This window comes from Melopsittacus undulatus, chromosome 6 (genome assembly GCF_012275295.1).
Source record: "Melopsittacus undulatus isolate bMelUnd1 chromosome 6, bMelUnd1.mat.Z, whole genome shotgun sequence".
Lineage (NCBI taxonomy): Eukaryota > Metazoa > Chordata > Aves > Psittaciformes > Psittaculidae > Melopsittacus > Melopsittacus undulatus.
This window is the reverse complement of record NC_047532.1, coordinates 46717989-46961869: the sequence shown is the minus strand read 5'-3', so window position 1 is coordinate 46961869 and position 243881 is coordinate 46717989. Positions and strand designations below refer to the sequence as shown.

Sequence of the window (243881 nt, the reverse complement as noted above, 5' to 3'; positions counted from 1 at the left end):
GCTTGGTTCCACACCATCAGTCTGAAAGTGTATGAACAGGTCATTCTGAATCTGGGCAGAGTGCCAGGGATACGCTATGCTAATATATGTCTACCTTTTATTAAGAGCCTTTCCTGGGTTTTGGATAGGCTGTGTAATTGCATGCTATCCAAGGAAGAGGGACTAAAGAAGACTGATGGGAGAAAAGGCAAGCAAGAAAAAAAGCCGATCTGAAAAAGGCAGAAACAAATGGCTGTGTGTGGGAGAAGAGCCTGCCAGGTGGAAGTGTGACATGCTGGTTTACAATAGACATGAGAAATTCAATTCTGCTTCTGTTCAGGCTTCGCAGAGAGGAAAGAGCCAGAGATCAAATGGATCTTGTAGTGGGGAACTCCTGCAGCATTGAAGGGCTTCTCTAGCACAGGGATAGGAGTGTTTCCTGAATTTGGAGCTGGGGCCTTTGTATTTTTCTGGCCAAATCTCAGAATTCCCAAATTCACCCTAGTGTGCAGGGAAGCACAGGTCTCTCAATTTTTAACTTATGAAAAATCACAAAAGAGCTTATAGCTGAAGCATGAAGTTCTTGTGGCTGCTCCGGGCACAAGTAGCAGTGGAAAGTGTGACACCATAACTTGGAGAGTGACCAAAACCCTGAGATCTCCTCTCAAAACTCCTTTGGCTGCATTAGCGCAAATGACACCCTGGAGCACATTGTCTTTCCAAAGTACTTGCTAGAAAAGTGGCTGCAAGCCTCACTATCCCTTGCAGTCACTTTGTACTGAAAACTTCACTGTTGCATTCACATCTCTGGCAGGTGTGACAGAGAAGTGAAAGTGAGGAGATGCCTCCAGCCTGCATTCTGCCTCCCTAGAAGCTATTGCCTTCAGGTTTAAATAAGAGAGCTAGTGTTTCTGCATATCAGCATAACTGGGAGATGGTTTCATAAGGGACGGGATGGGATGCTTCATCCCATCCCATGCTTGATGGGAGGTGTTGTACAACTGTCTGCCTGCAACCACCAAGACGCACACATCTCTCCTTGTCTGGCCATGGTGCAAGATGAGAGTCCAAAGAGCAGCTTAGTCTCTGGAGCCTGGGAAGTGTGGACAGCTTGGCAGATTCTTCAGCAGGGCCTCAGTGCTCCCATCACTCCACGCTCCGGAGATACATGCTGGCAGCTGCAGGGGTCACAAGCCTGGAAGGTGAGAGGATAAATGGATGAAGCATGGTGAAAGTACACACAGATGAAGAATGAAACTGCATCCAGGACCATATTAGCATTTACACTGCCTAGCATACCCCTAGAGCCACTGGCCATTCAGTCATATTTAGATGCTTCTGCTCTAACGTAGCCATGGTGCCAATAGTTGATTTTATTTTGCTTCAAGTTACTGAGAAGTAAATTACAGACACTTTAGGGACCAAATCCTAACCATGGTGGCTAAATCTAGCCTAGTGTATGATTTCTGAATGTAATGCATATTATGTGGGTTATTGGTAAGGTCCTGTGTTGTCTGAATGTACCTCTTTTCCCAAGAGTTTTTTAAACTGGCTTACCTATGAAAGATAAGGAAAAAGATAAAAACAAGAAGTACCCACTTTCACTGTCTGCTCTCTCCTTAGTCAGGCCAGGTTCTAATTTTCTCTCTAGTGACAGAATTGGGACTTTAGGAGAGGAAGAACCCACTCCAGAATTGTGTCCCGGAGCACCAGGAGGTGCACACCTATAGGGGTGAAGCTGGTGCTGCTGGTCCAGCATGTAAGAGGCAGGCATGGGCAGGATGAGGTGCTGGAGGCACAGGGTGCTAAGGAGCCTGAAGAACCTGAAGATGCTGAACTCGGAGAGAGGGAAGCTGCAGGACAGAGGGGTATCACTCTGCTGTTAATCACACCTTTCTAGACTCTGTCTCTTGCAGGTGACTTTGCAGCCTCATGTCTTGGCTTCTGACTGAGAAACCACGTTCTCAAAGTCTCTCTCTGGGGCTCCACAACCCCAGTGTTTGCAGAGATTACTTTGGGTTTTTGTTCCTTTTCTCAGGCAATGCAGGAAAATAAGATGGCTGCTGACTAAAGGTGACCTGGCCTGCAGAGTTACGAGGGGAAGAGATGGGGCAAGTCAAAGGTTAATGCCAACATTAAAAGATAAAACAGATTAACACCTTTCTGCACATGGAAAGCTGTGTGGGTGAAGCAAGAGTTTGAAATAGCTGTTTAAAAGGGGATGAACCAGCTGGGCATCCACATATTTAATAAAAGGGGGGGAAAAAAAGATAAATTTATCCCAAAAGCTGAGCTTAGCTGATGCTATCCTCCAAAGTCCATGTCAGCCAGCCAGCCTGGCTGTCAACAGCTGGGAGGTGTTGGGACAGCCTGACTACAATACCCTGCTGTTAGGCCTGCACAGGGCTAACAACTGATTTGTACCTGCAGACTCCAACAGGAGGCTGCAAAAATTACTCACAAAATCCAGTGACAACTCTTGAGACAAGACCATGCATTGCTTTCCCAAGGCAACAGTTCCATCATGTCTGTGGGGTGACACAATCCATGGTGAAGGGCCTGTTGAGAATGTGATTAAAGAGAGAATTCTCCCTTCCTGTGCAGATGAGATCTAAGCGTGGCTTAAGTAAATTACTGAATGGCTTGTTGCAGTCCTGGCTGAGTTCCCTTCTGCAACAGGGCCTGTTTGTTACATCCACTTTGCTTTGAAGCCTAGAACAGCAACCCAATGCCTGCCTCTCTGTGCTTGTCTGACACCCCTTGTCTGGAAGACAGGACCCCTGGGACTGGCTGTGGATGGCTCTGAGGCACAAGCTAAGCCCTGTCAATTTTCCTGATAGTTTCTGATGTTCATGCCCTGAAAGCTCCCCACTCCAGACTGTGCCGGTCCATAGTTTGATCTTAAGGGAGCAGCTGATTGAAAGCCAGAAGCACTTGTCCTCAGCTGAAGCATTTTTAGCAGAAGCACACTTTATTCACAGCATGGCACAGATGCATAGGCAGGCATTGAGGAGGGTAGCAACCCCAAAAGCCTTCCGGTTTCCACCCGTGCTGTTCTACCCCCTCTTGAGTGTTTTGTGGCTCTTGATCTGTGTTCTGGAGAGGGTCTCAAACCCTCCAGCTCTATCCCTGCATCTCCCTAATACAGACTGAGCTCTGCCCTTTGGCTTGGCATTTGTACAGGCCATTTTCCAATGGAGTTTAAAATAATTTCTAGCACCCTGTGGTCTTGGTATTTTTCCATTCACACCCCAGGAGGGCTGGCCCAAGCAGCTTCCATCGTCCTGCCTGCACAACCATTCACTCTAATAGCAGCTTCAGCCTCTCGGGCACTGCCCAGTTCTTGCCATGAATCATAGAATCATAGAATAGTTAGGGTTGGAAAGAACCTTAAGATCATCTAGTTCCAACCCCCTTGCCATGGGCAGGGACACGTCACACTAAACCATGAAGAGGAAGATTAAATCCTCTCTTGAAAGCTGTCCATACTCAAGGTCTCAGAAGAGGAATGGGACCTGTAGATGTGAGAGACTCGCGATGCTAAGCTGCCAGAACAAAGAAGATGCTATAGCGTGGACTTAACAGTGGTGGCCCTTCACACAGGTTATTTCGAGGTGTAAAAGCCCCGCGATGCTGCCACAGCACCTCAAGTCCAAAAGAGAGGCAGAAACTTCGCTTCCATATCTTTAAAAGGCTGCTGGGGACTCGGTGGAGCCGGCGTTTTCTGGGGAGCTTGCCGCCACGCCTGTCCCCCCCGCCCAGCCCGCCGGCTCCGGGGTCCCGCCGCCATCACCGGTGGTCGTGAGTCCCCGGGCCGGGCCGCAATGATGGGGTCCCGGCGGCCTCCCGGGGCCGGAACGTTCCTCGCGCGGCCGAGCGTTCCGGGGGAAGAAGCCGCGCGCGGAACACCGGCGCCGCCATCATGGCGACCTGAGGCGCGGCGCGGCGGGCACGGAGCTGGGAGCCGCAGGGCGGGAGGCCGTGAGCAGAGAGGTAACGCTGGCGGAGGGAGGAGCTTCTCGCTCGCTCCTCAGCGCATCGACCCTTTCTCTTCCCAACTTCCCAACCGCATCTCGGCATTGCCGGGCAAACGGCTCCCCAAGCCCTGAGAAACGAGCGGGACCCAGGGTAAATCACCCCCTGCAGCAGGGCTCGGCCCGCTCGGTGGGGTACTGCCGGCCCCGCGGTGGATGGATCTGTGGGGAGGCCTCTGTGCCCTGTTGCTTGCCTGCCTGCCGCGGGGTCTGCTTTCCGCCTCATAAGGTGAAACCCCTTGGAAAGGCTGCAGCAAGGCGTGGCTGGGGGAGGAAGCCCGGTTGATCACCGTGCATGGGTTGTAGCCTTTGGGCAAGCTCCATTGAAGTGCGTTCCATTGGTATTTCAGTCACTTCTCCGCAGGGTAGGTCCCCTGTGGAAAGAGTAGCGAGGTGCTCCCGGCGTCACGCTGGTGCAGACAGGTTGCAATAACAACGTGAGTGTCTGAACGTTAATTTGGAAAGGGGCAGGGAATTGGTATGCCTTTTCTAGCAGGGCATGGATAAAGCTAGCCAGGCTTTTTGTAACCTCATACATCAGCATGTGCTTCGATTATTTGTGAGGAAGGACAACAGCTTAGGAACTGTGAAATCTGGATCTCGTTCCCAGCTCAGTCAGTTCATGCACTCTCCTGAGAAAATTGTCTGTCCACCGTGTCTGTTCCTTCTCCCTGAGCAGGGAGAATAGTATTGATGTACCCTCAGATGCGTTAGGAAGCCACATTGGGTGTTACTGTTGCAGGGATTTCTCAGTCAAAACTGAGGTACTCCTCAGTCAGGCTACACGTATGCCTCTGATGAAAAGAATCCTAAAGAGACTTTACACTGAGTACTGAGAAATCTTTGTGTGGGGAGTACAGAAGATTGCCTGCCTAGGTTGAGGCTATTTGTACCTGCAGGTGTAATGGAATGTAACAAAGGGTATTTTTAGAAGTTGACTAATAAAGGAAGCTGGCTGTGTTGTCTTAATTTGGTTAGGCATGGTGAAACAGTGCAAATAGCTGTGTGACTGTACAACCCCCACAAGGGCCGATGTGGTCCCAGTGGGCACACAGAACAAGATGGGTTCTCTGGTGCTTGTTTTATGTCCACAGAGTAAAGGTTACATGCTATACTTGATAATTATCTGAAGCACACATAACACAAAAAAGGCCTTATCTGTTCATTGTCTGGTGCCTGAATAACATGCCTAGGAAGTTTTTTCTTAGTTGTTTGTAAGCAAACAACTTCTTTTGTTGAACTTGTTAATTAGGAGTGTTTCATGTTTCAAAAGCAACATGTTGGTGCTGGGAAGCAACGATGCACAGCAGAAAAGTCTGGTAGTGGCTGAAGACAAAGACCTCTCTTTATGGGGACTTAAATAGAGCCTTTGTAGAAAGGGTATTTTTATCACTTAAGCTTTCCTGGTACCACAAAACACTTCAGCTGTACAGTGTAGACTGGTAAGCTACTTACAGGCCACAGATCTTTTTGCCTTTTAGACTCAGAAAGCCATAGGAATTGTGTATGCACATTTTATTCATAGCCAGTGTCAAAGAAGAAGGTATGTGGTCATACAAGGTGGATTAATTCTGCAGAGAGAATTAAATTAGTTGCTGTTTTGAAGCGTGAATTAAGGAAGGAGGATGTCATATCTGGTTTCTAATAGGCATTATAATAAACATCTTTGCAGTTGGCATTATTTGGCAGCATCAGTAGAAGGAAAAGACTGGAAACAGCATGGAATTTAAATTCTTTTCCAACTAGCAGGAGTAAATCCTTTTAGGGAACTGACCAGACAGTCTGCAGAAATTTTGCTCAGATATTATGTGAATCATTTTTGCTCCCCAGATAAATAATCTGTTGAACCTGCTGGGTTCCTGACCTGGCCTCTGAATGCTGAAGAAAAACTTGGCTATGCTGACACAGAAACGTGACACATCTTCTGATCCACGACCAGACAGGATTCAGCAGAGGAGTAAGGATGTGTTAATACTATGTTCTTTTGTTGACAGATTGAAAACCTAGAATGGCAGGAGAACAAAAGCCATCCTGCAATCTTCTAGAGCAGTTTATTTTACTAGCAAAAGGTACAAGTGGCTCAGCTCTGACTGCTCTTATAAATCAAGTGCTGGAAGCTCCTGGGGTTTATGTCTTTGGAGAACTATTGGAGTTAACGAATGTACAAGAGGTAAGAGAAAAGCATTTATCCTAATTCCCCTGCACTCCTAGTATAAAGGATCCCCAGAAGTTTGCACAGACAGCCTTTGTGTTAAATTTCTGTGCCAGTAAGGCCCTGGTGTGACTTACCTTGGTTCTGAGGTGTTTGCATCTGAGAGGTAGTGATTTTTTCCTGGATATATTAGATGTTAAAAAAATACCTATATAAAGCTTTGCTACTTTAATGCCATTGCTAATACAGCAAACACCAGGCAGTAGCACAGTAACAGTTTTAAGAAGGCACCTAACCAGCCAAAACAAAAAAAAAATCCCCTTTCTGTTCCTTCATTGTCCTGGAAATTACTTCAGTGCTCTCTAAAAGTCCTTGTGAACAGATGTCTAGTGTATTAGGCCTGGGTGGTAACCAAATCCAAGCCGTTTCAAACCAAGGTGGAAAGAAAGCTACAGAATTTTTACTGAGAATTCCTTGCCAGCACCCCCCTCTACTATAATGAGGGAATCTAGCTTGAGTATCTCTGCAGCTGGGGTAATGTGGTATACAGCAAGTTTGGCTTTCCAAACAGGCCCTTGGATATGCTGAAAAATGCCTCTATGGTTATTCAGCATCAAATTGCAAGTACTTTTTTTTTTTTTCTGGATCCATTTACAGCAAATGGTATTAGAAAAACCCAACTCAATAGTAGTCACTGCTTGGTGCTGCAGTTATTCCAGTGATGTGTTTGCATGCAAGAGGAGTGCTATTACTTTCAAATGCAGTCAACTTAAAATGTTTAAGCTTGCTTTGCTTTGAAGTTTTTGTGGCTCTGCAGGCAAGCTGTCTTAGTTTTCCTGGTAATAAATGCTTAACCAGCTGACACCATTGCTTGCTTGCTTGTTACATGATGATAAGACCTGGCCCTGTAGGTTGTCAGCTGAAATTAAGAGTCAGTTTTCATTTTACCTCCTAAGGTGCTACACAAAGCAGTTGGCAGTCCAAACTGTAGTTAAGTTCTGGTGCGTAGAAATGGCTGGATCATCTTGACTCTAAAACTGCTGACCTTTGCTGCTGCTCATGAGGCCTTAGAAAAGGCCAGCTCTTTAAGATCATGACATAATTGCTTTTCCGTTTACTGACTGTCCTTTGTAGACTTAAAACATTCCCTGGTGAAAATAACTGCTAAAGGTTGTGTTGACTGTTAACATGTTACGTGGAATTTATTTTGTTTTCTTACTATCCAGCTTGCCGAAGGGTCTAATGCTGCTTATTTCCAGTTGCTGAACCTGTTCGCGTACGGAACATACCCAGACTATGTAGGTAAGAGACTGCTGCCTGTTTGCAGAGTGTGAGACTGGGTTGTCCTTTGCTTTCTGTGGTACCTGGTGTAGTGTGGCTGGGTGAGTGTCTAAGAACAGAATTTGCTTGCGAGGGGAATTGTTCATAGAGGGTCTTTGGATCATGTGTGCTTTTTAATTGCTAAAATGGAAAGGCTAGAGACTACGGTGTTTTACTGGTTTGGATAGGACTGCAGCACTAAATTGAATTGGCCTGTAGCAGTATTCATTGTTGTTCACAGGCCACTTACCTCTGTGGAGTGCAATTTTAAACATCTGTTTTGAAATTTAGGTGACACCAGTAATGGAAGCTGCAGAAAACTTAAGCAAAATTGTTCTGCATTATTCATAAAAACCTATATGGTTTGTGGGATAACCTTTTATTCTGTGACAGCATTGCTAAACAAAATGAAGAATTTCTTAGCTAGACTACAAATAGAAATAATGACTTTTATATGGCTTCAGAAGGACTAAGTGTGAATCATCTTAGTATCTGTTGAGATGTGCTTTTATCTCTGGTGTCTATGCTTCTGTTCTGCTGCAATTTAATCCTTCATTTGTGGGTAGCAGCCTTATTCGGGCCATTACAGAGTGTGACAAATAATTCTGTCATGGTGCTGCCTGTCACTGTAGTGGATGAGATCCCTAGTTCCTGTAAGGAGAGGTGGCATCTCTAAGTACAAGGATTGGAAATTCCAGTGGCTGTGGAGCAACACGAGCCTTATGAGTTCTGTGACTGATTAGAGGATTGTTTACTGTGTGTGGACCTTGCATCCCAACATGTGACAGCACAATTTGTTCCTTTTCTAATGAAGAAAAGGGGAAAAGTGATCAAAATGAAGAGCATTGAATAAGGTGGGATGGAAAGGAGAAATTGAGTAGTCCTGAAACACTAATTTCCATTAAAGTGGATATTTTAAAGAGTTTCTTTGCTTTGGAAAGCTGCCAGTTTCCCTGTCTGTTTTTAAATATTCATGAAGCACATGGCTATAATACAATGACAGTAAGGCCATCTAGATTAACAATTTCTCCTCTTTTCCTCAGCCTGGTACTTTACACTTTTAACCCTAAATTCTTCAGCTTTTCAGAGAAATAAAACCAGCTGTATTTACAATGAGATCAGCAAAGGGAGAAGATTTTATTCTGTCAGCTCATTAATGAAACAAAAATTACTTGATGGTAGAAACAAAGCGCTGACCAACTGCTTTGACAGGACAGCGCTTGTGTAGATGTGAATTACACTCTGATTCCAAAACCAGAGTTACTAACGAAGCAGAGAAGAATGAAATTGCCAAATTGTTTTTTAACTTTCCCTTTTCCCTGAGTGTGCTAATCTGTCAACATCAGCTCTCTCTGCCCACCAGCACCCACAGCAGATGGAAGAGTTTAGCTTTTCAGGGTTTAGTGTAACCATCCTGGTTCTGCAGCCTGGACTGTATAATCCTTGAAGCCAAGTCCTGAATCTCTTCTTTTTAACATTAACAGCAAACAAAGATAACCTGCCTGAATTAACAGTGACTCAGAAAAACAAGCTGAAACACTTGACAATTGTAAGCCTGGCATCCAGAATGAAGGTAAAGTCCACTGTTTATGATAGAGACGTGGTTTTGGTTTTGAAAATTACATAAATTCTTTAATATTGAGGTTGTATTGGACTTCATGAGTGCTCACAAAAAATCCTGCAACTAGGAAAGTATCTGTAATGTGTAGTATTCTCTTGTGGTGCATTTGGGATATTGATTTAGTAGATTTCCATGGATGAGATGTGGGGGTATCAGAACTGCCATGCAAACTGGTCAGATAGGGCTGGGAAACTTTGTATGGCTTCTTTAATAGCTGCAGTTGAAAAAACAGCAAACAGTGTTGCAAGGAATACTAGGTCTTGAGATTCTTAAAAGCACTGACTTTTGATTCTAGAGAAAACAAAGCAGCACTCTTAAAACGTCTACAATCTCATTTTTTCCTCCAGAATATGTTATGCCAAAGCTTCAGAAGTTACCAAAGTTGAGTCAGAATATCATGTAGCCTAGTAGCAGGTGTTTGCTCTGCCACAATCAGTCAATGATGTACTTGCAGGTTAAAGTGTAGGATACAATAAACATTTGGGTCTTGACTTTCTGACACTTAACTGTTCATTTTGGCTCTAGGACTGTTAACTTATTCTTGGACTTGCTGTTTTTAGTGCATTCCCTATTCTGTATTGCTGAAGGATCTTGATATGAAAAATCTGAGGGAGTTGGAAGATCTGATAATTGAAGCGGTTTATACAGATATTATCCAGGGGAAGCTGGATCAGCGAAACCAAGTGCTAGAGGTGGACTTTTGTATCGGCAGAGACATTCAGAAGAAGGACATCAGTAACATTGTCAAAACACTCCAGGAATGGTGAGGCAGCCTCTCCACCTTCCTTGTTCTTGTACATAGCTTGTCTTGTTTTTTAATTGCCTCAAAGTTTCAAGTGCTGCCACAATTTCACCATGTTCCATTAATCAGGACTTTTATGCTGTAAACAGGCAACATTGGAGGAGGAGTTTATAGGGCAAGTTTTCCAGAATCCCGTCTAGGATTCATTTTGTCTTATGTATCAAGCCAGAGTATACTAGGTCCTGAGATTCTGGTCTTACCAGAGCTCTTACATGGCACAACCGTAGCTAGGAGTCGAGGCCTTTTCAAACAGACGTGCCAAACTGGACTCATGGTCTTATAGGTGGGAGCTACTCCCCTTTCTGCTGTTACACTCAGTAACAAAAACAGAACAGTCCATTACTTTTCAGCCTTTTTCACTGCGATGAAAACTGTATGGGCAAGTTCTAGAGAATCACAGTTCTTTCGAGGCCATGCCTCTTCAAGTTTGAAGTTTCAGATGCTTTGGTTTGCCTTTTTTTTGTTCCTGCAAATGCAGGTTACATGCAACCATATTGAGACTGTGGTACTATCTTTTTGTACCTTTGCCAGGAAGCCACTTCTCTTCTTTTTTAGGATTCCTTTCCCACCCAGAAAAATTTCCCTGTAGACTGTGGAGCCTGTGGCAGGTTCTGAGCTGGCTGGGAATTCCTTCCTAGTTGCTATGGTAATGAGTGCATGAAAAGTAATTAAACTTCGGGGCAAATACGCTGTCCTGAGGTTGGGCAGGTTTTTTGCTTCCCTACTTCAACTCCCTCACTCCCTACATGGCAGGAGGGCTCTGGCAGCTTCCAGGCCCTTACAGCATTGTTTGGAAGGTAACAATGAACCCACTGCCAATTCGCTTTCTGTCCTCTCCAGTTACAAGTCGTGTTCAGTGCTTGCTTTTGGAACACTTAATACGCAGGGGGGTTATCTTAACATGACTTTTTTATTTAATTCTAAAATATTACTTCTGAACAATGTTTTGCATCCCCATTTAAGCCATAATTCTGACTGAAAAGGAAGTTGAAAGTGCATTGAACCTGCACTTTTTGATGGTAAGAGTAACATGGACTCTGAAGAATACTGTGAAATACATTGAGTAAGCAGTAAAGCTTTCTCTTGCCAGCTTTTATACCCTGTCTTTAAGCAAGGGGTATTAATTCGATAATCTCCTAAACTTCTAGGTGAGCATGATATTTTCTCAGGCTGCCCGACTGAGCTGTTCCAAAGGTAACTCATAAACACTGATATTATTTGTATCTTGCAGGTGTGATGGTTGTGAAGCGGTTCTTTTAGGAATTGAGCAGCAAGTACTTAGAGCCAACCAATACAAAGAGAACCATCACCGAACTCAACAGCAGGTAGAGATTGAGGTGGGTACAGAGTCACTTTCAGGCTGCTCTATGCTTTTGATGAATGTTTGTTTACTGAAGACAATAATCTGATAACACCTGGTTAATGGTCGTGGCTTCTCTGAAATAGGCTAGCAATCATGCAAATCAGATGTGCTGGTTTAGGGTAGGGAGAAAACATCTGCTTCCATGTCCTGGTAACAACACAAATACCAAGTTTGCCCACTTTTAGCAGGTTGGAACTTTTCTTTTAAAATTGTTAGGAGTTTAGGCTAGGTGACTGCACTAGCTATGGTTTCCTGAATTGCTTTATTAGGAAAAGTGTGCTTTTAACAGAGCTTTGATGCAATTCTGTTCCTTTCGTACAAGGCAGGAAGGAAAATCAGTTGTTTTAAACCTGAAAGCGTAATAAAAATCTCTCGAGTCTCATTGCTATTGCAAAAATATCCTCAGCACCTTGCTTTGGGGGATCAGCTTGAGCACCCGGACAGGGCTCTCTGACACACTCTTACAGCAGTGTAACCCAGGAGCTCTTTGCCTCTGTTTCACGTGCAACTAGGCGGTAGATGGCAGCACGGGCACGCGATTTTAGTCACTGCTGATGCGTATTTACTTGTGAGAACAAATCTTGGCTAATACAGCTGTAAAGGTGAAAATGGTCCTCCCGAGACACTTTCTCAGGCTTTATTTCTTGGAGAGTTGCATCCCTGTGGGTTTACATTTGCCTTCTGAAGCAGCATATGTTTGGCAGCTTGATTGGCATCCATAGTGCATTTGGGTTGGCAGATGCCTTTGACCTGGAGTTGGCCACCTGACTCCCAAAGTTGTTTTGGCCCATGGGTTTTTTTTTCAGCATTGCTCATTGTACTTCTGGTGAGCCCTACAGGGCTCCAGGGGACAGAATGTGGTGCCTGGTGCTGGATCTCTTCAGCCGGAGTAATGGAAGCACTACTGATGCCTCCCACCAGACCGATTCCTGTTCCTGCTTCTAGCAAATATCTGTAGCTCACACAACCAGCTAGGCCACATGGCATTTTCCCTTGTCAAGTGCTGTCCTATGTGTAAGTTTGGGTTTTTTTTCCACAGTTTCCTTTGTCCTTCCTGTTCCTGGCAGCCTCCTACACCAAGGCAGTAGCAGGTTGCTCTGCCAGCCAGAATGGTGGTACAATATTGTTCTGTTGTCTCTTAGGAAAATAAAAAAAAGTAACCTCTAGTTATTCGGTATTGGACCCAGACTGGAAATATTAACAACTCTGGCTGTGAGGATGAAACATTACCTTCAATAAACTCAAGTGCAGAGCATATTTCTGGTGGGAAAGTTTATTTTATAATCTTCATTCTGTACTCCAAGGATATTTCAGTATGCTTATGAACAGAGTTTCTGCTGCCAGGGGAGGAAGAAGCAGGTGTTGATTCATTGTCTCTTCTTGGCCAGGTCACAAACATAAAGAAAACATTAAAAGCTACAGCCTCGTCGTCGGCACAGGAGATGGAACAGCAGCTGGTAGAGCGAGAGTGCCCTCCACACACAGAACAAAGGCAGCCCACAAAGAAGATATCCAAAGTCAAAGGGCTGGTTTCCAGCCGTCACTAGAACATACCATCTAAGTGTCATTCAGCTAGGAATGACAACAGGAGGAGCAAACAAGGGCCTGCGTCTCCTTTTTCAGTGGGTTCTGGGCCAGTCCTTTCCAGGCTGGCAAATAAAAGCTCTGCTTGAAACAGCTTCCAGTTAGCAGCACCTGGCTAAGTTACCCTGTGCCGCCCCTATTAATTTTCAGGGTGTCCCTCTTCTGGTCCTGTAAAGAGGGACTTCTAAAGAAAGGGACTAACCAAAGGGGGCAGGGCAGAAGAAAAAAAGTCTGTGGACAGTTTTGCTCCCTCCCAGCCAGTCTCATTGCTGCTTAACCTTGAGGAAGCTGCTGTACTAAATCAGGTCTTGGGAGAACTTCTATAGGAAGTGTCTGAATCCCAGAGTTGAAGTGTGGCTACCAAAGCCAGGCTGGGAGCGAGGAAGCCGTCAACACAGATCTTTTCATTCCCAAAGGGAGCACAGAAAGGTTTCTAGGCCAGGAATTTTTTTACATGGAAGTCTTCAGCCTTTTCACTACCCCTGTCTACTTTAAACTAGGGTGAAATTCACACTACCTCACTCTGTGAAGATGAGATCTGGTGCTGGGCTGTTTACTTAACTGTTTACTGCCCTTACTAAGCCCCTTAATCTCTCACAGATTTAAAGCACTGTTCTGCATCTCTGAGGCATCAATACAATAAGCAGGAAACAGGATGCTCTTTCAAGACTTCCTTATTGCAGGTGATTAGGTGCATACTAGAAACTGTTTCTTCTGAATGTGATATGACCTCCCAGAACTGCTTGTGAGCTGTTTCCCCCACTGATACCTTCAGAGGGTAATGCATTCGCTCTTCCTGGATACTAGCGACACTGGCCTACATGGAAGAAGAGCCTGTTTAGCATTGTGCCAGGCTGGTGGCCTAGGACCCACTGGCAGGGGTCGCAGCAGCATCCCTTGCTGAAGCAATGGACTTGACTAGTTTTTCTGAATTTTGAACACTTTCAGGGTGTATTTTCTTTCCTTTTTTTGTACATTGTTGTGATTTTAAAGCATTTCAGCCTTTGTTTTGGGGTTTTTATTTGTTACAGGCTAACTTCAGGTGATTTGCACCTAGTTTGGCAAGGTGTGGGGTTTTTTTAAGGGTGAGGGTGGGGTTGGCATTGAAACAGCAATTCACAGAAAAGCACATTTTAGAAAAAAAATTAAAAATGCTGATTTAATGTCAGAGTCTGGAGTCTTGGCTTTGAGGCTGCTTTAGGCTTGTAATCCAACAGCACTTGTTCACTGAGCATTTACTTGATGTTACATTATCAGAAGGTCTGACTAATGTCCCTGATGAATCTGGGAGGCAGGGAAGTGCTCTTCCCATTTTGTCAGTAGTTCATCTTTGTCCTAATTTGTGCAGAAGGATTCTGTAGCAAAGCCAGTAGCTGAGCCCAGTGTCCTGAGCCTAAACACCTTTAATGCCCGATTGTGGATGGTTTATATCTGTGCTCCGTCCTAGGCCAGTTGATACCTTCCTCTGGGTCTGGCAGAGGACTGCTTTGCAGTTTGGCCCCGGCATTTCACTGCACTCCATGCTGTAAAGAGAAGGGCTTCCTGTGACTGGGCAGGGGAGCTGTTTAAGAAGAGGACTGTAACAGTGCTCCAATCCTGCAGTCAGCTTTCACCTGCACTTGCTTATGCCTTCTTGTTGCTACCAGACTTTGCTGTCTGCATGTTTTCAGTCCTCAGTCACAGGATCTGATGTACACTTGGAAAAGTAAATTCCTCTCCTTTTCCTGTCCTGTAGTGCAGGCACACCAGCTTTTTATCTTGAGAGTTGGATCTAAATACCTCCCATCCAGCATCCTCTGGGTCAAGTCGCTTTGTTTCAGATTCTTTACCAGCTCTCTCTTCCCTAGAAATACTAGTCAGAAATTTGCCAGGGGAGAATGTTAGGTGAGTAAGGCCAGAACAAGAAGCTTTCCCCTATATTTTCAGGGAACTGTTTCCCAAGCAGTGGCAGTACTAATTTCTGTACTAGGTTCTTGCAGTGTTTAGCTGACAGCTTCTCAGGAGGTGTAGGTGGACCCTGGGACCTTGTGTACCCAAGTCTAATAGATCTGTGTGATGAAGATGGACTGAGTCTCTTTCTGGCTTCCTGTGTGGACAGCTGTAGTGTACTGGTCATCCAGTTCCTCTCTGGGTTTGAATAGTGAGGAGAGGTTCTGTAGTCTTCTCTAGCTGTTCTCTTGCCTTCCCATTTTTAGTCCTGCAGAGAGGCAGAAGGAATACAAATGCCTTTGGAAATCACATCAGCTCCTCAGCAAGCCACAGTCTGCTGAGGAAATAGATGTGAATTTGGCATTCTTAGTGTTTATTCCCTGCCAGTTACAGAAGCCGCGTTAGTTTGCTGAAGCTTCTTTAGTGTGTTGGAAGTTTTCAAGTTCGTACAGTTTTGCTGTTCTCAAAGCCTGGCTGGAGGCGAAGAACTTATTTATGCTTCAGTACACACTGCCTTTGATCAGCAAAGAAGCAAGAGAGAAAATAGCACTTCGAATAAAGAGCTGTCCCATGTTTGATGGCAATAGAGGACAGAGAATGGAATGAGGTTTTGGAGGGAACTGAGCTGTTTGCATGTTTGGCTTTCCTGGTGTGCCAACAACGTGCTTGGTGCCGCAAAAGGAGTGGGGGTGTCTTTGCAATGAGCCCAGTCTGAGATGAGTCATTAGCAAATGACATGCAGAGAGTACCTGGGGGAGGCAAACAGCTCTGCAGCAGCTGGTTAATGAATCTGGCTTGAATGAAACAGTTAGAAGCTATTCCAGGAATCAAGCAGAAGGCATAGCTGTTAACAGGGAAGGATGCAGGAGGTGCTATGCTGTTTGAGAAGGACAGCAAATAAAGACTGCATTGCCCCTGTGACTTACAGGGAGTACAGCAACTCAGAGCAGAGTTGTGTGAACTGGGGGCTGGTGAGGGCTGAATTGCAGATAGTTTTGAGTGGGGAGTGCCTAGGGAGCTTTATTGTGCTGTGGGACAAGAGGGAGGTGGAAGAAGAGGTAGATTTAATGCAAACTCCCCTGTATTGCATGTTCCTGCTGGAGGCAACTAACACAGCTTGTCTGTGCGCTGCTGGACACTGCTCCCTGATGTGGGGAGAGCATCTTGCCCTACTTTGTTTTATGGCAGCAGTGGGCTGCTCCAGCTGCAGCTCGCTTCAATATTGCAACAGGACAAAGCTTGAGCTATTGAACTTCTGTTTGCCTGCTCCACCCGGAGGGAGACAAAGTACAGGGAGCTGCCTTCCCTCTGCTCTTCAGGGCTTTATTGTCTGGCTTCATGTTCTGCAGCTCCACTTGTACTAGTGCTTGTTTAATATGGAATTGAGCACTGAGCTGGAAAATGGAAGAGAGGATCTCGGCTGATTGCAGTGCTGGTAGACTGCCCTAGCCCTAAAAGCTGTGCCTCATGCTAACAAATGTCCCTGGCATTCCTGCTGTGACTCAGTTGATACCAGCTAACATCAGGCAATTTTGGAACACAATAAAGTAATGCTGATGTCAGTCTTTTTACAGAAAATAATAATAATAAAAAAAGAAGTTTTGGCTCCAAATCTATCCTCCTTTTACTTCCCTCCTCACCTTGTTTAATAAGAGGAATGTTAGCTTAGTCTTCCATTGAGAGCAGGAGGGAAAATCAGTGATGCTGATGTTCAGATTGAGATCCATCCTGCAATCAGCCTTGTGCAGACTTCTGAAAATTCCATGGACTTGCAGCCCCTCTCCATGGTGCTCATACAGGAGTAGGACCTGCAGAGCTGCTCTCCAAAGTGAGGCTGCGGAAAGGGAAACTTTTGTTCCCATAGAAGAGAGTGGTGGTAAGAGATGGCCGTTTTCCCACCATCCCTGCAAAGTGAATTTTGCTGAACAGCTTTCTGTTGCTGGAGGAATGGAAAATTACACAAAACCCAGTGAGTGGTTTTGGGTTTAGTGTTCTGCTTATCCTGTGGAGGGGGAAACACATTGTTCCATGTGCATAGAAAGGGAGTTGGGCTTACTCATTGCAGTGAAGGCAGAAGGGAGAGTGCCATGAATTTTGATAGCTGTATTGAAATGTAACAAATTGCATGGGTAAAACACACTTTTCCTAAACTTTCGCTTTGTACAGGTTTATACAAGTGCATCTAAGCTGTTTAGAAAGGCCTTTCATTTTGTGAACCATGTAAAGCCCATCTTCTGTCAGGGTGCAACAGTCAAAGCTGATGCATTTGTAGGCCTGTTGGTGCTGCTGTTTGTTAACTTCAGTGCCTGAGTCTGGTGCAGACTTCGCAATGGAGAGAAACAAGGTTGCTGTTCATTCTGAGTAATGGGAAAGGGAGAAATGAAAGAATCTGCCCCATAGGTACCAGCTAGCCAGACCTCTGGCACCTAGTCCCATACAAAGTTTTCTCCTGTGGTACCTACTGCCCCAAAGTCCTGTATAGCATTGATCTAATGCAAAAGAACAGAAACCCAAATCTGTCTACCTTATTTTTGTGTAATCTGAGAGAAACCCAGATGCTTTGAGATAGGTAAATTAAAGTTTAGAGTGATCTCAGTTAGTACTTGTAACCTTAACCTTGTATTTTTGTTATGGAATTTTAATCTGACAATCTGACTGAATTTCTCAGCAGAGTTTTTAGAAATATGTCATTGTTTCACTTTGCTCCATGGTGAAGGTCGGTGTCTCTCAGGGACTGCTGACATTTTGCTGACATTTCATCATGTTTGGCCCTACTACAGTGGTACCAGAGGTAAGTGATTGAAGCTAGAGAGGTGTATTGTAGGGAGAATGCTTATTTACCCTCTAGACTGAGCTGCACTCTGCTTCCTAGTGGCTCTGTGGTGGTACTTCCATCTTGTAAAATGCCCTGATGTGTTTGCTACAGGTTACGAATTGCATGAGTGTGGTAGCTGTGACCATGGTTTTTTCTTGTCAAGAAGAAGGAAAGATGTCCCTGCTCTAGTGAATGAATATATAGACACTGGAGATTTCAGATGGTAATGGGATGCCACAAGGTCATTTAACAGTCCTGAAATGTGTATTTTTCCCACAGAGTGCAAAAGGCTGTGTGCAAGCAGTCTTTGCTTGCTGTAATTTTAGTAGAAGATAGGACACCTTTCCAAAGGTCTGGGTCTCTACAGAGGCTCTATATTGTTAGGCATTTTTTTTAACGTTCATGCACACATGATACCTCTGTTTCCAGAAGAGCTGATGGTGGTGGTAAGTGAAGCTGTGCTCCATCAGGGATAAGCCTTTTTATGAGTATTTTGAGCTTGGCTGGCTGTAGGGCTGCAGCTTCATGGGTATGAAGGTCGGAAGTGGTGCTGTCTTGCCTCCAGACTCTTTCAGAAGATGCTATTTATCTCAGCCCTAATGTTTCAGTCACTGTCTTATGATTAGCAGTCCTAAGGCTGATTTGCGCTGATGCAATAAGTAACATCTTGGTGTTTCATTGTCACCTTCACAGCTGTTAGAGAGCACCAGTTCCTACAGGATCAGCTGCCAGCTGTGATGCTATACCTTTTACATCATGACTGAGATGACACCTCTCCTTGCTGGCAGACAAGCCAGGTGGGTAGGCATTACTCCTTAGAGCTGTCCTTCACTTAAGGAGGCACAGACTATTGCCTGGTTTAGCATAACGGAAATCAAGGACAAGGGTAGTGTTGTAAATAAGGGGCAAAGCAGAGGGCTGTGTCCTATCCTAGCTCTGCTACAGCTGCGGAAAGCAACCTTGAGTACATCAGCTCCTCTGCAGATGCATTTCCAAGGACAGCCTCTCTCTTGTGTGCTGACTTTGTGGCAGAGGTTTATACAGTGCTTTGCTCTCCCGGTGGGGCAGAGGTTCATTGCTGATGGAATTGAAGGTGTGTGTGTGTGAGGGGGGATCCTCAAAGCTTCTAAGCTTTAAGAAGTCATCTTCCTCCTATGTACCATACCATTATTTTCCCCTGATGCAGCTAAGGTAGTCCACCATGGGACTACCAGCTTTCAGTATTATGGGTAATATGCCAGGTTAATTATGCAGGGGGCAGGAAAAATAGCCTGTGCCTTTCAACAATATCAAAGGGATGCTACCTAATGATTTTCCTATTAGCTCTTTTCCCAGCCTGCCAGAGTCACTGCAGAAGTGTCATTTACAAAAGCAGTTTGCAACTCATTACCCTGGATTTTCACTGTAGTTCTGCTCCAGAGAGCATGGGCCTTTTGCTATGTGCCCCAACCTAATGAATTGCCTGGTTTGGTTAGTGCTGCCATCCCTTCTGACAAGAGTGGTTGCTGACTGACAGGAGTGAGCCTGAGTTCAATTCCCTTCTTGTTTTTGACTTGTGCTTGTGTCAAGCACAGGCTCCCTCTGGAAGCTGCCTTGTGATTCCTTCTCTTTGTTTTTCTACATTCTGCAGGAAGCAGCCTGTGCTTGGAGAAGTCCTAGAGCAAGTGGCAGGGGCATGTGTGCCCTTTCCAGCTGGAAAATTCCATTGCTGTCCTGCTCTGAGCTTTTCTTTTTCTTCATTGGTTTGGGATTTGCTGTCACCTGAACTGGGCTTTGCAGCCCTTCAGCAATAAATACCTTGGAAAAGTTGCACTAATGGTACCAAGGAAACACATGCGGTGTGGGCTGGGGTAAGAGAACTGATTTCCCACACCTTTGAGGGCATCTGTGTGGGAGCTCTAAGGTCTGCTCCTGCTTGTTTGGGCTATGCATGGCACTTGTTAGAACAGTGCTAGAGAAAGCTCTTATCCTGTTTAACTAGAGAGCAGTGTGCTTTTTCAGGCTGGAGGTCTATGGCTCATCTAAAAGCTAAGAATAGCTCCTGGAAAGGGGAAATTGGGGCTGTCCCTGTGTCATGTCACAAGTACTCCCACTTTGAAGATGAATGTGGCTATTGCTTATTCAGGTGGTAGTGCAGGAAATGTATAGGTCCCATGGGTGTTAGTTTTACCTGAGTGTGAACAGAGGAGCCTAGGACTCTTGCCACTGTCACTTCCAGGTGTGTTTAAACAACTCTGCTAAATGCCATTCCTTGAGCTTGCTGTGGAGATGTCACATGCCAGCCTCCTGAGGTTGCAGCTTGCATCAAGGACTGCTCTTCCTGTTCAGTTATGTTGTCTTTGGGCTGGGATGTGGCAAGGGAGTTTTCCAGTGCTGGCCCTGGATCCTGTTACTGGATGTCATGAGGGTTTGACCTAGCTGGCCCACAAGGGAGGCAGTGATGTGAGATCAGTTTGTTTCTGCTGGCTGTGATGCCTCCTCCCCTCTTAATTAGATTCTTGTAGCCCCTGTTTCCTGCTGGCCTTGCTTGCTACTGAGCCCCTGTCTGGGAGATCCAGCTGTGGCCTTATCAGATGCTTGCTGTGCTCTAAGGAGCTGTTTCTGTTTCCTGTTCTGGCCTATGTTCTGAACTGAGAAAAGTTCTTGTCAGTGCTATGAAAACTGAACAGTGTTCTCAATGTCACTCTGCCTGTCAAACACACCAATCTGGCTATGCCATATGGGTGCTACAATTGAATGGATCCAAAAGTCTTCCCAAGTGCTCTTTCACCAGAGTGCTGCCTTCTCTTTTGCACATCAGCCCACTCCCTTGCGTGGGCACGATGTTCATGTCCTGCAGGTGGGAAACCAGCATGCTCAGGGTGACTTACCCTGCTCAGAGTGGAAGCACCAAAGTGAGAAGCCAAACTATTACCCCCTCCCTCTGCACAGAGAACTCTCGCTCTGGTCACTCTCCTTCTGCCAAACTAGTGTCCTTTTGCAGTGCAGCTTTGTCCTTTTCCTTGGGCTTGCTCTTTTCCAGGAAGCCCAGTTGATGGAAGGATTCCGCTGTGGGATTATGCTACAGAGGAGTAACAGCGATCCAGACTATACATGACCCCAGGCTGCGATCTCTGGGATATCCCCTGGCCTGATCTCAGATTGTGCCTCACTTAGGTGGTCAGATTTTGTGGATTGAATTCCTGAGTCTTGTTCTGTTGAGGAGAGGCCTTCTGTCACCAGCCAGATGGTTTAATTCCAGTTCTGGCTTTGCAGCAGACACAGAACCAGAAGGGGGATTGGCCCCACCTTGTTCCCAGCCTGGTACCTGTTGTGGTCACTCCTCTGGCTCCATGTTCAAGAACCAGGACCCTGAGGGGGACCTGCAATAAGTGAATACTTATTGTCCTTTAGGTTTGCAGGGTGACAGTGGACAGTCCCTTCTGATAGGCATCTCTTTAGGAGCTCCTGTTACAGTCCCTTCCCTTAGAAGGTAGGTGGAGCAAGTAGGGTGACCTTAACAAGTGTTGTATTTGCCTTGCAGAGCCTCGGCAGAGGGTTGTCATTACCTACCAGCATCTCTGGAGGGCTCTAGCTGACTCTCAGGCAGGGCACTGAGCTGCCAGCTGCCTTTCCTGCCTCCCTCCCTCCCGGGGTCTTGATCTTGTTCCCCATAGGCAACATCATAGGCTGCTGCTCCCCATCCAGTTAGACTCTGGGCACCAGAGGTGGGTACCTTCCTCTGATAGATGCTTTTCTTGCATGAGGCTAGAAACGTCATGTGTGTGCGTCTAACCTGATGATTGAGCTGTTGGGTGTCTGGATGAATCCTCTTGTTCTCTAAACCTAATGTTCTCTAATAGTTGGGGGGAGTCTGGCTGGAGGTTTCTATGGTTTCCTGGTGGTTGCTAAGGAAAAGGATCTCTCTGCCTCTAGGTCTTGGTGACTTTCTTTTTGCCCTGTCCTAGGCGCTGGAGCCCAGCAGAACATAATTCTCGTTGTTTCACAGCCCACTACAATGGTCAGGGTGCAATTTGGGACTCCTGTCACGGCTGAGCTGGGCACCTGCCACTCCTTTTAATTTCTAAGGCCTCTTTGAAGAATGAGACCAAAGAGCCTTCATGCAGGAGTTTGTGCTTTTGCTGCGCTCCCCACCCCCTCACATGCTGTTTCCTTTAGAGCTCTGAGTCATTTTGACAATTTATTTCATGCACTTTACATAGCAAGAAGCTGTAGCAACAGCTGGGTCTGTGAATCCTTACCAGGCAGCCCTCAGTATATTTTGGTCTGTCTATGTATTGTCCCAAGCACAGTTAAATAAATCTGTGCAGCCAGAAGGGACTTTACGAAGGTTTGGTGAGTGAGAATATCAACAAGATACTTAGTGAGCTGCTGGATCTTAGAATAACAGTGCCTTGGGCATAAAGCTCTATTCCCACTAGCACAGCTGGGGGCCAGATCCAATGTGGTCTCTGTTGCTGTGAGCAGGGGCTGCATCTTGATGTGGTGCCCAGTGATAAAACAATGGTTACAAGATGAAATTTGGACCCAAACCTGCAGAGTGGAAGTGGTTAAAACATGTCTAGACCAAATGCTGCTCTTGTCACACTGCTGAAAATCTGGGTTCAGGCTGTTGAACATGGTGGGCTTATTTCCAGGGGTGCCATTCAGGATATCAGCACAGATGAGCTGCCTGAGGCCATGTGCTCTTGCTGGGAGCTTGGCTGGGTTTTCAGAGACTCATAGCTATGCAGTGCCGGGCAGGATTCGGTCCATCAGAGCATCATAGGATTGGGCACAAGTTTACTTTTGCATATGGGATCAAAGCTTAAAATATCAGCTGGCCTTTCTCTCACTCCTGACTTTCCTAAAACATGTGAACAATTTCTTCTTTAACTCAGTTGAAATCAATCAATCTGACATTTAAATTGTACATGAATTTGATAAATAAAGACAGGTTACAAAATGCCACATGGAATGATTTTTTTAAAGTTTTTCAACTACTTTTAGGACAAAAAAATGTTACAATGCTTGACTTTTCATTTAGTTACATAAATAATTTCTTATAAATATCTCTTTATAAACAATATATAAATAGCTTTACAACATAAATACATTTATGCATGACATGAATTTACAAACAGCAACGTTATACAGCTGGCTTCATCAGTCTCTTGGAAAAGCGCTGTCCCTTGTCTTGGTGAGTGTTTGTATATATAATATATATAAGATAGAGAGCACTTTTTAAAAAAATAACAAAACCAAAACAGCTGGTGCCATGACTCCTTGTACCAAAAAAGAAAAACACAGACACATCTTTTGTCCATTCCAGGGAGGTCTCTGCTTTTCTAGATGTTGTCTGCGGGATGGTTGTGCCTGGTCACGATAGGAGAAAATAGACTTACAAATTCAAATCCCTGTGAAGAATGAGAATAAATTGCCTGTTAGTTACATGCCATACAACACCCATTACCTGACCCAAGCTGAAACCCCTGTGACAATAATCCTGGCATGGGATGGAGGGTACTGAAGTCAGCAGAAGCCCCCTCTGAGTTTTTTTGCTCATGCTAAAGCAAGGAACCAGCTCACCCTTTGCTTTCTAGCTGTTTGGCATTTAGGAGAGAGGCCAAGGGGAGCATCCTGCTCTTCCTAGCCCCCCCCTGGGTCTACCAGAAATCTATTTTAATCCTTATGAGAACTTAACACGAAAGGATGGCTGTGAGCTGGCCACACAGTATGTGTGCTTCTGGGTGATTCCTTGGGAGTACTGAAAAGCCACTACTCAAGGGAGCAGAGGAGAAGCACCCATCACTCCAGGCAGGACTATGGACCAGTGCAGGTATCCTGTGGGCACTGTTTGGCCTGGCTCTTCCCATTGTCCTGAGAGCAGCAGGATGCCTGAGTCTGGTCCCCTCCATGCCTTATTAGTGTGGGGCCAAGGCAGGTCCCTATGAGCAGGGCAGAGCAGTGTGATGGGAAGAAGAGTGAGTGGCGGGGGCTGCAATGAGCAAGTGCTTCCCCAGGTGTGAGTCCATCTGCATGTGACCTGTTGGCAGGGACCCGGATAGATTGGTGCCTCACTCCCCTACAGCACCCCTGGGGAGAGTTGGCAGGGGAGGAGCTGCCATGTTTCTCCGAGAATCATCACTACAGGGACATGCTTCTCTTGCCCATTGGTTCTCTGAGCGCAGCAGCTGTGGACTGCTGTGAGAAGAACTTCTTCCAGCTTCCTGTAACTTGCTCAGCTACAAGGCCTGACTTAAGAAAACTCTATCTTTGGTTTTCACTGCAACTAGGAGGCACTTGGGGAACTTGTGTATTGCTTTTCCTTCAATTTAATGGACTGCAGTATGTCTGAGACAGGTGCCTCACTAATTCTCCCATTACAGGCACTTTAGGACGTACCCAGTCCTCCTAACATGTCCATAGGTCACCTCTGTGTGTGTCAAACATAGGGGAACACTCTGCGTCCTTTCCGGAGCCTACGGGTCTGGCTCACACATGTGGGCATCTACCCTGAGCTGTTGCGGCAGAGGTGAGCTAAGGCTGGGGTCTCTGCTTCTCCCACAGAGGCAGCCGGGCAGCAGGAGGGTTATTAAGAGAAGGGGAATGCAACTAAGGCCAACTTTGGGCTCCTCCTCTTTACCCACCAGCAACGCCGGGGTGTGCAGGTGGCTCACCGCTCTTAACTCCTTGCAGTCCCGCCCGCCGGAATCTCGAGTACGCGGACGGGAGCCCAGCGCATCCCCCCGAGCTCCCCGCGGCCGCCCGGTGCCGGAGCGAGCCCGCCGCGCACTCACCGCCAGGGGTCCCTCAGCAGCCGAGGCCGCTCATGGCGCCGATGCGGTCCAGCTTGAGGCCGAAGCAGCCCTTGCCCAGGCCCTTCTTGTGCAGGCCCTTGTGCCGGCGGCCCGGCTGGTCCTGCAGCAGCCGCGCCCAGCCCGCCCGCGGCCGAGCCTCGCCCCGCGCCTCCCGTGCCTCCCGCGGGCCAGAGCCGCCGCCGCCGCCGCTGCGCTCCTTGTCCCGCTCCTTGTCCCGCTCCTTGTCCCGCTCCGCCGCCGCCTCGGGCGGACCCGCTGCCGCCGCCGAGCCGCGGGAGGCCTGCTGGGGGGTAGAGGGTCAGCGAGCCCCCGCCTCTCAGCGAGGCCCCCCCCGCGCACCAGAGCTGGGGACCCCGCCGTTGGGCACCCCAGGACCGTGCCCGGGGCATTCTCCTCCCTCCCCAGATCCATGCTCCCTGCCTTGGGGTCAGAGCATCCCCCGATCCCACACCATAGTGGTGTCTTCCCGACCTCCCGACGCTGCCCGGATCACTGCATGCACCCCTGGCTGAGGTCACCACACCCCCCCCAAAAGGGCTGGTGGTGCTGCACCCCGCAGCTGTGCTGCTGTCACTGCATCCCCCAGCTCCCCAGTAACCTGAAGGGACCTGGAGCTAGCAGAAGGAAGCAAGGAGCCCGTAGTGGGGGGTATATGTGCCCCAGTGTGGTCACTGCGACCCCTGCCAGCTTTCAGGTCCCTTCAGGTTACTGGGGGGTGTGTTCCTGCCCCCAGCCCAGCTCCGGCGGAGTGACACTACTCTGCACAGCCCTCCCCACACCCCTGCCTTGCAGATTACCCCCTGCATTGATGTGAAGACCGGTGCTTTCCTTCCTTGCTGCCCCCTCCCCTACTTAACACTCTCTGGGTACCCCTACTCCTACAGTTCTGACCCACAATCACAGGGGGAGCACCCCCTTCCTTACTGCCCCCTCCCAGTTCCCAAGCCCTCCTTCTTCTCTCTTTCTGCATGGGGCTACTGCACATCAAGCACTGGGGTTCCTCACTGACTCCACTGTACCACCCCTCTTCCTGCAGCCTGCACCCAGTTCCTTACAGGGACACAGCCAGTCCTGTTCTGCCACTGTCCTAAGGCACCCCTCCCTTCGTGTCACTGTCTTTGTGCCCAGCCCACCCAGTGTTGTCAGCCTCCGGTGCATCCCCCCTCCTCAGCATTGCAGGACCCCAGCTCCCCGGAACACCCCCATCTGGGACTCCCCTTCCCCTGCAGGCTGCACCTGCCTGTCCCACTTGGGGATGGCTCTGGCCTCGCACTCTGCCCATCATGCACCTGCTGTCCATCCTGCTCTCCTGTGGGTCTGATCCCCTTCCCCGGTGCCTGGCACCAAGGGGGTCCCAGGGTGAGTGACAGTGGGGACAGGACTGCCACCCCCCTGCCCTGATCCCGCAAGATTCGGGGCACAGACCGAGCATCCCCCTCCAGCCCCTGGTTTGGAGCTGACGTCTCCGGAACACACGAACTCGGGACAGGCTGGAGAAGCTGGAGCTTCCCTACCAGTCAAAAAGCTCAAATGGGGAAGGAGGACCCCGCTTTGCACTGACAGCAGCCCCAAAGTCACCCCACATATCCCCCCTGTGCCATTAGCACCCTCAGCGGGACGGGGAGAAGAGAGAGCGCCGGGGTGCTCCTCCGGCCGTACCTTCTGTGGGAGCTGAGACGCCGGCTTCGCCTCCAGCCTGACGGAGAGCAGAGCGAGTAAAAGTCCACCAGCCAGCAAGGGTGAGATCTGCATCCTGCGAGGCCGAGCGAGAGGGGGCCGGGGGAGGGGGGGAGGGCGGCGAGGAGCCAAGGGGAGCCCCAGGGAGAGGCCCGGACTGACGGGAGTCAAAGTTCAGAGCGGAGCCCCGAGGTCCCTCCTGCCGCCTGCGAAGTGCCGAGCTAGTGAACTTGGGCTTTCTGCTTCATTCATTTTATAACCCAACCTGCTTGGTGATGTCATCTAAACAACCAGGTCCAACCCGGCCTCCCACTCCACAATAGCAGGAATTTAAAGGGGGGGGGGGGGGGGGGGGGGGGGGGAGGGTGTCCCCTCTCCCCTGGCAGGAATAAATGACACATCAGCTGAAGGCAACTGGCTCAGGGAGTTGGAGAGCAGAAAGGGGAAGTGGGGGACATTTGGTGTCACACCCCAACAACCACTCCTGGACTCCCCTGCAAGCTGTTTGTTCACCCCTTGCCTGGCTGTCCCCAGACCTTCCGCTACCCCCCACTTCCCTGGTGAACCCCTGCAGAAGAACACGGGCCAGCCTGGGGCAGCTGTCATAGGTTGGGGGAAGGGTCCCGGGGGGGGGGGGGGTGTGGGGTGTGAGAGTAATGGGTGCAAAAAGCACTTTTTTTCCCACATCCAGGGTTAGATCAGAACCTGCCTGTCCCCCAGCTTCCCTCACAAGTCCCTGCTCAGCAGGAGGGGACACACTGCCCTCCCTGGCAGGGATGCTGGGGGCAGCTGGGGACACAGGGGTATGCAGGCAGCAGTGCCACTGCTTGAGAGCATCATGGTGGGTCCATGGGCTTGATGGGGATGACCTGCTCCCTCTACTCTCCCTGGGGAGGCTGGTGGTCTCCCTGGTTGTAGGGATGGAGATTATAACACACCCTGGAGACGTCCTGTGCAGGGCACAGGGTACCTCCTGGGGACAGGACCCCAAGGGCTGACTCAACACAAGGGCTGTGCAGCCTGGCCTCCTCCAGCCTCCTCCCGGAGCTGGAGGGTGTGGGAGAAGGATGTAATCCTGGGATTAACCCCAAGGGCTTTCAGGAGCTCTGGGGACAAAATGGGGGGGGGGTCCCCTGCACTCACCCTTCCCCGTCAGGTGTTGGAAGAGCAAAATTTGCATTGCTGCTGCTGCTGTTGTGCCTGGCACTAGCCAGCTCTGGGGCTCCCGTTGTTTTTTGCTGATGGAGCTGGGCACAACCCCTGGTATCTTGGCTGGGGGGCGGATGCTCGTAGTGGGATCAGGCCAGAGGAAAGACACCCTCCTACTGCAGAAGCATGCAATGCTGAATTGCACCAGGCTGGATTTGCACCCCAAATGCCTTCCCTGGGACCAGGGAAACACTCTCTGCTCTTTCCCCTCTCCCTGGGGTCAGCTTCACGCTGTTCTCTTCCTTTTGCTCCTTTTCTTGGTCTTTCTGGGCTCTGCTGCTCCCCAAACCTAACCTTTGGAGCTACTGCTGTTGGGGAGCCATGGGTTTTGGAGGGTCCATATTGTCCCCATTCTGGAACAGGGAGATGTTTCCTTCTCCACAGCCGGGGCTACCGGGCACGGGACACTTCAAAGGAGATTGCCTTTTCAGCTCCATGTGAACAGGAGCTGGAAGGAGAAGGTCTCGGTGGTTTTTCCATTGTGCCTGCCAGGTGGATACAACTTGGACTTTCTGGAGTGTAAAGTTGTGCTTGGGCATTTGTCTGCGTGCAGGCAGAGAGAGGCGATGGAGTCAGGATTAGAGCCAGCCCCGGGTGCCAGGGAGCTGTGGGTGCAGGCGAGGAGCAGAGAGAGGCCCCTGCTCCTGGGGTTCAGCTCGCATCCCACCCAACACATAGCATGACATCCAGCCTCTCTGGCGTGCGAGGAGGAGGGCTCTGCAGCACTATCGCCTTCAGCAGGGCTTGTGCAGGGGAAAGAGGAGAAGCAGGAAGCTGAACTCCGAAGCCTGGGGTTGTTGGGGTGCCTGAGGTCACCAGCAGCGCGGCAGCCAACACAAGAGTCCTGCCATCAGTGTCCTGGCTGTGCTAGAACCTGCCCTGATGCTGTGTCTTCTCCTGGGGGGGACCCATATGGAGAAGGAAATCGGGTGGATGGCTGGGACAGTGTCACGGCATGGGGAGGAAGAGCTGCCTTGCTTGCCACCAGCCCCCTGCACACTGGGGAAGTGGGGTTGGAAGTTGCATTGGAGCTTCTCCAACAGTCCCTTACCTCGGAATATTCCAGCATTGCCACAAACACCACAACGTGGTCAGGTCTCAGCCAGCTCCTGCCCGCAGGAGGCTCGTCAGTGCCCTCAGCTTTCACCAGTGTGGTTTTCATTAGCGTGTTTTCTTTGTCACACTGTGCAGAGCCTCGGGTTTGGGGGAAGGGCTGTACTTTATAAATCCAATTAGTCTTGTTATTTAAATTACACTGCCTTTTCTGCTGAAAGTCGCTGGAGTAGGAGCCCGGTGCACACAAAGCCTTCCCCTTAACTCAAAAAAGATCGGATCCACCGGGGGTGGCAAAAGCTCCTAGGGGAAAGAAGAGGTGGGCAGGAAGGGGTTAAGAGCATGAAACCCTTTTGCTTCTTGGCATGGGGGCCTGAAAGTTTTTAACCCATAAAGGGATGTGCCTGTGTTAGCCCACGGCCCTTCAGGATGCTCACCCAGGCTAAGACCTGGCAGACTCAGAGCATGAGTGGAAACTGAGAGAGTGGGGTGGAGAGAGAGGTGCTCACTGGTGGCCTCCCCCGGCCACTGGAGTGCAAAGGGATCCTGCTCAGCGGGAGGAGGAGGGATGGATACCCATGGGATGGGCTGGAGGGGGTGACATCCCTCATCATTGCACCCAGAGAGGGGCTTCAGGGCTAGTCTGCCCCTGCGGAACACCAGTGTTGGACCAGGGGATACAGGGAGATGGGCTGTTGTGTGTCTGGTGAGAGGTGGTTTGGAGTCACCTAAGAAAGGTGTGAAAATCCATATTTGACTGTTGTTCACATAACACAATGTCCCCAGCGCGCTTTCCTGTGTGACAGCTGACTGAGGGTTGCTCAGAGGTGTCTGTCCAGTGGCAGCAGTGCTGGCTCTGTCCAGCCCAGATTTGAGCCTCCCACCCCTTTGGCTTCTGCTGGGCACCATCCAAAGCCAAGGATTTATCCTGCCCTCCAGAAAGCCCCACTCCTGGAGTCAGGTGGGAAGGTCCATGTGCTGGAAACTGCCCAAAACCAGAGAATATCACTGCTCTAGGGTTAAATATGGGGAGATACAGCTGAGCCTTAGCAAAGTGGGGATAACCCCTGAAGAAGGAGGACCTGGGGGGACTGCTGGTGTAGGGAGCAGGGTGGGTGTATGTGTGAGAGGGTACATGGGTTTCTATGCACGAGGATGGAAAGGGATTCATCAAAGTGTGACTGGTGCCAGCATCACTGGGAGGGTGGGAAGAGATGGGTCATGGGGGTATGTGTGACACAGCACCAGTTGTTTTGGCCCCATCACAAGGAAGGGGTGAAAAATGCCTGGGGGTGAGGCTGTATGCTTATTGCCAGGCAGTGCGGGGCCCTGACTCCTTTGCTGAAGTCAATAGCCACATTCTGGGCACCTTCCAGAGGGTAACCCCAAGAAGGTTTACAGGACAGAAACATGGGCTCTAGCCTGAAGTAAGCTGTGCCACCACAGCAATGAACAGCCACCTATCAATCCCCTTTTTCTTCCACTTGCTCTTCATTAGGGAGTTTCTGTATTGACTTGGGAAATCATTGCCCAAATTCATGTCTCTGCTGCTGCCATGGGCTGGGGAGCGTTTTCTGACAGAGCGATAGATAACTCTGGTGTGAGGCTTTCCAGCTGATGCTGTGCAAGGACTGGTTGTCCCTTTGCAAAAAGAAACATCAGAAGGCTGCATGCATATGATGGAGATGATGGAGTGGCCAATATTTTCTTGTAACCAGTGGCCAAACCAAGGAGCTGTTGGTTAAGCACCATCCTGAAGTCCATCAGTAGCTCTGGAATGAGCCCCAGCACATTGCTGCTCTCTGCTTGTCCTGCTCATGTTGTGCCCAGTTGCTCTCTACCTGCCTGGGGCACAGTGGAGGAGGTACAATGATGGAGGAGCTACTTCCCCTCCAGCACAATCAACAGCTACTAGTCCCCAGGAATAAGATGTGTGCTGATGTTCACCAAGAGAACACTACTGAGGGTTTGATGTACCACAGCAGGAGTTTTTTAGTTTATGAGGGTTTTTTGCAGGTTTAGAGTACCTCTCTAGGGGTCTAGATAGCAGGCTCAGAGAGAAGCAATTTGGGGGGGAATTCAATTTTGGCTGCAAGGATATATAAGCAGCCACCAGTGCATGTAGTGGCAGCAGACCATGTGGTCTCACAGCTGTGGCAGGACACAGCAGGCACTATGCCTCCTCAGGATGCTCTGAAGCAAGCTTTTCTGGGGAATAATCATATAGCCCCTGAGACAGGAGCACTGTCTGAGGGCTCAGACTTGGCCACCAACAGTCCCTGGGCCTGGGCAGCCACTAGGTCATCATGGGGATGGGGTGGCTTTGCACTTTGGGATGCAATGCTCCTGAGGTGCTGTGGCAGCACCAGCACCTGCTTCACCTCCAGGTCTCTGTGTCTGAAATGCTGTTTGAACATGCCTGGTGTTTATTTTGGATGCTGCTGCTGAATGAGGCACTATAGGAAACACTACATGATTTTACATTTTCCCTTGTCTCCTTTGGGTCTGGAAGAGAGCCCTGGTCCAGCACACATGCATAGCCAACATCCCCTCTTCCTAAGCCAGGACTGTGATGGGGAGAGGCCCTGCAGAGCTACCCTAATGGGACAGATGAGAAAAGAGATGCAGATGCAGCAAGGGCATGGAGATGGAGAGGCCATCTCTGTCCCTTAGCAAACCTCACAGAATGGAGAGGACAAGAAGACAAGGGAAAGCTCCATGCAGAGACTCCTGTGTCTCTGCTGGTATCCTGGGAGGCACAGTGTGCCTTCCCCCAGGGGCTTGCTTTGGGGTTTGCCTTTTGGGGTTTGCCATTTCCCCTGTGCTCCCCAGGATACCCCGTTCTCCTCTGGAGTTTCTGGGTGTTTTCTCCAGGGCTGTGCTGGAATGGCCATGCTCCAGGGCTGGGCTGGTGGGAGCAGGGACACCATGTCTCAAGACTTTTGCTGAACTTTGAAAAAATGAAGCAATTCTAACACACGGATGAGTCCACGCCATGAGCCTCCCTCTGTGTCAGTCCTCTGAGGATATGAATTGCATTGCCTCCAGCTGCTGGCAGCCTTGGCTCCACAGCTAATGCAGGGACAGGTTGCTGGGATTTTCCAAGCCAAACAGTACAATTGCTTTTGTTCTCCCTTTCTCAGATACCTTTCCCCCAGAAATGGGGGTCTGCCAGCATTTCACCTGCAGTCTGGAGGTCTCATCATCAGTCTTGACAGTTTTGGCACAGAGCATCCCTTTGGAAAGATGTACTGCCCAAAGAAGTGATGGCCTGGAAAGGCCAAAGGGTGAGCTATCATCACTGCATTTGTCCCAATAAGGAGTTGTGCCTTGTGTGGACTCTAGGCAGATCTGGCAGGCCAGTGGGGATGGACCCCCAGCCTGTGTCCATGGTGGACCCCATCACAGTGCTGGAGCTGAATGTCACCATGTCACCCTGCCACAGCCCTAAGCAGGCTATTTGTGCCCTAATGTGCTACCTGTGCATCCAGGCCAGCTGAGCTTGACCTCAGTGGCCCGATAGCTCTGGTAGCAGTGCATGTCCAAGCTTGACAGGAGCCTCTTCTGCCTGTTTTGGCTGGGGCCACCCTCAGAGATGCTGTCAGCAGCTTCCTTGCAGCCCCCCTGCCACACTGAATGCCCTCAAGCCCCTCTAAGCTGGCTTCCTGGGAACCCAGCACCAGGCAGTGGGAAGCTCTGTTTGGCACTGGTCCTTCAGGGCAAAACTGTTGAGCTTCCTGGGCCTTTCTCTGGAGCATCCTGTATGCGAAAAATCCCAGGGGAGCACTGGGATACCAGGAGCTGAATCTCTGCTGGTCTCAGGAATGCTTGTGGGCAAGCCCTTGACTTCCTGCCAGGGCTGTGAGCCTGCTGAAGCCACCCTGTTTTTGTCTTTTTGTGAGAGAGTCTGTCTGTCCTCATGGAAAGATTTCTACTGGGGTCAGGCTGAGCAGCATTGGTTGGCCCTGGCCAGGGCAGGGGGCTGGCGAGGGAAGGGGCAGATTTCAGCGCCATGGGTAGTGAGGCATCTTTGCAGAGCAAATAACACTCTGGCCAGGCCTTGGCTGTGCCTGGGACCAGCCGGGGACACTGCTCTTATGGCCAGGGAGCACTGCTGGCTGTGGAGCATTCTGGTGGCCTCGCTGCCACCCCACGGGCAGCCGGTGTGGACGTGCAGGGCTCCACAGCCCTAACCTTTTGCAACCAGACAGAATAACAATGCCAGCCCGCTGGGGTATAATGGCCGGTGTTTGCTTGAGATACAAAGGCACAGGGCTTTCACATGAGGTAATACTGATAAGTTAGGCTCTCATTCACCACTCCGCCTGCCAGTTTCAGCGGGGCCGGCAGTGACCCCTGCTTGCCTTCACTGAGCTGTGGGGACGTGCCCACCAGCCCCTCAGCGCTGCAGTCTCCACTTGGAGCATTGCCCTCGCTTGCTCTTGGTGTGCTGTCCCCACTGAGCTTGCAGCTCCGAAACGGGCCTGGTGGGGGCTGTTCACGTCTCACCCTGCATGCGTAGAGTGGGGACAGAGTGGCAGGAACAAGGGGTTCTGGGCTGAGTCCATAACCCTGGGGCTGCAGAGCAGCATGGTTTGTTAGTCCCTGACTGCCTCGAAGGCGCATTTTCCACTTCCCTGGGAGCATCAGATGGGGCTTGAGCTCACTGCACATCCCCTGCCCTGTGCACTCTGTCCCTCTCACCCCAACTTCCCAATGCCCTGTCCCAGCTGCCCACAGGCTCAGTAGGTGCAGGGCAGCTCCCTCCTGATGGGATGCATGGAGATCTGGTGTCATCCACTTTGAACACTTTTGAGAGGCTTAGTCCTACCACTGGCTGGGCAGGAGAGTGCAGAGAAAATGCAGGCTGGGCTTTAGAAGAGATTTGGCCATTATAACCAGGTAAAATTACTATTACTATGTGAGAGACTTAAATGTATCCGGGAGAGAAACTGTGAGACCCCAGCTAAATCAGGAGAAGGTACTAACCCCGCTGCTTCAACATCATGCCCTGGCACCCCACCTCTTTCCTCTGCTGCCTCCTTCACCTCTTTCTTAGCTACCTGTCCCTCTTTGCTAGGGTCTGGTTCTCCCTTTCCTTTGGTGGACAAACACAGCCAAACCAGACCTTTGCCCCTGCCTGGGGCAAGCTGCAGGTGCTTCTCCAGGTGCTGCTGTGCCTTAGGGATATGGGAACCCACCAGTCCTGATCTTCGGTGGCGTGTTTCCCAACCAGAGGTAGGGAGGGCATAGGAGAAGACTGGAGAAGCTGAAGGACGAGTGGGGCAAGACCACATGTGTTGGGACACAGTTATCAGATGAGTATCTACTGTGGAGAAAGATGGTTTTTAGCTTATTTATGGTAATAAACCTGTCTCCCCCACCCCCGAGCATGGATTATGTCCTCAGGTCAAGTGCCCAGATGGCTCCCAGTGCCTGCGTGATGTCAAAGCAAGTGAGACTCTGGCCTAACTCTGGATGCTGTTGCCGCAACTGAGACATTTCCAAGGGTGCTCAGAGGCTCCAGAGCGAACCTGTGGCCCTTCTCTGCCTTTAAGCATATCCTTGTGTCATGTGGATCTATTCTCTGGACAACAGCTGGGAGGCAGAGCACGCCACTGCCCTCCATCCCCCTGCTATGGCCTGCAATCTGAAATAATCCATATCAGTAAGAGGTGATATTTGGGTTGGCAGGGGTGACATTTCCATGAGCAGCGTTGTTTCACCCCGGGTGGGCTGTGGGAAGCAGACAGAGGCGTTGGAAGAACTGCTCAGCTCCCATCCAGGGATCCCCTCATTGAGTCATCTTGGGGTGGCTCCAGGCCTTGGGCCAGTCACTCCTGATTAACACTGATGTAAACGAGAGCTGGGCGGGCCCTTACTCCTCACTGAAACCACAAGCAGAGGTGCCAAAGCCTTCCTAAGCGGGCACTCCCAGCCAGGGAGCCATGCAGTGCTCTCACCTCAGCTGAGGTGCCACAACATGTTCCAGCCTCCAGCAGTAGGGAGCAGCTACCAGTTAGTGCCCGGGGGAAGATGGTGAGATAATCCTGCGCTGTGGGAAAGCAAGCCAGGACACCGGGCTGGGCTTGCTGCTACAGGACCCCAGGAAATGAGAGCGCTGGGGAAAAATCTGCCCATGGACCTGCTCCCTTTCAGAAGGCCCATGAGGTGCCATAGAGAGGCATGGAAGCAGCAGGAAGGCAACTGCTCCCTTCTGCTTGGCAGCCATGAGGATGGTGTGGATGGAAGATGGAGCCAAAGGCAAGACTGAAGCAGTCCCGTCCTTCGCTAGGAGGGATTGCATTTGATGAGATCCTGCATAAGGCATCAACTTGCTGCCACATTTGCATATGGCCTCTTTGAAAGGGTGTGAAGGATGGGCACACAGCTAGTCCTAGACACACAGGGATATGCCATGTGCCTGTGGGGCAACATGATGTTGACATGTCTTTGTTGTGTTTCATTTGTCTTAGCCAGTGATGGGGCAGAGAAAAAGGGGGAACAAATGCAGGCTTTGCCCCATGAACCGAACCATGTTTCCAGATTCCCATATGCCATCAGGAAAGGACTGAGGAATGCTTTGCCAGTCTGCTGGTGCTCACAGTCGCTTGTGAAGTCAGGGCCTAGCTGGAGGCAGGAGTTGAGAATGATGGAGGTGTCCAGCTGTGGAGCCATATCCCTCTTGCCATGCATGATATCACTGTGAAACCACAGGTTCAAGTGCTAGCAGTGGTGCTAAGGAAACACTGAATCCTCCCCATTTCCTCCTCCCCGCACCTATAGTCTCCTGTGGAAGGAACAGGGAATGCTGAAGCTGCTGCAGCTGGTGGCACCACCTGGTGCAGGAGGGAGCCTGGCCAAGCTCTGGGCTCAGCTTCATCACTAAAGGGATGAAGAAGAGCAGGGATATGGCATGACTCAGTGGCACAGAGGGGACCTGCTGCTCCTACCTGCCTGGCACGGGGAGGGGGGGGCAGTGGGGCTAGGGACTCTGGAGTTCTGCCTGCCCCATCTCTGGCTCTTCCAGGTGCATGAGCTCCTTGCTGCCCCCACAACAAGAGCAGGGGGAAGGATGGTGCAGGCCAGCCCTGCACAGCTGGGTATGTGTCACCACTGTGCCTTAGCAGAGCAGATGCCAACCACTTCACTTTAACAGCAGCTGGGAGAGCAGGGGGGAGAGGGGAGCACACACCCTTCCACTGAAAGAGTGGTTCCACACCGCCACGCTCCCGGCAGCAAGTGTCAGTGGGAACTGGGTCTACCCTCCATCTCTGGGGGACCAGCTGCTGAGTGACTGGTGGCTCTGCTTGCACAGGGATGGGCTGCTTCCTTCCTTCCCACCCAGGGTGTGCAGCAGCTCTGTGGCTGGCATGGGGCAGCTTGAGAAGAGATTCAGAGCAACCCTGTGGAGAAGGACTTGGGGGTGTTGGTTGGTGAGAAAGTGAACATGAGTTGGCTTCAGTGTGCGCTTGCAGCCCAGAAAGCCAACTGTATCCTGGGCTGCATCAAACGGAGCGTGACCAGCAGGTCAAAGGAGGTGATCCTGCCCCTCTACTCTGCTCTCGGGAGACCTCATTGTGTGCAGTTCTGGTGCCCTCAACATAAAAAGGATATGGAACTGTTAGAACAAGTCCAGAGGAGGGCCACGAGGATGATCAGGGGACTGAAGCACCTCCTGTATGAAGACAGGCTGAGAAAGTTGGGGCTCTTCAGCCTGGAGAAGAGAAGGCTGCGTGGAGACCTCATAGCAGCCTTCCAGTATTTGAAGGGGGCCTACAGGGATGCTGGTGAGGGACTCTTCATTAGGGACTGTAGTGATAGGACAAGAGGTTAATGGGTACAAACTTAAAAAGGGGAAGCTTTGATTGGATATAAGGAAGAAATTCTTTCCTGTGAGGGTGGTGAAGCACTGGAACGGGTTGCCCAGAGAAGCTGTGAATGCTCCATCCCTGGAGGTGTTTAAGGCCAGGCTGGACAGAGCCTTGGGTGATATGGTTTAGTGTGAGGTGTCCCTGCCCATGGCAGAGGGGTTGGAACTGGATTATCTTAAGGTGCTTTCTAACCCTAACTGTTCTATGATTCTATGATTCTGTCATGCTTCCCAGCCATACCATGGCAGAGCTGAGTCCTCTCTCTCCTCCCTGAGCTGGCCAGAGCTGCCACGGTAGGGGCAGCAGTGCCAGCAGATCACAGGCAGAGCCTGTCGGTTCAGTGTGGTTCATGTCAATGAAACACTGCCTTTGCTGGTGGCATCCCAACACCCAGACAGGTCTGACTGTCCTTGTGCAGGAAGGTCTGTGCTTGACACCCTTGGTCCCACAGCAAAGCCCTGGGCTTTCTCAGGGCAGCTCGCTGAACTGACCTGTGGGCCAGAGTTGGAGCAGCCTGTGCCTGCCACTGCTGCCATGGGTTCCTTCACCTTCAGCAGCTCCATCTCAGAAGGCTCAGCATGGAGATGAGCAAACTTCATGGAGGCCCAGCAGCACTGGCGGTGAGCATGTCTGTGGGGCTGGTTTGAGCCTGGGAGGGGCTGGCAGCCATACGTGTTGCTACAAACTGAGCAGACATGGTCTAATGGTCTTTAGAGGTGACTGATGCCAGGCATTGTGGATACCAGTCTGCAGGATGAAGAACAAGCACCATGGGGCAGGTGTCTTCCCCATCCTAAGGGTTGCCTAAGGGCAGCAGAATGGCCTGCTCAGACTCATGTTCTGGCAGAACTTAAGACTGAACACAGCCTTTTCCCACCAAAGCCCCCCCTGTGGACACCAGCTCAGGTCCCTTTGGACCCACTCTCCAATCCCTGAGGGGCTATTCCACACAGACAGCTCAAACAGGGATGACTGAGGGTGCCATGAGGCTAGTTTATTCCTCTTCAGTTTTAATTTGGGCTGAAGTTCTTTGGCAAGCCCAGCCTTAATTTGAAGGTAGTTACACCAGGGTGACTAAAACTAACTCCCAGTTAGCCAGACACTGCATCTGACTTTTCTATAAAGCCCTGTGGGAGGTCTGCAGCCACAGAGGAGCAGGGAGCAAAAATCCCAGCTCCTGACCCTGGTCTCATGCTTTAATGTCATCGTCTGATGCAAAGGCTGACCTATCCCGCTGGAGATCAGGCCACTGCCACTCGGCACCACGCATTGGTCACTATTTGCGTGCTGGGGCATGGTTGGGCTGACGATCTGCAAGTTGCCTAGTGCCCAACCTCCAGAAGCACAAAGACCTCAGGGGGCAGGAGCCCAGGAGCCTGCTCCCCTCTGCAGTGAGAGAGAGACCACACACATCTTGAAGGGGGCTTCCCTGCACCGCTTTTGGAGGTACGTGTGCCTGCAAAACTCTGAGTTTCCATTGAGACAATACCAGTCTCAGCAATTTACAGTATTAAATCAGCCAAACTATGCTTTTTTCACCTATCTGGCTAGAAACTTTGGCTGGAGCAGCATGCTGGCACTGAGCTCAACCACACCATCACAGAGGGCCCAGCTGGCCCTGGCTGAAGAGGTGGTCTGCAAACCTCAGACAGCAAGGTGTCTGCCTGGGTTGGGTCCCTGCTGTGGTGACAGCAGCCCCTGTCCCCCACCTCCCGGGGGGACCCCGTTAGACGCCCCCGCTCATCCTCCCGCAGGAGAAGCCCCAGCCTGGGGCACTGGGGCGCTGACAGTCGGGAGACCCCTCCTATGCAGAGGGCGGGCTAGGGCAACCCCCCACCATGCCTCCCTCACACGGTCTTTTCCGATGTGGGTCCGCAGGCCTCGGCTGCGCCAGGCACTGCACGCCCGGCCCCCCGGCTGTCGGCCCGCCCCAGGTCATTGCAGGCCGCCAGGGGCTCCTGCCCCAGCACCAGGGGCGCCCCTCCAGGGTGGAATAGCGAGAGAGCGCTTCGCGCGCGAGGCCTTCTGGGCCCTGCCGCGGCCCGTAGGCCGCCTCCGACCCGGAAGTGGCCTTTGGGGGGCCCTGGGACATTTAAACGGCAAGGAGTGGCGCAGGGAGCGGTTCGGCCGGTGAGTGCTGGGGCCGGGCGCGGTGTTCCTTCCGCGGGTCGGCACCGGAGTGAGGGGCAGAGGGAGGAGAGCGGCTCCTTAGTCGGGCCCTGCGATGCTCAGTCCTTGTTAGACCCCTGGTAGCCCCCGCGCCGTGACGGGGGCCGGGTCCGGTCGTTCGGTGGCTCGTCCGGTGGGCGCGGGCGTCAGCTCCTGCGTCGGGCCCCGCAGGAGGGCGGCAGTAACCTTGGCTACGTCCCTGAGGGGGTCGGGGGCGTTCCGGGCGAGAGTGCTCGGTTCTGGCAGGCGAGGCGGCGAGTGCGGGGCGACCCTGGGGCTGCCTCTGGAGCCTGCAGTCCCACTTCTGGTCCTGTTCCTCGGGCTTCTCGCTGCTGAGCGCTGGCTGGGGCGCTTGGCTGCCCTCGAACACTGTGTCTAGGGCGGTGACAGAGGGTGAGGATGGCTGGTTCCTCTCTGCTGGGTGAAAATGACGGGCAAGTTTCATCCTGGGCCCAGCTATGCCAGCGTCTTCCCTTCTTGGCTTTCACTTGCCCACAGTGCTGTCCGGTCAGCGGGAGTCAGGCAGGGCAGATGTACCTTGCACCCAACCTCACACTCATTTCTGCCTTCCCTGTGCTTCCCACTGTTAGGCAGCTGTCAATTCCTGACTGCTCATGGAAGACTAATGATGAAATTGTAATGCATGTGGGCTTGTAAGTCGCTGGTTTTTTTTTGTCTGTGCTGCAGTTGCCAACTCCTAGCGTGATTAAAGTTGCAGAAATTATAGTGTAGGTGAGGTGTGAATGTTTACTTTTTACTTGTAAGTAAAGATGGCAAAGTCTTGTATCCTGGAAGCAGTGTTTGGAGCAGTCCTGCTAGCTTTTATAAACGTTACCTACTTTTATTTAATTGGTAATGGGAGAAGGTGGTGTTAAAAGAAAGCTTATTGTAGAGCTATCCGTAAGGGCTTTGTAATAAATCTGTAGCAGGTCAGTCTGTTAGAAAAGTTTAGTTATTGATCAGCACCAATGGAAACTCGTAGGAGCAAGAATCACAAACCACACAAAGAATTTTTCCTATTTATTCAGGGATTTTTAATTTTTGCTTTTATATTGTGAAGCCTGTTCGCATTCTGCTTAATTACTTAAGTAAAAAGTTGTTTCTGTGAAAGGGCTGCAGCAGGCACTCTGGAGAGGAATTGGTTCTGCAGTCCTTGGTCCTTGCTGGATGGTGCCCTGTTCCCTGGGAGTATGTGCTCAGAAGAGACTGCCTGTGTCCTTATTTTCTGTGCAACTGCAGCAAAAGGGATAAGGGAGTTGGGAAGGATGATAAATTCTAGGCATGCTGGGAATAGGCAAGGGAATATAAATTTCACTTCTGCTGAGCTTTGTATTCTGTCCTGCCAATACCCCTGTGCTTACGGAAAGAGAAGGGACGGTATCCTTTAATTTAGCTTTGAGTCCATTGCCCCTCAGTTCTGGCATAGAAGAAATGCCAGTGAGCCCTGAAGTTCTCAACATATCAGCTGGGGTGAAAGTCAGCTCTTCAGTTTCAGACATGTGCAGAGGGAAAAATTTTCATGAAAACCCACAGACAATAGCATTTGCACTGGGCTCCATTGTCAGTCTATTTATACATTCTCCTTTGATATTATGTACAGCAAAAATCATTGCTATGTCCTGTCTATACCTATAATTTACCTTAATAGTAGCTGAGGACAACTTACTAGATTGTTTTGCTTCAAAAACTTAGAAGGTAGAGCAGCTGAAAAAGAATTGAAAGATTCTTCAGCTACTTAAGTTCCACACTTGTACAGCAAAGGTGGAGGCATAGTACCATCTACAGAAACTGGCACTGGATGGAGCAGAAGCCAGTGTATCTCAGTCACTGAAAATTACAAGCTCTTGCAAAGTAGGTACTTGTACTAGGGAATTTATTTTATCTCCGTCACACTGGGAGTGCATTTAAAGCTAGAAAAATTAGGTGTAATGGTTATTCGTGGTATTTGAAGCAAATGTCCTATATAATCCGGAAGTGTCAGCCACTGTGAGAGGGAGCTGACATGCAATGCATGCTTTTTACAGCAGTATTGAAACACTTCAATAAGAATGCAGTTATTTTTGAAGACTCCAGGTTGGACATGACAAGATTTTACTTCTCATAACTGTTGAACTGATGCATCTGATACAATCTGTCAGTCACTGCTGTAATTTACCTGATTTTTTTTCGGAGGCAAGGAAGAGCAGATTGAAGGAATCCCTTGTATTTGGTGTGTCAGTCTCAGAACAGAGATTGCTGTTTTGTGTGGCATATGGGCAGGTATGGCTTATGGGCTGTGGTCACTTCTAGGTCACTGACAGGGATTTGGTGCAGGTGCATCATGAAGCCCTTTCCCCACAGTGGAGTGATGTACCAATCCAGAATTTCTATAAAGGTCAATACATTCTTATTTAGTACATTTTTACCTCTTTTGGTGTAATCAATTATTTAACATTTATTTCAAGAAAATAACTTTTTTTTTTCTCTGTGTCTATTTGTAACTCTGAAGTTTGGGTTTTCACTGAGCTATGGATCAGCTGGGGAATGTGAGAAATACTGCTACTGCTCAAGGTGCCAAAGAGGGATTGAACAAGCCCACTGCTCCCCAGAAGAATGCTTACATGAGGCTTGTGCAAAAGCACCATAGCAGCCGGTTCCGGTCATATTTGAATCAGATTTCACAGACAATGCAGCTAGAAGATGACCCCAGCTCGGATCTGGACCCACCCCTCAGGAGAGGCCTGGAGGGGGATAATCCAGCCAGGAATGGGTTGAATGTGCACAGCTATTCACCAGTCAGAACATCTCACCTGGAACAGAGCATGCCTGGAGGATTTGAGGATGATAAACCCCAGATCGCTCAGAACAGGTGTCCTCATGGAAGAAATGCCTTTGTTAGTCTAGAAGGAGACTCAGAGGTAGAGGATGATTCTTGTGTACATCAGCACGGAGCTGCATCTGACTTGTTAAATATGAGTGATGACCTGGGTGGGAGAGTATCAAACAACCTGAGATGCTGTGCAGCTCTGCTGAAGTCTTCTGGGTCTGATGAAAAGGATGAGGAGGAGATGTGGAGGAAGAAACATAAGAAACAAGGCAGATATCCTGCCAGCACAGATACAGCAGCTGGACGCTTGTTGACTGAGCAGTTTAGTGAGGATGTGCTGGCAATAAATGCCAGGAAAAACAATCACTTGTCTCCAGGTCAACTCCAAGGTGAGTTCACACTAATGAATTGTTTGGTCTATTTGCTACAATTACTGTGGAATTGAGTATGGTGTTTTAGTCGTGAGTGAGTTAACATGAGACTTTTCTACTCTGTCCAAGTTAGTCCTTACTTACCTGTGGGTGGCTTTATCCTAGTTTACATGTAAGCCATCCAGCATGTGCAAATGGCTTCATGTGGAGCCAGCTTGGTGCTGGCAGGGCCTAATCCCCTGGCCTAAGCTCTGTGAATGTGGCTGTGCTGCTTCCAGGATCAGTTCAAGGCTAAGATAACCCAATTTCTGTGGTGTAGAGACCAAATTAGTAAGACTGCTGGATCAGAGCTAACTCAGGGCAGAATGATGATTTTCTCTGCATTGCCTTGTTGGATCTGAAGTGCTGGTTGGCCTTTGTGAAGGGTGCAAGTTCATCTAGTACTGTTGGGGATAAGATGCCTGTATAGTATCTTAATTCCTGATACAGAGTGTTCTCCAGTAAATTTGTTAGTACCAAAAAGACCACATCTTGTCATAGAAATTGAATGTCTCTTAAATAGCAATAAGCCCACTTATGGAGATAAATGATTTAAACAAACACAAAAACCAAAACGCAGTAACAACAAGCAACCAAAGCCAGGAAGTTTAAATTTGATCCCCCAGTTTAATGGGTTAAAACTTCCTCTGACTCTTATTTATGGTGAAATACTTGGATAGGCAGATACTATGAGCTGCTACTGAAGGAAGTCATAAATGTCACTGTATTAAAATCTCTGTAACAAGTAGAAAAGACATCCATTTCTCAGCTGGGTAAGATGGGCCCGAGGCCTATCACCACTTTTGGATTGAAAATAAGTAAATGTTAACTAAATCAATTTTATGAAACTATGTCCTGTTGCTCGAGAGTTGCAAGTAATGTGCTTTTTCATGGTTTGCGGTATTTTTGAGCTTGTGACAGTAGATCATATGCTAAAGTTGGTAAACTTTCATGAGTTCTTGCAAGACAAGATCATAGTTAAAGATATAAAACAAGCAGATTATGCTGAAATTTGCTTATGAGCATGACTTTTTGAGAGTGTTCCCCCCCATACTTTATTATAACACTGTTTACTATGCTAGCCTGTTACAGACTTTGCGGCCTTTCACGCTGCAGCTTTTGGAGAGAAGGAAGAGCAGCTAACAGATGGAGAGTCTGCAAGGCTTACACTTTGTAGCCATGAAAACAAAAGGTGCCTGCAGGGGCTTTATCAAAAGCAGGCACCTGCAGTTCCCTACTTGGGAGTGGGGTTGCACAAACCCTTTGAAAAATACTTGTTTGTTTAGTGTAAAGACCTAGAGCAGAAAATGTTGACCCTCATGTTAGACCCCCCCCATGTGGAAAGCTCACACTCTGGGGAAGACTATTGGAAAATTATTTACTTAACCCTTCCATTTCTTCCATCTGTATATTTCTGCCAGCCACCCTCCTGTGTAGCTGAAACTGGTGTCAGCTGCAACCAGAATGCTTGCAGGGACGTAAAAACAATTTCTTGGGAAGGAAAGAAATAGGAAAAAAAAAGTCATTTGATTCAGAGAAACATCTTTTCTGCTGTTCAGTGTTGAGTATATTTTAGCACTTGTTAAGTGAAATGGGGATTTTACAGTATGCAAGTGCTCAGGTATAAGAACTCACACATCACAGAAAGCCAGGACACAGCACCAGATTAATATTTTCTCATTTCAAAGCTTGTCTTTCTGTCTTGATGCTGATATAAGTCATATTACTTTTCATAAGCAGGTGCCTGGTTTGATTGGTTTAAATCAAAGCTTGTGAAACTGATGGCAAGAATTGCTTCTGTCATAGTGGTGAGGCATATCATCTTTTCAATAATGACATTTTCTTACAAATTAACTCTCTTCAGCTTGCTGTAGGCTTTCCAAAAGCTCTTTGAGCTAATCTTAAAGCCAGGCATGCCTTTTTATATTGCTTCATTTCATTGTCCACTTCTTAACAGCTCTTCAGCTCAGGCTTAGCCATTGTCAGGTTTGCAGTGACTTTAAAACTGTCAGTACTAAAATTGAAGGCAATCACGGAGGTCTGAGAAAACCTTCTGAGTGTCCTGGGGCAGGCTGTGGGCAGTGAGGGACTAGTCCTTGTTAATGTTCTTCCAGTGATGCAGCAGCTCCTGTAGCCTTGGTGAAAAGCAAGGTGGTTTGTGGAGCCCCAGGCAAGTGTCACTGAGCCCTGGAGCTAAGTGTCACTGAGCCCTGGAGCTCAATATTTATGTTTTGCTGTTCATAGGAAACACTGAAGATTGCCTTTGTCATTCTGTACTGTAAGGTCCCAAGATGAGGCTTGGGTGATAGAAGTAATTCCATAGCAGATAATTAGGAGACTGGAGACTGACCATGGCAGTCTCTTCTGCTGTTCCATATAGTAACTGCTTTTCCTAAGTGGGGGAAACTTTGCAGTGAAGAGAGTTGAGTTTGAAGAAAACTCTGTTGTCCCTTGTCTGAAACATGTAACATAGTCATGAAACTGCATGTTGGATTGAGTCTACGGTATCAGCACTCCTGGATTTGTGAAGATGAAGCTGTATATAGACTCATTCCACAGATTGTTTTTCCTTTATGTGCAGCTATAATGTCTGCCGTAAAGCTTTCTGTTCTGAAGTTTCTTCTCAAACAAATCTCAATAAACCAGAAAATAATTCTAAAATGCCACTTTAAATTGTGATGCTTATAGTATTTCATCTAATACAATTTTCCTGCTGGCATTTTCCCCTAAATCTCCAATCCTTTAAGTTCTTTGGGTGCTAAAATTCGGTTAAATTTAGTTAACAGCCTCTCATGAATTCCCCGGGTTATTTTCTGGTTTTGATCAAAGACTGTAAGGGTTTTTCCACTTAAATCTAGAGTTAGTAATCAAAATTTCTTTTCAGACTTGACTGAAGTTTCTGTAATAAAGGGTTTAAACCCCTTTTTCCTTGGGGGCGGAAGTACTGACTCTTTCTGTGGCATCTGTCAGTCAGATGTCTACATGCTAATAGTTGAGATTTGCATGGCTGCCAAGTGGAACTTCAGTATCTGTTATGCCTGGCTCTATCAGTAAGTAGTTTAGACCAAGCTGTGTGTTTTATTTGGAACAGCAAAGTTTCAGTTGCGTTTTGAGTACACACACTTCATAGCCTGTTTTTGAGGGAGTGTTGGTGTTTGATAGCACATTCTTGAGTCTGCTGGAAAGCCTTAAAACCAGACATCTGCAGAAGAGAACTGTCCTCCAAACAGTTCTGCACGTGGAGTGCAGCACAGTATTGGGAACACCATCTCCCAGACATACTTGATTTCAGAGGGTCTTTGGAGCTAGAGTACCTGGGAGTGAGAGCCTTATTGATGCTGAACGCTTGGGTGGAGCAGGATGCTCTTGAAGGCTGGTTGCTTTGAAACAGGTTCAGATTTGTGCAGGGCTGGTGACATGATGTCTATATCTGCAGACACCTTGCCTGGGGAGAACACCACCACCACCACCAGCTTTGCTAGGTAGCATCCAGAGGCTCCTTTTACTAAAAGCTTCATGGATTTATGATGTATTGGAGATATCTTGCCCATCAGTCAGGGTCAGCATGCCCCCTGAGTGGAAACAGACAATTCCTGGGTAACAGCATACCTTTTCTGAAATGGTGTAAGATTTCCATGGCCCTTTCTGATTTATCATCTGTCTGACACTTGGCATTTATTTCCCAGCCTGTGGTACTTAACCAACTTGGGCAGCTTCCGTGGAGGAGTGTCACTGGCAAGCAGGCTGGTGTTTAGCATCATAGCTTTAAAAACAATTATTGCTGTTGCATGGTGGTGTTGTGCTTGTAGCTGCAACACTGACATTTTAAAGGTTCAGCATAGGCAAAGGAACTATCCTGGAATGGTTTTCTTTCATGTTTAATGGGCACAGCTGGTCAAGAAATACAAGCCTTAATGAGATGGCAACATCTTAGGGGTTTTGTTTTTCTATAGTACACTGCACTAATTTTTGTGTTTGTCATTTCTCTGGGGAAACTTTGGAAAAGCCACTACAGCTTCTGTTTTTCTCTTCTGTAAGGCAAATGTAAGATAATTCTTACATTTAGCAGTGTAAGGTAATTCAGTGTAAGATAATTCTTCTTTTTAGCAGTGAGTCTTTTAGTTCTTGTCAGGTGAAATTCAGTACTTAAGAATGTTGTTATCTATCTCCCTATTTGGTACCATTAAATATAAGCCAGTGATCTAAGTAAAGGCCACAGAATCAGCTCAACAAATGGAAAATGTGGTTGCTGTGAAAGTCTTTAAAATGTAGCTGATCCTGCCAGGTCCAATGTAGCGTTCCTTAGATGACATTAATCATAGCAATAAGATATGGGAGAGGAGGGAAAACTAGATTTACTGATGGCCCTATCTAAGAAACACATGAAAAATAGAATGCTTTTTTTCTTCTAATGGTTTAGCAACGTCATCGCAAACATAAATTTCTCTTGCTTCTGATAGAAAAATTTGCATTCCTTATTCTTGTGCAACTAATGTTTTTGGCTAACATCAGCTATAGTATGTGAGTTAATATCTGAGGTATCCTCTCTTGGGGAGATGAGATCCTGTCCTTGCAGGGACTGTTTTTGTGTGTGATCTAATAACTGTCTACCATGCCCTTTACCAGAGTTCTGAGCACACTATGCTGCAGTGGGACTGAGTTCTGCATCAGGAGCCCTTGCATTCGGCAGCAAAACTTTCATCTCTATGAAGGAGTTTCATTCACTTACTAGTGCTCATGTGAAAATGTTCATCAGTGGGAACACATGTTGCTGTTAACATGCTATTTATTTATTTTTTAAACTGTCTTTTCTCTTTAGCCACTGTTATGTAGCTCAGATAACTATGCCTGCCAGTGTGGTGTTGGTTCTAGGAATATAATATCTTAAAGAATGGAATTGATTTAATTAGCTTTTAATCTTCTCTTTAATGTGACTTGTCATCAGTTTACGCAGCAAAGGTCCTGTTGAGACCCCTCAGTGTCAGTTTCTTATGAGATTAGGAGTTTGATGATAAAGGTGTGAGTATGGGTGCTATTCTGTTTGTATAATAAAATCACAGCGTATGTGTAATGGTGTAAAAGCTGTTTAGCCAAACTAATTAAATGCAGCAATAAATTGAGACTTGTTACTGACAGATGTCTTTCTCTTGCAGTGTCATGTTCTGACTCTGCTGGTTAATACTTTTGTCAATCATCAGGAATAAAACACACAAGTAGGATTGAAAAGTTTTTTTTGGCAACTTGGAGACTGCAGGGAATATTGAATAATGGAGACAGTTGCTGGCAGCTGTCTGGATCACTTGGTGGACAGGGAGCAGGCAAAACAAAATCCATTAGTGGGCCAGCATAGAGCTATGCTAGCAGTGAAGAGGAGACCAATGTGGGAAGCATCAGCTTGGAAAAAAGTTTTGCACTTTTGATGGATTAACTGAACATCCCCTTCCTGTGCAAATGTAGCCAAAAGGGTAATGTGTGAGCATGGGAACTGGAAGATGGAGTATGGACTGCATGTGTCTTTGTCATGGCAGCAGCAGCTTATGGAGTGTTGTATCCTGTGGTGATGCCCTCTGTTTGGAGTGGATAGTGATAAATTGGTGAATACTCAGAAGATAGCCACAAGGAAGATGAAAACACTGGGTTCACAGAGAATGATTTGAGGAACCCTGCTTTACTTATCAAAGAGATGCTTGGGGGAAGGGAGCTTTCAGTAAATTGCCTACATGGGGAACAGATGTTCAATAATAGGCTACTCAGTTGAACAGATTATGGTATAGTGCATTTGAGGCTAAACAAATCCAGGCTTGAAATACAGAACAATTTAGTAATTAGGGTGAGTGACCATTGGAACAGTTTTACTAAGGCTTGTGATGCGTGGGTTGTCACACATTTAAAAGCCCTTATAACAAATTCTACCCTTGGAATATCCTGTACTTCTAACAGGATTTGATTTGTAAAAACCTTCAGTCTTCTGCAGTCCACAAGGTCAGGCAGCCCACATGCCCTGATCAGGTCTAGCCTGTTCACATAATCTCTGAAGTGTCTCCTTTGCCATGGATACCCAGGTAGGCAGGACAGGCACTTTGCAGCTAGCTTCAATGGCTAGTGGGGATTTCTCTCTAGGCTGTGGCTGCTGCAGGGTTTTCATTGCTGCCTTGCTTTCCAGCCTCTGCTTCTCCCTCTTCTGTCCTATGGAGAGTACACCAAGACTCCTGGAGTGCTCGTGTCCATCTCTTGTCTTTCCACCTCAAGCCCCTTGCTAGCTAGTACCATGAAGTGATATGGGCTGCATCTCCCTAACTCCCTCTTGTGGGGAAATCCAACTTATGGAGAGTTGAAACTTGGCTGGGGCAGGATGGAAAACAAAATGTTGGGATCTATTGCATAAAATAACTTTTTCTGTGACAAAAATAAAAATTTCCAGGGTGCTGAAGGAAAATGTCAGCACTAGCAGCTGCAGCCCACAGATGTATGGGGTAAGTCATGCCTTGGAGAATATTTCAGGAGATCTACAGATACAAGCCTGCAGCAATAATGTGTTTTTGTTCAATTTGTATATTTTTAAGCATTTTTCCTCCACAGTACTAAGGGTTGTGAATGGAGTACCTGCTACACTGAATAGGCAGTATGGGAAATGGTTTATGAGCAAGTTGTCTTATTCTGCAGCACATGGGGTAACCTCAGGATATGTATGAATCTGAAAGCAGTTCTTTCATTTCTTCAGCTATTAATGTCTTCGGTACATTAGCACCTCCTGTCAGGTATTCTGCCTTTCAAAGCCTCTTGAGTTCATCTTATCTTTGAGCAGCTCGCTTCTCTCAAACTACTGAAGCCCAGAGGAATCAGAGAGAACTTTCCTAGTATTATGTTTTTAAGGTGTTTTTCCTGAAGTCTTGAAGAAGCCTTTCCACAGCGCAGTTACTGGATAAAACAAAAAGCAAAAGGTATTGTGGAGGACGCTTTGGGATGATGTTAAGGATGAGAGGGCAGTGGAAGCAGCCCTGACCCACATCCCCAGGCAGGAGTGGAAGCCTGGAGGGGTGCAGTCACCAGGCGGAGTAGGTAGTTAGGAGGTCATGAGCAGGGTGGAGCAGGTTCACAGAGAGTCCTGAAAACCAGAAGAGCTGTATCCCCTCCCTGACAACGCCACTGTGCTGCTGCATGCAGCTGGAGCACAGTAACTATTTTGATAAACTTTTAGTCTATTGCTACTAAATGAGTTTCATCACCAATCCTTGGTTCAGAGCTTGGAATGGTATCTTTGGCGTTTTCACTCATGTAATATTCCTACAACACAAACCCTGCTAAGGAATTGAATAAAACTGCAATTACTGTCTAAATTACTGAAGTCAAAACCATGTAAGCATGAGGATGCTTGGAAGTGTTTTTGAAGAGGAAGCATAGTGTCGTGGGCACATGATCTTGGTGGTCTGGAGCAGTTTCCACAGCACTGTTTTCTGCAGCAGAAAGAATCCATTGTGCATTTTTCTTCATTTCAGTTTTTCAAAGTATAGTCCCTTTCAGAAAGCCAAAGTCAGCAAAACCTTTTCATTTTCCCTAGTTCCATATTGAAATCTAGGGGCATGCAGCACTAGAGTTTTAAATAATTATGTTCAGCTTAAAGCAAAAGAGCAGTGGCAACATATTTTTCCCGCTTAATTTTCATGGGTCTGGAAATGAAGTCTCTACTCCTGAGACTTCCTTGAGTATCCATGGACATGCCACTTTTTTTGCTGCCTCCATCCCCAAGTATGAATGTTTCTTCCTCAGTGGCTTGTTGTAAGTATACTGAAGGTCTGAGTCTTTTATAATCGGCTTCAGTGGTATGGTCACCTCCAAAAGCAGCTCATGGCTCTATGAACTCATTCATAAACCATGATAGCCTGTATTTTTCCATCTGGGAGTCATCACTGGCGGGGCAGGCTGTCTTCCCACAGCCAGCTTGCTCCCCATTGATGCAGGGATTCCCTGTGTGCTTTTTTTTTTTTTTTTTTTTTTCTTGGACATTCAACTCTGGGCAGATTTTGGCAGATTTTCTGCCAAAAAATGTTTAGAGAATCACTCTCTTCAAAGAGGCAGGGTGAGAGAGCTGCAGTTTTGTTCCTGGGTGCACAAATGGCTCACAGCTGGACTATGTCCTGATGCACAAACCCTGTTGTGCTGATAGATAAACTGCTGGCTGGCACAGACAGATCTGTGTTAAGTTGAACAGGGTTGTTGGTAGCTGGTTGGGCTGTTGCTGGAAGGACTGGTTACTTGGAATCACCCCTGAAATCCCATTTAAGAGCTGTGTGAGCAGGCCTTCATTTTTAAGGTCTGTCTCCTTATCTTACTTTGATTTGTCTTGATGGTGGGAAGTTACAGCTCAGATTTATGCTGGGGCTGGGCCCTGGTGGCCCATGAAGTGGGTAAATTAGTGGAGACTGGTGGGCATGGGAGCTGGTTTTGGCAGCTGGATTTCAATACATCATCCACTCACTTCAGGACATTTGCATGGAATTTACATTTTGGCTGAGCCCCTGCATGTAAATGTAGGTCTGCATTGTTTCTCTTCTTTGAATGACTGTTTAATTAACTTTAAGCTTAATTACACAGTCTACCATCTGCCAAAATCCCTACAGTGCTGTCACATCACCATCCTTTTTTTACTTCTGCGAAGACGTTCCCTTTCCCGGAAGTTTGCCCTACTTTTAAGTCCTGAAGATTCAAACCATTCACATCCTTGGTTGTTTTTGAGAAGGACCTACAACAACATCGTAGGAGCTCCCTTTGGCTCTGGGGTCAGGCTTGGATTAAGCACAGGAATGTGCTGCAGAACCTCCAGTTTGGTTTACATTTCATCAGAGAAGAAGGATCATTTTTTTGATAGCCTGTGATAAGGAGAATGTGCAGTCAGACTTTCTCTTAGACCATAGATTGAGCATCCAGGTTTATCTCCTGAAAGTCTGTTTGCTGCAGTAAAACCTCACTGAACTGATAACGTATCTCAAAAGTCTTGCCTTTCCACTCCTACATCTTTAATGAATTCTTTCCTATGACATCCTCATTTCTCTCTATTGCTTTGTCTTTAATCTTTAGCCATCTACTTTATTTAACCTCTTTGCTTCAAGATACTGTAAAATGCATGGTGGTGGTTCTGTTCCAAGGCTGTTGGAGAACTCTAAATTCATGTAATTCATGTTGAGAGCAATGTTGAAGCATGGCTGTTCCTAGCATAGGCTGGAGCGAAACTTGGCTCACAGGGAGTCTGGTGGATGGATTTTGGTCCAGTTTTGTAGTATTTAGGCTCTAGCACTGAGTTTTGCTTGAGGTATCTTCCAGGGAGTGTCTTTTTTCTTTGTGGTACAGAACTCTTTCCCTGAGCAGCTATACCAACAGCTGTAATTGTTTTTCCTTTTAAAATAAAATAGAACAATAAAGTATTTGACTGTTGCTGCTAGAGAGAGACATTTAATCTCTTAAATCTGCAAAATATTTTGCAAAACAGAAATATATAGTTACTTTTGGACTGTCTGTGACCAGCATTTTTGTTAACATAACTTGCATTTGAGATAACTTCAGTGGTGTTTGTTGGTTTTACCTGTTGTTTTTGCCTGTGTGTGGTAATTTGATCCCAGATACTGTAGTAGTCATTTAAGTGCTTGGAGCTTGTGACTAAGTAATTTATATAATATGGCATATATGAGACTTCACTGGTGCATTAGAAATTAAAAACAATCTAACAAACATTTTTTGGCTGTTAGAATTTGTGAGGGAACTATTTTAGAGTCTTTTAAGCAGCAGAAAATATCAAAGAGCTTTTAAATAGCTGTCTAAGCATATGAAAGGAGAAGACATGGGGATCCTAGCAAAACCACCCTGATGTTAATGCAGTTTGTACTGGCAAAGCATGCTTTTGCTAGTAGAATTTATTTGACTTTGGAGAATGAAAGGACCACTTGCCCGGTACAGCAGTGTTAAGACTAGGTCTGTGCCTGTCCACAGCTATCAGGCAGGAACTGCATCCCCCCCAAAATATCAAAGCTGGTAGAGTTATATTCACAAAAGTACCTGGGATGGGTTTTTCAGGGGCTATGTAGGATTTGGGATTTTTTGAGTCCCAGATACCTTTCCAAAACAAGGCAGTTTCCGCTGGCTGAACACTTGTATTGAGACTATTAACTCTCTTACATATCAGCATCCACAGTGACTCGTAAAGTTATAGACAGGACTGCCTGGCATGTTGTGGAGAGTAGTCATTTGCTAGAAGACCAAATTTGATGTTTTCTAGAATTTGCTTTGCCAACTGGGCCAAGAGCCAACTTGAACTTGTAGATCTGTGAGGTGAGGCCTTGGATTGCCACGTGGTTGGACTCCAATTCAGTAAGTCTCTAGCAAGGATGAGCAGGAGCATGCCTTATTTGGCTTTTTTGCTGTGCTTAACCTAGTCTGACTTAAATGGGAATGTTGGACTAAGCAGGGGCTAGCATCTGAGTAGTTCTTGTTGCCTTTAGTTGGTTAATTCCTGCCTTTGGAGATAAGGTAGTGTTGGGTCACCATTCATTTAGTAGCTGCCATGCCTTCTAGCTCATGAGTGTATCCTTGCAGTGTTTTACTAAGTGCATAGGTAGGTTGTCTTGAAGAATTAAATGTCAGGGAACTACTTGGAAAGTCTGAAGGAAACTGCTTTAAGTCATTGAAATGTGTCAACAATGAAATTAAACTTTGTAGGAATATGGACAAATATTTAGTAACCATGTGTTGTGAGTGTCTCATTAACTGATAACAAATAGAAGTTCTAGCGCATGTTATCAGTTCTGGAGATATGCTTCTCTTTCTTCTCATGTTTATACTAACTGTAAAGCAGGGTTATTTGAAAGATTCCTTTGTGTATCTAGATCATGATCTAATTCTGGGAATCAATGGAAAATCTTCTTTGCAATAGCAGAGTTAGCAGAGGTGTTGATGCCATCATAGTCTGATAAAGGTAAGTAGTAGATGGAAGTATTTTGTGTTGGAAAAGTTTGTGACAATATTGTTCTGTCCAGTGCTTTCAACATAATTCCTTTTTCATTTTTACATGTAGAAGGAATCATTACATGTCATGATAGCTGTCAGTGTGGAGTCCTAAACCTGTAGAGGTGTTACCTGCACAGTTGTGATGTTCTTGGAGTCCTGCACACCATGGGGAGCTGGGTTAAACATAAATAATGTACATGGTAACAAAACTAGATGTTTAGTCAGAATTAAAAATGCCTAGTAACAAGGTAGGTGCCCTTTAACAGGAAAGGGGAAAGCTATACTAAGATGTCCGTATCTTGGAATTCACTTAGATCTCTCAAGTAAAACTACTTCTTGCTGAGAGGTATCCAAGGAGTCATGGATGTGCTGATGGAAGTTCAGTGAGGAGTACTTTCTTTCTGTGCTAGTAGTAATCAAATAACTTGTCAGGTCTTAGAGGGCAGTTGGAAATGTTTTATTTTTCGTAAATAAAATTGAGGGTCTTAGTTCTTCCTTGTGTAAAGCAATACGCAAGTTTTAATGTAAAATTAAAGACCTTCCGGCCTTGCTAACTTCATTTTTAGTTGAACATTTTAGTTGATTTAGTTGGCCATCTAGTTGAGCAACTGACTAATAGATGTAAATTTAATTAAATGCAGTGCTTCTCAAAACCTGAACTATAGAGCGATTTTGTATAAAGTATGTCAAAATAAGCTGATTTAAAACATCCAGCCCTCCTCTCTTACTGTAAGCCAGATCAATTATTCTGGGAAACTGCCTGCATGCATTTTTTTTCCCTCAAAATGAGGAAAGATTAATAGGTACTTAGGTTTAAAGATCAAAATGTGCCATTGCATGATGTCACTGTTGTTGTGACAGTGATGAAGTGTGATGGTTTGGATTTTAGGTGGAGTTCCAGTGCTGTCCCTTCAGCCGAGCTCAGTCAGCCTGTATGTTGGTTTCTGGACTTTCTGGGTTGGAGCTGCCTCCAGCTTTATCCTTTCTGTTCCTTTTCCTGGCACCCATGTTGAGAATAAAAGGAGGTGCTGACTGTGGACTGTTCTGAAAGCTCACAAATGCTACCTACTTTTCATTTCTCTCTAGCTGTGGAGGAGGGAGTTGTGTGTTTCTGCTTCTCACAGGTGCTTCCCCTTAGCTAATTTGAAAGGGTTCCCTGCTCTGTGTGTGTGGAATTGCTGGTGCTGTTTGGGTGTCTCCTTGCCTCATACAGTGTTGGGATTGTTTAAACCCGCGTCTCCCTCCAGAAGACTTCAAGTAACGAACAATCACCTTTCCTCAAATTGTTACTTCTGTATCATTTTCTATTGGAAATGGCAGAACATCTAGGAATCACAGACAAGTGATGGCTGCATCCATGGAGGTCAGCTCTACATCATCTTCCAATACCTAAAGGGGCTGACAAAAAATATGGAGAGGGACTTTTTACAAGATCCTGTAGGGATAGGACAAGGGGGAATGGCATTGAACTGAAAGAAGGTACATTTAGGTTAGATATCAGGAAATTCTTCCCTTTGAGGGTGGTGAGACACTGGCACAGGTTGCTCAGAGAAGCTGTGGCTGCCCCATCCCTGGCAGTGTTCACGGCTAGGTTGGATGGGGCTTTGAGCAACCTGGTCTAGTGGAAGGTGTCCCTGCCCGTGTCGGGGGATTGGAACTGTGTGATCTTTAAGGTCCCTTCCAACCCAACCCATTCTATGGTTCTATGATCTGTGCTGCCAGATAATTGTACCCAAACAAGTTCATTTGCTATGTGTTGTGAATACTTATGTGAATTGCTCTGAATTCAAGCTTGGGTGGTTCTGCATATGCACATGTGCTTGGTGGGTTGTGGTTGCTTCAGGCCCCTACTTAAGATGCATCAACCACCCTCAGCTCTCTGTAACTGCACTTTAGTCTTCCTTCTGTTGAAGTTATTTTTATTTTTTATTATATTAATTTACTTAATGTATTTAGTAATTGATTATTTTAGTGCTTAGAATGTACTTTGTGCTTCTTTTTACCCTAAGAGTTTTTGTTGTATCTTACAACAAATAACATGACTGTAACACCACAAGAAAAGACTTCTGACATACCTGTTGCTGGAAGAAAGCTTAACTAAGTTTGTGATAGCAGTTATTTAGTTATTTCTGAATGGATAGTCTGAATAGATGCTATGTTGTCTATAGAGTTGTAGAGTAGTCAAGTTACAGTTTGCATTTTGGAATGATGTCTGCTTTATCTAGTAGAGTATTAATGCTGGGCAGCAGACAGGAGGAAAGCCCATCATGAGAACTATTTCTATACATATTTCTAACTTACAGTTTTAAGTGACAGGTGCATTACAGAAGCAAATCCTGAATCTAGTTGAAACAGATGGCAACCTTTAGTTAGCTATTTTTCTTTAAAAAGAAGTACAAGAAATTACAGTCATGCAGAACTTGATGTGTTCCAGTTGAATGCTAATTGTGACAGTTGTCTATGGGTTTGTAACAGGGGTGGTTTTGTTTAGCCATAAATGCCATGGCCAGCGGGGTCAAATACTTATTCAAAGTGGCTGTGTGTAAACTGGCTTGCAAGCCAGCTATGTCAAAGCAAAGTTTGTTCATTTGAGTAATATTTTTCTTTGACTTTGTCTGAGTGAATGAAAAAACCCACTGAAGAGGAAGCCAAAGGCTTGAGTGTTGGAAATGAGCAAGTGCCTCTCTGCATGTGTACCTTTCGGCACAGAAAGGTGCTTCACCCTTTGCTGTTACTGTGCATTATTTTTGGCAGTAGTGGCCCCAGAGTTCCTGAACTGATGACCATGGCAAGTGCTGGGGCAGCTCTGCTCTGCAGTGTCTAATTCTGGCTCTCACCTCACTTTCCTCACTAAACTTTTTTTTTTCTTCATTTTAGTTTTCTACCTTTTTTTTTTTTCCCAGGTCCTTCTTAAGTACATGTTGATTTAGCTTCCTTTTTATCCTAAGTTCTTTAATTCATACTAGTATTTTCTGTGACTTGCTGTCATAGAAACGAGGGCTTTAGAAGACCTTACGAGCTCATGTAATCCATTTCACTACCTCAAGGAAAAAACTACTCTTTTTAGACCAACTCTGGCAGACATCCGTCTCACGTATTTTTAAGAACCTCCAGCGAAGCAGATTGCATGACCTCTCTGGGTGATCAACTGAGCGCCTTGCGTTTTTTATAATATTCCTAACATCCTGACTGTTGCAGTTTAAGTCAGATTCCTTCACCAGAATGTCTCTGAAGACTCTGACCAGAGCAAACTGTGTTGCAAGTTCAAAGCTATTCTGCTCATATCTCTCTAGACCTTTTACTTTTGGTGTCTGTTTTTGAAATTACTTTCTTGACTCTTAGGGCATTTGCAAATCAGTTAATTTTAGTTTCATCTCATCATGTGGTCCCTTCAAGTAGTATTGCCTTGTTTGCATTGGCCTAACACTAAATGTGTGGTTGCGCTCTTGACATGTTATAGCTGCATCTTCCCTTGGATAATCTCGGGCAGTCTCCTCCCTGAAAGCATGTGCAGACTATGAAAAGCTTGATCATATAGAAAGAGGCTGAACTACATTACCCTTATCATCACTGAACACAGAGACAGGCTCTTCATTTCAGTGTCCTGTTTGAAGACACTCCTTGTGGCCTTCAATCTCTTCCTCAGCTGGTCTGAACTGGCACCTTGACTTGTCCCTCTGCCTGTCCTGGTGTATCCTCTTCTGAATTTGGAGGATCCCTCCCTCATCCTATTCATTTGCCTGTTGTTATGTATGGAAATTGCTTTTTGTCTTTTGTGGGTGAAGTAGCAGTTTTCATAGAATCATAGTATTTGATTTGGGTGGGAAGGGACCTTAAAGGTCATTTAGTTCAAGCTCTCCTGGCATGGGCAGGGACACCTTCCACTAGACCATGTTGCTCAAAGCCCTGCCCAGCCTGGCCTTGAACACTGCCAGGGATGGCGCAGGCCACAGCTTCTTTAGGCAACCTGTTCCAGTGTCTCACCACTCTTATTGTGAAGAATTTCTTCCTAATATCTAGATGCACCTTCTTTCATTTTAAAGCCATTCCTCCTTGTCTTGTTACTACATGCCCTTGTAAAATGTCTCTCTGCAGATTTCTTGTCAGGCCCTTTAGGTCCTGAAAGGCTGCTCTGAGGTCTCCCTGAAGGCCTGAACAACCGAACTCTCTCAGCCTGTCTTTATAGGAGAGCTGTTCCAGCCCTCTGAGCATTTTCATGGCCTCCTCTGGACTCACTCCAACAGGTCCACATCCTTCTTATATTAGGGATCCAGAGCTGAATGCAGTACTAGGTGGGGTCTTTCAAGAGCAGAATAGAGGGGGGAAGTCACCAATCTTGACTTGCTGGTCACCCTCCTTTTGATGCAGCCTGGCATACAGTTGCCTTTCTGTGCTGTCAGTGCACAGTGTCAGCTAATGTTGAGCTTCATCAGCCACTATCCTCAAGTCCTTCTCAGGCTGCTCTCAATCCATTTTCCACCCAGTCTGTATTTGTGCTTGGGATTGCCCGACCCAGGTGCAGGACTTCTCATTTGGCCTTGTTGGACTTCATGAGGTTCACATGGGCCCACCTCTCCACCTTGTCAAGATCCTTCAGGATGGCATCCTTTCCCTCCAGTGTGTCAACCATACCACACCCACACAGCTTTTTCTCTTGTTGTACCAAGTTCTTAAAGATCTCTGCTTATATACAGCTTTTTAACCACCTTTTTTTTTTCCTCACTGTTTCTGTTTAATTCCGTGAAACAATTTGTGATTGTGTTTGTGAAGGATACCATATGTAAAAAACTTGCCTTGTAACTTGGATAGCCCCATCACGAATAAGTCGGCGTTACACATTTTCTGACTTGCAGGTACAAGCTTGGACTCAGGGAGTGTAGCCAGGAGGGGCTGGAAGGCAAAGCAGTGATGACATGTTCAGTATCCAGGTGGAGGGCCAAGAGGGCAGCTGCACGGCGCTGGGTTGCATTCCAATGTGCTGATCTGTGGAACAGCGTTGGCATATGCTTTGGAAGCTGCTGCTTGCTCTCCTGGCTGTAGGGAAGGGGCTGGGGTGATGGCAGTAAAGGAAGGGGTGAGTCTTTGCACAATATTTTTGTATGATCATGGCCTATTCTGAGCAGGTGAGACATTTGAAGCCTTGGCATGTCTTTGTGGTGTCTTTGTGTACTGTGCTGCCTCTGGTAGTGCAACAGTTAATTACTCCAGAGTGGATTGTTGAGAATTTTTTCTTCCTCTTGATTCCTGAACTAGTTAATTAAATTGTAGGGAAGTTATATTTTCTCACTACTTGGGGGCTTAATGGGGTGGAGGCTTTGGAAACAGTTTAACAATTTCACATTTTATGTGCTCTAATGAATTTCCCAGGATTTTGGAAAGGTTGTATCCAACTTTAGTACCATAATTTCCAGGGTTTTATTTATTCTGAAATAAGTTTGCAGTGGGTTAAGAGGCGCAAAAAGCCAACAGATTACAAATGAACTAATGAAGACATTGTTTCTTTTGGATAAAGAGCACGACTCACAGTTGTGATTTGCATTTATGTACTGCCGACCGTGAGTTTTACTAGGACCAAGCTGTCAATGGGGTTCCTCTTCCATCCCCTGCTATTTCAAACCTGTATTTGATTTCAGGTGCAGAAAAGAGGGGGTATTCAAGGACCAGAAACAACTCTGAATCTGCAAGAACTCCCCAGAACTTCGATAGGAAGAGGCAACTCTCTGAATCTCAGACAGAAACAATGAACAATTCAGACAGCAGAATAAACTCTAGACAACTGGGAACTCACAGAGGTATTAAAGCAGAGTGTGTACAGGCTTCAGGAATAAGCTGCCCTGAAGCATGTGCTTGACACTATTAAAAGATGGGCTGGGATGAATGCTCTTAACTCTAAAATGAGCTGTAAAAGACTGTTGATTATTTGTAAAATATTATTCCAGGCTTTTTGGTGCTCTGAAGTTGGGTGCCAGTATTTCTACGTAAACTGTTTTCAGAAGCTCAACTTTTAATACAAAGCCTCTGTACAGCTGCTCTTAAGATACATAGATGAGTTTGATGGGCAAGATAACACGAATTTTTGTTTGCAGGAGGAACCTATGCCGCTGTCCCAACATCAGGTGATAGAAAGAATCTAAATAAGCCCACCCGAGGGAGGAAGAAGAGTGTGTTTGAAGCCTACATGTCAAAAGAAGATGTATCAGCAGGACTGAAAAGGGGAGAACTAATTCAGGTGCCTGGAACATAAAATGTCCATTTCTTGTGATAAGTCTGTGAAAATCATAGGCAGTTGTTAGAAGTCAGTGTCAGTTGTTTGCATGACAGGGAACTGATGTACCACTTGTAGATGCTAGAGGAAGATTTTTTTTTCCTTTTTCAGAAGGTCCTAGAAGTGAAACAAAAATTTTGCATTAAGCTGAAGTGTAGGGTTTTTTTTGTTTGATTGCACTGATTTTACAATTCTGTAAAGTTCCTGATGTACACTCATGATGAATTGCAGAATTCTGATTGAATGGTCTGCCAGTCATTGTTGTGGAGACACTTGTTTTTGCAAATGATGCCCACAAACACAGGAGGTGCTGGCAGCCTCTGTCTTTTTCAGTGTAAGTAAAAATAAATGCCCTTAACAAGAGACTTCTTGCTGAAATTCTTCATAAAGATGTTAATTAGTCCTCAGCAATGAGGTGCAGACAACTCTGCTTCCCTCCTCTTTTTTTTCAGTCTATCAACTCTTCCCAGAAGTCTCCCTCCCAGAAGAAAAAAAAGGGAGAGTGATGGTGCTAGTAATGCTCTGGTCCCTGGAGTCTCAATGCCCTGGTGCCTACTAGGGCATTGCAATAACTAGTTACAAACTATGATGTAACTTGTTAAACTGGTATCAAATGGCCAGGCAAAGGTTCACACCGTTGATTTGCTTGTGTAATTTTTTTTGCACCCAACTAAGGCCATAGGGCTGATGCAGCCACTGATGACAGTGTATGGTTTACTGAAGTAAGGCACCAGTAGTAGATGGAACTGAAGAGCCCATCAGGATACTGAAAATCATTTGCATGTGTGTGTGCAGTTCTTTTCTTCTTAAGCATCTAGCAGTAAGCATGTTCTTATTTTACAGATTCTAAAGATCAACGATTGGACTTTGTGCTTCCATTTGGAGCAGCAAAACCTCAGCCATAATTAAGCAGCAATTGTTCCCCGAGTGTCTAGTAAAATTCAGGGGAGGGTCTGCTGTATGTGTGGGTAGCTGGATCTCGGAAAGGGTTTTGCATAGAGGCAGGCAGGGCTGAGGTTCACTGAGGAGCAGGAGGAGAACTCATCCTAGAACCACTGTTGCGGTACAGTCCTCAACACAGCATAGCGATCTTCAGGACACACCTGGTGTCCCAGTAAAATCAGACTGTTCGGGGAAAAAAGGCACATGGAAGTCAGTGAGGTCATGACAAACACTCATGCTGGGGTATAATTTACCCAAACACACCCTGGTGCATTATGTTGTAATGCCAGTGAGATATGATACTTTAATCAATACACTGAAATTGCAAATGGCATAACTTCACTTTTTGTATGATTTCTTGTTATAATTGCATAGTAGTTCTTGTATAATAATACAATGGTGTAGTTTCCAGACGTGTGATGAAGATTCCACATGTAAGATTGCCTGATTCTGTCCTGAAGACCAATCTGATGAGGTCTTAATTTTCAGAAAAATTACTATGTGACATATCCTTGCTGATGATCAGAGGGGTCCACTGGGCTACTCAGACCTTAGACCAGTGCCTTTTTAAAGACTGTCATAGACATCTACAGTAGGAAGCAAATGGTGAGGGAAGAAATGGGAGCTTCAAGCTATGACTTCTCTCCATGGCTGCAGTGGCATATGGCAGCAACTTAAGCTTCTGATTTAAACTTCAGGACTATTTTTGGCAATGCAGCCTGATAGCATTAAGTGCAGTATGTGTAGACTGCCTATGAGGTCGGGTGCAGCTGCAGATGAGGCACATTAGACTATGACAGCTACCTGTGAATCCCATTGAAATGTTGAGTCCCAAGGGACCTGTGATTGCATGCTCTCTGGCAAAAGAATCCTTAATTCTTGTAAATGTGTAGTGTCTACTTCAGGTCATGTGTTGCATAACTGAGAGAGTCATACTCTTCCATACATATTTCTGAAGCTGTATCTATTTTCTTTTCATCCACTTCCACATCTCAAGAACAGATGAGGCTGTAAAAGCTGGGTATAATCACTTTGGGCTGAGTCTCAGATCATGAGAATCTTGGCTCAGCATCTTTCATCTTCAGCTCATTCATCCTTATGATCTCATCATGACCATTCATAATTGCAGTCTCAACCAGCATAGGTGAGATCCTGAAAGCAACTTCTGTGAATAGACACTCAGTGCTCTTCTGTACAACAGCAAGAGACATAGTGAACAAATACCTGTTTTTTTAATAACCAAAAGCAGGGCATTGGTCCAGCATGGTAAACTGCAAAAATGCTCCACAAGATTCTATGGAAGAGGAAGACAAACTTGTTGGTCTGAATCTGGTGGTCCTGAGCAAAGTTGAGTGCTAGTGAGACAGCAGCATGACCCTGAGCAGGGACTGTCCCCTGGAACATCCTGGAAACAGTGGATCTGCATATATTTGTGTGAGAACTTGAGAGATATCTTGAAAGTAAAGGACCCTACCATGAACTCTGAGGATGTTGCAGGACACTGGCAATGCAGCTCAACTAAATGCTCCTGAAAGCCCAACCTGTGGAAAAACTACTGGCAGATGTAGAGATCACTCAGATAAAATATGAGCGCCACAAAGATTAAGTAGTTCTAGGTCAGGAAGAGAAACAGTCTTATCTTTATGGGTGCTGACGTCTGTCAGTAGTAACAGTCTTAATAGCTTCTGGTAGTGTATCTGACATAACTCAGCTTTTGATAAGTAACATGGAGAATTGTGCCCTGTGGGATTCGTGAATTCATGTAATCATGTGACATGTGTGGAAGTGTCCTGAAAGAAAGGGGATCTGAGATAGGTGCGTGAGAGTGTGTAGGCTGCCTGTAAAACTGTCTGCAGTGAGCAAACACCAATTAGTATCACGTTGGATGGAGTCACACTGAACGGTCTGAAGGCAAACAAGCTTGGATAACTTTTGCATAGTTACGGAAGTGGATGGTGTTGGCTACACACAACAGATTTAGTTGGGTTATGTAGTAAGGAGCATTGACCCAAAGGACCATAATCATCCTGTGAAGCACCAGCCAGAATCTCATGTCTGCTCCACGCCTCCAGTGTCTCACAGACCCTCCCTGCAGGGCTGCTGGGGGCAGGTGGAGCAAGAGGGAGCAGCTTACAGAGGTGCAGATCCTGCTCTGCTAAGAGGGTGTTTTTCCTTGTAAAGCTGTTCTTTTGTGGGTGTGAAGGCTGGGGTTTCCCTCATTTTCATGGATTGCTTTTTCAAAGGTGACCTTGGTAGCAAGCAGATTTTTGAACCCTGGCATGTCTTGGTGTTTTGTACATACAAAAAATCTAGTCAAATGTGTTGTGATAGCTGTTACACACTACTGCTTGGTTTGAGATGCTTGAAGTTTAGTCTGAGTATTGCCTGCCCTGGTTCTAGCAGAGCAACTTGAGAAATCATGACCCTTTTTTATCTAACTGTGGAAGCTCAGTAAGGTTAGAAACTGTTTTGTAAGTATGTGGGAAGCTGACTTGAGTCATCAGAAAATGTTTTAGAAACCTTCCTGCAAGCCTTTCTCTTCTCTTTCAAAACAAAAGCCCTACTGACATAAAACCACTCATAAATATAGCAGCTATTATTTGCAAACTATTGTAAAATAATACAATATCAGTGTGACATCATGAGACTCTGCAGCCAGATCCTCACCCCCTAATACACATATGAGAACAGTTGTTCATTGCAGATGGGGTGAGTGACTGGTTCCAGATATGATATCACAGCGTGAAATGTACAACATTGTAAATAGGATTTTCATAGGCACAGATAATAGGGCCCATCTGCTTTCTAAGATATTTTTTGGGAGTTCCTTGCTTAAAGTAAAGAGCAGAAGTATTTTAATGCTACTTGAAGTAAGAATTCTAATCTGATCATAATTAGGTAGTGTATATAAAATGTAGAGAAACTTGCTGTATAGTAAACATGGTAACATTTTGCTCCTCTGTGTATTTGCTGGAGCTAGGCATCCATGTGTGTGTAGCCACTCTGACGCCTTCTGGGCTATGGGCACAAAACCTGATTTTTCATGCACATAATGGATGTTTGCACCTGGCTGATTGACAGCTGCCCCAAGCTATTTGAGGGAATTCTGCAGAGTAACAGGATATCCACTCATCTTTGAGATGCTGGTATGGGAGTTGTTTGACTTGCTGTCAAGCAGGACAACCGTCCCTTTTCAGTTTTTCCTTTCCATATCATCTTCCTTTACTAACAGCATATTGATTTTGATGGCAGATTCTGGGAAATAAGAGGAAAATAAAGACCGCTGAAATTTTTCCATCAATGGGTACCAGTGTTAATAGAGGCTGATGATAGCGAGTTAGCTCTCACTTTGCCTAAGCATAAAATATCCTCAGGGTTGCTCCTAGTGGGTTATCTTTGTTTTTGTGCTGTTGTCCTGAGTTGTGCCTGCCATGTAGCTAGTTAATGCTGGTTACATAAGGCATGAAATAAGACATCACAGCAAAGTATTCAAATAGTGCCTAAAGAATATACAATATATGGTGCTGGTATTTCCAAACTTAAGCAAATAAAAACAATGGAAAACCTTCATAAATCTGCAAATTTCTAGAGGCAGCAAAACTTTCACCTGTAATCAGCTCTATTTTTCCTATCATCTTGAGTGCTTCCCAGAATACATAAAAAAATTAAATGCTGCAGTAAATTTTTAAGGAAGCAATTCCTGTGAGAGGTTCCTATGATTACTTAACACAGAAGTACAAACAGATGGAATCTGTTCATGTAACAAATTGGCCAACATTATTTCAAATACACCAGTGGAGAAAGTTTGGAAGCTTCAGCCCAAAACAGAAGCCAGTCTGAAGGCAGATACCTAGTTGTATTTCTGTAAGAATCCGGTGCTGTCAGTTACAGCTACAGTCCAGCTACAATCCAGCTACAGTTACCTGGATCACAATTCCCAGGACCTTCTTTGGATGGGGGTGGCACTGGTGTGTAGCCTGTGAGTCCTTGGTTGGCTCTTCCTTTCTTTTGGATGGACCTGAGCACAAGCTGCAAAACTCATTGGTTTATTTTGGAGGGGTGATACGAATTTGTGGCAGGTGACTTGAACATTGAGTTGGCAGATAAAAAAGCAGAAATAGATAGACCGTGGAGTTTCAAATGTATTTAAGATAGTTTAAACAGAATTTAATCCTGTAGACTTTAGATGTTTGGTTTTGGAGAAGCCTTTTGATTCTTCTTTGGAAATGTTCTTTATCACAAAACTACTGCTACTGTCTGTTTGCAGGAAGAACCTAATAAGCCAGAGCCCCATAAGGCTGATGGCAACTGCCATACAAGCTCACCAGACCAGCTTTTCCTCTTTCCTCCTGTCCTCCAAAATAAACAAAACCACCATTCTGCTTTTCCAAAACAGAGCAAAACCAAGTGTTTCTGTTTTCTGCTTAATGGAGTTGGTGGATGCTCAGCAGAAAATGTATGAAGGGAGCAGGAGGGCTTGGATCCTCAGTTCACCCAATAGCAGCAGCAGCTAGTGATTCAACATCTCTTCAATGACAGGCTGCAGTAGATCAGCTTAAGCCTATCACGAAACTGCCTTTTGACTTGAAATTACTCAGATGCTAAGTTGTCAAGTCTTGAGATGTATAATGGAAATTTAGATGTATCTCTCATGTTTCACAGTAGATATATTACTTACAGTTCTCTAATTTAAGTGGTGTTATATAAAATTAATAAGATTCAGGCATAATCTTCCTTCTTCTTCTCTTTTTTTTTAAGGGACCCTTGAGAATAAATCCTAAGAAGTACCATGAAGCCTTCATTCCATCTCCAGTAAGTGTAATTTTATAATGCTTTAAAGTTCATAAGTAACTGTGCGTTAGGATAAGTTATGCTGTGCACAAGAGGTCACTCAGAGGTGAATGAGTTGGAGTAAATGAACGTGATTTGGATTTTCTTTTAAATCAGATATTCCCAAACAAATCCAGCTTCTTCATACCTCACAGAACTACTTACTTAGCTTGTGCTGAAACTTGGGATACTGCTGGGTTCCACAGAAGCCAGCTGAAGTCAGGTTTGAGGACCACCAGATAGTGTAATTGGAAACCCTTGGTTTATAGCTGCAGAGGTTTTATAGATTTTCCACTGATTTAGGTTAATCTTCCCTAAACAAATATGCTCTCTATTTTCGACCTGCTGCATGAGCTAATTTGAAAAGTAATTCCAGAAATAATATGCATGATTCCTTTTCATGTGCCTGCTTTTGCACAGATTCTATCTCTGTTAGCTTGTGATATACTTCTGTCACAAGGTCTGGCTTGTACCTCTTCTTTCCTTATTTTCATAGAAAAGAAGGGCTCGTGCAATTTCAGGGTCTTTCAGTAGGGAAGGTGACCTCACAGCTGGCACAGCTGGGGCTTTTTATCTGAAACTGACTTGGTCAAAATGTTGCCATCAGCAAGAGAGAGTTTCATATTGAAATGTTTTGCTGGTGTGAGGGAGAGAAGGCAGAGCTTGCCCTCAAACAGTGAAATGCTGATTCTGTTGTTCCTGCTACTATTAGTGCTATTGTTTTGGGGCTTTGATTGAAAGGCTTGAAATTTGTGGCATTGTCATTTCACGTTGTTGTTTTGGGATAATGTTTCAGAGCACAGTTTGTTAGAGAAGGCTGGCATTACAGGAGTGGAGGAAGGCAGGGGATGGACAAAGTAGATTCACTAGAGGAAGAAGTACTGAGCAGCTCTCTGGTAGATCAGGAGACCAGCACTGTGTGTGAAAGGAACTGTGATCATTCCTTCACAAGTGTCCTTGCAAGTGTGTAAGTGTAAGCTGTTAAACATATTATCTGAAATTACAAAATGCAAGGTTAGGTGAGAAATACAGCTACTGACATGAGTTAACTTGAATGTGAAGCTTTACCCCTAATCACACCTAGTATCCATCTGTTGCCTTCTACAGTCAGTTGCTGTCTGTTCTGCATGCAGGAACACACACATTAAGGAGGGTAAAGTGAGGCTGTTATATCAGTTTCTCTCAGTTAGCTCTGTTTCTGACAAGCAGAATCAACACTTGGATGAGGATGACTGTGTCCTCACTTTAAGACATGTTTTAGAAAGCTTATCCTTCACATAACATCATTGGGCATAATGGAGGGTCTGCAGCCTGTCATGTCCTGCAGGATTTCCCATCTTTGCCAGATGCTGCAAAAGCTGCAGCTGTGAAAAATCACCCTTTCTTTCCTGCTGTTGACTAGGGCACTGTACCCATTTCTCTTTAGTTCTGACTTGGCTATAGCTTTATGGAGTTCAACTGCAACAGCTGCTCACTTTCTAACATCAGAAATCCCAGAGTGTTTGTTGCTGCACATGTGCTCTTTCTGCTTGTCTCTCTGTTGCATGAAGAGTTTGAGGGGATGGCCCAGGGCCTTTCTATTGAGAGCTACCCAGAGAATAGATTCAAGCATTTAAATCTCCGCCACACATCTTGTGTCTTCTCTGCACACAGTAGTGAGTGATTTGAAATCATGGCATTGTCAATGGAAGAATGACACTGCTGAGCACAAGTGATGGAATGACTGTGGTGGTGCTGTGCTTGTGAAAGACACTTCCAGAGCAGATGAAAGCATTGCAGATCTCCCTCTTGTCAGAGAGGGATAGAGAGCACTGCCAGTGATGCACACAGGTGGCCATGGAGCAGTAAGAGCCTGGTACTCCCTGAAGAGGACTGCAGAAGTCTTGAAGACTTTGTGGCCAATACAGTATATGCACCCCAGGAACAGCTGAGACTTTTCAAGTGATTGTGTTCTGTTGTGATTCACTGCCATTTTAATTGTATTAGTAATCTAATGATCCCAATGACTGGAAAAAGAGAAATATAATCCCCATTTTCAAGAACGGGAAAATGGATGACCTGGGGAATTACAGACCAGTCAGTCTCACCTCCCTGCCTGGCAAAATCTTGGAGCAGATTCTCCTGGAAGGCATGTTAAGGCACATGAGAAACAACAAGGTGCTTGGTGACAGCCAGCATGGCTTCACTGAGGGGAAATCCTGCCTGACTGATTTGGTGGCCTTTTATGGTGGGGCTACAGAATTGATGGACAGGGGTAGAGCAGTTGACATCATCTACCTGGACTTGTGCAAAGTGGTCAACACTGTCCCACATGACATCCTTGTCTGTAAATTGGAGAGACATCAATTTGATAGGTGGAGCACTCGGTGGATAAAGAACTGGCTGGACAAAAGAGTTGTGGTCAATGTGTCAATGTCTGGCTGGAGACCAGTAACGAGTGGTGTCCCTCAGGGATCGGTGTTTGGACCGGTCTTGTTCAACATCCCTGTCGGTGACACGGACAGTGGGATTGAGTGTGCCCTCAGCAAGTTTGACGATGACACCAAGCTGTGTGGTTTGGTTGATATGCTAGAGGGAAGGAATGCCATCCAGAGAGACCTTGACATGCTTGTGAGGTGGGCTGATGCCAGCCTTATGGAGTTTAACCATGCCAAGTGCAAGGTCCTACACCTGGGTCGGAGCAATCCCAGGCACAGCTACAGGTTGGGCAGAGAAGAGATTCAGTGCAGCCCTGTGGAGAAGGACTTGGGGGTATTGGTCAATGAGAAACTGAACATGAGGCAGCTGCAGTGTGCACTTACAGCCCAGAAAGCCAACTGTATCCTGGGCTGCATCAAAAGGAGCGTGACCAGCAGGTCAAAGGAGGTGATCCTGCCCCTCTACTCTAGTCTTGGGAGACCTCACCTGGAGTATTGTGTCCAGTTCTGGTGTCCTCAACATAAAAAGGACATGGAACTGTTGGAACAAGTCTAGAGGAGGGCCACGAGGATGATCAGGGGACTGGAGCACCTCCCATATGAAGATAGGCTGAGAAAGTTGGGGCTGTTCAGCCTGGAGAAGAGAAGGCTGCATGGAGACCTCATAGCAGCCTTCCAGTATCTGAAGGGGGGCTATAGGGATGCTGAGGATGGACTCTTCATTAGGGACTGTAGTGCTAGGACAAGGGGTAACGGGTCCAAACTTAAACAGGGGAAGTTTAGATTGGATGTAAGGAAGAAATTCTTTACTGTAAGGGTGGTGAGGCACTGGAATGGGTTGCCCAGGGAGGTTGTGAATGCTCCATCCCTGGCAGTGTTCAAGGCCAGGTTGGACAGAGCCCTGGGTGACATGGTTTAGTGTGAAGTGTCCCTGCCCACGGCAGGGGGGTTGGAACTGGATGATCTTAAGGTCCTTTCCAACCATAACTATTCTATGATTCTATGATCTGAAGTGCCAGCTATGCAGAGTAGGGGATGGTGAAGGAAAAAGTGGGATGTACAAGTGTTATTAGAAGCGTGTAAATTTGTTCAGCAATCATGAGCCTGGAGTTTGAGATACAGAAATGTTTCTTTTTGTAGGAGAACCCAAAACTGACAGCAGTTTCCTAATTACAGCTTTGTTGCAGGCATTGAAATTAACTGCTGTAAAATAGGTGTGCATACACATATGTAAGTGTATGCTTATATATGTATGTATAAGGGTGTACTGTTTGAGATGAGAATGATTGGCTGCAATTCAAGATAAGACTCTTGCAAAGATTATGGAGATGCAGCTTTAACTAGGTGGTCCTAACACATCATCCTTCTTTATGGGGGAAGGGCTCTGCCTTGCATTTTCTTGGGCACAGGAGAGAAGGAAAAAAGTGTAGAACAAACAAACGATCATGAATGCCAGCCTGTGTCCTGCAGTGCAGAGTAGATACAGATACAGACAAAAAAAAACATCCCAAAAAACCCAAAACCCAAACAGTCATTTTCCTTAAAAAGTGACTTTGAACTTTTCTTTTGTGTGTGTGGTGGATTTAAGTAAAGAGCTGGGGCAGAAGGGAGAGGGTGGGGAGAAAGGAAGAATAAGATCATGTGTAAAAAAAATTTGGCTTTTTTAATAGAACAGTTTCCAATTTGAATTATGTTGGTCCAAGAGGCTTTGCAATTTTTCTGCATCTTGTCATGGGAGGCAGCTTTCACACAGCTGTTGAGCTGCTGCTGCTTTTCTTTCTAAGAGTAGTTTGGTCTCTTGGAGGGCAGCCTTAGTTTCACATCATGGCAGGGTTCTGTCGTTTTATTGTTTTGGTATCTAAGCAGAGTAAGATATTTGTGTGATACTAAGGTTGCATGTTTTCAGGTTATAAAAGAAGTTCTTCTTGGAGCCTGAGCATACTGGTAGTTCTGGTTGGATTTACTGTGTATGAGTGTATGAGACTCAGGAGTGTGTATTTGAGAAGTGACTGAAGTTGTGATGAAGATTTTAATTCTTGGGAGGTTGTTTTTTTCTTTGAAAGACAATGAAGTACTAATCCAAATAAACTTTTTTTACCTCAAAACTATTCAAAGATAGCTCTTCCTAGAAAAAACTATTTCAGTACTAAATACATTGTTTGATACATTTATGTCACTATAAACATACACGTGGAACTTTTCATCTACTGAATTATGGGGAAACAGTAATGAAAGCAGCAAGAGCACTGTCAGTAATTAGCCAACAGAAAGGACAAAACTGGCAATCCTTTAAAAACAAAAAACTTTGTATTGTCATCTTTGGGAAACTTCATCTTTATTCACCCCATGAAGAAAACCTTCCAAACTAAATCTAGATTAGCTGAATGCCAAACATGTCTGGAGTGCATACAATTACTAGAGGCTCTTATGCAAGGATGTTAACCGAGAGTGTTGGGAGAAGGTGTCCTAACATGTTTGTTACAGTAAAAGATCTTCTGGCTTTCAGTTGGCATCTGTAGTCATAATTTTTTGGGAATCTCTTCTAGCATTACTTGTGCCAAATGCAGAATATATTGTGTTAACTCATTTAAAAGAAAAAAGAGACTGCATCCTCAGCCACTCTCCAGGCCACCCTCACAGACTGACCTGCAGATCCCAGAGCTGCATGCCCCTGCTTTCCCATCTCAGAGGAGCAGACAGATCTGCATGTGGGGTACTTTGTGGATGGTCTGGTAAATATGTTCTTAATAATGGCTTTGAGTGCTTGAGTTGGGAATTTAATGTGTCAAGAGCTGTGACTACAGAAAACTGTCTACCCACTCCCAAGAGTAACTGTAGAAGATCTGAGCAGAGGTTGCAGATTATACATCTTGAAGGATTGGCCCTGTCTTAAATAAATAGCGTGGAACTACTGTACTGGCACATACATACAAAGGAGCTTATTTGTTGAAAGATTGTATGTTGAAGGGCATATAGTGAATCCATTTAATTTCAGTGCACAATTGCAGGATGTTTGTCTCACCGGGGTGTGTGTCTTTTTTTTTTTTTGATGGTAGTGTTTTAAATCTCGTAACAACTGTAGTTTAAGATGTTTTGGTCTGGCATTTATTTTTCTTCCTCTTTGACTAGGATGGGACTCGCGATATCTTTATTGATGGAGTGGTTGCTCGCAACAGAGCCCTCAACAGTGACATTGTGGTGGTGAAACTGCTTCCTAAGGAGCAATGGAAGGTCAGTTCAGTATATTTGTCTGTAATTTGGCAGAAAGAGCTTATTACTGTTTTCTTCACTAAGCTTAGGGCCTGAGACAGTGAACAGAGAATTTCCTACAAATCAGATTAGTTAAATTGCAGATTATGGTGCTGTAGATTAAAGCACTTTATCCATTATAAAGTTTGGAAAAAGTTCTACCTAAAGAGTTGAAACCTTACTCTTTGCATAGAATGGCCTTTTTTATTACTGTATGGAGAAGTCTTAACAACAAGGCTGTTTCAAAGCATGCTTATCAGAAGTGACTTTTATCAACTGTTATTTAGCTGTCTTCCTGCTGTGGCATTGGATAGTTCGGTGTAGGTGTTTGCAGCTGCTCATCTATTGACAAGTGCTGTTCACAAAGCTTTAGTAATTAATAACTCTGATCTGTGTGTCCTCAGCTCATGGAAAGCTTATCTTGTCACAGCTCCAGATTTTGTGATAATACTCTTCTTTACATGAATGAAGAATGTGTGAAATGAGTGGAACAATGCAAGTGTGGGACAATCTATTGTTCATTTTCACATCTGAAAATTTCACTAAGACCATTCTTTTTTTCCCTTCAGTGATCAAACTCAAAGTCCTTTCAAACATCTGGATAATTGTTTCCCAGACATGGTTTTTGAACTCTTCTTGGGAATATAAAGACTATTGTGTATCTTTTGGACAGAAGTAATAGTGGGGGTAATTCCAGCAGGGTAGGGACTTTTTACTTACCTTCTCTGGCTGGCTTTGAAGTTACATGCTTTTAGGCTTGCAAATGCAAGGTCTTCAGTCTGGTCGTTTGTTGAACCTTCTGCTTTCTCTGTTTAAATCTAATAGTAATTAAAATAATGGTTTGGAACATATTAGAACTTGTCTCTTCCTTTTAAGTATGCATAAAATGAGTAAGCCACCTAAGTATTTATTGACACATGTAAATGCAAAACTACCTTATGCAAAAGGCAGTCATAAGTGAGATATAAGATATTGCAGATATATCCATATACAAATATAGGAAAGAGATCTGCTGTTACCTGTGTAACCTCTGAAAGCCAGTTTTCAGGGTCAAAGCAAAATTTCTTTGATAGCTATTCAAAAGCCCAAATCAGAGTTCACTAAATCTGTGATGATTACTATATGTTTGGATCACCAAATTCATGTATATAAAATCTCTTTTGTTTTAGACTATTTCATAGAGTTGGAAAAATGGAGTAGTTTGGTTGCTTAGATCCTTTGCCAGGACCTGCCAGCACAAGGACTTCTTTGTAGGCTTGATAGAGGCTGCCTGAGCTGGAAGCTTTGTCTGCAGTTTTCCATTTATATCTGGCTGTAAATAAAGATAACGCCTCTGTCTCTTATATCCTCATACCTTCATGTCTTCAACAGTAATGTTCTTTTATGAATAGGAGAGGAAGGGTTCAGAATATTCTTCATGTCCTGGGAAAATGCTAGAATAAACAGAACTGGTGAGGAAGTAGTGCCCAACTGCAAGGAGGCAATTCAGAGGATTTCAGTGTTCTGGAGTATGATTGTGATTCTTCCCTGGTAAATTTAACTCTGCCAAATGAATTAGCTGGAATACGCCAATTATGTTTTTTAGCCACACAGGTGCTGCCCTATGTAGTCTCATCTTTTGTTTCTTGCCATCAGCAACTCAATCAGCTATGACACCCCTTTTCCCCAGCTCCCTGAATCTCTTGCTATGTGCTCATATTTGTATTAGTTCTTTGGGAAAGGTGCCACTAAGTTGCACTGAAAGACACTGCATTTTGCCAAGTAATTTATACTGATTAATGATAAACGGTTGCAACCTATTTTAGGTTTTTCCATTTGTTTAGTCTCATGCTGCTGCAAGAGCTGCCACATAAGGTGTCTCAAGGATTTTCTCCTTCCCATTGAGCCTTTGGAACAAGATGAACAGCTTCAATTATTAAAATGTAAATCAGATGTATGGTATAACTGATGCTCTCAGAGGAGACTTTACATGCTCTGTACATATTGCTTTGTTAGGATTGAGATGCGCATGCCAGCTGTTTGTATGGTTCCCTGTTCTGACCCATTAGTCTGTGCTCCACTGAGAAATTGACTGTTTGGGTTTTTTTTATTTTGCTGGTAAACCACAGAGTCTTGCACAAGGTAAGATTGCTGTTACAGCAGCATGGTGGGTCTGTGCCTTCTGAGTTGCCAGCACTCTGTATGGCCTCTGGATGCTCTGGGGAAGATCTTCCTGTTGCTAGTGAAAGTGATTCCTGTTGTAGATCACTTTGTACAAAGTCACAGTGTAGTGCTGCATGCCAGTAGTGGCAGGTCTTAGTTGGAACCTAGGTTCAATTTATGTGTGTAAATGGGAGGAAGGGGGAAAACCTGTGACAAGTGAAACTATGGATTTTGGATAGGAAAATCTGTGTGTTTGCCTGAGTTGAGGAAGTTAGGAACTGCCCTGTAGCCAATGAGACAGTCTCTGTGGGTCAAGTGCCTGTGAGAATAGAGCATTGTCTGAGAGCAGTTTCTCCAGGGATATAGTATTCTGCTGAGCTTGTAATGGTGATACCTTACAGGTATAAATGCCACAGTGAAATGTAAGGGGATGGTGAAATATTCTAAATGTATGGTTCTACTTCATGTAATACATTCTTGAGCGGGACAGCACGATTTTCTTCCTTCAGCTGTCCACTTTCTGGCTCAGTGGTGGGAAATTTATCATTCTTGAATTTCTCAGCAGCATATCCTTCCGTGCATATGCATCAAGTGCTTTAATGAGTTACCCTGATCCTCGCTGTGCTTACTCTGTTTGGTCTTACAGCTCTGTTTGTTCATACATCCTCTGGGAGAGCTACTTGCTGTTTAACAATGATCAATTTGTCAGTTCATATTTCTGTGTTTACTATTATTAGTTCTGTTTAAGAGCCAGAAATTTCACTGTGGCCCCACCAGCTTGAGGGAGAGACGTTTTGTCCCCGAAATCTCTTATCTTGCACTCCTGAAGAAGGTGGCTGGCTGCTTCCTGCCAGGGTTGAGTGGCATATGTTGTAGTGACTGTATTTGGAAGCTGTATTTCAGAAGTTCCTCTCCTGTCCTCTTGTGTTACATCTTGGGATTTTTGAGGTGCTATGGTAACTTTCAAATATTTAGCTTTTGCAAAGTAAGGTATTTGACTTAGAATGTTTTTCCAGGTACTTAACCTACTCTCAGCAAATGAAGTCAGAGTATCATTGCAATTAGCTAGACTGTCCCATGCTTACTTCAGACTTAGTTCAAATGGTGAAGGGCTTCCATGAATCTGTGCCTTTATCTTCTGGAAGAACACCATGATAAAAGACAGCCAGTGACAGAGGATTTACCTCAGTCCTTGTCATTTCTTCTGATAAAGAAGAAAAATGGTATTTTATTTCTTGACTGATTTTCACTATTTTAACTTCCATTTGTGGGTTCTTGTTATATTTTATGGAGCTGTGCTTACATCAATTTCAGGAGCTTCAATTGTACAGTGGCATAATTACTGAAAGGAAAAAAAATGGTGATATGATGATTGCATCAATACTTCTCAGGCTCATGGAGGAGGGAAGCAGCATGTCAGTTTAAAGGATAAACCTAACTCATCTTTCCTCACAGCCTCTTTTTGCTCTTTTACTGTCTGCTTAATTGCCAGACAGAATTTGTTTAATTTAGGTATCTGTTTTGGTTTTTCTTGCAAGGTGTAATTTCTTTGGTGGAAGAAAATAGCATAGTAAGTAATTTGATATCACTTGGGGCTTGGATTCCTGGCCCAATCTCTGGTGCTTTTAGAGTAGTAGTTTATAATGTGGAATGTTTTTCATGACAACCATCTCACGCATTGCTTGCTATGACTGAAATTTTAGAGTCTTAGTCTGAAAATAGTACCCAGACAAGGACTTTTAACTGCTCAAAACTGCCTGAAAAGAATTTTGGGGTCCAACCCCCAGTTGCTGGCTACAATATGCAGGAGAGATTTCCAGTTCTGTGTCTGCTTGCAGCAGTGGTATATAAAAATGATAATAACATATACTATATATGTACATAAAATAATGTACAAAAAATGATGACTGATTAACCTGCCAGTTCCTTAGAAATCTGTGCCTACAAGTGCCATCTTTTGTTGTTGTTCCATGAATCATTTCCTCTTCAGCTTAAAGCGCTCCTTTGTCACTATTTTCAGTTCTTTTGATATTGTCAGGAGGTCTCCAAGGCCAAGGATGTAGAACTGTTCATTTATGTGCAGTGTGTGTTGCTGGATAATAGGATCCAGCATTTTAGTCATGAAATGTCCAAAAGTGATAGAAACAGTAAGCCTTTATAGTTTATGAAAACATGTGTTCTGTTCAACACTGGGGTGTCAGATACAGTACTGTACAGCAGGAGATTTTGAAGCTGCCTCTTCTAAAGCCATACATCAGAGATAAATATTTAAGCAATTTCTGTACAGAATATATAAACTACAATTCACTTTTCCCAGCTTTGACTGCTGTTAGCATAATTGCAAATGAATGCAAAGAGGGAGCAATTAATTTCAAGCAGGAATCATGAATATCACCATGTATATTTTGAACAGAGCTACATATCCTGGCAAGTCATTGCTTCCAGCTGTTGGTGAAAACCTATGAACCGTTAGTTGTCCAGAGGGGATGCTAGCTTTGGATTTGCCCTGGTGAATAACGATTCATTTCAACGAAATTCGTCTGAGTCAGTTTCTTCTCAAAATCTTCCAGCTAATGTAAGGATAACAGCAGCTCAGGAGGAGATGGGGTTCTTAGAGGGTTATCACAGCAATACTGTTTGAGTCTAACAATCAAGAATGTTGTTTGGAAACATTACATTCATAATAATAAAAAAATGTTCTGGAGAAGTCATTATTGAAATAGTAAGTGTTCTGGCATGCTAAAAGCATTCAAGTGTAATTCATGATATCCAGGAGTAAAGCGGGAAGCCTAAGAAGCCAGCTAGGAAGATGTCCAAAAAAGCAGAGCTCTAGCAAATCTGAAAGGTTGATGGATGCTGTAGGGAGGAAGGGTAGTTGTTTTTTTTATATTTCACTGTAGACTTTACAGTGAGGGCTGTAAGTTGATGGTCACGCCTATGTGCATGCCATACCTCTCCCCATCTTGGCAAATCCCCAAACTGCAATTTGGTGGAATCTGGAGAAGCTTCATTACATGGTTACTTTCTGATTGTGCCATTTTCTGAATGGCCACATATACTTCCACACTGCTGGGCCTGATGGACCTTTGCTGTTTGCTGCCAAGGCTCTTTCCAGGCTTTGCTTAGCTCCAAACCAGATGGGTATGGAATAGCAATAGAGTAGTCTGGTAGCAAAAAAGCTGAGAAAATAGGAAGTGTTGCTCAACAAGGCATATGTGGCATTAAATTTGCTCCCCTTGCAGATGATGTTTTCACATTTTGTTAATCAAATATCACTTGAAATGTACCAACCAATGTCTTAACATGGTGAATTTTAATAACAAGACCTGTCACTCTTTTTAGGGTATATAATGATAAAATTACTATAATGATCTGGGTTATGTGAGATTGTCATGACCTCGTGCTCTGTTCAGCCCTTGCCTCCTCCTCAATGTGTGAAAAAAGGAGGCAGAAGTACCAGCTTTTGGCTGTTGCAAGCAGCCTTACCTTCCTGAGAAGGACCTTTCCTGTCAATACCTGCCTCGGTCTTTTTGATGGGAAAGCCAGAACCAGGATCCCAGATAATAAAATCACAAGAAAGGTATAGAGTTTCTGAACCATCTAATACCCTCTTTATTCTTCCTCCTGTGCTGAATAAAAGTGATATTAAAAGGCAAATTGTTTATTTAGGGAGGAAGGCAAACTTCTTTTTATTGACTGCCTGCATCTTGGCCTACCAGTGCAGAATTACATTGCAGATGTGGTTTGGCTGCACAGATGCAGAAAAAGACATAAACATTGCCCCTAGGCGAACAGTCAAGCATTAAATAACCATCTCATAAGTAGTCAGTTGTTGTATCCCCAGTGGAACAATGGCAGATAAGCTCCTGTCATGAGGGTGACTTCAGGTTGTGTGCGATACCACTAAATTTTAGTGTGTTTTGCCAGAAGAGCTTCATCTAGGATGGAAGGAAGTGCTGGTGGGGGCATCTGATCTTACAGTAGGATAGGAGTCAAGCCAACATTTAATACCTGATCTCTGTTCCTGATCACTTTTTTTTTCCTTAGTCACATGAATGTAATCTAGAACAGTGTGTTGCTTCCTTTAACAACTAACTTTTCTTCAAGTGATTACTTTAAATGCTGTTCTTCCAAGTCTTCTATAAATATGGACATATCACAGTAGATCACTCTTAATCCAATCTTACATAATCACTATCATTTTGGACTCTCCTTAGTTCTTGGTTTCTGTGGAATTAGTGTTTCTTAGAACTTTTGGTGTTTGCCAGTTTGGAGACTTATTTGGTGATATCATATGAGTATTTGGAGCCCACACCTTATAAGAGAGTATCAGGATACCTGTTGTTGTGATGGGATTAGTTTTTGGAATGTTATGCACATTAAAGTCACATAACTCTTTATATTTGCTATCTTGAGAGACTGTCCAGATTTTCATTAGTCTGGGGTATTTTTGCTTTTTTTTTTTCAGACACACATAATTAAAAATAAGTTGAAATAAAGTGCACTGATAATAACTCTCATCTGGCCTAAAATTTGTGCAGCTAATATTATACTTTTTTTTTTCTTTTTTTTTTTATGGCCTTTGTATCCCTAATTTTGCTGGATAGGTGCAGAAATGAAGTGCTATTATGACACTAAAATACTGTTAATCTTTAAAGTTGCTAGGTGAGATGGTTTTGGATCATATCCTAAGTTCTGAAGAAAAGGAAGAGTGCTATATATCTATTTGCGTGTTTGTTCTTGTTATTGGCTGGTAGAGAAATAATAACTGGCTGCAGTATTTACATGTGGTCAAAGCCACTAAGGTTGGCTCATTAACTCTCTTCCTTTATTTCCCTAACTCATGTTTATTTTTCTTAAAGCCATAAATCAGAGGGAAAACGAATCTAAACTAGAGATGGTTTATGTAAATGAAGAATTGCAGCAGCTGGAGGAGTGACAGGGACTTTTCTACAACAGGTTCTTTGGAGCAAGTTTTGGGACCTCGTTTATAAGCACATGGCTCTTGAAGATAAGGGAGATATTACTCATCAGGGATAGGATGCCTCAATTTTGTTGATGTCACAAGGTAATTTGTAATTACCTAAGATAAAGGTGTCTGAAGTGTAATAGGTTTTGAATCAGCATGCCGCTAGCTTCAAAGGGCTGGGATGATTGTGCTTTCTCTCAAATACTGTGTCTGTCTCTCTAGACAAGGCAAAGTATAACTGGGTTGAGGAGATCTCCTGGCCTCCCCACTCCCTCCTGTCCTGGCTTTGTAGCATTATTTACCCTGAGGGGATTCTCGTCAGATTTCGGAAGCTTATGTCCTAACTGCTAGGCATATCACATGAACTAGGAATGAGTCTATTCTTGGTGCACTATCTCGCAGTGGGAGCTGGCCAGTGATTTATGTACATCAATAGCAGTTTTCTTAACACTGCTAACGTAGGAAGTCTTACTTGCTTGCTACATGTTATTTTCCTTGACCCAAGTAACATATAGATCAGTGCCCTGGAATGTGTAACTGTGGTAGCATCTTTTTCTGCAGTGTCTTCAAGAATTGCAAATGATGCTTTCCATCAAGTTTCTTGTCTGAGAAGTGTCACTTAAAACACTGAAAGTCAAACTATAATTCCTCCTGCTTATTGTTCCCAGAAATTCCTAACTACTTCAGTAGTTGTGTACTTGACATAATTTCCCAGTGCTCACTGATAAGACAACTGGTGTGGGTTTTAGAAGGTCCCAGAGTCTATCTGTACTTTCCAATTTTTGTCCCAGCCTTAACTACCTGGAGGCTTTTTAAACAGTGTTGGTAACAATGGGAGGAAAATGCTGCAGGATAGAGTGCTGATTTAGTAACTACCAAAAAAGGCAGTCACATTTGTATGTTTCCTTGCTTTCCAGTTGTTTCTGTTGGTTTATTTTTGTTTTCTGTGTTCTGCGTCAGGCAATAATGGGTTTCATGAAAGTAGGTCTGTCTGTACAAGTTTTGTTTTTGTTTTTAGTTGGGTTTTATTTTAGATTTCCAGTACATTAATGATTCATCCAGCTTCTGCTGTATCACCTCCTGGGGTTGAAGGATTATTTTTTTTAGCTTTGTCTAAATTATTTTGAAACAGAGAGCAATGCCGAAACACATATTTTTAATTGAGCAGCTTTGCAAGTGTGAAAATGAAGACTTGCATGATCTAATTAGCACTTGTGTATTCTATTTGCAAAAAGTGACTGCTGAAGAATTCCCCAGACATCAATCTCTGTTGTGTCTGAAAAAAGTTCTCCATAAAGGTTTATATTTTTCTTAGTTCCTGGTGGTGCTTGAAAGTCCTGACTGTAGTGTCTTTGCTAATTAGCTAGCTGCCAGGACATCCCTCTGTTCTTGTTCTCCTTGCTTTTTGCTGCTGTTTGTTGAAATCACAGAATCATTAAGGTTGGAAGGGACCTCTGGATATCATCTAGTCCAGCCCCCCTGCCAAGGCAGGGCTGCCTAGAGCAGGTTACACAGGAATACATCCAGGCGGGTTTTAAATGCCTACAGAGAGGGAGACTCCAGAACCTCCCTGGGCAGCCTATTCCAGTGCTCTGCCACCCTCAATGTAAAGAAGTTCTTCCTCATGTTGAAAAAATGAGTTTTGGCTACTTTTGTCTGTAAGCTCTATAGAAATTGGCATCTCTTCCTGTGGTCTCTTGAAATCCCACATGGCATTGTGTTTTCCAGGTTCATGCTGTGTGCGGAAAGTCCCAAGGAACTGTGTGAAGTGGGAGGGTTATCTCAGCAGTTTTGCTTTATTCCTGACCTGATGACTGTTCAGAGGGGTGGGGAGTTCTGCTGAAGGCCTTGAGTAGCTAAGTACCTAAACTCACCTCTAAGTCCTACTTGATTTCCCCAGTAAATTTCCTCTAGGGTTTTGCATTTTGATGTCAGATTGCCTGATTTTTTTTATTTTCTGTGCAGATCAGGTCTGCAGCTGTAGCCCCTTGTAGAAACTACAGCTGCTTTGATGGTCTGGCTTAGGTTTGGACCCATAGCTCTTCTCCCTTTGGTGCAAGGATGAGAGCTTGTTGGGTAACAAGTATCCTCTCTAAAGGGTCCCATCCACAGCAAATCTGGGCAGAGCCCAGCTATGTCTGACAGTGTGATGCTATGGAACCCATACCTGCCCCATTGCCTTGGGAACAGCTTGTTGCCTGTTTCAATGCAGTCTCTTTCTAACCAAGTTGTGTTCTCTGACCTTTAGACTCATGCTCTTGGCAAAGCAGTCTGGCAGCTGTGGAGCTTTCCAAATGCCTTTCCATTACGCCATTGTCTCACAGTTGTCCCTTAAATTATAGTGGGCTTGCTGGTGTTCGAGAGGCAGCGTATGGCCTCCCTGCTTATTTCTTTCAGTATCTTCATATCAGAGCACTATCCAGAGGAAACTAGCAGTGGGCCTTTCCAGTGAGTGTGCCCAGGTGTATCACCTGGCTGGGAGCAGAGTTGCTGCCTCCTGTATGGAAACGCTGTGCAGCATCACCACTGTTGCTGCCCCTGGGTGAGACTAAATGGCTCATCTGGCCCTAGTTTGTTTATCTAGCTGAGCTATGGTCTAATGCCATGGTTGAGTGCTGTGTTGGTAAGCCATCTGGTGCTTGAGCTTGCCTTTTCTGGTCTGTATTGTGCCATGTAGATGTACCCAAGATTAATGGATGACTATTAGTTTAATATGATATAGTTCAGTAGCTATTCTTCATGCATAGCCTGAGCAGCGTTCTGACAGCATGACCTAACTCTATCTACCCTTACTGGTTTTATTCCATATTCCCGAAGCTTTCTCTAAAACTGTTTACTCTTTTTTCTCCTCCGCACAGTTGTTGAACTGTGGATGTAATATGTTTATCAGCTCACATTTGTGTCTTGGAAACTTAATTTACCTTTTTATATAACACTTTATCACTAATGCATGGTAACATTTCCTGGCAGGATATGCATTGTTAAAATTCGTTTGTAGAAGGGAAAAGAAAAAAGCACAGAAGCGGATGGCTCCCCTCCTGCAAGTTCAAGAGTTTGTAAAGGAAAAAAGGAAAATGTTCTTCATGGTACCTGACATCATTTTAGTCCCAGGGTCCTACTTTCCCATGGGGTGACTCCTATCAGTGGCTAAGATACAACGGAGCCCAAAGATTAGGTGTGGTGGCAGCTGTCACTGTGAAATAAAGGAAAGGCTGGGAGGGGAAGGCTTGCCTTGTCAGGGCACTGTCTCCATCTATACAGTAATTTCCTATGAGCTGGCTGAGACCTTGGGCAAACCTTTTTCTAATAAAACCAGTACCACATGTCAATTTTTTTTTCTGCTATTGTCTTATTGTCGCTGAAGGAGTCAGCATTATCCAGTGGTCATTTACTCCACTGCCCACCCTCCTGTGCCGGCAGAATCACTTGTGCAAGTTAACAACACTGGTTTCTTGAGATGAGTGGCACATCACTGCAGCAGCCAACTTTAGTGACATGGGAATGGGCCTGAGGCTTGTCTTTGAGCAATCAGTTGCTATGATTGTAAATAAATTGTTAGACTCTGCTTCCGAGCTCCAGTTCCCAAGCAGTGATTTCTGTTAAGTGCTTTGTGAAAAAAAAAAAAAATCAAAATCTGCAGTTAAATTAATCTTCTCTAACAATGTGTAATGTGTTCTGAGGACCAGTGCTTGAGGGAAGGGTGTTGTACAAAATGACAGACAACAAAATATACAGAACTTTGTGCAGCGTTTTTGTGGTATTAGAAAATAGAGTTACTAACACTGGTGTATCACCCTCTCTGATTAAACACTGTGGTTTCCCTAGCTAAGGATCAATTACTTAAGAAAGCACTAAGTATTTGTCAAATACTCTTCCTTCAGATATTTCGCATCTGGATCCTTTTGTCTTCATTGACTTGTCTCAACACCTCTGCTGGTCTGCAGGCTGGGCATGCTCCCTCCTACCCCTCCTCATGGCCTGAATGCTGTGCTCTGCACCTAGCCTCAGCCTTAGCTTCTTATATGGAAGTAGCTGGTTGCATAGGTTGATCTATGTCACTTGGGTGAGGTGAGGGACCAGGACAAGAGCAAATACTTGCCTCTAGCGAGCAGCTCTATGCCCTTGTGTCTGTTAAAGAAAATCTCTTACGCTTTGCAGATGTGAGGAGGTGTATAGCATGGTTATTGTGTCCTGCTAGCAAGAAACCCAAGGAAATGCTCTTTGTTTAAACTGCATTCATCAATTTTAGTGTAAAGTGTTTCTCCAGCTGAGTCTATGGCAGGATGGTACCCTACATTATAGGATTATGATATAAAAAAAAAAGATGAAAAATATCAATGTTGAATTTTAAATTTTGCCACAGATGCTGCTTTATTAATTGTTGCCACTTTTAAAATAAATTCTCAAGTCTTTATATTGTAGGGTTAGTCAGAACAGCATTCCAATAAGTATCTTCCTGCCTGTGTTACATCTTCTCAGCTCTGAAATGAAAAATAATGAGGGCTTACCAAAAGCACTGTTCCTTCGCAGGATGTACCAGAGGAAGCTTGCTTTATTTCTTTACCAGGTATACATAACCTTTTCTTTGCAATAAAAATACTGTTCCTGCCCAGCATTAATTGTATTTGATATATAGTTGTGAAAAAACTTCTACCTGACAGATTTTTCCAGCACAGTGTTCCTGATATTCTCACTGTGCGGAAGTAAATAGAGAATAAATGAGTGCGTTGAGAATAGAGAATCCAGCTCATGTGTCTTTGTCATATACAAGTGAATACAGATGGAGATGATTTTTTTTAACTTCTCGCTGAGGAAAGTTTAAATCGTGCCTTAATGCATTATGCATTAGAGGACAACACTATAGTTAAAGCTGAGGTTAGTCAACTTTTCTGTGTTACAAGCTTAGAGAATTGAGTGCAGGAAACTGACTTCAGACGATTGTTTTGAAGTCAGTGTTTTATGGACAAAATTTACTAAGTCTGTTCAGTGAGCCTTCTCAAATTAAAGTAAAATGATGTGTGTAGAAATGGTTTAATTTCATGTTGTTGTACCTTTGGAAGGACTTATTTGAAAAGGATTAAGCTTTGTAGCTGGTGACTCCAGGATGAGAACTTGACATGTGTGCTTCCACTTGGCTGGGGGATGAAAGACCCAGAATCCCTAGGATGTGTTTCAACTTTTGGACATTGCTTTGGAAAAGCTAATATTCGTGACCAGTGAATATGTTTAGAATCTACTAAATCATACAAGTGCACGTGATGGTTTTGATATGATAGATGAACGCTGTTAGGCCAGTGATGGAGAAACTTTTTCTTAAGCAGTTGTTGGCATGTTAGGCAGGAATGAGCCGCTCCCTGTAGAGGTCAAGAGTACATTGGTATTTGTGTGGCAATTTCTGGTTGTTCAAAAGGAACAAGAGCAGTTTAAATTCCGAAGTAATGCATAATTACATGAACTGTAGCTTGCAAGGGTTATGCTGGAGTAATTTCTACTTCTAAGAGTTCTGTGTTTTACAATTAAAGAAAAATAAGACAGACTACTTTTTGTATTGGGGGCCTGTAGCATGCATGTTTCACTGTACTTCTTTGGCAAGATCCGTATCTTACATATGACTCGCTACAAAATATTTATACAGGTGAGAACAGTGGCTATAGTGAGACTGATTTGTGTATTAATTTACCTTGACCCCTAATTTCAAAGCATCATAGGAACTTTCTGTTTTTCTTTTAGATCAGGTCTCAGTGCTTTCAGAGCTTGCTGATCCTGGCTCATTGTTTTTTATTGTTGGTAGCTTTGAAGCTATTAAATGTTTAAGTTGCATCGTTCAATTACAAATTCATAGCTTTCTTCAGTGTCATTTAAAGTAGAATTTGGTGGGAGCAGCTCATAAAGTCATGGTTAGAGCATGTAAGAGGCATACAGGTGAATGGTATGAGAAGTGAAACTGGTTTTCATCCAGGTTTTGAACTTGGCTTTATTTTGAACTAGCCTAGATTAAGGGTTTGATAAATTGGGGTTGAATGGACTGTGCTGGGCAAAGAAAGCAATATTCTCTTAAGAAATGATGAACAGTGTTCCTATTGTGGAGCTTGGTTGGAACATTTTAATTGTACTCATAGGACTGTGCTAAGTGCAGTAAAATAATTTCTGTGAGGTTTTGATACCTCTACTATGTGGTCAAATTAGAAAATTATTAGTTAAGAATTGAATAACTTTTGTAGTTTTGTTGTGGTGGAGTCCTATTAAGATTTTACAAGGAAGCAGGTTTGATCATGTACTTGATTTGGAGTCAAGTTTACATTGCAGATAGCCTTAGTTCTTCAGAAGCCTTTCTCAGTTGGTTTGAATGTGCTCCTTAGAGGAAGGATGCCTTTGGTGGAGGTGACTGGATATGTCTGCTCATGGCTGGCAGCACAGGTGCTTTGTTACAGAGTGGGAACTCCCTGGAGCTGGCAGACACGGTGTGAACTGGTAGGTTATTGATAACCTTTTGTGTGTTTAATAAGAGAAATCCTTCTGTTTGTTTCACTGAGAACAAATGCTTATCACCAGCTGTTTTTGGACTTGTATCCCTTTTAATTTGTTTTGGATTGGGGACTGTAAATGCCATTTAATCATCTACAACATGCAGCAAAAGCTGATTTTTTAAAAAATTATTATTTTATTTTATTTTTGTTATAAAAGAGCAGTGAAGTGAGGCCAGGGTTTCTGGGGCTGCTTTCCCATCAGAGTCCCTGTGGAGCTGCTGATGCCACCAAGCACCATGTGAGTGCAGGAGGGTGTTGCACAGCACAGAGCAAGTATTCCCCAGCTTGTTGTACTTGCTTAAGCATGAGCTGCAGTTATTCCCAGTGCCTAATGTACAACCTCCTGGTGTTATTTGACTTCTCTCAGTGCTGTGTAATTGTGGGGGTAGGAGTTATGAAGTACATTATTCAATAGTCTGGGTGAGAATAGATAGACTGAGGTGGGGAGAGCATGTGCATGCTTCAACACTTCCCATGGCCAGTCTCTACCCCTGTTTTACCTCCTTATTTTCTCTCTACACATCCTCCATCATCCAGCACCAAGCCCAACCTAGCCAAACTGTGAAGGTGGAGGTGGTGACTTTGGGTGACAAATGAAGAAGCGGGATCTGGATTTGGATTCCAAATAGCTCAGGAGAAAACTGCTGTGTGAAGTGGTTTCTTCTTCTGATAATAGTGTTGTGACACAGGCGTAGCATGGTACATAGTACAACAGCAACTTAATTTGAAGGGTGAACAGACATTTCAAAACAAGTCAGAGAATGTAAGGAGGTATTAAGCAGAAAGGAAGTGGAGAACTTAATGTTTTACTTGAGAGGGCATTAACTTGCTTTTCACATGTCCTCAGCTCTTGAGACAATATAGATGCTTTGTGTACTCATAGCTTTTGATGTGGTAGCTGTCATCAACTTGTAGAATGGAAGCAGGCAAGTGGGAAATTTGCCATGTCAAAGCCAACAAATGCACTGGTCTTGATGGTGAGAAAGCAAATGGAAAGGCTTTCCTAAAGCTGTGGGCTGCCTGGGTAGGATCTGAGAACTTCCCCATGTTCCTTTTCTGTTTTATCAGCTTAAGGTGAATAGTGAGTCATAGTTAGCTGCATGGCATGTTTCGTTATTGGAGACCTGTCAGAAGAGTTGATTAATAATCCAGAGCATTTGGATTCAGTGTGATAAAACTAATCATAACAAAGTACTCCAGTGCCTAACTTAAAGCCGTGAAGAAAATCCTGTTATCTTAAAAGTGTGTGTATAGGAAAGGGCTAACTTCTTTTTTTTTTTTTTTTTTACAAGATAAACAAAGTTAGTGAGTTGCGGAGCAGTGGTACTGTTTCCAGAGGCCTGTGAAGAAATGGAGCTGAGGTTTAGTTCTGTCACTTGTGGAGTTTCAAGAATATGCTTCTCAATATCTCTTGGTCTTTTACAGAAACAGCTTAATTAAATTGTACATAAATAATTGTAAAGAGCTCAAATTCACTTTCTTCTGTTTTCTGGAATAGTCTGCCTTTTTCTGGGCGAGAATTTGCCTTTTTTCTTTTGTAAAGTTGCTTAATTTATCATTATCACATTTACTGTATTAGTTTACCTCTGTAGATGTTCTTGAAAAAACCTTTTTCAGGTAAGGAAAATTATTAAATGTCATCCCGTACTTACTTTTACCCAGAGAGAAAGATTGGATGAGGGAAGATTGCTTTGAGTTCAGCAGATCTGTATGAAGCAGTTTTGAATTTACTGGACTTGTGTAATGAGCATACTGAAAGCGCAGTGTAGCTGCCTCTCTCAGTGTCCAGTAATTGTACACAATATACTGCAAGGGAGAGATAGTCCCTTTCTGGTAAAAATGACTAGCAGTCTGTAATTTTTAGTAATGGATGCTTGCAGGTATCAGTGTCCAGATTTTGTGTTCAAGCTGGCTACCTTGTAAAAGGGTTGATTTGATTTCCTTGTTCCGTAATTTCCGGTGTTGAAGTGAGAATTCTTCTTGGATGACTAACACATTTCAGTGCTGGTTAAGGCACTTTTGGAGACCCAGTGTTCTTCAGATATATTAAATATTTTATTAATGACATAAGCAGGTGTCAAGGCTAGTTCTCAGTCACATATTTTTGAGCTGTGCTTCTGGATTTTGCCATTTTCTGATTCATTTTGAAGAGTGTTGAATAGGGTTAACACTTGACGCTGTGATGCTTCCCTGTGTATCCCATTGTCGCCTTTAATTTGCACCTCCTTAGCACAACCAAGCACATAATTTACATAATCTTGTATTTTCTTTTCATTGTGGTGTTCACTGCGTATTTAAGAAAATTGGAAGTGTGTTCCACATTATTAAGAGGAATATATCAGTGTGGGTGGACACTTACTCTTTCTGTTTGAGGTATAACTCTTACAGACAATGTTGCATTTAAAGAGCCTGTGAGATTCAGTCTGTTACAGGGTACAGCCTCCATTTCTTGCTCTATTACAAAGTTTATCCCGAGGCAGAAGGGAGAGCTCATGGGAAGTCAGAGGGCAGTTTTAGTCTGTCAGCAAGGAATAGCTGCTTTATGTGTGACTGAGCTGAACACATATAGTGGTGGGCTTCATCAGACTGAACCAAGAGATAAAATTGACAAAACTGAATATAAATAATTATATTAATAATTTCTGGGAGTGGCCAATGTATCAGGATTGGAAGCACAACTCAAAGATTTGCCAATTTAGCCTGTGATGACTGCTGACAGAAGGGATTGCCCAGGAGAAATAAGTTATAAAGTCATTCAAGACTTATAAAAGAAAAAAATAAAAATAAAAATCTTGCACAATCAGAGTTTAATAACCAAGGCGATGGCTTTATGCTGCCATCATCAGTGTTTAAATCCCTAGGTTTCTTTGTTTGCACGTCGCTTGACTGATCTCATAACTGGCCATTGTTACAGAATGAACATGGAATTTGGTTTAGAGACCAACTTTTTCTTTTTGGGTGGGATAGGAGCTACCTATAGCAATAATGTTTCTGTACTTGTGTTTATGGACACTGTCAGTATTTCCATTATAATTTTATGGATTTTTTTTTAAAGGAGCTGAAAACACAGTTGTAAAAATTTGTTCTTGTCAGAGAACTTGTATGCAAAAATCTCAGCTTTAATAAAGCTTTTTAATGAATTTTGAGAGAGGGAAAGGAAAACCTGAACTGGTGTGTAAGTTGAGGTCACAGAGGAGAAGTATTCACTGGAATCTCTTGTTAGTGGTACTTAGCTTGTAGAGGACCAGTACAACAGAAACCCTCCCAGTGTTAGTCCCTTGTGCTGCATTAAATTTTAAACTGAGTTATAACAATTGAGCTTAACTTTTGATTCATTCTGTGAAAAAGCTTTTGGTAGAAGAGCATTAATTGCCAGGCAGGAAAAACTGACTAGTGGGTACATGGCATCAGGAAGCAAGGAACTCTGTAGTGGCCAGACCTTCCTATGGCTCACTGAAGGGAGAGGCTTTTTAAATTGCTGGTTGCAAAGGTGAGATATATGCTGTTTATGGTAATGGTAGATCTGAAGGAAAGAAGTAAAACTATGTTACTCCTATTTACTGCATTTTTGAGTGCTGCAGGAGATGCTCTGAGCCCTTGTTTAATTGATGTATATTTTAACTGGATTAAATAAACCTGTATATTGACGTCATGAAAATGAGCTGAAAAGCCTGGTGGAGGATGCTGATTTATTTTACTCTTTTAATAAACACTGCTTCAAAATTTAATGAGGTGTGCCATGTTGCTGAAGGTAAATGCAAGCAAACTGAGCTATAGATATTTCGCTTGAGATGCTTGCTTTTTAGTAAGATTCGTCACTAAGTAATGTGAGCAGATCCATATGACGCAAATGCCAGCAGTTGTTTCTCTGCCACCATTTCAAGAGGAAACCTGGTGATACTGATTGTTTTCACTAGAAAGAGAGAAAACACCCCAGCAATATAAGTCCTCAGCAAAATGATGAGCATCACTCATCTTTTTCAAGAGCATATTTACTACACTTTGGGCCCCTAATTTGTTTTAACTTCCATTAAGATGGGGTCCTGTCAAAGGCAGTCTGCGTATAACCTTGTTCTCATCTAGTTCCTCCTTATGATGTGTTTTGCCTTTAATAAAAACTTCCTAAAAGTTTTGTTGAGCATTAACAGTGTTGTATGTGTTTTGATGCAGCACTCAGCATGATGTGTCCCTGGTTCTGACAGGGGCAACTGAGCATAACTAGAAAACAAATAACATTGGAAAGGGATGTGTTTTGTCAGAGACAGCAGTGTGTGGAACCTGTGCCTTCAATAGGCATTTCCTTGCCTTCCAGCAGGAAAAGACAGACATACCAACTCCCCTGAAGGCAGACAAGTTACCATGCTCTTGTGCCTTTCCTTCTAGCATGTTTTCTGTTGTGGCAGGTCTGTGACTCACTTTTAAAAGAGATTAGTTCTTCAGTACCCTTGCTGTTGCATGTATATAGATGGAGCTATATAACAAGAAAAGGTCCCAGCAGAAAGGTAGTTATGGAGAACAACTTTGTGAACTGCTTATGCTGCTTGAGGTAAGTTCAGTGAAGATGTTTTTATTAAAACTTTAGTTTATGTTGTTACAACAGACAACTATGTAGATATTTCAGAATCAGATACTTGGTTCTAAACTAATTGAAATGTAGGTTTTAAATGTTTTGACCATACCAGTATTCATACCAGTGTATGAAATAATTTTGGATAGGCATAGATAACCAAATTGCCAAAAGTTCTTATTAGTAAGTGCCTGAAACTTGTGAATAGGTAGCTATGCTGTGGTTATAACTATGGGGTTATTCATAATTTTGCTTCTGTTTTGCTGTTCTAATGATATTCCCCGGTGTGATACAACTGAATGATGTCTTGAAGTCAAGTAGTGCAAACTAGGCAAGATGGTTTGAATGACTTATCAAAAGTCAGAGGTGGTTGAGAGCAGGATTACTTTCCTTATTCACTTCGTAAGGAGCCTGTTGAGTGTAAGGTAGATACGGAAGCCTGGGATTTCATGGCTGCAATAGTGATGTAATATGAAGGCAGTCCCACCTGCACTTTCTAACTGGGCATTCAAGGACTTATTTGTGCAATTTGAGTGAAACAGTCTCTAAATCAGAAAGCCAAATAAATTTGTAGCCAGTGTAGGCTACAGGTGGGGAACCTTCCCAGTTTGATAACCCAGCCTATGTATTTGCAAGAATCTTTGAGCAAGATGTGCTGCTGTCATCTCTTCTCTACAGGTTCTTGATGCTGTATGTTGCAGTGAGATTCTGTCTGGGGTCAGAATTTGTTGATATCAAATGTGAAGGTGTAAATTCAACTCACAGCTTGTTTTTTCTTCAGAAATTACTTTAGGGGACACAGAGAGCTTCCAATAGTAGAGGAAGCTTTTACTATTTATCCCCAGTTAATCACCTGATTTTCTTTCCCTCACTTACCATGCTTGCAAGAATTATTTCCTCCAATTTTTTTTGCTCCCTGGGTGGTCCTTTTCAGCTGTGGCTGTCCCAGTTCTGTCACAGATTCTCCTGAGCACAGAACCTCTTCAGTGCCTGTCCCAGGGTGATGGGGAAGGTACTGAATTCACTGTGGTCTTGCTGTGCATGACTGGAATTGCCAGCAGGGCAGCATGTCAAAGTGCAGTCAACCTGATCATCAGTTGATGTCTCAACCCATTTCCTACAAGATGGAGCTGCTTATAGCGCAAAACCACTCTGGCAGATGGTGTGTGCTGGCTTCTGTATGGAAAATGTAGTGTTAAAATGGAATTCTGGTTTTCTCTTGCTAAAAGTGTCTTAAGTTTCCTGGGATGCAGTCTCTAGCAACTGTTATGAGCTCTCTTTACTTTCACACCAAAACATGACTACCTGCAAAAGAAGCACTGGTTGGTTTTGTGTGGTTTACTTTAATAGTATCATGCTGGCACTGGGGGAGGCTTTTGCTCTTGGAGCCATATTTTAATACAATTGAAATCTGATTTAGGAAAGAATGTAGGTGCCAGTTTCCCTAGTGTGACAGAGTAGAGACTGTCAGAGTAGGATCTAATTTTGCCAAGCTCATTTGATGGCAAATTGAGGCAGGCAAATCAGGATGCGCTCAGCCCAGAGCAGCTGCGTTTTACCTTCTGTGTCCTCAAAGAAGCAGTTGATAACAATATAAGTGCAAGAATATTCCTGCAGAAAATAAAGTGAAATAAAAATGGGGTAATCCAGCTGCTGACTGAATGCAGCCAGAAAGATGGATGACTGGAAGTACTAAGGAGCTAAGAACTATCTGAAGCATTTCTAGAGTGGGAGTCTCTGTGACGCTTCAGCAATTGTTTAAGTTCCTGATGCTTTTCTCCCGGTGCTAATAAATTGGCAGACCTGGGCTGATGGAACACCCCAGTCGAAGGAAGTTCCTATTGGAGCATATATACTGTCAAAACTTCCGTAAATTGTTTTGTAATATGACAGTTCCCAATTACAGGTTTTCATAATAAGAGGCTTACTGACAACCAGTAATGCAAGCTAACTGTGGAAATTTCTGTTGCTTTCCTTGGCCCCTGTGCACTTCCTGAACAGTGTGTGCTTTTCCCCAGGTGTACCATTCTGGGCTTTGAAAGTGTGTCAAAACATGGGCAGGGCTGAGACCCCTGGAAGATGGCACTCAGAGGAGCAGATTAAAATGATCAAAAAAAGAAAGTGGGGGGCTTAAGACATGAGCCCCAACATGTTAACTCTTGGTTTGTTTCCTGCCTTGATAAGTTAAAGTGCTAATCACTGACAGGAGGCTTTCTTAGACACATGGGAAATAATTTCTGTGCAGCTCTGAACAAAGCTTCAAACCTATATAGCCTTGGGAGATATAGGTATGCAAATATCTTGGATAGCCCTTCCAGTACATTTTGTTAGTTTGCATTATCAACCCACTTTCCTCTTAGGCACGTGCGGGTGCAGGCTTGTTTGGTTTATGAAATGTTGAATAAGTCTTCAAAGAGTACCATTGTTTCCAGGAAATATGTTTTTCATACATACTTGTATTGTTAAAAAAAAAGCAGGCAGTAATGGATAATACTTTGGGTCTGTGAGAGCCAGCGGTGTGGATTTGCTTGGCATTGCAGCTTTCAAATGATACAGACTCAGCACAAGTAGATTCTTTTCTGATTACATGAAAGCACTGTGTAATAAAGTATATATTGATTCATGGTGTTGTCTTGAAGTTGTTGAGAATCCAAATGCTAGTCTGCTTCTTTACATCACATACAAACTGAATATCATGCTGCAGCAGTTTGCTGAAAATCCAGTGATTTCAGAGAATCGTACATTTGAAGATGTAACCTTACGTTACTCTCTTCCTCTAATCCACCCCTCTTGAGTGATTTATTCTAGGGACTGTGCATTGTAGGTTTTGTCCTGGCATCCATTCCTGTAGTGTTGCGGTGCCTGTCCACATTACCAGGAAAAGATGGCTGGGAGACAATTAAAAAAGAAAAAAGTTAAACCAAAAAGAAAAGAACACACACACAAAGAAAAGAAAACCAGTTCCAGTTAGTAGAGAGAGTTTTACTGCCAATGTGCATGGGGCATAATTTGATTTAAATGACTTTTGAAAAACAGTTCTCAAAATTGTTCCATGCATTTTCTTTCTGGCTACTGTTGAAAATATGGAGCTGAATATTTTCTGTGATGTTTCAAACCAGTATGTTCTGGCAACCTCATAGCTGGGCCCTGTGCATTACACTCTTATTTCCAGTTCACTGTGGCCTGGAGTACAACACACAACTCATGAGATGAACCGAAGTGGGAGGTCTTGCAAAGAGCAGACAATACAAAGACCCAGGGTACAAGGAACATTTCACTGGGGTCCAGCAGGGAGGCTGCCAGTTTTAAGGGCCTCCTTTATGGAAAACGTTTGTTTGTAGCTGTGTGTGCCTCATCAGATTTTATGAGTATGTAGGAGAAAGTTGGTTCCTGGGTGTCGATAGAAGTTGGATGCTGACCTAGACCTTTTTCACCTCCCCAGGGTCAAAGTTTTTCTCAGTAGAGACATTTTCTGTACAGTACATGGGCTGCAGCTAAGTATTCATCACAGCTTTAAGTGATGCGTGAAAGAATAGCGTGTAGGTTGGGAAGCTGTGGTTGGGAGACAAGGTGTTTGCTGTGTCACTTCTGCTCAAGGGACTCCTGTATTTTGGGGAATGTGTGTGGGAAGGTCAGTGCAATAGCAGTAGGTATTCTGAAAACAGAGGCTATTTTTTTAGCACCAAATCAAATCCCAGGGGTGGCAGCAGAAGTGGAAAGTGCGGAGCAAAGTTTGTTGATCTGACTGTAATCATACACACTTTGTAATGCTGTTGGGAGTCCTTACCAGGTTGGCTTGTTTACAAAGGAGATTGTACAGTGTTTCCTACAAACAGGCACCTGCCTGCTTGGGGAAACTGCCCTTGCCCATTGTCTTCTTGACACCGTTACCCTCAGCGTGTCTAAGTATCACAGAAATATCTGAAATGTGAATCAGCTCAAGCCGAGAGAGAGATCTCTCAGAGATGTTCCCAAATAATCCTTGGGAAAGGTTGTATAGACCTACCAGCAGCCTATTATGAGCCTTTACCAGCTCTGCTTTCAAAGCAACCTGGGGCAAGGGATCCACTTTGAGCTCAGATATTTCCTCTGCAGTCTGCAGAGTGGCTTCTTTTTGGAGTTTTGGAGTGGTGTGATCCATGCCACTGGTGCTAGGGCACATATGGTGTACCTCTGCTGAGCAGAGTGAAGCTGCTTCTGACAACTTCTTTTCTTTTTCTGCTTCTCAGCAATTCTTAGAGGCTACAAAAGGCAGGAGTGTTCAGAAGGAGCTGTTTAATTTATCCTTTTAGGAGAACCAGGTGAAATGAGCCCAAGGGAGCATGGTCCTGATCCTAGGACTATGTACCCTACAGGCAGTGGTTCAGGAGCCAGACTTGGTAGAGATGGGTCTGGGGAGATCACAAAGAAGTGGCAGGAAGGGGATGAAGGCAGGAGTACTTCTTGAGGAGGGACGGGGGAAGAGGCAACTATCTCCTGCTCAGTGATAATGAAGTGTTGATAAACATGTTTGGAAGCAGACCGTAGATGTGGGATGAGGGCCAAGGCAAGGTGAGTTGGGAGCTTTCAGAGGCAAATGATAGGTCAGAGACCAGATAGGGAGGGGAGATACATGGTGAGGAGACAGTTCTTGTTTTGACATTCAGAAAGGTCAGTCTTGAGAATTTTCCCTGTTGATGCTTTTCCACTTGTTACTCTGGTTATTTGTGTAAGGTGGCAGGAAAAGGACTTGAACAGAATCCACTCTAATCTGTGATGTTTAGGTAAAGCCTGAAGCCTCAAAATGAGCGAACAGTTCAGGAATCGATTTTATTGGTGGAAGGAGGATGAAGTAGTGAGATACATTTTTGGTGGGGTTTGGTGGTGGTTTTTGTTTGGTTCTGTGCTTAGTATTTTTTTTGGGGGGGGGGAGGGTAGGGGGATGGGTTTTTTTTTTTGTTTGTTTGTTTGTTTTTCTGCCATTAATTCCAGTACTTGTGCAGCTGCCCTGACAAGCCTGGGTGTAGGGATGTCTGCTTGGCTTGGACCAAATTTGGATGATCAGTCTGATTACTTGAATTAACTCTGCAGTAAAAACTCACTTTGCAGGTTAGTCTGAACAGAGATGATAGAGGGTGTTGGTGAAAGCAGGGGAGATCACTTCAGGGATACAATAGATTTGGTGGGCATATTGTAGCAACTGCTGTGATAAAACTGTGTGTGATACCTGGGAATAACAGAACCCACTAGGGAGAAGCAAGTAGCTATTTCTCAATCGAGAGAGAGGTTTTAGTTTGGATGTTTGTATGATTGTCACATCCAATGTGATGTCTGGAATGTAAACTGTAATGTGCTGTTTAATATAAAATAGCTATCCTGTGGGCTGTTAGTGTTTCTAGATTGTTAAAATCCCCAATAAACCAACCCCAAACCACAACAAAAAAAACCCAACCAGTCTAACTTTATTGTTATTTTAAAAGTACTGCTGTAACTGCTGGTGCTAAGACTAGTCACCTTTACTGGGTTGTTGTCTTTGCCAGAACTGTTTGGTGTATGTGGCGTTATAAAGAGAAGGAAAGGTTATTAGGACAGGTGTTTTTTCTCTTACTGGAAGTGCCATCCTTTCTTTATCCAAGGGGGAGCTAGAGTAAGCCAGCCCTTGTTTGGTTGCTCTTTTCAGAAAAGCAAAGATCTTCCTTGCAATATTTATGGTAGCTTGGCTCTAGTGTGTTATGTATGAGCTGTGACAGCATCTTCATGTTAGCCACGCTCTGTTCCTACTCCCTCATGAGTGAACATTAGGGAACCAGCTTTTAAACAAAGCCTGTTTAATATGGCAAAAGCTGGGAGACTAATAGATGCAGGTGTTCACAGTATTGGTATGAAATGTGATGTTTGTATTAGTGTTGTGGTAGCAACGGTCTTTTTAATGGTTAGAGGGTAATTTGGTCCAAAGCCCCTGTTGTTAGCAGTCTTTTGAAATAACTGCTTTCAACCTGTTTCTGTTTCTCAAACTTATTGCCTAACTAGGGCTCAACTGTAGAGAGAACCAACGACTCTCACCTGAGCTTTGTCTCCCTACTAAGTATTGAGCATAATAACTTGTCTATAGCTGAAAGGTGTCTTAACCTTGGTGTATAAACTTCAGATGTAGTCTTGGGCTGAAGACTTAATTTTCTTTATAGCTGTTCCCATGTTTAGTCCTCCCTGTTTAGTGTGAGCTCCCTTCCTGCTATGAATCTGTCTTCAGCTTCTGTTCGCTGGTGAATCTACTGCACCTTTCTGTAGCAGCATGAGAGCCTCTTTGTGCATTATTTGTCTGCCCCAGTGAAAAGAGTTATTAATGGTCTGTCACTTCTAAAATCTTCTAGGTAAGTTACAGATTTGGGGATTGATTACTTGTTACGAGGAATTTTGTTGGGGTTTGACTGACTTACAGGGAAGAGGTGTTGTTCTATATCATCTCCATTCTTCTCCACTATCCTTAGGAAAATACTTTTTTTAATACTAATGTTTTGAGTGAGATGAAGAATTTAATTTTTGTTGTGTCTCTGTCCAAAATAGCTATAGTGAGGATGATCCTGCAAGGTGTATCTGTCCAGCTGTGTCTAGCCCAGCAGACTTCCATGTCACCTTCAGATCTATGAGGATTCATGGATTGCTTGGATCATAGATGACTGAGGAAGAAAAGCTAACCTGCTAGTGTCAGGCTTAAGCACTCTGTGAGCTCGGTGCATTTATTGGAAAAAGCCTAGGGCATAATAGCTTAATTATGATTGGAAATTGCTGGTCTGGTTCAGTAGCTTGATATTATTGCTGGCTGTTGCCATTGAAGAGGCAGCAGCAAAAACCCCATACCTGATCATAGAGTGAACAGCCCGGGCTTAGCTCACATGTGGATATCAGGCTTAGGTGGAAAGTATATGAAAAGCTTGGAACTAATAGGGCAGATATAAGATTGCTTCTGACAGAAGAGTTTCTCTTGCACCTCAAGAGGTAATCCTTGTGCTTGCAGATGCACAGATCCTATGTTCAGTTTTCTGTTGGAACAAATTCCTCCCAAGTAAGGACAATTGTTCATTTAATGGCTACTTCAAGACGGGGCTGAATACGGCAAGGTAGTCACTCTGCTGTCCAGAATGTACATGCCCATGCCAGGATGTTGTTGCCCACTAGCTGGTTTTTATTATATTTTTGGTTGAAATGGGATTTTCATTCAAAGATCTTGTGTTCAGTCAGCTATGACTTTACAAAGCAATCACTGTGGGGCAGAAACCTGATGCTTGTTCAGTAATAGATGTTTGTTTAAAGCTGGAAGAAAACTTCTTGAGCCACTATTGTAAGGATCAGAGATTCAAATAAGCAATTGACTTTCATAAAAATGCTTATTAAATTTTTTTTTTTAAAATTATTGAAGAGCACATGGAAGTAATATAACCATAGAGTAGACATTTAACTTCTCAGACCAGGAAGTTAAGGTCTTTTAGGGGGCTTTAACCATGCATCCTGGGATGTTTGCATGGTCATATGTTTCATGCATATGCAGCAATGGGGAATCCCCTCCTCCTGGGTCCATGCACAGTTAACTGCTTTGGCAGAGAATGATGATTTTACTTCACATACAACTAAATGATAGACTTACCCAATTGTATGTTTAATTTACCTTGCATCTCTGATAGGTACTGATATGTTCTAGCTGTATGCAAAATTCAGTAAGCATAATAAGAAATACGAGGGTGCAATATCATCAGTTTCTGTTTCCAAGATCATAGAATCATAGAATAGTTACACTTGGAAAGGACCACTAGTTCCAACCCCCTCCCATGGGCAGGACACCTCACACTAAACCATGTCACCCAAGGCCCTATCCAGCCTGGCCTTGAACACTGCCAGGGATGGAGCATTCACAGCTTCTCTGGGCAACCCATTCCAGTCCACCCTTACTGTAAAGAACTTCTTCCTTACATCCAATCTGAACTTCCCCTGTTTATGTTTGAACCCGTTACCCCTTGTCCTGTCACTACAGTCCCTAATGAGTAGTCCCTCACCAGCATCCCTGTAGGCCCCTTTCAGATCCTGGAAGGCTGCTCTGAGGTCTTCACGCAGCCTTCTCTTCTCCAGGTTGAACAGCCCCAACTTTCTCAGCCTGTCTTCATACGGAAGGTGCTCCAGTCCCCTGATCATCCTCGTGGCCCTCCTCTGGGCTTGTTCCAACAGTTCCATGTCCTTTTTGTGTTGAGGACACCAGAACTGCACACAATACTCCAGGTGAGTATATACTCTCCCAAGTATATACTCTCCCGAGAGCAGAGTAGAGGGGCAGGATCACCTCCTTTGACCTGCTGGTCACGCTTCTTTTGATGCAGCCCAGGGTACAGTTGGCTTTCTGGGCTGTAAGTGCACACTGAAGCCGGCTCATGTTCATTTTCTCATTGACCAACACCCCCAGGTCCTTCTCCACAGGGCTGCACTGAATTTTCTTTTTACCCAACCTGTAGCTGTGCCTGGGATTGCTCTGACCCAGGTGTAGGACCTTGCACTTGGCATGGTTAAACTTCATGAGGTTGGCATCAGCCCACCTCACAAGCATGTCAAGGTCCCTCTGGATGGCATTCCTTCCCTTCAGCGTATCAACCGAACCACACAGCTTGGTGTCATCGTCAAACTTGCTGAGGGCACACTCAATCCCACTGTCCGTGTCACCGACAGGGATGTTGAACAAGACCGGTCCAAACACCGATCCCTGAGGGACACCACTCATTACTGGTCTCCAGCCAGACATTGACACATTGACCACAACTCTTTGAGTGTGGCCATCCAGCCAGTTCTTTATCCACTGAGTGGTCCACCTATCAAATTGATGTCTCTCCAATTTACAGATAAGGATGTTGTGTGGGTCAGTGTTGACCACTTTGCACAAGTGCAGGTAGATGATATCAACTGCTCTACCCCTGTCCATTAGTTCTGTAGCCCCATCATAGAAGGCCACCAAATCAGTCAGGCAGGATTTCCCCGTAGTATAGCCATGCTGGCTGTCACCAAGCACCTTGTTGTTTCTCATGTGCCTTAGCATGTCTTCCAGGGGAATCTGCTCCCAGATTTTGCCAGGCAGAGGGGCGACTGACTGGTCTGTAATTCCCCAGGTCATCCATTTTCCCCTTCTTGAAAATGGGGGTTATATTTAACTTTTTCCAATCGTCAAAGATGATGCATATAAGAAATGCTTATTCTGTCACAGTCAAATTTGCTGCTGCTAATATGCAGAAGGATCTGCTGTTTGGAGTCTGTGCGATGAGCTCATGTTGGCCAGCAACTCTGATCATCTTAAACTGAGTAATTGTATCCTCTGAGCTCCCAGTTTTGTAAAGTCTTATGCAGTTTTCCAGTCTTGTGATGTTCAGCTTCCCTAATTTTTTTGTGTGATGTAAGAAATCTTGGGTGAAATTCTCGGCTCTGTTATGTATGAGGTCAGTCTAAATGATCTGTCTTGGCCTTAAAAAGAAAACAAATCCTGTTGCCCATGTTTGCCAGCATCTGGACATTTTGGTGCTCTGCTGTGTGGAAGTCGTGATTTTGTGGACTCTGGAAAACTTTTCTCAGAAAGGCATTTGCAAATCCATAAGGAAATGTGTGACTGGGGACTTGTGTAGTTACAGCTGGAGTATCACTCTAGCTAGTGGCAACAGTGTGCATCCTCTGGCTTGGGGAGAAACATGGTGATTTTAGCACATAGCATTTAAAAAGAAATCCATATCTGTTGCTTTCTTTAATGCAGCATAAACTCTTCAAGCATAAACTTTTCAGTGCTGCATATTTGGAGAAGCATTTCCTAACATATTTGGTGTTTTTCACTGCATTATGTCTAAAAAGCTTTGTAATTTAGCACCTGAAACACATCTCTCACTCTCCAAAGAGCAACTTGGAGTGAAAGAAATTCAGGCAAAGCCTGAAGGGGTTTAAGAAAATGGACTCCTGCTGCAGCCGCACACTTGCACACATCTGGTGCAACTGAAATTTAAGAGCTGAATATATCCACGTCTGACCATAGCACAGTCCAAACATTAGTGTTGACACTGGTTTTCTTTTGGATAGGCACACTGGCAGAGTCACTAGTGTGTGGAGCCTTGTCAGCTCCCTAATCTAATAGTCTGTTCTTGCCCAGACCATTGTGTGTCAGTATTTTGTGTACCAAATGTAGCCAGATTTAATAATCAGCCATTTTCCTGTCTTCTGCCAAACTTTTTTCCTTTTTGTCACAATCTAATATTTGAGTCAAAATCTGCTATGGTAACAAGTTATATACATATTAAAAAATGAAAATAAAGATGGAAAGCAGAGTCACGGAAGGTAACAAGAGTTCAAAGTAATGTCATCTGAGTTTTTTTAAAGACTTCAATTCAGCCCTGTTTTAAAATTGACTTCTGTTATGTATTGTGAAAAGTTTACCAAGACTGTGGCTCTGTATATGTAAAATTGTGAAAGTCTTCCCTTCTGCAGGTCTCATTTTGATCTATTTACTTTTTAGTTACTAAACAGTAATTTGTGGAGCATTCTGGATTGTATTTTTCTTACTTGGAATGCTTGGACTGTTTTAGCTAGGACCTGTTGAAGCTATTTATGCTTATTTCTAGTGACTATATCGATCATATAAAATATGTTACCAGGAAGTTTTTTCCTTATTATTATTGCATCTTTTAAGAGGGCCCTTCACTTGCCTTGCTGGAGGCATGAGTTGCTGCTGTCACGTATTAGGTTAGTGATGCTGAGGAGGGGAGGTATCTTAGAGGAGGATCTCTAGGGACTTGCCTGCCTGGTGAACACCAGCACCAGCAGGAGAGGAGCTGAGTCACTGGGAGGGCATTGGAATGGGATCACCCAGTTTCTTTGTGATTTTAATAATTAGTAGGCTGTTTCTTATTGCATGCTGATTTGAATCTTGCACTGGAGTACCACAGCTTGAGTGAAACACTTCTGAAACTAAAACCTGGATCAGGGTTCCAGGGTGAGGTAGATGGTTGCAACTTGCTGTTGGTTGCATGAAGTGCTAGTCAAGGCATACTTGTCCAAGTTGTCAACCATTTTGATCATTATATCCTGAGATGGAGCAGTTTCTTCCTCTTGTTACATGAAATGAAGTATGCCATCCAGGTCTGGTGTCTACTGGTATGTGGGTTCTTCATGATTTTATATGATGCAATTGTACATACAGTTTTTCCTCTCCCTGTACCATTGCTACACCAAAGTGGGGACAAATCTGTAGCAATGGTCAGAGTTGCTTATCTAAATTATCAGTTAGTGGTTAAGTAATTTGTACTTTGAGTTCATTCCTCTTGGTAATTTAATTACAAGATTTGTATAAGTATCAGCAATTATTGAGTGACTTTAACAAAAAGGCTGGAGCCTAAAATAAGTGTAAAGCTGGGTGCCATACCAAGCTGCCACAGTCCAGTTCCTCTTCATGTCGCAGTGTTCTTTGGTCTGTACTTAGTCTGTTCCTAATTGTGTGTTGGGGAGCTGTCCCAGAGATGTGTTTTGACATGATCCCAGCATTCACTTGAGTTTTGAGACTTCCCTGTATGATTAGTGTATCTTGGTGAACAATGGTCTAAGCAAGTCATTACATTGTAGTGTATCCTCCCCCCTCTCTGTGCTTACTCCCAGCTTCTGGAGAGCTGATTAGAAGCTTGGCAGGAACTGCATGGTTATGCTCTAGATACGCTTTGGATACATTACTGTCACAGTTGAGGTATTGTAAAAGCCATACTGTTCCCATCTTTATCCTAGTAAGGTACCTTTTTCCACTCTGCAGTATCTATGGCTAATTACATGGCAATTGCAGCATGTCACTAGCCACCCACAATTCATTGTCACCTCCTTGGGGATGCAGATGAAAAAGGAGTGATAGTATTTTCTTTCTTCAGTCCAGTGATTTAGCTTGCCTCTTTTGTTTTTAATCCTCTCTTCCTTCAGGTAATAAAGCCAGATGGCTGTGACAAAGAAACAGAAGCTACACATGAATCAAATGTCCCTGAGGATGTGTTGGGCACTTGCATTCCTCAAGAGGCAGCAAAAGGCGATGCTAGAAGCCCAGATGTCATTATAGAAGCTCAGTTTGATGATAATGATGCAGAGCATGGACAAGACCACTTACAGAATATGTTGACAGATGACATGCAGAAAATTTTCGTGGATACTGGTGAAAAGGGTGAGTAGATCAGATTGCTAATTTAAACCTTTGTTTGAGCAAACTATTGAAGTATTTTGTTGTCTTGCTTTGCTGCAGGATACAAAATACAGGCATAAAAGCTTAATGCCTTATCACTCCTATCCCTTTCTGCTAAACTGCCTTCATAGTTTTAAATGGGTATTAAGGACTGTGTTTTATGTAGTTTTGATTGAAGCAAAGTTAATCTGTGAAACAGAAGTCACACCTTTAGATTTTGCAGTTCTCAGGGCTGTCTGGGGACTGCTGGTTGCTGTTTAATTCAAGATGCTTCTCTGGCAGTTTCCTTCATTGCAGCTTGGCTGGCCAATCTGTATGTCTCAGTTTGGGGATAAGAATATATTTCCTTGGGGGCAGTTAGATTTGTTGCTGTTTTCAAACAGTTGAGTTATGAGCAACTTGAAGATTTGGTCCATTTATAAAGAAAATTGCAGTAAAACCTAAAGCCAATTATGCAATCTGTTTTGAAGGCAAACCTATTTTATTCTGAATCTGAATTCCATCCAAACCATCAAGTGTTGCTTAGGGCAAAATAAAATAGGCTACCTTGTCCCAAACTGTGCTTACGCTGCTCTTTGCATGTCCTTTCTAGTACTAAATCCCTTCCTGAAGAGCTCTGTGTTGAAAGGATTCTGACAACTGGCACATTTAACATGTGCCTTCAGCTGCTGGTGAAAAATTTGCCAGGACAGATATTCTGGTGCATTCTTGATGTCTGCCTTAGTCGTCCAAAAAAGATGGCAGTAACTTGGGTCAGAAGTAGTTGTTGATCTCTGAAAAATCTTGGTGGTGTTTGTAAAGCTGTTCTATAAATACCTTGTGTTTTCCTGAGGTTGCTTTTGAAGATGCACAGATCTGTGTTCATACTGATGCTAGACTTCCATTTTTCACACCTATCTTTAATAAAACTGGAAATAAAATTTTACTGGAAGTGGTGTAGTTTTAATGACAAAACATTGGTTTCAGCTTATGAATGCAGCTGCCACCTCACCAGCTTGTGATGCTGTTTCCTTCTGGGTAACTCCACTGTCTTTGAGTTACTGCCAACATATGTGAATCAACGTCTATCTTAGAATCATAGAATAGTTAGGGTTGGAAAGGACCTTAAGATCATCCAGTTCCAACCCCCCTGCCATGGGCAGGGACACCTCACACTAAACCATGTCACCCAAGGCTCTGTCCAACCTGGCCTTGAACACCGCCAGGGATGGAGCATTCACAGTTTCCCTGGGCAACCCATTCCAGTGCTTCACCTCCCTTATAGTAAAGAGCTTCTTATATCCAATCTAAACTTCCCCTGTTTAAGTTTTAACCTGTTACCCCTTGTCCTGTCACTACAGTCCCTAATGAAGAGTCCCTCACCAGCATCCTTATAGGCCCCCTTCAGATACTGGAAGGCTGCTCTGCGGTCTCCACGCAGCCTTCTCTTCTCCAGGCTGAACAGCCCCAACTTTCTCAGCCTATCTTCATATGGGAGGTGCTCCAGTCCCCTGATCATCCTCATGGATCCTCCTCTGGACTTGTTCCAACAGTTCCATGTCCATTTTGTGTTGAGGACACCAGAACTGCACACAATACTCCAGGTGAGGTCTCCCAAGAGCAGAGTAGAGGGGCAGGATCACCTCCTTCGACCTGCTGGTCACGCTCCTTTTGATACAGCCCAGGATATGGTTGGCTTTCTGGGCTGTAAGTGCACACTGCAGCTGCCTCATGTTCAGTTTCTCATTGAACAACACCCCCAAGTCCTTCTCCACAGGGCTACTCTGAATCTCTTCTCTGGTCAAAGAGTTCATGTTCCATTGCTTTCCAGTGTGGGGCTTGAGTTGGGAGTTACCCATTTGTTTTATACAGCTAGTTATTAGCCTCATCTTTTTTGCAGTGTTGGACACTGTGTTATAGCTGCACACTGCTGAGCTGCCACTTTGACTCAACAGTTCTCCTAAAATGCTCCTAGTTACATGTTGTGTCTGATAGCAGTGCCAGATTAAAAGTCTGAGAAATACATTCTAGTTTGACACCACCATTTGGAATAAATGGAGTCTTGAGCCAGTATTTTACTTTACTTGTATGACTGTGCTTTAGTGTTAAAGGCTTGATAAGAGTTACTTGGTGCGTTGTAGTTCCTCAAGATGCTCTAGAGTGACCTGTGTTGGAGTTTATCTAGAGTTATCTCTTAAAATCTATGCCATCTGAGTGGGTTTTGCCATTTAATTCTATCTTTGGAGAATATTTGTAGGACAAATACTAGATCAGCCTATTGTCTGCACAGTGGAAATCCAACATACTTTTCCATTGCAGTTGCCTAAACCAGCTGTTTTCTTTTGTTTTCAAGGCCTTTCTGTGTTCATCCTTAACAAGCCTTGGGGCTGGTGTGGATGTGCCAGTTAGATTTCTGCTGAGCCTGATTTGTGCTATCGCTTCTTTTAATAGTTGGTTCAGCTTCTTTAGCCATATAACCCATATGAACTTTTCTCTGGTTTCTTCTTGCTCTGCTTTTTAATGCCCTTCTTTTTTATACATATAAAGTTTATGATACTTCTTTTTCTGAAGGTGTTTTTGAGCAGTTGATGATTGCTTTGGCTTGTTTCCTGTCTTTCATGCATTTTCTCATATCGTCACTTACCCAGATTTTAAGTCTTGCCTGGAAAATAGCTATAGTTATTCTAGTATCAGTGATAACTGTCATGAAAAAAGAAAAGTTCCTGCCAAATTCAGCCTCCCCAGGTGTGGCTCAGAATGCTTTTAAAAGGACCAAACATACACTTTTTCAAGGCAGACCTTAGCCTTAGAGGATAATACCCACTGGACTTCCTAAGGTCATCCACTTTAATTTGGTACCAGCATCGGGAGGTAGAGTGCTTTGAAGGGTTGGTGAGTGGATGTGCCCTTCCCTGTGTTTAGTGTGGGCATTCCCTGGGAGGGCTGCTTTGGCTGATGCTGCCTGTTGAATTTTCCTTTCAAGCTAACTGTATATGAGTCTTATGTTACATCCCTTCTGCTGGGAATAACTATTGTAGCAAAACACAGAGTTTGATGTGAGATGAAATCACATGGGGGGGTTTGTTACTGACCCACCAAAACCAGTGTTGTAGTTACTTTCCCTGAGAGCATGGCTTTGTGGCATTTGTTACACAGACTCATTGCATGGCCTCATGCACAGAAGGGAGCAGAAGAAAAAACTTGTGGCCAGTGCAACATGAATGAACACTTGTGATAGGCTTTCTTCTTTTTTTTCCTAATGTTGGGAAGACTGAATGTTTCAAGCTGGACAAAGATGCCATCAAGGATACCATATTTAATAAAAGAAAATCAAGAAATAGCCTATCATGTTCTAATGGACACTTTATGTATGTATGTATATGCATACAGGTATATGTGCATATGTATAAGAAGATACATATATATAAGAGACCTAGACAAAACCCAAGCTAAACAAAAAGCCCACCAGATTTCTGGGGGTAAAAAATATCCATAGCTACTCTAATCGAATCAGATGTAAATTTTACTAATTCTGGGGCAAAAGAGACATGTTGAGATGGTGCTCAAATCTTTGTGTGTGTACACAAGCTCTGCAGATTGCTGCCTATTATGCAATATCTCTGTTACTGGCTCATTTGTTCTGCTGATGATGATTAGAATGAACCGTGAAGAACAAAAGTAGATGTGTCATTCAAATAAGAGCACTCTGGGTCATGCTGGGAGCTCTGACTGTTTTGATGTCTTTTCTGCCCTGGCCTGTGTCCCATCTCTTGTTGTGGCTCTGTTCCTCTTCAGAGCATAGTCACCTCCTCCATCTCTGCTTTCATACTGGGACAAAGAATTTGAAGTTGGCCCTTGCTGTCAGAAGCTCTGAAGCATGAAACATTGTGTTCACTGATTATGGTCCAAATTTGGGTGGACTGAATTTCCCTGAAGTCACTGTAATTTGGGCTTCCTATGCCTCTGTGGGGCTTAAAGCAAAATGGTTGAAATTGTTATGCATGGGGCTGCAGGCTGAGACTCTGTTGTTAGACCTGTCTTCACTAAGTGCTGCAGTTGAGAGCTGTGCTTCCTGCCTTACTCTACCTAAAACCCCAGAAGGGATGGGATAAACAAAAGGGAAGTCTGTAGAAGTGGAGAAACCATCACATTCAGCCTAATTCTCAACCCATGAACTTTCTGAAAGATCTTGTGCTTGTAAAAGTGCAGCAGCCTTCCTTTGCTCAAGGATATTTAAGTAAAAGTTCATAACTGATGTCACTCTGCCAGAAGGTGCCCTGGTCAAATGAGTTTGCTCTACTTTTCTGAACTTCTATTGCAGAGAAGTTGGGTTAAAGGTTATATTCAGAAAAGTCTCTGACCTAGGATGCGATGAGCCATTTTCCTCTCCAACATGCTGTTCTACACAAAGATCAGTATTGTCCTGTTCCAAAGTTAGATTGTCTTAATGTTAAGTTTTGGTCACTGGAGGTAGGTCTTTTTTAGCAAAGTTGGAAAACTCCCTCTTGCATTTTCAGCTGTATTTCCAAGGTGTAAATATCTCTACATGCTAAACAAACTTTCTGGGGTTTTTATGTCTTCACAAAGACAGTAAAAATGAGCACCCTGAAGAGTGTTTCTCAGCTCTCCTACTAGTGTCCTTCAGACCCTCTCTGGGGTTTCTATGCTCTGTTGAAATCCAGGCAAAGAACACAGCAGTAGCATCCTGGCACTTGCCTAACAATACTGTGTACACAGAAAGATTCTCTGTAGTGCTTGGTACTGCCAGGCAAGTCCTCTGTCTTTTACCCTGAACTCTCGACTTATTCTGTGTCACTGCTATCCAGGAAAGTCATCCACCAGTCAACATGACCTTTGTCAGGTCTGGGATTCTTTTTCTTAATCTTTACTCAGATTGATTACTGCAACAGAGACAGTGTAACTTTATCTTATCACTTAGTACTGAGCTGGGATACAGTATTTCTGTAAGTAATTCAGTAGAAGGATTTTCCTTATACTCCATTTCAATATGTAATAAAAACTTCTCTGTATGCTCTCAACCTAGGAAAAGTGCAAAATACTCTGTACAGAACACTTTACAGTGCTGTTTCTCTATACAGACTTGCATGTCACATGGGCTTCATACAAATGCGAGCCGTCTCTTGTTAAATACTGCAATCGGATTACTCTGGTAAAGAAACATCGGCAATTGGACAGTAGCAGCTACTAGTACACTTGAGGATGGTAGCTGTGCTCATGAAAGTGCCTCAGCCTTTCTTAGCAAAAGGATAGTCAAATAAAAGTTTGTCAGACTGTCACTGTGCCAGAAGCTATCCTTTCCAAACTAGTTTGCTCAGCTTTTTTCAACTCTTCTTACAAGAGATCTTACTTTACCAGTTACATGAAATCTTCTGCTTCCCACCGGGTGGCTCACAGAAGTCAAGTTGGTGGACTGGCTGCTCTGGCAGCAATCAGATAGTTGTGTTTGTTCAGGATTTCCACTTACACCTACAGTTCTGCAAATCAGAGTTTGAATATGTGAATGTCTGAGGCTTGCTCACTGCCTTGACCTAATGATATTTGGCTAGAAATAGCTCATTTACAGACAGAGTAAACTGACAGCTAACTCAGCCAATTGTGTGCTGGGAAATTGAATAGCTGATGTTTAATAGATAGAGTCAACAGAATGTAGGTTGGAGCTGCTGCAGAACTTGCTCGTGTCTCCCTCTGTTCAGCATTGGCCAGGTGGATGCTGGTCAAATCTCTTTTCAAGTTAAATGATACTGTCAGTCTACTAGCCCTGACAATGCCAGAAATTACAATCTAGAATTGCTCGGTGTCCACACTTCTACCAACTGGAGTCTTTTGTTGACTATATTGGGGTTGCTTGCCTCAACAGAAGTGGTGGCATTTGAGAACTTCATTGCAGTTGTGTGATAATGCATTAAACCATTCTTTTCTCAAGATGATGCTCTGCAGTAGTGCTTAGAAAGGTTTTTGGATCCTTCTAGCAGAGTATAAGAATTAATTTATAATCTAGAGTTTAGTCTCTGTTTTGCACTTCTGCACCTTCTCCTGTACTTTCATAACCCCTCTTGTACTTACGTGTCCTCTCTGTCTCCTTTTAATCTTGACAAGTTGCCTGCCTGTCTTCCTCTGGCACCTGGAGTCCTTCTGCAGCTAGCAGTGTCTCAGGTTGGCATATGCAATTCAGAGAGATATTACTACTATTCCTTGGCCAAGGCTGGTAGGGAAGGGATGACGGTGACAAGAATCTGGACCGTGTGCTGTCCCTCTGCTCTGCTCAGGCTTCCCTTTCTTTCAGTTTAGCTGCCATGAAATCTCTGACAAATTTGGAGCCTACCAATGTCACTAGCTGCTGGAAGGAATAAATGTTCTTCTCTCTCCTCTTCAGAGGCTCTCATTTACTCTGAGTGCTTTTAAGGAGTCTTCACGCTTCTTTCCTAGCCTGAAGCCTTCTGGAGATGGATCAACTCCATTGCATAGCTATTAACATTTCTAGGCCACAGCAGAGTGAAAGCTCACAAGGAAATCTTCTCAGTTACACAGCTTTTAATAGAAATCCTTGAGGTGGAACTGTCAGAAATCAGATCGGTTTCACTCTGCTGAAGCCTGGAAAAGCAGCAGAGAAGCTGGAGCTGTTTCAGCTGCTTGAGACAGCTCTGTATTAGTTTATCCTAAGTTCATGTTTGTGGGTCTCTGAATCTAGTTCTTTTGGTTGTTGCTATATCTCTTCTTAAACAAGAGCATAGATTTCTTGAAGAATAAACAGTAAGGCAACTTGAGAAAAATGTTCTACTGGTATTGAACAAATTGGGCTTTAAAGTTGCATTGATTAAATGCTACAAGCTGAATAAGCTCCAGTTATTCTGTTGTTCCACAGTGGAAGTCTGCAGTGCAAGTTAACACTGGGAAAGCTTCTTACACTGTTCTTGCCTAGTAAGTTATCTTTACCCCCAAATGGCTTCTTGAGTAAGGCAAAAAAAAACCCCAAACAACTTATATCATTAGGTAACAGGAACAAGATTAAGTTCAGCGTATTACCATCTGTTTCTGAATTCACCTGTGTTTCTCCTTTGAGTTACGAGTTTAGGTCAAGTAAGTGAGAGGGCATGATACTGAGAATGAATGGTGGGTGTGAAGACAAACATATTAGAGTACGGTCATTGTTAGCAGCAAAGTTTCCAGGATGAATCAGACTAGGATTCATTCAGCTAACATATTTTCCATACAGTAGTAAAATTGGACACACACACACTTTAGGAACAGATGCATGGACAGGAGGGAAGAAAATTAAATAGGCAAAATACTCAATGAAAAAAAATTGGTAACATTTAATTTTACTTGCCATTAATGCAATAAAACCGTATTTGTGTAGACTGCAGCATTACCTGATTTTTTTGAAGTTTAATTCTATCGCAGTAAAGCTTCCACCCCCCTGTTGATTGGCAGCTTCTCAAGTACATAAGAGTGTCAGGAGGCCTGAGTACCTGTGCTCTGTCTGTAGTAATGTTATGTGGCTGCTGAGACAGCTACAGTTTGATCTGTTGGACTAGATGGCAGCTTCCCCAAATGGTGTTGAATCTTTGTTGTGGAACAGCTTGGGAGGGTTTTAAAGGAAAAGTGACACTCCTGTCTCATCATTCTGCCATATCCTTAGTCGTGGAGGTGGCTAAATGTAAGTAAATAATTTAGATGCTTGGCTACGTTACATGAGTAAGAAAGCCAGGTATACTCACCTCTTCACATTGTCTTTGTTGTTTGTTATTGCACATGCTTGTCTCTGTGCTGCATGCATCTGTTATTATGCTTCTCCTCTCCCTCTCTGGGTGGGACTCCTCCCACCTGTGCATCTTCAAAAATCTTCTTGCTTATTATCTGAGTCTCCTGGTTCTCATCTTCGGTGTGCTGTTGGGCATACAGGTGTGTGAGTTCAGGTGTTCAGACATGAGCAGCTGTGGCATGGCAAGTCTGCTTAAATGAGTATTCAAAATAAACATCTCTAATGAAGTTAGTCCTGTTCAATAGACACAGAGCTCTGCAATGAGATAACTCAGGTTGTCTCATTGCTGCATGGTTTGGAGCAGCTTTGCTTCTTACTTGGTGAATCCCCTTGCATTGCACATGGGAGCTGGCAGGCTGAGTTTGGACAGGTTGCCTGCATGTGTTAAGTTCCAAAACTGTTGGCTAAACAGTCTCATCACAGTGAACTACTTGTCTTCCCCATTGCAGGTGGAAAGCTCTGTGTGTGAAGATACCAGTGCTCACAAAGTACTGTTTCTTCTATGATATTTTGCTGAGCAAGCCTTCTTGTCACCCATTTAAAATAAATTTCAATTTTCCATAGTGCCTGGTACCAGGTGAAATGGCACTTTTTCCCTACTCTGTTCCCTCTTGGGTAAGGAGGAAGGGCTCTTTACTCTGCTAGGCGAGACTTCGGAGAGTTCACTTGGACCTCTGAACTTCTGACTCCAGGGCAGAGAAATCTATCAAGATCAGCAGAAGCTTCTGCCTCTGTGGGCACTGAAATAACTGTAGGAACTGAGATCATCCATGTAAGGACAGGTGTTTCTAAGAAACCAGATCCCTTTGCTTTGATCCTCAGAAAGTTAGTTTTGCTTTGCTTGGTGAAGGGAGGACCAAGTATGATGTGGACTGCTGGTTCCTACCAGCAGTTTGTGTTCTGGAGGAAAAATCTGTTCTGTGCCAGTAATCATCAATAGCTGAACATGAAGAGCCCTTGTAATGTCTTCTAAACAGCAACATGTTTCCTTCTCGTTGTCCCTAAAAATGAAGGCTGTAGAAGGATAGTGTAATAACCTAGAGCAAATCTGTGCATGCATCTGAATGTATCACTTCTTGGTTGAAAGTTTTCATTTCCATATGTTTCTTGTATTAATATAAACAGAACTTACAAAAACACATCCTTTTTGAATGTGACACAATCCTTGAGATGTATATAATTGGTTTGTTTTACGCCACTTTCCATCCGTATTTGGTACTAAGACATAATATGCTGAAAACCATTTATTGAAGTAGACATCAGAAAACGTGTTACTTCAGTAGTAACTAGGACAGTTTGCTATTGAAAGGTTTACAGGTGTGTTGGTATCTGAGCACTAAGCTTAAGACCCATATTTTCTGTTTTAAAAGCTGAATATCAATAATGCCTTCTGATGGGATTCTTAGATATGCTGGCTAACTTCTTGCATAGTTTTTCTTTTTCCTAGCTGAAGTAGCAAACATCAAACATATTTTTTTAAAAAAACTTGTTTTTTTCCATCCAGGGAGGGAGACTTTTTTTCCAGTGAGTTGTTTCTGAGATCTGAAACTGCGATATATTTTCATTTGCTAGTGGGTATTGCATCTTTAATTGTATTCCTTTTGGACAGGATTGCAAATTTCCACAGTGACCAATGCAAACGTAGTGAAAATAATTTTGGATGTGTCACAAGTAATCAGAAGTCTAGTATGATGACTTGTGGTCCACTTTGGCCACCTTATAATGTCATGGTAATTTAATTGTAAAAAGAAATTTGGGGGGCTTTAAAAAAAAAAGTTTGGCTTAGGAATGCCCATCAGGCAAATCCAAGTGTGTATTGAACCTGCCTAAATTGATCTGTTACAGAGGGAGGCAGATTCCAAGTGTTCTGGATGTACTTTGTTGCTAATAACATAACTAATTTGAATTGCTTTTTCTATCTAGTGCCTAATTTTACTTTTTTTTTTCTTTTTGAAAGTAAGACTTACAGTTTTGGTTTGTCAGATAATCGCTGAAAGGAAAACACGGAGATTTTAATGCAGTTTCACTGGATCCTGGTTGCTGAAGTGTGTTTTCACTGTAAGATAAGCTGATGAAGTACTGCCCAAGCTAACATAGTAATTCTTTCTCAGAAAACATGTCTTTGCCCAGGGTAGAAATATTGAATGGTCATTGGATAACAACTGCAGTAAAGGGGTCAGAATAATTCATTTTTAGTTTGGCATAATACAAGGAGTTTCTTCCTACCTCCCCTGCTCAAAATCCTGCTCCTCTCTCAAGTTAACTCTCCTTTAGGATTGCCTTTATGGCTCTTCCCTGTTGTGGGAGATATTTTCCTCACAGCTGGCATGTTCTAGACAACCAGTCACTGGTGGGACCCTGATACCTCCTCTTTCTGTCCACACACCAAGATCCAACTTCTTTGGAGGGAAGGAGGATGTGCCATGGAGGAGAGGGACTGCCAGAAGTGTATTTGGGGTCTTGAGTACCAAACTTTCGTGGCATATTACTGCTGTTGAGACTGAGGTTTCTGTGCAATAATGTGACAATTGAGCCAGGTGGACATTGGATCTAGGCAGTTGTCCTTTCTGAGCAGGGGGATTTCTCACAGGGACCCCTCATTGCTAGTGCTCTGCTATTGTACACCTCCAAGCATTGGATATAAGCCCAGTACTGAAAAAATTTAGACTTTAAAAGGAGCAGCTACAAGCTATAGAGAAGTCCACATCTCTTGGCCCAAGGAGTAGAGTTCCTTGTGTGTCTTCTTCTCTGTCCCTTGTTTCAGGAGAGTTTCACATTAGTAAGTGACCTTTTAGGTACTGATGTTGATTAAGAAAGACAGGTAAGAATAAGCAGATGGCTAGCATTTACTTCCTTTTTTCTTTCTGTTGATAGTATAGTTGTATATCCCAGGGTTTGTAAGTTGGACTCTAATAGAATAGAATTTCAGTAATGCTGGAATTGGAGAAACCCCTGAAGAAGATGCTCTCCAGCTAGCCAAAAGCTCCTGGTTTGTGTTGGCTGTGAAGGAAAAAAGCAAGTTCTACCACATCCCACAGTGAGAATTTAGATGTTTTCTGGTACCTGTATTGGATTCACATGGGACTCAGCTTCAGCAAGACGGGGGAAAATGCTCCAGCCCTGCATATTCTTCATCCCAGGCAAAGGAAGTCCTGGTCACCCATTTATTGTGCTCCCTGTGATGGCTCCCTCCTGTACTTCTGTGCTTTCACATGAGTATATGCCATACCTCCCAAGGACATCACTGGCTCATTTTTTGACAGGAAAAGCTGCCTCAGTGTAAAAATGCAAATGACTTTTTGCAGAAATGGAAGTTGGAAGGATAAGTGGAAAGAAAGCAATGCTAACAAGCATGTTCCTTGTGTGGCTCCTGGTGATTTTCTCATTCTTACCTGCTGGACCTTGAGTCACTGCTGTTGTTCTGCTGTGTTGAGAAAGCAGCACATGCAGCTCTTGTTTTTTTTCCCCAAACACGTTTAGATCTGATTTCTATCCAATGTGTGCCGTGTAGTGAGGAAGGTTCACTTCAGTAAAGCCCTGGGCTTGAGGCAGGTGTGCTTAAAGGCATGGCCTACCAATGTCTCCTTGCCCTCTGCCCCTGCCAGTGTTTCTTTGTAGTAGATTGTCATCTTCTTTGTCCTAGCCGTCTTTATGGTTGGCACACTGTAAACCTATGACTATTAAGTGATGGCTTAAAATCTGTAGGAAAACAGAATGGCTCCTTGCTTTTATTCTTTACTTGCCTGATACGACCTTTAGCCAGCAAAGACCTTAAAGGAGGTAAAGAAATGAGATAGCTTGGGTATCCCCACTTTAAAACTTTATCAAAGCAACTTTTCCCCCCAATTTGTTGCCATAAAGCTCTGGTTATTTTATCCCTTAGTAACCCTGCTTGTGGCAAATCTGTGTTTCTGTCAGTAGGAAAAGTGAAAAAAGAAGTTGGCTTGCTGCTGCTACTACTGCTGCTTTTTTTAGGAAAGTAGATTAAACACCTGAATATCTCTCCTTTCTCCTCTCAGCATTGCTACTAACAAGTCAGTAATGATAAAATCAAAGTCATTTAGATTCTTCTGAAAAATACAGTCTCGGGAGAGGCAAAGTCTGAAGATCTATGAGAAGGCAAAGCTGGGGATAATTAGGGCCATATGAGAACCAGCATTTGTCATTAGAGTGATAGCTGTCACTGACTGCCGATTGCTGGGGTAACTTTGCCTGAAGGCACCCAAGGCCATCCACAGTGGCAGGACCATCTGTGAATGTGCCCTGGTGACGGTGGTGCACAGCCGTTCCCCTCAGGGCAAGCTGCACCACAGCACCACACACGCCCCCACCCCAGCTTCCCCCAAGCACCCTTCCTCAGCACTCAAGCATGCTTGATGCTGCCAGCAGCTGCAGCTGCCCCTCCCGCAGCCCAGCCCCCTCCATCCATCGTGTCACCAGCAGCCTCCATCAAGGGTCTCTGCAGGACAGATGGGTGTCATCTGGGGGCCAGGGACTGTAAGACACCACTCTTCTCCTTGAGGCTTTCTCACATTCATGAGCGCTGTTGGCCTGCTGGAGCACAGCCTTCACCAAAAGATTGCTTTATCTCATGTCTTCCAAGGAAAACAGTGACAGCTTCATCCCTTGAAACTTGCACTTGGTGCCGCAGTCTTTCTTTAAGGAAGCAAAATTCCTTTTGAACACTCAAGGCCTAATTTTAGCACATGTGTTTGAGATGGATGTGGTGGTGTACAAGTGGAAAAAAGCAGCCATCTTTTTCCAGACAAGAGCACATGGATGCTTCCATCAGAAAAATGTCAGAGCAGTAAACACAGGCTCTCAGCAGAGATGCAGCTTAAGAAGGGACTGTTCCCAGCCTTCTCCATAATAAAGATTGCTTTGGATATTTGTAAATGCTATATGCATTCAGTGTGTCAGCCATCTCTTGCAGATGTTCAGCCTGAAGAAGGCTCGAGGGAGACTTACAACAGCCTTCTAGTACCTAAAGGGGCCAACAAGAAAGCTGGAGAGAGGCTTTCTAGAAAGGTACTTAGGGGTAGGACAAAGGAGAATCATAGAATAGTTTGGGTTGGAAAGGACCTCGAGATCATCCAGTTCCAACCCCCCTGCCATGGGCAGGACACCTCACACTAAACCATATCACCCAAGGCTTCATCCAACCTGGCCTTGAACACAGCTAGGGATGGAGTATTCACAACTTCCTTGGGCAACCCATTCCAGTGCTTCACCACCCTTACAGTAATTGATTTCTTCCTTATATCAAATCTAAACTTTCCCTGTGTAAATGTGAAGCCATCAGGTTAGGCTTTAGGAAGAAGTTCCCTCTGAGAGTGGTGAGACACTGGAGCAGGCTGCTGAGAGAAGCTGTGGCTGCACCATCCCTGGCAATGTTCAAGGCCAGGTTGGACAAGGCTTTGAACAACCTGATCTAATGGAAGGTGTCCCTGCCCATGGCAAGGGAGATTGGAACTGGATGATCCTTAAGGTCCCTTCCAACCCAAACCATTCTGTGATTCTGTGTTTCCAAACTCAGATACTTGAATACTTCAGAATTGCAAAGTAGAAATTAATTGACAGTTGATTTAAATATTAACAGTGTCTGGTCAAGAGATTTCAGGGGGAGGGAGCTGTTTGTCATATGCAGCAATTACTTTCATAGGACTTTTTCATAATCCTGGTCTACAGCCAAAGAGGGTCAGCTTAGTAGACATGGTTTCTGTTTCACAGATAAACATACATTTTCTAACTGTACATATATTTTTTAAAAGGAAATTAAATATTAAGTGATCATATTTACTTAAAGGACTACTTATATAATGTTAATGACTTTAAGAAATGACAGGAAATGCATGTAGTTGTTAGTATTTAATAAACAACGTGTTTCCCACCATTTTGTTTATTATGGCTGGTATAGTTCTACAGAATCACAGAATCCCAAGGGTTGAAAGGGACCTCGAAAGATCATCTAGTCCAACCCCCCTGCAAGAGCAGGGTAACCTAGAGTACATCACACAGAACTACTTGTAAAGTTGGGATTTATTTTGATTTTTGTTGCTTTTCAGCAGACCTGCATGGTAAGTGAACATATCTCTGCTCTTTTTGGTAGCCTGGAGAAGTAATAATTGCTTCATGCTTGGCTATTCTGACACTTGAGGGATCTTTTTTCTTTCATATAAGTAGTAGATGCAGCTTGTACTGTAGTTTACAGCAATATGAATTTGTCGTGGAAATGTGCTACAGTAACTATTGTGTTTGTTTGGTGCAGCAAAGGCTGTTGGGATCAGTGCTGTGCACAGAACAAAGCAAGATGATGGACCCAAGGTGAATGATCCCAGGCTCCTCCCAGATAAGTGTCTTCAAAGGACAGCCAAGGTAACTCCATGGAGACTGACAAGCGAGTACTACATTTGTGCTCACAAAGGCTGAAGGAGATCAGCTCTGACTTCCCTGTAGTCTCCATCTGTTGATCTTTGAATCTCATTCTCCATTTCAAAGAGAGTAATTGTCTGATCTGATAAAAATCAAAAGTCATGTTGTTTTTACCAATTATACTAGTTTAAATTCCCTTTCTTTGTTACAGAGACTTACGTAGCAAGATTCAGGAAAAAGATTGGCTACTAATATGAGTGTCAAGATATCCAAAGTTGTCAGAATGAATTCTTACAGACTTTGGAAAGGCTACTAGTGCTTCTGATTCAAGATTTAAGTCAATCTCTGAGTGTTAAGAGACCAGAAATGGTCTACCGGGTCACCTGGATCAGGTCTCTTCCATGACTTGGGCTTTCCTTTGCAGCGTTTAGATTCTGGTCCCTGCTGTGGGCTGGGCTGCCCTCTGGTCTCATCCAGTATGGCAGTTTCAGTGCTCAGAATCACACAGAGGTGCAGCTTCTGAAATCTTCTAGAAGGACTCTTCTGTATAAGCCTAGAAAATCGGCTATAATATTTCTGCTATCCAGTGATTTATTATGGTCTACAAAAAATATAGCCTGGATGAACACCTCTCTGGAACAATTATTTAGTGATATTGTAGTTTATTATTCTTTTCAAAGCCATGTTGTATAAAGGTAAAATAACCCCTAACTTCAGAAAGAACAGAGAGAAGGAGAGAACTGCCAAATTCCCCACAGCACATCCTTTCCTGTGGTTAGCATTGGATTTGCCAGTGGCACTGTTTTTGGACTGGCCTGTTCTGCGCAGAATGTCAAAATCACAGGCTGAGGATGCAAATGAAAGATTTTATAGGAGTTGCTTGTATTTTGTGGCTAATTCTCTGCATTTGGAAGCATCTGCTTCTTGTCTGGTTTTGTTCTGTAATCAAGAAAATTACTGTAGAGAGCTAGCACTTGGAAGGCACTTAGCTATTCTATAGCCATGAGCAAGATGGCAAGGAAACTACACTGTAAATAGGTACTCAGATAAAAAATGCACATGCACACATATACACACAGAGGGAAAACGTGATATAGGCATTGAGATTTTTCTAGATATTCTGCTGACCCTCTGCGTATCCCTGTTCCATTAAAGAAAATAAGTTTCTCTGAAGGTATTAACTGCCTCTTCCAGGTGGTCTATATTTTGGAAAAGAAGCATTCCCGAGCAGCTACAGGTTTCATCAAGCTTCTGGCAGACAAGAATAGTGAACTCTTCAAGAGGTGTGCCATGTTCTCACCTGTGGACCACAGAGTGCCCAGGATCTATGTGTCCTTGGCTGATTGCCCTCCAGACTTTGTGACCAGGCCTCAGGACTATTCAAATATACTCTTCGTCTGTCGCATAGTGGACTGGAAAGAAGACAGCAACTTTGCAACAGGGTATGTAGCTGCTATTGGAAGTAGAGATGACTGAGATTCCTAGTTGGAATGCTTGGCTTCACTTAATATAGTACATGTAATAGAGACAGGAATCTGTTAACAAGATGCTTGTCTTGTATTTCTCTGGTATTTGGTGGATAAACTGTGAGGAGGCTAAGGATAGCTCATCACTAGTTAACCTCATGGCTACATAATGTTAGTTTCTTTTGGTTCATGTTTCAGTGTGCTGGCACATCACAGTATTAATGAGCATATGGGTTTTGCTCAGAAAAGCTTGTAGTCTAGAGGGAACAGACACAGGTACTTAGCCTGACCAGTATAAGCACCATGGAGTGCTGACAGCCTTTCAGTGTTGCTTCCCTTTGTGTAAGAGTACTACACAGTGTGTAGGCTTTTCACTTCTGCATCAGGAAGTATTTCAGTAGCTGTGAGACTTTGTTTTGTAAGCTTTTACTAATAAGAAGTAGAAGGAAGTAACAGATTTTTGTGGTTTTAAATTTGCATTGCTTCAAGGAAGGTGTTGCACTCTGTGCATTTCAGGAGGCACTGTAAAGCTGTTGCTCTCTATAGAGTTCAATTTGAAGGCATTGTTGTCAGGAAGGAGGAGATTTTAAGCCAGGGCTACAGAAATGACCTATGCTGGGCTGGGTTTAGGTTGTAAGTTCATTTTGCCTCTCCACAAGGAAGCCCCTGTAGTTTTCAGCATTTTCATTTTTTTCTTAGGAACAGTTGCAGTGTGCCAAGCTCCTGCCTGGAGTAGCCACACTGTTTCCTGTTGGGTTGGTCTCTATAATAAACTGTGGATATTGATAAATTTGTTCAGTTATCTTGGGAAGACCTGAGTAGTCCTGAGTTGTTGATGATCCAGAGTAGGTAACTCTGACCTAAGGCAATGCTGTGCTCAAATTCTGCAGGTAGTGGGCATCTGGATGTAATCTGGAGCACATGCAGTAATGGCAGTTGGGCATAAATCCCAACTTTCCTCTTCCCCTTGCAGAGTTGTTCTGATAGGGTAGTACAGCTGACATACAGCATTAGCTCCGTGGGTTTTGGAGTCTTTAAGCCTTACTCAAACTGTTGGTAAAGCTTAAAACTTACATAAAATTTTGTTTGTTTTCTCAGAGTGTGTTAGCACAGATCTATCAGCTGTAGAACTAAAAGCAAACTATACTGAAGTCCGTGTTTCCCTGTCTTTAAGTTTGTTACCAGTTGTGACTGGTTTGTATTTCTAGTAATAGCAAGTTTCACGTACTCTTTGAAAGCCACATGAACCATTAAGTCACTCAGTTATTTCCTAGCTAAACTGCAGTGCATGAACTGAAGTGGACTCCCTTTGAGCACCACTTAACTAGGGGCTGGCTGTGCTGTGAACTTTACTGTATCTAAGTTTCTTAGTGGCAGAGCATTTTGTCTTGACTCCAGTGGAGAAAAGACTGGAGGGCGATTGTACTGTTTGGCTTCTTGTCATGAACAACCCCCCTTTTCAGCAGAAATGGGAGAAATTAGGAGGATGGGATAATGTCTTTTTTCATTGGCTAATGTGTGTGTCTTTAATCTGTGCTTCTGACAGCATTGTATATTCTCATCTGGGTGTTTTGGTAGTTTCCAAGAAGTAAAGGGTGTTGTCAGGAAAGAAAATGTCCATGATTGTCTTCATACATAACTATTTCCTATGGTAGTTTGCTGCACTTCCATAAGTGCCTTGTGGAGATAGGAAGCATAAAACCTTGGTGACCCATTTTGTTTTTAACTATAATTACATGCCTTTTTAAACACTGAAAGACAAAGAAACCTCTTGAAGGTCCCCAAAATTCCTGTTTGCTTTTGGGCTGGTTTCTAAGCTTGTTTCTGTGTTGCTAGCTATGGCCCACCTGAAGGAGAGACGAGTAGGTGATGTGCACCTTATTGCATGCTTGGTTTTTCTGAACTTCCATATGCACCCCTAGTTCTGCCTGTAGACTTCATGATACTCTTTTGACAGCACCACCATGGTTTTGAAGGCACCTGGACTAAAGAACCTGTAGGTCATCTCTGTTAACTTTTTAAGTCTGCTGGAAGTCTGAGAAGGAAACATCCTTCCATTTACATCCAGTCATTTCCACTGGATGGCTTGTATGTTTCTAGGCACTCTCCATCCTGCAACTGAATTCCCACAGGCATGCTATGCACCTTCCTCATATTTCCTTTTCCATTGGGAAGTTCAGTGCCAGGTTTCCAAACACATTTAGTCTGATCACATAGTCTGTCTTCCAGCGACCGGTGTGGGTGGAACAGTGGGATGCCATGGCCAAGAGTTTGGCAGGGACACTGGCCACTCAGGGTGGTCACCTGCACGGGGACAACCTGACAGTTCCTGGAGGTCCTTTTTTGGGGGGGGAGGGGTGGTTTTCTGTGTCGTGATTGCCACCTGGTGGTCAGCACTGAGACTCTGTCCCCTCTGAAGGCCACTCTGTCACCGCAGCCATGCTGGGGAGAAGCAGGTAGGAACTAATGCCTCCATGTCCCGCTGGCAGTGTCCTGAGTGTGTGTCGCTGTATTCTCTCCTGCATGTGAAGTGAATTTACTGTGGCAGTGAAATGGCAATTAACTATACCTGCTTTAGGTAGCAGGTAAATAACTTCAAAATATTCCCCTTTTCCAGATAAATTGTATGACTACTGCTGTGTACAGTTATTGTTTGGGGACCTTACTTCAGTGTTGGAGTCCAGGGCTGTTTGGAGCATTAGTCCAGGTATCTCTGCACTTTTGGATATGGTAAAGATGGAATCTCTTTGCCTCCATGCATGATGATGGATGAGACAATTAGAAAAAAAAAATAATAGTCAGATGTTGAAGCAGTGACTCCATGTGTTTTGCATGGGGCTTGTGGCTGTTCTAACTCGGGGCCTTAGATATTGGTCTGTCGAGGTGACAAGATTTGGTACAGCATTTGCAATAAAATTAAATGTTACAGGATGTTTTTGTACTTGATCCTCTTTCCAAAACCATCAAAGTGGCCTGAATTCCTTTAACCTCTGGAATTTTATTCTGTTTTTTTTTTAATTCACAAATGTATTTGGGATGGGGGGGAATGACCAGGTGTACCTTGAGAGCTCAGTGTAAGGCTCGAGGAAAGGTCTGATCCCTGAGCAGTGTACTGTGTTGAAAAACATGTTCTTGCAGACTGTCTCTCAGTGAAGCATGTTCCCTCAGCCTAACCACTCTTGGAGTGTGGGATGCCCCATCTGCCTGAGGAGCACCATGCTGCTCCTGTGCCCCAATGGCAGGTAGCTGAGGGAAGGCAGCTCTGTGGTGTGGAGTTGGGCTGGACTGTACTCTTGGGTGCTGGAGGTTCCCATGACACAGCTCTCTGTGATGCTCAGCCCTGCAGCCATCTCCACTGGGACCTTTGGGCTTTAGTAAGCCTGTGCAACTATGCCTTGGGGCCCTTGGCCCTGGGAGCAGCCATGTGGCCTTGCTTGCTCTCCCCTCATCTGCTCTTGCATAGGCTTCCTCTAGCAGTGGTGGCTTATTGATGTGTAGGATGTTCTGATGCTGGAAGAAACCTTCCATGTAGGATGACTGTGGACAAGTCTGCTCCAGGAGAGACTGAATAAGGTTGTTAAGTCCCTGTGGAAGTTATTCACTCCCATTTGGGAGCCTGCCCAGCTTTCCAAAGGAAACAAGGCTGATGTAATTATAATTTGTCTTTTTGGAGAGTTCTTATCATGTAACAGTTGAACAGGTTGGCCATTTTCATCTGGGCTGGGGAAATGGAGAGAGCTCAAATGTTTGTAGATATGGGTGGCTGAACAGATGGATCAGTGTCACCGTGAAGGAGAGGTGGCAGCATGAGTGTGGCTCTGCCCCAGGTGTACATGTATGGGAAGGCAAGCTCCAGTGGGTTGGCAGCTTGGGGCAGTTCATTTGCTTGCAGCTATGGCTTATTGGAGAACTACCCTGTGCTGCCCAATGCTCCAACCATGACATTCCTGTTGGTGCCTGCTACTACCATGTCTGACATCAGTTCAAGGGTATTCAAGGTAATGCTTCCCCATCACTGCCACAGAAAAGAAGTGTTTACGTCTGTAACCTTTGTAATATTTTTGCCTTTTAACATTTAAAAAACCAGATCCACATGCAAGCCTATGGTGTCAGACACTGTAAGTCCCTGGGAGTGAACGTCTGACTGCCGCTGGGCCCTGTGCCTGTTGTTGTTTGTAAGCCTCTTGAACTATTCTTGCTACCCTTGGTGGCCGCAGAGCCCCATGAGTGATTTTACAGCCTGGCTGTTACTTCAGGGCCATTGGTGATCCTATATGCATTACCTTTGATCACATGCTGTCCTGTCAGATTTTGCTCTGATGCAAGTCATCATGCCTGCATGGCCCCAATTAGAGTCAGTTGTACACTTTTTATTTCAAGGTACTTGGGAAATGTTCCCTGGAACACTGTAAATCAAATGTTAATTACTATTTAAAAAATATTAGTCCTATATCAAACCTCTGGGTAAACCCCTTTTGATTTGTAATCTAATTTCAGTAAACGGATCAAGAGAACATGGGTTTCAAGACTGAGCTGGAAAGCACTCTGGCATTCAGAAGTGCTTTCCATGACTTGTCGTGCAGACATCCAGCTGCCCTCCTGGTGCACTTCCCAGCTCTGCCCTTCAGAAAAAAAGGAGCACCTTCAAGCCCTTACCATTTGTTTTTGGCAGGGCAACTTCTTCTCTCTTTTCGTCTTGTTTTTTTTTAATTCATCCTCAGTGATGCTGGTGGGCCTGCGGACTCGTGGGCTCATCCTTGCTCAGTCTCCAAGCTCTGCACTAGACATTGGAAATTAAGTGGTGATTTCTTTGGTTTATTGTTACTCCTGAGAGAGAAGGAGATAAAACTGATGCTTCATTTATTTACATTAAAATAAGGATCAGACAGGGACCCAGCTGCAGGAACAGAGAACTCAGCCTTGGTGCCAAACATGCACGTATTTCTGCCATGCAATTTGTACATAAAGTTGAAACAATGGAGAGAAATATCTTTTATCCTTGTTTTCATTTTTATTTTAAAGCTAGCCAATGTGAACTCTACAATTTACCATACCACGAAGCGCACAGTCCTTTCCAACATATTGCACAATGTGACAGGTTTATTACACAGCCCTTTCCGTTGTGAAGAGAGCAAGCTTTGCTCCCATAAAGAAGATGGGCTTGCTTGTGCTGCTTGGATGGGGTTTGTTCTGTGGGTTTATGGCACATTTGTAGCCCCGAGAGTATCTTGTGTGTCCATATGACAAGTGCACTGTTTTGGCCCCAATTTAGGAATGTAATTAGTGCCTGTTCTCACTCATTGGAATTAAAGCAGAAAGATCAATATAATGATTGTGTATTTTATGCAGTGGAAAAACATTTATTAGAGTGGCTGGTTTTGCACTGTGTTATTACCCCTCTCTTTTGTGTCATATTTTGATGGATTTGCCTTAATCTCAGTTGTAATTTTCTTGGGTCAGGAGCATTATCTCTATTGGCTGTAATGTGCTATTCACTCTAATGGCAGTATATTAAAAATTAAAAAATCATTTATCTCTGTGTACTGCAGAGCAATGTGGGGCTGAGAAGGGGGAGCAAGGGGAGCCACCATGACATAGGTTCTCAAGTGGTATTTGTAACCAGCTGGAGAGGGAACAAATGTCCCATTGCTTTGGAGTCCCAGTTAGCACACTGTGTCCAGAGCCAAATGCTTGTTTAACGCGAGAGCTCACAGCCAGATGCGTACTGGGGTTTGCACTGCAGCAGATGGAAACTTTCTCTAAGCATAATAGAGCAGCAACCTCATCCACACATGTGCAGAATACTTCATCAAAAACTGTTAGCATGTGGGGGACAGTTTCCTCCGTCTGTGACTTGCTTCTAGATTGTGGGCTCCTCTCCAGTTAGCTCCTGGTTCATAGGCTTCTACGTAGCTAGGAGAGGAGGGACAAAGTACTGGGAATATTCAAGTCCTGGAGAGAGCATGAAAAAGAGTAGAAAGACAATATGTGGGCATGTCTGTGTGTGCTACTTCTGTAAGGAAAGCAGTAAAGTTCTTTGCACCTCTGTCTTCATAGGGCATCAATTTGCCCAGGCAGGGATCCATAGTGCATCCTTTGAGATGGAGAGCAGTGTGTTGAGCTCCCTGTGAGCTGTCTTCTGCAGAGCTGTCTGGGATCTGCTGGAAGTGTGTTCTCCATTTTGGGTAGTAGGAGTGAGTCACCTTTTTCAGTGGTGAGGAAAAGAAGGAGGATCTCGAGGGAACCAGCCATGTGTAAAGCAAGAGCTGCCAGTGGGGTGGGCTATGCTTGTCTATCCCTGTTGGATGTATTTTTTCCCTAAAATTTGACACTTACCTCTGCAAAAACCTAATAATATGAAACATCTAGTTAAAATGAGATGCATGAAACAGCCCAGGATACTGTCTGTCTAGTGTTTTGCATCTCCAGCAGACGTAAGTCATGGTATAGTCTGAATTCCTGCCAAGTCCTCTGCCAAAACTGTGAGAAAAGTGAATGGTTGAAAGAGTATGTTTGAGGGCTCAGCAGCCTCTCTCAGGAGACAGCAGAAACATGACAGTAGTAATACACTTAAGAAAAGCATCCCTATTTTTCTCTCTGCAGGCAATTGGCCAAAAGTCTTGGTCAGGCTGGGGAGATTGAGCCGGAAACTGAAGGGATCCTGATGGAGTATGGTGTGGATTTCTCTGACTTTCCCTCTGAAGCCCTGGAGTGTCTTCCTCAGAACCTGCCCTGGGTTATCTCACCGGGAGAGCTGGCCAAAAGAAGAGATTTAAGGTAACAACAAAAGGTGTGGTCTGACACCCTTTCTTGGGCTGGTACACAGTGGTGCTATTTTGTTTTGCATTTATCATGCTTTGAAGAGGCACTGACTTTATTATGTGCACTGTATTACATGTTACCTATGCCTGCATGGAAAGAAACGACTTTTGAAAGGGTCTACAAACTCCAGTTATTTGGAGAAGTGTTATGTAAGGCAAAAAGTCTTTTTCTCAAAAGAGCTATTGAAAACCGAAAATTTGGTGTTTGGCACCTAATCTGAAAGCTTTATGTTTTTGTCTGGAATGTATTACGATTTTAGTGGTAGTTTTATAGCAGAGAATTTCTGAACGCCTGGCAGATCAAATGATCTTGGGCATTGTTACTTTGAAACTTAAGCACAGGTAGAGACTGTCCTGTGTTTTCCTGTCTAGTCTGGATGTTTTTCTGAAGAACTGGTGTTGTGTGGAGTTCATGACAGCTCTTAATCAGATTAGCAGCTGGCAAATGAAATCCCTCCCTGCAGCCTGGCAAATCTGTGCTGTCCCCCACCTCACATTAGCCATCCCTGCAACTTTAGCGGTGCTCCTGCCAGCTTTTGGGAACTCCATAGTCTGTTGGGTGGTGGACACTCTGACATTGCTGGACTACTTAAAACTAGTGGAGTTGCTACACTTCAGAAAGTCATGTTTCAGATATGTCCTTACTAGAAAAGATATAAAGACAAAATTAAAATAATTTGTTTAGAAACTCACTTTGCAATAAAGGAAGGTGCAAGAAAGCAAAACAATATATTATTAATATGCTAATGTTGTGTCCAACTTCCACCTTTGCTTGTGCTAGAGCATCCTGTCTCAGTTGGAAGATTTGTTGCTTTCTTGGATATTGCTGTGTTGAAACAGGTCTATGAGCCTGATTCTTTAAGACACTGCACTGGTACAAGCACCTAATCCTGCACTGTAGCCTGCAACTTCCTTACTGCTTCAGCTTCACTGGATTTCCATTCCCTTACAATAGAGTAATTCTGGGAGGATCACAGTCCTGATTGACTAGTGGTAATACTCAGATACTAGATCCAAACTGCAGGCTTCAACTTGCTTAAAAAAAAAAAGAAATTCTAAAGATCCTGAATGCTGCACTTAAGAAATCACTGGAAAGTGCTTATTCTTACAGTCTTGACTACATTTCAGTAGCATTCTCTGTTTCTTCTGACCCAAGTTCTTTCAAGCAAATAAAGAGCTTGACTTGTCTCCAGTCAGACAATCAGTTTTGAAACAAATTCCAAGTGCAATTCTTGTTTTATCGCTGAATTATTTCACCGGGACTTATCAAGGTGATAACACTTTTGCAGTTAAGCTATTTAAATCCTTCTCTGCCCCTTCCTGACCACTGTGCACACTACAAAGTAGATTTCCTTTTGATCCTCTCAAATATAAACATTTAACAGTCAGAGTTTTAAAGACAATTATTTGGGCTTAATTTACTAATCCTTTTAATGTCAACTGCCATATCGCTAACTAGTTTGTGGTCTAAACACATAGGGAAATAGCAGACTTCTAGTTACAGAAAGTAAAATACAGATAAGTCTTACTGTTTCCTGACAGAGGTTTGTCTACCCAGAAAAAGATGAGTTTTATTAATACAGATAGTGTGGCTCATAGATGAGTGGAGTCCTGCAGTTGATATTAAATAATAGCTTTCATATAGTTGGCAATAAGTGTGTTGTGGTCTGCAGTGTTGTACAAATAGCTGGTACACACTGACCCAGTCTGGCATCTTGAGGAAGATACCTGAACCTGAGTATCTGGTCTGATTACACAAGGGAGTTGTCTTGTTTTCCAGGGGAACTTGCACTGTGTTCAGTGACGCCTGCCTCTGTGAGTGCCTGTCTTTGCTGTACTTTGTGCTTGTTGATCCCTCGGGCTCCCCAGAGAGCCCAGTAGTCTCAGAGTACACTAAAGTAAATTAAAAACTCACCTTTTCTCCTGAAACTGCTATGTTAGCACTTCTAAACAGCTCATCCTAATTCAGTTTACACATTGCCCACCTGTCAAATACATACTAAGAGTCTGGCTTATAATACTTTCATCTCTAATAAATCCTCTCTAGTTCTGTTAACATAGTGCTCTAAATTTTCTAGTGTCACACATTAGCTTTTGAGATTTGGAGCCAAGACCTAAGTAAAGTCTTGGGTTTTGGGGCATTTCCTCTCCCTGAGATAACTTTTCCTTGTTTCCTTTCATCATGGTAAATGACCCTTTCCTCCTCTTTGTTCTGCTAACCAGTGTCCTGAGTGTGGTCGGGTCTGTTTGTGTATAGAGCACAGAGGTAGACATTTGTTGAGTGTGGTTTTAGATGAAAGTGAGACAATGTTTCACCAAGCTGCTGAGGCTGGGCAAGAAGAGGGAAAGATATTTTGTCCATGCCATCTTGTAAATACGTTCCTTGATCTTCCTGCGAGTCTTTCAGTTTTACAGGAAGCCTGTTCTTGCCATGCATAGTCTGTTTGGATAGCAACTGTGATCTCACCTACGTAGCCTCTGCAGAATTGCTTCCAAGGCATCTTTTTTTTTTCTCATTTCTCCAGTAATGGCTCACAAGGAAAGGTTTACATAATATTTTAATATTACTTAGGGCAGAAAAGATCCAAACCTCGTGGATAGCTTTGAAATCTTTTAGCTGATACAAGTCTCCGCACTGCCACTAGAGCACAGTTTTGCCATGGACACCTGCTTTTTAGCTCCCTGGGTTTATCTGTTTGTAAAATTAGGCAAGTATTTTGTGGGTACTCCCAGCTTATTTGTTTGTAAAGAGCACCAGAAACTTTTAATGAAAAGCATTAGGCAAGTATTAGGTGTTGGCATCGCATACTGCAGTTGTATTTTATAGAGTGTATGAAATTTCATAAGGTATCAGAATAGTGTGGTTAAGGAAACTTCCCTTCCTGAGACTTTAAATGTGATAATACAGATAGGACCAGAGTTCTCATTTTATTATTCAGGTTGACTGGAATTGGTATTTTTTTCATTAGAAGTTTAAAAAGTGTTTGGTTTCTGCTTTTAGAGAAACACTGGAGCATTAGTGTCATAGAGACAAATTTTGATGGGTGCAAAGTTTCAACTGTTTTCTGGTCTTTTTCCAGTGTTTCAACATGTAATTTTCATTTCCTTGTTTGCTTTGCACTTATTATTTCAATGGTGTGGGACAAAATATAGCCCTTGAGCAGAAGAGGGATCAGGGCAAAGAAGGAAATGTAAATTTTGGAGGTAGGTGCAGGAGACATGGACTGGAAGAGGAGGCAATTTGAAGAGGTATAGCCAGGAATCTAAGAAACCCAAAAGCTATTTCTAAGACTCATTGCAAATGTTTCTAATTTCATTCATATCTTTTTGTTTCCTTTACTGCTTAACTGGGACAAGAAACTAAAGCCAGGAAAGTCCAATTATAGTGGGAAACAAAAACCTAAATATTGGAGAGAGAAAAAAGGATGTTCTTTGCAAAGCAATTCTGCCTTTTGCTTGCCTCCCATTGTTGGTGTTACTGTGGAAAATGTATAACATCACTCTTTTGGAAAGCACTAGAACCTGTTCAAGCAGAGATGGTTTATATAGTCTAACATGGAAGAACTTGAGGATATCTATTTCTTTACCATTTTTACTAATAATAAGTGAGCCTGTTGACCTCCGCTGGACTATTACAAATGTGAAACTTGGCACTCAAAATTGCTTGCTCAAAATTTTCCAGTTGCTTTCTCTTTTTCCATTTGATGTCATCCTGCCAACTAGTGATTTTATTATTATAAACAGGACATTGTATTCACTTTTAAGAAGAAATATGAAGCTGAAGGTAAAATTACAAACTGCAGTTTCTCAGCTGGCAAAATACAAAACAATGAGCTAAAAATACTGAGCAGAGAAAGGGTGCTGCAGCAAGAAACTCTGAAATGTCTACAAGATGGATGTGGTCTGAGGAACAGAAACTGACTTCAGCTGAGCAGCCCTGAACTCCTGCAAATCACCAAATGGTTCAGGTTGCAAGGCTCCTCTGGATCCCCTTGCTCAAAGCAGGGTCAACTAGAGCAGGCTGCTGAGGTCTGTGTCCATTTGGGGTTTAGATAGGTCCAAAGATGGAGGATTCCACAACCCTTCTTAGGAATGCCTGCTAGGGTTCAGTTACCCTTACAATAGAAACATGGGCGTTTTTTACCTTTAAATGGATTCTTCTGTTGATGGATACAACTGAGAAGAGTCTGGCTTTGTCTTTACTCCCTGTCATAAGGTATATTTTCACACTGATAAGATCTGTCTACATGAGCCTTCTGTTCTTGAAGCTGCTCTGCCACAGCTCTCTCTGTAGGTTGAATACTCCAATTCCTTAATCATAATTGAGGCCCTTCAGCAACCTTGCATCAGTATGTTGATGTCTTCCTGCTACTAGGCAGCCCAGAATGGGATGCAGGACTCCAGCTGTGGTCTCACCAGTGCCAAGTAAAGGGGAAGGATTGAAGTACTGCATTTCTTGACCTGCTGGCAACCCAGGAGGCTGTTGACCACCTTTGCTACAATGGCATGTTGTTGGTTCATGTTCAACTTGTCCAGCTGCTTTCCAGCTATCTGGTCTCCAGGCTATACTGGTGCATGGGGAAATTCTTTCCCATATGCAGGACTTTTCCCTTTGAGCTTCATGAGATTCCCTTCAGCCCATTTCTCTGCTGAGGGCCCTCTGAATGGCAACATAACTGTTCAATGCTCTCATGAGGCTAAAAGGCCTGGAGGGCATCAGAAGGGCAGACAGCAAGGATCCACCTCATTGGCAGGAGACAATTAACGTTCACTTGCTTCCCTTACAGGGCAGAGTTAATGCACTTTGTTCTTGTAGACAAAAAGTTCTAATTGCATCTTGGTATTTCAGCATGTGACCTTAATTGCAGCTGACCTAAAGCTATCCAAGTTGTTGAAGGCTAAATTGTAATTTTGGCTGCCCATTCAAAAATGTAGCATCCTTCCTTTAGTTGATAAGGGAGAAAGAGTGGAGGTGCTGTGTCTTTGTGTCCACTGTGGTGGTAAGCTCTATAGCACTGTGAGTCGAAAGCCCTGGCAGCAGGACAGTACCTGCACTGCAGTTCTGCCCACTGTTCAGCTGTAACTTTCTTGAAGAGTGTTACAGCTGGTAACAGGGGTTAGCAGTGTTTATAGTAAAGGTTTGGCAGCATGCTCTTTGCTGTAGATGCCTGAGGGCATTATTGGTTGATAAAATGAAAGGTGATGGTAAAAATGGCAACTTTGAGCTGTGCAAGGGGTGTTGGAGGAAAGCAGTTAGCCTCTGAAACAGATGTCTTTTCAAGGCAGGTGGATAACTTCAGTTAGAAATGAGTGCAAGTCAGATAAAATATCATTAAATAGCTTGTTTCCTGGAGATTTTCCACTACAAAAAGCTGGTGTTAAGTAGAGCAAGACTTACTCAGCTATAATAGGATATGTAAAAATGCTCTGGTTTCTGATGGAAACTGAGAAATGACTTGTTTAGCAAATGTATAAGCAGCATTGCTACAGACCTGACTGTTGTCTTGGCATGGAGTGGAGACACAAACAGAGCCAGATTATGATCTCTGCCCTCTCACTGAGCTGTTCTGTGACTAATTTAATGTTCTCCGTAGGGAGATACAGGCATACACAGGATTACTCAGTGGTGTGTAAGGATATCAGATCAAGTCCCTCTAACAGAATTGGTTCCACAAGATGGTGATGGTGGCTGTATGTGCTCTGGGTCCTTCTGCTGGCCAAACAGTCTGGGGAATGGTACTCTTCTTGGTGAGGGGAATTTTGCATTAGCTCCATCCTCACCCATTAGCTGAGTAAGTAAAATTCTGAATAAATATGGTGCTGCTGTCAGAGTGATGTGATTCAGCTCCTCGCTTCTGGTTGGCTTCTTCAGGTCCTCCTCTCTGTTTTCATAACATTTTCTACTACACTATAGCTACAGCAGTTGTGGTGACATTTGTACAAAATGATGCATGGTCTTTGTTCTCAGATGCTGTTGTTACCAGTGGCTGGTGTACATAGACACGCTGGCAACTTCACTAATGTTTTTCCTTACAGGAAGGCACGTTTCATCATTGGAAGTGCAGCTTCAAGTGGAATTGGTAGCGTATAGTTGAACAGGATTATTGCGTTCAGATCTTGCAGGCTTGCTTAGTGAAGAATCTCTTTAGTTGTGGAAAACAGTAATAACTTTTGTGACTAGTTTGTTATACATACAGTCTTTTTCCTGTCTGGCTGCCTATTTTAGGAGGTAAATAACAGAGGGAGATGAAGATAAAATCTTAAATCAATTTGAGAACAAGTCCCTTTCTTACTGGATTCCACTAGATAACAAAGTGGGCTTTTGCTGAACAGAAGAAAGTGCCTGATCATCTCATGTTGATACATGTTAAGCGGGCCCAGTTCAGGTGTGCCAAATACTGCCTTTTGCCTTAATATCACAGTACTTTGCTGGTGCTCCTTTCTTGTTAGAGAGGCATGGTGGTAGATAGGAGATGAAGGTTACAAGTCCTGGTGTCAACCCAGGTATCTGTCTCTGATACTGTAGGTGAAGAAACCTATAGCTTCTTCAGTAGGTGTGATGGGCTGACGCTGGCTAGTCACCAGTGCCCATCAAAGACACTCTATCACTCTCCTCCTCAGCTGGGCGGGGGATAGAAAATATAACAAAAGGCTCATAGGTCAGGATAAGGCCAGGGAGAGATCACTCAGCAATTACTGTCATAGGCAAAACAGACTCAACTTGGGCAAATTAGTTTATTACCAATCAAATCAGAGTAGGATAATGAGAAATAAAATCTTAAATGCAAATCTTAAGTACACCTTCTACCCATCCCTTCCTTCTTCTCAGGCTCAACTTTACACCTGATTTTCTCTACCTCCTACCCTCCAGTGGCACATGGGGACAGGAATGATGGTTGCGGTCAGTTCACCACATATTGTCTCTGCTGCTCCTTCTTCCTCAGAGTTGGACTCCTCACACTCTTCCCCTGCTCAGAGGGGGGTCTCTCCCATGGCATACAGTTCTTCACAAGCTCCTCCAATGTGAGTCCTTCCCACAGGCTGCAGTTCTTCACAAACTGCTCCAGCATGTGTCCTTAAGGAACAGACTGCTCCAGTGTGGGTCCCCTAAGAGGTCACAAGTCCTGCAGCAAACCCGCTTCAGTGTGGGCCCAATGGGGCCACAGGTTGTGTCAGGAGCCTGCTCCAGCATGGAATTCCCACAGCGTCACAGCCTCCTTTGGGCATCTCCCTGTTCCACTGTGGGGTCTTCCATGGGACAGCCTGCCTCACCATGGTCTGAACTATGAGCTGCAGAGGAATCTCTACTCCAGCGCTTGGAGCACCTCCTCCCATCCTGCACTGACCTTAGTGTCTGCAGGGCTGTTTCTTTTATACACTGTCACTCTTCCCTCCAGCTACAATTGCTCCTGCACAGGAATATCCCACCCTTCTTAAAGATTTTATCCCAGAGGTGCTACCACTGTCACTGGCTTGACCTTGGCCAGCAGTGGGTCTGTTTTGGAGCCAACTGGCAGTTTCTCAACACTACCCCTGTAGTGTGTTGTCCTGTCCACACACCCCCAAACCTTGCCACACAAATCCAATACAGTAGGTAATGCAGTATATCCCCACTGGGGAATTTCAGGGCTGATCACTGATCACTAGGTTGGGCTGGTTGTTGCAAGGAACATTTTCCTTGTGGCTTCAGTCTGATTAAGTGGTCTGAAGCATGCTCTGATCCTGTCCATCTGCCCTGATGGTTTTTGATGATTGGATGTTTGTTCCCGGGTTATTCTTAGATCCTCACTCTCTAAAAAGAAAAAACCCCCACTATAATATAGATGGCACACATGCAGGTGTATGAGGCAGGGTTGTACTGGAGGTATTACACCATGGATTAGAAGTGGGGTAGTCTGGAAAAAACTAATACAAATAATTCTGGGAGGTGAGGGACTGATTTACAAGGAAGTATTAACTGTTCAGTGTGAATTTGCCAACGCTGAAACCAGAAGTTTGTGAAAGGTAGTAGTTGATAGTTAAAATATGTGGACCAAAACAAAAAAATTGAGAATCATCTAAGGTGGTGGGAGGATAGAAGGGGGCTTTATGAGAACAAATAAGGTAAAACAAGGAGGAAACCTTCCTGTCCAACCTAAATAGACTGTAACTTAGACTAAAGTAAGTACTGGAAACTCCAGCACTAAAGCTGCTTAATACTATACTGGAGAAAGTCTTTACAAATGTATTTTCATGAGTAGTCTGGCCTTGACCTATGCAGGTTGAATGACCTAATGTCTTTTCCATTTCTAGCTCTGTGCATCTATGATTAAAGTAGTTTATACAATGCAAGCACATTTTCAATTACACACCACCTTTTAGTGTGGGATGGTGGTGCAGAGACCTCTGTATATTTGTGGCACAATTACAGCATGACTTGTAGGAAATACTGCTGGTACTTGGTCTCTCTGGGGCTTTGATCTTGTTTATATATATGTTGGCTTTTCAAGCCATTTAGGTATGTTACAAGACTGCAGTGCTCTCCCCATCCCCACCCCCATCTTTCCTCTTACTCGGAGGTCATAAACATATAGAGGGAATAATTAATTCTGGTTCGGCAACCCAGTGTGCAGTCCTTGGTGAAAATGTAAGTATTTTTTGTTGTAGATGTGTAATACATCAGAGTCATTGTAAGATGTTCTCTTGCACCAAGGTCTGTTTTCTGAGCCAGAACAGGACATTAGCTAAAACATAAATACAGAGAAATTAAAGAGAACAGTACTGGCTTGATGTAGAAAGTTGGGTTTTCAATGCATACTGGATTTTTGTGGAGCTTAAAACAATCAGTGTTTGGAGGGGGCAGTTTTTGCTTCCAACTATTTTATAATTTTGGTTCATTTTGAAGTTCACGCACCATGAAAAAGGAGATTTCTGATGTGTCAAGTATCTTTGTTGGCTTGTTACAGGGCACTTGGAGTGCCATTAAGAGATTTGTCAGGGTATTTCTATTGCAGGAGTATTTTAAAAATATACTCCTTTTAAGAATCTGTTTTGGAAGCAGCCACTCTGGGTTTTTAACTAAAATCTGCCAGCGTCAACTGTGACAAATGTGGTAGACACTACATGTAATAGATGTCTCTAGGGTTGGGATGCTGAAGTCTCAAAAATGTTCAGGCACTGATTGTTCTCAGAAATTTCTCTCACAGAAAGAGTACTTCATCCCTATTTGAGTGATGGACATCAGCAGAATTGGTCCTGTGCTTACTGGCACGTTATAACAAACCTGCACAGACACTGTAGTTGAGCTGGGTTTACTTGTGATTGAAGAACGAGATTGATTTTTGTGGTTGCCATAACAATTGGGCTGTTGTGTGAAAACATGTTAGTAGCATTCACTGGAGTGAGTTGACTGCTCTAGGATGCCTGTTCCCAAATTAAAACAACTGTTTGTAGCTCTGAGAAATGATGCCTGTTTAACTTTTGCAGGATGGCGCTCAGCAGGGTCTTAGAAATGACCTGAAGATCTTAAAGATTCTGAAGTGCCTTTGGTGTGCTTAATTTTAAAATGTCAGCTTTGAGCAGGAGTTAATAAAGGTAAACTTGAAGGCTGAGCTTTCACTCCCACTAGGCTATTGTATATACTCACAAAGTGGAAAGAACAGGACAATTTAGGGAGTCCCTAGAAGAATGTAAATGCATTGCAAGTGTCTAGACATACAGTCAGTCGTACTGTAAATGTCTTAGCACTGACATACTCAAGTTTAAAAGAAGGCTTGCACTGCCTAAACTTTAATAGACAAAATTGTGTTCATTACTGTCACATCTCTAGCTGCAGCAGTCTGATCTTTGCAAATAGGCTAATGCTTCTGTAGAACATTTAGTTTGGTGCTTCAAGAGCTGCTGGATGACTGGAGGGACTGTGGGCTCTGAGCAGTGAGCCTGGGACAGGTTAGGATGGTCAGCATGTGGGTAGCCATTCTGCTGCTTAAATCTTCAGTTGTGCAGTGTTTGTGTGCTGAGAATTCACAGGCAGGTTTCAGCCACCTTTTTTAGGCTAGTGGGTGCTGTGGCTTCCTATGTGTTCTTTGTTTTCTTTTGCAATCTGAAAGTTGCTCTTCGGAGAAAGTCAGGACTTCCTGGTTCCTGAATAGCTTGTTCGTACTTGGTTCTTCACAACTCTGCCTCTTGCAAACGGTCACTTTAGCTGTAAAGACAATGTCTTGCTTCGCTGAGGGTTTTCTGATGCTCTACTGGGAACATGCAGTTCACTGAACTGTTCTTTCACAGTTGATGATGTTTGTTAAGAGTGGTGAAAATATGGGCTTCATGTCTCCACTGGCAAGTTGACTCATCTGTGTGCTGCTGACTGGGAAAGATATCCAGTTGTGTTAGGAGGATCTGCATGGCTGCAGGGTGCTGCTTTGTCTACTGTGTACATGCTGGTGCTTTTCTCCAGTAGTAGCACCATGCTGCTTTTGCAGACAATCACAGTGGTAACACCCAGATTTTGCCCAGCAGCTGGCCATGACAGCAGCCTTGCCTCTAATACAGCCTGAGCCCATGGTTTACAAAATGCAATGCTTCATCTTGATTCAACTAGCTTTCCCCTTGAGTGGAAATGGAGTCCTGACCACTGGAACTTGTAATCTTGTTTTGTAGGTGTTTATAATTTATGGCTAAACTAACTGACATTGAATGCTGAACAGTTTATCTGGCTAAAATGGATATATTGTACCTCACTTTGTAGCACCAACTGTACAGTATTTTCTCTGTTGATTCTCACATTACATATTTGCACAAAGAAAAACAAACTGCTGTTGCAGTCCTGTGATCTGCGAACATTTTAATTATCATGTTGGTAATTCCAGCTCACCAGCAGACTACTTATCTTAACTCTACTGCTGCACTAACCATTAATTCTAGGTCCTGTTAAAGGTAAAAAGACTAACTGCTCTGCAGATATGCTTGTCTGCTTTAATTAGTCTTCTGTAAGCTGTGCAAAGAGAAACTACACTTAATTAACTTCCCTTAAATTAGGATTGATATACCAGCCTGTATGTGTTGACACTGCTGTTACTGTCTAATAAACTAAGCGCTTTATTCTGCAGTTTTTTCCCTAGGTGGTTGGTTTACAAGATGGCAGGCAGAGCCAGTGTGCAAGTATTGACTTTAGTAGTGCTCTTGTCAGGGCCTTGGGGCTAGAGGTGGCTGGGTCAGTGCTCCTGGCAGGGTATGGGCAGTCTGTGTGGCACATTACTCTTGTTTGCAGATCCACCATGCTTTGTTCACCTGACCCTCCAAAGCTTTTGCAGGCATTGCCTCACTCCAGTGCATGAAACCTCTGGCCATGAGGAGGAAGGAGGAAAGATTTTTTTCTTCTATGACAGCAACTCCATGCCAGAGCAAGTCCACCTCTTAACCTGCATTAAACATATGTTTTGGACAGAGGCTCCTGTAAAAAGTGCAAGTTTCCACACTGAAATGTTTGGTTTTGATCACTGCTGGTGGTTTCTTAAAGGAACATGTTTATCTCTAGTCCTTCCCAGTATGAAGACCAGAAAATCTCTTAACTCTGTGTGTGTGTGTCTATCTCCTAAACCATTTTCCTTTAACCAAGTTGTGTGTCTTTTTGGAACAAGTGGACCTGGAACATCTCATTACTTTTACAAAGTATGTTTTGACAATTTGAGATGAATAAACCAGGTTTTTATTGGGTGTAATGACAGTGAGAGATAGCTCCTTTGGGGCTTTTAAAGAAGGGGAGAGCGGAATGATGAAGCTGTTTAACACACAAGGTCACTTTGGCAGCCCTGCAGAAGCTGGAGACAGCTGCCAATTTGTATTACCTGTGGTCAGTGCAAATATGCCTGCATGTAGCTGGGCTATTTCCTTGTGAGTAAGCAATGCCTTTGTTAGCAGGTACATAAAAAGTCCTGTTGCCTTGAGGTTTAGTCATGCAACCCACAGCAGGTTAGTTTTGTTATCTGTTACCCAATACAGTTATGGTCAGAAATGTGGTCTGATCTCTCTGAGGTTCCTTGTGCCACAGCCTTTGGGGTATTGTGCAGCCAGACAGTATGGTCAGGGGAGGAATTTGGATGGCTCCTTCCTCTTGACAGGGTACACTTGCCACATAGCTTGAAGCAGTGTTATTTCTTCACCCAGATGGTTTTTGTCAGCTGCCTTCAGGGTCCTCTCTGGGGATTTGTACAGGAGTGGCTGGTGTAGGTGCCAAGGGAGGGGAGGGAATGGTTTGCCCACATCCAGCCTTTCCTCCCCTTGCTTGTCATTCTTGTCATTGTCTTGTGCTGGTTCTCTCTGGGGCAAGAGGTGGCTCTCTGCAGCGTGTGGGAGATAAAAGGTGACACTGGTGGGGCTGGAGGAAAAGCAGAAGGTCACAGACAGGAGCACACCTTCCTTGGGGACCTTGCCCTGAAGGAGCACAGGTGGGGTGCTGCCCTCAGGCTTGGTGCTGCAGTCATATCACTCGATGGATTGTTTTCTTTCCCACGTGCCAGCTCTGGTTCCTATAGCCATCTGAAACTTCTCCAGTAATAAAAACTGAAAACTAGAAATATAATTCATCACACTTAATAACACAGTTACCGGTGAGTGGAATTTGCTTGCGAAACTTCAGCTAGGTGTAGTCCTGTGTGCCAGCATTACCTCACTGCTACGAATTTTGAGCTCTGCAGATCAGCTTCTCTTGTCCCATTGACTACCTGGGCATTGGCTCTGCAACACTTCTGTGGAGTCCTTATCCTAGGGAGTATCATTCCTTGTGTTACTTGCTCAGTGACTTTCTTACCTCATCTTGCTGTCTGTGCCCAGAATAAACTGCCTGTGACAAGCTACAAGTCCAAGTCCCCTGAGTAGTTTCAAAGGAGAAGCAGATCTGAGCCTAGTGGTAAAACATATTCCAGCTGTGCTGCACATAGAAATGCTGATGAGAAACGCTAAATCAGTATTTGTCTGGACTCCTCTTCAGTTTTGCATCTATGAGTTTGAGTATCTCAGATGGCAAGCTGTGTCTGTGCCTGCAAGTTTGCATGCTAAGAGGCTGCTCGGAGCCTGGCCAGCAGGTCCCGAAGGGCAGCAGACTGTGCACAACATGTTTCCTGGGGAGGCTGGGGCTGCCCTGCCAGATCCACAGCAACTGGGGCCACCACTGACCTCTGCAGTAGATTTGACTGGCCAAATGCGTCTCACCAAAGTGGCCTGTTAGTTGCTACCATTGTATAAATGTGTTCAGAATTTGGCTCCCATGTATTTATGCTCACTTCTTTCCAGGGTAGACTGCAAATATGCACTTAGTTGAAACCAATCTGCTAATGTTTAAACTACCTGAAGCTATGATTCACAATGGGTGGCAGATGCTTGTGGGTGCAGGCCCTGAACATCTGGGATAAGGTATCTATTCCCCAGACTCAGGAACCCACATTCTCTTTGAAGAAGCTTTTAAACCTTTCTCTTGCTTGTCAGATAAAGCAAGCTATAAGTGTCCATTCAGTGCTGTTTGCTCTTTTAAATTAAGGAACTTAAAGTAATATTTACTTTATGTGGCCAGCAGGGTGGGAGTCACAATGCCAGGATGCTGTTAACCCTGCACGTTAGCAGGATCTGGTGTATCAGTGCATGCAGATTGGCACATATGCATGTCCCCATACTGCATGTAGTATAGGTGTCTTTGTATTTGCATGCACACAGCTCCCTAAAGTTGTGCAGTACATCGGAATGGTAGTATCCTGGAATTCCATCCTTAGGTAGAATATTAAGGATTAAATATTTATGGAAGTAAGATTGCCTGCAAGCATTTAAAAATTGATTGATTCCCAGTACTGAATAGCTAGGCACAACAGATAAAGTCCTGGCATAGCTGAAAAGATTTTATATCTTTCAGTGTCATAGTCTCTAATTTGTTTAGATGCATGGGAAGGATCAGGAACTAGCGTGTGTCTGGGGGTTAAGGCAGCTTTGCTGTCCAATCTGAAAGGTTATTCTAAAAAGATATTTAAAGTCTCAGAAGGTAGTGCAGTGCTTTACTGATTTTTATGTCTTTGAAAATCTCTATTTAGTGTGCCTGGTGGAATTATATAAATACATGCTGCCAGCTTCCTGACACCAACAGATACCACCCAGAGCATCTAAGTACTGAAGTGGAAGGCCTGTGAAGATGGAGACATTGATCTCACTGTGCGAACACCCATGCAAAAAGGCTGTGACTTGCTAATTCCATGTGATACTTGCTCCTTTGAAAGTTCACAGTAATTTTTCCCCTCTCACCTCTCCTGCCCCAGGAGTATACAGATCGTTACGCTGTAAGAAAAATGTGTGTTTTCAACTGTAGATCTCTAGAAGGGAGTTGCCACAGGTTTTCTGTGACATTGAGAATAGAAGAAAAGAAGTGGTCTGCTCTCTTCCTTAGCAGCCTCAGCCTATACCACTGTGCTTGGGAATCTTTTAACTAGGGAGGGTCGAACTTATTCAAAAGGTTAAGATAAAAGCAAGATAAACCAGCAAACCTGTTCCTTTGCTGTCTTCACTGCTCTTCAGATCCAGCCCCCCATTCCACACATTGCTTGGGTGACCACTGCTTTAGTCCAGGGGCCTGGGCAAGAAGTTGCTACAGGGCAGCCCAGCATGAAAGGCAGTCCTTTAGCAGGAGTTTAGGAAGTTTTGTTGCATGCTCCATGGTTTTGGGTCTCTCTGGTGCCAGGCTGTGATTTATTAAAAATGATGATTCTTGAGTCAGATGCTCTATTTTGTGTCATCTGAGTGGCCTCAGAGCATATTCATGATCTGTCTTGGTATATTCCTGGTGTTCCTGCCACATGTTGCTGTGGGACATATGTAAATAAGCTTTCCAGGACACAACTGCATCTTCTAGGTACTACTGGTATCAGTAGTATCAGCACAGCATATGCGAAAGGGTGTTCAGCTTTTCCTAAGCACTGAGTTGGTTTGCTAGATCTATTTAGCTGATTTGGAGCTTGCTTTCTATAACTTTCAAGTGTTTCCTATTGAACTTGTTTTTCTCTTTGGTGCACAATAGATGTTATAAAGTGCTGCACTTCTTGGGTGTCCTTACTGAGCCAAAAACTCACCCTCAATTCTGCCATAATTCAATTTGGTTTGTAAATGTTTCACTGCCTCTGCTATGTGCTAGCTGTGCTTGTGAAGTTTCAGATGCTGTGATATCTACTCTTATGCATGAATATGGAGGTTATTCATGTTCCATTTAACTTTGCAATTAAGAACAATCTATTTTTACTCTAGCTACAAGACACCAAGACTTTTTCCTCACCTGCTTCTTTGGAGTGAACTTGATGGGCTAAAATGTTTAGGTTTTGTGGAAGAAAAAGAAGATCAGTAATGAGATGAAAGCTGTTAAAAGCAAGCAGCTAAACCAAAAAGAAAAATTAGATAAAAACCCAAACAACCCACCCTAAAATAAACAAGCAAAAAAACATCTCCCCCAAAAACCCAAACAAAAAAAAACAAAACCCCCAACCCCCCAAGGATATTCACTTGTTTAAACCTTTGTTTTGTTTTGTTTGTGTTTTGTTTGGGGTTTGTAAATTAGATTTAGACTTTCAGGTGAGATTGGAAGATGTTACAACAGACAGAGTCTTTTGAAAACATAGTTGTTGTGGGGATGTCTCTGATGGTCTCTTTGTTTTGGTACCTTTGTCATGACTGAAAGATAAATTTTCCTTTTTTTCTTTTTCCCCTGGATAGGAAAGAATGCATTTTCACCATTGACCCGTCAACTGCCAAAGATCTTGATGATGCTTTGTCCTGTAAACAACTCCCTGATGGTATGAGATATATTTTACAAAATACTTCTCAGTGTTTATGTTCAGCCCTTGGCACCTTTGTGTATATAATTTGTCATGAAGTATTCTTTACCAAATATGAGTAGAGTAATAAACCAGTTTTCTTCTTGTTTTAATTGCCTGTTTTCAGAAATCTTAGAGCAGATATCTTCAAGCTGCACTCTAAAGTAGTCTCAGTGTCAGGAAGTGCAGAACCATAGTGCTTTGCATAATCACAGCTGTAGTTTGATTTGAGCAGATCTTGGCTGTCTCCTGTCATTATGAAAGTTACAGCTGGATAGCTGATCTACTACTCTTGCAGACTGAAGTCTAGTGAAACTTTGACCTTGCATACATAGTCCCTGGATAAAGGAATCCAGGTTTTGAAGGTCACTAGCTGAATTGCTTTTTGTTGTTTATGGGATGCTGGGAATTGTCAGATGAGCAGAGTGTGCCTTATAAGTTGCGATATTCGTCTTATTGCCTTTTAAGCTTTCTGTTCTGCCTTATTTGTACTTCTGCTATGCTGTAAGCCAACAGAACAGAAAGTAAAGCTCTGGAAGCCAAATCTTGATGATTCTGACTTAAGAAACTTCCCTCTTGTAAGCTTACTTTGCCATCCAAGTTCTGCTCATTTACTTTGATGAGATTCAGTTAACAGGCTTGGTTAGAAATACTGCATGATTTGATTAGTCTATCCACCACTAATAAAGAAGATAAAGTGATTTTAATTCTATTTTTTCTTGATCTCCTGAATCATCACAATATATTGATACCAAAGACATCATTTCCTTTTCTTCGTTGATTTCTTTCTGTGCAGTGTGGCCAATTAATTGTCATGTCATTTAGACCCAGGTACGGAATACTATTACAGGGCTATAAAACTGATAAAATCAGAGATGAAAGAAAATTTGAGGCCAATAAAATTATAATGTACAATAGCAGTTTTGAGGCAAGATTAAGGCAAAATACTGTTCTATTTCACAGAAAATTTAATCAGTCTTTTTGAGAGTTCCTAAACTGAACTCTGTTCTCTCTCTTCCCACTTTGTCATCTGAATAACTGTAGATTTATGACAGTGTTGTGATCCCACAGCCCTTCAGATGTAAGGTGTTGAAACTCTGGCTTCTGAGCCTTTACAGCACACATATGCCTGGGCTTTAGATCCTGCCATCAGAAAACCATTCACTGAGCTGTTTTTTGTGCATATGTCCACAATTTTCTCTTATCCATAAGCCACTGGGAGAGGGGAAAATATCTGTTTGAACAAGAATTTTTCCTCTCCAGAAAGTCTGCAAAGCCTTTGCAAGTCTGTCATACTTGGTTCTTGATATATCTGCTGATCAGGGGTGTGGCTGCGCTTTGAAGTTTGCCTTGTCTCTCCAACCCCAACTGCAGAAAATGCTGTATGAGACCTCTTAAGCCAATATATAAGGAAGGGGATGTACCAGTGCAGAAGGGATCCTCTACTTGTACAACCAAGAGTGTCTAAGTGTTACTAGGATGATACTTGATTAAGGGAGCTCTGTAGCATGACTGCTAAAAATCCCCTTGTGATGCAGAGGTGTGTGGATGCAGCACTGTCATATACTCTAATCATGTCTCTTTGGATCACATCCTTCTTGTGCAATCCACCTGAAGGAGAAAAAAAAAAAAGACTTTTTTTAAAAAGTTGTCTTCTGACTGGACTTCATTCATGTGCTTTGCCAGTCTTCCCTGCTTTGTTGCCTTAGGGTTTTTGCTCTTCTTTGTACAGGCATGAGGCAGAGGGAGCTGCCTGCATTCAGGGGAAAAAGCGAACACCCAGGCTTTCTTGGCCTGATTATTTCTGACTCGTCCTTCTCACAGGGGCTGTGTTAGGCATGTGTTGTCTTCCTGGAGCCTCCAGATGAAGGTTTTTCCCTGCCTTCCCTGATCTTCTATGAAAGTTAAGAAATATACAAAAGGATCATGTAAAAGCAGTGCTTTCAGGGATTGTCTCTACCTGTATTTAACAGAGGAGCTGGTGCAGTTCTCTCTCCCAACATATCCTGTTATTTCAAAAGTGATCTCTGCTGCACTTAACAGAGTGGACAGAGGATTCTTCTGCGGTCAAAGGTAATACTTTCCTTTCCCCAGAAAACCAGGCAGCTGGGAAAGGTAAAATGAATCAGATTACAGGGTCACTGCAAAGGGAGGTTTGCAAAGCTCAGTTTTTCAAATAAAAGTGGAAGATGCAGGATGCATTCTCCTCTTTCAGTTCCCCAAAATAAACTTCACCAGTGTGTTTTAGAAGAGACATGAAAAAACTAGGAAAGAGTAGCGGACAGGGCACAGCTGTCTTCCTGAGAATAAAAATAAAGATTTGCTTGGCTTGGATCTAAAATTTAGAGGATGAGCAATCCAGTGTGGATTTAGTACTTTTGAAAGTTTCACATCCTTCACAGGGTCATTGTGCACACTCCCCTTTCCTGCAGACAAGCCTTAGAGGAAAAGATCTAAGAGGCAGATGAGTGAATGAACCTGCTGGTGGCACTTCCAGTCCAAAGGCTTTTGTTCACCCCCATATATCGTTTTCCATGAACCATGCTCACAGCAGCCCTTTGTGTGCTGGATCTCTGCCTTTTGGCTAGAGCTGTGCCTCCTCCAATGGGCTTATTACACTCTGGACTCCACTCAATGAGAAGATACTCTCACCTGGAGCCTTCCTTCAGAGTGATCTTAATCTGTGCCTGTCCTGGGCATCATCTGTGTCTCCTTTCAGCCTTCCGTCTGCCATGAGGGTGGTGCCTGCACTCCATCACAGCACTGACTTAGCTTTAAGCCAAAGAGTCACCCCCGGAAAAGCCAGCTTTGATGGTGGTGAATGTCCCGGGGACTGGGTTTTAAATCAGTGTGGAAAGAACCACCATGGAAACACCCTTTCTTTTATTTTTAAATCTGTGGTCTTTATTCTGAGGAGACCTTTTGACTCAGAAGGAAGTACAGATAGGAAACCAGGTCTTGATTGTCTTCAATGCAATTATGATCAGTCAGAGAGAGAGCTGAGGAGCTGAGTGGGAGCAAGCAGCATAGAAAGACTGTAGGAAATCCCTCTGCATCCTTCAAGCCGGTATGGCAGCTGGCTGGCCAGCTCAGTGTGGGCCTCAAGGCAGGTAGGGGAAGGAAATCTTGGCATTTTATCTGTGCTGCAGTGTTTAAAACGTGAGATAACTCTGAAGCAGCGATGTCCACTCTGGTAGCTGGAATCGTGTCCATTTTTAAGGCTCCTCGTGTCTTGCAAGGAGATGCTTGCAGAATGACTTGATTACTCTAAGCAACTAAGAACAGTACTGATGGACTCTTGTCCATTGTCTTCCCAGTATGCTGCTGTTTGAGACACAAACTTGATCCAGCATTTCATGCACCTTTTCCTCTGCCACTGGTGGTTAAGTATTGAAATATTAAATTCCAGATGTTAAATTTTTCAAATACTTGCAGTTCTGAAGAACCCAATTAAAACATTCTTTTGTGAGCCTCCTATAAAGGATGTATTTCACATGCAGTTGGTAATATAAGCTATATCATGTGCCCCTTTCTAAGGTATCACCTCAGGAATACAGCTGCAAAGCTTCTTGCCCAAGAGGCAAGGTGCTAGATCCTCAGCCAGGGTATGAGTATCACATAGTGTCTGTTTCTAGCAGGATAAAGTACTAGAAATGTGTGTATGTGTATTACTTGACATAGGTGCTCTTCATTGCAATCCTTATTTTACATCCAGATTAGCATTTAGAGATAGTTCCATCAACCTGTTCCTGGGCAGAGCTGGGCTCTGTCTAGCTGGGGAGACTCTTCAGCTTCCAGCACTGGGGACTTCAGCCCTGAGACCTATTCTTTGCAGTTGGTAGGAGACATTTGGGTCCTCCTTGTGCCACAAATTTTTTGGCACATTTTTTTTGCATGCAAACTGCATGCAAGAAAATCTCTGTGTATTCATTACTTTTTTAGCCCACTATGAGGTGATAGCCTTACACAGTGATTTTCAGGTGAGGCCCACTGACTATAGGAAAGGGAAAGTCTCTGGTATAGCACTAGTTAGATTACTATTTGCAGGGCCATGATATATGTCTGGCAAAAGCAGAGGTATAAATCTATCAGCATATGTGAATTTTTTTATATGTGATTTTTTTTATATCTGTACTTTGAATTAATTTTTTTTTTCAAGAATTTGTGAATTTAGAAAGGTCCAAAACCAGTGCTGGGAGTCATGTGGGTTCATTTCTTTCTGTTCACTTGCTTGCAAAGCTATGGCCATTCCCAACACTTCAGTGTTAAGGACAGCACCTATGGGAACCTCAGTCTTGTACTTTATGGAGCCTTTTTATATATTTTGGAGGTACCCTGAGTATTTTTTTGCTTTAAAAGTTGCTATGCTAGTTGCAGTTATTATGACAAAGGGTTGTTTTAGAAGTTAAGATCTTATCCAGGGCTGGCAAGGCTGCATCTCTCATGAGGGCAAAGTTATGTTAAGAGTTAACACAGCTTTTATTCCAAATGTAAATGCGGTTACAAGAAATTATTATTTTTTCCATCTTGTTTTGCCCATATGTAAAATGCTTAAAAAAAAAACCCCACAAAAACACCCAACATGAGCAAACCACATATCTGGCATCCTAATGATGTCAGATCTCCAAAAATCAACAAAGAATGCAGAACTCAATTCAGAAAATGTCTCTGTCGGTGTATAGCACCCATAATAACTACAAGAAAAAAGAAACTGCTTGTTGCCCACAGTTCTGCTATCAGACAGCTAAATCAGTGCATTTCAGAAGATTTTTGAGGATTAAATTGTCTTTGTCCTTAAGCATTCATTGCTAATTTATTCAAGACTGATAGTTCCTTTGTCTTGAAGGGTCTCAAACAGCAAGCACAGAGGGATAATGGGCTATCTTTGCACCTTTGCTTAGTTTGAAAACTTCTCATTTTAACTTTTATCAGTTCTAGTTGCTGGATGGAGGACTCAACTATGCTATGTCCTCAGTAAAAGCTAGAAAGGATTTTTTTGCAGAACTAGTGCACAAATCTGTCATGAAGAACTAGCCAATAGCACAGTGTCACTAGCAAAGAAAGCATAGAATGGCTGTGGGAATAGCAGTATTTTTAGTGGAGCTTGCAATAGGATATTCCAGCAGTTGGAAACATTTCAGTGATATATGTCTTAAGTGGGCCAGTCTGGTTTTGAGAGGATTTTATATTAGAGTCTGCTTTTGATTAACGGTTGCACTCCTCGTTATTGTTTAATGATAGCAGTAGGGAGGTAAGCTTGCTGTTCACATTTGTTAAGTGTATATTTTAAAAGAGATCAACTCCAATAAAGAAGGAAAGAAGGGTTATTTATGTAACAGCTTCAGAAATATGAACAAACTGTACTCCTTTTAGATGACTCGGCATAATCTTGGAGTAAAAGAGAGATCTGGACTGCACCTAGTTTCAACAGCCTTTGTAGAGCTGTTTCAGGGTAGCTTGAGGTTTTAAGCAAGTTCATTTCAGTCAATGCTCTTTTGTGATCCTTTCTGCACGTCTTCTAACAGATGACTGCAGCCAGGAACATGCAACAGAGCTGTTCTCAGTTTGTACAGATGTCGCAGACTTTTGCAAAAAACAGCTGTACCACTTTCAAGCCTGAATGTTTTCACCCAGGGTGCAGATGTTTAAAGATTTATTCCAGTCTCATCATATAAGAGCATGCCAGGTGACCTGTGTGTCCCAGTGGCACCAGGCAGTTTCCCACACTTGCCAAATGTCTTCTGGGAATTCTCTGCAAGTGGTGTTCATATTTCTGGTAATGTACACAACTGATGCAGTTGTGTTTGAAAGCTGCTTACTGGCAGGAAAGGAAATGTGACATATTTAAAGGCAGGCACTTCCATCTAGTGATATCTCAGGCTGTGATGGGAAAGGAAGCAGCAGAAATGATTGGGGTGCATTTCTGAGGAGTTGTCCTACCCTTGTGCAGGTCTTTCAGTGCTGATTTCTAAGCAGGACTTTGGGCTATACAGAAGCCAGAGCTTGTGTGTGTATATTGATGACTAACATGGTTCTCGCTGTTTTTTCATTCCTGTATCTGCATAAGCTTTAACAAAGTAATTCAAGTTTAAGTAATTTAAATCTTTCTCTATGAGGAATTGTACTGTAGAACAGAAATATATTCTACAGGCTGTTAGCCCTGTTTTTTGTGTCCTTAGTGACATTGTTTGTCTACGTTTTGGAGCGAGATCATTCACTGAGTCAGGTTAGTGTTTACCTGATGTCCAAAGCAAATGAGACTACCGCAGTGTGCTGCTCCCTGTTTTTTCTCTTCCCTTAAAATCTGTTCAACCTGTTGGTGAATTTAAATCAAATATGCCTAAAGGGAATGGAAGAGAAACCTCAAACACATTGTGTTTCTATAAGTGTCATGAAAATGGGGTATAAGCAAAGAGAGCTTCTCTTAGTGACCTAAATCTGGGATGAGTGCAGTAAGGTCTTTTGTGTTAGCAGGCACCAGTTAGTCCACCATGAGCTGCAGTTTTTGGAAACAGATCTGCAGAGAGTGAGGACTTACATCTCTTTTCAAGGAGCCAATTTCACACATTCTGCCAAATGTTGGTAGAATTATTCCTTGTCTACTGCAGGTCTACAGGCACTGAAGCTGCTTTACTTAGACCTTGTGAACCTCCTTAGTAGACCTTCCTTAGTGCATGAGTTCCAGTATCTTGTGCTTGAATAACACCTGTAGAGCCCTTGTAGCCACAAGATCTTTCTGCCATCTCAGATGACTGCCCAGATTTCCTCTCCTTCTGTCCTTGTTCTTTCCTGATGTAGGTTGCAAATGCTGGTGGTATTTTAATTTGGCAAAATTGTATGCACTTATATTTTGTTTTTTAAGACATAAGTATTCTTCTGTAGGTTGGAATTTGCTCTACCAGCACATGGTACAGGACTTTTCAGCTAATCTTGTTTGGTTCCTGCAGTGCAGAGTACGGAAAGAGTCTGTAACTGGAGTCATGCCAGGGTGACTTGCTTAAGATAAACACTGAAGAATGGACTACTGTTGAATCAAAAGTTACATTATGAAATTACTATGCTTCCTTCTTTGTAAGATGTTTAAGATGAACCAGACTTGGAGAGAAAATAGCAGAAACTCCACACTGATATATAAGTCAAATGTAAAATTCCCATAAACTGCAATTTACCTAAATTTATTGCAGGAGTCGAGTAGGGGAAAAATAAAGACTACCTACAAGGAGTAGGATTGTGCATAATGTTTGGCCAGTGTTTCCTTTGCTATCAAAAATATTTAGCTCAGCTTTTTTGTTACCTGCCTTGTGGGATTTTTTTATCACTAGGAAAGTAAAAAGACACATTGTGGTGATTAGAAACACTTTCTTTCTATTGATGGTTTGTGGTTGCAGATTCTTTGAAATATGCAAAATAAACTCAGGTCTGTGGCAAATCCAGATCCCTGCTGTGTCCTGCAGTGTGCTCCTGTGTAACACTGGGGAACTGCAGCATGTACAGGATATTTTTTGTCTCTTGTTTTAAAGTAACATGGGGTTGTGTGCGGAAACACACATCACTTCCAATTTCCAGGTGCAGGGTGAATGGAATCAGATGGTCGTATTGTATCACCTTTCCTCCACCTGACATCTCTTCTGAAATCAGTGAGACAAGTTCACAACGTAGGGCTCCTCTCATCTTGACTGGAAATAGGGCAGCTTGCTCCAAACTAGTAGCAGTTGAAATGAAAATAGACTGAGCCTAATGCCCAGACAAGTGCATTTAAATGGGTGATAAAGTGTTGGGGTAGAATTTAAGAAAGTTTAGATTTGCTTGGAGCATTAATTGCTGGAATGTGTTTTTTTAAAACATTTTTTTTGCATATTTTTGAAAGCTGCTACTGAGAAGATTGGTTAAAAGCTTGCTTAAGCAAAAACAGGCAGGATTTGTTATTGATAATTCATATTTATTGCACTATTCTTTTGTATCAAGTATAGAGATCTTATAAAGATTCCATCTCAAAAGCTTTTCCTTTTTTTTTTTTTCTTTGCAGTACATAAACCCCACAAAACTAAACCCAAGACATTTTAGGGGAAAAAGGCACAGAATTAAAACAAAATAAAAGATAGATTGCCTATGAAGGTCTAACCTAATGAAGACCATGGCTACAGAGCACGGAAAGAGATGTGTAAATGACAGTAGAATCACTCATAAAAGTGAGTTTGCTTTCATGCAGGGAGGAGGGATGCTCTTGGTGATGTTCCCTTCCAGATCACTTCAGTTCATAAATTCAGGACCTGGGACAATTCCACAAAGATTCAGAGGCTTGAAATTTTGTGTCCCATTGGATCTCACAAATATTTGTGGACAGAGACTTAAAAATTATAGTGTCAGATTGTATATTGAAAAAAAAACCCAAACCAAAATGCCTTTAAGGAGCTGGGTAATTGGAAGAGAATACAGAAATTTCTATACAAACAGATCTAACAACATTTTGCCTAGGATTTTTGTTCCCTTTTTAGGACCTCTGGGACCAGAAGAGTCTTTAGAGAAGAACAGCAAATGATAGGTAAAGACCAGGTAGACCTAGAGAAAACAGGATTTTTTAAAAATAAAGGTAAGAATCAGAAGATGTGTGAGGAAGGTAAACTTTAAAAGGGTATAAATAACGAGGAATACATCCCACAGGGTTCACTTGAGTCATCTGTTCTGGTGCATGCAGGCAGCAAAGAACTTACTGTTGTGTATCTTCTTTATTATCAATTTTCTTAAATGGCAGGATCCCACAGAATCACTGGGCTATTGTTTTAACTTTTAATTTATTGCAAGGCAGGGTTTCAGAACCCATCTGAACAGGAAAAAAATCTTACAGTGCAATTCACTACAGTATTTCTTTATTGTTGTTTATTATGCTAGTTACACAGAAAGAGTAAAACGAAGTGTAGATGGAAATATTGTGGAAATCTTTCAAAAAATAAACAAAAGAGTTGGATGACTAAAAGTGAAATCTCAGCCATTGCCTTCTGTTCTCAAAGAAGTTGAAATGTCAAGGCTGTTCAGTGGAAGTACCTTGTGTGTGTTTGTCCTGCCACTAAATCCCAAGGTCTTTTTGAATGCCTGGGAACACTTGATCAGCCTTGGATTACTGTGTACAGTGAAGATATCACAAAGGGAACTGACCTAACAGTAGAGAAAGGCTGGTCCCTCACCACTCCAAGTCTTCATTTCAGGAACAGGATGACATCCTACACCCAAAATTATTGTAATTCATCTTGAAAGTTGCTGGGTGCTACTTCCCATCTCTTTAAATTCAAAGACTGCTGATTTCCTGGTAGGGTTAGCCTCTTGAATAGGTCTTGGAATAGCAATAAAAACAATTGATGACGTCAATACCAGAAACTGTCCTTTTACCTTCATCACACTGGTGGGAAACCTCACTGTTAAGAGACTGCTTGAAAGAGCTAAGTACAGTCTGCCTTGGTAGCTTCTCTCTACGAGAAAAGAATGCTTCTGAGCTGGGAATCTGAGTTCACAGCAGCACGGTCATTGCCTCAGTATCTTGCTTGACATCTTGTCTTGGTGAAGGGCTGAAGATCCATCTGCCAAGAGCTTGGAAGCAACAAAGGTTCATGTCAGATATAAGTCATAAGCAGTCATCTAGAGGTTCTCTCAGAGATGACCATACAGCAAATGCTGTCATTCAGTGGATAAATCTGGTGTATTAAAGGTTTGTCACTCCAGTCTGCTCCTTACGCTTGAATCTTGCAAAGAAATTAATGACGTTTACAAAACCTCTAAGTGGAACTTGCTATTTTGGCATCTCACCAAGTCTACTAGGCTCTTGTGCAGGCAAAGAGGAAGCCAGTTTATCCTCTACAGTGTAATGGGTACCCTCTGCATAGGTATAGGGAGAAAACCTACATGAGAAGAAGGTTGGACATAGGCACTGCTGCATAAGGAACCATTGTGTCTGGTCTCAGTCTGCCAATGCTGGACACATTTGATGTATCATTATGCTGTCTGTCTCCAGGTGTCCTGTATCTCTGGTCTGACTTTTAAAATATTCATACCACACTTTCATCTGTATTTTCCTGCTTGTATCTCGCTCAGCAGCATGAATAAATCTTTATGCAGTGTGCTTATTCTGTTGGATAGCATTCCCCTGTCTTTCAGTCTCCAATTAAATGTTTTATCTTGTACATGCTGTGTAAATTCTGTCCTTCTGTGTATTCAAAGATTTTCCCTCAGGAGAATTCCTTCTCTGTGCAAGTATCCAACTTAATGGCACAATGTGACTAGCACAGAAGAGCTCTTTCTGGAGCTATTACATCAGGTTTGAAGGTAGGTTTTCAGAAATGGTGTAGGCAGTAGCTGTGTTCTGCATGGCAGCATCTCCTGTCATAAGGTGCTGAAGAGCTGACATGAGTTCACTGGCATCCCATGAGACAGGACACTCTTGTGTTATATTTCTCTGCCTCAGTAACATGATATAACTTGTGAGATCTGGAGACCTGACTTTTGGTTGATCACCAGCTTAGAAATTTCAAACTCATGGGAGCTGGAAGCTGGGAGAACACCACCAGTGTGAAGATTTACCCTGTGCTCTTGTGGGAGGATAGACCCCCCCCTCTCTCTCCTAAGAGCCTGGGAATGCCTTGTGCCCACCAAGAGCCATCTCTGAGCATACCCTTCAGAGTTAGGCAGTAGCAGGAGAAGCACTTTCCTTGTGGGGTCTTTAAATGCTAACCTCAAAGTGTCTGAAACAGTGCTTAATTGATTTGGCTTGTGCTGTTTTGTGTGTAAACCTCAGGGATTGTAAGGCACCACATGTGAAGTGCCACTTTATGGAGGTGTCCTGGCTTTGTTTTGAAATATAAAAGGTAGCTTTTGAATTCTATTAAGTGGCTTTTGGGCATTGCTGAATTTTTTAAGTACTACAAGACAGAAACTTTATGCAATACATGTGGAGAAGACCTGCTCCCAGCATTTAACTTAGTAATAGATAGAGACTCCTCATAATTCTGAAACTAGTTAAGTTACTGCTGATGGCTCATGGAAAATTCTGGAAAATATTCTGCTTAGAAAGGGCTCCCTGTGTACTGCTTTTCCTCTTCACTTGTTCTTCATTGCACTTCATGACAACATGAGTTTTTTTCTGCTTTACCTGAATACAATCCCAAGCTGGTTTGTAAAATTGTAGTTGTCACCATAATATTCAGTTGATGCCAGAGATAAAATGGCCAAAGGTCAGGGAACTAGCTCCCTGAGTTGAGACCTAATAAAACAGTGATTTTAAAGTCACTACAAAGCACATAGGAGTTATTCTGGATTTTAGAAGAAAAAGAAAAAAACCCACCAAAACAAAACAAAAACAAATGCCAAAAACCAACCCACAAAATCCCTGTTATTCTTTATGAAATGTTTTAAATATTTCCTGATACTCTCAGGATGGCTGAAGGCATTGCTTTGCAGTGTCATCATTCCTATCATGGTTTCTCAGATACTACCAGAAATTGAGGAAGTGCCAAGACTTTCAGTATGGAAAGGGTTAATGTTTGAAGATAGTTGTTTTTTTTTCCTATCCCCTGTGATGTTACCCAGTTACTCATTTTGGAATAACTGGAGCCAGTCTTGGTTCTGCTAACGTTGAGGATTCGGTCCATCTCACAGCTCTTGAGTTTGTGCAGTTAAATGGGTAAAGTCAAAGCTTTTATTGTCCTTACATCAGCCCAGTTCCTGAAGGAAAGGATGTGGATGTAATCTGAAAAGGATGAGTTAAAAAGTTGAAAGGAAGCAATGGTTTTAATTCTTATTTAAGAAGCAAAGCAACAGCCCAGACACCTGCCCCCTCCCAGCCTTTTTGCTGTTTGCAGTCAGGTGCAGGCCCTTGGAGCAGCTGTACTGATGTGCTGCCGGTGTCAGCTCCCTCTCTCTTTGCCCCATGGAAGTTAGGGCCTGACCTTGGCTATCTCTCCAGGTGCTACAAACCCAGAAAAAAGTGACTAAGCATAGTTCAAAGAAGAGCTCAAATACCTTGAAACCTTGGCCAGGAAGTTCCTGATGGTCTCAAAGTCTCTGTGGCTGGTGCGTAAAAAGGGCTGTTTCTGTGGGATGTTTTTCATGTCAACCAGTGGCAAGAGTGGCATGGATGGTGATGCCTGATGGTATGTAGTATTTTGTGAGTCATTACTCTTCAGAGGTGTGTGTTGTTTGCTTGGCTGGGCAGGTTTTCCTCTTTTGGCATTGTTGCCACATTTACTGATGTCTTACGGACCTCAATGGATGAATGGAAAGCTGCTGCTCTGCACCTGAGGGACTTGTCCTGTCTCTTGAGATACAGGATTCTGATTCCTTTTGCCTGAGTCTTTTCATGAGGTTATGTCAAGGAAGAGATCTTCAGTGAAGGAAAAAACTATTATTTGCTTAAAAAAAAGTATAATTAGTTGCATTTCAGTTGGCTAATGGACCACCATGTGATAATTTAAAAAACTTGGTTTCCTGGTAAACAAGTTAATGGATTTATGCTCAGTGGCGCTGCACTTTCAGAAAGCAAAATGGCCCTAGGGTGCAGAAGTAAAATTTAAGCACTTTCTTTATTTTTTAAAAATAAGTAAGATAAAATACACTGTCTGATTTTCTGAACAATAGCTTGGCTTCCTGCAGTGGAAAAGTAACCTCAGTTGAGAATTACAGCCACCCACCTTTGTCTTCAGGCTCTAGAGCAGACAAATAACTGCCTTTTTCCATAGTTCCACTTTTATTTTTATATTAAACTCTTCTTCATCTTGCTCTTTTTTTGCTTCCCCACTTGCTCTTTTCTCCCACTCAGTCATTTTCTTTTCTCTTTCTCTTTTCTTCTTTCTCTGTCCCAAGAGGGATACTTCTGTAACACTTGAGCTGTAGATGCACCTACACATGCCAAAGGGAAAGAAATGTTTGAGCTTGGATCAGGTCCTTTGTTTAAAGGCATGTATTAAAGACCTGTGATAGCCTCTAGCTACTTCCAGCAGCTTCCCCAAGGCTCGGTACCATTTTTTGCCTTGGTGCAATTTATATTTGTTTTGTGTCCACCTCTGTTACTGTCTGCAGCTATTCTGTCCCTTCTGTAACTGAGACTCTCCACTGCAGACTGTCCTTGCCCATTTGCGCACAGTCACTCATGAGAACTTAAGCCTTGATGAAGACCCATGTGTTATTGTGCACTGTTAATAGCAACAAAACATGCATGTAGGTTGAAGGCCTCATTTCTTTCTCTTTATGCAAGTTTTTCATACTTTTGCAAGGTGTTAAATACTGCTTTGCAGATAAGAGCAGGAGCGTGGTACCTCCAGGACAGGGGAATGGAAAAGTGCTGTAAGTACTTGCTGCAAGAGTTTGGTCTAGCCAGGGAACAGCCAACTACCTTGACCTGCTGGCAGCAGGTAAGTAGTTGGCTGTTTTCTGGCTAGACCAGTTTCCAACCTATTTTGAACTATCTCCCTGAGGGGTGAAGACAGTGTGAGAAACTGGTTAATACAAAAAAAGTTGGCTTAACACTTTTGCTAGCGTTTGTCTTCTCTCCTGAGAATGATGTTGCTTGAAAGTGAGATGGGGATAAATGGGAGTGTATATGCAAGCTAGAGAATTACCTTCTGGTGTTTTATCCTTGAAGAGTTGCATTTCTAAGTTGGATGGTCCTAAAATTTGCCTATTAGGCAAACTTTAAGGTTAAGGTATGAAGTGAACTTGCTTGGTCCATCCTCTCTGCATTGTATTAGGACTGACTAGGGTTGCTGAAGACAGAGAAGAGGGATTTGCTGTCACTGTGTTCCATTGCATACTGTTCAAATACATTCAATTCAACTTTCTAGTTCCTGGGGCAAATACTTGGTACAATTTGCTAGGTTGGAAGGTTATTATGGAGCATCTACAAACTGAAAGGACCTTTTCCTTTTCTTCCAGCTCTTTCTTGCTGATCCTTTTTTGTTTATAGTTTTCCTCAAAAAAGAAGAAAAAAAAGTTCTTTGAACTGTTTTGTTGTAGAGAGTGAGATCATCAGTGAAAAAATAAAAGGAACAGCTTGTTTTTGGTCTTCTCTGAGATGCCATCATTCTCCTTTGATTGTAGCATCATATCAGGATTGCACACACAAGGTTTTGAAGTGATTTGGAGTGAATCTGAAGGGCTTTGCATGGATCATGACTTTGGATCATACTCTCAGATCAAGGAGCCAAACCTTTTCCAAAACTGCTGTGTGTCTAGTCTAGCACTGTGCCTAGGGCGACCTGCCTTTTCGTAACTCTACCACCTGGTAAACTTCAAGAGGGCATCCAGGCTCCTAGAAAGTTGGATAAATACAGGTCCATTGTATTCTGCTTTTCTAGCAGCCCATGTGATGGTAAATAGAAAAGGAAATTGGCTTTGTGTGCAGTGGCTCAAGGGCATCAGAACTGTGTTGAGTACGGTAGCAACAAATCCTGTCCCTCTTGCCCAGAGCATTAGCCCAAGAGGAGCTTTGGTGGCTGAGTGCCCAGCCTTTTCCCTATTTCTACTTGCAGATCTCAGGAGGGGAGCTCTTCTTTCCACAGGGCCTCATTATTAGGTTTTGCAATGCCACAGTGTAATTTCAAATAGTACTCCTGCCTCCCATCCATCTCTGTTGCCGCATTTCGGTAGTTGCAGAGAGGAGCTAATATGGTACAGCCGGTTAATAAAACACTCATTGCTTGACTCTAAACTGCATTCCTTGTTGCTAAACATCTTTCCGTGTAGCAACTTCGTAATGGTAGAATTTGAATGGGTGGCAGTTTTGCACCCACTTTCAGATAGGTTTTTAAATGAAAAAAATCCCAGAGATCCTGAGTGAAAGAAGCCATCCAAGTGCCTTCAGCATGTTTCATTTCAATAAATACTCCCTTCTTGTGGAGACCAGTGAAGAGAGGCATTCATTTCTCAGGGGTCATTATTGGGATCGGTGTTATTTAACATCTTTGCTGGCGACATGGACAGTGAGCTCAAGCACCCTCTTCAAGTTTGGTGACAACACCAAGCTGTGTGGTGTGGTCAACACGCTAAAGGGAAGGGATGCCACCCAGAGGGACCTTGACAGGCTGGAGAGGTGGTCCCATGAGCACCTCATGAAGTTCAACAAGGCCAAGTGCAAGGTCCTACACCTGGGTCAAGGCAGTCCCAAGCAGAAATACAGGCTGGGCAGAGACTGGATTGAGAGCATTCCTGAGGAGAAAGACTTGGGGTGTTGGTTCCAAGAAGCTCCACATGAAATCACAGTATGCACTCGCAGCCCAGAGAGCCACCTGTATGTCAGGCTGCATCAAAAGGAGTGTGACCAATACGTTGAGGGAGGTGATTCTATTCCTCTACTCCACTCTCATGAGACCCCACCTGGAGTACTTTGTACAGCTCTGGCGCCCCCAGTGCAAGAGGGATGTGGAACTGCTGGAGTCCTGAGGAGGGCCATGAAGATTTTCAGAAGACTGGAGCATGTCTCCCATGAAGACAGGCAGAGAGGGTTTGGGTTTTTCAGCTTGGAGAACAGAAGGCTCCAGGGAGATCTTAGAGCAGCTTCCAGTGCCTAAAGGGGCTGACAGGAAATCTGGAGAGGAACTTTTTACAAGGGCATATAGGGGTAGGACAAAGGAGAATGACTTTAAACTAAAAGAGGGAAGATTTAGTTTAGACATTAGGAAGAAGTTCTTTCTTCTTAGAGTGGTGAGGCACTGGCACAGGTTGCCCAGAGAAGCTATAGCTGCCCCATCTCTAGCAGTTTTCAAGGCCAGGTTGAACAGGGTTTTCAGCAACCTGGTATAGTGGAAGGTGTCCCTGCCCAAGGCAGAGGTTGGAACTACATTATTTTTAAGGCTCCTTCATACTCAAACCATTCTGTGATTCAACTCTTGCTTTGGTATAAGCATATGAAGCGTCTGGGTTAATCTCCTCTACATTCTTACGTAAATTCTTTTAAAAAGTAAATCCTTAATCTGTTAGTGTGTGTGTAGCTTTAGGGGTTGTTGTGCAGCTTTAGCTTCACTGTAGAATTTTAAATTTGGGGTGAAGCAAGTCTGTGGTTGGTAAAGGACTTGTTTCTGTGAGAAATTTAGGGTATAACATCCATCACAGTGGAGAGCTACATACCAAGATTTGAGGCTTCTGTTTGCTGGAAAATCAGATTTCTTCATCAAAATGAAGGTGGACTACTCTATGTCAGCCTGTGCTGTGTGCTGTCTTCCCTTTCCCCCTTTTTTCTGAACTCTCTGACAATACTTTTTCAATACATGAGTGCCAGTTTAACTCTCTTTTCCTTATATTTGGGCCACATTTTCTTTTTTTTTCTGTGGGAAGTAACACAAGACTTACAATGTGAAATGTTTATTTTGTGATTTTGTCATAAAAACTAATGAGACTAGAAAAACTGTGGACCTGGAAGGGAATCTTTGTGAATAGTATTTCTTTATCCACAAAGCTCTTTCATTTTAATTAGCAAATAAACTGGGAGAGAGCAATAAGGAAGTATTTCTGTGCAGGCTTAGTTTGGTATTTTGTCTAAAATATTCAGAAGCAGTGATTTGAAAGCAGTCAGATTGGTTGATTGCTGTGCTGTATCTTCAAGCTCTCTTGGACTTGGATTTTTGGGGTATGAGAGAGATAGGGTGATTCATACTTGAGCAAGACAAACTCAAGAGCTGCCAGTTTGCATTATGTCAATGTATGTAAGAAAATATTTAGATAGAATTTCCATTAAAAGTTCAAAAGCAGGGGGGCTTATGCTGACCCCAGCTTTTAGAAGCTCTGGTGGGAAACCTGAATGAAATTTAACTCTGTTCAATGTGTTTTCATTGGCTGACTCCCTGTTTTATTATCTCATGCAATAAGATCTTGGTTTGTCGATTTTCTGCTGAGGACAAAAAGTTCATGTATGTAACAGTGCACATATTGAATTAAAGTATGATTAAAGACATGATGTAATGACCCCCTCTCCTTTTCCTTTAGTCAATATTTGCCTGCAGGATCCATACATTACAATATTGACTTCAAAGTATTCAATATTTTTTTTACCTTCTGCATGTGTTGGCTTTGAGTATGTGTAATATTAAATCTGTTGGTTGAACTGTTGGTCTAAGACTTACTGTCTTAAGCAGTTTCAGGCCTGGATGCCTAATCCATATAGAGCAGCTTTCAAGGCATGTGATAATATCACAACACAGCTGTAGGCAGCTTTCTGAGGTGAACCATTTAATCTGCAGTCTTTTCTCCCAGCTTCCTAACAAGTGGTAAAATTTGCCCTTAGTGTGCAGTGGAATTACTTCCCTCTTTCCCTGCTGCCATCATATTTACTCTTTGCAGGACCTTCCAGTGACTGTAGGTTATGTGGCCAAATCTAAACCCCGGTGCTTCTGTCTTCCATGCGTGTTTCTGCTGCCTTTACATCTGTGCTCTGTCGAGTGTACAAAGCAGCTCAAAAATCAAGATACTACTTTACGTACTCTAAGTGCTGTGCAAACATGGCTTAATAAAGTTAAGTTAAAATTGTTATGAATTCAGTCACACAGGGAGGGTTGGTGCTTACTTACCTGAACTCCCACATGGGGGCACGGTGGTCTGAGTGGCTCTCCTAGTGTGATTTTGAACCTTCTCACACTTCCTCTTTACCTGTATACATTTCCGTTCCCACACTGCTGAAATCTAGTGCTGGTAGGCATCAGAAAAGGCACAAGGGCAGATATTCTGTGTAATCATGGCAGTTATGAACCATTAAAAAATGTGATGCTCTAGAGAAGGGCTTTGGTAATATTCCTTGCAAGGTGTCTAAACAAACAGATTGTCACCAGTGTGGTATCTTATGATGTTGTCTTTATAAAAAAATAAGAAAAGAAAAAATATTTATAGATACCAAGAAGTTAGTGAATTCTTTTAAAGAACCAAATGTTATAATTAGGAACTCACTGCACTTAGAACTATTTTACAAATAAGCACCTCAAATCTAGCCTAGTCCTTCCAGAGAAAACAAAGGTCAATAGGCTTCTTTGAGGGTTAGCCAACCAGAATTTCTTGGACCAAGGTACTAATTATTTCCAAAGCCAAGGATGATCACTACTTCCAAATCCAAATTATTGCTAAAACCTCATGATAAGCTCAGTAGTACTCCTCTCTAGCCTAACTTTTGAATTAAGTTACTTCTATCCTGGACTCTAATCAGAGGATGAAAAGATTAATCTGAATGGAGGGCAGGATAACAGTGGAAGTATTCTGCTTATGGAAAGCTGCACTTCTGCATAGCTTGATCCTAAGTCTTTGAAGACTTCCTGGGTCACCAGCAGCCATTTGAGTTCAGCCGTGGTGAACTGGAAACAAGTGCAGCTCTGAGAACCTAAAAAATGTGTGACCAGCTACACCATACCTGGGAAATGGTTTCCTGCACTGCCTGTGTGTTTGCAAGGTGGGGTCCTATATTTTTGCTTACTGTTGTCTGACAGCAAAGAGATGGGAACTGGGCTCACTATTATGAGCTCCTTCTTGGAAAGACTTATTTGCATGGTATTTAAGGTTTTTCACATATCCACTGCTCTGCTTGAGGATTCACTCATATGTGAATCCACTCATATGCTGTAGCCACAGTGGCTGTGAATTTGGTATTGTCCCAGGAGACCATAGTTTTCATCTCAAATGGAAAAAGTGGAAAGAAGCATCATTTTTGTGAGCTTTGGCATAAGACAAAAACATTACGATAGCAATGGGAGAAGAGGGGAGAAGGTCGGAGTTAAATATGTCAGAAGTTCATTTCTTCCACCTGAAGCCTGCTGACTTTCTTGTGCAATTTCAGGGAACTTTGAAGTGGGTGTTCACATTGCGGATGTAAGCTACTTTGTATTGGAAGAAACAGCACTGGATAAAGTAGCGAGTGAAAGAGCAACTAGTGTCTATCTAGTGCAGAAGGTAAGAACAACATCTCTTTTTTTTCATCTGATAACTGTGTCTTCCATTTACTGTAAATTCATTTTAAAGGTTCATTTGCAGATGCCCACACTAAAAATCTGGCTGTTACTGCCAACCTACAAAACTAACTAAATTGATACAAACATAAGAGCTAATGTAGCTGTTGACTACCTCAGAGCTTGGAGAGAAAGCACAGGATGAAGCAGCAGCTTGTGACCCCATGTCTGTGGGCAAAAACCCGAGTGTGCCAGGGCTTGCCACGTGAGGACTCTGTTGCTCTGGAGCATATTAAGGGCCCAGAGCTGCATAACTATGTTTGCACTGTGCTGCCCTGAGATACGCCTGACAGACCCAATCTGGTTCATCTGTTTTGCTGTTGGGAGCTTGAAATGTGCAGATTTGGTAGTGGTGGTAGTGGAGAGTTTTGTCTTTGTCTTCAGCGCAGTAGTACTAGCTAATACCTCCAGAAGTGGATGTGTAGCAGAATAAGGTATAAAACACCCTTTGCAGTCTGATATCCTGAGGTACAATGGAAGTTTCACACTCTAACTTAGTCTGTGTGTCCCAAATACTGGAGAAATTGTGTTCTTTCATCATGCAGTGAAAAGATAGTTGCAATTGTACAGATTTTAGTGTCACAGAATCAAATGTTAAACTCAAGTTTAAAGTTGACTTCTAAACTTTGAAAATGAACAAGTTAAAATTTAACATTATCAAAAAGGAAACAGTGAAGTTTTGTCTGTGGCTGTCTCATTTTCAGTTGAACGTGCAGAAACATTCCATAGCTCATCAGATTACACCAGCACTGTGTGTGCAGGAAAGCCAGGAAACTTCGCTGTTAGCATCCTGTGTCAGCTTGAGGCATCAGCTGCATGAAGAAAAGTGTTGAGGCAATCTCATAGGAGCAGATTAATCTGTCTCTCCTCACACTCCCATTCAGTCAGACTGAAGTCCTTGTCTCCACAGCCCTTTCCGGGATGACAGGACATCTTTTGTAAAATGTATAAACATATCCTACTTGCTACTTAGGATTAGGAGTGATTCTTCCCCTCCCTTCCTGAATGTTCCCAGGATTGCTGTCCAGGGAGGGTCTTGTAATGATACTTAAACATTACAGTAGCTTACTGTGTCTTCTTCATGTTTCCCAGATGATAAAATTATTTATTTTGCTAATGAAATCAAATTAGTGATTTGTTATCAAGCTGTTAACCTTTAGTAGCTGTCTTGTAACTTTCCTTGGGTAGAAGTATCAAGGGACATCTTCAGGAGGTCTCAGTGAGTCTGGTGGATTTTATGTCTCTGTGGGTGTGGGTTGCATGGATTAGCATCCTAGCAATGCCAAAGTGCCCAAGCTAGGTCGGTGGTAGTGAGACCAACATGCTGCAGCATGGGATCAAGGAACGGCCATGCTGGGAAACACCAGTTACCAGTGACTTGCTGTCTGCAGGAATGAGAAGCAATGTATGTCATGGAAACAGTATTTCTGACGCCAGAGGATTCCCAATCTTAGTGTCTCCAGTAATAAGCCTTTGACTTCTGCAGTGCTCTGCTTCCTCCTCTGATGGATGTCTCAGTGGCCATAGCTCACTATGGGAGATGTTGGCTGGTCCAAGGGGGATATCACTGCAAGACAGCAAAGCTGTAGTCCAGGAACATGTTGTGGCAGTATTTCCAAGTCAAAATACTGTGGTTTGAAGGCATGTTATTTTTCTTTTTACGGGAGAAGGAAGATCTTAATGTAGAAATGAGACATTTTTCATGAAAATCTAGTTGAATACAAAAGCTAATTAGATTTTCTTTCAAAGTGCTTTCCTCCCCAACACTACCAGACAGTCATGTGTGATGCCAACATAAATTATCTGTTGTCTGTAATCTTCAATAGCTCTGTACCTACCTTGGCCCAGCAGTCAGAATTAGTGTTTTAACCATGCTTCTGCCCTGCAGAAAATATATTTTAGGAGTGCAAACTAGGCTAGATGATGAAATGGTCAGTATTTTAATTGCAAAAGAGGAAAAGGAGAGAGGGGATGGGCAAAGGAAAGCAGCCAGGATATCTGAAACAAGATGGTAGCATGACTCTTGTAGAAAATATGCTTTTCTTTGATGAAGATGTTTCCGAAGACAGCTGTGATTCTGCTAGAGGTTAGCACCATGCTAATCCTCCCAAAGAAGTTAAATCAAGCCACTTACTTAATTTTCCTGAACTCTGTAACCAGAAGGGGAGTTATTGTGTAATTGCTAGTGGTCTATTTAATAGAAGTCAAAAGTTTTTGAAATAAGAGTGTATCAGGTTTTAAGAAGCAAGAAAACCTAAACAAGTTTCCTCTTTTTCTGGCACATCTTACAGTGTTATTTTAGGTGTGAAGCAGCTCGAGTGAGAGGTCAGCCATAAATCCCTATAATGTTTTATTGGTTCTATTTTATACTGGAGATCAAAGATTGGGACTGTAAGCCTATCTTCGTGTTGAGTCCAAGGACTTCACTTTTGACACCAGCAGGTTGTCAGGGTGTTGATATTTTGATAATCTCAGGCTGAGTAACAAAGAGTTGCTTGAAATCTGAATTCATGGAAGTGTTGATACAACTCTTCAGCAGAAATCCTGGCTCATAAACAAATTGCCTATTTCCTTTGAGTGTCTTTTAGTGCATAACCAAGAGGCTTGCTGAGCCCACTCCATTGTTGGACCCTGGCATCCTCCTCCCAGCTCTGGGGAGAGCAAGCAGCTGATAGGAAGTCGGTAAATACAGTCCCTCTCCAATGGATTGGCAGTGGGAGAAGGGATCACCCTGGGAGTCAGGGGTTGTTGTAACCAAGCCGAACCAAGCATGAGTGGGCAGCCAGAACAGGATGCCAGCAGCACAGGGATGTTTAAAGGGAGCCATGCAACTTTGTGAAAATAAGGGTTTATTCTTAACCAGAATTTGTTCCCTTTTCCTTTTGCTTAACTGATCAGTTTTCTCCTTTTGTTCCTTGAAAGGCTCCTATAGCGAGTCCATTGATGAGAGCTGCTCTGGCTAACCCGCTCTGAACCTGGCCAGTAAGTTAGTCCTGGCTGCAGCAGATGTTTCTGATTTTAAAGGGAACAGGGGGTTTTATCATCCCCGTACGTGCATTCTTCCTCTCAATGCCCAGCTCCCTAGGAATGAGTCCCATGGTGGAAACTCGCATTTGGTTTCCAAAAGCAATTTATTGGCTGAAGAGGCAAAATAAACCAAACCAATGGCTTGCACAAGCAGGAGGTTAAATTTTCCTGTGTCCAAAGCAAATCACCATTCAGAGGAGCTAAGCAGTGTGGCCAGCCATGGTTACAAGTCCATGTGTTTTATAATGCTGGGATGGTGATGTGTAGGGAGCCCCCCAGCCCCAGCGGTACCCTCTTTTGCTTTGATTTTCCACTGCTGCCTACCACTTTGACATGCTGGGATATGTGGCTGCCTGTGGGGAGAGCCAGTAGTGTGGAGTGGGGCTGTCAGGCAGTGCTGGAATATTAAGTCTCAAGCTGCATATTGTAGAGCTGGAGATTTCATGTGTAGGACTTGGAAATAGGGAGAGAGAAATCTTGTCTGTGATTTGATTCGAAATGCAGACCCACAGCTGCAAACATCGTGGATATCAGCCTTTCACTCAAAGAAATGCCCTTTCCAGTATCTCTTGGGCCCTGCTAGGCTTGTGGGGAGAGATGATGTCTTTTATTAGTCTGACTTGATAGGCAGAGATTAAAATCAGACAAGCTTTCACCACACAAGCCTTTCTTCAGCCCTGTTTTCTATGTTACATTAATTAGAAAGGATTTCCTGGGGATGTAGGTCCTTTTTTTCATTGTGGAAGTTTTTTTTCCCCAGCCTTATTGGGTCTCTCCAACTGCATTTCTAGGTTCAACTACATTTATACATGCCCTTGTTCCTACTTTATGATCCCTGTATAAGCCTGGGTGACTTTTATTTCCACCTGCAGTAAAACCAAACTGAATGGTGTGATCCCCAGCATAGGGACATCCTTAGCAATTTGCTAAGGAAACCGCTGCATGCTGGAGGTGATATCCCTGGCAGTGTTTCAGCTAGCTGGATTTCTGCATGCTGTGGCACTCCACAGGGCAGCTGGCAGACACTGCTGTCTCTTGGCAGACAGTCACAGGAAGGGCAAAGCATTGAAAAGATGCAGGGAAGCCTCTGGATATTTGAGGCCATGCTATGCAACCCTCATATTTTGCAGATCTGGGCACTAAAGATGTACTTAAGGAAATCTCCTCTCATCCTGTGTCTCTTTCAGAAAAAGATGAAGGTAATCCTGTTGCAAAAGTTCCTTCTGGGCAGCCCATGGGATAACTCCTAAAACATCTTGCTCTTTGAATGTGACACGGTTGTGACATCTTTGTACATCAAATGCTGGGCTTGCAACTACTAAGAATCCTTTCAGCCCGTGACTGTATCATGCTAAGGAAAAAGGAAATGTATAACTTAAAGTTCTGTGCTTTTTGACAGTTGGCTAATTCTCCATGTAGACTGTGAAGAGGAATCGTGATGTTAAAACTGAGGGAGGTAGTTAGCCTAGACTGTCATAATATTGAAAACAGGTTTCTTTTTTAAATTCAGTAAGGTAGATAAAATTGAAATACCTTCAATGCAGGGTCACGTTGTCTTATGTATGTATTTGCTGAGCCCAGGAAAAGGTTGCTTCCCTGTGAGAATTCCTCCATGGTTTGGATTAAGGTACTTTGCCTAAAGCTTCTCTCCTGTAAACCAGGATTAACACAGGTTGATGTTCTGTATTTAACAGTAGGTTTGTTGCAGCTAATTGCTTGGTGAGTGTTTAGTTCTGTAATTATGATCTGAGTTAAATCTGTGCTTGTGTTTCACATTATGGAAAGTCCTTCCGTAGAATTATAGCCTCTTGAATGTTAATCCTGTTCAACTATACTTAAAACAAGCATCCTGTTGTTTTGCTATTCTTTGTGGATGGGCTTTCATGTATCATGTAGGCATTTCTCTAGCAGGCTTTTATTGCTGCAGGAGGTGTGAAGGGAAAGAGGATGTGCCAAGGCACAGAAATATTCAATAAGTACAGACCATTATCAGATAATCAGAGAGAAGGGGAGAGGAAAAAAAAAGCTGTAAATGCAGCTTTTAATTCGGGTGGAAAAGGGCATGGGAGTTTTTATTAAATTACTAGCACTTTGTTCACTTTGACCCAAACTTCAGTGTCTCATGGTGGTCATGGGCGGCCTTAGGCAGGCAGGGATTTCCGATAGTCTGTAAAGCTATTTTCTCTCATTTCTGGTATGGGTTGGTACCACTCATGCTAAATTTATAACCTTGTGGCATGGGTCCTTCCAGGCAGCATGGCAGAGCTCACGTACTGGATCTGTGAGTTATGAATGTCCCAGTATTGTTAACGTACTGTTAACAACTGGAATAACAGAGTTGACGGCCTTTGTGTTGCGGGAAACAGTTTATCATAATTTGTGCCTTTGTGACCTTCCAGCTGAACCAGTGCTGCTGATTCATGCTGCAAGTGACTCCTCGACAGTCACAAACCGTACAGTTGACCTTTTGGCATTAATACGCACTGCAATTAGAATAGATTTATACCTGTCATCTGATGCCAAACCACAAATGTGTTTAAATATTTGAGAGCCTTTCCTTCAAAGCAAAAGGTAAATACAAAGTGTATGCACTTGAGAAGAAAATGGACACTTAAGACCTTTTTCTGAAATCACCAAATAGGTGTCACAGAGTTTGGAAGACCTGGGGTTTGCATGTCAGTCACTTCCTGCTGATCCTATATTTATAGGGTGACACACAGAGCAATCAAACTGGAAACTAAATTAAATAGCTAAAATATTTTATGGCAACAAAGTAGAGCATTTCTCTGTGTTTTTCTGGAATGCGCCAGCCCACATTGCCACTCAGAGTAAATGAGGAATAATGTGGTTCTTCTATGAGGGCAGTTACTGATTCTTCACAAAGGTAAATAATGAGATGGGAAATAGGAATATGAAACTCTAATAATTAGATTTGCTTCATTAAACAGCTGTTAAATATTATCTTTTCTGCAGACTTCACTTGGGAAATAACTCAAGGATGTTAGAAACACTTGGAGCTGCTCAGGTTTGGTCTAGTGTGAATATGCTCCAAAGCCTTTACTTTATTGCTGTAGTCAGGTTTGGTAATTCAGTGTTCAGCCGCAGAAATACTGATTAGTTGAAAAGAGTTAGGACACAAGTTAAAAAAAAAAATCCTGCCAGGGCTGCCATTTTGTTCCAACAGTTGAGTATAGTAAGATAAGAATTGTTATCCCTCCATTTGCAAACACCATGTTAAATAGTCTTAAACCAGGTGCTTTTGTTTATCTCACTAACATCTACACATTCCTGTCTGTGCTGCAAAGCATGGCTCAATCTTTATTAGAGCCATGCACCACTCCTGTGATGCATGGGAGAAGCTTAATTTATGCTTTGCAGGGAACAGACTTGCATTATTTGCTTTGTTACACAATATTCAGTGGCAAATCAAAAAACACAGTTCCCAAGTCCAAACTTTTCAGTTCCTAACTGTGAGGACCATGCTTCAATATCAAGTCTCCTGACATGTTGAGCCTTCCTCATTCTTCCCACTGCCGAAATGGCAATGGGAAAAAAGCGGAAAACTGAGCAAACTTTGTGACCTTAAAAGCTGCAGTGAACTGTTTGTAGAATTGAGGATGCAGGATGCTCTAGGGTGCTTATTCCATTTCTTGAAAGGAAGTACTGGGAGTAATTCCCAGCTTGGAGACTGACAGCTCCTTCTGGTCTCGTTGAGGAATGGAGCTGATGTGAGTGTTGGTGGCCTTAGCCATACCTGATTTCCTCTCATTTCAGAGGATTTGGTTGACTTATTCCATGTCAGCATGCCATTCGTTATGTGATGTGGCTCTGACATGCATGATGCATCCTGAAGCTGTGATGTAGCCACTCCTGGCACAGAGAACGTGATCCTGAAGGTTTAACGCATTTTCTCCTTTTGTGTGTTGTTGGGCCTGTATTTTACCAAGTGGTCGGGGAAGCATGGACACAGAAAAGTCTCTACTAAAAGCCTGCATCTCACTAGGCTCTCTTCTTTTCCAGGTGGTTCCAATGCTTCCCAAGCTGCTCTGTGAGGAGTTATGCAGTCTGAATCCCATGCAAGATAGACTGACGTTCTCTGTGATGTGGAAGTTGACTCCAGAAGGCAAGGTATCTCAAGTAACAGGCAGCCATACTGCTAATCAGCCCTTCCTTGGTGGCCAGCCCCTACTCTTCTAGTCAGAGTGGTAAAATGCCATTCCTTAACACCCAGGTGGACAGGAAAGGACTTATTGGTGAACAACACTGGGGGATGTAGGACTGTCCCTCTATCTTGTCTTACTGATGAAATACCATGAGACTTCAGCTGAGGACAGGGTGAAAAGGAAGAATATTTGTATGAATTTCAGGAACTGAGAATTTCCTGCTCCTTTCCAGGTCACCTATCCATTTAATGACTTACCTTCAGCAGCAAGTCAAAGCTAATGCTTTGGGTGGGATAAGATATTCCCCCCCGATGGCAGCTCTGCCTTGTGCACATAGATAATTGTGCAATGCAGTGGATGTGGGCAGTATCCCTTTGTGGCCTCTCTGGTAAACAGACTGTATCATTCTTCATAGCTGCAAATTACATAAATCGAAATAAAGCATGATAGCTCTTCAGCAAAGGCACAGCTCCATCCTCTGCATGTGTTATTTCCAGGCAGCAGTGGAGGCTGTCTATCAGTGCAGTGAGCTGCTTTCAGCTGCATGCCAGATCTCCCCAAGTCTTTCATTTCTTGCCTTGATCCTCTCACACACTCTGTTGCTAATCCTAGCAATCTCCTCTTTGGTGATCACAGGGTCCCCTCACTAATCGAGGAGGGCTAAAGACTGCCGCTACCAGAGGACTCTTTGGTCTATGTCAAGTGCACTTTTTGTAGTCAGAATTATTTGGGTTTTTTAACCAAAAGCTATGACTTGTGCTTATATGCAGCTTTTTCTGTGGAGAGTATTTCTTTTGCCAATTTGGTAATTCTTCACAAAGATTAACTTTACTTCCTTATTATTGTCCATGCTGCCTGAAAGGATACTGTATTTTGCTCTAGCAAAATACAGTTACAGTCCTATATCTTTATTTCTCCAGTGAGTCCTGCTGTGGCACCGAGGTGGGTTTTATTTGTTAATTGTGAAGAGCATTCCATTTCCCATAGCGACAGCATGATTAGTCATGAGGCCTTCTAATAATAGCTACTTGGTAGGCCTTTTATTGGTTCTGAGTGGTCTTTGAACAGCTAATAGTCAAGTCTTAATTAAAATAAGTCTTTAGTTAAATGTTATCTCTTGTCCCCTGCAATATATATGTTATTTGCTTTTCAGACAGTGTTCAGACCAACCCTCTGTGGCTAGTTAGAAAACAGAGGAACTGCAGCATCTGCCCTACACCTGCTCAGGGAGCTGATCTTTGGAGGAACAGTGGTCTGGGCTGTGACCATGCTGCCCCTTGGAAAGCAGACTCCCTGTAGCCATCTCAGCAAACTGGTTTCTCCTAGGAGGCCTTTGAGGACTGCAGTCTTAATTGGGATCACTTGATTTGAACATCAGGTGAAGGCTGGAGCAGAATTCACTCCTTTCAAGAGGAAAAGTGATTGTAGGGCTTTTGCCCAGCAGGGCATTCTTGTAAGAACTTATCTCTGAGTTGAGACAGAATGTGTCTCCTGTATTTCTAGGTCTTACTATATATTACTATAGCCCAATCTTAGTGTAAACAGGATCACATGCTTTCCCAGGCTCTTCTGGGTGAAAGGGAGGTGAGTCAAAGGCTCCAAAATGGTGTTTGAACCTCAGCTGGTGGTGGAGAGCCGTGAGAACATTGACACTGGGGGCAGAGCATTCCTCAGTGAGGGACACATGAGGCCAAAAAGCACTTCATTGCACCCCATGTGCACAGTAGTATCACAACACTGAGCTGGCAAAGCCAAGCCAAGCAGCACTGCTAGAGGTGAAAGCCGCTTTTGAGTTCCCACTGTTACTGTTCTGAAACAAATAAGTCTACAGTTAATACATTTCCCAAACAAGAGTCATGTAGATTCCTCACTGAATGTGGCTCTTGATAAGTTTGGTGTATTTTTAATTCTTCTTTCTTTTAGAAAAATAATGCCAGGCTTAGCCCTTTCTGGGAGACAGGTACACAGCTGTTGCTGTTGCTTTGGGGTTCTGGAGTTTTTCTCTTCTAGTGTTTATTAACTGTAATGTTGCCTGAGCAGCTCTCCACATAGCTCCATGGACTTCAGTGGGATAGTGTGGCATGATGTATCTGAAATAACTTTCCAAGGGCAGAGGCGTTAAACATATTGTTGCATCTGTAATGTTCTTCAGAAGCAGAGCTAGGCGTTTATAGGAACAACAGCACATTCTTGTTTGCATGCAGTTAACAGAAAGATACTTGAAAACAAATGATGCAACTCTTCTTTTTAAGTTATTGCCTGCTGATGTTTAAAGCACAGCCCTGCTGGTTCCTTCTACCAGTGAGGAAGGAAGATTGCTTCACTTTGAACCAACCTATGCACACAGCCTGTCTTCCAGCCTTAAAACTGTTGTCATCAGCCAGGATGTGATACGGACACTGCCTTGTGTGGACAAAGTCCTCAGCCTCCTGCCAGGCCTACTGGGGTCTGTTGGAACTGCTCTGATAAAGAAAGGGAAGAGTGGCTTTACTGGGAGGCCTGCCAGACTTGTCAAGGATGCTTTAAACTAGTTGAGTTGGGGGAGGGGAACATTATTCCATCCCAACACACCCAGTCAGCTGCCAACACCTATAATAAATACTCTGACCAATGTAGTAATATACTAACTGCTCCAGCCACTGAGCCGGCTTCATTTGGAGCTCACATCAGATGCCTCTATACAAATGCCCGTAGCATGGGGAATAAACAAGAGGAATTAGAGATGTGGGCACATCTACAGGGCTATGATATAATAGGCATCACCGAAACATGGTGGGATGGCTCCTTTGACTGGAGTGTTGGAATGGAAGGTTATAGGCTTTTTAGAAAAGACAGGCCCGGTAGGAAGGGAGGGGGAGTTGCCCTTTATGTTAGGGATAGGCTGGAGAGTATGGAACTCTGTCTGGGGACAGGTGATCAGTTAACAGAAAGTTTGTGGGTCAGGGTTAAGGGGAAATCGGTGATGGGACACATTACTGTGGGGATATGTTACAGACCGCCTGATCAAGAGGAACCTGTGGATGAAGAACTCTACAGACAAATAGGAAAAGCCTCACGCTCACAGGCCCTTGTTCTCATGGAGGACTTCAACCACCCTGACATCTGTTGCAGCAACGGTACGGCCTGGCACAAGCAATCCAGGAGGTTTCTCAATTGTGTGGAAGACAACTTCCTTCTGCAAGCAATAGAGGAGCCGATGAGGAGAGGTGCCCTGCTTGACCTCGTGCTCACCAACAGGGAAGGGCTCGTTGGAGATGTGACTCTCCAGGGAAGTCTTGGATGCAGTGATCACGAGGTGGTTGAATTTGAAGTCCTCAAGACAGTGAGAAGAGCGTGCAGTAAGCTCACTGCCCTGGACTTCAAGAGAGCAGACTTTGGGCTCTTCAGGAACCTGCTTAGCAAGGTTCCATGGGATATAGCCCTAGAGAGCAAGGGGGCCCAAGACTCTTGGTTAACATTCAAGGATCACCTGCTACAAGCTCAGGAGTGTTGCATCCTGACAAGAAGGAAGTGCAGCAGGAGGGCCAGGAGACCTCCTTGGATGGATGAGGAGCTGCTGAGAAAAATTCACAGGAAAAAAGAGGCTTATAAAAGGTGGAAGCAAGGACAGGTGGCCTGGGATGAATACAGGGATGTTGTCAGGGTAGTTAGGGACCGAGTTAGAAAAGCTAAGGCCCAATTGCAGCTAAACTTGGCAAGGGATGTTAAAGATAATAGGAAGGGATTTTATAGGTATGTAGTGGCTAAAAAACAGACTAAGGACAATGTAGGACCCCTCCGGAAACTTTCGGGAGAACTGGCTACACAGGACTTGGAGAAGGCTGAGGTTCTGAATGGCTTCTTTGCCTCGGTCTTCACTGGCAAAGGCTCTGACAGCAGCACCCGAGTCTTGGAAGGTGGATGAAGGGAATGTGAAAACCTAGACCTTGGGCCCACTGTAGGAGAGGATCTGGTTTGAGACCATCTTAAGAACCTGAATGTACACAAGTCCATGGGACCTGATGAAATCCATCCGCGGGTCCTGAAGGAGCTGGTGAATGAAGTTGCAAAGCCACTGGCCATCATATTTGAAAAATCAGGGCAGTCAGGTGAAGTTCCTGATGACTGGAAAAAGGGAAATATAATCCCCATTTTCAAGAAGGGGAAAATGGATGACCTGGGGAATTACAGTCAGTCAGTCTCTGTGCCTGGCAAAATCTGGGAGCAGATTCTCCTGGAAGGCATGCTAGGGCACATGGAAAAGAGAAAGGTGCTTGGTGACAGCCAGCATGGCTTTACTAGGGGAAATCCTGCCTGACTGATTTGGTGGCCTTCTATGACAGGGCTACAAAAGTGATGGACGGGGTGGAACAGTTGATGTCATCTACCTGGACTTGTGCAAAGTGTTCAACACTGTCCCACATGACATCCTTGCCTCTAAATTGGAGTGTCATCAATTTGATAGGTGGAGCACTCGGTGGATAAAGAACTGGCTGGATGGTTGCACACAAAGAGTTGTGGTCAACGGTTCAATGTCCAGCTGGAGACCAGTAATGAGTGGTGTCCCTCAGGGATGGGTGTTGGGACCGGTCTTGTTCAACATCTTTGTCGGTGACAGGGACAGTGGGATTGAGTGTGCCCTCAGCAAGTTTGACGATGACACCAAGCTGTGTGGTTTGGTTGATACGCTAGAGGGAAGGAATGCCATTCAGAGGGACCTTGCCATGCTTGTGAGGTGGGCTGATGCCAGCCTTATGGAGTTTAACCATGCCAAGTGCAAGGTCCTACACTTGGGTGGGAGCAATCCCAGGCACAGCTACAGGTTGGGCAAAAAGAAAATTCATGGTAGTCCTGTGGAGAAGGACTTGGGGGTGTTAGTCAATGAGAAAGTGAACATGAGCCAGCTTCAGTGTGCACTCACAGCCCAGAAAGCCAACCGTATCCTGGGCTGCCTCAAAAGGAACGTGACCAGCAGGTCGAAGGAGGTGATCCTGCCCCTCTACTCTGCTCTTGTGAGACCTCACTTGGAATATTGTGTGCAGTTCTGGTGTCCTCAACATAAAAAGGACATGGAACTGTTGGAACAAGTCCAGAGGAGGGCCACGAGGATGATCAGGGGACTGGAGCACCTCCTGTATGAAGACAGGCTGAGAAAGTTGGGGCTGGAGAAAAGTTCAGCCTGGAGAAGAGAAGGCTGTGTAGAGACCTCATAACAGCCTTCCAGGATCTGAAGGGGGCCTACAGGGATGCTGGGGAGGAACTATTCATTAGGGACTGTAGTGACAGGACAAGGGGTAACGGGTTGAAACTTAAACAGCAGAGGTCTAGACTGGATATAAGGAAGAAATTCTTTCCTGTTAGGGTGGTGAGGTACTGGAATGGGGTGCCCAGGGAGGTAGTGAATGCTCCATCCCTGGCAGTGTTGAAGACCAGGTTGGATGAAGCCTTGGGTGATATGGTTTAGTGTGAGGTATCCCTGCCCATGGCAGGGGGGTTGGAACTAGATGATCTGGAGGTCCTTTCCAATCCTAACTATTCTATGATTCTATGTCACACCCTCAAAGAGACCTGCATTACCAGGGACTGTGCTAACAGGAGGGTTTTGGCTGAGCCACACTGACTGCCATCACATGATGTGCTGGGGACTACAGCTTTCTCTCAAAAACAGCCAGAGCTGGGGGAAGCCTTAACCTAACCCTAGAAATGTCTCAGATGCTGATACTGTCTGGAGTCTGGGTGCACCAGGCTTCCTGTGCTGGGGGAGACCTTACAGGCCAGAGTTGTGGGCTACTTGTAATCTCCACTACCCAGTTTATAACCCCCAAATGTTGCTCCTCTGCACTGCTTTGCCCATCCATCAGCCACTGGTACAAGAAGTAAGCCAACCTTGTGCAGTTTTCCCAGTAGAAGCAGAGCTTCCCCATTCCTCTGGTGGGGTTACCAAACAAGGGACACAAGGCTGTGGTTACCCAAAGTCTGCCTGGATGGCCACTGAAGGCAGAGATGGAGGGCATTTACAGAAAATGCTTGAATGATGGGTATGTAAAATTAGCCTGCCACTCCAAGGCTGAGTCTGGCATCTCTGCTCACTACACACAGGGATTACTGGACTGCACAGGGCAAAATGCATCTAAACTCCATTCGTTGCCTACATGACGTGTTTAATTCATCCAGGCAATCCTGGTGAGAAGGTATTTATTTGGTATGTCAATAAGAGATCTCTCAGGGTTGTCACTGTCCAGTTCGGTTTGCACCTGTTAGAGCCATTGCAGGAATGAAAATTGGGCACTCTCTCATGCTGTTTGGTTGGCTTGAAAGATCAAGAACTGAAAAGGAATTGAGGAAACAGAGAAATATAAGAAGTTTAATATCTGTTAGTAATGGACTGCTTGTCCTGAAGCTTTGCAGTATGTAGCCTGCGTGAGATTTTAAGTTCTAGTTAAATTCTGGGGGCCCAGTATGCTGTATCTCTCATCTTACAAGGAAGTTATTGGTGCTCTGAAATGTTTGGCCTCTTTTAAACAAGCAAAAAAATGGGGTTTTGCGGAAATCTTCAAAGAGCAAAGGGGAAATACGGTCTGTTGCCTTCTGCAAGGGACAGAGAGAGCTCCTGGAAGCCAGTGGCAGAAAACAACATGTAGCTTCATGTAACTCATGTAGGGGTAAGTTGGGGATTGGGGAAAGTGCTTCTCTTCAAAATTATACTTCTGCTTTGTGCCCTGTCCTTAACCCTTTTCAATACACATGGACTCACCTACATTATAAAGCAAAATAAGAGTGCTTTCTAAGCACAAAATATTTAGTGTGAGTGTCATGGTTTAAACACAGCCACACAGTCTCTCTCTCTCACACACACACCACCACCACGACCCCCTTTCTTTTCTTCACACCCTCCCTGCTCCCAGAGGGATGGGGAGGAGAATCAAAAGAATGTAGCTCCCACGGGTTGAGATAAGAACAGTCCAGTAACTAAGGTATAACACAAACCACTGCTGCTACCACCAATGACAATAATGATAAGAGAAATAACAAGGGAAGAGAATACGATACCACCTGCTGAAACGAGCCTGACCCAGAAGAGCGTGTGCCCTTCCGGGAACTCCCAGTTACCTCCCTGGGCATGACGTGCTGTGGTATGGAATACCTCTTTGGCTAGCTTGGTGTCTTGTCTCTGCTTCCTCCCGGCCTCGCCTCCTCCCTGGCAGAGCATAAGGCTCAGAAAGTCCTTGGTCGGAGTAAACATGACTTAGCAACAACTAAAAACATTGGTATTATCAGCTCTGTTCCCAGGCTGAAAGTCAAAACACAGCACTGCACCAGCTACTAAGAAAGAGAAAAATTGACTGCTACTGCTAAACCCAGGAAAGTTAGATAATATAACAGAGAGGACCAGAACTGATAATGACCTTTGATGAACAAATTAATGGCTAGAGATGGAAGAACTAGCAGGGAAGTGGAAGTACTGCCTGAAAATGTTTGAACAGCAAGTTGAAAGAGCTGCGTGTTACAACTGGAGGGCCTGTAGGAGCGCTCAACTGAAATGAAGGTTGCTAAGCCTTGCTCCAAGATCATCTCAACAAGGAACACCATCTTTTTGGTGCCTGAGTACCATCCATGTCTTACTGAAGTGTCCTGGTTTGAGCAGTAGCAGTCATTTTTCTCCTTCTTGGTAGCTGGTGCAGTGCTGTGTTTTGACTTTCAGGCTGAGAATGATTGCTGATAGCAAGTATGTTTTGAGTTACTGCTCGGGTGTTTGGTTTGTTCAAGGCCTTTTTCTGAGCTCATGCTCTGCAGCGAGGAGAGGAGGCCGGGAGGAAGGAGAGACAGGACACCTGACCCAGGCTAGCCAAAGAGGTATTCCATACCATAGCACGTCATACCCAGGAGGTAACTGGGAGAGACCCGGAAGGGCTGGAGCTCTGGGGGGATGGAGGAGGTATCGGTCGGTGCTCAGTTGGGCAGGGTGGGGTGAGTTATGGGTCGGTGGCTGGTGAGATGTTGTATTCTCTTCACTTGTTATTGGCTTTATCATTATTGTTTGTAGTAGTAGTAGCAGGAGTGATTTGTGTTATACCTTAGACATTAAACTGCACTTATCTCAACTCATGGGGGCTACATTCTTTGGATTCTCCTTCCTAACACTCCGGGAGTTGGGGGGAGCAAGGCGGGGAGTGAGTGAACGAGCTGTGTGTGGACTTGGTTTAAACCACGACATGAAGTCTGAATTATCTCTATTGCCAACTGGTTAATAGTCTGCAACTTGCTGGAAGTGGATAATTTAAAGAGCAGTGCAGCCTCTTCCACACCAGAGATTGTGCTTGCTTGATATCAGGAGGTTTTCTGGGTTCAGCAGATTTCATCGGATGTTGCTGACGTACTGGATATCACCACAAGAAGCTGAACCATGTTTAATAGGATGCATCAGAGTGCAGAGCGGGTGCTGCCAGCAGTGTCACAGCATCTGTGTCCAGCTTTGACACCTTCTCTACCTTTCTTTTTCTTTGGCATAGATAAAGGGGCGCACACAGAATAACCATGAGGCAGGGGTCAGAGCATTTCACATTGCAAGACATCACGTGCTACACCTTCACTGTTAGGACACTTCAGAATTAGAAATGAGCTTAAATGCTCTGTGACTTTCAGAGCTCTGAGCCACTGAATTTTACTGCCCATATGTTCTGTGGGGCATAAGGGAGAGAGGCAGCACAGGTATCCTGGGGATCAATCCTTTTCTGTTAAGAAGAGAGTTTGCCTTTCTGAAGCAATGTCCTTGATGAGTCTGTCAGAGAGAGAGCTGGCTGTTCTCCCTGGACACTGTCACTTGCAGAATTTACCTTGTCCTGTTGTGCTGATGAACGGGTAAGGTGGCACTTCGTAGGTAAGGCAGAATTACAATTCTCCATTCATTCTCTGAGCACTTGTGCATTGAATGGTTTATTGCAGACTGCATCTCTCTCCAGAGCCCTCATGCCAATGCTTTTGACTTTTCTGAAGAGCCTTTGACCCTTTATCCTTCTGCACTTTCTCACTGGCTTGATGAGCTTTTGGACTCATATATATCTCAGCTGAAAACAGATTTTCCTTTCTAGTTTAAGAAATAACTCTGAATTGCTACTTCTACATTCTGTTACAGAGTTTTAAATAGAAGAATTTTATAGGTGATTTATAGATTATTTTCCTCTAGATTCCAAAATCAGTGACTGGCCATCTCTCCTCCAGACTCAGCAAAGTCCTACTCAGGCACTTTCACAGGATCTAGTCAGACACTGGGATTCCTGCAGTACTCCTGAAACTAGAGTATTTTAAGGCCAGCCTCTCGTTCCCTGCTGGCCACACTTTAATCAAAGGGGTGGAATATAATCTGCTGTGTTTTAGATAAGATAATCTTTCTTAGAATCTTAGAATCAGACAGGTTAGAAAAGACCTTTAAGATCACCCTGTCCAACCTTTACCCCAGGACTGCCAAGCCCACTGCTATGTTACTGAGGGTTTCATCTACACGTTTTTTGAACTCTTCCAGGGATGGTGATTCCACCACATTCCTGGCCAGCCTGTTCCAATGACTTACCACCCTTTCAGGGAAGAAATTTTTCCAATATCCAATAATATCCGATCTAAACCTCCCCTGGTGCAACTTGAGGCCATTTTCTCTTTTCCTATCATCTGTTACGTGGGAAAAGAGACCAGCCACCTCTCTCCATCTTCCTTTCAGGCAGTTGTAGAGAGCAGTAAAGTCCCCCTCGAACCTCTCTTATCCAGACTAAACAATCCCAGTTCCCTCAGGCGTTCCTTATAAGACTTATGCTCTAGGCCCATCACCAGCTTCATTGCCCAATGTTCTTGCATGTTGTTGCACATGGGGTTTGGAAGGACCTTTCCAATCCTAACTATTCTATAATTCTATGTGCATCTGCCTGCTATGTGCACTCTTGCGGCTAGTAATCTTTGAATCAGCTGATTGATTTTTACTCATAATGGGCTGTAGTTCTTTGAGCTCTATTAAAGAGGGAAATCAGGCAGAGGATGGTGATCTAAGCAGTTCCTTACATGCACAATGTATTGTGCATATACATGTTACTAGACACTAAAGACTCTATATGGGTAAAAGGACTGATGGTGTCAGTATGAGAAATCCTCGCTTGAAGATCACAGTCAGTGGTGAGGTCTGATGTAATTCCTTCCAGTGTTTATACAACTTCCCAAGCTTTTATGCACAGGAGGAATAAGCCCTTACATCAATTTACACTTTCCAATTTTGCAGATCCTTGATGAATGGTTTGGGCGGACAGTCATCTGCTCCTGTGTGAAGCTAAGCTACGACCATGCACAGAGTATGATTGAAAGCCCTGAGAAGGTGTTCTCACCTGAAGAGCTACCTCCTGTCTCCATTCAGCACTCAATAGCTGAGATCCAGCAAGCTGTGCTGAACCTGCATCGAATCGCCCAGCACCTCCGCAAACAGCGCTTCATTGATGGTGCTCTGCGCTTAGACCAAGTAAGTCCAGCTCTTGAAAGGGCTTCTGCTCCACTGAAACAATTTCATGTTGTACTTCCTAAGAATTTGCTGATCAAATAGAACCTCAAGGGGAAAGTCAAGACTGGAATAAAAAGGCAGGTTCGTGTGCCATGTCTTTTTAAGAGCAGCATCAAATTATGTATCAAAAGCACTAAGCAGGATGAAAAAATTTCCAGTTTTCTAAGGAGGGTAAAGTTTTCAACATTTTTCAAAATCCTAAAACCCTGCTGGACTGGGTAAGTAATTCATATAGTAAAACAAATCACAATGGTGTAATTCATTATCAAGCAGTTCAGATATCCTTAGTGCACATTTCACTGTGAAAGGCTCACCCTCCAGATTTATTTCTGTGCTCGCAATCCTCATGTTTTCCACAGTTTTCATAGAAATACTCTGTGCAGGGAAAATGACTAAATGTTATCTAAGCTAATACTTACAAGAGTTGGGTGTGTTTCAGAGAAAGAAGTTAGTGAGGAGATTTTGTGCCTGGGGTGATTTAAATAATCTTGTATCAGTTGTGGTGTCATTTCTATTTTACAAGTAGATCTAGTTATTTTAGACTATCACAGCAAAAATACTTTTGCATTTGAAGTTGAGTTGTCCTGAGGTGGCTTCTGACAGTTTTTGTGGATAGGAGATTCCAGTAATTTACAGAACCCAGTGGCCTTCCTGAGAAAGAGACAAAATAATCTCTTAATGTAAGGAAACACTATTGTTTCATTTTGCAAAACGAGCATGAGTCAATATAAGGATATTGCTGAGAAAGAGGCTAGTGTACTGAGATATGTAAACAGGACTATTGTATGCAAGAGATATGTTGTAACCCCTCCATTTTACTCAGTATTGTAATGTTGTCTCTAGTTGCAGGAGACTCTTACTTTTAACAAAATTGTTGTCGAACAACAAGATCAAGGAGTGTCTGAAGTCAGATGTAAGAAATGTCTGATCTTCCCCAACACAGCACGTGGCTTAGTCTGGTGAAGCTGCTGCAGAAAGGAGGCTGTATGCTTTCTTCCATGTCTGTGATTTACAGGATGATGCATTTGTATCCTGAGTTTTGGCAGAGGAGATTGGGTTATATTTTAGGATAAACTTTCTATAGGCATTGGTATGGGTATATGCTTATAGGTATATGGCTATAAGTATAGGTATTGTGGTTTCTGAAGCTATCTTGCCTACATCTGCTGTAGGAGAACTTGGAGGACAGGTTAGGTACATGTAAGTGAGCCTGGAGGCATTCGCTCGGGGTCCCTCCTTGCTCAAAGGAAACAATAATTATTAAAGTTATATTAATTTTTGGAAATTAGATTCCCACTTCGAAGTCATGCAGTTTTTGTCAACCTCTTTAGGAAGAGAAGCTTCCCTTTTTGAGGTTTATCATTCAATGGCTAATAAGCTGGGCTTTTGTTCACAAGCACACTCTGAATGCTTAAGAAACATAAAAATGCCTTTTCACTTGATGAACCAGCTGGGAAGCCTTGGAGATGTTTGGGTTGGAACAAGAGTCCACAGTGACTGGAAGCCGTGGCCCAGAAAGGTCACCAGCTGCATTCCACAAGTCACACTTACACTGTAGTGCTGTGCAGTCACTGTACATGCCTGAGCTGAGTACCTGTTATCAAACTAACCTCAGGGAAGATATGTTTTAAAACAGCTGTGACATTTTCAATGGGAGGATTTGGCCAGGGAAGCATCCTGTTCTGGTGATACCAAATAAAAGATAAGTGGTGTTTTGTTTTTCTTTGTGCTATTATGGAGAAGCTGTTAAAGAACATATTGGAGCATCATTTGCAAGCTCAAGCTTAAAAGCCACTACTAACGGCATCAGAGTGGGCTGGTTCCTACTTAGCCTAGTTCATAACCAACATGATCAGCTGAGTTATATCTCACAAGTGGCACTTGATGTTGCACAGAATCTCACCCCCTGTCAAGTCTCAGAGTGAAAGTAATGGTCTTTGAGAATGAAGAGTATTTTAGTTCAAGGGACACTGTCACCATACTTACTGTTTTCAGGTATTGCCTTGATAGTTGTATTTCGATAAAATACATCCTCCCCAGCTCTTGGAGAAAGCATTTACTGTAAGGCCCAAGTACAAACAGTATGTGAGGGGTGGGTGTGCAAAGCAATCTGTAGCTTTTAACAGGAGATTAGTCCTTCTGCCTTTGCTCCCTGAGTTCCCATGGATGCAGTTGTTTGCTGGGTCTGATTTCCAGCCCTGAGCAAGTGAACAAGGGTAGGTGTGAATGGGAAACACACCTTTCTAATCACTGGACCTCTCACTGATTTCCTGTTGAGTAATGTAAATCCTGAACAATGGAAGACAAACTCCAGCAGGAAACTATGGGCAATGAATTATCAGATTCCAAATAAATATGTGAACAAAGGAAATGATCACCCCACAGTCTTAAGGGAGGGGGTGGCAGGGCATGGATGACTCCTGTGATTTTTTTTCCAAGGGATATGAGCCCTCTTCCTATACATTGCATTATTTTTGAGATCTTCTACCTTGGGGTCACTCCTGATTGAAGAGTGATGTTTTGGGTGGGGTTTTTTTCTTACATCCACCCTGCCACTTTTCAGTGTGATGTACTTTTGTGCTTCCTGTTTGGTATTAAGAAAATCATTGGGGGAAGAATCTCCTGTCCTTCTTTGCTACTGGCTGTGATGCCTTGGGCTGGTGCTCTCCCTGTCTGCCTCAGTTTTCTCTTTGGAATGATATTGATCTCCCCCACAATATGTGTATAATTTAGGATTTATTCCCCAAAACTGAGAATAGCTCTCAGCTAAAGCCATTCATGGGCATATCTTTATAATAGCAAAAATACTTGTTGACCAGGGAACGCCTTGCACCTGACCTAGGATGGCCCCAGTAAGATGCAGCAAAGTCAGACTGGCTGTGCCATGGTGACAGGAGTGTTTCCTGTGTGAATGTTGCTGCTAATTTTTTATGACCTAGTGTGAGATAAGCATCTGCTTGCCCATGTTTAAATCTTTTATCACTAATTTTAGAAGCAGGAATCTCTGTAGCTCATCAGATGAAGAATATTTGGTTGGTTGGTTTAGTTTTTTTTTTAATAGCTTGGTAATTACATATCTGTGCCATACAGAAGACCCTGAGACAAATTACAGAGGTAGTACACAGTTTTGAAAGCTTAAAATTTATGGATTCTGTGTCAGTATGTATGTGTCTTTTGGGGGCTGTGTAATTTTGAATTCCTGCCTTGGTTTGGTCCTTGGCAACCTGTATACTTGCCACTCTTACCCACGCCCCCCCCCAGCCGCTCTCCATTTCCTTTCATGACTCTGCAGAGGTCTGTAGAGGAATCTTACTATGCTGTATCTTGGGTCTGAGGACCTTCTTTGCAACCAGAGCCACACATATGTCACTCTGGGGGATCTTGCTGTCCCCATAAGCCCCTTCTGGGATGGTTTCCCTAGTATATGGTTTCCTCTGCTGCCTGCCAGCTGCCTAGCTCCAAAAGGCAGCTGAGCACTGAGTTTTATAGAGGTTTAAAGTCTTTGCACCTTAAGCAGCTAAGGAGCTTATGAAACTTTGTCCACACAGGGAGAGATTAATGTATTTATTTTCCTTCTCATTTGGAGCTGAAGCTTTAGATGTACAGGCAAGAGGTGTCTTGTGCTGTGACTTTTGAGAAAAAATGTTCAGATATTTACAATACTGTATTCCCCCCCCCCCCCCCCCCCCCCCCCCCCCCCCGCCTCCTTCCTGCCCAAGACCATGAAATGCCACCCCTGTGCTGTCCTCTCACAGCTCGTGGTGCATCCACGCCATAAACTGGAGCAGGGATTTGACCTGGTTTAAAAAACAAAGTGAGCACAACCCACAACTTTCCTTTCTTTTCCTGGCCAGGTTACTTTGAAGCTGGACCATTTCCCCAAACCACAGCTTTTAGAAATGCTAGCAAGAGAATCAGATAGAAACTTGCTTTTAACAAAAACCATCAAGTTTGCAGAAAAGCTCCTTAGCTCCAGCCTGCCTAAAGGACACCTGCTGATAAATGATTCTCTGTTTGGCCTAAACAGCTTATAAATGAATCACAAGGAAAGGTGCCTACAAGAAGACAGGTTAAAAAGGATTTCTGTGCATATTTAAGATGAGTATACCCCAGGATGCTTATCTGTCTCTAAGACAACTGTCTGTGAGCTGAGGGGTGGCTTTTGTTTGTGCCAGTGATTCTGCCTTTGCCAGTGCACTTATACCTGGGTGCTCAAAACAATGGCATTGACCAAAGTTCATTGTGAGAATAACCCAAGCAGCATTTACCTTAGATCAGTTAATGACATTGAATTGTTTACTAGAATAGCTTTTCTACTTGTTTTCTGCACGACAGACATTCAGCTTTGCAGGTGTGTGTGAAAAAGGAAAAAAATAATGGATAAAACCAGTAAAGATGGGAAAGTTACACAAATTTAAGGTTTAAATTGCTACTGAAATGGCCTCACTTATCCTTTCTTCCAGCCTGTGTGTTGTGCCACTGTCACTGTGTGCTGTGCTCGGTCTTGTCAACTGAGCAAAGGTTGCTTTTCCCTGGGGGTCTCAATTGTTTTGAATAAGGTCATAAAGATAGTAAAAATTGTATTGTTGTAGCACTGTACTATACTGGAGACGTTACGTATGGTTCTGTCCCGTGGCAGCTGGGAATGAGGAAATAAGTGATATTTGAGAGTAACTTTGTTTAATTAAGACTCCTGAAGTATTAGAGTATTTCTGCTTCAGGAAATAGAGGGAAACAAGCACAAAGACCTCCAACACTAGATTGTGTGCAGAATACCAGCTCAAAAACACCGAGGTATATGGCATACTGAGTACATTAAGCAGCTCTGTGTAGTTTTTGAAGCTCTCAGAACTGACTCTGCCTACTTGATGAAGACAGCTTTGAGAATTTGACTCAAGCCATTCACACATGTAAAATGAGGAGGAAGAAAGACGTTGTACGTGACGCTGTTGGGAAATTTCGTGTGTAGTTGTGGCTAATGGGATAGGGCAGAAACATTTCTAGACAATTGCTCCTGCTAATGCTGTTTAATCGGGAGTTTCGAGCTACAGATTAATTACTATCACCATTAAAATTTTCCAATATGAATGACTGCTGGAAATAATTATGAGAAATTGTTTTGTTGTATTTCCTGGCTCATATCTGTATAATAAATATTCAGGTCTTTTCTTCTTGCTACATGAAAGTAATAAATATTTTTACCCTGGTTAAGCAGTCACTGTGTGCAAAATACAATATAGTAGTATATGAACAGAAGACACTTTGGGTTGGAAGAACTGTTTCAATGAGACAGCAAAGGGTTGTAACATTGTACAGACCTCAGTTAGCTGAATGTGCCTATGTTTTCCCTAATAGCATGATCTGGATTTACGTCTTAAAATGCTGCTGGGACAGGAAGGCCATCCTATCTTGAGTACTCCCTGTTGTGATGCCTAGGTTGTCTAGCCATGGCTGTTGTACGTGCTGCCACTGCACACTCTCGTTCATGTGCCATTCAGGGGAGGAGTAAATGGCTTTGCTCCAACCCCTGACTCTGGCTGCATCTCTTTGGGGAGTGTTGCTTTGTTGGGTTTTTGGCCAGTCTCAAAGAGAAAGTCCTGGTGCTCATCGCCTAGAATGTAACATTGGTACCAAATTAATCTCAGATTTGGTTCTGAGATTAATTTTCAGGGTATGTTGAGGTGTGTACATGCTTTGCCATTTGCTTTGGCCCAAGACAAAATCCAACAGATCCATTTATGAAATCCTGAAAATTCCATGATACCACCCTTAATAAGTCGTTACAGCAGCAGTATATGAACGTGACAGCAGATGCAGGGTCAGCTGTACGATGGTGCTGCATGATAAATGCAAATGCAGACTGACAAGGAGCATTCACTATTCACTTCCTATCACAATTCCACCATTGTCTGCTCTTTCTCTTTGATGTCTGGTTAAAGAGACATCACTGATACCCAGAATGGGGACAGCAGGTGCTATATGATCATTATGGACAGTTGCTTATACTGTGTAATACATAAGGCAGCTGGGGGGATGTTGGATGTACTTAGAGATTAATTTCCTTTGGGGATTTTGTCTTTTGCATAGCCCCAGCTAATATGTCAAAATGAGCATCTAAGGCTGCAGCTTTCTACTGGGGGATACCACCCTTTCCTGCAGGAGTAATTGAAACGCATTTGCAAAGGTGCATTAACAAAGTAGGAATGATTTTCAGAATGTCTTTTCTACAGTACCACAGGGGAACATGTACTTTGTAGGGCAAATATGAAATGTCATAATTGTCGTCAGGAACAGCTAATGGCTCAGGTCAGGCAGTTTGCACACACCAAGGCTGCACACAGGAAGGAGGTATAGGGTCATGTTGTTGTGGAGGTCTGTGTTGGCTGAGCATCTGCTTGCTTGCATGGAGATGTTTATATTGCCAGTAGCTTTTAAAATATTTTGATTAAACCAGGATTTTGAATGGAAAGAACCTAATCTTTTGCCCTGGAATTTTAATGAAGCCCTCCCAGGGGTGTGAGTAGGATTGATGTCCTCGCACATGTCCCACCGTTCCCCCCATCATTCTTTTACAGCTGAGCAGCTGTGTCCCAGCAGGAGCAGGTGGTGAAGTGGTCGAGCTGGCTCCAACAGGATGGTGGGAGTCAGATGCTGGAGCAGAGGGCTCTGCTGTAGAGTGTCGTGCTGGGAGCCACCAAAGCCAGATGTGTGGGCAAGCACGGCTGAGAAGGAGCTCCCCCCACAGTGGTGCTCTGCCATTAATTTACCATCAGTAGTGCAAGAATGGGTTATGACTTTATTCTTCCCGGAGTGAGCATTCCAGCTACCAGCTCAGATATTCAAGTTCTATGGTGATGCATGAGCATTTTCCTTCTAAACAAATACAGCTTAATCCTTGAGTTTTATTAGATCTACCACCAACCTGCAAGCTTCGAAACTTCTCAAAAGAAAAGGGGTCTTATGCTTTAATTCTGAGTTGCTATTTGACACAGCAACAGCTTCTTTTGTCTGTCAGCCTCAGAGCAAGTATCAGAGGGAAGGATGGCTTCATCTTTCCAGGCAGTGGGAATGGCAAGAAGAGGTGAAGAAGTTGCCTGAACTCACATGGCGAGTTGGTGGCAGAGCTGGCAGCACAGCCTTTTTCTTATTGCCAGAGCAAATCCCATGTCTTAGGCCAAAGATGACCATTCTCTTCCTCACATTTATTACTGACAGCTATTGAATAGGAACTGGTGCTTTTTTGTTTCTACCATTTATTTCTGGCCCAGTTAAGATCAGAGGGTTTTTATCCCAGTTCTCTGCAGGTGCATCTCATAGTGCAGAGCAGAGAAACAAACCGCATCAGCACAGAGGGCTGAACTGTGACCAGCATGTCTCTGCAACGTAGAAGCTATCAGTGTATTTCATGAGTGGTCTCTCTCCCCAGTCCTTTCAGTTCTCAGGCTTTTGCCTACATATGCCAGGACCAAGCCAGTATGCTGTTGTACTATGGAAGTCTCTCTTGTTTGCACAGGACAAAGCTGTAGTGGGCAGTAGTTCATCATACATTATGAACTGCTTAGCTTTTTCTATTGATTGAATCCACTTGGTGATCAGCCATTGTAGAAGGGGTGAGTTGGCAGCCATCTCACACTGACCTGCAAGTAGAGTTGAAGGTGTTTGCAGGTACTCCACATTCACACATGGAGTAGTCATCTCTTGTTTTTTTGGACTAGGTCTTGCCTGTGCTAGTGTGATAGGCAGCCTGAGGTCACTGGCTCATAGGGACCTCATACAGTACTAAATAGCATTTGTAAGGGAAAGGGAAGGCATCTGTGGCAGGTAATGGCTTAATGATGGAATGTGTCTCAAACGTGAAGCTGATAGGTAAGGTAAACAGAGAATTCAGTGCTTGATCCAGCTGAGCAAGCTGCTGACTGGTATTTTTTGGGTTGGTAGAAAGAGTAGTGGCTTCTGCTGGCTACATTGAGATGTTCAGGATGGAAAAACTGGTTCTCAATGAAGCAGAAACAAACTGGTTCTTTAGCATCTCTGATAGCAATACAGATAAAACCCAGGAAAACACGTATTTGTGTAGAGGTACATGGGGGGTGACTGCTAGGAGGAAATTCTTATTTTACATTTTCTGCTGAGGCAATAGGCCTTTCTCTGAGAGTCTTGCCCTATAGTTGATGGTGTTTTTCTTCCCCAGCAATGGACAGATGTCATCAGAAAGTCTCTTGTTGTTTCAGATTCCGTTTATCATGTATTTGAGCAGAGACTTGACAAGGTTTTTTTTTTCCAGGTATTAATTATAGCTGACTGCATGGCTAATCCATCATTTTCGTTAGATGGAGTCACTGGGTGTTGAGTGATGTGACTTCAAATGTGATCAGTCTGCCATAGGTGAAGTTGTAGTACTTCTTTGTCAGAGCCAGTTCTGTTTCACCTGATATTAAATGGAAAAGTCTAATTGTATAATGACAAAAGACAACATTTGGAAGGAGATGAAAGATTCAGACATTGCAGTTTTTTGATTTCTCATTTCAATTCCAAAGTGAGAGGGGGAAAAAACTCTTGCTTACCATGGCCACAACTCATTTTATCAGGTGTCTCTGGGCATGATCGCTCCTTCTGAGTCCTAGGATGTTTTATCTTTTCTCATCCGTAGCATATGGATGGTGAAGGACAAAGAAGCTCAGAAAGCACCTGTGGTTTCCCTTCCTCTGAAATGAGGCTGCAAGAGTCTTAGCCAAGATTCCATCTGGCTGAGCTGAGGATGAAGTTGATCTTGCCCCATCTGAAGAAGCCAGTACCTCCTGAAGTCCACTTTTGGGTTTATCTTTAAACATTCCAAGTCCATGTGTACTGAAATTAGATGCCCTGCTAAAGCTTACAGTGATTCATTGGCAGTACATTTTGTTGAGCAACTTCTTGGTTTTGTTTTGCAAGCTTTGAATCTGTCTTTTGTAGTCTAGATAATTTATCTTGCCCTTCTCCGTGTCTTCATATGGTAATAAGGAAGTTGTTCAAGCATATGAGCATAACTCAGACTGCAGATTTCCCTTGAATATGTAATTGCGTAAAGTATGAAGCATGACATCTCAGGTGAGGTTGTTTGTCCACGTTGCCCTTGTTTCCAAGATTTGCTCATACCTGAGATTTGGGAAGGACATTCTCCCTGAATATGCTCCTTCTTTGTGCAGCACTGTGTTCACTGGTGTGAAACACTGTGATTCCCTCTTCCTTCCTGCTTCCATCTTAAGGCACAAATACCCATCTCTTCCCGAAATATGAATTTTCAAGTTGTTGCATTGTCAGCACCTTAAAACCTGACTATTCAACTTTGTCCTCTGAAGGAAACGCATTCTCCTATTTGAATCTAGGCTGGTAGCAGATTGCATTTATACTAGTTACCAACCAAGCTGGCTACAGTCCGTTACCCATCTGTGGTGGGCTATCATTAAATTGATGGTCACTTGAAAACTAAGCAAAGAGGCAGTGAGAACATAGTCTCAAGAGCTTGTTGGACTAGAGTGGTTTGAGAGACTTCAGACACCTGGAAGAAACCAGCTATGCAGAATCACTGTGAAGGGGGTTTTGTGAGTAATTCCCTTAACTGGCCTTGAAAAACGTGTTTCTGTCACAGAAACACAAACCAACCAAGCAGTCACTGTTGTTTGGTTTTTCAAAAAAGCAGTCTAGCCTGAATACAACAAAATTTAATTTGTGCCTTCCTTAACAATTGAAGGAAATTGGCAGCCTCATGGGTTCAATCCCTCTTATCAGGCTGACCTTGGGGGACTGCAGAGCTGTAGCTTGTTGGTGTCTTATGCCAATGCTGAGATCAACCCTCTGACTGAGAAATTCTCAGTCCCATGAATCAATAGAAGGTTTTGCATTAACTTTAAGGCTTCAGTTTCACCTCAATTTCAAGGTGTCTGTTTTAATCTCAAGATTCTCCTTGCTTTTCTGAGAATAAACCCCATTGATCCATCTAGCCCTTTACTTCTGATTAGCATGTAAGAGTAGAATCTGACCCACAACAGCAGAGAAATTTATTACATGATTTCTCTGTCATTGATGTGTTTAGCAGGTATAGAAGACAGAATGAACTAAAACAGGCTTTGGCATTTCAGAAAGTGAGTCATTTTTTCTGTTGCATCATGTATAAACTTTTCCCTTCTAGTGTATGTATGGTTGAAATTACTTTGAGGTTTTGAATTTTCACTTCAGCTCTCTGTTTTTTATTATTTTCAAACACTACTGAGAGTCATGGTTGATAGTCTTTAATACTGTGCTCACATTGCCTTGCTCTTTTATTTTTGGTGTTTTTTTAAAATAAACCTGTGAGCAACATACAGGTATTTAAAGGAGCTAGGAAGTTACGGATTTCTCCTGTTTAGGTAGGAGTAAGAGGTTGGTGTATTTGATGGATCCATAACGTGGTGCCAAGGGATGCTGCTCTCAAATAGCCTTTAACACAGGGGACCAAGCTTGAGATCCTTTTGCAGTGTGATCATCTCTTCAAATTCTCAAGAATTTGTATAGGTTCCTTGGATTCAGTTTAAAAATCATGAACATGGTGCTGTTGCAGTCAGCTGAGATAGCAGATAAGTGTGTCTTTTCTTACAGAGTGCAAAACAGTATTAAACCCTCTGAGGTTCTCCATGCTGAAGGAATGCTATTGCTTAGTGTCCTAGGAGTTTTAAGATAAAATCTAGAGCAGACAATGAATACTGAGAGAGGCCAGATAGAACTATGGTATCTAAATGGATATGATGGTCAGGCCCAGCACAGATGCCAGGACCAACAAGGTGTTGTTATGCTGATATCCATCAGACAGAGGTGTGTTAAACCTGCTCCTGTGCACCCATCAAGCTATTCCTCAGGGTGAGCTTAATGACGTTCTTTCTTTTGAGTTCAAAGCTAGTGTCAGCAGCTAAGCGTTACAGGAAAAGAGGACTTGTCCTGACCCATAAGCAGTTGGGCAAAGTAACATCATCTGGGCTTCACCCTTTCAGGAAAACTGTTGAAAGGCAGGCAGCTTCTACAACTGACTTTTTGGGCTGGTGTGTTTCTTGTACAGCTTTCACTTGGTACACTGCCAGGCCTGGTTCATCCTTACTCTTGCTGTAGCTTACTTCAGACTCAGCACTGAGGATCAGTAGTTTTGCTATAAGTAGCCTTTGTTAGCAATGTTAGCATAGCGATGGGTACAAGATACAATTCAAAAGAGGAAGACTTGATGAAAAGAGCTGGAACAGCCAGGAAATGGGTGCTACCACAGGCATTTCTCCTAACCCTCACTGATTTTCATTTTGAGAGAGTTATATTTGGGGAAGGTTGTTTTTTGTTTGTTTGTCTAAAATAAAAAAAAAAAAATCTTACCCTCCTTCATGGAGCTGCTGCCCCAAATGTTTTTAGATCTAGTGTATGGCTGCCCAGTCTACCTTGTCTTGTTAGAAACTGGCTTGATCTTCAGCCTTGGCAGATCCTGTTGAGAGTCTGTGAGATCTATTAGAAGGGTCTAAGGTGATTCTTTGGTATGAGAGGGTAGGCATTTCCCAGCTTGCTAAATGTCACCTGTGACAGTGCAGTGCTTGGGGTGTGCTCTATCAAGGTTTGACCTGCAGGCAGTTATGGCATCCTGGAAATGTAAAGCTGGAAGGGGCTTTAGGAGATGAACCTTCCCTTTTCCTGGCAATAGCACCATGCCAGCCATTAGCGATCCTGTTTCATGTTTGTTGTTTTGTTGCTGCTGAGCCTTTGTAGCTACTGGGACTTATGTAGCCAGAGCCGGTTCCTCTTGGGGTTGTCTCTGTGAATTTCACCCACCCAGCCATGCAGATACAAAGCATGTGGACGAAGTTTGCCATTGAGCCTGTCCCTCAAACGTCCCTGATTAGTCACGGCCAATCTGCAGAAAACCGTGGGAGGAGCTTGGCCAAATTTGCCAAGGTCCTCTGGGGTAGAGTTCAGCAATCTGAAGAGCTTGCCTGGTTACAAGCAAGGTAGTCATGCAAAGTGACTCAAATGAAATTATCTTTAATGTCGTTGAGTGCTTCTTCTCATTACAGTTGACAAGATAACTTGCTGGCTGCTGTTGTAACGGGGTTTTACTTTTACATGGCTGCAGTGTTGTGAGGTACAGAGAAGTGCTGAGGAGCAAGATGCCCTCTAGTGCAGTCCAGGCAGCATGGCTCAGTGCTCCCACGGCTGGTGATAGTGACATCACTGCCATACTGGGAGCAAGTGGCACAGCTGGGAGATAATCAGAGTAAGCAAAGCCTAGCAGGGACCTTTGCTTTTCAGCTATAAGTGGTGGTTTCAGCCTCAGATTGGGTTTATGGAAAGCAGCATGAGGTTTGGTTTAGAGAAGAATTAAAAAAAAAATAGTGCTTTTGAAAAGCAATTTGTTTCTGCTTTCTGTGATTAAGGCTTCCAAATGGAGTTGGTCAGTTCTGCAGTGCAATCAACAGGACTGGAAAAAAATACCAAGTGAAGTAACACAGTGGCTGTGGTAAACATGAACTGAGGCCTTGGAAATAGCTAATGGCATACCACAAAAGAGTCTCCTTTCACCCACCACAGGCCATGCCAGCAGAAAGCACTGCCAGTGCTGGCGTCTAGCAGAGGAAAGCATCATTTGGCTCCCTTTTTTATTTCATTACTCTTCCTGCACTCCCTCCTGCTCACAGCAAAAGCCTTTCCAGTTGTAAAGAAGTGAATTAACTGCCTCTGTGTCAGTGATGGATGAGGCGCTTTCTCCCCCTTCAAAAAGGCAAACCGTGCTGGTGAATGCAGGCCAGCGAAGTTGAAAAGTCCAAGCAGAACAGGAGAGCTCTTGGGGTGACCCAGCTGTCAGCCAAGACACCCTGGGGATGGCTCCCACTGGTGCCCTTCGAGCAGGAACAAAAGCCACTCTCAGTGTGTTCACCGGGCCTCAAGGCTATTTTTTTCTTGTCTTTCCTGCTTTCAATGGACTTGGGCACATCCCTTAACACACAGCAGCCATTTGTGTGGGGATCACGGAGCCTCAAAGGCTTTCAGAGGGTGCTTTTCCACCCTGCACAAAGGAGGGTTAGTATGCCAGTACTTGGGAGATCCCCTTTCAGGCGTCCATGGCTAATCATATTAAAGGTGACCTCGTGGGCAGCGCTTTCCATTGTTGCCATATGTTTTGTCCAGTGTTTGAGTGATGTTGTGCATTGGAATGTATTCATGCATCGCCTAATTTAATCACCAGGCTTAATCCCCTCTCCTGTTCTACACCCTTAGAATTTACTAGCTCCTTTCTAGCCTCCCGTGCATTGTCTGGGTCTCCTTCACAACCCAATACCGATGCCTGGAGATACTTTTACTTATTTATTTACTTTCAAAGTATATTTAGAAAAAATTATCTCAACAACAAGTGCTGCACCCTCTCCAAAGGGTGAGTGAGCACAGTAGATGTTCTAAAGGGGCTGATCCTTTGTCCCTTTGATCTTTTTCTTCCAGCTTTTCCATAATTTAAGGATTAGGCTCATGAGTCTAAAAAACCCAAAACAAAATACTACAAATGGAAAAATGACTGAGAAAGCGGTGTGTCTCCTTTTAATATTGTTGGAATAAATAACTAATTTTAAGAACTTGACTGTCTCTGTAAAGCATGGTATTGGTTGTCTTTAAAACTTACTGCTTTGGTACAGACAACTGCAGATCCAGGACTGACTGGGCAAAATTAACCCAACAAGTCTGGAAAGTGTGATTTATGCAAAACTCCTGCAAAACCAGAAAGCACTGCAAGAGTTGCCATGCTCCACAGAACGCAGGCATTTCTAGGGAGCTTTACAGACTCTCTTTTAAGGTTGGTTTCTAAAGATTTTTCTAAGACTTCCCTGCCCCAGCTGACTCTGCCACATAGAGGCATATGTTAAAAATGGGAAACAGAAATTCAGTTGTGTTGTGACTTGCTTTAGGAGTGGATGGGGTCAGCCCTAGCAAGGCAGTGATGAGATTTTAGGATGATACATGATCAGGTTGCTAGTATGCTGAACTCTCAGGGGCAGGAAACCTTTTAATTTCCTTGCACTTGCTGAAACAGATTGTTAAATAAATACCTCATGCTTTGGTTCAGCTCTTAGATTCTCCTTCTCTGTGTACAGCATGCTGGTACCCACAACTCTAAACAGTGGACTACATCCTGGATGTCTATGAAACCTTAAACATAGCTTGTACCAATTTAACTGAATTACAGCTTTAGGTTTCCATTGCACACACAAGTTTCTTGCAGCCGAGTTCTCGCACATTAGCTTGCTGATCTTCTGTGACTGTGTGTTATGGTTTGGGTTTGATAGGAGGAAGGGGGAGTGACGCAAAAGATTGCAAATTTGTGACTGGTTTTAAAAATTGTTTTAAAATATTATGTATCTTCATCTTGAAGAAATGCAGTACTGCTTGGAAACCATGGCTACTGAACATAAACTGTGTTGAGCCCCTTACACATGTTGAGTAACTGTGTGGAATAGAGGGTTATAAACAGACTGCGTGTTAAAATGACCCTACCCCCTGAACTCCAGCCCAGAGATCAACAGCAATGCCATGGGCTCCAGCATCAGCTTTGCCCTAGAAAAATACTTTACATGTTACCCCTCACCTTCTCAGAGGAAACCTTGCCAGAGCCCTTTCTGAAGCATCTATGTGCAGCTGTGTCAGAGCCAGAGAAAAACAGCTGGCCATGGGTTAGCCTGAGGGCAGGGTGCCTGTCCCACTGCCAGTGGTCTCTGGGCTCACTGGGACAAGTCGCCTGGCCCCTTTCCGCTCCTTCTTCCTTCTTTTTCTGTGACGAAGGAGCTGCAAGGTTCCTGGGAAAGTGTGAGCAGGAGCAGGTTGCTGCCAAAGGAATTCAACCGAGCCACAGCCAGCCCCTTCCTGGGGGAGCCTGGCAATTGTGCCAACAGCAGCAGCTCTTACTGTTCGTGGGAAGGGGCAGAAATGTCCTTGGAAAGCTTTGGATCTCCTGCTCGTGTACCAAACAACTGTGCTTAGATATGCCACAAGATTTGGTTAAGTAAGGGAGAGGAGGTGATGGCACAAAGTCCACATCTGCCTGGGGAGGAGGAAGCTGGCATTGCTATGGCAGGATGCTGGGTGTCATTTTATGACATATCATGGTGTGGAGAAGATGCTCTGTGGAAGACAGGGGGCTGAGTGCCTGTGGCAGGAGGTGCTTTCCCATCCCATGCTGCTAAGAGTATCTGGTGGAGGTTTAGTGAAGGACACAGCTGAGCTACTTGCAGTCCTGGCAGGTTGTAACAAGCTGCAAGAGAATCCAGATTGTCCCCAGAGAACAAGCAAAGCTCAAGTTAGTTGGACGTTGGGACTGACAGGTATTTTGTAGCAGCACCCCAAAGGATGGAGGAGAATGGCATGGCTGTCAAACTTGAGATCAGTGTGGTATGATCTGGGTATTCTGCATCTTCATAGTCCCAGCTCTAGTTTAATGGCTTGCAGATATAACTAAACCTAGAAATACTGTTGTGATCTCCCTTGTTAGCTGGCAGAGCTCTTATCACTTCAGCACAGGGGCTGTTCATATTTTAATAGGTTTATCTCTTGTATGGAGGGTATTACAAGCTTTCATCTGTCTTCCAGTGCAGCTCTGCAGAGATCCCTCCAGCCATGAGGCAGTACCTGGGTGCTGAATTAATGTGTGCTCCTGGGTTCTCAAAGCTCCATTAGTGGCTTAGCAGGGGAAGCAGTTAGCATTAACAAACTTAAGAAAATAGGATTTGCTCTGTTTGATCTACCCTCGGCTCCTTGTATCCTCCCAGCAGCAATGACAAAGACTGGGCATATTATGGGAAAACTCAAAATAGTCATAGGCAAGACACAAATTAGGCTGATTTGTAAACTGTATATCAGCATCCTCCAAGGTTTATGGGGTGGAGGGAAAGTTGTGCTATAGTCAGGTGCAGTAGAAGGTACCAAACCATTTTTTCTCCTGCCACGTGCACAGACACATCTACACCCACAGCTCTTACCTTGGCTTTCCTGTGACTTGAGCCATTTGAAGACAGTGCAGTGTCCCATCTTCCTTCAAGTAACCACTGCCCTGTGCTCCATCGCTGGTGTGAGGCTGGGGCAGCTCCCAGAATCCATCCAGCACTTTGTGAAGGGCTGTTTGTCCCCTTGCTTTTCATCAAATGAACGTTTTGGTGTTCTCATTCTCCTTTCCATTGAAGAAACTGCTGTGTTTTCTTTGTGGTGCTATGTTCCTTAGCAGAGCTGTGCATCCATCAGTGGTGGATCTGCCTTCTCTTTGGGAGCCACTGACTTTTGCATTGCTTTCCTCTACTGACTGCAGGCTCTCACAAAACAGTAGGGCCAAGTGTGAAGCTAAACTTCAGTCAACTTAAACCTAGGGTCAGTAAGTTGAGACATGTTTTCAGACATGACTGTCAGGTGTCTGAAATAGCAGCAGGTGGGGATAATGACTTGTTACCTATAGTACCCTCTAATAACAACATACCATGCAGTGAGTTTAGAGAGGGTTTCAACTTGATTGTGTCACTTTTCTTCTAAAGCAGATGTGGAACACACCACTTGCTTAAGTCTTTCAGTCTCTCATATGCCATTTTGGGACAGAAATGCTTTTAGTGATCCCTTTCTGATCAGGCTTTGTTTTTGATCATCAGATCAAGATGGCATATATATGGACTTCCATACCATCCATGCTGCACAAAAACTGGTGTTGGTCCTGTAGAACCTGTCAAGTCTTGGGTAGGACCAACCAGCAGGCTGCAGGCACTGCAGCTGCACAGAAATCCCTGTCTATTTGGCTGCTGACACTTGTCATTTTAAGGGTACAGCTGATGTAAAACTTTCCCTAAAATTTCTCTCCTTGTTAATAGTGAGAAATATTTTCTTTTTTTTTATGGTTACTTTAACTCACTTGGTCTGTTTGCTCTAAGGTTTTCAGAGAGGTTGATGTATTTGCTGCTTAGCCAGCCCCTGTATACAGTGAGCTTTCTGGCTAGTCCCAGGTCACTCTCAGTCCTGGGTGTCTGTGGCAGGTGCTGCTGGTGTCTTCATGCTCCCCTTCTCTGGGCTCTGCACAAGCTGCTGGTGCCCATGGGCTTTGGCAGAGCAGTGTCAACATCTGCTTTTCACATTTGTCTTCTCATGCAGCAGACCCTGGTCTTGCATGTTTCTCTTCACACCAGGTAGAGGTCCCTGTGCTGTTCCTTTGGCCTCTGGCTGTTGGCCTCTGGTCTCTCCTGGAGAATTTTAACTATGATAAGGTATGTGATGTCTGAGTGCTGCCCTCCAGCCATCAACTTCTTCATGGAAAGGGAAACTTTGCTTGCCAGCAGCTCTAATTGCTTTGAGAAGTGTCAGTCCTGTCTCCCTAGTTGTTTCTGGGGTTGTTTCAAATTCCTGATGGTAATCTAGCCTCTTAACAGCCTACTTGATCAGCCTCCTCTCACAGATTCCTGCTTTCCCAAGTGAATTTACATATCTCCCACATGAAGAAGAGGCCTTTGAGACAGGGCAGGATCCAACTGTTCCCCCATTTCCCGTAAAGCCTGTAGTCATCATCAGTCTTCAAAACGCAACAATTTTCTGCTGCCCAAAGCCTCTCATCCCTGTTGAGGCTGGTAAAACCCAGCCTGTGAAGGCTTTGATATTGCAGAAGATGGAATCAGGGAAGTTGTCTTTTGTAAGATCACTGCCAGGGCTGGGAGAAGCACAAGATCCTGGAGTGCTTTAAAAAGAGGCTGGGAGGTGGGCTCTGAGTGACAGAAAATGGCTAAGCAGTGAAATTTGGCATGTATCTTGTTAGTGTCACAGTTTTTTATGTGGCATTTCCTAGGGATGTTTTGCTTTTATTTTAAAATTGATGCATGTTTAGAAAATACTTGTAACTTCATTGACAGTTCCCTAGTGGTCTAGAGCATGCAATGCAGTGTCACAATTCATTGACTTATGAAGAAGGTATTTTTAATCCACCAATATAAACCCTTTGCAATTGTATAATCTGTATTTTAGTCCTGTGGTTTCCTAATGATGCATCTAGAGAATGAGCTCATCCAGTTTGTAAATTATAAAGTGAATGGAAGTATTCAGCTCTTCCTTCTGCATAAATCTGGATCCATTTCTTCATGGATTGTGGTTGAAACCTCCAATGCAGGCAAGTGTGAATGCTTAAAAATAAACTCATTTGCAGTTTATATTTTTGCCAAGTGGTGAAAGTTGGCTCCTGCGCCATCTTTCCTGAAAGGCTCTTCAGCTTTGACTTGCAGCACTGAAATAAAAGCCATGGGTGTGATGCCAGCTTGTCATTTTGGTGACAGGATCTGCATGTCTTTGCAAAGGATCCAGCCATGCTTCTTCCTGGGTTTGCTGTAGCACCCAGCCACCTGTAGCAGAGGTTTTGGGGACCACTAGACAACAACAGAGCAGCCTTTGTGTGTGCTAGGGAGCTTCACTCTTGTCATGGGAGGACCCCAGAGTCCTTGTTGTATCGCAGAGGAGAAATCTGAAGAGCAAGACCTGCTGCAGCCTGTGGGATCATTTAGTAATAGCCTATTGTGTCTTTGGGAGCCAGGCTGGGAACCCCTGACTTGGGAGATTAGTTTAAGAAGGGGAAAAAGCTATCTGCTGTCTTCCATCTTCTCATGCCAGGGATTCACTGGTTTTGCATGCATTGTATGCAGTTGTATAATGCAAGCAGCAGCAGAGGAATAATATCAGAGTAAACTATGGGATTGTAAGTTGGAAATGTACAGTGGGAGCTGAGTAATACCCCAGATGAGTTTCAGCTCCTTTTCTTAGGCTGGATTGAGTTTTGGGTTGGCATTGTTCTTTAGCCACATGCATGAATCTTGTAGCCTGTTAAAAGAGGTAGTTTGCTGGCTAATATCCTGAGAGGGAAGAGGTATAAGAGAGGTGTGTAGCTTGGGTGGTGCAGAATAAGTAAAACTCAAGGTGATGTATTGTTCCAAGTAAGAGAGAACTCTTCTGCACAGGGGAACTCTAAACTGGAAAGTAAAGCAGGAATGGAGAGGAGGTCTATCATGATTTAACCACAGTTGACAACTAAGTTCCAAGCACCTGCTCATTCCCTTTCCCCTGCTCCAGTGGGATGGGGAGGAGAATCAGAAAATGGTAAAACCTGTGGGTTGAGGGAAGAACAGTTTAATAACTGAAGTAAAGTAAGATATTATAATAGTAATAATAGTAATATTAGTAATAATAATAAAAAAAATAAATAATACTAATAATGCAACATCATCTCACACCCAGAAGCTCCAGGGTGTGCAGGTTAGCTGGTGGTGGAGCATGCTTGCTGCCTAGCATGTTCCATCCTGCTTCTTCCTGTGCCTGCTCTGCATTTCAGTCTGGGGGCAGAGATGTCTCAGGAATGGTGACAGTGAAAGGGTAGAAGAGCAGCTGTCAGTGATGTCCCCTTCCAAGCACCCTTTCCCTGAAGAGCAGGCTTATGGGACAGCTGATTTTACCTCTCTGCTTTTGTCTGTCTCATGAGGATGCTGAGGGGCACAGGGCAGCAGGGACAGCTTCAGGTGCCTCCTAGAGAATTTAAACCTTCATCTGGAAAATGTGTGTTTAAGGATAAAGAGGAGTTCAACTGAGGAGGCAACGAGTGAGATGATGCCAGTGTAAGACCAGTTCAGGACTTCTGACCAGTAGCAACAGCAGTCCATAATCAGGTGCTGAGATTGGCCAAACATTCACTATCTGGAAAGCCAAAAGGGAGGGACCACCCCAACCCAGTGTGAGAGGTAACTAGTTGAGCTGGTAGCAAATTTCCTTGTCTTTCCACTTTTTCCACTGTAGGGCTTTTGGTCTCTCCTTTATTATCCCCATCCTGTCCTTACCACATGTTCTTCAGCCTCTACCCAGAGTCTTTCTCCAGCAATTTTGAAATGCAACACAAATAGAAAAGCTCGTGGAAGAAGTGCTTCGGTCTCAAGAGCAGCTTCTTTAAGTGAAAACACAGCTGTGAGGTTTGCAGCCTGCGCTTGTGTAAGGGCTCGACCAGCCTGCGCAGCCAGCACTGCTGCAGTCTTTCCAGCACGCAGGAATTGGGAAATCCATTGTGAACAAGATTGAGTTTGATGGCCTGCGTGGAGGCAGATGGATGTATTTTTAAGTGACGAGGTGCCAGAAAACTCTGTGATTACGTTACTGGAGCATGGCTCGTTTTTTGTGGTTTTAAAAGTGAGTGTCAGGACTTCAGGGCAATTTTTTTTTTTTTTGGGTCAAACCCGAAGCTTGGTCAAGGCATAAAAATCTGCTTGATGACTAAGTTTATTCTTAAAAAGCTTTCTAGAGCTTGCTGGAGAGAGGAGCCTTTATTCCAAGAGGGAGCTGATACCAGTCTTTTTGGACTTCCATGCAAGTGGGGTTAAAACTGAATGAGTACCAAGGGTAGAAAAGAGCCCCTGCCTTTCAGGATACTGTTTTCAGTGTAATCTTTCAATCCAGGCCCCTGGTTTTTGTCTTGGAGGCTCATGTTCTGCATCTCCTCCTTGCCCTGGGTGCACTCTTTATGCTTGAATACCCCACCACATTGGTGAAATTACCTTGAAGGGTTATAACCGCGGCTGGCCGAAGCATGCCCTTACATTGCCCCAGAATTGGGACATCTGAAATCTTTGACCTGGTTACTCAGCTGAACCGATAATACCTCTGACACAGTGCATGTGTAGAGAAAACATTTTGTCTGATGACGGAGGTTTGCAGCTTGAAGCCAAGGCTGGGAATGGGGGGATCCAAGCCAAGCCATTTACTCAAGGGGCATGCAGAATTTGCCCAGTCAAGTCAGGATAGACACTGGCAGCATTTCAGCAGCCAGAAGCCTGCTCCTCAGGCTCTCTCCTTGTTGGAGCTACCAGACTTTATTACATGACGGAGCCCCTAATTGCTGCAGGTCTGAAACTTTAAAACACAGACAGCTGCTGGCTGCACTGAAGCCCAGGCAAGCCCAGAGCTCTATGACAGTGTTAAGCACTACTCCCCCTTTCTGAAAATCCTCTTGCTGCCCTTGGTGAAGGAAGCCCCAGATGTAGGCAGCTTCCCCAACACCCCCCACCAAGGCCTATCTGCCTGAGCAGGGCATTGGATGCCTGCAGGGATCAGGTGGCACAGAGCTGTTGGTGCTCTGGAGGGCAGCTGCCCTGATCCCTTCTGCTTTGGCTCTTAAGTCTGTGTGTGCTGGTTTGGTGTCTGCTCACCACTGTCAGGGGGGTGTGTGGGAACCCTTTTGTGTAGATGAAGCATGTCTGTGTCTGATGGATGGAGGAACAAGGAGGGGCATGGAGCATCCCACTGTCAACCAGCTGCATCCTCTCCTGGATTTAAGGATGTAGAAAGTGGGAGGATGTCCCTAATCTGAAGAGTGGAGCCACTGCACAAATAAATGTTACGTGTGCACAGTCCTCAGTGCCCAGTGACCACTGTAGGCAGGAGATGACTTTCCTCAAGGAGGTGGCACATTCCTTTGCTCTGTTGACCAGTCACAGCATAGCGTACCCACACCTGCTTGGTACCTTTGGTGTGATACTGCCCTCCATGGAGGCAATGATGTCCTGCTCATCAAACAGCCTGCCCCAGCCTGTTTGAATTTCTGTGCCTTGCTCCTCTTCTGTTTGGGTGTATTGCAATTGCGTCTGGTGGCAAGCAAGCCTATCCATTGCTGTATCCACACAGATCCCAATTACTCCTTTTGACAGCTCCTATTCATGCACCTCCCTGTGCCTCTGACATTTCAATTATTGATGGGGCTCGCCTGGTAGGCAGCACTCTGTTCTCAACATGGCTATGTTCCAGCTCCCTTTCTCATTGAGTTCACACACACACCATGCTGAACATTTCTTTATGTGCAAAGCTATTGAAGTGGAAAGGGATCTGTATTAGCGTGTGAGCTCCAGGGCTACACAGCTGAAGGGGCAGTGCAAGCCAAATTGCACTGCAGTACAGCACTGGGAAATTTCCTCTCCCCGTCCTCTCCCAGAGAGGCCCAGCAGTGTCTTGTAAAATGAAATGATCTGTTACATTCAGTGGTGAAGATCCATTGATCTGGTGAGCCTTCCTCATGATGGGGTCACCCTGCACTTGCATTTGTGTTAGAAACCCCAGTCCCTCATTGCCCCTGCAGGCATAAAATCTGGTATTTTGAAGAGCGGTGCCTTTTGTCTTGGTATTAGTTTGTTTGCCGGCTTTGCAGCAAGCCTTTGTATTCTGACAGGGAGTACTAACATACAAAAGAAGGAGCTTCAAAGCAGCATGTGGTGTTGGAGAAATGTCAAATTGGTTAAGAGTTAAAGCTGTGCCAGAGGGACAATTGCAAAAGTCTGCTTGTTTTGTAGGGCTTTGTGTATCTGGGAGGCTCCAGATGCTTCATGACATTGCTGTAGCAGTAGTCATATAGAAGGGATGATGAAGTGGTCAATCAGCTCCCGACACCTCTCCTGCCCCTAGCTTTATCCTGCAATCTTCTTAAAATCAGAAGTAACGAGAGGTTTTGTGCTTAGTGAACAAAAGCAATAGGGAAGGGTGGCTGCTGGAGAAGATGAGACCAGAGAGAAGCAGCAGTGTAGGATGTGCTGGGAAAGGACACTTGAGTTTTGTTCTTTGAGATCTATGGCAGCAGGTGCCTCATAGATTAGGTTTGGCATGAGAGGAAAAATCTGTGGAGCAGACCTTCCAAAGCATGGCGGTGCTGGGGAGTGTAGGTGCCTCTGCAGCTGAGCATGGCTGTGCAGAAGTGAGCACGTCCTTGAGGGTGGCCAGTGGAGCCCTCCTGCAGCTCCAGTGACAGGACCCAACTACATGATACCGAGTGGTTGTGCACAGCCTTTTCAAGCTTAGTAGGAAGCTTACAGTCTCTGCATCCCAGTGTGCCTCCTGGCAGCACTCAGCTAGTCCTTCTCTATCTGTCTTACCTGCTCTCTTTCAGTGCTGGGTTTTGCCTGGGGTCTCTGTCCTCCCTGCAATGACCAAATGCCACCGACTCAGTGGTTGCACAGCCAGAGCTTGGCTGTTCATTCAGGGTCTGTAAGAACTCCTCGCCTGGGTGACAATCCCAGGTCTCCTCTTTCTCTTCTGGCAGGCCATGGTGGTACATCAGCAGGGCAGATCTGCACAAGAGCATGGTTTTGTGCACCTGTGATAGCATGGCTTGCCTTGAGCTGTGGTTGCTGTGACAGACCTCTAGTTCCATTGTCTGCATGTGACAGCCTGACCCTGACATTTCTCTGAGTAGGGCTTTCTTGTCACTGTGAGTGAGAGTAGCATCCTCTTGCCTGACAGTATTGCCCCATATGGTTAAGCTGTGTATAGTTCCTGTTACACAGGGCTTGCTGGCACTGGTGAGTAGCAGAGGCAGCTGAGACTGCCAAGCAGGGTGTGTTTTATTTGTCTGGAATACCATAAGCAGACAAAAAAGGGTTAAAATAACAGAAAGTTGAAAACCCATTATCTTTGGAACTGTGATCTTTCCTTTTTTTGGGTAGGCAGGTTCCATGGGACCCTGTCCCCCCTGATAGTGGAAAGGTCACCCTCTCATACCTGATTGCCCAACAGCTTTCCCTGACAGCCTGTCCAAACAAGGCTGTTTTCCTTCCCAGCCCTTTTCCTTCCTTCCCTTCCCCTGGACTTGAGCTGGCTTAGCCCCAAGTGGTGCTGGGGGCCCTGAGCCCAGGTGAGCTGTAAGCAAAGATGATCAGTTATTGCAAGCCCAAAGCCCACTTAGCTGATTGCTGCAAACAAGAGAATTAGGCACTCCTGAGTTTGTCCTGATCAAAGTTATTGCTGAAAGTGGCCAAAGTCACACTTTTGCCCAACTTGTACTTTCCTCTGTGTTTCTTCTGTAGCAATTCTTCAGTGTGGTGCCCATTTCTCAAAGCACAGGATTAGGTAGAGCTGTGCCTGCGATGCTTGCTGTCCCTTTCACCTCAGAGGCACTTCCTGATGTTCTAGCAGGAAAACTTTGGAAAACCTGTCCCAGAAAAATGGCTTTGAATAGTTCCTAGTTCCTCCTTCAGTTCCACAAACCAGGGTAGCTCACCTGGGAGGACTCTGGTTATGGACCATGTATGGCCAGCAAGATGATCACTTGTCTCCTTTGTGGAGATTGCTTGTTTCTTGCTGACTTCGTGCTCCCATGGGGTAGCTGCCATGTGCCATCCTAACATCTGGAGAGGCTGGAGCAACTGCCCAGCCTCATGGATCTCAGCCAGAAGTGTCCTCAGCCCTGCTAGTCTTGCCTTAGACACCGATCTCCAAAATGGATGTGAGTAATCTGCTAAGCTGTAATAAAAGCAGAGCTTGCAGGAAGGGGGAAGTTGTGGGGAGTGTAAGAGGTTGTGTCTGAACAGCAGCATGAATTGTGATATGTGTACCATGGGCATGTGTTACATGCTTTTGTAGGAGTGTGTGTTTCAGAATGGCTTGCAGAGTTAGGGGCTTAGAAGTCAAGGGAGATCAACTGAATTTGGCCTCAGCCTGGCACTCTGTTCTTAGCCTGTATCCAAGATGGTGAATTTTTTTATTATTTCATGGTATGCAGTTTTATTTGGGTCAGTGAGAGCACAGTGTATTATTTTGCTATCCTTTAGGGAAGAGAAAATCAGTGCACCATCTAATGATTCAGCACATGGGGTTTCTTAACATCCTACAAGAGAAAGATGTTTTAATTCTGTGTTCATTCCTGAATAAGCCATTAATTTGAGTTAGCAATTTCCTTGGAGCCCAGAGGAGAGGGCTCTGTGACCAAATGGAGTGGCTTAACACTGCTTTCTCCTTCTTTCTCTGTTTAAAAAGGTTGGGCTCATCATAGCAAACCTTCGACTTTTAGCCCTTGCAATGGACACCACAAGCTGTTTCAAGAGTCCTGCATGATCCAGCAGTGGTTACAGCCCTGCTGTTAATCATCTCTGTGACCCCTAAAAAGCCAGAGTGCTCAGCACATAAAGACTAGCTACCTCTGAAGGATGCTGCCCCTCTTACCCAGCCTGCTGTCTCCTGGTCAGGGTCTACAGCCGTTTTGCAGAGCCCAGGGGCTGCACCTCATGGCTGTGGGAGTTATACACTGGTCTGGGGGCCAGCAGCCTTCCACTGGGGAATGAGGGGCTGCTTGGTGTGCAGGGCTGTTGCAGGGCTCAGCCCTGAGCTGTTTTCTAGGCAGTTCAGCATATTAAAATCACCGGAGACATTTTCAGCAAAAAAAGTCTCCCCACAGAACTGTTCTGTTGCTTGTTGAAAGAGGATTAATTTTTCCCCCTTAAATAAAATGAGCCAAGTTTGAAATCTGAAAACCCTTGCCGAATGCCTTCTTGGAGCTGCTAGGAAAGCAGCTTCCAGGTCACATCATAGCCTCCTGCCGGATGCAGATCCAAACTGCAAACCCTTCTAACAGCTCTTTAATAACTCTGCACAGAAGGAAAAATCTGTCACCTTTCCCTCTGTGGTTTCTCCTCTGTTTTAATGCACTGAAGGAATGAGATGGAGCCGGGAAAGGTTTCAGAGAAAGACTCGTGGGAACCACAGCTGCCGATGGAGAAGACTCTTTTCTTTAGTGTTTGAGGGGAACCGCAATTGCTTTGGTGAAGGGTGGTGTGTGTGGGTGGGTTTGGAGGGGTGAACTGTTATGACCCATGCATTTCAGAAGAACCACGAACACTTTATAGTAACAAAGGGTGGAAAAAGCAAGAGGTTTCTGCAATGCATGTGACTTTTCCCTGAGGTTTGGAACTCCACAGTATGTTCCAGGCCATGGTGTTTGCGTGTCAGTCTCGGTGAGTTAAGCTTTCTCCCACAAGCCTCGCTTGAAGTTGCTGTGATGACTGAGAGCCTAAAATGTTGCTTTTTTCCCCCCTTCTCTCTCTCTTTTAATTCTGCAGCTGAAGCTCTCATTTACCTTGGACCAGGAAAGTGGGATGCCTCAAGGTTGTTATATCTATCAGTACCGGGACAGCAACAAGTAAGTCCTGCGGAAGATTGCGCGCAGCAGATAGGGGAAGGTGCATTGAAAGAAGACTGTCCTGCCTTCTGGCAGAGGGATCACGACTGCTTGTACCACTTAAAAGTAGATTAAAGCAGGCTTAGGTCTTGACCTGAAACTGGGAACAGCTCCGATAAAGGCCAGATCCTTAAAAATGTATGAGGCCCTGCAATCCCTTTTTTTTCTGCAGTGTTTGAAAGCTGCTTTTATTTGGCTGAAAGGCCAGCTTTTGCGTACCACAGGCTGTGGCAGAACTCACACAGGCTTTGTCCAGGGATATTTGCAACTCAGACCCTGCACTGGTTTGTGCTGGGGTCATGCTGAGAGTGCAGACTGGACGTAAACATCCAAAGCCTGCAGAGTAGCCCTCACCTCTGCTCAGCTAGATACAAATGGTACCCCATTCTTGTCACTAAAGTTCATGAATGGGTTCAGAGTGGTCTTTCATTTTTTGTACTGTAGCCCCAGTGCAGGCATGTGCTCTGTTTTTGTAAGGTACTATGTGATATTCAAGCTTTGGATGTGTTTGGAGAATGGAGTCCTCAGTTTCTAGGTATTCTGCCTATTTTTACTAGCTGCTGTAGTGAACTGGCACCCAATGCTATTTCAGATCACATTCTCATTATCAAATTGACAGCAGTAGCACAGTTTAGGATATTTCTGTGTTTGCTCTGGGATACTTTGCCTGAATACCAGAATGTCATAAATGCATAGCCTGTTACCTCCACCCATGTAGTTCTGCTTCTTGCCAGTTATTGAATGTTAACCTGAAAAAAGAGGGCACATGAAGTTGTCAATGAATGGAATAGCCTGTAATTAGATCTGCTCTAAAATTCTGATAAGAATAGTCCCAGTGAGGAAGAGGGACATTTGCAAATAACATTTACCCCTTTCTAAGCCAAGAAATCTCAGTGTTTAAACAAGAAGGGAGATAATTTCTGGGAGCATCCTTCCCACCTGTGGATGAGCAGTTAGCACAATTTACATGGTCCCATCCCGACTAGCCTGGCCATGGAGGCATGGATGAGCAGAGCTGATACCTGCAGCACCATCAGGATAACAGGGAAATGTGCAGTTCAGCACCAAAGCATAAAATCAACAAGGAAAGAGTGTTTGGTTTTGAGATTTTTAAAGGCAGAGGCACACAATGGACAGAGAGGAAAAGAAAATCCCCAGACCTATTGGGTTTTTTAAGAATGTTTATAGATCCAGTGTTTCTAATTGTGTGGTGTATATCTCAAAGATCAGCAGCTGCAGTCTTTTCTGCTGCAGACCCTGCTCTCCCTGGGCTCCAGTGGGTGTTCTATGCCATTGTTTGAGGAAACTCTTGGGATGGGAGTGGGGCTATTTTGTTTTAAGTGCTAAGGCCAATAGCAGTTCCACTTGGAAACCTTGCTTTTAGCTGTGATTCAGCATGTGACAAAGTAGCGGTAACATGTTGGCAGTTGTTGATTTAGAGATGTATGGCTGTGACCTGCATTTATGGCAAGCATGGGAGCTGAGCCACCCCAACCCATGCCAGCCAGGATCTCAGGCTGGAAGAATATGGTGTGAGCAGGATGAGTAGGATTGCAAGTAAACCCAGACTTTGAATGTGTCTGATGATCCAAACTACAACTATACCTGCAGGCTCCACACTTTATATTTTATAGCTTGCTTAACCAGCCCAGGGGGAGCAGGATCCCATTTCCCAGGGAAAGTCCTGCTGAGTCTGCACACATGCTTGTCCTCCTAAACCCTGTTTATGCAGCCCAGCACCTCCAACAGTCCTTGGCCAGTGAACTGAAGAGAGATGGTCTGTGCTAAAGATGGGGTATTCTTGCAGGTATTGTGCCCTTGAGCCAAATGTATGTTTGGTTCTAGTTGTACCCTGGGTGATTTTGGAGGAGCTCATGTGCGCTGCAGCTTTATTTGAGCATTGCATTTGAATAGTGTGGTGAAGTACCAGTCATGGGTCCTGCTTAGCTGAGCTGAGATTGCACTTTTCAAGCACTGGGGCTTTCATAGGGTAATTTAAATATCTGTAAAATAGCATGGCAGTTGCTGTGATAATTTTTTCTTATCAATTTCTAAGGGTGAACTGTAGGCCTTGTGTTCTCCCAAGCCTAGTCAGGCTTTGACTGTACTCATGAGGACCCAAGGGAATAATGGCTCTTCCTCATCCTTCTAAAGCTCTATCTAGAAGTTAAAACAATGTAACACTTGTGTCTGAACCATTTGGAGCAAATATTTGGAGCCATTTACACCCCAGAGAAGAAATGCTGGTGACACACTGCAAGCTTGTGCGTGGGAAAGACTGGAAATGTGCACGCTGGAGCCCAGCATCCTTGGCAGAGAGTAAGGGCTGGGACCCATGCCGGGGACAGACTCGTGGCAGGAGTGCAGGTGTGTGAAGCTCCCAAGCAGCAACTCCAGCAGGAGGAAGCTGAGGTGATACAGGTCAACGGGTATGCATTCTGGCCTAGGGAGTGTGCCCGATGCCCCAGAGATCTGTGTGAGCAGGAGTGTATGTCACAAGGGTCAGTGTCACCCAGATTACTACAAGAGTGTCCCTTCCCCTCCAAGTGGCAAATGCTGTTCCAAGCTGCAGCCAGACGGGGCCACCGGAGAGCAGCAGATACTGGCCTCCCACTTGGAACAAAGGACTGCAGCATTGCTGAAAGTGTAATTACCAGAGCAATTAAAATTTCTATTGCTTAGGGTAGAAGTGCAAGTACTATGCGGGCTCTTACAAGTGCAATCAATTGGAATTTGTTCTGTTTAAAATGATAAAACCCTGCCAAGAAATCTTTGCAGTTTCCTGTTGCTTGCCTGCCTGCAACAGCATTCGCAGTGCTCGTCAGATGCCCGCTCCGCTATTGTACCCCAGGTACCTGGCACTTTGGGGATACCAGACTCAGTGTAGTCTTGGGTGCCTTGGACCGAGAGCAGAAGAGGTGCTGAGCACCCAGCTGCTCACCCTTCCGTCCACTGCCGTAATATATTGGTATCTTAATGGTGCTTGATGATCCCAGTAGCCATCCAAGTGGTGTACTTAGAGCTGTATGGAGCAGAGAGGCTGTCGCTGCCCCTGTAGTCTCAGGGGTGTGACTAGGAAACATGACTTCTCCCTTTTTTCCCTGGTCAGACCCAGACACTTTCATACCCTTGGCTGCCAGTCCTTCCAAGTCCTTCAGTCCTTCCTGGCCCCAGAGGAAATGACTTGACCTCATGCAGAAGCAAGCAGTCTGCTTTCTCATTTTTAAGCAAAGTTACTTAAATTCTTCCTAATGTCATTCAGTCAGTATAATTGACAGAGCACAGGGCTGCTGCAAGACAGCTGTTCTGCATTGGGAGCACTGTGCTGTGACACAGAGATGACCAGTGACATGCACTGGATGACGTTCAGAACAGGAGCATATTGTCAGCCTCCATGTGTCCCCAGAGCAGTCACATAGAACCATAGAATGGTTTGGGTTGGACAGGACCTTGAGATCATCCAGTTCCAACACCCTTGCCATAGGCAGCGACACCTTCCACTAGACCAGGTAGCTCCAAGCACCATCTAACCTGGCCTTGAGCACTGACAGGGATGGGGCATCCACAACTTCTTCAGGCAGCTTGTTCCAGTGCCTCACCACTCTCACAGTAAAGAACTTTCTCGTATCTAACCTAAATCTACCCTGTTTAAGTTTGAACGCAGTGCCCCTTGTCCTATCACTACAGTCCCTGAGGAAGAGGCTCTCTCCAGCATCCCTATAGGCCCCCTTCATATACTGGAAGGCTGCTCTGAGGTCTCCACACAGCTTCTCTTTTCCAGGCTGAATAGGCCCAACTTTCTCAGCCTGTCTTCATAGGGGAGGTGCTCCAGCTCCCCTGTCATCCATGTGGCCCTCCTCTGGACTTGTTCTAACAGCTCCATGTCCTTCTTATGTTGGGAATACCAGACCTGTATGCAGTACTCCAAGTGGGCTCTCATGAGAGACACCCAGGAGAGGAGAGCTCTGCCATCCTGCAGTGTGACTGCAGCATGAATTGAGTGTTGAAGGTGGGACTGGCTTTCTGCCGCGGCCTCTGTGCAGGCTGGGTTTCTCTGGCCCTGCACAGGATCCAGTTGCAAAACCCAGCCAGGCAGTAAAAGACTGTCAAGGCCATTCATATCCACTATGGCTCATGAATCCCATCTTATAACATGCACTCACCAGTCCTCAGTCTAGGAATATGATACCGGCTGTACTGAGGAAGTGCCAGCTGCCTGCTCTGGAGCCTGCCTGCTTGGTGTGGATGGTCGTATTCTTGTGGGCTGCCAGGCAGATGGAGGGACGAGATCAATAAAGGTCATGAAAGACTTCTTCCATCCTGCATATAGGAAGAGCCAAAGCCAAATTGGGATCCCCTGGAAAGAAATTAATTGTAAAAGAAATAGTGTCTTCTGGCTGTATTAAAGAAATAGAAGATTCAGTATGTTTTCTGTGTGCTGTTGCTATCCAGATGCTTCTCTGGAGACTTCTAGACTCTGCTCACCTACCCACAGCGAGCCAGACCTTTCAAATGCCTTTCTCTTTCCTCCCAATACTCTCTGATTACTGATGCAGTGCTCAGGGTCCCTGCTGTCCCACACCGGCTGAAAAACTACAAATTCCTGTTAAGATGCATTCTGTTACGTGGGCCATACTTAAAGTGCTCCCAGTTGGTTCTCCTCTAACAGTTTTCTTGCTCCCTTAGCCTTCAGGTATTGGTCTCTTTTTGAGGTCCCATCCTCACATCACAGACACCACCATTGCCAATAAACGAGCTTGCAGCTCGCTAATGAATTTCATTTTAATTCCTTGCTGCAGCTGGGGTTTGTGTCAGGATTACGAATTTGCAGTGGGGGCTTTCATGTTCTCTTCAGAGTAATTTCTAAACCCAAAGAAGCGGCATCTCACATGGAAGCACTTAGAGACTTCTTATAAAAGCAGTGTTGGAGTATTGATTGTTTTTTCTCTCCAGGGACACAGAGTGCTACAGATAAAACTGCTGTGCAGTGTAGCCACTTGCGGGCAGCACCACACAGCTCTTTAGCATGAGAAGTGAAAAATAGCTCCAGTTGAAAAGAAAAATGGTGCCCCCTTTTTATGTAGAGATCAATGATGCCTGGTGCATTGGATTATCACTTAAAACACCAGGACTTCAAATGCCAGGGTGCATGCACTCCTGATGCTGATAGGCTTGTAATATATAATGCTGTTTGGGTTACCAACTGAGCTCCTCTGTGCAATCTTTTCATAAGGTGAATGTAATATCTGCAGTGATGTACCCAACATTACATCAGGAGAGCCAACCTATAATTATGCTTGAATTGTTTGAATGGGTTATTTGTCACTAACACATTAGCTCACTCCATTTATTGCTACCATTCAAGGCTGCAGCAGGTTTGGTGTAAACAAAGCTTGGGTGGATATTTGGGAGGAGTATTTTTCTGAGTACAGCAAAGCAGAATTCTTTTTTGCTAGGAGAGCTGTTGACTGGGTGTGCTAGGAGCAAAATGCGTAAGGCAGTTGATATGGCATAACTGATGTGTTTTAGATGCACTTCCCAAGTGTACAGCTCATGTGTTGGACTTTATCATGGACATGGATTTTTTTTTTTTGCAATGAGCTGGCAGGTTTACCATGCTGTGTTTTGTTCCATATGAGAAATAGAGGCTTGCAGAGTGGGTTGTTTGTACAAGGAGCTGCTGCACAGATCACAGTCACTGGGTGCCTAACCTGCCTTATTACATGGTTGTTTCATGCATGCACCCCAGCAAAGCAGCACTACATGTATTGATGTAAAGGAAGTAGTCTTGTCCCTGAAGGCATCTGCTCTTCTACTTGGTGATCAGCAGATACGTGCTGTGATCTACTCTGATCCACATGGCCAGGGAAGTCTCTGAAGGTGACATCTTCTCTTGTTTGTCTTGCCTGGCAGACTGGGATTTCATGGGGGAAATCTATATACATGTAATCCCTTGACATGACAGGCTGGGGTGAATGCTGTCTAGTAGGAGCTGGACAAGTTGTCTTAGCTGGGACAAGGTACATCCTGCTGCACCATAGTTCTCTGGGTGCACCTCTACGCATCGCTGGCTTTCTTCAAGCATTGACCAAGTCCTGTTCGATGGACTGCAGGCAGCTGAGCTGCCCTGTGACTCTTGTGGTAAGCTGTGTGAGGGTTTAGCTGTCTTTGAAGGCTACAGAAAAGCACTCCATGTGGTTGGGGTAAATAAGCCTGTGTTTTAATTGCTGAGAAGTAATACCACCACTGTGATTGTAGCCACCTCCTGGGTCTTAAGAATAAGCTGTCCCCCAGCTGGACTTAAAACACTGCTGAGCTCTGGTGGAAGTGTTGTCTATGTGGATGAGAATAGGATTGGAAGTAAAGTGCAAGCCAGGATATGAGTTCACAGTGCCCAGAAGATACACTCTGCAAAAGCGAAGACTAAGCAGGTTGGAATTTTTCTTTTGATATTATTCTGTTTGACTTATTGACTTATTGACTGATCTTTACTATGGTCATCAAGTGATACATGTCCTTCACCTGCCAAAGGGTATGCACTGGAGTTGCCCAGGCAAGGCTGGTGAATTATTCTGCCACTGTACGCAGAGATAACCAGTCTTCTTGGTTATGGCACTGATTCAGTGTAGGGTTAATTATCTGGAAGTTGACCTTTAAAACTTAAAAAGATGTGTAGTCCTTCCTGCCTAAGGTATGAACTCAGTTTTCTGTATGTCATAACCAAGTCTGCTGAGATGTATGTTGCAAAAATAGCCTTTATCACTTGAGACTTTGAGGAGCAGACAGTTGTTCCTTTCTTGCTGAAGGGACCCTATGGCCACTTCTAGGTGATGAAAATACAAAAGATGCAAAAGGCTCTACCCAGCTACTACTTAACTCCTTTTTGTGACACAGACATGCCTCCTCCTGCCACCCTGCTGCTTAATAGCAGGTTTTCAATCCAGCAGTGCTGTAGAAATACTAACTGTCAATTCCTTGGAGTGTCAGTGTGATATGGGGACTGCAAATGGAAAAGGTGATCAAGGAAACTAGCCTTTCCCCTGAACAAGTAGATGGGATTTGAAGATAATTTTAACCCTTCCAAATGAACATTTTAAGCTTTCTTTGGTGGCATACACAGTATCCCACATTGGCCATCTTTCTACATCTTCAAAAGGGTACCAGAACAGCCAGTGTGTACTCCCACCCTCAAGGGGGAGAAGAACTGAGCTGTTAAACCTGGATGAGTGTGGGACCTCCCTACTCTCTAGGTTTAGTCGGGGGAGTTTGTTGTCTTTCCTGTTTCAGAGTGTTTGCTTGGAGAGGAGCTGTAAAACCTCCCTGTGTCAGTGTTAGGTATCTTGGTATTCAGTAGCAATCAAATAGGTGAGAAAAACAGCTGCAGTTGTAATTGGGTCAGAGATGCTGTCTCCATGTGTCATCCCTGGAGATCTGTTTACATACCCATTTGCTTAACAATGTGGTTAGAAGTCCTCAGCAGCATTTCAGCACCATTTCTCTGGCCTGTATATATGCCTGATATGCCCTAGGCAGTGAACTATATATGGACTAGAATTGCCAACATATGCATCTGGTTTTTCTTAGTAATCCTGAATCAGATGGTTCTGTGAGTAGCCCTAAGGTACATGGGAAAGAGTGAACAGTCAACCTTTCACAAGAAGCACTTCTCAATTTCATCTTGAACCCATGTTGCTGGATTGATTCTGTGTCAAGGAAGGCCCTCTCCTGAACTGAGGTCTGGCTAGAAAATCACCAGACCCCCAGCTATCCATCTCCCAGGAGGATTTCTAGACATACTTTTCCATAACAAATACGGAAAATGAGTCCTTGTTTTGGCTTAGTCTCTGTGTCCTTGAATCGATAGTCATAGTGCAAGAGTGACTTCTCTACCAGATGTAGGTTTTGCTGTCCAGCCTGTGATATTATCAACAGGCAAGTGCATGTGCCACCTTTTTTTGCTTTGTTAGGATGTGTTTTAGGTGCAAACTAATGGTGTGAAGTTGCATGCAGTGGCAGACAGTGTAGTAAGACCAAAGAATGATGAAGGTGATGAAGGGGATGCTGAGTACTGCGAGCATGGGTTGTGTTGGTGGTGGTGGAGGATTTTTTGTTTGTAGATAGACCTTCCGCTCCTGCTTGCCAACCTGATCTTTGATCTGCAGTCTCCTCCTGGAGAGAGCAAGGGCTTTCAGTTTGCCATGGGCAGGACCTCTATGGTTTGTTCAGCACTAAGTACCTTTGTTTCCCAGGGGATCAGCTGTGTAAACTGGAGTAACCCAGGTGGATTGTCAGTCACTTGGGATTGCTCTCTCATAAAGAGCTACTGACTGAAAGCTGAAGCATTCAGACTTGAAGTAAAGCACATAATTGAAAGTCAAGATAGATTAACCACTTGCAAAATGTCCAAAATGAAGACCAGGGAATTCTTTTTCTCTAAAGGACCAGTGCAGCTCTGGAAGGCATTTTAGACCCTACAAGTCAGTGGATTTGATGGAACAGTAGCTACCTGAAACCCTCCAGGCACAGGAGGTCAGCTGCTGGAATAACCCTCCTAGTCTTAAATTCCTGGCACACTTCACTGTGTTAACATAAAGGATCAACTCTGCATTGACACCATTCACTTCTTGCAAAGCTGGGTTTTGCCAGCTACTGGGCCTGGAAGAACAGAACATTTGCTTTGAGTCCTGCTCTTTCTCCACATACTCTGCTTAGCTGGGTATTCAGTGTACCTTATTATTTGAAATTATGTCCTCACAAATCTGAGGGTGAGAGTGGAAGCATTTCTCCTTACCCCCTCCAAGCAGCAGTGGTGAGCAGTTCTACTTTTCCAGCAGTTGTTGTGCTTTGTTCTGAGTCTTGCTGCTTTTCAGTGTTTTTTCCACAGTTCAGGACAGCAAAATCAGTCTGGCAACAGACTGTTCTCTCCATACCTACCTGTGTCTTCTCCATTGAAAAAAGGAGCTTCAAATCACAAACATGTTTTATGCGCTCAGCCCCTTGCTGTGTCAAGGTCACCCTGAGTGGGGTTCCTGTTACAGCTTAGTATTTTCACCTCTTCCAATTTCTCATGCGTTAGTCAATCTGGAGCCTAATGGATCTGTAACCTGACTTTGCCGATTTTATCTGAGGCATTCCCAGCAATGTAAGAGGATTTGGGCACAACTCCCTTTCAAGTTAATGGAAAGATCTTGCTTGGGAAGAACCTGCTTGAAGATGTGAGTGTCCTTTGCATTAATGTTTCCATTAATTTTAGTGGGAGATGTCTCTGAATTCCTTAGATCAGCTTTGAGCATCTTAAATTTTGTCCTTCACCTCTCATCCAAAATGGTGTTGATGACCAGAAGCAACCGTTAAATGAGCAGCATCATTATTGGCCATGATGTCCTGCAAGTTTTTCTTCTTCTGTTGATGTATCTGGAAATGTCCCTGTTCTCTGGTGACCCTACTGCCCCCTTCATCAACTCACCACAACCAGGGCAGAAGGTCCAGGCACAGCTCTGAACTCAGAGGCTGTCCCTTGCATGGTCTCTGACAAGTCACATCATCTGTCTCTGCTCCACCTCCATCTGTAAAGCAGGAAAGATCAAGACTCCTGGGATTTTTTTATTAGTGTTTATAAAACACTTTGTGATCATCAAACAGGAGGGAATAGTGGAAAGTGAATCTATATTCTTGCCACTCAAGTCTTGGTTACTGGTTACTTGGTTCATTTGGCTGGTACAGGCAGACCTGCCTACCTGCCCACATGTGGGGCAGAGCCCAGCCTGTGTTTTAGCCTGGGTAAGGTCTTGTCTGGCTTTATTGCTTCTGTGGTGCCATGCTACTCATGGCCCTCATGAACTAAACAACCTGGTATTCCCTACTTCCCCTCCCTCTCTCCTTGCTCTCTGCCCTCCAGCTCCTCTGTTAACTTTGACATTTGAACACAGCAGTGATTAACTGTTACTGAGCATCTCCCACTGATCAGATAGCTGCTTGTTCAGCAGACTTCTTGCCTCCATCTGGGCTTCCAGTAGATATTTCTTTACATCTCAGACTGAGCTAAGCAGAGACCAACATCCCCACTGCTCATCACATCCCCCTTTCCCCTAGTGAAAGCCAGCTTGTACTAGCTCCTGTACATGTTGCATCTCTGGCATGATCTCATTTTGCTCAGACAGTCCAGCTTAAACAGCCAGATGTGGTAAAAGAGTTGATGCAAAACCTACTCACCTCAACACAATCAGGTTAGTGAGCAGCTACACATGCAGTTGTCCTGACAGACAAGAAAGGACACACGCTGGCTTGGCCATACTGGAAGTACCCCTAGGAAGGACTTTGTGGTCAGATACGATGTAGAGAGATGGGGAGGTAGCTCTGCTGAAGTATAACAGGGCACCTGCTAGAGAACTCATCTTAGTTTTTCATGCTTTATTTGAGCTCAGTGCTCATTTGCAGTCTTTGCTGCCAGCCAGGCATCATCTGGTGTGGTGCCACTTGTCTGGTGACATGGGGCTGGGCACAAGTGTCCAGGTTACAGGAGAGCAGGCAAGGTCCACCATACTTAAAGAGATCTGGTGTGACTTGTTTGCAGTGTAAAGCAGGAGAGGCTGGGAGCAGGCTGCCTGTGCTCACACACCGGGCCAGCCCCAGGTCAGTTCCAGCCCCCAACAATTAGCAAGACAGATTGAATCTAGATTGATCTGTCCCAGTTCCAGCAAGAAATTACCCTTTCCTTCTGTCTCCATGTTAAAAGGAAGGAGACCTTGTCATATATCTGGATAAATGGGAAGAACATGGCAAGGTAGAAATAAATGTGCTAATGCATAGGAAGAATCATTAGGACAGAAAGACATTGGTGCAGCGGGGCTGCAGCTGATCTGCATCACTGTGTTGAAACTCTGCCTCATGGTACAGCTACTGCAAAAGGCAGAATTCAACAAGGGCTCTGCTATTTATTGCACATTTGCAGATGTTGCAGGGGAGTTCAGAGAGGCAGACTCTGGTTCAGAGCAAGAGTTTTCCAGGCTGCACCGATAGCAGCCTGGACCAGTGTAATGATGTTTGCTGCAGGGAATTCATAGGCATTGCCTCCTGGTGCAGTTGTTTGACAAATGCACTTGGGTTGCTCAGACCTTTGCAGTCTCTGTCACCATCAAGAGAAAACTGGGTTTGTGGGAGAGCAGAGAAGTGACATGCTGCTTCAGTGAATGCACAGGCGCAGGAGTATGGTGCTGAGCTACGCTGGGGTTTCTGTAAACCTCTTTGGAGATGAATTTTTGGAAGGGTGAAAGGGACAGGGAGGAGCAGGGGATGAGTCCCTGGCAGAAACTAGTAGAAGATCAAACTGCTTCATTCTGTGTCACAGCACCCATTTCCAGGCTCCACACCCAAAATCTGATGACACTAAAAGGGACACTTAATTGAAAGAGCACTGGCCCTGCCACCTCTCTCAGCCACATCTTCATGCTGTACTGTGATCAACAAAGCAAAGAAGCCAGAAAATTGTGTAGGCTGTTATCAAGGAGCGTAGTTAACCCTAAAGGGTGCAGTGCTCTGATTCACTCTGTGTCTCTGCAAGCTGTTCTGCCCATAAAGCCAAGGGGGGGATTCTTTTGCAAAGGACACTCTCTGTTGCACCTGGAGAGCTCCATTTTTCAAGGACACCACAGGAAGCAGCCTGAGGAGTAAGAGCACAACAGCTGAACCAGTTTGGCTTTGCACCACTGCAGAGAGCAGCATGCAGGCATGGAGACAACAACCTGCAAGCTCACTGGCTGCTCCAGAAAACAGAGAGAAACAAAGGATGCTTGTCCTGAGTTCTGTGGTGGGTGCAGCCATCCCTGAGCTTCCCGTAGGGTGAAGGGATGCTCTCTTAGCTGGCAGAGCAGTGTGGCTTTGTGCATATTTATCCAGGGCTTTTGCCTGCGTGGTGCCAGCATGAGAGTCTCTGCTTGTAGTTGACAGCTCAGCTATTGTTGCAAAGTATGATTTAATAGCAAGACTTGATTACAACATGCAAATGTAGCTGCTGGGGGACTATCTCAGAGGTTTGTGGAGATTAGCTGTTAAATTGGCCAGTGCAAAAACATTATTAAGCAGAGAACATAATTACTCATCTTGTGCTTCTGTAGTGTATAGAAGAGACAGATTTGTTTAAAAGCCAGCAAATCCTATATAGAGAAAAGACTTGTGTAAATGCCACGTCATGTACTACTGTATGCTGCAGCATATTTTATTAGAGAAACAATACTTAATAACAACGTTTGAGAACTTATGGAAGGAATCCATTCTATTATTCTGCATCATAAAAGCAAACGTAATGCCTAGTCTGTGTGCAGGCTGTGCAGATATTCAGACATCTCCTTTCAGTGGTGCTTGATTGCTTTTATGGAGATTGTATCATATGGATATAAACAAATCCGGCTCTTGGTATGAAATCTGGGAGTAGAGTTTTAGACTCACGCATCTATCTTCTATCTGTGCCTGTTCCCTCTGAAATGCATCAAGGTTCCCATTAACACCTTAAATGTGGAAAGGAGGATTAAAGTGAGACTGTCAGCACATAGAAAATGAACATCTAGGTGTGTACCTCCTGTTATGTTTTTCCCTTTCGGTCCAAGGGTAGTCCATGGGGCTGCTAGAATAAAAAGCCTGTGTGTATGCAAGGAAGCAGGGGGAAGGATGGAGGTGTAGGGAGCATGTTAGTGCTACAGACCTGGGTTTTAGAGCAGGGTTTTCTGGGTTCAGTGGTTTTCTCCTGCCCCGTGGCTCTCAGTAGCACAGGCTGGGGTTGCAGGGAGTGGTGCAGTGACAGCTAGAGGACTAAAATCAGATGTAAAAGTGCATTTGGCTAGCCAAAGCCCCAGACAATTTCAGGAAAATCTCCTTTAGGAGAAGAGTCAAGAGGGCTGAATTAGAGGAACAGCTTGTTCGTAATGGAGCATAGTTCCTGCAGTCACAAGTGCTGGCAGAGAAGGAGGGTGATGCTGGCATGGTGAACCTGCTGTGCCGCAGTGCCTGTGGCTCACCTCTGATTCATGTCACTGGACACTTCTGTTCCGGCACCTCAGAGGAGCTCTGCTGAGGCTTTGCTTGTCTAGGCAGGAGGAAGTATCCTCCCAACCTAAGTGGGAGAGATGAAGACCTCAAGAGGTTTTGATGGGAAACTCTTTGCCATCCTTTTGTTACAGATCAAGAGCATTTGTACACCAGTAATTGCTCCCCAGCCTAGTTCCTGTGTGTGACTCAAAGCTGAATGTGGACCTGGAGAGGGCTGCTGCTGTGTGAACCTCAGCATCCCAGCATAATATGTCCCAGTCACTCTAAATTTGAATTCACAGGCAGTCCTCCTTTACAACATGTCTGTGAACACACAGGCACACCACCTTGCTCCTCACGTGCTTTATACTGGTAAATTTGCCATGGTTGGAGCCATCAGCTGTTCCAGGCGGTGAAGGCAGGGAAATTACTGCCTTGCTTGTGGCTGGGCTTGTTTTCTGCTCAGAGCCATAAATCACCTGAACTCCAAAACAGCTGCTTACTGGCATGTTCCATTATGACTGCAGGGTGGCCTGGAAGAGCTCTGGCTGCGTCCAGCAGTAGCATCTCCTTCCTTTCATTATTCAGTGCCAAAAGGTAATTCTAAAAATAGCTGTGAGAGGTTCACAAGCCATGGGTGTCAGAAGGTGCAGCTCTGCAAAGGTCTTTTGTCACTGGGGAAGGGAGGATGACCTGTCTTGTCATCACGGAGCATGAAGAGGTGTTACCTGCAGCCAGATGCTGGGAGTAGGTTGGAGCAGGGGCTGGTTCTCAGCAGGGGAAACCAGCTGAGGGTGGATCAGCCCTGTTGGCAGAGGAGCAGGAAGAGACATCGAACAGTATGGGCTTGAAATGCTGAGGTAGGACATGCTTAGTCTCTGCACAGACACATCCCAGTTGCGGCCATTTCTCTTTAATGATCTTTAGTAGTTTGTAATGAAGCTAAGCAGTGGGAGAAACCACACAGCAACATTTCATAATAATTTTGTCCCAATTATATGAGGGCTGTGTCTATTCAAGCTGTCCGTGTCTCCCTAAACACCACAAGCACACTTCCAAGCTGCATGTGCGGCGATCAGTACTGAAAAATGCAGTAAGCTTCACGTAGTGGTAGAGTTGCAGCAGGAGTCTCTGATAGCTAGAGAGGAGGCAGAAGTGATGTACTTCTCTGTTAAGCTCCTTTTTTGTGTGTGCGTGTGTGTATGTCTTGGGTGTGCAACAGATCTGTCTGTTAAATGACTGTTAACCTGTACTCAGAGTCTGGAGCACAGGAAGTCATTTGTCTGATCCTCTTCTGTGGCAGTAGTGGTGATGCTTATGGGAGATGCTCTTAGCTGCAAATTAAGGTACTATAGAAAGAGTTGCAGTGGTTCTTGCTTCCATGAACAACAGAGTTTTTCTGCAGTGAACTGAATAACACAATTTGAGGCAGGATCTGCTCCTGACTGGTCTTAAAAGTTTGCCACTGCTGCTCTGAAACCCTGGACTGAAATCTGTCTGTGATAATTAATGGAAGTTAAAGTGCTCCTTCTGTGAGCTGGTTGGAAATGGAAAAGAAGAACGTGTCACAATTGTGACTGGCTCTAAACTCCTGTCAGGCTCTCCTCCTTCCCTTCCCCTGCCCCAAGTGGAAAATTGTATTGGAAAGCAACAGTTAGAGCACTTAAATCTTTCCACAATTCATTTCAAGCTCCCTTTCTTCTTCCCAGCTACTCCCAGGCCAGTTCGGGGCGCGGATGGGAGACTGCATCTCTGGCTGAAACTTGCAGGATGTTAAATAACAATGGGAGAATGGCTTTCAGAAAGGGTATAATGTGCCTGGATTGCACGTACCATAAGCTGTATTTCCCATGCTTTAATATATAGGCAATCCATGCACTGCTCCTGAAAAGTTTCCCTTTCATATGGGATCTGTCATGATGTGTTGTGGAACAAGCTCAAGGTTTGGTACCTCTCCTGCTATGGCAGACACCTTGCACAAGCATTCAGAGAAATTGCTGATGTTTGAGGGATGGTGTACTAACCAGCTCCTTTGGTTGCCACCTCAGTGGAGGCAGGGGATGGGGATCCATGCAGCAGCAAAGACACAAGGTTGTTGATGTCTTAGAAACCACAGAAGCACCTGAGAGTAGTTACATAGGAATTAGGGCCTCCCCTCCAAAAAGGTGGCAGGATCAGTACCCCGACTGAAGTGCATCTACACCAATGCACAAAGCACACGCAACAAGCAGGAGGAGCTGGAAGCCATTGCACAGCAGGAAAACTGTGCACAGTTGGCATCACCGAAACCTGGTTGAATGACTTACATAACTAGGATGCTGCAATAGGTGGCTGTAAACTCTTCAGCAAGGACAGGCAAGGAAGGAAGGACAGTGCAGTAGCCCTGTATGTTGGGGAGTGTTTTGACCCTCTGGAGCTTCATGATGGTGACAATAGGGTTGGGTGTTTATAGGTAAAAATCAGGGGGAAGACCAACAAGGCAGATATTATGGTGGGAGTCTATGATAGATCACCCAACCAGGATGAAGAGGCAGATGAAATATTTTATAAGCAGCTGGGAGAAGTCTCATAGTCGCTAGCCCTTGTTCTCATGGGGGACTTCAACTTAGCAGGTGTCTGCTGGAAATAGAGTATGGTAGAGAGGAAACAATCTAGGAGTTTCAGAACTAGACTGAAACTAGTCTTCTAGTAAAGCCTTTGACACCATTTCCCACAGCATTCTTCTGAAGGAACTGGCAGCTTGTGGCTTGGATGAGTGTACTGTTCTCTGGGTAAAAAAATGGCTGGCTGGCTGAGCCCAAAGAGTGGTGGTGAATGGAGTTAAATCCAGTTGGTGGCCAGTCACAAGTGTTGTTCCCCAAGGCTCAGTACTGAGGCCAGTTCTGTTTAATATTTTTATCAGTGATCTGGACAATTGCATCGAGTGCACCCTCAGTAAGTTTGCAGATGACACTACATTGGATGGGAGTGTTGATTAGCTGGAGGTCAAGAAGGCTCTGCAGGACAGGCTGGATCAGTTGGCTGTGGCCAGTGATATAAGGTTCAACAAGGCTAAGTACCAGATCCTGCATTTGGGCCATAACAGCCCCATGCAATGCTACATTGGGGAAGAGCAGCTGGAAAATTGCTCAGTGGAAAAGGACCTGGGGGTGTTGGTTGACAACAGCTGAACATGAGCCAGCTTGTGCCCAGGCAGCCAAGAAGGCCAATGACATCCTGTCCTGTATCAGAAACTGTGGTCAGGCAGGGCCAGAGCAGTGATCATCCCCCTGTACTTGGTGCTGGTGAGGCTGCACCTCAAATACTGTGCTCAGTTCTGAGTCCCTTCCTACAAGAGAGACATTGAGGTGCTGGAGGTGGGTCCAAAGAAGGGCAACAAAGCTGGTGAAGGGTCTGGAGAGCAAGTGTGATGAGGAGCAGCTGAGGGAACTGGGGCTGTTCAGCCTAGAGAAAAGGAGGCTCAGGGGATACCTTACCACTCTCTACAGTGACATTACAGGAGATTGTAGTTAGGTGGGTGTCAGTCTCTTCTCCCAAGCAACAAGCAATAGGATGAAGAAATGGCCTCGAGTTGCACCAGAGAAGGTTTAGACTGGATATTTGGAAAAATTCCTTCACCAAAAGGGTTCTCAAGCACTGGAACAGGCTGTGCAGGAGGGTGGTGGAGTCACCATCCCTGGAGTTAGCTTAAATGATGTGTGGATCATTTAAGACACTTAAGGACATGGTTTAGTGGTGGACTTGGCAGTGCTTGGTTAATGGTTGGACTTGATGATCTGAAAGGTCTTCTCCAGCCTAAACAATTCTGTGATTCTATGATTTTCAGAGCTTGGGAAGAACAAGGGAACTCTGCTCAATCTGAGCTTGGAGAGACTGCAATGCACCCCAGCCACATGGGCTGTTTCAAACTGGTTGACCCAGCATGTAGATCTAGGGGCCAAACAGAGGTATAGGACCCACATCATTCACGTTTGACTGCTGAATATGAAGACATGACGGACTGGGTTGCCTGGAAGAAAGATGGCTGGATGGGGTCCAACCACCAAAAGAGCTCCAACCACTGAGGTCTTTTGGTGCCAGGAGTAGAAACACCATTGCGCTTCACCCAGCGCAGTGTACCTGCAGGTGGTGACTTGCCCTGGTGATTCCCAACGTGGAGTGATAGATTCAGGCACTGGGGATTGGCTGGACATTGTTTTCCAAACCAGGATGGTGATTTAGAAACAAAAGGCAGATTTAATGTTTTTTTCCTTCTTCTAAATGTACAGAGCTCCCTTGCTCGTTCAATGGTTAAGCAGTCTGAGAGATGCAGCACCCAGAGCCAGGTATCTGTCAGGCCTGGACTGCAGGCATACCAAAACATGAGGATATATGGCTTTATTTCTGTTTTGTCATTTGGAGATTACTACTCAATGTCTGTAGGACAAGAAGGCTCCGGGGCATCTTAGGATATGCCCTGTACTCCAAAAGAGGTTGTTGTTTTGGCTTTGCAACACATGTGCAAAGGCAAGAACTGATGCCTGAAATGTTCCTTTTCCAGGATTAAAAGCCAAGGCTCTGTGAGATGACAGTGTTGCAAATCTTATCACAATCCAGTGCTGAGATCAGTTGGTTTCAGCAGCACAAATGTGCTGACAGATCTATGTGCCTACTCTTTGGTGATGGTGGATTTTTTCAGGAGGTTGGTCTCTGCTGCTGAACTCTGGTTGCCGAACTCAGTTCAGAGCCTGGAAGCTAACATTGCAAGAGTTGTTCTTCATCACACCTGGTTCTTCATTGTAATCAAACTTTCCTTTATCTGGTAAAACCCTGGCCCAAAGGAGCAGTTTCAGAATATCATGGTGGATGTAGCTTGGGTTCCTCTGCTCTTAGGTGTAGCTGAGGGACGCATAAAAGTGAGTGGCGGAACTAGCAAGAGTAACCAGGTTAGCTTGTTGGCTGTGACAGCCAGGGACTGAAACATTTACTACCTTCACCCAGCAGTGTGTGAAGTTTTGAAGATCTCACTGTGAACAGAGCTTGTTTTCTCTTTTATACAATCACAGCAGAGGGACTGTGCTGTGAAGTGAAGTCCTTTCTTACTAATCCAGCTCTGGAAAGTTGTCATATCCATCTCTGGGGTTTAAGGATATGATTTTTCCTTGCTTACAGCAGTAGGTCCCATGCCACCCACCCTTACCTGTTACAGTCTAATTGAAACTACCTCATCTATCCCCATCTACTGTCTGTGTGTAAGTGGCTCCAGCCAGAGATAAATAGCCCTCTGTCACCAGAGCTGTGTGCTTACCTCTCTGTCAGCAAGCGTGCTGTTCAACACCCGCTCCCATGCCACTTGGCTTTCTCCATGTGTGCTGAACTCTGGTAGGATGTTTAGCAGTTTCTTCTTGATCCCATTGCGTAAATGAGACTAATTTCAGTCTGCTGTGATGTGTGGGCTTGTTGGAACGTGACTATAAATCCAGACCTGAACATTTTCTTGTAATGGAGAGGGTGGTGAAATTGCATTGCTGCCTTTAACCTCAGGCTGTCCTTAGACCATGCCAGACTCTTCACAACCCCTGTGACAGTAAATCAAATAGCTTTTGAATCAATGCACATAAAAGTCAGGAGAGAGACGTTACAGATGGAAAAGACCTATTGCACCTTGGGTCAGTTCTGCTGCAGAGGGGGTAAGGCTCTCAGGAATTTACAGCGTGGCTCCAAGCCTGCCCACTGAGGCCAGGCAGGGTGAGAGTTGTGCCTGGGGAGGTGTAGGGTGGGGGGAGACAACCCCAGTTTCCTGCAGCTTTTCCATCCTGCTCATCTCTGCATTTCATTCCCTTGGCTTTATCTGGGGAAAGAAAACTGTTGTTGATTGTATATTCAACAAACCTGATACATTCATTCTCCTGCTCATTGTTTTTCACTCAGGGCTATGCCTGACTTTTCTATAGAAGCATGTTTTTCTCACCTAATATTAAGAGTGTAGGAGCTGGATATAAAACCTTCTGGGATGTTGTAATCTGCCAAGAGGCTACTTGAAAACAGAAGCTATCCAGAGTATTTCAGGAGTCCCTATTTAGAGAACATCATCCCCAAATCCTGTGTTGCCTATTTCCCTTTCATCTTCTTGCCAACTTTTATTGGTTGTTTTAACCCCGATCTGCTGTGGGTGTCCCCTGTACCTTGCTCCCCTCTCTCTAGGGTTTCCATGTCTTTGAAAGTCCTGGTAACCAGAAGGTTCATGTGTTGTGCTTTGCAGTCATTTCAGACCAAGAATAATACAGCCAGAGCCAGCTGGATCCCTCACTCCATATTGATACAACTATTCCCCTTAACCTGCCCACACTCAGTGCTACAACTGCAAATCTGAGGCTGAACTGGAGCAGTGCTCTAATCCCTGCTCCCCGGCCCTGCCTGGAGAGCAGCACCCCTAGCAGAGCATCCCATAGCCAGGGAATGGCTGCCTTTGGATGTTGTCTGCTGGGGACCTTGCTAGATTGAATGGATTTTCCTGACGTGGATCTTCTCAGAAGTGATAGTCCTGGTGGCTGCTCTGGTTCCCTTGATCTGCAGCCAGTTACTCCTGAGTAGTCCTCCTCTGGTAAGGCCCTTGCTGAAGGCTGGCTAGTCCTGGTGATTGCTTCTCCTCCTGAGGTCTCTTCCTATGAGCCCAAACAACACTTGAGCACAGTCAGAGTGGCTGTGAGATGCTTGACTTTGAAGATCGCTAGAACTCAACTGGAAAAGGTCAGCCTTATCCAGCTTTGAAGTTATCCTGCATTGAGCAGGAGGTTGGACCAGAGACCTACAGGAAAAGAGGACATTGCTTAGCAAGTCACTGCCTGGCTTTCACTTCCTGAACATCAGGGGGTACATGCTGAGTTATTGTGCTACCACTGCCTTTGGTTGCCACATTATTTAGATTATTTCACATATATGTCATCTTTTAAACTTTTTTTGGCTAGCTTTGGTTGTTCATCTTTTCCTGAGCTTCTGCTGGCTTCTGCTTGTTTATTCCTGGGTCTCATCCTGGTTGGTAGATGGATGCTGTCCACAGTCATTGGCTATCTCAGGGTATGCTTCTAGTCTGAGATGTTCGTCCTTTCTTCTTTATTTCCCATATGTCCATTAGTCCTGTCTCCTGCTTTGGAAGTCATCAACTCTTCAATGTTAGGTAAGCTGGAAAAAAGCCTGGGAGAAACACACACAGGGTGTGAATGCTTCCTCAGCTGGTATGTCTGGGAGAGCATTAGCTGGTGGTGAACGTGGTATAGGAAGGCAGGTTCCAGCAGTCTGTGACTCTGTACAGCACTGTCTGTTCTCCAGGTGATTAACTGTTTCTTCCTTACTGAAAATTTGGCTCAGATTAAACCACCATAATAGAAAGCTCAGATTCTGGAGCAATCCCAAGTGTAGGTTAATATTAACAAGCTATCAGCTTCAGGCTTTATCTGCATCCCTTGCTAGCAGAGATAAAGTCTTTAAAAATCCCTTTGATCTTTCTGGTTCATGACATGTCTTTAGTATGACACTTCCCATCTGAAACCGGCAAATATCTTAATGGAAATGTAAGTTTTTTCTCATCCTTTCAGGGACTGGTAACAGATGAGCAGCCCCTGTGTACAAGGGGCCATGCCTTTACAATGGAGCATAAGTGATGGAGGGTATCTCTGCAAGATACTCATGCCAGGAAATGTCAGAATGTTATGTCTGCCTCAATGGCTTGAGATCATTTGTTTACCTAATGGACTTGCATTTTGCAGGTGTTGTGTTAATATTAATGTGTTGTCTGAATTGTTAATATTCCTTCACTTCAGTGTTACATTAATGAAGGCTGCAGAGGATGGAGAAAAGACCTGGCTAATTAATTAAATGGGCAAAAAGCATCTTTAACTTTCTATTGTGCTGCCCTTTGCTTTTATGTAATGGGTCTTGGCATTTCTGGTCAGCAGCCATGTAACACATGCTGCTGTATGGAGCACTCAGCCACAGACTTGCTAATTTTTCTGACCCATAAATCACTTGTGTAAACTTTTAATGGCAAGGAAAAGTGCCTTTCATTCCTGCTCCCTCCTTTCAGTGGGAAATGCAACCTGGTAACAGGCCGTGCTGGCCTGACATGTGGGGCCAGAGACTTTCCTCTCAGGAGAGGGGCTGTCTGCATTTCTTCAGGAATTCTTTCCATTCCCCTCTTAGCCAGACTCTGGATGACATTAATATTATGCATCTTGTCATAAGTTCTACTTTCAGAGCCAGTGGCATATCAGACTGCACGTCTCAGGAATGTGGACTGCCAGTCCAGCTTTGGGTGCTGATGTGAGGTATCTTCCCTCTGCTCTGCACCATCCCAGACCCAGTTTGGCTTTGGGCTCTTTTGCCCAACAGGAATTTCCATAGGCTGGAGAAAACTGTCTTGGGACCCTTCTCTGGCCCTGGGCAGCTGACCAGCACCCCATTTGGGAGCATCTTAATGCTTTCCTGAAAGTAAGGCTTGCCAGCCCAGGCACAGATTGCTCTCGTGAGACCCATTACCTGAACACAGCATTGATTTGTGTGCATTAGTGGTCACTGCTTATCTATCCCCTGCGTCTCTGTGGAGAGGGAGCAGGTCCCTGGCCATAGAATCATAGAATAGTTAGGGTTGGAAAGGACCTTAAGATCATCCAGTTCCAACCCACCTGTTATGGGCAGGGACACCTGACACTAAACCATATCACCCAAGGCTTCATCCAACATACCTCCCTCTGAGAGATGAGATCTCAGTGAGCTGATGGCTCCCTGGAAAGACAAACCAGATCTGATACGGGTCTGTGGGAAGCTGGGCTAGGATTCCCAGCCACACAGCTTCTGGAAATAAACACAGGGATTGCAAATCCTTTTGAGTGTTGCCATCATCCTCCCCACAGAGAAATGCTTGGGCAGTGTGAAGGAGTTGTGTTTTAAAGGAGGTTTTTCAAAAAGCAGTTTGGTTCTGACATCCATAGAATTATAGAATAGTTTAGGTTGGAAAGGACCTCAAGATCATCCAGTTCCAACCCCTCTGCCATGGGCAGGGACACCTCACACTAAACCATGCCGCCCAAGGCTCTGTTCAACCTGGCCTTGAACACCACCAGGGATGGAGCATTCACAGCTTCCCTGGGCAACCCATTCCAGTGCCTCACCACCCTTAGATTAAAAAACTTCCTCCTTATATCCAGTCTAAATTCCCCCTCCAGCCAACTGTATCCTGGGCTGCACCAAAGGGAGCATGACCAGCAGGTCAAAGGAGGTGATCCTGCCCCTCTACTCTGCTCTTGTGAGACCTCACTTGGAGTATTGTGTGCAGTTCTGGTGTCCTCAACATAAAAAGCACATGGAAGTGTTAGAACAAGTCCAGAGGAGGGACACGAGGATGATCAGGGGACTGGAGCACCTCCTGTATGAAGACAGGCTGAGAAAGTTGGGGCTCTTCAGCCTGGAGAAGAGAAGGCTGCGTGGAGACCTCATAGCAGCCTTCCAGTATCTGAAGGGGGCCTACAGGGGTGCTGGGGAGGGACTATTCATTAGGGACTGTAGTGACAGGACAAGGGGTAACGGGTTCAAACATAAACAGGGGAAGTTCAGATTGGGTATAAGGAAGAAGCTCTTTACTGTTAGGGTGGTGAGGCACTGGAATGGGTTGCCCAGAGAAGCTGTGAATGCTCCATACCTGGTAGTGTTCAAGGCCAAATTGGACAGGGCCTTGGGTCACATGGTTTAGTGTGAAGTGTCCTGCCATGGCAAGGGGGTTGGAACTGGATGATCTTAAGGTCCTTTCCAACCCTAACTGTTCTATGATTCTATGATTCTATGCTGTTTTGGCACAGAGGTGCTTTTCAGCTTCATGTCAGGAGTCTGAAGGTTGTCACCAATTTGCATGAAGGAGCAGACTGCAGTCATATTAACGTTTAATGAAGAGATGCAGCCCACAGAGACTGCATCTTCTGCAGCACTTGCTCTTCAGTTCAATGATATTTCCCTTGCCACCTGGATCAAGACAGGATAGATGGTGGTGGGATGAGTGGGTGTTGGCTTTATCCCTTCCATACAATCCACAGATGAGGCTGAGGAGCTCCAGGCCAGGCAGGGAGAGTTTGTCATCCATGCAGCTGAGTGCCAAGAAGTGCCAGAGGTTGCTTGTGCCATCTTCAGTGCCCTGATGCCTTGACGCCTGGCCTGATGTCATGCTGCCAGGTCAAGTCAGCTCTTTTATGTAATGGGGCTGCAAAGTGGCATGGATCATTTCAAAGGAACTCAGGCTTTTCTGGCAGTCTAAATCCCTGTGCGCAAACCTAGTACATCAGGCTTTAAGCAATTAATTCCTAATCATGCCAAATGCCTTCAGTAGCCCAGCTTTAGTATTGAGAGCTTAAAATGGTTTTCCACTGTACCACAGTAAATTTAGATAAAGCAAAGACAGTGGTCTCAGGGCACTTCCAGCCTCAAGGTGTGAGAATGGCCAGTAAGTGACATTTGTATTCCAAAAATCCTCCCATGCTTTGTGTTGTAGGCATCTATTACTGGAAAGGCACTATAGATAATAAAAAGGGCATTCTTTATACCCTAGAAGGGGAGTTCGTTAGAGGGAAAAGCCATTCTAGCTTAGTAAGAAATGAATCTAAAACTGCCTCAGAGCTGCTATTCTCATCAAGTTTCAGTGTTAACAGTTTTAACCAAGAGCTAATTGTGCAATCTCTGAAAGTGGAGTAATTCCATTATTCAGCAATGCTTTAAGGCCACCACTAGTTGAGAAAGGAGCACAAATGACTTTCATCAAGCCAGGAACTGCCAGCATTTTTGCCTTTTACTACTTGTTCTTTCAAAAGAAAGTAGGGCTTTTGGTCTTTTGTCAACTGTCATTTGCAAAAGGAGCTCCACACCAACATTGCAAGGCTCATATGTAACACCGCAGGCCAATTTTTTTTGGATAACAGGGGATTTGATTTTCATAACTCCCCAAGTAGCAGTGCTGTTCCAGAGTGGATGGCTGAAGATGCTCCTGTTCGTTGGAGAGGCAGAGTGACACCAGGAAGACACTACACCGTTCTGGCAGGATTTTGCATGGAAAAGAGCCATTGTAAGTGCTGGTCTAGCCACTCGCCAAAGAGCATGATTCTGTCATTGGCTCCACTCTCAGGAGATGAGGGATTAGCTAATGTTGCTTTTAGAAGTGCTTTTATAGAAAACTCTCAAGTTCCTTTGCTTCATGGAAGAGCTATAATAAAAAATAAACATACATGATTTAAAGGAAAGAAGAAGAAGTCATACCATGTCCAGCATCTTTGAACTTAACACTTTGGAGAGAGTTTGTTGGTTGAACTGTGGTGCCATTTCTTTACTGTTTTCCTTCATCTGATAATGCTGCTGCTGTTGGATGTGCAGTGGCCTGTTTGCAGCTTTTGTGGAAGGTGACTTTCTCTCTGTGAATTCAGCAGGATTTAGAGTCCCATTCCCAAGAGGTGGCTATAGATCTCTTGTTTGTTATGAGATTTCACTGCAGCAATAATCCCCTTCAAGCCAGCAGAGAGCAAGAGCTCTCAACAATGTACTGCCCTTAGCAAGGGAACGTATATTCATCAGTGCCTTTAGAGCCCTCTCAAATGCAGACAGATCTGGGCTTCATTTTCTCAGCACTAGCCTTCACTGTTTGGTTCATACACAAACCAAGTTTTGAAAGCTATACTGTCCTAACCCTGTTCCAACCCTGTTTGAATCCAGCTTGGAGCTGAACACCTGAGGCAGACATGTAGCTATGAGTTGAGAAACCAGAGGCCTTAATGGGTGGTTGAAGCACAAAACCATGCTGACCCAGGATGGTAAACTCATCTGAAGATGGGAAGGACTTTGAACAGCACAAGCCTTGTTCCCTGTGCAGTGGAGGCAATAGTTGTAAAGGGGAGACAAGATGGAGAGGATCAGATGGCATTTTGTAATGTGGTGGGGAAAGAGGTTTGGTAACCTTTCCAGAAATTATTTGGTTACAGTTGGCTTAAGCCTTAGATGATAAGAAGGATTCTGAGATTTACCTAGTAGCAGCTCACCCAGAGAGAGGGGCTACTGTTGCAAGGGCGGCTCAGAATCCAGCTCTTCCCTTTGGGAGCAGGTTTCCACAATGAGCTACATGTGAAGAAAGGACCAACTTTTCCAGCCTGTGAAAAGAAAAAAAAAAAAAAAATCAAACCCCTGCCATGGGAGAGCTACATGGTGCCTCAGCTATGAGAACGCTTCCAGCGTCTGGGTACACCCAGCAGCTACACCTTGCAGAAGGGGATGGAGGTGAAGACTCAGCATGGGGGGAGAGCTGTGCTCATTTGTTCAGACCTACCTTACTGTTTGCTCTGAAGCTTACAGGTCTGCTACACTGTTGGAACAGCAGATGTTCTAGTGTCGCTTTGCTTTAACCAAGCTGCCTGCCTCCTTCCAGCACTTACTGGACTGCAAACAAAGTACTCCTTGTCTCTCCCTTGCAGTGAACCTCGCTTAGCTAATGTCATTTGTCAAGTCAATCAGGGAGAGTGGGCACTTCAATGGCTGCTGTATAGCCTGGCTGCACTGCCATGGAGACAAGGAGCCAAACAGGCATTTCACTTGCCGTGCTTCACTGTGCAGAGAGTTGGCACAAGAAACCACTATTTTATTTGCCATCAGCCTTGCTGAGACTGTGAGTTTTCCCAGGTTGCTATCAAGAGATTCGGAAGGAGTCTAGCTAACCTTTTACAGAGCAAATAGTAATGCTGCTACTAAAGCAGTTCCAGAGTTTCAATGTGCAGCTCCTCTGCACACATCCCACAGATGTTTGGCTATGATAGGAGCTGTGTGAGAACCTGAGCCCAGTAGCTTGGGTTTGGGGTTGTCACTGAAATGTTGTCAAACCTCTTCAGCTGGATGGTTTCATAGGTGGCTGTTTGCTTACTGGAGCTGTGACCATCTTTTAAGATACTTTAGAATCACCAAGTCCTGTGTTTAATAGCATCTCAGGAGCCTGAAATCTCCCTGGCAGTTGGTGGGATTTAGGAGCTGGCATGCCTTGATCACATTTGAAACTCAGAAATGACTGCTTTTGAAATCTACACACTCCAGCTGATCTCTTGCATAAGGCAGGCTATGGAGTTTCACCCACTAACTCCCCCACCAAGCCCGTAACCCATAAGCAAAATCTGGGTATTGAAAGAGTAGGCAGAAGATGCTTAGAGAGCTTGCAAGCCATCCTGCCCCTCCCTCTCCTTCTTCTCACATGTGCACATGTTAAATGATGCATTGAACAGGTTTGGAAATGCTTCCTCCTGCAGTCCCGGTGAGAAGGACAGCCCGGGTCTGTAGGCAACTACAGGAGGGACAGCCACCTGCTAACCCCCAGCCCTCTCCACAGGAGAGTGCAGGAAACCTTGTGTCAGCACAGAAAGGGCAAAAGTTCAGATCAGGTTGTTTATGGGATTTTATAGATTCAGGAGCCAAGGATAGCTCAGCTAATCCAGAGGAAACTGTAGCAATGGCATTAGAATGCACTTCACATGGGATTCATTCAGTGCACATTCAGATGGACCAGTCTTTCTGTCTCCATTTTTTTAGCCATGAAATATTTTTCTTTGCACTCCCAGCTGCCAGCCACTCTGAGCCAAACTCCAGCAAGGCCATTTCATGAAAGAAAAAAAACAAAACCCAAAACTCCTGTTGCTTGACCTGCCGATGAGCTAGCAGGGATTCAGCGCAGCTCCCAGTAATAGCAGCGCCAGGCGCTGGTCTGGCCCCTGGCCACTGCCAGCCAGCCTCTGCTCCTGCCTGCCTCAGCATCCATTGCTTTTATCCAAGCCATGACATAGAGCTTGCCAAGTGGAAGCCCTGGTGAGGACGTTAGCTGGAAGTGCCACTAAAAGGCCACGTGTGCAGGGCAGGATGGCAGCAGCTTTGCTGTGCCCTCCTCAGCACCTGAAGTCTTGCCAGCTTCGTGGACTGTCCCAGCCATGGCTCATCCTCCCCAGTCTCCAACATCCCATGCAGTCTCAGTGTGAACCCCTCCTGGGAGTATGGCTTTCCTTTTAGGTGCTGTGAGACCACCACAAAAAGCTGTTTGTTGCAGATCTTGGCTCCCTCCTGGTGTCCTGAGCCATAGATACTGTTGCTCTGCTTGAAGAGGTGACCTGGCTTAACCCTGGGTGCAGGTGCTAGCTCCTTCACTGCTCCCAGCCCATTCCCTCTGACCCTGGCAGACTTTCACATGCTCCTCATTAGCCCATCTGTGACCTGTCCCCTCTGGCAGCTGCTTTCCTCTCCCTGGGGACTAAATCCTGATGTTCAAAACCAAGTGTGTCTAGGAGTTAACCTGGAACAGCCCCACACTGGCCATCCTTTGCAGGGATGCTGCAGTGGGGTGCATGTGGGGAGCAGTTCTATGACCGCCAGGTGATCAAGAGCTGCAAAGGACCTTCCATCCCTGCAGGGTGTTTTGGCATCAACCCTCAGGGTATTGGAGCCTTCCCAGGGCGCTGTGGTTTGTTAACCTGAGATACAAATCAACCCATTGGGTCCTGGGGCTTCTCTTCTCCCTGGATACAGGGCAGTGTCTGATCTTGTTCGAGCTATTGGCTCCTTGAAAGCCCAAACTGCAGCTTCATCTCACAAAGCCTGCCCTTTAAGTGAGTGAGCAAGACAAGTAGCTTTTCAATTCTGTATATGGTTGCATCTTGCACACCCTGTCACAGGTGCTTCCTGATAAGAGATTCCTGCCCATGTATTCCATTCAACCACGTGTCAGGTACCTCTTCTTCATGGGGTCTGTCTTTGATGCTGTCTGGGGTCCTGACGCTCCACATGTTGAAGGGAGAGATGATGGGATCTTGCAGAGCAAAGCAGGAAGTGAGTGCTGTTAGTTTTCCTTTGGGTGTAAAAGCATTTCTTGGCAGAAGGGTGCTTAGGTATTATCTTCAATTCAGTGCTACTTACAACATCAGAACAAGCATGTCTCCATGAAAATATAAAAGCCCAAGCCTTAAAATGGTAGAACAAAATGCAGAACTCAATGATTGCGTCTAGCACTAATTGCATCTAGCCCGAAGTGTCAATGGAGGTAAGGGGTAAAAAGCTTCACACTCTAGTGTTCAACGGGAGCAAGAATGGCAGCAGCTGCATAAGTACTCACTTTAGTGTTCCTCTCTAGTCCTTTTGCCTGTGACAAAGGATGCTGTTCACAGGTGTTTATTGCTTTGTCTTTAAAAATGGGTTTGCTCCTCTCTCTGTAGAGGTCACGTTTCAAGAGAGGTGCAGAGATTCCATGGTCAAGCTTTGCCCACGTGTGCGTCTGTATTGCTGGGCTAGCACTGGAAATGTCTCCCTTTCGTAGGAAGGAGAGGAACTGCCTTTCAAAGGCCATGCTGTTTGCTCAGCCTTGCTACGAGCTTGTGCAGGAGGGGCTGCCCAGATATAAGCATGGGCTGTCAGAGCCTCACACATGTCATCAGACCACAGCTGCCCATGTGCTGTCTGGAGATGGGGATGGCCTTGCCATACATAACCCGCTGGGTGCTACTCGCTGCCCTGTCTCCCGCCCGTTGGTGCTGCACAGCCCGGTGCCCGGCACCCGGCACCCTTGGGGCGTGCTGGCCTGCAGCCCCCCGGTGCCGATGGCCATAGAGGGACCGCTGTTGCCATCTGCTGGCTTAGCTGCACAGGAGCAGCAAGAGTTTGACTCAACCCTCGTGGTAGTCGCCCCTCAGGGTGTGTATGGACCCGGCTTCCACAGGTCCCAACCCCTCACCCAGCCCCTGGTCTTCACGTAGCATCTAATCATTGGCAGGCGTTTTAGAGGACAGGATGGTTAGCCTGTTCCCACTTACGCTGTGCTGCTCCCCACCGCTCCCTGCACTACCCCTGTGCAAGGGTGTCCCTCCTGCCCTCCCTGCAGGGTCCGGTACTGACCTCTGGCACAGCACGCTCTGGGAGAACCCACAAGGTTCAATGGGGTTCAAAGTTCAATGCTGCCATTAAGGTAGCACCTTCCCATTAAAGGCAAACGTTTCTACTGCTCATTATAACTGTCAGGTGCTTATTCCTCCTCTGGGCTTGTCTTTATTTCCTTTCCAGTTCTTGGCAAGTACTCCCAAGTCGGGAACGTATCACTGCTGTAGCAAGTAACCACAGGAGCACAGCATCCTGCACATCTCACCTGGCACTTGCTGCCAGTGATGGCCAGGACCAGGAGCTGCGGGACCACCAGCCCCAGCCCTGGTGCCCCAGCCATTCCTGCAAAAGCATTGCTTTGCCTCTGAGCAATGGGGCTGAGCCACAATCAGTGACAGTTCACTTGGGCATTGCTCAGAGGATGAGGTTACTTCTGTAATCTATTATCTTTTTTTTTTGTTTGCAATTAGCACCAGTTAGGAGCCCTGGGAATACATGCAGCAAATAGCAGGAAGTCCAGTTAAGCACATCTCTCTGCTTATCTAAGCCCAGTTAAACAAGTCTCTTGTGGCACAACCCTACAGCTGGTAGCACAACCCATAAATCTTCCAATTATGATCTCTAGCATTGGGATTACTTTTCTTTGCAGCATGTAGTCCTGGAGACTTACATTCAATGCATGCACAGAGGTGAAAAGTGGGGGGCTCACTCCAGCCTGGATACCCCCATAAGTCTGAAAGTTGCATGGAGAAGCCCCCACAGTCCTTGCACCACCTGGATGCTGGATGCAGCCCTGCAATGCACTTGTGGTTTGCCCTGCCTGGGGGCTGCACTTACACCTTGCTCTGGGTGGAAGCCTCGTGTGAAGCAGAGCTCAATGGCTGGGCCTGACCACACATGTTGAGCTTGGGATGGGGGAGCAAGGGAGACGCTGTTTTCTCTGGCCCATGAAGACAGCAATGTGTGTTTGTTTTCCCTGCTGTCTCTCACACAGCATTTGTTTTGCTTGTCGAACGTTTCAGGAGATAAAATGACCTAAAGGGAGATAATTTTATCCTAATTAAAGTTGTCAATTTATCACTGACTTCTGCTTGTCTGTGCCAGCAGGACAGCTTGCTCTGAGTCCATGAGGAAACCTCAGATATAAAGTGAGAATTGAGGGGGGAGATTTGCTGAAGTCTCACATCTAATCTGTGCTTTTAACAGCAACTACAAGCTGGTCCCCTGTTCCCCCTGTGTCATATTAGTTTGCATCACTATGGAATGACTTGGTTTAGCAGCTCCCCTCTCTAACTGGGACTGGATTGTTCTTCTTGTGCCACAGGCTGGTGGAAGAGTTCATGCTGCTTGCAAACATGGCTGTGGCCCACCAGATCTACCACTCCTTCCCTGATCAGGCCCTGCTTCGCCGCCATCCCCCACCTCAAACCAAGCTGCTGAACGACCTCATGGAGTTTTGCAACCAAGTTGGCCTCAACATTGACTTCAGCAGTGCAGGGACTCTGCACGTGAGTGGACTGGCTTGGTGGGAAGCAGGGACATGGGGGTGAAGGGTAGGCAGCTACATGATGGCATGTTTGTGGCAGTGTGTGGTCTATTCCATGTCCCACTCTGCCCAAGCAGAGCTGACAATTATCCCATGCCACAACAAAACAACTCCCTCACGTGCTCTTGACCCCACCAGTGCTGGACAAGGGTGGCCTTGCAACTTCAGTTTGTGCAAGGTGGCCCTTCCACCTTCAAGGTTGCAAGTCACTCCAGCACTGCCCTCTCTGCAGTGGGAAGGACGTATCAGTGCAGGAGTACTCACTGGGACCCCCACATTTCCTTTCTCTGCCTTCTCTCGGCAGCTCTTGGGCAGGGCATTTGCCCTGTACTACACAAAAAGTAGCTCTGCAAAAGAGGTGCTTCTCTCTGGGGTGCTGAAGGTCTCAGGGAGAGCAGGGTGGGGAGTGGGGTGATGGGGTCAGACTGCAGAGTGGTGATGGGAATGGTCAGGTGCAGCCAGCACGGGAGGTGTCTGACCAAGTCTCTGCTGAGCGTGTCCCGAGGCTGAACTCCAGCTGACCAGCACAGTGCAGGTTCCAGGATTTTCTTTCATTGCTGCAACTGGACTGTGGATAATCCTCTGTTAATCCCATCCCCACTGGCCTCCCGCACACCCCTCCATCAGCTGGGACTGCTTTCCCCAATTGCTGGCTGTGCTGAGGCTGTGTCAGCAGACACTGGGCTGCACACTCAGCTCCTCTCCTGCACTTTGACCCCTCCAGCCTTTCCTCACTGCTGGCTCTAGGTAGTGACCTCCTGTATCCATGTCTCCCCAGACTCCCCTTAGTTGTGCCATGAAGCTGTCAGTAGCTGGGTGGGAACCAGGCACTGGTCAGGAGAGGGTTTCTGGGTGCTCTCTCACACTGCACACGTAGGGTTGGAGCCAGTGGGCTCTGTGCCCTGGGTACTCCCTGCCATTGATGCCAGGAGGTGGGTCAGTGCTCAGAAGGGCTGTGTGTGCAGTCCTATCAGAGCTGCTGGGACCAGAGCAAAGCCCAATTTGTTATGCACTTTAGACTTACAAGAGGATCTGCAGGGAAAGGAAGAATTTGGCTTTGAGAAGCTGCTGTTTGCCCCAGTAAGGTCTGCCTGGGTCTCCTTACCACTGTAACTCATCAACACTGAATGCTCTCTCTCTTTTCCCCTCCAGAAAAGCTTAAATGAAACATTTGGTGCCGACAAATATTCTGAAGCCAGGAAAGAAGTGCTGACTAACATGTTCTCCAGGCCCATGCAGGTGAGAACAGCACTATGCTGTCAGATGTGTCTGCCTGTAGCAGTCTGCTGTGGCTCCATCTTCAACCCTCACCCCTTCTGCACTACTGTAGCTGGTTGTTATGTGGAGGGAGAGTGATGTAGATGGTCACTGATCATGGTGCTGCAGGGCTGCCAGCAGTTTCCCCCAGTGTCTCTAGCCCATGCAGCTGGCAGTGAAGGTGTCCCCCATGCAACAGAACTTCACTGGATAGTGAAGCCAAGCTGAGTCTTTCCTCACTCTCTGTAGTGTCTCTGTTATTACTGGCTGGGATGTTTCACCCTTGAAGCTGCATGCAGAATGTTGGCAGACTCACAAAGGACCCAGCCTACTCTGTGAAGAGCTTGTGGCAGGCTCCGTGGTTCATATTTGTGCAGTTTCTTCACATCGTGGTATCCCAACTAGTCCAAAGAAGGAATCAAGAGTGAGGATGATGTAGGGGTGTGGGACTGACCACTGTCTGATACCCAGACACGTGGTCTTAGAAGCAGGAAAAGCTCTGGAGAGCTCTGTAAACCCTTTGGTCTCCGTCCAGACCAAGAGACCTTCTGTGCAGGTCTCTGTGATGGAGGCTTGTGCTGCTTACACTCACTGATTGTTGAATTTGGTGTATCTGCAGCTCAGGACACTTATTCAGATACTTATCACCACTAAAAAAGGTTCTTGTGAGGCATTGCATTTGCCTTTTTATGTTTGCAGCTGGGCATAGCACAGCCTCTTCTGAGGGAAGTCCTACCCCACAGGGAGAGGAGGCATGTTCCTGAAATGGGCTCTCTGTTGTGGCCTGCTTATCACTGCAGGAATGAATCATCTTCCCAACATCACTCATTTGACTGTCTCTCTTCTAATTAGCTTATTTGCTCCATTTACTCATTAGCAGTTGCCTGAAGTCCTGCTGTACTTCAGTGACTTAATGCTTGCTTGCAAATTGGACTGGGGACTGAAGCCATATAGTAAACCATCCCCTTGTGTATGGGTCCGGCTCAGGGGTGCTGTTTTGTAAAGTGCAGGGAATTTCCTCTGGAGCTGGCTGTGTTGTCCCAGATCCCATGTCCTGCTTTGGCTTGTCCTGGTCCCTACTGTCACATCTTCCTTTTCTGGTGGAAGGTACAGTTTGACATGGATTTCTTGGGATCCCTTTCTGTTCCTGCTGACTGTGACACAAGCCTGCACTTTGCCTGCAACAGCACATGGAGCAAGCCTGGCAGCTGGCCAGAACAGATGAGCAAGGAGAAGGCAACTTGCTTCTGCAGTGGCATGAAGATGAGCTTTTTGGGACCCACTGACACGCTGACTTGCTGAGACTTTGCCTCTGTGATCTCCTGAGGCTGTGGTTGGAGATGTGGTTGGTGTGCTTTGAGATACTTCCCAGTGACTCTTGTTAAGATTTAGCCCTGTGTTAGGTCTGTACTTGAAAGAGGTATCAAGGTTTTGGGGATGAAGTCTTCGGAGATACCAGACAGGGAGTTTGTGGAGGAAGAAAGAGGAACTTCTTAAAGGAGTGTCGTGGTTTAAAACCCAAGCCACACAGCTCATTGACTCACTCCCCCCCTTGTTCCCCCAACTCCAAGAGAGTTGGGGAGGAGAATCCAAAGAATGTAGCTCCCACAGGTTGACATAAGAACAGTTTAATAACTAAGGTATAACACAAATCACTACTGCTACCACCAATAGTAATAATAATGATAAAGGAAATAACAAGTGAAGAGAATACAACACCTCACCAGCCACCGACCCATAACTCACCCCACCCTGCCCGACCGAGCACCAACCGATACCCCCTCCAACCCCCCGGGCCCCCAGCCCTTCCAGGTAACTCTCAGTTACCTCCTGGGTATGACGTGCTATGGTATGGAATACCTCTGGCTAGCCTGGGTCAGGTGTCCTGTCTCTCCTTCCTCCCGGCCTCCCCTCCTCCCTGGCAGAGCATGAGGCTCAGAAAGTCCTTGGACAAACCAAACATTTGAGCATTAACTCAAAACATGCTCGCTATCAGCAACCGTTCCCAGCCCGAAAGTCAAAACACAGCACTGCACCAGCTACCAAGAAGGAGAAAAATGACTGTTACTGCTGAACCCAGGGCAAGGAGATATTCCATAAGACATGATTTTGCCAGAAATTAAACTCATTTCATCATCAGAAGGCCAAGGTGCCCATGTGTTTAGGTATGGTGTGCAGTCCATTCATGCCTGGTAAACCTGCTGTCTGGCACACTCCCAGAAAAGGCAAAACCTAGTTTACAGCTGAGCCCATCAGCCCTGCAGGACTGCCTGTATCTGGACAGTAAACAGTGTTCCCCTGGGCTGACATTCCCTGGCAGGATGGTAGTGCTGTGCATGATGGGGTGCTCTCATTATTGGGAGTGGTGCATGAGCCAGAAGAAGCAGATATCTGTCTTGAGCCTGGGATGAGCTTATGCAGTTGGCTGTTTACTGAACTGTTCTTTAGTTAGTAGATGGAGTTTCAGACTTGGCAAAAGCCATTGGTCAGGTGAGCAGGCACTCTGCTCCTGTCCTTTAGGAGCACTTTCCAGTATCCCCCAGGATGTGCTCACAGGAGTGGATCTGTATGACCTCCAGTCTGTGACGAAGGACCATGACACCGTGAGGGCAAGAGACATCAGTGTTGCTCTTGGCAGTCTCTGGTCCCTGACCACACTCGCTGTGGGTGAATTCACAGCTCCCCCAAATCCTGAGCAGTTGGGATTCCCACCATTGTTCTGCTAAATGCAGGGGACAGGTAGTTTCAGGCTGTGTCAGTGCCTGTTGGAAAAGACAGCTACTGGGTGGAGGGAACTTTGCCTAGGAGGAGGATATTTTGCTGTCTGCCACCAGTATTAGAGCAGGCAGAAGAATTGTCTCTGGATTCTGGATGTCATGGTCCTTCACTGAGGAGAGAACAATCTGAGCATTGGCAGCTGTGGAGCACAGCTACGTGGCGGCCCATGCTGGTGTCAAGGCCTGGGCCATTGAACTGACAGATGGCATGGCGAGACCGTCTGGTCAGGGCGCTGAGGAGTCATCCATATCCCTGCACACAGCTCCCAGTGATAAAACTGGTGTCTCAGGGACAAGGCTGCAGTTAAATCAGCCAAAATAAGCTGCTGACAGGTTTAACCCATGGTTGTGCCAAGACTGCGTCTTCCATCTTCATTGCATGCTGGTGGTCAAGACATCAGACTCTTGGAAGAGGAAATGAGAAGCAACTGGTAATGCATATGTCTTGGGGAGTGCCTGGATTGCCATGCCAGGAGCCCTGTAACAGATGGAGGAGTGGCAACATTCCATTTTTCAGGGGCTCAGTCACTCGAGGATTCAGTCTGTCTGTGAGAGCAAAGCCACCCCTGGTTGGCTTGGGTTTCATTTATTTCCAGGCTCCTCATGGTTCTCCAGGGATTGTGGCAAACCCTGGGGATTGGAGACCACTTGTGAGTCAAAGCTGTTAATGAGAAAACGTCTGCTTTATGCCACGCTGGTATCACTGGGTGGTGCTGTCATGGTGGCAAGGATGGGTATCAGATACTTGTCAGGCTGGGCTTCCTGCAGTGTGTAACCATACCACAGCCCAGAGGAATTTCATTTTTGCCATGCTACCCAAGCTGATGCCAACCTCAGCGGGCGTCATGAGAAGCCAAAAGGGTGTCAGAAATGGTGCTGGACTCAGCAGCAGCTGGGTTTGGCCAGCACATCCATCAGGGAGAAGTGCCCCAGACAACAGCAAGCAGCACAGGACCTTCAGTATGTTTTATTATTTGAAACAAAGCAGGGATTGCTCTGCACCTGCTGGGTGCAGGGAAAGGATGAGCCCTTCCCAGCAGCTTTCTTATAGCAGAGATATTAATCTGTGGTCTGTTCTCTACCTACCTGGTATTGCAGGAACCTTCCTCCCTTCTGTCCAGGAGCATAACTGCCTGTAAAGCCCCTGTAATTTCATGCTGTCTGCCTGCACAAGGGCGCTCATCTCCTTCCGCAGCAGCCTCCAGCACTTGGCGTGTCTCCCTGCCCGACTGCGCAGAGCCTTGTTCGGTGGGAGCCGAGCTAATTGAGTGGAGACCATACTTCATGGAGTCTATCAGAAACAATTTAATTCTGGGTTGTGGAAATTGGCAGCCGCCACAGCTCCTATCCCAGCTCTTGGGTCTCATAATAAGGCCGGGACTGATGCTGCTTTTTTTAACCTGCTCTATTTACTTGCCCAGATCAGTGTGTTGCTGCTCAGCAGGAGCTGGCTGTGCCACTGGGCTGGAGAGCAGAGGATACAGCTGCTCAAACTGTGGATCCCAGGACAGCCCTGTAATGAGAGCTGGCTACTCCTGTTTTTTTAAATCACTTACTCTTATTTTTAAATGGGTTCATTCAATCGCCACTGTGCCGTGACCCTGCCACAACCCCCCTGACCCACACAGCCTCCCCTCCCCGCCTGGGCTCAGCCCCCATTGTTTTCCCAGCCTTGCAGGCTGGTGTTTCACAGATGTAAAAATAAAAGCTGTAACATATGGGATAACAGGAGCAGTGCAGCCAGGAAAAGCTCCTGCTGAAGAGGCTGCTGAGCAGCATTTTGCCGACACGGCCCCAAGTGTTGGGTTAGATGGCCAGTCCAGCCACTCAGCTTCCCAGCTTGTCGGTGTGGGATGGAGCAGCAGGAATCACAGCGGGGCTGTGTCCTCCTCCTTGGTGATGAAGGAACCACTCATGCCACCCCCTAGTGCTCTCCAAGCAGGTGCAATAGGGGTACAGAGCCTGCAGCTGGACACAGAACCAATGAGCCTGGCACAGGAGCTGCTCTACAAGATCCCTTGTTGGGAGAGCATCTGCAATGGGCAGAGAACAGACTGCGCTCCCCCCTGGAAGATGGGGGATGGCGAATGAGCACCAGGGCCTGAGCAGAAGCAGGAGACTGCTTAAACCCATGTGTGATGTGAAGTTAATGCAGTCCTTGGGGCCAGGCAGGATCAGCTGGCAGCCAGCAGGTCCCTGCAGTGGCTTTGCTCTCTTTGCTCTGTGCTCAGTTCCTGGAGCACCCATCTTATCCCTGCACAGCCCAGCAGGTGAAGGACCATCAGCTGCTGGAGCTGTCTCACAAACATGGACCCCTCCAGCCTCTTGCAGGGTCCTGCCACCATCCTCACTTACACCCTTTCCTCGTTTCTCACCACTTTCAGATGGCTCTCTACTTCTGCACTGGTGTCCTGGAAGACGAGACCCTCTTTCGCCACTATGCCCTGAATGTGCCCTTCTACACTCACTTCACCTCGCCCATCCGCCGCTACGCAGACATCATTGTGCATCGTCTCCTCTCTGCCTCACTTGGTGGGTGCCACTAGCTGCCTGTGGTGCAACTCTGGGTGCTGCAGGGGGAGGGAGTGGTTGTGCCCAGCACAGGAAGCACAAGGCCATGCCTTGGCTGACATGGGTGCTGGGTGCTTGGAGTCTGCATCTCATGGGGCAGCTCCCTCACATGTGGGTACTCTCAAACAGCAGGGACACGGAGATGAGCTTAGCATCTGGGTCCAGGGTGCCATGTAATGACTCTAGAGCAGGAGGCAGCATGGGCAGATCATTGTCATTTGTTGCCTTCCCAGGTGCCAGCCCCCCTATCAAGATGGAAAAAGAGGCAATCCAGAGACAGGCAGAGCACAGCAACGACCGGAAGATGGCTTCCAAGAGGGTGCAGGAGCTCAGTGCTGACCTCTTCTTCAGCATCTTTGTTAGGGTAGGAGCTAAGATATCCTACCCCAGGTCATCTCTGTATTTCCTCATGAAGGCTCAGCCTAGATGTCACCAGGCAGAGGGCTGTGGGACTGCCTAGCTGGCCTTGGGGAAGGCAAACAGTCTAGTGACAGCCCTGTCTTTTGGCAGGAGTGTGGTCCTCTGGAGTCGGAGGCCATGGTGATGGGTGTTCTGAATGAGGCCTTTGATGTCCTGGTGCTGAAGTTTGGAGTCCAAAAGCGCATCTACTGCAATGTAAGTACCTCACCAGTGTGAGATAGTGCCAGTGCTGCCTTACTAGAGGGCTGCAGTGGAGGCAGTGGCTGTCGTTGTGCCCTTCTGTGCCAGCGGAGCTGCACCCGAGCTGGGCTAACTGGAGGGGTGGGAGTCTTCATGGGTTCTTCCTTCCATCCCTCTGCCCTAGATAGGCATGAGCGTCTAGGGGGGTCTGGAGCAGCTTAATTTCTGAGGACCAGCTTCTCCCTGCTATGTACTGGGGGTGATCTAGTGTAGATAAAAGGGAATAAAAACAGATTCAGGGGGACAGAGATCAACATGGAGCTGAAGTGAGGGAAGGGAGTGAGACTGGTTTTCATTTCATTTAATCAGGTGGTGTATCTGGGGCCGTGTCAGCACCACTGTAGGCCAGTACCTGTGGTTGGTGACAGCATCTTCTCTTAATAACTTGGTTATATGGCTGGCAATTACATCTTTAAACAGGACATATAGCATGATATATGTTGTGTATCACAGCAGCCCCTGATTTACATGCTGGGCTGAGGCTCATGGGCTGCTGCATCCTGGTTGTTAAAGAGCTGCAGAGGCAGTGTGCTGGGCAAAAGCAGCATTGTCCCCATCCACAGGTGGAGGGGCAGAGCTGAGCAAGGGGATGTTGTCAGGGCCACAGGCTGTTCCTAAGACTCTTCCCTGGCTTCAGGCGCTGCCCTTGCTGGGCTTCCACTTCCGGAAGGAGGGGAGGAAACCAGAGCTGACACTGTTGTGGGAGCCAGAGGAGCCAGAACAGGAATCTGTACCCCAGGTAAGACCACTGAGCAGGGGATGAGCTCACAACACCATGGGGCTGGCAGGGAGGCTGTGTGCAACATGAGGGTCCTATCTGTGATATCTGCAGTGACAGCTTCAGGAGGCAGGATAGCCTCCCAGACTGCCAGGTCCTGCTGTCCCTCTGTGTCCCCTCCCTAGGGAGCCTGACCTCCACCTCAGCCTCTGCCATCCAAATCCTCCATCCCATCATGCCCCCTCATCTGACCCCTTCGTGGCCCTTAGGCTCTGCCCTGCCTGCCCTGTGCCCTGTCTCCCAGTTCAGATTCCTCCAGGAATTGAATTAACATGCTGTTTACTTTCTTCTTCCAGATCATCAGGTAAGATGTTAAGTAAGATCAGGCATAAGGCAGCACCTTCCTCTCATCCTGGTGTTCCTTGCCCCCTCACTGGCACAATCCTTCCTTTGAGTTTATATCCTTGTGACAGGGTTGAGACCTGAATAGGATGAATTTTTTTAAGTCAGACTTCCTGAGATGCAGTGTCAAATGGTTTAACAGCATCTAGAAATCTCTCTCTTGTGTCCCTGTCATCTATTAACTTGGTAACTCAATCAAGGGGAGCAATCACATTTGTCTGGCTTGATTAAGTGGTGCTTCTTTGCCAACTTTTGTCTGGCATCCCTATAAAATCACAGCTGTGTTGACTGCTGTGATCCCTGCCTACTGCCTGGGCGGGGATGAGAGTGCTGGATTCCAGCCCTCCAGGGGCTCCACACATGAGCCCCATTTCCAAGCAAGCCCAGGACAACCCATCCCTGTTCACCTAGGGCTGGATGAAAAGGACTCCTAGTACAGGGTCAGGCTGACACTCGCAGCTATATGATGCATGTCCTGGGAGTCCTTTCCTTCCCAGATGTCCATTCGAAGCCAGCAGAACTCCCTGGCTGCTGCATGCATTTCTGCAGGCCTCCCTCCCTTTGAAGCTCAGCTTTCCTTTCTCAGTTTGGCTCAGAGAAGCCCCCTGGATGCAGCCCGAAGTAGCCTTGGTTCCTCCTTTCCTCCAGGAGCATGTATCACTTACATCCTAGCCGGGGCCCACGTGAAAAATGATGCCCCAGCATGAGCAGGGCCCATTCTGGTTAAGCAAACACTCAGCAGTAGAGGCAACTCCTCCATGAACCCTCCACACCTTCTAAGAAAATACTGGAGCCCTCCCCTGGGAGCAGGTTCTGCACTGTCCTCTGAACCAACAGATTCCCAAGCTGATAAATCCCCAACGCTGGGATGAGTGGGATTCCCTGGAGCTGAGCTGAACCGTGGGAGATACCACCTGGACACCTCACAGCATTGAGCACGCCCTGCTCCCTGCCTGACCCTGACACTTGGCCTCTACTTCCTCTCTTGGCTCAGCGTGGCCAGGCAGTGGGAACATTGGGGAAGGCAGTTTGTGGGAAGCTGTGCAGGGGTCTGGGCTGGCTGGCCCTGCCACGGAGGGGAGGTGTTGCCTCCATCTCTCCACAAGCTCCAGGAGATGGTCAGGACTTCAGTGTGCATTACTTAGGGCTTGAGTATGAAGTGGATCTAAGACTCAGGGGATTTGGTGTGAAATCGTGCTATTCCCCAGCAGTTCATGGAAGGAACAAGGCAGGATTGCAAAGGAGAGCCCTGATAATGCCCATTTAACTCCCTCAGATGTGGGGGGCTGCCAGCTGAGGTAAGCAGGGTGCTAGGTAGCCAGCAGCTATCTGGGCAGCCATCTGCAAAAGGATTTTCCTGTAGTTTGCTCCTCACTGGCCACTGTGATATGTTTAAGTCTCAATGAGATTTCACTGTTCTGAATGATTAATCTGGAGCAGCTGCACTGGATGAGCTGGGAATGGTTTGACAAGGTTACAGCACTGGCTCTATGCCCACTTCTCCTTTGGGTCAGCCCCTAGCAGATGGCCCCATTCAGCCCTGCTTCTGTGCAGGGCTTGAGGACAGGCTCCAGCAAGTGAAGTCCCCAAATGCCTGTCCATGGCCCCAGGGCAGGTTGTTCCCAGCGTCCCAGCCAGCCATGAATTGTTCTTTGTGGATAGACATGATCAATACTTCCTGCTTCTTAATCTGCAGTCAGGGAGTGGGGAGGTGGCAGCAGGCAGCAGAGCATTCCTGAACAGGAAGGACTGATTTTCTGAGATCTTTATTCTCTTGTGTCTCTCTCTCTTCATCATGATCCCTTCCCTTCTCACTGTGGGAGCACTGGGGAGTTGTTCCCTTGTGGGATGCTCAGTGTGATGTGGGAAACCCTTCTTGACACAGGTTACTGTTGGTGCTTGGCCAAGTTCACAGAATAACAGAATCATTAGGGTTGGAAGGGACCTCTGGAGATCATCTAGCCCAACCCCCCACCAAGGCAGGGCCACCAAGAGCAGGTTACACGGGAATGCACATGAAGTTGCTTCATTAAGGGATGATGTGCATTCTCCAGCTGGAGAAGGGATACAGGGGCAGGCTTTAGGTGAGGTTGGAATGCAAACCCAAGGGCACAATTATCCCTGCTCCTTCCCTTCCCAGACTGTGGAGAATGAGAGTGGGGCCTGATCTCGCTAGAATAATTGAGGATGTTTTGGGAGGCCCATGTAGGTGGGTTTGGGTTCCCTGACTAGCTTTGCAGCCTGGTGGTGTTGCCCTTGAAGATGTAGTGTTCAACCCAGGAGCACCCTGGCCCTCAACAGAGCTATCTGAAACTGTAGTGCCCCAGTCCCCAGTTCCTGATGGGTGCTGCAGATGAATCAGCAAAAGCTGGCACAGCTCTAAGCAAACCCTGGTGTGATGCCAAAACTGCCTCTTCTCTCCCTTTTTCTGTCCTTTGCTGAAGGTGATCACCATTTTCACGCTGGTGGAGGTGGTGCTGAGGTCAGATGGCGTCCCTCTCAAGTACAGCGCCCTGCTCAAGAGACGGAGCTCGGAGAAGTGAGCACCCTGGGCTATGTGTGCTTCCCACTGCCAACGCTTCCTCACCTCCTAGACCCTGCACTGGCACCCGCTGGGACACAGGGGATCCACAAGGAGAACCCCACTGACGGGTTCTCAGTTTAAAAACTGATGTTGTTTTATTTCTGGTTTGTATTTTAACTGGCTGGGAGCAGGGCTCAGGGCTTGAGCCTGCCACAGGTGAGGGCGTTTCTGCTCTCGGGTGTTTTAGCTTGATGCTTCATTTTGTTTTTTAAGGCAGTGGTGTCCGTTCCCAGCTATCTTGGGTACCCATGGTGAGGGCCAGGTGGGGACGTGTGTCCCCAGGAGAGGAGAGGGGCTGGCTCCACTTCCAACCAGGTGGGATGCAGTGGGAAGCAGCCATGGGGCCATGCAGGAGGGTTTCTCAGAGGGTTGTGTATTGTGAAATAAAAGCTGGGTCAGCAGCTGCATGGGGGGCTTTGTGCAGGTTTTATTTTGTCTCTTCCATGTTCCCCCAGTCATGAATCCCAGCAATAACTCATCTCCCAGGCAGCCTCATGCCTTCCCCTGCCTGCCAATTCCCTGACTGTGAAATTTAAGTGGCCTTGACACCTCACCCATCCCCTGGATGTGCTTAGCTGGAGTGCATGGGGGATCCATCTGACATGTGCTTCGAGCTCCTGGTCTGGCAGCTAATCCCTCAGTCTGAGCCTTCACTAGGAGTCAGGGTCTTGAGCCCCTCACACCCTGGCCTCCAGTCTAACCTCCCCCAGGACTCTGCAACCCATGTTCTTGCTTCTTCCTGCTGCTCAAGAGAGTATCCAGCCCCTCATGGACCAACCAGCACCTCTGCAATCTCCAAGCATCTCTGCCTGCTCCCCATCCCCGTGTCCCCCACCAG

The 243881-nt window shown here is 44.7% G+C and overlaps 3 protein-coding genes and 1 long non-coding RNA gene across 7 annotated transcripts; 3 read left to right on the top strand and 1 right to left on the bottom strand.

Annotated features, from left to right (window-relative positions):
- Positions 1-3402: 3402 nt before the first annotated feature.
- Positions 3403-14018, top strand: COPS7B (COP9 signalosome subunit 7B). Of its 2 annotated transcripts, none has more exons than XM_031043011.2 (7): positions 3403-3972; positions 6008-6183; positions 7392-7467; positions 8970-9058; positions 9667-9869; positions 11140-11245; positions 12311-12528. In XM_031043011.2, exons 2-7 carry the CDS (start codon positions 6022-6024, stop codon positions 12419-12421), a joined length of 747 nt encoding a protein of 248 aa, XP_030898871.1. In that variant the 5' UTR covers positions 3403-3972; positions 6008-6021; the 3' UTR covers positions 12422-12528. The 2 variants fall into 2 exon arrangements, with proteins under 2 accessions (XP_030898871.1, XP_005142356.1); XM_005142299.4 differs by lacking the exon at positions 12311-12528 and adding an exon at positions 12660-14018 and having other exon boundaries at positions 3411-3972.
- Positions 14019-16532: 2514 nt separating this feature from the next.
- On the top strand, positions 16533-22549 carry LOC115945353 (uncharacterized). Its single transcript, XR_004079715.2, has 2 exons — positions 16533-21306; positions 21547-22549. It is a non-coding gene; the product is annotated as an uncharacterized lncRNA (long non-coding RNA).
- Positions 22550-22727: 178 nt separating this feature from the next.
- NPPC (natriuretic peptide C) lies at positions 22728-26328 on the bottom strand. The gene is given in 3 exon segments (XM_034064251.1): positions 22728-22995; positions 24379-24679; positions 26059-26328. Coding segments are annotated over 2 exon segments (558 nt in total). The 3' UTR covers positions 22728-22995; positions 24379-24391.
- An 11938-nt stretch (positions 26329-38266) lies between these two features.
- Positions 38267-243450, top strand: DIS3L2 (DIS3 like 3'-5' exoribonuclease 2). 3 transcript variants are annotated; one of them, XM_005142298.3, is made up of 22 exons: positions 38267-38342; positions 40870-41576; positions 58226-58384; positions 58679-58821; positions 64558-64611; positions 70176-70277; positions 100450-100684; positions 114733-114839; positions 116031-116278; positions 122906-123079; positions 138841-138920; positions 157732-157844; positions 164948-165055; positions 175331-175564; positions 201493-201572; positions 231853-232036; positions 233227-233313; positions 238493-238640; positions 238913-239043; positions 239190-239294; positions 239977-240078; positions 242904-243450. In XM_005142298.3, exons 2-22 carry the CDS (start codon positions 40889-40891, stop codon positions 243000-243002), a joined length of 3381 nt encoding a protein of 1126 aa, XP_005142355.2. In that variant the 5' UTR covers positions 38267-38342; positions 40870-40888; the 3' UTR covers positions 243003-243450. The 3 variants fall into 3 exon arrangements, with proteins under 3 accessions (XP_005142355.2, XP_030898923.2, XP_030898924.2); XM_031043063.2 differs by lacking the exon at positions 70176-70277; XM_031043064.2 differs by lacking the exons at positions 38267-38342; positions 40870-41576 and adding an exon at positions 52509-52560.
- The last annotated feature ends 431 nt before the right edge of the window (positions 243451-243881 follow it).

What these genes read in the sequence shown, in the direction of transcription:
- DIS3L2 (XM_005142298.3), top strand. Translation starts at nt 40,889, where the DNA reads ATGGATCAGCTGGGGAATGTGAGAAATACTGCTACTGCTCAAGGTGCC. An exon ending in CGTGGATACTGGTGAAAAGG is followed by an intron (nt 100,685 to 114,732) that starts GTGAGTAGATCA and finishes TGTTTGGTGCAG; the next exon opens with CAAAGGCTGTTGGGATCAGT. An exon ending in TCTTCAGCATCTTTGTTAGG is followed by an intron (nt 239,044 to 239,189) that starts GTAGGAGCTAAG and finishes GTCTTTTGGCAG; the next exon opens with GAGTGTGGTCCTCTGGAGTC.
- COPS7B (XM_005142299.4), top strand. Translation starts at nt 6,022, where the DNA reads ATGGCAGGAGAACAAAAGCCATCCTGCAATCTTCTAGAGCAGTTTATT. An exon ending in GCCTGGCATCCAGAATGAAG is followed by an intron (nt 9,059 to 9,666) that starts GTAAAGTCCACT and finishes TGCTGTTTTTAG; the next exon opens with TGCATTCCCTATTCTGTATT. An exon ending in AACAGCAGGTAGAGATTGAG is followed by an intron (nt 11,246 to 12,659) that starts GTGGGTACAGAG and finishes CTTCTTGGCCAG; the next exon opens with GTCACAAACATAAAGAAAAC.